This window comes from Lycorma delicatula, chromosome 1 (genome assembly GCF_047948215.1).
Source record: "Lycorma delicatula isolate Av1 chromosome 1, ASM4794821v1, whole genome shotgun sequence".
Taxonomy (NCBI): Eukaryota; Metazoa; Arthropoda; class Insecta; order Hemiptera; family Fulgoridae; genus Lycorma; species Lycorma delicatula.
The window spans coordinates 67700935-67989292 of NC_134455.1; the positions used below are offsets into that span (position 1 = coordinate 67700935).

Sequence of the window (288358 nt, forward strand, 5' to 3'; positions counted from 1 at the left end):
TCCATGTTCGCCTGATATTTTCTCGACTTCATCTCAGACTCTTGTTTCAACACCTTCAAATGCACTGTCAGGTAAACTTCCAGTTGATTCAATCATTGTTTGTAAACCTAGTAAAAGTATGCAAAACAACGATTCTAATTATTCATCAGTCATGTCTTCTGATCAAGATACAATCAATGATGACCCCAATTATCAAGAAGAATATGAACAGAAAATGATTCTGTTTTGATAGTTCTGAACTGTCAGTTTAGTAATTTTTGTAGTGCTTGAACCTGGATTGTTATAAATAAAAAGTTATTTTTTCAATTGGTGCTAATTTCATTTTCTTTTCTTTTTTTTAAATTTACATTTACTTTTTTTGATATATTAGCGTTTTCATTATGTCCTCAACTGCATAAATCACTCGACAAGTTATGAATATATGGATATATAATGATGTAGCTTGGATATTTATACTATATAATATGCTGAATATTATGAAATATCCTTTAGTGCTAAACTATGCTGTAAGTTTTCTGCACTATGCTATATTTTTAATCAATATAAGCAAGAAAATATTGTATGTACTAAAAAAATTGAATAACATATGAACTTGCCATTTTAAACCTTATTCAAAAGTCTTATGATAAATGTTTAACCTATTACCATTATTCAAAATTGTTTAATGAGTAGCCTGATTATATGTTGAATAAGTTTTTAATCTTTAAACAGTTAAAATTCTTTATTGTATTGAAGATTATTTTTCTGAGTTGAAACTTCAAAATTTTGTCAATTTAAATACTTTCTAACATCTAAACTCGAGAATATATACATGAAAAAATTATATTTAACATGTTTTATTAATTCTTATTACAAAATCAGTTATTTATTTATAAAAAGTAAATTTCAAAAAAATTTTTTTGAAATTCTATGAATTAATTTTGATGTACAAGGGAGTTATTTCATGGATAATGGTATAATTTACCAAACTTTGTAAAAATCAATAGATGGAAGGTTTGTGTTAACTATACAATTTAATAAAAAAATTTGTATTCTATAATAAAAGTTTCATAAAATTTAAAGTTTCAGGTAATAAAAATTATTTATTATCATGTATAAAAATCAAAATTTCATAAGTAAATAGAAATATGGTGGGATACATTTGAAAAATATCAATAAAAAAATTAATTATTAAAATTTAGTTTTAAATACATTACATTAAAAACGTATTTTTTATATCTATAAAAATCTAATTTTTATTAAATCATTAATTGCAAACATTAAAAAAAAAAAAATTACTCCAAAAAAACACAGCATAAAGTTAAATACAAATACAGACATTAAACAAAAGGAAAAAAAGATAAGAGTTGATTTATGACTTTCAGGCTAATTTTTATGGTCAGTAAAATAGTTCATTTTTATTTTAGTCATAAGTATACTTCTTGTTACATAAAAAAGGTAATAAAAACAATCTGTCACATGTTTAAATCAGTATTCAATAAAATAGTTACATAATTTAAAATTCAACACAACACAAAATCCATATAACTTCAACTATAATTTTTTTTACCAAAATATTAAAATACAGTACACTTTAGTGTAAGATCACTTAATCAATATTAAAGTAATGATTTACATTAGGAAGTACCACACAAACATTTGGTTCTGTTACCTAACTGCACAACCTCATGCTAAAAAAAAAATGAATTAACAATATTTACAAATTATAGAACATAATACTATACATATTAAAAAAGGAGATAAAATATTAAACAAAATTTTTTCAGCTGTATTAAAAATACTTAAAATTCATTAATAACATACTAATGTGTTGCAGGACAACAATAATTTAATATTACAATACATTCACCTTATATGCTATAATAAAATTATATTACAGTTAAGATATCTTATATTAATGCTCTCATATTCCAAATAGAATTATATTATGATTTGATATTGAATAAACTTAAATAATACAGACCCTTTTAATAAAATTACTTATGAAATATGGAATTAATAACAATAGTAAAGAAAATAATGATTATTTTCTAATGTATGTATAAACATTTAAATTTAATAACACCAATATCCTACTTGCAGCATCTTAGGAACTATTAATATATGACTAAAAACTAATGAAAAGGTGAAATATCAATTCATTTACATTTTCTTGGTAATTAATCAGATAACAAAACTTGTTAACATAAGTAAAATATATGTGTGTATGTATGTATATATATATATATATGCATGCAAGCATGCATGTACATCTTCTAGACCAGCTATATTGCGAATTACAACTAAACTGAAATACGTATGTTAAAATCCATTGATAATATGGAAGAATACTTAAATGCAACTTACAAATAAAATAATATGATCGTGAAAAATCTTTTATTTATCAGAAAGTGTTCTTTGGCTTCACCTTTCATGTTTAAATTAAAATTACCGTACACAATTAATAACCATTACTAATAACCGGATATATATTTTGGAAGAATAAAAATGGATTTTATTATAACATCAAGATGGCTGGCTATCTATTTTAACCTCTTGTTCTGATGAGTGTAGGCTTTCTGGTGGAGTCAAATAAGTTGCTAGACTATCTTCAGATTGATCGACAGACACTTGAGACGGATGACATTTTCTATTCATAGAATAATTGTGAAAATTTTTCTTTTCAGCAAGCGGTACTCTTCGTGGAAGAGTTGATACTTCATTTTTACCATCAATAACATCTGTTGTACTATGAGTAGTTTCAAGGCGTGGATCTGAGGCACTTATAAGGGCTAAAACATTTTAAACAAATATTATTATTATTGACCAATAAACATGATCGTGTTATATAAATATTTTTTATCAATATTAATGAATGAAACACCAAATACTATAACAATGTCTTAGTGATTTCAGCTATAACATTATATTTTCTCATTTTCTGATTTTAAATCTATTCCTCTTTTAGTGTTTGTAAAATACCAAACATTTTGAATGTAAACTTACCAAGCAAGCACTTCAATCTCAAAGTATTTATTATGTAAGATGGATGAAAAAACAGGAATTAAGATTGGACTCATGTCAATAACATGACTACGATTTTAAATGTAACTAAAAAACATCAGAAGGTAGAAATTCGACTTCATTATGAAAAAAGAGTCAAAGAGTATGCCATTGAGTTTAAAACTATCTGTAATCAATTTTAGTATAAGAACTGTAAATAAGAAGAATAAAAAGTATTACAATTAATAAATATGTGTCAAAATCCATTCCAAAATATTCAAGGTTAGGATCAGTTCAATGTCAATGTATGTATATAAAAGTACTCCTACTCTATATCCCTCCTTTTTTTGTAGTCACACAGTTTTGACCCAAACCTCTTCAATAAATTTCATTAAAACTAAACCAAAGTAAGAGACATAAGAAATAAAATGTTTTACAGTATGAACTACAATGGGCATGCTTATCTAAAAACACTGACTTGGAAAAAAATTTACAGTTGTAAACAAAAATCTTCTCTTTAAAATAATATTTACTTTTTTATGTTCACATAAAAAGGCAAATATTATACAAAAAATTTACAATGAAATTGTAAACCGTATGGTAAGAGTCTTACAGATATTTTTTCTTTCGCTCAAAAAAAAAATTTTGTAATATAAATAAAACGGTTTTTAACAAAATTATACTGATATCAAAAAAAAAAGGTAAAACACCTTCTATTATCAAAATGTTATTTAATTCAGAATTTTCTTTAAAAAAAAATACATGTTAAATATATATAACAGACAACAAATATACAATAATAAATATTAAACAATGTTTAATGTTCCATACAATAAGCAAAAAATAGAAAAATTTGTTATAAAACTCTTACTGGCCCAATTTAATTTATGTGTAATACATATCACATTTACAGAAATAATACAATTCTTCCGATTATTCATTGTTTAATAAATTAAACAACGAATAATCATAACAGATTTAAACATTAATAATGCATCTTGAAATAATTTTGTAAATTACAAAACTATACATCACTTTCTTTGTTATGATAAAATTAGTATAATTACTATTTAGTATATACTAATTAGTATAAACTAGTTTAATTTAATAATAATATTAAATCTAAATAGTCTATTTATCTACTAGCTGTAAACTGTATCATCAATACATGAACACATAAATATGGGTATTTTCACAATTCATTTAAATACATACAATAACAACAAAGTTTTATTCTGAAAATAAAGAAAACCAAAATTACGAAATAAAACCAAAATAAATCTTGTCTCTTTAAATATATGTTTTCAGCCCCACAATGTTAGAAACTGGGAATCTATGTAAACATATTCTTGTAGACAAATTAGTGAATAAGGAGTTAAAAATCAACTTGCATAACATTTTCTACCCCTTCAACAATATCTCAGGAAACAATTATGAGACTTTTTAAAAAGGACGCACATTAAAATAGTCTCTCAGTAAGATATCATCTAGAGACTGAAATAACAGCTATTGCTTTCAGTATGACCAAAGAATTATAACTGTGTATACTTATCACATTCATGCTCATGAATTTGTAAGAACCAGACCATGAAAACAATACTGTCAGTTACTGCTATCTTTTATTGAAAATAGAACTGTGTTTATTTTAATGACAAGGCTGTTTTACCTGAATAGCTACATATAAACTCAATATTGTCATAAAGTGAACATTTTTATAAAAAAATTATCATGCATACATAAAATTGGTATTTGGTATGCATGCAATGCTCCTTCCACCATGTTATTTATCCTTTATTTTTTTTATAAAACTGCAGATGTTGAAGTTCATTGTAAGTTAATCAGTTAATATATTGGTAAAATAAATAGAGTGCTGGTTTTCCACAAGATGCCGATCGTACTACTAATGAAATAATCACGTTGAAAGAACGTTTTTTGCTGTTGCTTCATCTTAAAACTCTTGTGGTCAGCAAGCTCTCTTAATCTTGCATCAACTCTTTTTCTTTTTATGGATATTAAAAAAGTATAATTTTACAAAATAATCCCTGAAAACTTAAAAAATTTATGTGAGATTTTAAATATTAGTGAACAAATATTATGAAAAAAGGGCTGTAAATGCTGTCAGTTGAGAATCTACATGCATGCAGTTTGAGGAAATCACTTTCTGTATCTATTGTAGAATTAAGGATAGGTGAGATCTGAAATTTTCATAATTTGAGTCTTTCATTATGATATAATATTTTAAATATGCATTATAAAAATTTGGGTGGTGTCCTTTTTTCAAATTTCTGTGTATTACTATGCCAATACGTAGTACACTCAAATCAAGGAGTAACTAGAAAAAGAACAATAACAAAATAAGCAAAAAGAAATTAAGTAGCTGTATTTATTTTGAAATTAATTTCTAATATTTTATTATATAAGGAGATAACCTAGCTTGTATTTTCAATTTAAGTTTTAACACTTAAACTAAATGGTACAACACGTGTGTATCGTTAAACTTCACACATGTAAAAAAAGTGTATTTATATATATTTTAATAAAAAAATATGTATATGATACTATAAAAAACTATACTATTATTTAATAAAATGATTAACAGAACATTTTTCAATTAATTTTGGAAGACAATTATTTATATACCGCCATACATTAATGAAGTTTTGCAAAGTCATCGAATAAAAATTTTTAATAACAGTAACTTAATTACCAAAGAAATAAAATTTCAAATTACAAATATGATATTAAGGGCATAATTTTTTCTGCTACAAGGTCATTTCAATACTGATATACAAGATGCTACCCAAATGTTCCTGAGATTTAACACTAAATATAATCATATTAAACCTGGTCTTATTTTCCATCATCAACTTCAAAGTAATCCCTTTGGTAGTTTAGACACCAATTGCAGCACTTCTGCCAAGAATGGAATGCCTCAAGCTGAGATTCTGCTCGAATTTACAATATCATATCAAATTTTTATTCCTTCAACTTTATTTTAAATTTGGGAAAGAGAAATATGTTGCACAGAGTAAAGCTAGGTGAATACAATGGATGAGGAATAACTACTGTAGAGGCTATTTGGAAAGTAACTTCTGATTAGTTATTAAAAAAAAACACAGTGATAAAAAAAGATTTATTATATACATCGTACACCTATTTTTCTGCATAACTGTCGTCCAAATTAAGACACTTGTCATACCTGCAAACAAGTTTCTGAATACCCTTGTCATAAAATTCTGTCATCTGTGAATTAAGCCAGGTAGTAAGTAATACAGTTTTTCAACTCCTCATCATTTTCAAAATGCTGCATCGCTAACCATTTCTTCATTTAGCTCCATCTTCTTAATTTTTTATCAGGAACATCTGATAATCACCGGGAGCCAAATGAGGGCTGTATGGAGGATGGTTAAACAACTCCCATTTGAAACTCTCAATTTAGTGTTGAGTGCATACTGTAGTATGCAGACAAGCATTGTCATGAAGAAAAATGATGCCTGAAGTCAGCATGCAGTGTCGTTTTATTTTGTACGGCCCTTCTCAATTTTTTCAATATAAGTTTCAGAGTTAATTGTCGCTCCTCTTTCCATAAAATCAACCAAGATCAAACCTTTACAGTCCCAAAAAATTGATGCCATCAGCTTTTTTGAAAAGTAATTGATGGGTATGTCCTCATTGCATGGATTTAGCTTTCCATGTTAACAAATTTAAACCAAGCCTCATCACCTGTTACAATGTGGTCAAGGAATTCTCATCCTTCTTGTTATGGTAATGGTGAAGGAAGGTTAGTGCTGACCCCATCCTTTTTTTTTGAGTGTTCATCAGAAAGAAACTTAGGCACCCAGTGAGCACAAAATTTGTGGAAGCCTAACATATCAATTACAATTTTATCCAGCACTGTTTATGATATGTGAGAAAAAAGTTTGAATAATTCTGTTATTGTAAATCAATGAGTTTCTCAAATTTTCACACAAATACTTGCCAACTTCATCTGTGACAATTAAGGACAGTCTACTTCTTTTACCAATATGAATGTTTGTTCAACCTTCCCAAAACAAATGGCACTATCTTATTGCACTATCACTCACTCAAGATAGCTGCACCAAACACTGCACTAAGATCAGGATGAATTACAGCATCACATTTTTTATGTGAAAGAAACAGATGATGGCATGGACTTTACAGTCGGCAGGATTTTCTGTGACAGCAGCTATTTCAAATGACAGTTTTACAGGAACAAACAAGTGAGTGATATTTCCAACAACACTACTAGAACCACACTGAACTAGATTATTCAACTGTGCAGAGATAGAATTGCTTCTCCACTCCTTCACACAATACCACGGACTGGAAGTTAATTTCTGAGTAGCCCTTGTATATTGTTTTTGTTAAAAACTATTCCACTGTGAAAGTGATATGTAGCTTCATACTGTTGTGATGAAGGTCCAGGTTATGTGGCTGTGCCACTTCTCTAAATGTTACCTCCACATATCTTACCTTAGCTGTCTAAGGACAGCATGATAGAATTCTCCATTAATTGTCTGACCAGAAGATATGAACTCCTTCTGGATATTCCAGAGAAACAAATGAAGACTTTTTTGTTACTCTTTACTTTATTGACTTTCTTTGGCTGAGAAGAAAATGGTCATTCTATTGGGATCATTGCTGCTCAGTTTTAGGGTCATATCCAAAAATCAACTTTTATCAACTATCATAAGTTTAGAAAGCAAACCTAGATCACTTTGAAGTGGTTCTTTCAGTTCACTGATGACATTTATGTTGTTTCTGTTTATCATTCAGCAGTTGTGGCAAGAGCTTTGCAGCAATCCTTCTAATACTAGATTCTTGAGACAAAATCTGCTGACATATATCATACAATAATCCCATGATTTTGCAGATGTCATTGATGATCTCCCTATGATCTTCCACAATTAGATTCAGAACAGCAATGACTAATGATCATCTCAAATGTTCATCATCATCATAAACAGATGTTTTGTCATTTCTAAAACATCTAAGCCAGTCATATGTTTCTGTCTGACCTAAAGCTTGTAGTACTTTTCTGTGGCTGTTTTAGCAATTCAACATTACTGTTCTCTCAGATCGGTCACTTTAAAGTTGTAATCACAAACAAATATGACAGTGGAAAACTGTCTGCCAACTACAAATATGGTTGCTTAGATTCAAGCCGTTACATGTACTAAGTCAAGAAGGATTTATTACGCTGCTACTATGACATTTCATTGCATGAGTGCTCCTTCATGCATAAAATAAAAATTTTGGGAACTTTTCAGTAGAAACTTATAACAATAAACAAAACAAAAACAGAGAAAAAAAAATAAAAGTATGGATAAATATATAAGTTAATTATAAATACTAGGATAAATAATTAAATAGCATAATAATTTACACAAAACAAAAATGTCGAAGATGGCTAAAATAGAGAATATATAAATGTATTCACTCTTTCGTAAAGATTACTAATTCTGTAGACGAAGTTCACTGCCAAAAAATCAATATATCACTTCAGTACAAAGTCTAACCATTAAAAAACAGCTTTCTACATTCTAGGAAAGAAACAAATCGTAATTTTTCACTGAAAAAATTTAATATAAAAAAACTAATACCTTTAGTAGGAAAACTGAATGCAGATCCATTTTGTTGGGAAGAAACCAATGTTATTGTTAAAGGAGAACGTGGTGGATGTAATCTAGTAGGCAATTCAGGCAATGGTGCAGTTGGAGGCATTAGACTTAGTGGTGGCCAATTATATGAATCATTCAGTTCTTTTTCAACCTGTAAGTATTTCTTTGTTCCCACAATTCCAAGTTTTCTTCTCCTGGAATTTAAAAATAAATACAAGTAATAGTATATTCAATAATAATAATAATTTTGAAACTCTTAAACCACTTAAAATACCAATAAAAAATGTTTTATCAAAGTACTGTAATTCCATTAATATGATGGTATAAAAAAGAAAGTTTTTCTTGAATATTGCCTTATTTTAATACACTCAGGTTTAGATTTTATAACTGAAAATTTTACTTTTAAGAAAGTAATCACAATGTCAAAGCATTTTCTTTACAAAGGCTACTGAATTCTAGCAGTATGTGCATTCACACTGTCTTGTTTCATTCACATCACACCCGCACCAATACTGTGTTTGTGAGGTCTGGAGCAGGAAACCATGCAGCAGTTGGATGAATGCACTGAATCATCACTGTGGACAATGACCATTCATCCTGCTCAAGAAATAAGGGCTTCAGTACTGAAGTTTTCCCCACACAAAACCAGATAGTCATGTTCACAATGAAGATGAATGAACATCTTTTGTATAAGTGAAATGTAAATTTAAATGTAAAATTAACTGAAACCTGCACTTTGAAATGCCTAATGGATACAGAATTTTTATGAAAGCTTGTCAGACAATCTCAACATTCTGTATTTACCTTGCGAGGCAGTTTTATTTTTATTATTATATGAATTGTCCTAAAGCTCTCAATAACAGCAAGATTGCTTTCCAATCAAATTTTACCATGATTACAGCTGTTGAAGTTAGGATGAAATAGATGCTTGTGTCATAAAAAACAATTGAAAAAAAATACCTTGACAAGAATTTTGTTTTCCTGTCATTCCTGTATAAACATATTGCAGTAAGTGGTTAACTAAAAACCAAACTCAAAACTTATAACATTTTTTATGGCAATAAGAGGAATATGTTATACTTGTCAGTGTAAAACAAATTATCTGGTTTGAATTATTTTCTGTTAGATGCCATCATAACCTAACGGTTATATGTGACATGAAAATGCTATATGCTATTCCTGAAAGTGAGAAGTAAAGTGATCTCTCATTGCTTTTTTTCACTGAATTGAATAAGCTATCACATCAGTACACAAACCATTCAAAATGGAGATATTCTACTGTAAAAAATGATTTCATTATTTATGTGTAATATATTCACCATAGGAGCTGGCTGTATGATGAACACCATTACTCTCAGGGAAAACTACTCTGACTTATGTTGCTTGCAACTCAGATCCGTTAGATATGTTATAGTTGTAAGAAAGTTTGGGACAAATAGGAAAAAGCAACAATATTTATCTTTCAATAACTTTTGTTGCTTTTGAGGTTTACATCATTTTTAAATTCTTTAATAATGAATGCACTTCCAATTATTTGATCATTTATTTTTAAAAAGATTAGGAACAAAATACAACAGTTATGTCATTGTAGTTTCTTTGCTTCCATTTTTCATATTTCTTACTCTTGAATACTTTAATGACCTTCACAGTTTTCCAGGGCCAAGACTGGTCTCATGATACTTTTTTAATTCCGGGACATAATGTATTTTTATATTAGGTCATAAAATGAAAACTATTTACATTCTGAACTTATTTAAACCACTTTTCTGTTCTGTTACTTCTGTTACTTTTCTGTATTTTTAAATACAGTATTAATATTTGATTTTTAATGTTTTCATAGGTTGGTATTAAGTTTTCTATGTTACAAAATGTTCATAGTGGGACATGTATCTTGTTAAGAAATGTAAGAGATAAAACTATTAGCATATACTAACAAAAGTTAAATGGTTCAGAATTAATTTCTTGTCTAACTTAAATGTAAAATATTATAAATGAAGTTTAATTAAATAAAACAGTTTTTGAAATAAATTATATAAATGAACAAATATAAAAAACTAAGGAAAAGTAAAAAAAGGGCCATTCCATAAAAAAAAAGCAGACACCACTTAACAATTAAATTGGTTGCTGATATAGTTCAATAATATACCAAATGGTTGCGGATAATTAAAAAAGAACTTTTTTTTTAATACTTTTATTATAATAACTTTAAATAAATTTCAGAAATTTGAATACACAGTACAATGTTAACAAACCACCATATTCAAGGAAAAATCAAATGGTTGGGGTGGCTGCTGCCACCAACATGCAAAATTGAATTTTAGTCATCCTTCAAAGTTGGCTACATTTTCCAAACATTATAGATGTAAGTTTCAGATAAAATCCACTAATTTAAGCATATTTATGGTATAAAATTAAACATTAACTTTTTATTTATTATTCTTTAACAATAAAACTTGACTTTCACATTTAACCCGATTAAAATTTTTTATAACAACTTAGTTGAATATGTTTATAACTTATAAAGGTATTGTATATATAATACGTAACTATAATTGAGTAAATATTGTACAGTCAGCATATAAACAATATTAAACAGCATTTAAAAACTTTTTAATATTGAAAAAAAGTTTAAAACTCAGTTTTGGATATTTCAGTTGGTCATATCTAAACAGTTGTAAAGACAGAAATTTGAAAACATCTCAGAATATAATCCAGATAGAATAGATTGTAATCCTTTTTAATTTTGTATATATAATTTCTTCATTATAATTCTTAAAATTGGTAAAAAATTTGATTTGGCGATAAAACTTTTCTTATTTTGGATAAAAGTGAAATGTTAATATTTTCTTTTGTACATCAAACTATGTTTAAGTTCGACATTTGCTTAAAAATAACAGTAAATTATGGTTAAAATACCATATAAGTATGGGTTTTATCTGCAAGATACCAAATTGGTTTGAAAAATATAGCTAAGTGAACATGACAGCAGAAATTAATTTTTTTTATAAGAGAAGACCTTTTTGATTTGTTTATTTAATGGAAAAAATAGTGGTACAAAATTCATAATGTGATAACTACAACAGTAAAAACATGAATTTTTTGAAACTGTATCTTGTAATCAATATCACTGTACATCTCTTTTATCATCTTTTAATCATCTCTTTTATTTTTTATTTCTATTGTATTTACCGTGTTTAATTTTAATTATAAACATTTGTTTTTCTTTTCATGAAATGTTTTGTTTTTATCCTTATTTTTGTAATTCTTGATGTATGGATTACAAAAATCCTCAACAAATACTACAAATTTATGTGTTCCCACTTATGCCCAAAACATATATGTTTCTTCAATCATGAATAAATTTTTATTATTTTTTTATAGTACGCTTAAGACACTATTTTATATATGATACTTTTTGATGTACAAATGTTTAAACAATTTATTGCAATGTAAATTTATAAATATATTATTTACCTAATTTTATTTTATTTTATTAAAATTTTATTAACAATTTCAACTCCTAAGTGCAATATCATTCTAAAATTTTTAGAGGTCATAAAGATATTTTTTTGGTACTTCTGTAAGCTAAAAGCAGATAGACAATATTGACAATCTTGAAAGTTATGATTATATAATTTAATATATTTTTTACATAATTATTAATATTAAATAAATAGTGATTTTTTTAATAAAAATAAAAAGAAAAAAAAGAGTTATTGACTACTATAGTTATTAGCTATAATTAAAAAAATTGATGTGGACACCACATGACTTCCTTGTGTGCCTATTAAATTACATATGCACATTTTTTAAAATGAAAAGTATGTAAAATTTTATTTCATTAATAACTTCTAATGTTTTTCATAATTTTTTCATAATCAGAGGTTAATAATTATTAATAAATCAATATATTTAAATTAAAAAAAAAAAATAGAAAGGAGATGAAGTCTCCGATGTACCTTCCCATAATAAGATCCAAATATTTCATTTAGCTATAACTCTGGAACCAATGAAAATAAGTACCACCACCTATGATATATCGTTGAGCTCTCAATTAGCCTAGAGCAAATTGTTTTTGAGTTATGCGAGATACATATGTTCAAGTGTCATGCCGAAACTATTCAAAATGGATTCAGGGATGGTCAAAATTGATTGAAAACCAACATTTTTAACCATCACAATATTTCTTTTACTTTGTACAAGGAAGTAAAATGTCAACAACTTACAGTGAAACTGCAACAAACATTTAATTTTGATGATCTATGGGAACCAATTTATTAAACACAGTTTTGGCTATTGGCATTTACACTTTACTTCACATTTTTCAATCTCCACGATGCTATTCTCCTAGATATTCCAAATGTTATGAAAACATCAGGTTATAAGGTCTAAGGTTTACAACATTATCCATCCTAAACTAACCAAAGAATCACCCTAGTTGATGAAATTATTTGTACTTATGAAGTCTGTTCAGAAAATAACAACATTTTTAATTATGCACCAACAGAAATATTTAGTGACATGAGGTTGGCAGCATTGTGTTCTGCATAACCATATGTTCTTGGATAGTTGATAACTTAATTAGTTTTCGTGTTATTGTTATCTGAGTACAATGTGTTTAAGTGTAAGTAGCGATTTTTGTAATGTGTGAATTTTGGGAGCAACAATACGTGAAATTTTGCTTGAAACTAGGGTAAACTTTCACAAAAATGTTTCAACTTTTGAAACAAGCTTATGGAGATGATGCTCTGAGTTGTATGCAATGTTACAAATGGTTTTCACGATTTAAAAGTGGTTGCCAGTCTATTAAGGTATATAAGGCCTTTGATTTCAACTGAATACAACGCCGATTGACTGTCAGAGAACTTGCAGAAGAGGTTAGCATCTCAACTTTTTCAGGCCCTGACATTTTGACTGAAAACTGGACATGTATCAAGTTGATGCAAAGTTTGTTCCTCGTTTGATGACCAAACAGCAGAAAGAACATTGAGTGGATGTTTGTCTGCAAATTCTTAAATAAGCTATTGACGATGAAACATTCATGCAAAGGATCATAATGGGAGATAAAAGCCTGGTTTATGGCTAATACTGAGACAAAAGTTCAATCATCACAATGGATTGGCAAAGGATTGTGGATTTCCACATCCCAAGAAAGGACATCAGTCTCAATCCAATCTCAAAGTGATGCTCTCTGTTTTTTTTTATTTTAATGGAAATGTACATTTTGAATTCTTGCCTCAAGGTGAACCAGTGAACCGTGCATACTATAAAGGCGTTTTACAATGGTTACATGAAAAAATCCGCAAAAAGAGATCAGATTTGTGGCGAGACAACTCATGGTTCCTTCACTCCAAAAATGCACCGGCACTTAGCTTTGTGCCAAAAATCAGATGACTGTCCTTCCTCAGCCTCGCTACTTGCCAGACCTGGCTCCTTGAGATTATTTCTACTGAAATTAAATCAGTGTTGAAATGATGGCATTTTGAGAATATTTATGGCATTAAAGGAAATTCATCATAGACCTTAAAGTCCATTTTAAATGAATCTATCAGACTGCTTTGTGAAGTAGAAACACCACTACGAAAAGTGTGAATAGGGGATGGGAGTACTTTGAAGAGGTCAAGGATCAATAATCTGTAAAATTAATAATAAAAATTAAAAAAATAAAGTTTGGTTATTTTCTGAACATACCTTGTATATACTTTTTTAACTTCACTAAAGCTATTAATTTTATACATGATTAAAGTGTGTTCATTTTAACAAGTCCTTTTATAATCGAATTATTTTCTTTTTATGTAGTTAAATAATTTTTTTGTATTATCAAAATTTATAATTTCATTATTGTCATATATATATATATATATATATATATATATATACACGCTTTTAATAGTTTATCTTGCACAATACAAGGCATGTAATAAATTTAATACTATATAACTCAACACAACATTTTACCATTCAGTATAATAAATCTACATACCTTTCCCTCAATTTCTGGAACAAAAGATAATCACAGATGAAAAATTCTAGTAAAGTTGCGAGAACAAAATTACCAAATCCAAGAGCAAATACAACAATTTTAAAGTCATAAGCTTTTGGTATAGTAAGTTCAAATTTTTCTGCTAACCAAACAAATGGTCCAATTATCAGATAAGAAGTGAATGCGCAGCTGACAAAAACAGATATCAAAAGACTCCAATTTGATATAAGTCTCTTTCGGTAAGGTGGTCCTTTTGAAAAAACAACGGCGAGAATAATATATTGCAAACTTGACACAGTAAACACAGCATAGTTTTCATAACAACCAGGAGATTCTGTTGATGAAGAATTGTATGGAACAAACCTAAAAATGAAAGAAATTAACTTATGAAAATAAATATTTTTAACATTAAAAAATGTATTAACATTAATTAATGGACCTGTGGATGTATATTAAAATATTATTAAAGAAGAAATTAAACAAATGGTGTATTGAAAATAATTTGAGCAACAAATTGCACCTAAATTAAATTTTTTTTAAGGCTGGGCGAAATAAATTTACTATGACTTTTATTAATGGTAGAAGTGCGCGATTCTAACTGACGTAAAAATTGTTGATTTCCTTTCACGTTCTGCTCTGTTTTTTTTTTATAGTTAATAAAGAAGTTATTGCATTTAATGACAATAAATATAATCAATTACAGCAAGCTTTTTTACAAGCTCAAAAGAGCTTTTATAAGCAGTTTGTACGCCTTTGGCCTGTGAATTAAATGTACATATACTCTGCTGCATATGTATAAATAAATCTTATTAATGTGTTCAGAATAAACACTGTCTACTTAGAATAACAACTGCTAAAACATAGCAATATTAATAGTTTATAGAACATAATTCAGGAAGAACACAATAGTTGTTTATTCCCATAACTCATTATGTTTCATTATCCAGCTACTTTTTATAATTTCAAATTATTAAAAACTTCTTACATATAGCAGGATACATTTTGTATGACACTTATTGTATATATAAAATGGTTATTTCTCTATGCTTTAAATAATAGTAAAAATTTTATACTACTAAATAAATATTAAGCTTTTTAATGATTAGACCATATAAAAGAATGTTATCATTTTAGTTAGAGAAAAGGAAGATGGGATTAACTAAAATGAATTAAATGAATGAATGAATGGATTTAATGGATTAAATGAACTCTTTAGATAAAAGGGAAACTGAAAAGAATACTATGACAGAATTCATTGATCACATTCATTTAAAAAATCTGATTAAAACATATAAAAATTAAGAATTACATATTTTAAAGTTCAGCAAACAAGGAAATTGAAAAATTTACTTCTACTTTGCAATAAACTGCTTAACCAATTATGTTACTCTTAACCAAGCTCTGTACAAAAAGTAACAATAACATGACATCAGAAGTATGCTTATTACTTGCGATACCAATAATAATCTTGTCTTTTTCAAAATAACTTTTGCAAAGTAATACATTGCCTGGATGCTTTGTAAAAATGATCAAAGAAAAAGTGGTACTACCATTCTCATTCAACAACTAACAAATTTAGCAGGTAGCATTGAGAAATAAGTGCTTTCTGTCAATGCATCATCACATGTGTACTATTACCAAACAAGACAAACGTTCCCTGGCCACCTCAATGTGGGATCTCCCGGCAGGTGCCAACATCCCTGTTGAAGCAGCTGGCCTGGCCGGCCCGCTGAGGGAGCCGCTGGATGCAGACACTACCTTCCTGCTCTAGCTCGCTGGGCTTCAACCGCCCTGGATGACGGACTCAGCAGCAGGAGCCGCCCAGCATGGGGTTGCTCAGGGAGAACCACCTCAGCCACACTGGCAAAAGACAATCGACGCAGATCCAACACTCTGGGGCTCTGGAGGCCACCACTGCCACGCTGTAGTGGAGACTCAACTGCCGCTGAGGGGACGCCCGGTCTGATTTCAATGGACAAGCCGCAACTCCCTGACTACAGCCAAGTCGACTTCTCTGGAGACCAGCTTCCAGACCCTACAGCTCTTCTCAGAGCCAATGCAAAAACGGCCCTTTTCAGGCCTACCATAAGGTTACAAATTACAACGAGCTGTCAAAGCCAATTGTCATTCTCAGGGCTACTACAAGGTTATATGAAGTGCCATGTGCCGTCAAAGCATTTGGCGACAAAATATATATACATACACACACTACACTATTTTTTCACTATATACATAGAAATATACTTATTGAGAAAAAAAATACAATCGCTGATGACAATCATTAATTTTTTTAATCAGTTTATATTGAGATGAATTTGGTCTTGTTTTCAGATTGTTTTGTGATATTCAATGCTAAATTTTTTCATTTGATTGGAATGATGATTCTGATGGATTTGATTTGGATAAAAGAATAATTAGAATAAATCAAGACATAGATGCAATTGTAACCTCACAGAACATGAAGGGGGCCAGTGAGGATTTGGATGACCAGTTTACGGTACATTCCTTTCTCACTAAAAACTCTTTTTTCTTATTCTTGGTCCCTTCTTATCCACGGTTTTTAGGGAAATTCTACTTAGGCTTTCTACTATTATTAGGTTAGTTTTACACTACTAATAACACGTTGCTGTAATAATAGTAGTGCTCCCAAAAAGACGATCCACTCTGAATATTTGGTTTAGCGACTCTATCAAGTGGTAGATGGTGAGAAGTTACCATCTGTAGGATTATGCCTGAATGTCTCAAAAGACGATCCCTTCTAGGCAAGGTTAAGAAGACATCATCAGGTGTTCTTAGTATCAATAGGCTTGACTCTCATTGGAGTTACGCCTCACAAGATGCAGTCGCAAGTTCACTGGCTATGGCACTGGACAGGGTGGCTAGATCATGCTCCTTTCAGTCTCTGTGCAGTTGAACAGTGTAACATTGGTAACCCTACCTGGCTATTTTATTACATTAAGTGGGGAGTTAGATTTGGGACTCAGAATCATCTGCAGATGACTTGAGTACTTATTCTGCAGCTTCCATGCTGAGGGATCTGGGAATCACTAAAACTACACCATTCTTTGTATTAATATGGTCTGCTAGGGACATATCTTACTATGGACTGGTCAAAGGACATTCTTATCATGTGACTAAAAATCCTAAATTGGGGCTGGGGTGCTTCTTGAGTTTAGGCAGGTCTCTTAATTTCTCCATTATACACATATTACCAACCACTAAATTGTCATTTGTGCTAGATTTATCTTTTTCCTACAATAGTGTATAAAACTAAAAAATACAATTAAAATATAATTTTTTACAAGCTCTTGAAAAATCAACACACAGTAATAATAATAATATTCTATTTTAAAAACAAAAGGCACTTAACCTTTACTAATGCTATATCTTATATTAAAATAATATTCAAACAATAGTAACAGTTACATTGTTAGCATGGGGAAATTGTAATAATGTAACAAAAATTAAATATGACAAGAAACAACTATGTATATCATCTTTATATCATGATGATATTGTTACTAATAAATACAAAAATTTGTTTAATAAACAGGAAAATAAAATTTTGGAAAACATAAAACAAATCATCTTACCAATCATAATGTTGAACAGAATAGAAGCTGATAAGCTGAAAAATTACTGCAATAGCCATCTGTCCAACAAGTGATACAACAGGTGCCAACGACATGAGTGATGTCTGAGGAGGCTGGGATACAAGTGGGCCATCGTAAGCTTCAGTTCTTCCCAATACAAATGCAAATGTTGTAATAAGAAATAAATCGATAAATAGATACTGAATATCGGAAAGATTACTATCAATAGAATAAAGTATCATTACAGAGATAAACTGTGTAAGGCTGTAAGCAGCCATATATTTAAAGATTCCAAATGATGTAACAAGAGCAGCACGTCCCTCTCGTACAACTTGAACAAGACATTCTATGTTAGGATCTCGAGAAGTGAATGGTGATGCTACAGATGATTCTGCATCTGATAATGATATACCGGTATGAGCTGCCTTTAAAGCACCACAGTCATTTGCTCCATCACCACACATTGCTGAAAATTATAAAGAAAAACTAGTTACTATTACTATTAATGCTAAACACAGAAATAACAGCACTATGTTAGTGCTGTTGGGATACGTTATCCCAAACAATATTAAAAAAAAACATTTTTTTTTAGTTAAAATTACTCATTTCAGGAAAAAAATTCTTTGCTTCTTTAACAATTTTACAAAATATTACCGGGTTTAAAAAAAGTAAAAAAGAGACCTATAAATAAATTTCTGATTTTAATTCACCTTTTTGAAATGTGTGGCCAATTTCTATAAGCAATTGTGCTGTTTGAAACAAATTTGAATTGATGTTTTAGGGATAATATTACCCTTTTTTTTATTTTAAGTATTCACATATGTATTAAGACTATTTTTAAAAGATGTAGCTAACTCTTAGCTAACCAGAACAGTGGTTAACCAAAGAATCATGGATATGTTATAATTCACTAAAAGCTTATATTTAATTTTTTTTAAGATCTCAAAAGAAAGGTGAATACCAAAGGTTAATGTAAAATACCAAAGGACTAATACATACATAATCCAAAATAAGCCCAATAAAAAGAAAAAGTTAATTTAAAAAAATATAGTTAAGTTACACTACCTAAACATTTTTCATAAATTTATGCTCTACATACAATACAATTCTACATTTCTATAACTAACGCAGATTTATAGTTTAAAATAAATTTTTTTCAAACAAAAAAAAGAGTGCTCCTAAATAACTATCTCAATTACTATTTGGACACATCTTTCTTAAATTACTTTAGCTAAAAAACATTTTTCTTAAGAATTCCTATCATGTTTACCCTTAACAACATTTATTTCATTATTATGCACATATAACCTTTGATTTCTTTGAAATAACCTTCAGTTATTTTTGTTATAAATTATTATTTTATATATATATATATATATATATATATATATATTAATTAATTAATTTAGCTAAATCAGTTCAGAATTTAGTAATATTTTTTACCTTATTATTACTTCTTCATTTGTACATCAAAAGTGCTTTCAAGGATTTTCTTTCATCAATTGATCAAAAGATTAAAACTTTAAAATTACACATTAAGAAATTAAAATTATCGCATATATAGTGTGAGATTTAAATATTAGAAATTCTTAATAACATCAATTTTTTTAATTTTAAAATTTGTTCTTTATTTCCTATACATGCCTGTGACTGCTAGCCACTGTACAGATTGTATGCAGTCTGTAAGTAATGGCTGGCCACAAGCATGTAGAATTAAGAAATATAGTTAAAAATTTCCATAACTAATCTTGTTGGTAAAAGAATTCTTATTGGGGTAAGATATTTTGAGGAAATATATAGATGATGACTTAAAATAACTTAACTGTACTTAAGGTCAGAAAAATCTGAAATGTGTTGGAATGCATTTAATAATAATATTCAAGACGAAAAAGAGAGGTGTCATCTCTAAAAAGAACGTCATTCTTTTTAAAAATGCTTGTTTAAATATTATATCTTTTAATATAATTTAAATCAAACATCTCAAAATTTATCAAGTAATTACTCAACAGAGAAATTTTTAAACTTTATTTATGTACTTTCTTTTGGGGGTGAAAAACATACTTACCTGTTATCATCACTTGGAACAAAAATATCATAAATTAAATTAAAAACAAAAATTTTACAACTAGTATCACAGCTAACACACCGAAAACCTACATAAAACTAATATCACAGTAAGAATCTTAAAAAAATATGATATTCTCTGTTTTAAAAATAACAGCAAAAACATAAATAAACAATTTAACAAAGTCTGAGGAGAATTAAAGGGCCCCTTCTAGAATAATTAAATTAAAAAACTAACTACGAAAAAATGGGGACATAGATTACATAAAACAGAGACAAAACAGCATTAAACAAAACAATATTACCCTTTACTGAGGAAACAAACAAAAGAAAACATTATGTAGAAAGAATAAAAATATAAATAACAAAAAAAAAAATAAAAGATTCACAACTGACGATATATTCTTATGTAACAAACAAAATTAAACACTTTATCAATCATATTAGCATCACCTAGAATATGTTATATTGTGGTAGGTAATTTAAACCAGCAAAGAAAAACTGCTTCATGTATACAATCCAAAAGAATATGGTGAACAGTTAAGTTGAAGACGTATAGGAATATCACCAGAATAAAATATTCCTGTCAGTCTGGTGTGACCTATCTGCACTCAATAAAGAACAACCTCATTTCTCCTCTTTACTCTACTGGTCAAAAACAAAGAATGCACTGTGTTATTTACAAGTTGAAGATTGTTATCTACCATCGCATTCCACTCATTCTGTCAATCCATTCACAGTCATTGTTTTATAAAATTAGAAAAATGGAAACAAGAAAATGAGTAGTGAATTTGGCTAAATACGTTTCCTTAGCAGCAACATTAGCACAATTGTTCCCTGGGATCCTAACATGGCTTGGAATTCAGCAGAAGCTGACACGTTTATTATAATGGATTAGGAGAGAGTGCTTTGTGTATTTCTAAAACAAGAGGATGTTTTGAATACATGTCACCTATTGCTTGCAATGCACATGCACTCAACAAATGATGTACAATTGATGTACAAATGATGATTTGTAGTATTACTACAGATAATAACATGAAGGCATCTAGGATCATGATATTCATGCTGATCTTTATGTTAATAATATAAAGATCAGCAGCAAAGACACTTGTAATAGTTGGGAGTCCAAGAGATACATTTGTTCATCCATTACGTAAGTCTAGCAGACTAATTATTATATTTGGAGCCATCTGTACAGACAGTGTCATATGACTTTAAATCAGTAAGGATTTGAAGCAATTCTTGTAAAAGAATAACAGGGTTTGTTTCTAATTTATTATATAGACTCAAAGTCAAGTCAATATTTATAGGATTTAGTTTCCAAGGCAGATAAGGGCATATGTTAAGTGAACTCAATATTCAATAAAAAAAAATAAGCAGACAGCTCTAATACCAAGTATAGCAGATAACCAAGGAGAGTGTTAGCTTACAAACATGGTGATTAAAAAACAGAAGCTCAAAGTTTGGATGGTCTGGCAGGACTTCGATGTAGGCTACATAAGACAACATCAACTATTCTCATATCTGTTACAAAGGTATAAGAACAGATTCACCAGAGACAACAAAAAGGCTGACAAATGGACTTGAATGGAAGGTGCCTGTAGTGAGAAAAAGAGATGAGTTATGCACAGTATCCAGCATGTTTAATGTCATAAATTTTACACTACCACAGTCTAATCACGATCAAATCACAGTGCAGTAGAAACTAAGCATACAAATCCTGTCTGCACCCCATTGTGTTAGTTAGCACATGTAGTATATTTAATGCTTTCAACAACTCAAACATAGTTCCTTAAGTTGTTAATCCAGATCAGCTGCTAGTGAAATACATCCCTAAAAATTTAACTTCACTGGTAATTTTAATTTGTTTGTCTTTCAACAAAATAGAGGGATTGTAAAACTCTCTTAGGCATGAGAAGGATACACATTCGGTCTTCTTCAGGGATAATAAGAAGACCACACTTCTAACCGGGATAGTGTTCTGTAGAAGCCATTCTGCAGCCGGAGAAGATACACACGAAACTGTCAACATAGAGTGAACATCTATCTGGCTTGTGTACACATTCACTTATGCTAGTTATATCCACAGGGAACACAAAGTAATACTCAAGACTTTCCCCTGTGAACTCCATTTTCCAACAAATTATCAGATACGTATTTCCTACATGAACACAGAAGGACCATATGCAAAGGAAATTACTAATGAAGGCCAACAACATGTGACCTCCTAGATCCTACTTCAGTGTATTCAGAATACCCCTAGACAGTATCATATGCCTTCTTGATGATGTAAGATGACAATCCTCAATATAGCCACAAGGCAACAGATGATATAAATACTTCTTAAGTTTCCCTGGATTTGAGACTCCTTGCAAGTTTTGTGGAGAAACTTGAGTGTGGGTAAAAGGAACAGAGATATACATGGTCCAAAGTTCAACCCTAAGAGAAGTGATTTTTTTAATGTTTTCCAAATTTTACTAAAAATTTGTTTAATAATAATAAAGATGCAGTTATAAGAACCTTTCTTACTTTAAATATCACAGCAAAAGTCTAGGGAAAATCTTTTCTTAACACACTCAGAGAACAAGTGTCTGGTTCCATGTTTATGTGGTCATAACACCATCTTTAGCTAGCAGTACTGTACTGATTACAGTATAATCTTAAAATACTGAATTTCTATTATTACATTATTTGATTTTTTTTGATTGTATTAATATTTAGTCTAACAGTTTTCATATGTTTTAGTTTAAATTTTGCTGAATTACAAAAAAAGGACATGTCTCATTTTAATATTTGATATGAACTGATTTTTGGATCTTCTAAGGACTTTTCTATGTTTAGAAGAGAAATGAATCAGATTTTGTATAATCTGTTTATTTAGTGTATTACATTCTACTTCTAAAATAGTACTTTGTTATTTTTTGACTTTAGCTAGTCCTGTTATGTTGAAATCTGTTGAAATAATGGTAAATACATGCCAAAGGATTAGATTGTGAAATTTAAATGCACAACATTACAATAGTGACAAAGATCAACAAGAGTAATATATACAAGCGTTTTGTGTTAGGATATGAGATATTATAAAAGCTAATATAAAATTTCATTGTATCCAAACAATAATTTAAAATTAGAAGTTTAAAAATTGCATAACAATACATTTCATTGTGCAGATCATTGATTCCCGAAGTGGTCCAGGTGGACCCCCAGGGGTCCACAGGAGACTCGACGGGGGTCTATATTGACATGACAAAAAAATGGGGGTTCACAATTCGTAAGCGGGGGTCCACGAAAATTCATCTGGTTTCGATAGTGAAGAACTAAAATGTTGGCTTGAATTTGCGTATCAATGTAGGCAGATAATGTTTTGAGAAGCTCAGCGACTGTTACTTGTAAAAACTTGCATATTCCATATTCAGTTCAACAAACGTGTCGAGACTTGCAAAGCACAGCCGCCGCCGCAACGCTTGTTCAGACTTGTGGTGTGTGTGCTAGCAATCTTGCATGAACTTGTTTGATTCTTCATTAATATAAATATGACTGCCGAGGATAAACGTTACTCATTTGTTTCCGGAATTTCAAAAAGAAAAGTAAAGTGAATAGATGTTAGCGTTTGCCAGTGTCGGAAAAAGTAGTAAGTATTACCTGCTTTTTTGTTATACTTACTTTTATTTTATTTATTGTTTATTTATTTATTTGACAATTTATTGTACACGTCAGTAAACAAAAAATACGTAAGTACAAAAGGCAAGGCTTATTCCTAAAAGAAATCTCTTTCGTTTAAGGATTTATTAATGTTTGGTCAAAATTTTTTTTCAGATATATAAAAAAACTATTGGAATCGGCTTAAAAACTGATCCTGAACATACCATTTCCCGATTGTAATCCTTATTCTGTAACACGCTGTATATTTTCATAAATTGTACCTGTCTTTACATACTCGTAACGTGCATCAAAGTAATAAATAAATGATTAAAATCCCAAAGTTGTGATATCAAAATATTGGTTATTTAAAAGAATTTTATATAGAATTTACAGAAATACATCAAAATATAATTAATGAAAAAATGTTTTACATCACATTAAAATCGGTTCAGCCATTTTCATAAAACTTTATTATGGATCTTACAGATTTATTGCTTTTAATAATTAGAATCAGTTTGCCGCTGGTACTTTATTTCATTCCAATAATTAATTAATCCTATTCTGTTAAAATAGTCATATCCTGTTAAGTAAGACCGCCTTGAGATTACTAAAACAAATTTTTTTTTATTTACCAGTAGGTAACTGATACAAAACATGGCTGAATCTAAGAAGAAATGTCGACTGTACAGTGTTGATTATTTAAAATTTGGATTTCTTCCATCAAAGGCAGGCAAGAGATTGCCTATATGCCTTTTGTGCAGCAAAATTTTGAGCAATGACTCTATGAAACCATCGAAGCTCGAAGATCATCTAAGAAGGTGTCATCCTGATAAAATAGGTAAAGATTTGAAATATTTTCAAACATTGAAGGAAAAATATGAAAAGAGACCTACTGTGCACAGTATGTTCGCTTTCGACGTTACATCTGAAAGTAACGATGATGGCTTGTGGGCATCGTACAATATTTCATTACTTATAGCGAAATCAGGAAAACCGCATACCATTGGAGAACAGTTAATTTTACCCGCTGTTGAAGAGGTTTTAAAAACTGTTCTGTACAAATCTCCATTTGACATACTCAAAAGAATTCCTTTGAGTAACAACACTGTACAAAGACGTATTGATGAAATGAGCTCTGATATTGAAAGTTTCTTGTGTAATTATCTGCAAACAACTCATTTTTCTATTCAACTGGACGAGTCAACTTTACCTGGTAATAAAGCATTATTATTGGCATATGTTCGATTTGTTATGGATGAAGAAATTCATGAAGAGCTACTATTCGCAAAAACTTTGGAGATGGACACCAAAAGTGAATCAATCTTTAATGTCCTGAGTGATTTTTTTTAACGAAAAATCAATTCCATTCACAAACGTCATTTCGGTGGCAACAGATGGAGCTCCTGCCATGGTCGGGCGATATCGTGGGTTTATAAGACATCTTAAAAGAATTATACCAGAGGTAACTGCAATTCACTGTGTCATCCACCGACAACACCTAGTAGCGAAAAATCTGAGTGATAGATTGCACCAATCGCTTCAACTTGTAATTAATGCTGTTAACAAGATAAGAAGCAATGCATTGGACACGCGTTTATTTGCCCAATTGTGCGATGAAAATGATGAAGACTTCCAACGGTTGCTCTTACATACTGAAGTACGCATTGTCGAAAGGTGCATGTTTAACAAGATTTTACTCACTTTTTGAATCAGTTTTAGAGTTTCTGGAAGGTAAAGATTCAGATTTAAAAGAAAATTTGATCACTTTGAAAGCTGACATCGAGTATTTGACAGATTTGTTCAAAAAATTTAATGACATTAACTTACAATTACAAGGGGACAGTCTCAATTTAATAAAAACAAAGGGTGTAATTTCAGCTTTTCTTGGAAAATTGAAATTTATGAAGCAAAATATTAGTCGGCGCGTATTTTCCCAGTTTTCAAACTTGTCACAGGTAGAATGCCTTGATGAGGATATTCAGACATACGTTCAACATTTAATTGCCCTGCATGATGACCTCAAAATCAGATTTGAAGATATTCTGACGTTGGAAATACCACCATGGATCATAAATCCATATGATGAAACGGAAGTGGAGAATGTGATATTACAAGAGGAGCTACTCGAGCTTAGCACTAATGAGGAGCTGAAGGTGAAATTTAAAAGAGGGTATCAAACATTTTGGCTGCAGGCAGAAATACCAGAAAAATATCCTGGACTGTGGGGAATTGCGAGAAAGCTTTTGATAGCGTTTCCCTCGTAATATCTTGTCGAAAAAAGTTTTAGTGTCGTTACAAACCTTTTATCAAAAAAAAAGGAGCAGATTCAATATCACAGAATTGTGTGATTCAATATCACACAATATTTGCACTTATTCCTAACAAAACTGAAGCCAAATATTGATAATTTGCTGTCAATCCATCAAGTACATCCCTCCCATTAAAATTGTAACTATTTTGTGATTGTCATTGTAGAAGTTACATTACGTTATTAATGTTTAATTTTAATTATATTACGACAATTTTATTATATTACATTGCAATATGATAACAATAATAATTCATAGTGTAATGATTACATATCTGAATAAATGCAACACAAAAAAATATACTGTTTTTCTTTTGCTTTTTACCACTCTGAATGGGAAGTTTTCTAAATAAAATAAGTGAGAATTGATTGCTTTCTTGTGCTGTGAGTAGATGTCAAAAATGTAAAGCTGGATGGAAGCATTTTTTTTTATTGACCAACTTTACTTTTTTGACATCCACTCACAGCACAGTCAATAAAAAAAAACCAATCAATTCTCACTTTTTTTTCGGAAGCTGTTAGTTCGTGGAACTCAGCCGTAACGCAAATTTTCATAGTTAGATCTAATCTTCACATTTTCCGTTGACTGGAAATATGGTAGAAATGTAGCTGCAGGGGGTCCACCGGAACCAGCAAAATTTTGAAAGTGATCTATGAGAAAAATAAGTTTGGGAACCTCTGGTGTAGATTGTAGCCAAATGCCTTCGATAGCACGTGGCATCTTAAAACCTTGTGGTAGCTCTGAGAAGAGCTGTTGGATCCAGAAGGTTTCTTCTTCTTTTTCTTCTCTAGTCAGTAGTTGGCAATGAATTGAAGTTTGTTCAGCTGTTCACTCTTTTATAGAAGCCTGGTAATGGTGGGGCCACAGTGCTGCTGTAGTGGGAGAGTTGTGTGGTCAGCTACCTTTGTGCGAGTGGCACTTGTGCAGGCTCATACATATACTGTATGACGTCTAAGCGGCTAGTGTTGCACTCGCCGATATGAAGTTTGGCATATATGTAGCAACAAGATATATTGAAAATTACATTTCAATTAAAACGCTTTGTAATACTGTAAAAATACAATATTGCATTACAGTCAGTTCATTATTTTTATAAAATAGAAAAAACCCCTACTTTATAAAAAATATTTTTAATAGATCTAAAAATACTTATTAAATATGTTTAACATCTTTTAAGAATATAAAAATAAAAATGAAATTTTTTTATGAAGCTGAAATAGTTGGTTCTTATTTTCCTTTTACTTTAATTCAAACATGCCATAAACAAAATAAAATATCTCTTACCAACATAATATCCTAAAGCCTGTAATTCAAGAACAAGCTGTTGTTTTTGATCAGGCGACATGCGAGAGAACACTGTACCACGAGTAGCAATTTTAGGAACAAGATCTGGATAATGGTTTCTTATTAAACTCCAAGTAGGTCCAGTTAAGGCAAAAGTATAATTTGTTGCAGATCCAAAATCATTTGGTGAACTGAAATTACACAAATTATCTTGTTAAAAAGATTATAAAAGCAACTGTGTAAAGAAAAAAATAATTATAAGAAAGAAGTATTGTGAAACCTGTATATCTGTATATACCTGTATATATCTCCCAAATATGGGTAGTGTTACAATTTTCAATACCTTGAAATTTGGTAACTTAATGAAATGTAACAAATAGTACATGTTCTGAACAATAGAAAAAAAAAAAAAAGTAAAAATAATTTGTGTGTTTTATTACAACCTACTATAAAACAAGAAATAGTAGAGTACAAGAAGTACTTATTTAAAATTGAAATGTTCTCATAAAGGAGGATTTTTTAAACGAAACATGATTCGTGGTGCACAATCTAGAGGCTAGAGGGTAGAGCAGAAAAACCTCTCACTCTCATTCTGTTTAGCCTCTGGAACCACCATAAAGCAGAAAAACCTGACTATTGTTGATGACTGGAAATGAGAGATGGTGGGGTAATAGAGAACTCCACTCCTACCAAGTTGCCATTTCAATCACCATGGATGGGGCCATGAAATACTATGCACTGTGCTTTTACTGTGAAAATGTTTTCCAAAAACAATGGTTCTTTATACTCGTGCAAAGAAATGTCAGTGAAGAATTTTAAGATGACATCAATAAGAAAACATTCGGGAAGGTACTATGATATGATATGATCATCAGTACTAACGCTGGAGAACCTTGAACAGGTAAGACAAGCAACTGAAGATAGCCCTCAGCATTTGGTATGCCATTATTTCTCTGCTCTGAATATTCGCAATCAAACTGTCAAAAGAATACTCCATTTTGACTTGAACCCACCCCTATAAACTCTTGATCTCTTGTGATTGGGAACAACCCACTGACAATTTTACAAAGACAATGTTGGAAATGATGACAGAAAAGTAGATTTATTACCGTTTGTAATCCTGAGTGACAAAGTCCGTTTCCACCTGTCAGGTTGTGTTAATAATCATAACTTCTGATATTGGTCTGATACAAATAAGATGACTTCATGACCATCCACTTCATACAAAACAGGTCATTGTGTGGTGTGGGATGATGAAGTTTACAAAACAGATCATTGTGTGGTGTGGGATGATGAAATTTGAAGTGATCGGCCTCTGGACTTCTCTGAAGGCAGTGAGATAGTCATAGTGAATGCAGAATGGTGTACTATGTTGCAGAACTTCATAGGTCTTAAAGTGAGCCAAACAGTGGTTTCAACAGAATGGGGTAACTGTGCACATGGCTACGGTTTTGATGGAAATTAACAACAAAAACAAATTACTTACAAGATTTCTTAATAATTTTCAACATTAACATATTTTATTCTTTCTAATACTACTTTTAGAGCTTCTTAAGTAATACTACTTTTCAATCCATTTATTGCCACTATTTGTCTGGAAGTACATTAAAGGAGTTTCTCCTTTAATGATAAAGACATCAAAAAAATTAAATTTTCATCTGCAATGAAAAACATTAAAGTTTCATCTACCGTGTAAAAAGGTAATTCTAGGCAGAGGGCATAAACTGGGGTTTTGAGAACTTTTATAGGAATTGTAGGTATATTTGAACATGTGCTGAATCAATGAGGTAAATAAAATTGACATGAGCACTAAATGCTGAAAAATAAATTTTCTTTGATTTCATAACTTCCTTTTAGAAATTATTTTTCACTATAAGACATTTAACAATAATTTAAATGCTCTATAGTACTTTTAAAATCAACTGGAAGTTGCAAATCATCCTCACCAATCCTAAATGATCTGGGTTATTCCTCTAACAAGCTGCTTACTGTTTACTACAACAATCAGCTCCATATTACAAAGGACACAACAAAAATTAAGCTTTTGGTCATTGATGAAAATAAATAATCTTTAATTCTGACTACTAATTTTATATTAGAATGGTTTAAAATTACATATTTTTAAATCCTGAATTTCAAGATAGAATTTTTAAAATAGGAAATTTATTTTTTACTTACAAACACTCCATCATTTAACTTTATAAATGTTATTATCAGTAGATTTAAATAATGCCATTGTTTTTATTCTCAGTATTCTGTTTGAAGTGTGAGCATCATATTTACTGAGCAGTTATATCACACTAGATAATTTAAAGTGGTTTGCAATGTTATTTTAAATATCTTGTTTATTATGTAGACAGATATATTCACAGTTTGATAAAAATATCAATGACCTATTATTATAAAACAGTATTATTGCATCACAGTGTATGTAAATATCCACATTTTTAAAATGTACACTCAGTTGTGATTTGAGTTTTATTTATTGGCTTGTGTTGTGTTTTTTTACACTACAAGCTTAAAAAAAATTGTTTATTATTTGTATAAACTTGTTTTAAAGAAGTTGTAACCAGATACTATTCTTAAAAAATGTCTCTTGCAAGACAAGAAGTAACATTAAATATTCATTATCAGTTCAAAATGGTAAAGAGTATTTGGTCTAAATCTGATCTAATTCTATATAACAGTAAAGCGGCATAGTTGAATGTCTGAAAAAGAAAATATTCTAAAAGAATAACTGCTGATTATTTAAAAGGATTATGGGGCACCAAGATTTGCTGCATGCTGTGATAAATATATGTGAGAATGATAGTGATAAATGTATCAAGCAAGAAGCTATGATTTATTGCATATTATTAATGTACATTTTAATAACTATTTTCTTATTATCTTTATTAACAACTAAAATTAATCTACATCACAGATTACAAGTTTGAGATCACCTAAATGAAGGTTATCCAAACAGATGGTTTGGTTGAGGAGAGTCAGTAGCATGGCCTGCAAGGTCTTCCAATCTCAACCCTCTTTCTCTTATGGGACCACTAATTTCACTATATATGACATCCTCATGGATACCAGAGAAGAACTGCACACAAGAATCCTAAATGGAATAGAGAGGATTTGTCAGACACCTAGCGTCTTTGAAAAAGTATGGCAGTTAATGAAAAAAAAAAAAAAACTCCTGGATGTATGTATTTTGAATGAGGGCCAGCATTTTGAACAGCTACTGTACTTTCTTTTATTAATGTTTTATTATCTGATATAATAATTTATTATAGTTCACGTAAATTTATTTATTATATTAATTTATTATAGTTAATCACGTAATGTAATTTTACTAGAGAGGAAATGAAAACTTATTATTTATCAACGGATTTGAATAAATAAGATGTTATTTTCTGTGTCACACTTAATATATATATATATATATATATTTTTTTTTTGTAATAATATAACATTTAAATAAACTAGCAGTTACAAAGATATTCTTTTTTTTTATAGAAAGATTTTTTTTCATACAACAATATTAACAATTAGAAAGTTTACATGGCTGCTATTTTGAAATGTTTTTGTGGGTGAAAAATATTTTCATGTATTCATTGCCCTAAAAACAAAATGTGAAATATAAAATCTAATAAGACAACCACAAAATTAAAACTCAAACTAAAACACTAAAAACAAAGACAAAATAAAATCTTAAACTAAAAAGTTAAAAACAAAAATATACAACTACCTTACAAAAAAGAAAATGTCAAGAACACTATTAAAAAGCATATAAAACATTAATAAATAAGAAAAATAAAAATAACCGGTCTAAAATGTCTTTATTATTGACCAGGATGTGACGAAAACTCCTGGGCAATTTAAATTTACGACATAAGGTCACATAACATATGCAATCCACAAGGATGTGGCACATAGTCAAGCAGCACTTACATTGTATGCATACTGGTGCATTTTCTACTGACATCAGGTACCCGTGTGTAGCTCTCGTATGTCCTATCTGCAATCGGCAGAGGACCACTTCCTCTCAGCAAATTTTCCTGTGGGAGGAATCCCATGGCAACATTTTATCTTTGATATAGTGAAGTTTGTTGTCAACTGTGGCAATCCAGTCGTCTTGCCACTTTGCACGAAGTGCGTATTTGACATTGTATTTTGAAATGGATCGAAATCAGGTTCATTATTTTTGTATAAGTAAACCCCTAGGTAACCTAGCAATGTAAAAAATTTCATTTTGATAGGATTAACCATTCCTAAGAAATAAATTTTTATGTTACAAATACAAAACGTCAGAGAGCCGGTAAACTAAGAAATATGTTGATATAAAGTTTTTCTTTCTTTCAATGTGGGGAACCACCCTCTGAAATGTATGTACACCCACGTGTATGTATGTACACACACACACACACAAAGTGTTATGTATATTGTTTATATATATATATATATATTAGAATAAATTTATCTGTGTTTTTTAACATACATGTAAAATTCTTTCAGAGATCACTTTGCATATTCTCAAACTGATTATCTGTAAGGTTTAAAGTTTAATAGTAAAACTGGCCCCTTCATAAATGCAATTCATAAGAATGAATTTCAAGGATTTATCCAAGTGATTAAAAAGTTATTAAGCCTTAAAATCTATATAATACTTATACTCATTTACACAAATAGGAATTTATAAATGGCTGAATAAAACTGATCTAATTCATGAAATATTAAAAAATAAATTAGCAACTGAATATTTAGCTCCTGTTGCATTGCCCAGAAAATTAATATTTAAAATTTACTTTTGAAATAAATCAGGAATTTTATAAAAATTAAACTTATTTTTCTTTGTTAAAATTCTTGTTAATTTGAAAAAAAAAAATATTACTTTGAAACAAAAAATCTGCTTTTAACCTTCCCAAAAATCTAAAAATTAACTTTCCATGGAAGGTTTTGTATTATTGCAAACTTAAGTACAACTTATGTTACATGTTACCTTTTCTTTGTTATAAAACCAATGTATTTATTACATTCAAATTTTTGTCCAATCCTGTGAACATTTTGTATCAATATATACAAATTCCTTTTTACTTCCGTTTTTTATTGTTAGAGATTATACCATTACTAATTTCTTTTTATCAATCACAGCTATTCATTGTTGGTGAACATTCTTTATGCATTAAAAACAGCATTTTTTTTTTTAGTTAGTAGAGGTAATTTATCATCATAGATTTACCTTCCAGTTTATGACTGTAATGAATTATTCAGTTTTTTCAGTTGTAATGTTTGAGTTTGGATAATAAAGTAATAAGACTGACTGTTTTTCATCATGATGGGACAACTGTGCTGCATGCATAGAACACACCATCTTTGACTTTGACTTTCCTAATCCTTGGACTAGGAATTAATTTTATAGTTTTTGAACTGAGTCCAAGCAGCTCATTACTGTGAATTCTCAGTCAAGAAATAATGTAATAAATGAATGAAATGGAAACAAGAAATATATTACGCACATCTTACAGTAAGCTTCAGATCTTTGGAAATAATGTTCTTTCAAGAATAGAAATATTTTAATGGCACATATTTGTTCTGAAGGGAGAATGAATAATGAAGATGAAGACTGCAAAGTACAACCATCAACCTCATGGACAGAGGTCAACAACCAGGGAACGTGGAATTGTACAATCTAACAGAATTGATAGTAAAAATGATTGCAGAAAAAGAGAACATCAATTGGAAAATTATTTGTCTAATAATTACTGAAGATCTGGAATGAGAAAAATTTGTCAAAAAGTTATTAAATTGTATTATCATTGGTAGTGATGACTGGTTCTTCCAGTAGACAAATTCTTCCATAGGCAAAATATCAAAGTTTGCAATGATGTTCAAAGGAATTGCCAAAATTAAAATAAAGCTTGTTGCCAAGCCAGAAGTAGAAGCTTCTCAAATAAAGCTTCTCAAGTCAAAAGTGGAATGAAAGCTTGCGTGCTTGATTCATTGATTTGATGGGCATTATTCATAGAGTGGGTGCCTCCAGCAGAAACAATGAATTAATATTTTTAAAAAGCAATTCTAGAAAGACTTTGAAAACGAGTTCTCCATTCTGTTCATGGAGGATAATTCAAGGAACATTGCAGATAACTGAATTTTTCATCATTATAATGTGCCATCCCATGCTGCACAGCAGTTTTTGAAATCAGAAAACATTTCTGTACGACCACACCACCTTATTCCTTGGATCTTGACCCCACGCAATTTTTTCTATTTTCAAGAATCAAATTAGTGATTAAGGTACACCATTTTCAAACAAAAGATGTTCAAAAGGCTGTAACAAGAATAGTAAATGAAATTCCAAACAAGAAGAGTTTCTAATGTGCTACCAGCAACAGCATTCTCTGAGGCATTACTTAACTGTGGCTCTGGAGGCTAAAAAAAGTATAAGACAGAAGGAAACTAATTTGAAGGAGATTAAATTGTAGTATTAAACATAAGTAAATTTTTTTCAGATCAGTCCCATTACTTTATTGCCCAACCTCAATATTGTGCAAATTTTCATTTATTTAATTTATACATTATACATTTTATTCACAGATTGATTGTTTGTTTGATCCATTATTTACTGTCCAGATGAGATTTATCTATATATGACCAGTCCATTGTAATAATAAACAAGATGATAATTTTAGTGATGATGACAAAGATATAGAAATAATGGATCCTGTTTTCATAGAAAGGCAAAATTCTGAAAATATCATGCAATATCAATACAAACAGATATACCCAAAACTGCACCAATGCAATACCCACACTTTAATTCTTTCACTAATTATTTATGAAGCAATAATAACAATAAGCAGCCATATTTTAAATTAAATATAACATAAGAAGTGGACCAAGAAGTCCACAGAACAACATTATTTGAATGTAAGCCATCTTACATGGGGCCAGGTAATGGAGAAATTGCTACATGACATTGGCTGTCCACATATATGAAGGTATAGCCACAACAAATATGCTAATTTATAGCAGTCAAAATTACAACAAAAAAAATCAAGAATGGTATTTAAAATATGAACATATAAAAAAATATATATTTTATTGCAACCATTATCTAAAAATCATTACTACACCATCATTATTATATTAATGAATCTATGAATCATTAATTACATTTCTGTCAATAAAATTGCTTGGATTGATTTATTCTGAGATAATAAAATAAAAAAAAATACATAATTAAACAGCAAAGTCTGCATCTCTTCTGCTGCTTTAGATCAATTTATAAAACTGTTCAGGACATTATATTTATACATGAGTTAAATACAAGAAAACACAAACTTACCAAACATTATTATCAACTGGAGTTTCAATATCTGTAATAATACTGTTACGTGTTGTGCCGTTAGCAGTTACAACAGTAGTAGCTGTAGTTGAATCTACGGTACCAAAACTCAGCATGCTGTTAGAATCTCTAGACAACCGATATTTATCTTCAGTTATCTATAAACAAGTAAAATTTTATTCAGAAATTAAAAAAAGTAAAGTTAAGAATCATAATTCAATAACATTGCTATTTTGGTTACCAGCATAAAAACTGGTAAGTGTTAAAAAATACAACAAAAAAAATCTCGAAACCCAAGGTAAAAACTTTTTTTACTGACAGATAATTCATAAAAAGAAAAATAACAAAATAACATCAATGGTTATAATTACTAAAGTATAACGTAATTGGCACGTATGTGCCATTGTACAATGGTGCAATGGGAGATAAGGGTTTTTACTTGTGTTTATGTAATTTTATCATTTTCGGCGGTTTAGAGTTGTTAAACTGACTTCAAATGCATATTAACTAGAACAGGAAGATAATACCTACAAACATCTTATCTGGTGATGTATTCAGATTATATTATTTTATTTGAAAGATTTGTAATTTATTTTTATTTTTTTCTGTTGAAATAGTCATAAGTATTGGTCTCAGTCCTGATTATTATTTATTATTATCTAATAAGAAAAATGAATATTTCTTATCTGTCTTATCTTGTCTGTTTATAATACAATATTCTAGTTTATACCAAATGAAATTTTCAATTTAGCAATTTATTTTAAATTTTGTTTAAACATTTTATTAATTTAATATTGCTAAAAGACAGTAAAAATTTAATTTTATAGACTTATGCCTTGACTTCAACACAAATTACAACACATTTCAACAGTGAACCAAGTAATTTAATGCATTTTTTCTTCTCCCATTGTCCCTCTCCTGCTTAGTTTTTTCATAGGCTTCCACTTTGCCCATACCATGATAGCCCTCTTGACATTATTGTTAATTCCTGCATAACTTCCTGTTTCCTGTATATCATAGTAATTATGATGATTAATAACTTTCTGCAAAATTATAATAATAACTAGAATAACTGTATAGAAGAATAATACTTTTTATGGAAATTGTTAAAACTGGGAGTCAAAATAGTGAGATTTTTTTGTAGCTTTAATGATGAATCTATTCTTGGGAAGATCACAGAACATTCTTGGACATTTAGTGTATTTAAGCTGAACTTTCCCAGAATAAAATTCAGGATTCATAAGAGCCTGTTTATGGTAGTTTTTTTATGTAATAAAAACTCTGTTTGGAAGGTGTTTCAAGTAAAAAGTATAAGAAAGCTATTTAAAAGTGTTTGTAGTGTCTGAAAGTCAGGGCTGTAATTTAATTAGAATTTTGGATGAATATATTACCTCTGAATATAAAGTACTGGGATTTGTGATCCCAGGGACACGGACAATATTTATGATTCTATCAGGAGTCATTGATAATGTTTTTTGTGGCAGTAATGATTTTACACACTTTCACTTTTACATTGAATATGAAAAATATGTGAGATATGATCTAGGAACCTGTTTTAATCAATTTGTCACATCAAAAGCCATAAAAAACCATCAAGTTTATCCCTTAATTTTGGTTCCTAGAATTTCAGTATGGTTTTATTTTACACTTTACCCAGGAATCAGGACAAAATCTTTTGCTAGCTGTAACTCAATAATGGAGGCGTTTCCAGATCCATGTTTATTTGAACTTTTTTCATTGTTTTCACTAGTAGAATAAGCTCAAAAAGCCCCAGTAACACTATGTGAATCACCCTGCATTAAAGAATTCCCTGTAACAGTAATACATACTTTCGATTCTTTATAGCTTAGAAAAATATGTCCATAACTTAATTTTCACATAAACTGGTTATTTTATAAAATAATAAGACCAGAAGATGAAGGGAATATCAAGGTTGATTTATTAATATTTATCATATTGATAATTTCATACAGTAATACTGTAGCACTTAAAACTACCTACTAATCCTAAATACAGCAATCATAATCATCTGGTGGCCAATCACCACTCATTAATTACAGCCAACTAATCAACAACGTTTGGTGAGTTTTTGTAACATTAACATGCATATAAAGCTCTACCACTTCATTCTGGTCATGTTCTAGTTTGGACTTAAAACAATACTGTAATTTGCTCAATGACCCGTTTCTCAGAATCCAATATATCTTCCCCAGCAAGTTCTATTAGCTTCAATATTTTATTTTATAGTCTAAGTTGGGTTTATTCATAATTTGTTCTTGTTAGAGAATTGGTGTACTACATTACAACTGTATTTTAGTGGTGAACAGTTATGAATTTTAGTTGCCCTATTCAGTTTGTTATCTATTACACCTCTATTCTTGTGTTGCTTCAATATATACATACACCTTGATGTGAAAAAATTGTACTAAAAGAAAAATTTATTATCACTCGGCAGATTAAAAAGGCATGAAGCACACAGAAGGTGCTAAAAATTACAGACTGTCTAGATCCACCATCACTACATTTTTGAAGAAAAGGAAATAGAAAACTGAAGTATATATTACCTCAAACAATACAGATCCCCCACAAAAAATATTTTGGACTACCTCTAAAAAAAAAAAAAAATCCATGTAACTGAGTTTTATAAAAAGTGTGCAATAGTATCCTTATAAATGATTGTATTTTGCTTGGCAGTAAGCAAGAAATTTTGAGTATACTAAACAATAACTATTTTAAGCTATCAAAGTGGGATTAATTTTGTGATTACTTTTCAAAGATTCAAGGAGGAAAGTAATTCTGTTATAGTATACAAAAACCATTTCATTACGAAAGTAAAATGTAAAAAAAAAAAAAAAACAGTAATTTTTAAGTAATAAACAAAATAATTAATTACTCAAAGAGAATAAACCAAAAGTGATAGTATTTTTTTATTAATGTGTTTTCAAAATGAATACTACTTTCAAAATAACGATATTGAAGTCAATTCTATTTCGTGCTTGAAATAGAAGAAATAAGTAAGATATCCTCCACATCTGATATAACTAAACAACGAATATGTGAAGTCCTTATTCAGGTGGATATCTACATAATTTTGTAATTTTTAGTCTGATGATCTTGTTAATTAATATCTTGTATATCATTTATAATAAGTCATAATTATTTTAAATGTTTAAATTCATCAGATTACTTTCATTTCATACATGATATGAAAAAAAAAACTTTTTTTCTTTTAAGCAAAGGTTTTTGCTTTATTTATGTCCAAATAATACATAAAAATAAAATCTGCTTACAGGTGTTGTTGGTGTGCTATCAGGTATGGTTGGTTGAACAGGATTTGTCTGAGTGTAATATATTGATGGGAATAAACCATTCTGATTTTCTTTCGCATGAACTGTAATGACACGCTGACCAAGGGAAACAATACCACAATCTCGTGCCACACTAAGAGCTGTTAACATGTTATCACCTGTAAACAAAAAAATATGAGATTAAAATTATTTCTAAAAACTTTACGTTGGATAAAACCTAAATCAAACATATAAAACACATTTATCATCTGCCACTAAACCATGTTCATGAAAAATTACTAGTAGGCACACAATCTCTGATCATTGGCATCAACTGGATCTTCGTTATGTCAATTTACTCAAGAGTTAACTCCGCAATAATCGATAAGAAGCGTAATTAAAACTGCCAAGAAATGGAATTACTATCTTATTTACATGAAAGTCTACAAAACTGCACCTATTTTCTTTGCTCTGGTTATTTGCTAGCAGCTGGAAGCTGCATATGCCCTACTACATTTACAATATGTAGTTGGATTATAGCAGCCAAAGACGTAGTATCTTTATCTTCTATATTGTTTTATTTCAATCAACACAAAACTTTTCAATAATGATTCGAACATTATTTCTAAATGTGTACCAAAATGAAACAAAGAATAATATTATTATTAACAACTTTGCTTGTAAATAAATGCCTGTTGAAAATAAAAATATCTTAAAAACTAAACATTTATGATATTACGAAAAATAATTTTAACTTGCTGTTTTCTAAACATTTCCAGATTTCAGTCTACTTACTGTTCTTACTAGGCATTATAGGATATTCAGTTAAAGCTATACAGTTCACAATAAAGTTAAATGTATGTTAGGTAGGCTGCAAAATTTTATTGACTATAAAGCATAAAACATACCCCAGTAAATTTATCAGGTTTTATCTAGACTCTTGCCAAACTACAATAAGATAAACCAACAATTAAATGAAACCTAAAACAATAATTCAACCATAATTCACAAATGGTCATCTAAATCTCATCTAAACATGTAAAACTATAAAAAATTAACTTCTCAAATATATAATTTTTTATTTCAATTATTTGTTAAATGTGATTAAAAGTCATATAAAATAATTTATCACAAAAAATAAGATACTTTATTATTAAATAGGATTATTTAACATACAGAGAAATCCAAAAGTTGTACACATCAAAATTAAAGTGTCTATAAATAGTAGTGTAGTTGAAAAAGTTCTAACGGGTTCTGCAAGATAGCACCATGGGTATTAACAACAACAAACCTACATGACATTGTGAAATATATTGATCACATGATGCTTGCAGTAGTGCTTTGTTTATTGCTTGGTATACAAGTCATTTTCCCAACAGCAACAAGTTTTCATTGTTGAAAATTATTTTTCTAGTCGTTCTTATTCTCAACACTTATGCATCTACAACACTTATGCAAGTGTTGTAGATGAATTTCGTGGGAAATATCTGGATGTGGCAGTGCCTAAGAATTTGAACGAGAATAATCGCCTGTTTTAAAGAATGTAGATCTCAGTTGCAGACAAGAAGAGAACTGGGAGACTGGCCATTTTGACTGATACTAAACAGGCTGAGGTTGAGAATGTGATGCAGTGCTCGCCTTCAAAGAACTTGAGGAGATTATCAGTGCACTCTCAGATTTCATACGAAAGAGGGCTCAGAGAGTAATGAAGCAGTTACACTTTCATGCATATCAAGTTTACAGAGTTTAGTAATTAAAGGAGCCAGCTAAAGAAAAGCGCACAGTGTACTACACATAGTTTTGGTAATTTTTCTTCATTGATGAGGCATGGTTTCACCTTAAGAGGCTATGTGAACAGTCAAAACACTAGAATTTGGTCAAATGAAAATCAACATATGTTAGATGAAAACCCCTTACACTCTTAGAAAATGGAAGTGCGGTGTGTCATACCATGTCTTCAAATAGTGGGCCCAATTTTCTTTGAAACTACTAATACAGTGAACAGTGTTGTGTACCAAGATATCATTACACAGTTTATTGTGCTTCTTGAAGATGATAAATGTAATTGTTGGTTCCAGCAGGACTCTTCCTGTGGAGTTATCTTAAAGGAAAGGTCTATAAAAACAGGCCACAAACACTGAAAGAACTAAAGATGAACATAACAATAGAGATTTACAACATCAGTATACACATGCTTCACAAAATGGTCTCAAACATGGTAAAAAGAACTTGTACTTGCATTACTGAATGGGGTAGCCATTTTGAGCATATGTTATGAAAATAAACAAATCTTTAAATATTATTACTTAATGTCTTATTTTTTTATTACTTTGACTAGCTTTTACCCATGGCTTTGCTCGCGGTGAATCTTTAAACGAAATATGCGAACAACTATGTCATGTCGATCAGTGGCTTTTTGCCCGGGCATTAGCTCTTTAGTTACATCCTGCCACGAAGGATTACAGGTAAAAGTTACAAAGAAGTCAGGCCTGCCGTAAGTTCGTACATAAGCGAAAGCGTCTTGAGTGTATTCATGCAGATAACAGGGACTGTTCACAAAAGTAGAAGGCAGAATAACCATCTTGCCTATGTCGTTAGGTCTAATATTACCATCTGTGCTAATCACATCTTGTAGATGAATGTAATTTTCAGCTCGTAATTTTGTCTGGTTTATAGAAATGTAACGAAGGCGTTCGGTCTCTACTTTAATATACATATCTACCAAGAATTGATGAAAGAGTTGCCTTGACCACGAAAGGAGATTGAAGTCATGCTCTTGAAGCATCATTTGATACGCATAAAAATCCATGCAGGAAACTTTTTTATTGGGAACTGGCTTTATTGTTGTTGGATTAATGACTGGAATATTGAAATGATATCCTGGCTCACCTTTGCTGAAAATTAACGGGTACTGCAAAGCATCATAAAATTTATATCGGCTACGCCTTTCAGCGTATTATCATGTGCCCGTAACACTATGTCTCGTGGAGAGCATGGGTCACCAGTAACCAAAACAACAACTTCATTGATCATCGGCGCATTATAATGCCTCTCATGTTCACCACGTGGAGTCCGATCAGTATGAATGACCCCTGTAATTATCTGGAGGCCAGTTTTCTATTGCAATTTTAAAGAGGTATTTACCAACAAATTGTGGCTATGTAACATTCGTTGAATTTTCAATAGTGTATCTCTTTCAACTCCTTCAATATACTGACGACAGTTTACATCATTTTCTTCATCACCCATAAAATACACCTGCAAAAATTTATGCTGTTCATTATTTGCTGGAAAAAGTGATCCAATTTGATGATATATCTGTCCTTGAACAGTAAAAGTTGGTGAAAATCCAGGCATTCTTATCACTTTATCTACTCTTAAGGAACTCATTTGGAAGCAAGAGTTATACTTTCTGATTTTACTTAAAAATTACTTCGACTCATCTGTAACACTTAAATATAGAGTTTTCAAAGGCTCCTCTGGTTCACCAAGAAACAAAAACTTTACCACTGGAACAACACATTCCAGCAGTTTCATCTTTCCATTTCAAAGTATCGCAATGCTGAAATTTTCTATTCATTGAGCCAATACCAATTAAAGAATGCTTATGGTATTTAAGTGAAGGATCATATTGAAATCCAGAATTATTAAATACAGACCATTTGTTATGCATGAAATCTCAACGGCACGTGATTTGCATTTCTGCATGAACCATTCTTCTCGCCTACGATTGTTCTGCAGTTTATCTCGCTCTTATAGCTGCCTGCTGTTCAGCTTGTCTTTCTAAACAAATTAGTGTTTGAATTGGTGTTTCAGCTGCTCTTAAGGTAGCTCGGTGTTCAGCTTGCTCATCTAATCTTTCTTGTCTCTGAGAAGTTGTTTCACCAGCCCTCAAAGCACATTGTCGTCTCGCTTGTTGTTGTCGTCTTAGTTCTGCGTGAGCGGAAGATTCTTGAGTTCAAGCAACTTTTGCCGCCTAGGCCTGTGATGAATCCCTGGACAGGCTAGATTTGCGCTTCCAAGGCATTTTAGAAAAAAAACAGAGTAAAAACTGAAAATAGCGTTAGAAGTAAAACAAAAAACAGGCACCTAACCTCAAAAACTGGAAAAGTTTTAGTATTGCTTAGAAGTGACAGAAGAATAACAACAATAAATATAGAAGGATTTGAAACAGCAGAAGCACTATACTCAATTGAATAGTGACTTGACCGTCGGTATTAGTGTTGGATTGGCACTTTATTTCATTTACTTACTGGAATGCCAGATGGCGTTGAATTTGGTCAAATTTTTTGTCAGACGATCATACCTACTAATATAAATTTTTTTACCCTCCTGAAAAAATATTGTGTTTTTTTTACTAAAAAGTGTCCTATGTCCTTCGCAATACCTTTGAGAATATATGTACGAAGTTTCATGATGATCGGTTGAGTAGTTTCTGAGTGAAAGCGTAACAAACAAACTCACATTCACAATATTAGTAACGATGTGCGCGACTTTTGTATATCTCTGTACTAAATCATTACATATATATATATATATATATATAAAGTATATAAAATTAATATTAAAAAGATTAATTTCAGTCAAGTTATACAGATATATATTACACACCTGTTACCATCACAGTTCGAATATTAGCACCTTTCAGTACACTAATAACACCTGTCGTCTGCGGTTTAAGACGATTCTCCAACACCACTAATCCAAGAAAACATAAATCAACTTCAACTTCTTCTCTCGATAAGCGCTGAATTTTAGGATAAGTTAAACGTGATGGTAGATTACGGTAAGCAATTCCAAGAACTCTGTAACCTTCCTGTGTATATCCTTCTAATCGTTTACAAAAGTCATGTGGAACTGTGGATAAAATAAAAAAAAGTGAATGAAAATCAAAAACATATCTAATGAAATAATGGAAATATTAATTCAAATAAAGCCAATTTCAAATATTATTATTGTCCTTGTAACAGTCTTAAAACTACTTCAAAGAACTACTTATAGGAAATCATTGTAGATCATTGAAGCCAAGAATCACATATTTAAAATAATATTAAAAAAAAGTTTACAATTTCATAAATTATGAGTAGATAAACAAATAAGAAATAAAAAATATGTTGAATACGGGGGCTGATCCAAAACTGACTTCAGATTGGCTGTTGAGAATGGTCAACATTTTGTTATTATGATATGGTATAAGTGTAGTACCTAGCAGCAATCTTTAATTTTATTATATGCCCAAATGCCTCCTTTTCCAATTTTCTAATACTTGGCTGATAAAACTTACCACACTATCAGCTGTGTAAAATTTGTTTTTTAACATAAAAATGTTTAACATTGAAATAATATTTTTACAAAATTCATCAACAAGTATACAACACTAATATGTTCATGGTAATACTGTAAAGTAATAGTCTGTTCCAGGAACCAGAAACGTGCTTAATTCACGAACAAGCCACAAAAATTCATCAGGTACTACCAACTCACTACCAAACTGAAAAATTATGGCTACTGTGTTTTGGAGCCGCAAGGGACATTTTGTTGACAGAATTTATCAAACTAGGATGAACAATATCACAAGTCTATTGCAAAAATCTAACTAAAACAAACAGCATAAGGGGAAATGAACATGAATGATGCAATTCTTCTGAATGACAATGAGGTGCCTCACTCTGAGGAAAGTAACAGAAAGTGTTTATTGAATAGAAAATTTCTTTTACCATTCCCCATGTAAATAGTTAGACTTGGTAATAAGATGAATACCACCTCTTCCCTAAGATGAAGATCTAGCTGGCTAAGCAGTAGTTTAAGGCCAATAAAGGAATCATGGGTAGAGCTACCTCAGCAGCAAGGGTGCCCAACTGACTGCCTGAGCACTATATTGCGAGTTAGTATAGTGACAAGAAGATATGAAATACAGTTATGCGGATACTGTATTAAAAGTACAATAAGATCATTTCCTATATATGAATATACGTCTGTTGTTTTACTAGCAATGTGGAAATAAAGTTTTGAATAACTGTAATAGATAATACCCTATTTCAAAGTTGGGTATTTGACAAAAACAAAATTGCATTTGTAACTTTAATTTTTTCACACATTTTTTTTATAAGTTAAGGTGTCATAAACTTACTATATAATAAAAACAAAGTAAATTCCATTTCTAAAATTACATACTAAGTAAAGAGAATACAAACTTGTTTCAGGTTGGCAAAGTGTCTGTATCATTTCAGGAGATCCTTTGCAATAAACTGTGAACTCTGAAGCACCTAGAGTTCTACTGATTACACTCATCCTTTGTAAACTTGAAGAGAATGGAAACTGCCTTACAATACCCACTTCCAAATCCAGCTGTATTAAAAACAAAAATTTTAAAAATGAGATTAACAGATTTTTAATAACAAACAGATAATAAAAAACTAAATTTGAAACATAAATTGATTTAACACAGTAATTTAAGAGCTAAGTTTTCAGAATATTTACAATAATGTTCCTTTTAATTATTCATGCATTACTAACAAAATTATAATTATTTTAAATATATAAGAGAGGTTGAAATACAAACAGGGATTTTCATACTGTTTTAATAAATAACTAGCTGACCTGGCAATGCTTCACCATTGCTAGATTTGAGTGTATATATAGATTAAATGAACACAATTGAAAGTTTGATAAAACATTAAAAAACTGAACATTAGGGAATTCAAAAAATGTTACCTTTCACTTTATCCCTTTTCACCCTTTCCTCCTTTTTCCAATTCCCTTATTTCCTTTCTCCCTTTTCCAATTTTCATTTTATCCTTTTTCCCTATTTCCCTTTCTCCCTTTTTCCCCACGTGTAAATCGGTCCAGTAGTTCTTCAGTCTATAGCGGACACACATATGAACATTACCTTTTATATATAATAGAAGAAAGTCTGTTTGTACATTTATTTGTTTGTTTGTTTAGTAAATATCTCAACACCGACACCACCTGGTGGGTATAGTTTTTCCAAATATTTTTCTTTTCATGTAACTAATATATTCTGAATAAGAGCCAAATCGGTCCATAAAAAGTATTTTTAAATATCTCAACCCCAGCGCCATCTAGTGGGTCCAAATTAATTCAAAAACCTTCGCGGGTGTCCGCACAACAACTCACCAAAGTTTTATCGCAATCGGATGAATGGTATAGGAATGCATATGGGACAAACAAACATTCATTTTTATATGTACGAGAACTATAAATAAAGTAATGAGAATAGTTAAGAAAAACTTTTTATATACAATTCAATTATACATGGACTATATCATCTTTGAAATAGTTCCTTTCGAAAGCCACGCAACGTTTCAAACAGTTTTCCACTTGTCATAGCAGTGTTGGAACTCAGAAACCGGAATGCCCTTCAGATGGTAGATTATGCTTTTTTTTATATTTTCTACTGTTTCAAAATGGTGTCCATTGAGGTGTTTTTTTAAGCCAGAAACAGGAAAAAGTTGCAGGAACTCAAGGTGGGTGAATAAGGTGGTTAAGGAACTCATTAATTGAGAGTGCAGTGTGATATGGTGCATTGTCATGATGCGCAACCAATTATCTTTGATGGATGGTCTCATGCGGGCAACTCTTTTTCGCAGTCTTTCTAGAATTTGTCATGAACATATTGATTTATAGTCTGTCCTGTAGGCAAAAACTCCTTATTGAGCGAATCAGAGATTCGCTCAACATTGTCATCAATTTTTTACATTAACGGTCTTCCAGAGCGTGGATCGTCCGCAACTGATTTCTGGCCATCTAAAAATGCTTTAAACCATCTAAAAACTTGGGCTTGCTACAGAGCATCATATCGATACACCCTTTTCAATTTTGAAAAAGTTTCAATAGCAATCTCACAAAGTTTAACACAAAACTTGATTGCACAACGTTGCTCATAATTAGTATCACTCATTTTTGTAACGCACAACAAAAACTCGTTTCACAATAAGTTTTTTTGTCTCACATGGCAACAATAGACTAAAAATATTAATACCTAATAAAAATCAGTTGTTCATATAACATATGTTTACTAGTAACTTTACAGTGTTGCCAGTTTGGCTGCCAAAAAAAATTAGTCTCATTATTTTTACTTACAGACCTCGTATATAAGATTACATGACTGACATGATTCATTGGAAAAACATTTGCATGTTTGTAATTGTTACCAGTAATACTGCTTTTTCTTTCCTCCTGGTATGATGCACTCATTACGTCTCATCAGGAGATATAGTAATGTTGGAGATAAAATTATTACAAATTTTGAAAAATGAAGTGGTCATTCTATTTCAAATTTAAATTAAACATGAAATTAAAATTAATTTTGGTGATTAGAGTCCCTCGGTCCAGAACATAGAACTGGTTTAGTCAGTGTATTATGCTCATCAGCCAAGAACCTCAATGAACACAATTGAAATAACAGTTGCTCAAGAAAATCAATGTATAATTACTACTAAAATCATTGAAAAACTTGAAATAAATGTTAGGAACATAGAAACAATAAATGAGATCAACTTAAATTTAGCAAAATGAGTGTATATTAATTTAGCTACATGATTCCATACATTCTATAGTTTGGACAAAAAGGAAAACTAATTGCTGTCATGCAACTTCTACAGCAATATAAAAAGAATAGTAAAAATGTTATCTATAATCACAGGGAATATTCTATGTTGGCTTTCTTTCATACAACTATTTTGCAGTTCAGTATTATAAAAAGATTTTTTAAGATAAAGTGAAAAATTATGACAGAAGTGGCAAATACTGCCTCACCATCCACATAGCGAAGATTTCATGCCATGATTGGACTATTGTCTATTTGACCTATTTAAAATATACTTAGCATTGAAGAAATTCCAATGGAAATGAGAACGTCATTAATACTACGCAAGGATGAGCCAACATGACACCAAAAGATTTTGAAATTAAAAAGTTTCCTGTGTGCTGGAATGAAGTGCATTAAATGTGGCAGAAGACTACATTTGGAAATAGTGTCTTAAGTTACCTCATTGTTCTTATTAAATAAATAAATAATCTTAATAAATTGCTTTTTATACTCTGTTGTGAATTACTCTGGGTAGCTGAAATATACTGCAAACTGGAACAACAAAATCTTCCAAAGCAACACAAGTGCTTTCACCTAGTTTCATTCCCTATTACTAACATTATAAAACCCATTGACCTATGCCCACTCATTTTCTGTCAGTCGCCATTTTTATGGAGTCAAATACACCAGCTATGTCAACATATCTAAAACTTCATGCAATGATTGACACTTTTAACAGCGAAAATAATGGAATCTAATGACATTCATCATGTAAGAAGGGATTAGGTGGAAAATAAAATTTCATGTATCAAAAGCTGGTAAAGTGAATATTGAGAATGAACCTTGCAGTGATCAGCAGTTTCTGTGATGATGAAAAGCACGAAAAATGGATAAAATAATTCAAGTTGGGTTGACTGTAAATTTTTATGTTATGTATACAGAGTGGCAGAATGATCTGATGATTTTGTAGTCATCATTATGTTGGCATAACTGCCAGTGAGAAGGTGGGACACTATTGTCCCGCCTAGCACCAGTCATACCATTTTAGTTACCATCATAAGTTGGTCAGGTGAACATTGTACATTTATGACTGAAGCTTATTTTAAAAATAACAATCTCCTAACAGTACTGTGTTTATTTTGCAGACATTTTGATTTAAACTGGAAAGTGTCTATTCCCAGTACGAATACAATATTATTGTGGGTAAAAAACTTTTGAAACACATTGTCTGCTTTAAAAATGTAATCAATTGGATGAAAACGCATTGTGAGAACATCTGAAAACATTGATTCTGTAAGATTAGCTGTAACACAGCCTCCACAATGTTCAGCAGTGTGACGTGCTGCTGCACTAGCCATTTCTGATTAAAGTATAAGAAGGTTTCCATCTCTTCAAGATGATGTTAGTACAGGAACTCAGTGTAAATGATCAGGTGTCTCAACACTGTTATTCTTTTAAGTGACAAGCACATTTTCACCTCTTTGGATATGTCAATAAACAGAATTCTATGATGGGGCTGCCAATAAACCATGAGAACTTCACCAGTGTCCACTTCACAGTTAATAAGTTACAGTTTGGTGGGCAGTTTCAATATTTAGCATAATAGGCCTATATTTTTTTGAGGAGCCAAATCACAGGGTAACAATAACGGCTGATCTGTATATAACAATGTTGAGAGACTTTTTGCTACCAAAACTGAAATAGCTTGGTGATGGAATTTGATTCTAATAAGATGGTGCCACTGCCCATATTGCAAATTTCCACATATATATATATATTTCAAGAAACCATTCCTGGATGTTTGATTTCAAAACATGGCAAGATTCCTAGGCCAGTAGATTGTGACTTGACCTAGCCAATTGACTTTTTCTTTTGGAGCATTCTTAAAGCTAAAGCCTTCCTCCAACCACTTTTAATTGCAGAACTCAAGGAAGCCATTCAACGTGAAATTGCAGCAGTTTCACGAGCACAACATAATTTTCAAGTAAAATATGGAATATTGTAAGTAAAACTGTATAAACTGCTTTTTAAGTTCGTACATTAAACTCTGTAATACTATAAAGCACATTTTTTTTATTGTCCCTCCAGTATTGTCAGATCATTCTGCAGAACCCTGTATATACAGAGACGTTAAAACATTTTATGAGATGTGTGTGTAATATTCAATAATCCAGAGGCAATAATTCAACAACATGGTAATGTTTGGCTGCACACATTATGTGCAACACAAGGCTCTTATAAAGTTGAAATTTGAACCTATTCCATACCCTCCACACTCATCAGATTTGGTGTTCTGCAATTTTCATTTCTTTCACAATTAAACACTCATATTAAATATATTCATTTCACCAAATTTGATGAACTGAAGGACGCAATGAGGTCGTAGACCAAGGAAAGACCACCAACATTCTTCATTCATGAAATGAAGAAGCTGGTTCACCATTTGGAGAAGTATGTAGCTATAAATGGTATATGAGGAAAAACTGTAATTTTATAGTAAATGAAATGTATAAACGTACTTTTATGCCATATTTGTTTTAATTGTGAGTTATGAGCAACTGTGCATTACTTTCAGTCACTCCTCACACAATAGCTACATTTAATTATAATATACAAAATTCTAAAACATGAAGAAACATCTTACAATTACACCATGTAATCTATCATAAATGATTACATCAAACAGTCTTTCTTTCATAAAAAGATTACTAGTTCATTCATTATAGTGAAAAAACCCTTTAATAACAAGTATCACTTCTTTAATGGCATAAGCTTTTCTTTACAATTGTATTTTATATACAAACCACCAAAACACAGTAATTTTATTTTATTTTACTGTTTTGGTGGTTTTGTATTAAATATATACATATTTATTATATAAACTGTAAGCAAAAATAGAATAACAATATTTACCTCACTACAGCTGTGCTTTAAAGAATGTTTTGCAGGTTTTACTACTGTAGGTGATATCAGATCAAATTTATTATTTTCACTTATATTTGGTTCTTCTAATAACCAACCAGTGCACTCAAACATCTAGAAAAAGAATTATTTTATTAAATATAAAAGAAGTTAGCTGTGCTTAAATATTAATGAATTTATAAACGCTGCCTAAATTAAAAAACTCATAAGTAGAGAAAATTCCAACAATTAAATTATTGCACTGAGCCAATCCTTCAACATCAACACCTATTATATCCTACATCTCTCAATTATTCATTCTATACATGCTAATGTATGTCTTCCTAAAGGTTTTACCCTCTATTCATCATGCACACATAAATTTAGTTAAACCAAGATATCTTAATGCATAGACAACCAACCAAACTTTATATTTTTTGAGAATTATAAAAAATTTCTCTTCTTTTCTATAAATCTTAATTTTGATTCATCAATCCACCTAATTTCACTGTCATCCTGTAATACCTCATACAAAAAAACTTTCATTCTTTTCAATTTTCTATTTTTACTACTATCCAAATTTCTCAACGATAAATCCCTAGACTCTACAAAAATTACAACCTCTCGATTTGGCAAAGTTTTGCCCTTTCAAGTCCTTCTTCACCTCTAGGAATGGCCAGAAGTTGCAAAGAGCTAGATCTGGGCTGCATGCAGATGAGGAACAATTTAAATTTTTTTTCATTCAAAAATTTGCAGGTTATCTGAGCAAAAGGGGGTGCACAATATCACAATGCAATAGAAGTTCTTCAATTTTTCTCCACGGGATTTTTTTCTGAACTGTTAGCATAATTTTCAGTACATTGATGTATCAGAGAGCACTTATAACCATCCTTGTAGGTATCTGAAGTTGGTAAATGAATCTCATGATAGAAAGATGATCGTGATGACTACCCCTGCTACTTGCAGCTCGGTTTTTTCATATGTTGTGAAGATGTTGATTTCCATTGGGAGTTTTGTTGTTTCATCTCAGGGTCATAATTAAACATTCAAGACTATCAACAGTTATCACATTATGCACAGAGTATGTTCCTTCCTTCTGGTAGGAAACCAACAATTTTTTGCAGACGAATACGCACTACTTCATCTAGTCAAGAGTTAGGAACCGCAGAACCCAACAAATGCAACATCTTTCATATATATCCACTTGCTCAGAAAATTGTGTGCAGTGCTTTCTGGGGTGTGTAGCAGTTCTCCCAAACTGTTGCACACCAAAATGACAATCTTCTCGAATGATGATGCTTGCTAGGTTCACTCTAACGTTGTTAATCTATATGCTTGGTCATTGACTTGCTTTTGCCATAACTTCCCACTCTTTTGTCTGACCAATAATGCAGCATGCCAACAAAAAAATAATGTTGCACATGACACACAACCTTCATTAAATGCTTTTTTCAATATTTTGTAAAGTCAGAAGCTAAATGTTTTTAAACGGACGCAAAATTGAATCGTGTAATGTCGATTAGATATTTTTTCTCATGACAGGCAATTATCCAACACAGTTTACATAAATGATCACTGACACTCAATGATTATAACAATCAACTTGAAATTGACATAGAATGACATATATACTTGTATATATGCAGGATTGCAAGCACTTAAATTTCCACTTTGAGTGCTTCCAATCCTGCACTTTGCACACTTCAAAAATCTCATTACTTTTTAGACCACATTTGTAAATATAGAGGTAATTCAGAAGGAAAGGGAAAAAAACTTGGGAACTGATTCTAGAGCTTGAAATAAGGAAAAAGGTTCATACAAATTTACATTTAAAAATCTTTTGTTGTGGAGTTATTGCTATCGAGAAATTTTGCCTAGATTTCAGTTCACCTGGTGAAATGAGGTCATACTGAAATTTTTAAGGCATCATATAAGGGGTAAACTTGATGGTGATCAGAAAAATATCAAATAAAACAGGTCCCAGAACTGTTTCTACTGCAGTTTTCATGATATCCAAAGTAAAACAGAAACATTCTGTGACAAGAAATACGTTTTTTTTTTCAGGTTTGCAGTACAATAACTTTATTTAATGACTTATGTATAAATTTTATTATCAAGAATTGAAAGAATTTAAATTTGTGAAAATGACATAATAAAGTTTATGAAAAACAAAAAAAAAACTTTTACTATTAAGAACAAAACTTTGCAGAAAAATATTACGAATTTGCAAAAATTAAAGGCATCTGTTTTTAGTACAATAAATTTAGACCTTTGAAAATATAGGTTGGTAACACTTAACGTATGCTTTGAAATTAATTTAAATACTCTTCATTCCTCCTCTATGAATCATGAGACCTTGCTGTTGGTGAGGAGGCTTGAGTGATCAGGGATACAGAGTAGCTGGACCGAAGGTGCAACCATATCGGAGAGGTATCTGTTGAGAGCCAGACTAAGGAATGATTCCTGAAAGAGGGCAGCAGCTCTTTCAGTAGTTGTTAGGGGCGTGAGTAAGAATGACTTAAACGGCAATATCAACATCACTCAGTCCTCTGAGTACTGCGCAGCTGAAAGCAATGGAAAACTACAGCAGCTTTTTTTCCAAGAAAATGTGGCTCTCTGCATTTTCATATAGCAATGATGGAGGCGCCTTCCTTGGTAAAATATTCCGGAGGTAAACTAGTCTCCCATTTGGAACTCCGGGTGGGGACTACTAAGGAAGGGGTCACCAGAAAATTAAAAAATAACATTCTACGAGTCGGAGCGTGGAATGTTAGAAGTTTAAAAAAGGTTGGTAGGCTAGAAAATTTAAAAAGGGAAATGGATAGGATACATGTGGATGTAGTAGGAATTAGTGAGGTTCAGTGGGAAGAGGAAGGCGACTTTTGGTCAGGTGATTTTAGAATAATTAACTCAGCTTCAAACAATGGGCAGGCAGGAGTAGGTTTCATAATGAACAAGAAGATAGGGAAGAGAGTAGAGTATTTCAAAATGCATAGCGATAGAATCATTGTAATAAGGATAAAATCAAAACCTAAACCGACAACGATTCTTAACGTCTATATGCCTACAAGCGCCCATAATGATGATGAGGTAGAGTGTGTAAACAAAGAGATTGGAATGCAAGCACTGGAAAAGGCAAGGAAGGAAATATAGTGGGTGAATACGGGCTGGGCAAAAGGAATGAAAACGGAGACCGACTTATAGAGTTTTGCACAAAGTATAATTTAGTAATTGCCAATTTAAAAATCATAATAGAAGAATATACACTTGGAAACAGCCAGGCGATACTGCAAGGTATCAGATAGATTATATCATGGTTAAGCAAAGATTTATAAATCAACTTGTTGACTGCAAAACTTACCCTGGAGCAGACATTGATAGCGACCATAATTTGGTGATAATGAAATGTAGATTGGGGTTTAAAAACCTGAAGAAAAGGTGTCAGATGAATCGGTGGAATTTAGAGAAGTTTGAGGAAGAGGAGGTAAAGAAGATTTTTGAGGAGGACATCGCAAGAGGTCTGAGTAAAAAAGATAAGGTAGAAAATGTAGACGAAGAATGGGAGAATGTTAAAAAGGAAATTTTTAAATCAGCAGAAGCAAACTTAGGCGGAATAAAGAGAACTGGTAGAAAACCTTGGGTTTCAGATGATATATTGCAGCTGATGGATGAACGTAGAAAATATAAGAATGCTAGTGATGAAGAAAATAAAAGGAACTATCGGCAATTAAGAAATGCTATAAACAGGAAGTGCAAACTGGCGAAAGAAGAGTGGATTAAAGAAAAATGTTCAGAAGTGGAAAGAGAAATGAACATTGGTAAAATAGACGGAGCATATAGGAAAGTTAAGGAAAATTTTGGGGTACATAAATTAAAACCTAATAATGTGTAAAACAAAGATGGTACACCAATATATAATACGAAAGGTAAAGTCGATAGATGGGTGGAATATATTGAAGAGTTATACGGAGGAAATGAATTAGAAAATGCTGTTATAGAGGAAGAAGAGGAAGTTGAGGAGGATGAAATGGGAGAAACAATACTGAGATCTGAATTTAAGAGAGCATTAAAAGATTTAAATGGCAGAAAGGCTCCTGGAATAGACAGAATACCTGTAGAATTACTGCGCAGTGCAGGTGAGGAAGCGATTGAGAGACTATACAAACTGGTGTGTAATATTTATGAAAAAGGGGAATTTCCGTCAGACTTGAAAAAAAGTGTTATAAATGTGAAGAATACAGAACAATTAGTTTAACTAGTCATGCATCATAAATCTTAACTAGAATTCTATACAGAAGAATTGAGAGGAGAGTGGAGGAAGTGTTAGGAGAAGACCAATTTGGTTTCAGGAAAAGTATAGGGACAAGGGAAGCAATTTTAGGCCTCACATTAATAGTAGAAGGAAGATTAAAGAAAAACAAACCAACATACTTGGCGTTTATAGACCTCTTTTTTCCTGTTTAGCCTCCGGTAACTACCGTTCAGATAATGAATCCCGTTCAGAGGATGAATGAGGATGATATGTATGAGTGTAAATGAAGTGTATAGTCTTGTACATTCTCAGTTCGACCATTTCTGAGATGTGTGGCTAATTGAAACCCAACCACCAAAGAACACCGATATCCACGATCTAGTATTAAAGTCCGTGTAAAAATAACTGAGTTTACTAGGACTTGAACGCTGGAACTCTCGACTTTTAATTAATTTAAATGTCAGGTAAAGATTTTTGAATATATGTATATGTTTGGAGTGTCGCTTTATATGGAAGTGAAACTTGGACAATCAGAGTATCTGAGAAGAAAAGATTAGAAGCTTTTGAAATGTGGTGCTATAGGAGAATGTTAAAAATCAGACGGGTGGATAAAGTGACAAATGAAGAGGTATTGCGGCAAATAGATGAAGAAAGAAGCATTTGGAAAAATATAGTTAAAAGAAGAGACAGACTTATAGGCCACATACTAAGGCATCCTGGAATAGTCGCTTTAATATTGGAAGGACAGGTAGAAGGGAAAAATTGTGTAGGCAGGCCACGTTTGGAATATGTAAAACAAATTGTTGGGGATGTAGGATGTAGAGGGTATACTGAAATGAAACGACTAGCACTAGATAGGGAATCTTGGAGAGCTGCATCAAACCAGTCATCAAATGACTGAGGACAAAAAAAAAACTCTTCATTACTATCATAAAATGGTGGTTACGTGTTAATAATAAATGTTAGGCAGTATAGTTGTTTTTTGACATAATTTTGATTCTATTTAATTATTGTTGAAAATGATAAGTAATTTTTTTATGTGCTTGTTGAACTCTAAATTGTATCTACACTTTTTCAATTAAATCTGAATTAAAATAGTGAAATTTTGTTTTAAAAAGAGATACATCTCTTCTTCACTCATGCAGAATATGCTGATATGATTTTTTTTACAGCTTTTGTGATGAAATAATGCCAATGTAGATATCCTAGATAAGTATTCTGTAGAGTTTTTAATAATCTTCATGAGAACGGTACACTTCCCAATGCTCATGTTTAATCTGAATGTCAACTGGTACTGAATGTCATCAGGTGGTACAGCTAAGTCCTACAATCAGTATGTGAAGAATTTCTACATGACTCAACATTCCAAAAAGTATAATATGGAAGACGTTACATGTTCGTGGACTGGGTCCTTACCATGTGCAGAAAATTCAACACCTCCAGCTTAACGACCACAATTGCAAGTTTGCCCATGGGTTAACAATAATTACCACTTAATTCCATTCATACTATTTTTAGATAAAGCTACTTTTTATTGTAATGGCATAAACAACACATAGAATTCACATCAGCAGTCTGAAGAAAGCTCACATGCTGTAGTTGAATCAAATTTCCAGGAAAGGTCTTTCGTGAACATTTAGTATGGCATGATCAACAAAAAAAATAAATAGGCCCTTTTGTACTGTAGTAATATGTCATGGGGAGATATATTTTGAATTTAAAAAAAATGAATTTCTTGATGAAGCACAAACACATTTCACAAATGAAACAAGACAGTTAGCTCCTAGATGAAAAATTTACCAGCAAAGGGACTGAACGTAGAGGGCTGGTAAATTGGCCGCATAGATCATCAGACCTTACTTCCTTAGATTACTGTTTGTGGGAATGGATGAAATGCAAGGTGTACAGGCAAAATATAGATGTGATGAACTGATCGTTCGCATTCTCAATGCTGCTGACCTCATCAAGGAACATGAAGATATAAGGTTGACAACAGAAAATGAACCTAAACCTTTTTCAAATGTTTAAATTTATTGTATTAAAAATAGCAGTTTTTAATTTTTATGAATTTGTAACATTTTTCTGTTGTTTTGTTTTTAATAATAAAACTTGTATTTTTTTTTTGTTTTTCAGACATTTTATAACATCAATTTTCTCAGAATTAAATTCTCTACAAGTTTTGATAATAAAGATTATGCATTTATTAATCATTTAACAAAATTATTAAAAAAACAGGTTTTTTCTCACTCAATTTTTCTGTTTTACATTGGATAATATGAAAACTACGGGAGATACACAGTTCTGGGACCTGTTTGATTTTTTCAGTTCAAAAAATATAAAAAAATACTAAAAATATATTTTCAGTTCATAATATATATATTATATATAAAATATAATAATATATATTATATTATCCCTTATATAATGCATTAAAAATTTCAGTATGGCCTCATTTCACGAGGGTAATTGAGACAAGGCAAAAGATTTTACTAGCCATAACTTGATAACAGAGAATTTTTGGATGTACGTTTGTTTGAACTTTCTTATTTCAAGCTCTAGAATCAGTTCCTAAATTATTTCTCTTTCCTCCAGTTAATCATCCGGTATATTTAAATATTTTTAATATTACACAAGTATTTAAAAAGCCTCATCAACAAATGAATATTTTCCATTAACTATTATTTCAATACATAAACTAGAAGTGTGTAAAAAAAAGAGAATTTTAATTTTCTTACAAAAGGATTTATTTATTCTTTAAACTGATACTGTCCCCCCTCAAAGTAGCATCTATCAATATACTTTGAAAAATCCCCCTCAACTAGAGACGCAACACACTTCTTCCAGATATCAAAACATTACTGAAAAACGTTTTATTAAATAGCCTTAAGTTCAATTAGCAATTTTTTATTTATTTCATCTATCATTGTTGTACTTTTAATGTTCTCTTAACCAGTGAGAACAAGAAAAAGTTACAGGGTGATGTATCTGGAGAATACAGAGGCTGCAGAATCACTATGGTGTTATTTTTAGCTAAATAACCACGAGTTAATAGCAAAGTATGGGCTGGAGATTAATGAGGTGTAAAATCCAAGAATTGTTTGCCCGCATTTGTGGATATTTCCTTCAGATTGCCTCATGTAAATGGTATAAAACTTCTAATTAATACTGTTTGTTCACCAAATTCATAATGGGTACCACTTTAATCTGCAGAGGGGGGGGGAAGGAGAATAATATTTGATTAAATCTAGTATGCCTTTTTTTTATCTTGATTCTTCAGAAAAATTTTCAATAGGATCAATGGACCTGAATTTCAATATCTACTACATCCACTTTACCTATTATGATCAATTTAAATAATTCTTAATTATCAGCAATGTCAGCTAACAATTACTCTGTAATTTGCTTTTGTTGAAAATTCAACAGTTTTGGAACAGATTTTGATATTACTCATTTCATATCAAAATTGTTTCATACAGATTTCCATCTCTTCAGCAACTCTCTAATAATGATTCAATGACTTGATCGCAATGTCGATAATATTATGTTGAGATTTTCATCGGTTGTTGATGTGTAGGATGTCCAACCTTTCTGTTGTCTTCAGCATTTTCACAGCCTTCTTGAAACTATTTGTATCACTTATTATATTGGTGTCAACATAACAACCTTGCCAAAAGCATTCTCTAATATTTTCACCACTTTACTGCAGTTTACTCAATTTTTAGTAATAATTTAGTAATTAATTTAATTTATTTTTATTTTTAGTAATTAATTTAACATAAATCTTTTTCAATTAATTGTTTAATCATCTACATAATACAAAGAATTAATAATACATTCAAAAATCTAAATTATGTATAAAATAAGAACTCTTAGAATCTATTTTTAATCATTTACACAAAAATACATTATATAGAAAGAAATCAATTACTACTGTTTACTTCAAAATAAAAATGGAAATCTACAAATAAAAAAAAAAAGGTAAAAATTGCTTTAAAAATATAGAACTACACCTTCAAATAAGAAACTGTATCATAAACAAACATAAAAAAAAACTACAAGAATCGTGATCTTGATCTAGATTCCAACAATTACAATGCATCTTTTTTCACAAAGGATGTAGAGAAGAAGAAATAAGTAACATCTATTGTATAGAAATTGTATTTCACACTATATAAACTTATCATATGAACAAGAAAGATATAAATTAGACTACAATGCTGTCAGTTGAACAAGAAGTATCATTGTTAGAAAATTAATAATTACCACCAGTTCCAGGTTTAAATAAATGATTACATAATATTTATAAATAAGTAAATTATGCTTCAAGTCCAATAATAAAATATAAGAAAAATCACAGTGTAACTAATTTTTAATTTCAGTTAAAGTAAATATCAGAATAAAAATAATACTAACTTTCAGATCTAAAGGATCACCATTTAGTTTCCCATCAATAAGTGTTAATGAATGGCATGTAACCATTGCTGTAAGAAGATGAGAAAATGGCAATTTATCCAACTGTTTAACAGGTATTTGGAACTTTGTATCTTCAACTGGTACAACACCCCACATATCAAGACCATCTTCTGTCAATGTTCCAGTCTGAAAAAGAAAATAATTAATAACAGTAGGAAAAAGTATACAGGTTAATTCTAAACTGCACAGTGATCTCTAAGGAGATGATTCTATAGCCAAAAATAAGAAAAATGTTTACATAAACATAGGTCAGAAAACAGTTCATCGATGAGTTTCAGCTCACAAAACATTTAGCCCTGCTTTCTGCTCCCTCTGTGAAAATAAACCATACAAAACTTTTTGGGATACAAATCAAGGGATAAATTTGGTGCTCCCTTATGGTTTTTGATCTAAGAAATTGAATAATTGTGGTCTCAGGCCTTTATCTCAATTAGGTTTTAAGAAAAACAGGGTAAAACGTGAAAACGATTTGTTGTAAAATACACTTCTTAGGTTTGTAATAAAATGACTTTGATGTACAAGTAAACAAAAATTTTTAGTTAAATTAGGGAATTTAATTTTGAGAAAATTGATGTATATTATATCTATTAAAATAAATTAAACACAAATTTGAGAAATTCAACTTTAATTAGAAACACAACACACAAACTGGATCGGAAAAGGGACAAGATTTTTAATCACAGCAATTTACATAAAAATGATAAAAATAAATTTAAAAACATCCTTCTAAAACATTAAAATTATTTAATTTTTCATAGATTGGTAACAACAGCTGATCAACAATTAAGTCTAATGTCTAGCATTTGAATATTCATTTGAGGGGTATTTGTGGTGTTATTGTTTGGTGAGTCATTCACAATGGATGATACCAAAAATTTGTTTTCATTTGGAGAGTTGATGGATATGTTACTTTATGGTAAAGTATATAAAAATGGATTGGCTGCTGTGCGTGAATACTGGGAAAACTATCCAGATCGAAAATCACCAGACAATAAAGCATTTGAGGCTTTGGAGAGGCGAGCTCGAGAAATATGTATACTTGAACCATACTGATTCGATGCTGGTCATTAACGTTTTGTGAGAAATACCAATGTTGAAGTAGCAATGTTGAATGAAGTACAATTACCTCCTATTTCAAATACCTGAAGGTTGTCACATTGTTTTCATGTTTTGCAATCATGTGTGTGGCATACATTATAGAAGCAACAATTATACTCATTCCATACAACATTTGAAGAAGAGTTTATTACCATCTGATTTTGATAAACCAATGAAATTCTGTTGATGGTTATTTAGAAAATATGAACATCATTCTGATTTCCTAAGTAATATTCTAATTACTGATGAATCCTGTTTTACAAGAAATGGCACAGTAAATTATCAAAACACTCACACTTGTACAACAGAAAGTCCCCATGAGACTGCTAAAAGTCATTTCCAATGCAATTTTTTGTTTAATGTGTGGTGTGTTCTTGGTAATAATCTCATTTGTTGCAAAAATCTGTCTGAACTCTTGGAAGATACTCTGTAGATAGTGCAGATGTGGTTTTTCAATGATGGTGCACCTGTTCACTACTGTTGTGATGTGATGAATCATTTAAATTGCACATTTAATAAGGTATGGATTGGTCAAAACAGACCAGAAAAATGCCCACCTTGATCTCATGTCAGTGAATGTTTTCCTTTCAGGTTGGACGAAGTCATTAGTCAATTTCAGTCGTACTGGCACACCAGAACTCAGGCATCATATAATAGAAGCTGTAGCTACTATTAGGAATAACAATACTATTATATGTGCCTGGCTAGCATGGATTCACTGAAATAATCTATTCGTTGAACAGAATGGTTGCCACATTGAGCAACTGCTTTGAAGAAATGTTTGCAGCTTTATCAAGTAGCCATTTTGATATTTAATAATTTTTAGAAAAAAACGAAAAAGTATGTGATCTTCATTATTTTAAATCTACTTTATTCATTCTTTTCTGTTACTGATAAGTTTTCTATTTGTTTACATTTACATTTTGTTGTTCAAACACTGATGAAAAGTTTTCTGTTTAAAATCATATCAATTTTCCGATCCAGTTTGTATGTTTGTTTATAATTAAAGTTGAACTTTTCAGATTTATGTTTTATTTTTTAGTAGATGTTATTTACATCAATTTTCTCAGAATTAAATTCTCTATAAGGTAACTAGAAATTATTATTAGTTTATTGCTAAATTAACATTATTTTATTCCAAACCTAAAAAAAGTATATTTTCCAACAGAACCTTTTCATGTTTTACCCCATTTTTCTTAAAACCTAAGTGAGATACAGGTTTGGGACTACCTTTATTCAGTTTCTTAAGTCAAAAACTATAACAAAGCACCAAACCTTAATTTCACAGACAGCAGAAAACAGGGCTAAATTTTTTGTGAGCTGAAACTTACTAACAAACCATTTTCTGACCTATGTTTATACAAAATTATACAAAAAATTTTTCTTATTTTTGGCTATAGAATCATCTCCTGAGAAATTGCCAAGAAATTTGTAATCATCCTATATATTCATGCATAACTTCACATTTCATGGTTTACCATTTTTACCCAGATATGTCAGGGGGTGATGATACCGCAATGTCTGAAGGTGAAGCATCTTAAAATATGATGGATGTAAAATAAAAATTATTGGCAATGAACAAATCCATGCTTAGCCAACTGATTCCCATTGATGATTAAAAGGTGTAATGAAAGGGCTAGTTTATATTGCAAATAATATTAATTTTTCAGGAAGAATATTATATTTCCAAAATATTGCTAAGAAATTAATTAATTTTTACTTTTATAAATATTTGGATTATTATTTAAGATTAGAAAAAAATTATGACTGCAAGTTAGAGATCATAAAGTGTAGTGATGGGAAAAAACCGAATAAGTTTTACAATCTTCATTAATGAATTTCTTTAGCATTTTATTCTTAAGAAGTTGTATTAATGACAAAATATAACCTCAAGTACAATATGCAACATAATGATTAAAACTTATGTTTCCAGTACCCTTTTTTTCATTTCTACTCTCATCTGACTCTTTCAACTACAACTAAATTTTATTTTTCTGAAACTATCCCAGATAATTAACTAAAGAAATAAATGAACTTTTATGTTTTCCACAATACTGACTAAATATGCTCACAATAAAAAGAGACTTCTATCTTCCATAGAAGAATGTGCATTCCCCATTACACTTTAATCATAGTTGTTTCTACAATTATAACTCAAATTTAATCATTCAATTGCATAATCATAAATACATTTTTTTTTATTTATTGGTTTCAGAGTTGCTGAGAACAGATCAGTGATATCTAAACTTTTTCCTACTGATGCCCCCTTAATATGTTATTTTATGCAAATATTTTATAATGTAAATATTTTTTTTACAACTAGTCCAGAAAGGTGCTTAATTAAATGAAAAATTATTAATTAATTATCTATTTTTCTTTTTAAAAGGATACAATTACACTGTAACATCAAATACTTTGCAATTAGGTATTAAGTCACAAACATTTGGTATACAAGTAATGTATTGAAGATAAGCAATTAATATTTTTTTAAATTTCATTTTTTATACGTAAAAAAAAAAAACAAAAGAGTTTACTGAAACTAGAACAAAATGGAGTAAACTGCAAGTAGTTTATTTGTTGGATGATGAATTAATAATAAGAATATCGGCATAATTAATAAAATCATTTGAAAATGGGTCTGATGTCATTACTCTCTTACAAATCTCTATCAATCAGTACTTTCCTTGAGTATTTTCGTGCTAGTTTAGAATCTTTATGGTGCTCTCCAAACACTGCCTTCTAAAGGCTTCTTTAGTGAAAAGCATTAATGACCACTTTGAAAGTTATTGTTACAGATTGTTCAAGGTTAAAATACAGTGTTTATGATTACAATACTTTTCTTGCCTGTAGGAAATGTTTATTCACAGTAATGAACAATTGTATCCAAAAAATCAATAATTTCCATACAGTATAAGTGATAAATATTATCTGGGTGATGGTCATATGCTAAACTTGAAAAAACTAATATTATTTCCAGTTAATAAATTCATAAAACCAAATAGATACTTTAATTTTGCCAAAATTAACAAAAAAATCTTACACAGATTTTTTTCAAATTTGTATTTTTTTCCACTTTAACTTTTTGTAAAAATGAAATCTGAGCAACTAAATTATGACAAATTTCACTAAACAGAGAAATAGCTTGCTTGAAATAAAACATTCAATGAAGAAATATAGAACATGTATGGACATTACTTTTAGTTTTCATTGTTTTCTTTAAATTGTAATAAATTTTTTTTTTCATTTAATTGAGGAATGACCAATTCAACACCTCTTAGCTTTTTCCTCCAAAAATAGAAATTTTAATAAAGAATAAAATATTTTTCAATTTTCAATCATGACGGTAGTAAGGAGTTTTGAACATCTTTGATTTCACCACTGAGTTTTTCACACACTATGTCGTAAAAGCTGTAAAGTGCATAAAAAAAGAATGTGTGGATCAAAAAATTTCACATTTCTATAGTGATGGGAGTTAGAGACATATATGAGCAAGAGATCAAACTTTTGATAACATAAAGCTTCTTAACTGAATACTAGGAGCTGAACACTTCAGGAAAACAATGGTTAAAATTTCCAAATGGCAAGGAGTTCCTAACAATGAGTTTAAGTTTTTGTTCTTCCAGATTGAATAATTTTAAAAATAATGTTTTAAATACTGTAACAGCTGAATCTTTTATTGAACGGGATAAACAATTTCTACCTGCAGAAGGTTTGAGGAAAAATCCTGAAACTCTTTACGAAAATACTTTTTTACTTCTGATTGGTAAATTTCAACAAAGTTGAAAAAACATCATTATTAATTAAGAATCCATATGAATAATTGTGAAAGATCGGGTAAGAAAGTTTTTCATGTATAATAAATTTAATTTACCCAAAATGAAGGTGAAAAACTTTCTTGATTTTGAGCAATGAGAAAAGAGGGTTGGTTGATGCATCAGTTTGATGGCAAGTGTTAACAATTATTAATTTTTTTAAATAAAACTCTTATTGGTACAAATTAGGCATTTCAGTACAACCCCCAAGAAGCGTTCAGAATGAAACTTTCTCTTCTTATAAATTGCAAATGAAAACTGTCTTAATTTTTAAGTATTACAGGATGTATTCATCAAGAGTTTGTACCTCAAGGAACTAGTCACAAAAGAATTCTATGAGAAAATGTTGTGGAATTTGTACAATCAAATCTGTCAGGTAGAATGTGGAGAGGTCAAGGTTACTAACAAGGTGAAAGCCTCCAAACTAGCCACCATCAGGATTAGGGATATCTGTGCCGACACAGACCACAAGGAGATCATTGAGGGAATAATAGCGGCCAATAAAGTCAAGTGTTCGCCAGTTATTATAGCGAGGAGATCGGCATACGGGGATACCTGGAATGTCGTAGTAAAACTGGAGGAGGCAGCGGCAGGGAACCTCTGTAGACAGAAGAGAATCAAGATCGGCTGGATCCACTGCAGAGTACAAGAATGGAAAGAAGAGTTCAAATGCTTCAAATGTTGGGGAAGTGGGCATGTGGCCGCCAAGTGCAAAGGCCCAAACCGCAAGAGCTTATGTTTCAACTGCGGGATGAATGGGCACCTGGCCAAGAATTGCAGTGAACCTAGTAAGTGTCTGGCCTGCGGAGGAGAAGGGCACAGGAACGGCAGGAAGTTGTGTCCATTTGCTATTGGGAAGGATGCGGAAGGAAGGAAGGAATTAAATATGAAATTCCTCCAAATTAATGTCGGTGGCCGACATTAACTTGGAGGAATTTGTTCTATTGGTGCCGCTCATTGAGCGGCACCCATAGAACTAGGAAAATTGCGGGTCTCATATTATTCGATATCAGAAACGCGTTCAACATGTTGCCGTAGGGCCTTATAACAGAAGCCTTGAAGAGGAGGAGAGTCAGTGACTATTTGAGGAGAATTCTTCAAGACTATCTCAGTGAGAGGGAGATAGTCTATGATTCGAACGGTAACGTGGTAACAAGAGTGATGACCGCGGGCGTGCCGCAAGGTTCTGTTCTTGGGCCTTCTTTATGGAACTTGGCCTACGACCCGGTTCTCAGGCTGGAGCTGCCTCAGGGGTCACAAACCATAGCGTACGCCGATGACCTAGGCCTACTGGTGGTTGCTCATACGGAGGCGAAACTGATGGCCAAAGCCGCCGACGCAATCGACATAATCATGGACTGGTTCGACGCCAGCAGATTGCAAGTGGCTATCAATAAGATGCAAGCCATTGTCTTTGCCGGGAGGAGGAGACTTGGTGATGTGACATTCTCGGTTAGGGGCACTGTCGTGGTGCCGGCTCCGGCGGTAAAGTATCTGGGCGTCTGGCTAGACAAGAGACTGACGTACCAGGTACACATCAGGGAAATCGCCAGCAAGGCTGAAAGAACAGCTTCGGCATTGTGCCGCATTATGGCAAACATCGGAGGGCCACGTAAGTCGAAGAGACATCTGCTGGCATCGGTGGTAGATTCTATAATGCTGTATGGCGTTGCGGTGTGGGAGGCGGGGCTGTGCATTACCAGAGGCTGGGATATCCTAGAGCGGATACGCAGAAAAATGGCGATACGTGTGGTCTCAGCCTACCGTTTCGTTTGAGGCAGCTATGGTCCTTGCCGGGCTTCCTCCTCTCGACCTGCTAGCCAAGGAGAGAAAGGAGAGGAAGGGGGGCAAGAACAGTAACGAGACTCGGCGAGATCTGTTGGTTTGCTGGCAGAGTAGATGGGAGGATTCCCAAAAAGGGCGATGGACAAGAAGACTGCTGCCTAGCGTCCAAAACTGGGTGGATAGAGGGTTGGGGGAGTTGGACTTCTATCTCACCCAGGTCTTTAGTGGACACGGGTGTTTTAACTCCTATCTGTTTAAGAGGGGGAGGAGAGACACCCGTGAGTGCGTGTATTGCAAGGCAGCAGTCGATTCTGCCGAGCACACATTTTTTGTGTGCCCTAGATGGGAGCTCCTGAGAATGCAGGTAGTCCAAGATGTGGGTCCCATCTTCCCAGACAGTATTGGAGAGATAATGTTAAGAAGTGAGACGTCCTGGGCTGTCGCAGCCACGTTTATCAGGGCAGTAGTGAAAAAGAAAACCGAGGAAGAGGCAAGGTTTTATTCATAATTAATGGTAATAGAAATATGTTGGGTCGCAGATTGCTATTGAAGTCGCGATATATCTACCTATCTATGTGTTTGTAAGTCGTAGTTCGTAAGGAGACCTACACATCTCGAAGTAATGTCTGAGCGTGATTCCGGGGTGCGTAGGGTTACTCCAAAGGGGGTGGTTTTAGTCGGTATTCTGTTGATGATGGTTGGATTAGACCACCAGCAGGAGTCCATTTCCACCTCCGTCCCCAAAAAAAAAAGGAAAAAAGGTAGTAGAATGTTGAATTTTTGGATTGACCATAATTCACTCATTCTTCACAAACATTGGAAGTTTTTTCATAAAAGATTAAAATCATTGAATAATCCCCTATTCTCCAGATCTGGCTCCTGTAAAGATTACTTTTTGTTTCCTAAAATCAAAAGAGTCATAAAAAGAAATGATATGGGACAATAGAGGATATTTAGGCTTCAGTGATTGACCAATTAAAAGCAGTAAAAAGTAACATGAACAGTAATAACAATTACAAACATAAAACAAAAAACTTTACTCTCAAAAAATTAACAATGGACCCAGTTAGATAAGTTGAGATTCTAATGACAAAAATTTTATTAAATATGCACCTGAAGAAAATATATCACAGATTTGCTGATGTGTACATAATAAAGATTTATTAAAAGGCATAACCTGAACATATTTTGTTTAAAATTAAGTTTTAGTGCCAAAAATTAATAAACTTTAAAATTAAATTTAGGAATTCAGATAAATTGAACTGATTTTTTCCTAACAATTAACATACCTTATCAAAACAAACACAGTTGATAGATCCAGACACATTGATTGTACGAGGACTTATGCAATATATATCTTTCTTTTCCAATCTCATCTGTGCATACATTCGACCAACTGTCATAGCTGCCGGCAATGCGGGAGGTACAACTATTGTTATAAGATCCAAGGCTTCTAGTGCTATTTCAGATTTATTTACTCCACGCAATGTCTGAAATTAAAGCATAGAATTAAATAAACAGAATTTTCTTTTGAATAAGCTGAAATAACCCTTTTAATTTCCCACTATGCAATATTCTATTTAAGGAAAAATATGCTGATTGGGTCAAATTTTGCTTATCAGGAATTTGCAGATCAACATTTAATGATCCTAATCTAACAAAAAAATACAATCTTAGCACTGAAAAATTTCAGGATATATGTACGTATGTCTGCTGCTCTGTTTTTCCTTGTTATCTCTAGCCTGAATGGACCAATTTGGATGAAATTTAGTAAGATGTTTTCTGTATATAGGGCATTGATGCCATTTAATTTTGACTACAACTGCTCAAGGAAGCAGGGAGATGCAGACCTTATGGGTCCTGTATTTCAAAATTTTACTCAAAGGTTTAGGTAAAGTTTTCTACATAATTTAATATCTCCTAGGACATTAACTTAAAAATAATTAAATTAATTAAGTAAAAAATAACACTCTTTCTGATGTTTGGTTTTATTCAAACCTCTATACAGGGGGGGGGGGGGTGGATGCCAGCAATAAACACTTTTTATATTTTTTGTTGTTTCTGGATTCAGTCACATTCCTCAATTCCATTAGACTGCAATCACTTTGATTTTGCATTTGCGCAATATCATTCAGAGGAGAGGGGTAAGCCTGATATTTTGTCAGTTACTGTTTTGGTTAATGTCTTCAGACTGGACTAACCAATTTTATAAAATTGTGTATGATGACTACAAAGTATGGATCACTGATGCTATTTAATTTTGGGTGCAATTGGTCAAGGAGTTTGAAAAATACAATCACAAAGCATTCTGCATCTCAAAATTTTACTCAAAGAACAGAATATCTGTTTTTAAATAATTCTTTACTTGCATACTTACATACTTTAATGTTCCATTTCATTTTTCCACTAAGTAGTAGTCTGTAAAGGGCAAACCCCTCAACAGCCAGAGATTGGTAACTTTGTAGACTTTTTATTTTTAAAAGTTATGCATCTTGAAAAAAGATTAATTAGCCAATCTCTATAGTACAGTGGTAGCAGCTGTTTTGTTCATTTGGAAGGTTCTGGATTTGAATCCCAGCCAAACATGGCATTTTTCATAATAAAATTTCATCCATCATTAAATAACTGTAACTGAATGTCAACCTGTTGTTCTGGAGAAAATAAAATTTCTAAATTACTGATATTCTGATAGAGTATTATATACTTTTGTTACAATATCAAAATATTATGCCACAATTTTTTTTTTTAGGTAAAAATTAACTTAGTAATTTTAACTAAAGTATTCCCATGAACTTAAATACTGCATCATAAATATTGTCATCATTAATGATCATGAGATCCACATCATAATAACTTAACTGCTAGTTGTTTCTATATGTCTACTGAGTTTAAAAATTTATAAATTATTATTAATGCTTGTAATAAGATCTCAAAGAGTAAAATATTGTAAAAGCTTTAAAAACATCATCAAATCTTTACCTAGCAGTGTGGAGAAATAAACAAAGGGGTACTGTTAATTTAGGAATTAGTGGCTGATAAAAGTCAAGGATCTAAAATGAAAATTAATTACCAGATAACAGGAAATTAGCAGCTCATTTAACAGTTATTTTCAAACAGCAGAAATTAAAGTTATTCAAGATGAGGGAAAAGTTTACAACAAAGATTCAAATTCTTTAAAATACAGTTTCCAAAATTATTCTAAATTGGTCTTAGAACCTCACAAAGGAAGACATGATAAATTCAATTACGTCTAAAAAAAATAATAAATCTTCCAGTACAGATGAAATATTATGTACAGTCCTAAATTACTACAGAAAACAAATAGTACGACCATCAGTAGGTTATAATTAATACCTTGCTTAAATCCAGAGTAGACAAAAAATAGAAGTAAATTAAAACAAGCAAAATTATTTAAAATTTATATAAAAATAAAAAATAAAATAATATTTAAGTTTGCTTCCAACTTTTTTAAAAGATATCTGAAAGAGTAAAGGCATTAGAAAAATCCAATTTTTTTCATACTTTCCCACTATCATGTTTTCAACATTTCATGTTGGCTATAAGATTAGATAACAATTTACAGCCAAAACTATTTATTTAAAAGAACTTTATATCAGCCAAAAAAAAAAAAAATATGTGATTTTAACTTATAGTTAAGATCAACATAAATGAAGTTCTAGAAAAACTACAACTCTTGGAGTTCTGAACTTTTTTTGCACTGAATTAATTTTATATATATCTTTTAACAACACTTATAGTTTAAACAGTTTCACAATTTCAATCAACAATGGAAAAATGGTTATGAAGAAAAGAAAAATAATTAATAAAATTGATGTGAACTCAACCAGGCGTTAGAAAAGAGTGCAGCTGCTTCACAAAACAAATCACTGAAATAATTCTACAGACTATAGATGAGTATGAGGTCTTTACGTTATTCTACAATGATGTGAAATAACTGATCTCTTTCCTAACAGACAGCTATAATTCACAGATTTTAACAGTACTTCTTTCATTCATAATCCATTTTACATCCTATTGTTAACTAAAGTTATGTAACTATTTAGGAACTAAACTTCTGTAGGTAGGAATAAAAAATACTTGTTCTTAAAAATACTTAGCTACTGTTTAGCCACCACAAGAATAGAGTTGCAATATGAGGCATGCAGAGGGAAGGAGCAGTCCCCTTCATCAATCTGTCTCTTGCATACACATGTATGTAACGTCTGTCTCTTTCAGACACATGATAATAGCTCGCCACTACTGCATTCTTTAAAGCTCTATTCTTGTTGTGGGTGAACAGTAACACTACTTTTTTAAAAACATAATTTCTTAATTAAGCTGTGGAATGTGAAATCACAGTAAGGAAAAAGGAAGGATAAAATTGGTTCTTTAAATACTTAAGGATTACTTAAAATAAATTGTAATTTACAATAATACAAAAAAAAAAGTTTTATAAGGTATAAAAATTAATTTTTTCCATTCACTAGTTTGCAAAATATAAGCCTTTAAAGATAATCTTTTTCTTTAATGATGAATAACATATTATTTACAATTTCTGCTCATTACAAAATTCACAGATTTCACTCCTTCTCACCACAAAAACTGACTATTTAGAGAACACTGTTAATTTTTCAAAAACAACTCTTGATTAATGCTTCTTGAACATTAGGCGCTTTAAATGTATTACTGAAACAGATAGGAAGAAAGACTAAAACAAGTACTATAAAGCCATAAATTAATGAAAAACTTTTCTACTTTGAAACATTTTGCACTAACTCAGCGGAAACAGAGAGAAAATAAATAAATATCTTTTACCACACCAATAAAATTTATTTTAATATCTCCTCTAAATATAACTTGTCTAAAAAAAAGTAAGTAAATAACAATCTAGCTTACCTTTGTTATGACAGTGTAAACAAATCCAATACTAGCAATAGCAGCTAATAACTGGACAAACTTATAAGAGTCTTGTTCAAATTTAAAGTCAACCGGTGGAGGATAAAGAATAGAACGTACAAGACTACCTTTAGTAGTGTAGAAACCAGTTCTAACAACAACAGCATACACATTTTCATTGCCGTAATAACGTGTCTGAATTACTTGTGTCCCACAGAATAAGGTATGCCTTGCGTGTTCTTTTTCATTATATAATAACGAATCTGAATTTGGCAATGGTGTTTTAGTTACTGGCACACTCTCTCCTACACATAAAAAATAAAAATTACAAAAAACAGAATGAACAACACTGCCAAATAATTTTATGATAAGTGATATATTTTATTACTATTTTTATTTCCTGTCAATCGAAGAACTTCAAAAAATCATGGTTAAATAAGATCTTAATTTTTATTTTCATACTTGATATTTCTGGTAATGTTTGTATGTAACTTAAACTGGAGGGAAAATGCTGTAATTTTTAACAATACGTATCAAACATTATAATTTTTTTTTTTTTTTAATTTCAGGATAAAATACATACAAAAAGTATAAAAAACAAGAGGCACATCTGTGAAGAAGCACAGTTTATTTATTTATTAGTTTATAAGAGTTTATTAATCTATATTTCATTAAGAACCAATATTGTGATGTCCAATTGGTTAATTTTCTTATTATGACGGATAAGAAATTAATTTTGCAACATGTGAAATTTACCAAGTTGACTTGAATCTAAATCCAGAACCATGTGAATGAAAGCCAGAGGTGATACTATAGAGTTGGTAGAATATACCTATCACAGAAGTCAGTTCTTGCATATATGGCAATAGATTTTCTTTTATTAAGATTATAATGCCTCATAATAGGCATAAAGTGTTGACAAAAGTAAACATTCAGGAATATTTATAAAGTATTAAGTAAATATTCCTGAAATACTATTATTAACTGAACCCTTATTATCAAATTTCAACAATAACATTAACAATTAAATTTAAATGAAAGTAAAATGTACTTTCAAATGAATTTCAATTAAGATTCCACTGCAATAATAAAAAGTTGTCACAATTGGTGAAAACACTAATCATTTTACTCAACAAATGGTTAGTTTGATTGTGACACCAATCATTCATATAAATAAATTAAAATTATGCTAACCAATGATCATCAACTAAAAAGTCAAAATTTTACTATAGTGGTAGGAGCTCTGTATGTTATCGGTGCACTTTCTGAGCTCATTCTACTAGCAAAAATAATGAAAAAAAGTCATATAAACTTGGACCAAAAATACTCCGTTTTGAAGTTATGGTTAGCAAAAGTCCCTGATTTCTGGGCAAAGAGTGAAATAAAACCATACTGAAATTCAAGGAACTCAAATTAACGGTAAATTTTGTGGTTTCTTATGGTTTTTGAGCTAACAAATGAAATAAAACAGGTTCCAGAATCATAACTCCAGTAGTTTTCACAATATCTAATGTAAAATAGAAAAATTTGTTGTCTAAAAACATGCTCTTTTATGTTTGTAATAGAAAAACTTTGTTAAATGACTAATAGATGCATAAAATTTATTATCAAAACTTGTAGAGAATTAATTCTGAGAAAACTGATGTAAAATAGGCCAATAAAAAACAAACATAAGTTCAAGAAATCCAATTATATTACGAACACTTTTTTTTTATTACTAATACTTACTGTACGAAAACTTTTAAATATTATCAACTACAGAAGATGACGTTAATATACAAATGATGCAATATTAAAAAAATAAAAACGCAATTGATACATTTAATAAAGTTTACAGTATATTTTCATAATTCATCCTACTTCAATAGATTTGGCTACATACTTTTAAACTGCTAACATTGCTTTCCACAATTCTGTATGACTTTCCTTATTTTCAAAATCCATCCTACTTCAATAGATTTGGCTGCATACTTCTGAACTGCTAGCATTGCTTTGTGCAATTCTGTACAACTTTCCTTAATTTGTGCAGTGGCATCTGTTATACAAGCAATTAACTTTTCATGTGATTGAACTTTTCTCTTGTATACAATAATTTTCATCCAACTCCACACGCAAGAATCTAACTGTGTTAGATCAGGTGATCTTTGTGGCCAGGAGTGTGGCCACTTCGGCCAATCCACCACTCTGGAAACTGCTCACTTAAGTATGCTGATACAGCACGTGGAAAAAGGGAAGGTGCACCACCATGCTGAAAGTACATGCAGTATTTTGATGCTAGTGGAACATTTTCTAATAGCAACAGCAATTGTTCCATAAGGAATTCCAAGTAAATGTCAGAGTTTAGACCACCCTGGGAGAATGAATTGTCTAATTAGCTGATTGTAAAATAGACCACACCATTCATTGACGCTAAATTGGTGTTAGAAATTATGTTTTACTGTTGTAGATTTTCTCAGAATTAAATTCTCTATAGTTTTAATAATAGATTTTACACATTTATTAATCATTTAACAAAGTTTTTGTATTACTAACGAAAAAAATTGTTTTTAGACAACAAATTTTTCTGTTTTACATGGGATATTATGAAAAATACTGAAGAAATGGTTCTGGACCCTGTTTTATTCAATTTGTCAGCTTAAATACCATAAGAAACTAACATGTTCATCCCTTAATTTAGATTCCTAGAATTTAAGTATGGTTTTATTTCACTCTTTGCTCAAGAATCATAGTAAAATCTTTTGCTAGCCATAACTCACTAGTGGAGGGTTTCTGGACCCATATATATATGAACTTTTTTCATTATTTTCGCTAGCAGAATGAGCTCAGAAAGTGCCTGTAATACTACATAAATCACCCTGTATGATGAAGTAATGCTCCTACACAGGGCGTTACATTAATTTAAAAAGTAATGAACTGGTTGAAGTAATTGATTTATAATAAAAAGGTATTATACTCAGCCCCTGAAATCTATTTATTCAGCAACGAAAAATTATTATTGGCTTTTATAGGTCCTATCATGCCATTATGACTAAGTAGATGACATATTCCATTAGCTTCTTCAGCACATCCTGCAATACGTCTCAATCAAGATGCTATTTTTTTGTTTTGAGCTTAATTTTCATTTAGGCAAATAAAAATAGAATTGTATTGGGTTAAGTTCAGGTAACAAGGCAGGGAACTTGAACTTGTTTCTTACCAAGGCAAAGTACAAATTTTTCTGCAATGCAGTGTATTCCAGTTTTTTTCTGACAAACCCTTTTTGTGAGCTCAATACTAAAGCATCAAATTGTTTAACGATAAACTTTATTTATTTTTTCCCTAATTTCAGCAACAACTGTGCCACTGAAAACTATTTAAGGGTATTAATTTAATGTTCATTAGCATCAGTGAATGATCTGGCATTTATGAAATGCTTTAAACATCTATTGGTTGGGTCTGACTCATAGCTAAGTCACAGAAAGCCTGCATCAATATTTGTTATGTCTCCATTGTTGTCTTCCTGAGCTTAAAATAAATTTAACAAATATTCTTTGTCTCTTCAAATCAATCCCACTGGCAATCATGAAACTTTAAGGAAACCTTAAATTTCTTAATAACAGCAAGTGCTACATCTTTTTCTTTGCGATTATAGAAGAAACCTAGCAACACAGCCTTGTAGAACACTTCTTAATTGGACATTTCAATTCTAAAAATTAATGGGTAGCAACTTGTACCGCCGACTCATATACATTAGACCCTATTGTGTACTGCAGCGATTCCCAAACTGTGCGCTGCAGTTTCTTCACAGGAGCACCACAAAATATTGTAAAAGTTTCATAATTAATTGAACCAAGACATTTATAATTATTAATTTAATGTTAATAAAATTAAAAAATAATGAAGATACACGAGTTTTAATTATTTTTATCACTTACTTACAAGTAGTCATACTTTTACTTAGTTAGGGTAAGGCGCCATGGAAAAATTTTAATTGAAAAAGGGCACCGCGACTCAGAAAAGTTTGGGAACCACTGATCTACTGTATATGAGACGGTAAACTTTTATTTAAGCTGGTATACATCTGGTTTAAAATTGCAATACGTTTCACTTCTCATTAAGTAAGCAAAAGTGTTTGCTTAATTCATTGAAAATGTTGAGATTGCTACGGCCCTAAATAAATATACAATATGTAATTTCCTTTTATCAATATTCCATTAACATACTTTTTTTTTTTTAAAGAAAGAGTAATCTAATTTTAAAGAAAGACTAGTTCCAGATCTAAAATGAGCTGCAAATATTTTTATGATATCAAGAAACAAGTTTATAATAAAATCAGATTTGATATGGTTGTTAACAGCTTTTAATTTTAAACAACAATAATTAAAGAATACAAAATTGAAAAAAGGTAGAAAAACATGAAAATTATCTTTTTCTTGGAATTACCTGTAAGCATGCTTTCATTAACAATGCAATTTCCAGTAAGAAGAACAGCATCACAATGCATAATACACCCATGAGCAGGGAGTATAAGTAAGTCACCAGGAACCAAAAGTTCTGTAGGTATCACATCAATTTTCTTATCACCATCTCTTACTACACTTACAACATCTGTAGAATGAACAGTGCTGTGTAATTTATGTTGGTTCTAAAACAATACAATAAAAATGTGATTTTTAATATTCTATTTTTAAAACATCTGATTAGGTGTTTATGTAGAAGTACATATGAATACATATGAGTTAGTTCATTATTCTTTAGACCCAAATTAATTGCTGCACAGATTATTTATAAATTGCTATCAGAATTATTAAAAACAGAAGGCGTACTACTGCAACTCAAATCTTATCTAGTGTTATAATGTTAATTTGTGTAATTTAATGAGCACATATTTAATTAAATCTAAGTTTAGAAAGAAAAGGGAATTTTCCTCCTACTAATAAAACCATGCAATCAATATCTCTTCTAACCCTTTTTTTGGTTTATGTAAAACAAATGTCATCACTGAACCTGAACATCTTTATTTTTTCTCCTTTAGTTACTCTGCTTTAGAACTTATTTTTCAATTCCTGTATCTTCAATTCACCACAAATACCAATTTTGTCATATATTTCAAATAAATAAATCATTATTTTCCTTAATTTATCAGTCATCTGAATGTGAATGTGTTTTAACAATACTCATTCTTAGTAAAAAAGGAATGAGAATATTCTGTAATCAATTTCATTTATCCATAATTTTTTTAAATAATTTCTTAAGGTATATTTCTTTCATTCTTTCACTGATAATGAATATTGTGCAGCATAGTAATGCTGCTAACATCATTTACATAATACAATGTTATATGTACTAAACTATTTATAAAATTATATAATTAAAGTCGATTTAAAAAACATTTAATAATATAATCTGTTTTGAAAAACATGCATATGTACAGAATTTTTATAAAAACTATTTCAAAGATTCAGGGGATGGTCCTAGGCATTGAAATAAAGAAAAAACTTTTTATAAAGATATGTCCTGAAACACTTAGTTTACAGGCTATCCACAATAATTTTGTATTTTTAACATAGAAATTTATTTTTCAGGAATGGTTAATTTATTGAGCTGAAATTTTATATACTGCTGGGGTATCTAGGTACCTAGAGGTTTATATATATAAAAATAATGAACCTGATTTCTCAATCCATTTCAAAATGGCAGCCACGTAAACTATTTATTTTTTAATACCTTTGCAACCACTGGTTTATTTAAATGTTATGTTCACAAAAATTTTAAGAGTTTTATGACAAAGAAAATGACCTCATTTATTCAAATCCATTCATAAATAGCAAAGTTATGGCAAAACTTCTTGAAGTAAGTCATACTAGATTAAAAACTTTTCTTTTCCTCCTAAATATAATTAAATAACTCTACATGATCTCAAATGGAATAATTTTATTATGTAAAAAATTATAATAATTTATTATTAATATTCAGCATGAACCAGTGTCGTTCATTGCTGGAGAGGACTGGTTCTTTACAGATTACAAGTTTAAGATCACCTAAATGAAGCAAAACCAGATGGATTGGTCAAGGATGCCCAGCAGCATGACCTGCAAGGTCTCCTGATCTCAATCCTCTTGACTTTTTCTATCGAGGCCATTTGTATAAGTAAAACACTCCCATGGACACCATATAAGAAATTAATAATTAAGAAACTTAACACATTTTTTTGTAATAAAATAACATTTAAATAAACCAGAGGTTGCAATATTAACAATTAAAAAGTTTATATGGCTGCCATTTTAAAATGGACTGAGAAATCAGGTTCATTATTTTTATACAGGTAAACCTCTAGGTATCCTAGCAGTATACGAAATTTCAGCTCAATACGATTAACCATTCCTGAGAAATAGTTTTATGTTAAAAATACAAAATGACAGACAGCTAGTAAACTACGAGTTTCCAGATATATTCTTATATAAAGTTTTTTTCTTTATTTGGAAGTGTGAGATCACCATCTCCTGAAGTTTTAAAACAATTTTTATAATACCTGTACATATATCTTAATTAAATAGTTGTAAGAATACACTATTGATGCTAGATTCAAAATTTTAAGAAATAAGAAATCATTTTTTTTCAAAATAAAAAGATATTTACTGAATGCCATAATGCCAGAAAACTATATAATGAACAGGTTAGTAGTTGTAATGTTAACAAAATGCAGTAAATGGTAAGAGATAAAAATATTAATAGAATTTTAAAACAAAATGAAAAAATTGATTTCATAAAAAAACAAAATTATAAACAAGTGTACTCTCTTTTTTTTATTTAAGTTTTATAAATATATATATATATATATATATATACAACATATTGTAAAATGTTTATTACAACATGTTGTAACATATTTATCACAGTTTTAATTTATATGTTTGTGATATATTAAAACAAAAATTGAAATAGCAACTGACTTCCTTCTAAGTTAGTATAAAAACAATTAAAACACTAATTTTATGTTTACTGCAAGATTACAATTAGACTTAATTCATTTATGAATGATGTAATTGCTTTCTAACATTTTATGATGTAATTGTTTACAGTTGAATGCATCAAAAACATAAATGTTTAATCATATGAATTCCATAACTTGTAATGTTCCTCCTGTGTGTGTTTCGTGGTGTATTTTACTGCAATCCAATTGAAACAATTTTATAAAGTATCATAAGTAATTAAGTATTTATATATTAAAATTTAATTATTTTTATAAATTTAATTATTTATTAAAATATTTTGAATTTTTCAATGAATAAAAATAGGGCTTGTAAAAATTCTTAAAATATTTTATGTTATATTTGGAAAGAATTCACCACGAAAAGTCAACAAAAACCATTATCAAATCTGCTGAAAACTGTTTATAAACATTATTTTGACTGTCCCTTAGGAGACCAAGACAAATCCTGGGCTCCACATGTAGCATGTATCAAGTGCTACATTTAACTAACCCAGTGGTTAAAAAGAAAAACATTTGCCTTTCGACATACCTATGATTTGGCGAGAGTCTACTAATTATGATGACTGCTGCTATTTTTGCTTAACAAAAGTTACTGGTTTCAATTCAAACAAGAATAAGCAGTATTGCTTATCTAATTGTTTGTTCAGCTATGAAACCACGATTTCATGGTGTTGATTTACTGATTCCAATCGCTCCAACTTCTTTGAAAGAAATTCCCAGAAGGCTCAATGATGAACCCTCAACTTCAATAGATATTAATCATATTACAGAAGAATCAAATAATGAACCTCACCTCATCACACAAGCAGAACTGATCGACCTAATTCGTGACTTGTACTTGTCGAAATAACATGCAGAACTCCTAGGTTCACATCTTAAAGAATGGAATTTATTAAACAAGGTTACTAATATTTCAGTATATAGAAATAAAAACAAAAATTTACTGAAATACTTTAGAAGAGATGGTTTAATTTGTTCCTGCCATGATGTTAGGTGGGGCTAATGTCTGAACTGGACAATGAATATGTTATTCATGATCGGTGTTTATTTATACTCATCAAAAGGAAGCTTAAAGGCAGTGTTGTTGCATTACCCGAATAAGTTTTCTTCTATACCAGTAGCACATACTGAAGGAATGAAAGAAACATATGAAAGTATGTCAAAAATTTTAAAGGCTATTAAGTATGATGAACACTCATGACAAATCATTGCTGACCTGAAAGTGATAGGGCTTCTTCTCAGTCTCCAGAGAGGCTTAATAAAATATATGAGTTTTTTGTGTTTATGGGATAGTTTGGCTACAGATAAACACTACGCAGTTAACGACTGGCCAAAAGAAATCAATTTATCCCAGTTAAGGAAAATGTTGTCAATATTCCCCTTGTTGAGGCAGATCGTATTATTTTACTACCTCTACACATAAAACTAGCCTGATGAAGAAGAATTTGTAAAAGCATTAGACGGCTTTAAATGTTTAGCTGAGGTTTTTTCACAAATAAGCGAAACCAAATTAAAAGAGGGAATATGTTCATCATGCCACACGTAAGAAAATTAATTGATGAAAATATACCTGACAGCAAACTGAATCCTAAAGAACTAGCAGCATGGAAGTCATTCAAAGATGTCATTACTGGTTTTCTTGGGAATAAAAAAACTGAAAACCATGAACAGCTTATAAATGAACTCTTGGTGAACTAAAAAAATTAGGCTGTAGAATTTCATTGAAAATTCACTTTTTACATTCTCATTTGGAATTTTTCCCTTTAAACTTGGGTGACATCAGTGACAAACAAGGAGAAAAGTTTCCACCAAGATATATCGCAAATGGAACAACATTATCAAGGCAGATGGGATGGACTATGATGAGTGACTACTGCTGGATGTTAAAAAGAGAAGACGTCACTGAACACAAAAGGAAAACAAGAAAAAAGAAATTAAGTTAAAAATAAATATCTGCAAAATAAAGGTAAGAATTTTAACTGTAATTATTATTATTATCATTTTGTATTCTATTATTTAAGAAGTTTCTCAATATTTTAAACGGTCATAAATAAAATTCTGATGGAGATGAAGAAAAACTGATTTCATTTTAAGAATCAGCATAAAAATAATACATTCTACTCTAATTCACATATACTTATCTTAGTTCCAAATTATTTTCTTTAGCTGACCTGTGTAATTTAAAGTACGTCGTGACTCGGTGTATCCAGCAGCAGTAAAGAGAATAACTTATTCAATATCAAATATTTAAAATGTGTGATGCGGTTGAAATTTATTTTTTTTAATTTTTGAAAAATTGTAACAGTATAGATAAGAAGGTAGTATGAGAAACTGTTATCATAAGTTTAAAAATAGATGGACAGATGTCTAAAATGAAGAGTGAAGTAGTAGGCCAAATGTATATGATAAATGAAACAAATTCTGAATGAAAAACTGGTTCAAATGATTAATGATACAAGTTGAAGAAACCACCAATTCATTATTTCAGAACTTTTACATTCATTTCCTCACAATACTCAAGACAGTTTTTCATAAAAGTGAAAATAGAAAAGATGTGGCATGTCACATGAAGTACTTTCACAGTAATAATTTAATATAGTACAACGAGAAACTTAAAGAAAATAGAATCTCATATCAGAATCAAGGCTTTTCAACTCCACTAACATGAAGTTCAGCCACTTTGAAATTGAGGGCTAATTGTCTCGGTTTGACTGAAAAATATCTTATAAAATAAAAAAATGTTAAAGTTTTCAAATCGAGTATAATATAAATTTAATTGTGAAGAAAATAAATAAAGAGAAGTTACTTTCCTGGAAACCCTTACACCTGCTAATTCATCTATTTATCTGAAATATGTAAATAGCACCAAAAAATAAAATGAAACACTAGTAACGGCTCATTAAATGATAAGAAAATAAAAGTAATGAATTTAGTAATTTTACCTTTCGTGTTTGTACAATAGCCATAACAATACTGAATGTTGTCATAGCCAGAATGGCCATTGCATACTGAACATAGTCATCAATAAACCATAATATAAATGAAAAGATCTGGAAGACATAGAATGGGTTTAAAACCTCTAAGAAAAGAAGTGTTATTACTCCTCGCATTGGTACTTCTATTTCATTTTTACCATAGACAGCTCGCCTGGAAAAAACCCATCAAACACTGTTAAAAAGAGAAATTATTTTCTACAAATGTATACTTACCATTTAATTGTAGAAATTGCACACAACAAACTAATTTATCATGATTTTGGAGATAATATTTTTATACAATAATTACTTTCCAACCACTGCATACATATTATAGCATGTAAATAATATTTCTTTTGATGCATTCATGGTTAATCTAATTGTATTTGGTGATTAAAATGTTTTATAGATAAAACAAAAAAAAACATTTTATTAATGGTATTTGTCAAAAACAGCATAATTTAGTAAGAAACTTTTAGTAAGAAATTCATGTACAGCCTGACAATTTCTTTATGCTTCATAACTAAACTTTTAAAAATAATATCTTAAAAAATAAAATGAAATAATAATGTAAGAATAAAATGCTTTCACTGTGACCAGTTTTATTTTAATGAAATTGGCCCACACAGCAAGCAAATTAACAACATTAATACTAGTTTCTCATTAGATGAGTGAATGCGGTATGGCTGAAGTGCTAAAGTCCAACGACATTATCAGTTAATAAGAAAGAAAAAAAATATTAGAATAGTGAGTTGAAGAACTTTTATTTTTTTAAGATTTATGTATTTTATGGATATGTTTAACTAATATAAATATATGTCAAATGCCATAACCTAAAACTTGTAAGCAAACCAGCATAAGACACAATTCAACAAAAATGGTACATCGTTAGGAAACATAACAATCATCGGGCGTTATTAAGGAATATGAGGTGTTAGCATATTCAGCATGATAAATTCTCAAACTTGTAGGTTTTGTACAATCTATGTTTTTTAAGTATCATTTTGATATGTCTCCTCTGCAGCATGGTTGTTGCCATTTTGCACATGTCCACTAAGTAACTACATCTACTGCTTTCACTATAGACACCAGTACATGATTGTTTTTGTTTTCAGTTTCTTATGTGTGTTTAAAATGCTTATGACTGTAAACCTTGTCACCAATTGTGAAATACATATTGTAATTGGTTTCTTAAATGCAAGAAGTACAAAAATGGCTGAAATTCGACATATTAATGAAATGAACAGGGACTACACTATGTCTGATGGCAAGGTAAAAAAAGAGTAAGGACATTTAAAGAAGGCTGTAGAAACATACTCAATGTGTCACAGAGTGGGTGACCTTCATTCATTACTGATGACCTGGAGCAGAGAGAGTTAATGGAAAAGTCAATGAGAATACAATTTTATCACTATGTGAATTTTCTTTAATTTCATAAAAAGTTCTCCATGAAATTGTGTCGACATGCTTAAATTATTGAAAGTTGTGCTAACGCTGGGTACTAAACATGCTGAGTGAGTTGTACAGATACAAACATGTAGCCAGTGCTTTGAACTTTCTCTCAAAATATAACAGTGAAGCCGATCTGTTTTTAAGCCAAACTGTTACTGGTAATGAGAAGTGGGTACACTGTAATAAAAACAACAGTCCATGGAATGGAACACTCAACAACTCCCAAGAAAGTGAAGGTCAAGTAAATAATGTCAGCCCAGAAAATCAATTATGTGCGCTGTGTTTTCAGATAAACAGGAGCCGTTGTTTGTTAATTTTTTGCTTGGGATGAAATAATAAATGCCGATACATATTGAGAGACAATCCAAAACAGAAGCTATGTCATGCTCAGTTGGGAATTGTGGTGCTTCATAACAATGCTTGACCACAAGTGGTTCATCGAATCCAAGATCTCATCCATCACTTGGCTGGGAACAAACAATTAATCACCCACCTTATAGTCCTGCCCTGCCACACAGTGACTACCACTTGTTCCTGAATTAAAAGCAGTGCCACAATAACAATTACGACATCAAAACAGCCATTCAGCAATGGTTATCTTCTCAGGTGGCAAATTTCTATGAAGCTGGAATGCAGAAGCTGATCGATCACATGTTATGACAAGTGCCTTAATGTAAGCAGAAATTATGTAGAATTGTAGATTACATTCAGATCCAGGCTCTCAGTTGAATATTTATTTATTTGAAGAATATATGAGTGAATACTCTTTTTACATATAATTTTAATTGCATATCAGCGTAGTATAGTTAAACATATGAATAGTTACTTAAATATATACAGTTATAATTAATACATTGCACAGTTGAAGTATCAGTTATTCAAATGAAAATCTTTCTTTATTGCATTTTTGGTAGATTGTAAGGATAGTGTATTAAAGTCAATATTACTGCACATAGAATTTACTAACTTACATGATCGTAATAAACAAATAGATTGGATAATTCAGTGCTTCTAACATCAAATGAAAAATAACATTACTGAATCTTAACAATCTAGCTAGAACATACAAATTAACAAAATCTCACAGTTTTGACGAGTCAAAGTGTGATTTTACAATTTTGAATGAAAATAGTAGACCTTGATAGCTTTGATATGATTCAATAGTACAAAATTAAAAATTTTTAAAACCTCAGTTAAAGTTATGTTTGAAGTAAATAATAGGTCTCTCAATGCGATAGGAGTATAAATTAAACAAAAGTATTATTTTATATATCAAAATGGTACTTAATTAAAAAAACATGCCTTGTACAATGTAACAAGTAATGTCACACTTAGTTTACCACATAGAGTAGCTGAATAATTTACATCATTAATATCAGAAAAGCAACCAATGTACCACCTGTACTTCAAATAAGTTATGGTAGTTATAAGAAAAGCTTGAGACATGTAGTGTACACCAATAAATTAATAAATCCCATGAAACGAGTAACAGTATATTTACACTACCTCCACTCAGTAGGGAATACGCATCTGGAAAGAGAATTACCTAGATAACTAAAACTGGATAAGTAGACGAGTAAGGTAAAGTACATGAATGACAGTATAAACAAGTTATCAAGAATATACTAATTTGAAAATTAGAGCCACAATTTAAACCACAAATAAATTTTAGTTTTTTACTATTCAATTTTTTTTGACAAAAGGTATAAGAATTATTTCTTAAGGAATATCAAACTGTGTGGAAAAATATACAGGTTTTTTTATTATTCCAAAGAAAAGAAAATCAAACATGACCATTTACATTTTTATGTACATAATCATTAACTACAGTAAAACAGATAACTGCATACAATCATTTTTAAACATTTATTGAATACTAAAAAATAAATATTTATATAAGAACCAACAGTTACATTAATAAAAGATTTATTTTTCTAAATAAAATTCTATTTAACCCCAATATGATTACAGTATTTACCTTAAAAACTGTTCCGCAATTGTAAGACCTTTTTGTCGATGCAATATATCAGTGGTAACATTGAAATCTAAACCAGGAAGCTGACAAAACTCACCACGATCTGGATCCCATACGTAGCACATCTTTTTGCACCAAAACATGCGAACATCCTCCATTTCTATAACAAAAATGAACAATGAGAGAAAATAAAGTAAAGTTACAGTAACAACCTTTTAAATGAATCTTGATAGACTGTTCTTGTCCTACCAACATTTTTTATCAGTTTTTTGTTTACAAGAATAAACAAAAATTCAGACAATCAAAATTTCCTGCTCAATTGCTAGCTCTAATCAATTACAGAATTTAGCAAATCATTTATTAATAATTATGAATACAAGAGATAGCATAAGAAATTCTCTGGACTCGGACGAGAAGGAGTTGTTTTGTAAACTGACATTTTTCAAGTGTTCATGATGTGATTATAAATAATATCTTTTTCTTGTTTTCTCTTCAATAATTGGTCCAGCTGTATAAACACACACGTGCGTGCATGTGTGTTTATAACAGAAATGAAAAAGTTTATGATTACCGTTAAGTGTTGCCATGAGTATTAGTTGTTGGAATTGATGGGGACTTATTCTTGCCAAAAAATGAAAAAATTGAACATTGAGCATTGAAAATAACAGAAGGAAGTTTATTATAGAAATAATGCCAGAAGTTGACACTGCATTTGTTAAAAAATTGTTTCACAAATGACTGAGATTAGAAATAAACATAAATGACATTGATTGGGACCAATGTCATCAGATTATGTACATCAGATTAATGTTCAGATTTTCTTAATATAATAACAGAAGATGAGACATGACGGTTTTTTTTGGATGACCTGCAGACAAATATCATTCTTAAAGTGGTAATCAATATTATCTCTTTGGTTAACAGATATTTTATTTGCATGAAACTAAGGGAAAAGTTATATTGGAAAATTTTGACCTACAGAGTAGCATACAGCATGGATTTATTCCTGACATCAGACAGTTTTATTACTTCAACATCCTGACCCCGATAGAGGAAGACATCTGCCTTGTGACGATCCCAGTTGCCACATCACCCCCTCTGTTCCTAGCCCTGATGGGCTTTAATGGAGGTTGTATTTTAGACGCTCTATACCAAATATCACAACATAGTCATCAATCTGGCCTTTGTCACTGACGCAAATGTCTCAGCAGACATTTCCATCAGTGTATTTACACAACCTACTATCACCTTCATATGGCCTCTTCCAACCACGACCACCTACTATAACTTACAACCCTCAATTATCAAATTAACTAATTCATGGAAGTGCAATTCTGATTTACCATCAGATTATTTCATTAGTTTCCTTGATTAAAATCAACTTTGAATAGAATGCATTACAAGGAAATCAACAATGTTATTACCAACATAATGAAACAATCAAAGGCGGTTTATAAGAAAATATTCTAAAACTTCATGAAGGTTATTTATTTTTCCCACATTTCCACAATATAGATTTCCAGTTTACCTACTGACATTGAAAATTTTTGGTTGGTGTACAAAAAGAAAAATCACTGCTCACCCTGTGACTACAACATTCAGAGTTTTTATATTAATCAGTCATAGTGATAAACTTATTCATCAGTGTTATTCTGTAATGGTCAATATATTATTTTTAATTTAAATGCATGAATTTTGATAAGTAAAAATACTCAAATTAAAAAATTACATTTATCACAATACAGTATAGGTAGATAAATAGTAAAAATAGTTGTATCTGTAAGTGTATATAATAAACTGTTTGTAGAAGAGAATGTTTCAATTTAGATAAAATAATAAACAAATTATAATTAAGAAGAAGAAAACGAAGAATGAATTAAGATAATGGTGTGCAAATACATTAATTTACAATTACAGAGAAAGTATATTATAGAGAAAATTTCCAATAGCAATAATAACACTGATAAACATAATTTTTGTTTTCTACCATGCAATACACGATTTTAATCTGTTTTTTGATGCTGAAAACGAATATGAACTCAGAATCTTTCTATCGCCCACCATTTATAAAAAATTTTTTAATTTTAATTAAGGACTTTTTCATTTTTCACTGTATAGTTAGCATTTTAAGCTGCTACATTGTATTTTGTTAGCTCATTTTTTATTGTTTAACTTTAACATAATTTTAAGCTATAAAAAATAAACAATACTAGACAAAGAATTAAATCATATAACAGTCACATATTATGACATCATATCTCATACTGAAGAGTGAGCCTTCATAGACAAGATTACTCATGTCTGTGCAGGTCAAAACATGTAGCTAAAAACACAGCTGTGTTTGTATTAAGCACTGGATTTAGGAATTAATTTTGTTCAGTCTTATTGCTGTCTTAAGTTTGTTAACAGTGCAGTGTCATAATGCCTTGAAATTTTGTAAATGATGTGGATGCTTTTTGTTATGTAAAATCAAATAGAAAAAACATTACATCTTTAATTAAAAAAATATATCATTTGTACTTTCAGTGTAAAATTAGTGATCATGATAAGACATGGGTTCATACAGTATGCACTAATTGTTCTGTATATTTAAGAGGATGGCTGAAAGGTACACACGGAAGGCTTTGCCATTTGGTGTACCTATGATTTGGTGTGAACCAAAGGATCATGTAACCAATTGTAACTTTTGTAACAATTGTAAGGATCATGTTACCAATTGTAACAAGTGTGTCTCGAATTTCCAAAAAACCTAAACATACTGTAAAATATCCTTCATTACAATCCGCAATCAGGCCTGTACCTCACAGTAAAAGTATCCCAATTCCTGAGCCACCTGTAGATGTATGTTTTGAAAGCAGCAATGAAGAATGAGGCAGTACTGAAAAAGACAACAATGATTTTGATTTTGAATTATCTTCCAATAAGCCACATCTTATATCACAAGATGAATTAAATTACTTGGTTAGGGATTTAAATTTATCAAAAATCAAACTTAACTCTTAGGATCAAGACTGCAAGATTGGAATTTACTTTTAAAAAAAAAATTCAAAAATTTCGGGCTTTAGAAGAAACAAAAAGAACTTTTTCAGTACTTTATTGATGAAAATAATTTGGTTTATTGCACAAATATTGATGAAATTATGATGTTGCACTTAGGAGAAGTTCATAAACCTGAGGACTGGTGCCTTTTTATAAATTCGTCCAAGGGTAGTTTAAAAATGGTTCTTCTACACAACGGTAATAAGTATCCTTCGATACCAATCGCTTATGGTATTAATTTGAAAGAGACATACGATGTGATGAAAGACATTCTTGAAAAAATAAATTATAAAAAACATAGCTGGAACATATGTGGTGATCTGAAAGTTATAACTATTTTGTTAGGCATACAGTTAGGCTATACTAAGTACATGTGTTTTTTTTTGCGAATGGGACAGCTGAGGTAGGAATAAACCAAAGAGTGGAAGAAACGAGACAACTTAACTCCAAGTGGGAAAAATATTATTCATGAGTCCTTAGTTGAACCCAAAAAAGTATTTTTATCCCCTCTCCATATGAAGTTTTGTAAAATTTTTGTAAAAATAATGAAGGATATTTTTTCCCGGACAACCTCAGAGACGTAAGTAACAAACATGGTGAATGTTTCCACCAAGACATTTCAGTGAAGGAAAGCTGCTACAAAGGGAAATGGAATACTAACATGCTAGCCGATTACTGTTATACATTAATTCGGGATGTGCCTGAGGCTATTTATAAAAGAAAAGAGTAGGTGAAATCATTCTAACACAGGTATGGCTATGCAAAATTATAAATTTTACAGATTTTAACTATATTTTCCCTTAATTTTTTTTGAAGCGTAATTTGTTTAAAACTAAGGGCGATAGAAAAATTGTATTTACAGATCTGTAATATATGCAAAAGAGCAATTCAAGAAATGGTATCACAGTTAGAGAAACATTAAACAAATTTTTTGTCTATCAGTGTAATTATTCATTCTTCTCTAGCAACAACAGGCTTACACCTAATTATAGCAACCTTTTTTAGGTAGATTTCATAAGAAGACTACCAACTGTAATGGGTACCATGATTCGACTTCTGTAAAATTTTGACATATCTTCGTGTTTCACATCCCCCAGACCCCAAAACCATCATCAGTTCAAAAGTTTATATATATACCATTTAAAGTTAAAGGGCATATTATACCGTATAATCAGATAACCAAATTACATATTATATTTTATGTCAATTTATAAGAAACTTTTAACTTACCTTTAAAGAAGCCTCCACTCACATGAACTGAGAGCCGAGGAGCAGCCATTCTCCTCAGTTCAGAGATAGCCTGCTGGTCCCAGCAGCCATCCACCCCCACCACCTCCTCGCTTTTACCTTCATTTCTTAAAAAAAAATTATTGTTATTAATTAATAATAAAAACAATACATGTAAGAAAACATTTTAAAATAAAGACCACAGTTAGCAGAGTATTGCAATACAGCTATTCAGTAGGTCATGAACTGAATTTAATATACATGATATTAACACTGGGTCTTAAGTTTACACTTAGACCCACTGAATATTAAATATTTATTATTTAATTTACATATATTTATATTTAATATTAAACCATTTAATAACCCTCTGTACTTGTAACCTGTATGTGTACCTAAATTTACATTCAGATAAACATGAAGATGAAATGACCATTTAGGGTCTGGCTCGTGTATTTAAAAAATTATAACATAAAAGCAGAGTCCATCTTGTCTTAAATAAATGACTTATAATAAATTTTGATTAAAAATAAATATCTCAAAAAAATAAATGTTTTCCAAGAAAGCACATAATACCATACGGCAAAAGTGAACATTCAAAGTGATCCATCTGTTAAAGAATTACAAGGAAGTAGATAGACAAACACAGTGAAATGCATACATACATAACTCTGGTAAGCTACCGAAGGGAGAAAAAATGTTTTTCAAATTGCTTCAATTTTTACAAGAAAATAATTTTGGGTAGTATTCCAAAAAGTATCCTTGACCTGTGCATGCATTATAATTGGAGGATATGTGATTCATTGTTTTAGTTTAATACCACACACAAATTATGTTATCTACAGGAAGGATGATGGATGATTATATATTTAATATTTCATTGCAAAAATGTTAAATGAACAATATTAACAAATAAATGAGCTGACTTAAAAAAAGTTTTTATACTAAATACAAAAGAACTCGTACTCTCTAATTTTTTATGAAGTTATGCATTATGGTACACATGTAAATGATAAAATAGTTTCCAAATGCCATAAGAGAAATGTAACAGCAGATGGAAGAAGCGCAAGTACATCTTATAACCAGCATTAGCACGCTCAAGGATTTTACAAAATTGTGAATATATTACAACAAACTTCATTATTATTAACATTACAAAAAAAAAAAAAAAAACAGAATGAATAAGTTTGCATATTTACCTCATTAAATATAGAATGTTGTAATGTTAAAAAAATAGTTTTAGCAAATTTTACCAAGAATATAAAGTGAAACACTTGATTTTTTTTACAGATTACACATATTCAACCATATAAATTTAGAAAGATTTTTCAAATATTAAAAAATGTACAATTAAGACCAACCTCAGTGACTCAGCAGTGACTGTTCGTACATCCTTCACATAATAGCATTTATGCTTCTTCTGATACCGTTCCTTGGGGAAAAAAAAAAATATTAATAAATTACTTGAACCATCATAAATTATATAATATTTTTAAAGAAAAAAAGATAAAATTTCAAAAAATCATAAGATTTATAATATAGCCAATAATTTCTGTTCAATCACTTAAACATTTTTTACCAGTAACAATTTTTGGTGTCAATGAAAAATTCTAGGAAATAGCAACAAAGCAGCTGCATTTTCTACACTGGTAAATTTTGACTGTTGAATTCAAATACCAGCAAAATACTAAGTCAATAATTAAAATTACATCAGCATGGCTTTCAATCCAGAGAGAGCATAATTACTGTTAAGAAAGTTTTCTCAAATGCTGAAGACATGTGTAATCTTCAGCCATACAATATAGGTCTAGAAATGCTTTATTTATTCGTGCTATAAATTTTGTACAATAAATTTCGCTCTATTTTTTCTAAAGGTCAAACAATGTGCTATACTAAGACTCTATGGACACAAAATATTAAACAAAATTGGTGATTTTATATACCGGGTGATTCAAAAAGGATTTCAAAACTTTAGAAGCATCTTAGCACCAAAACTTCATTGAGACAGGTTGTTCTGTTAAAAATTCAAAATCACCAGGAAAGTGGAAGAAAATTGCAGCAATTCATGATAGATCTAAGGTCAATGTTTTTTGTGCCCTAAGTAAAGGCTGTACAGTCCATTCTTCCTTCAGGAGGCAACCGTAAATGGTATAGTTTATCTGGACATGCTTCAAAATTCTCCAATTCCTCAGTTAGATAATGATGACCAAGATGGACACTATTACTATCAGTAAGACGGGGGATCACTACTGCCTAGTAGTCTGAAAATTTTTAATTGTTTGATTCCGACGTTTGTGGATTGGTCATGAAGATCCAGTTGCATCGCCACCTCGCTCTCCAGATTTGACCCCACTAGAGTTTTAGAGGTTTGATTAAAGATAGAGTTTACCTTTGCCTGACCTTGTTGAGTTAAGACTTCAAATTAACGCTGGAGCTGCAAAGGTAACATCTGCCTTGCTGGCTATAGACTGGAATAAAATCAACTTCAGGTGCGGTGTATGTCGCATTACAAATACAATATTGAACCAAAGTAAATGTTGGGTGATAAACTTGATGTGTTTTTCTATGAAATGAGACCTCAACAAAATATGTAAGTTATCTCAATAAATTTTTATATGCTTTTAAAGTTTTGAAGACCTTTTTGAATCACCCAGTACAATTTAACATTAAAAAAAAAGAAAGGAAAACACTGGCTCCAAAAGTATATCTCTAGTAGTTCACAAACCAATTGTTGTAATTAATACCCCAAAAAATTGAAATTTTGAAGTAAATCTACAGGAAAAAATTTATAGCTGCTTTAATTCTAAGAAAATCGATGTAATTTAAGTTGTTAAAAGTGAATAAATTTTTTTTTAAATCCATTTTTATTGAAAACCCAACAACAAAAGATTTTTCTGCTTAATTATTTTTTATTTGTCTTGTAGTACATTACAGCCACTACCTATATAACGTTAGTGATCTATGCTTCAGTTCAAAACATGCCATAAGTTAACTTTGTAAATCTTCTTATAATAATGCTGAACTAAACTCATTTCAATTAGTTTAAATTCAGTATAAAATAAAAGTGAGAAGAATACAGACTTATTTACGATTCTTATATAAAAGTTATTGTTCATGTACAGTACCATTTTTTGTATTCTTAAAATTACTGTTAAGGATTTGGAACAAGTGTGTAAATTATAAGAATGTTGCACACGTGTATGCACACAAGTATACATCATATATAGGTGCTTAACAGAGAATGTAACACTTACAATGAAGGTGTATACAATCAGAAAAAGGTTAAATTATTGTAGTCTGACATAAGGCAGTACTGTATCAGAGGTTGACTGCATTTAACAGTTGAAATGACCTGTCATTTCAACTGTTAAATGCTCAACTATAAAATTATATAGACATAAACGTCCTTTCAATTTGGTGGTACTCCACAAAGTGGAGTAGAAAACTCAACTGTTGAGTAGAACAGTTGAGACCACCAAATTGACAGGACGTTTACGTCGACATAATTTTATAACATATGACAACCAGCTGTTATGTTTTAAGTAAATATCACGATTTTTATAATTTACATGTGAATTTTTAATTACTATTACAAATAGGATGAATATGGGAGTTCCTGAGGATGAAATTTATTTCCGAAAGTGTCTGAATGCTTTGAATTCAATGTTGGTGTGGTTTTTTGTACATTAATTTTAATTATATACTTATACCAACAGGCCATGCTTACAAAATTATTATAAATTCTAATACACTTTAAAAAATAAACATTTACATTAAAAGTAGATTTCAACAAAAGTAAAATTCGTCTACAGTGAAATTAAGGGTATGTGATCTAAATATTTCTACGATTTGATTATTTTGTGGTGAAAGAAAACAAATACACATTAAAATTTGGTTTGGATTGATTAAGAAACAACATAAAACACAAAATGATCCAGTATTGCAATCATAATATACAAAAGTATAAAATGATAGCCTACTATTCAGTGAAATATGTGTTCAATATGACATTATCATATCTGGCAACTACTTCTACATGAAGTGTATACGCCAACGCGTAAAGTTGTTTTATTCCAATAAATTCAAGGTTATAATCGAGTCTTATAGTTTACAGGCTTGGTAAATTTATTTTGCATTTTTGTAAGGCTTATCATACGTATATTTTTAAAATAGGTTGTTTGGGTTTGCTTTCGATATTATTTCTCTCAGGCTCCAGCTTGACTGACTGTTGCATCATCATATTGGTGTCAGCTTATTTCTATCTCGCATTATTTATTGCTGTTTAGTCTTAATATATATATTAGTCTTAAGTGTTTTTTATTCTCACCAATTTCAATATTGTCATAGTTCCTAGAAGTCTATTTCTCTTTGTCTGCCCTGATGTCATTTCTTCAACTTGTGCGTATTCAGACATTTATTTTATCAGCCTTACGTAATTCTTTAATGGTCTGCTTGCTTGTAAATTATTTTTGTTATATCTTCGTTCCCGAATTCCACACGTTCTATCTAATCGTTCTCATACTAACACTTAGACACTACTCTTGTTGTCAACACACACACACTCTTCTGTCCACTGCTTTGTTCGCCTCCCCTACTTCTCACCACGCCAGCTTTGTTCATTCCAGTTCAGTTTTTTTCATGTTGTTTGGATGTACAGGCGGGGACCAGCTTGCGGTTCTCTCTCGTATAATGTTTAAGTATTTTCATCGCATTCATACTCTCATAAACGATGTGGTATATCTCTGTCTAAATATTCTCTTGATCTACTCGTCAGTGTTTTCGTGATTTCACTGTTTTCTATGTTCGTCCAGCCTCGTTTCTTTGTTAAGTTAATCTTCAAATTCTGTAAATTACGTCTCTCCTAAAAGTGTTTCAATCGCTACAAACTGCCAACTCTATTGACGCCGAATCTTCTCCAGCTGCTGATTACATTTTCATCGATGCAAAATCTCTTCAAACTCATTACTACAAATCTGAGACGCCACGTCTTGTTTCAACTTCTAATCACAAATTGTTACCTCTGTTACAGACTACACCAAGGATAAACTGTATGTATATGTGCACTTTAATTTCACGAGTTCATTTTTTACCAATATTCGTGTGTTATTAAGGGATGTTCAAATCCTTCATTATTATTTATAGTAAACCGTTACGCTATTACAAAAATTTGTGAAACATTCAGTTAATCGTACATTACGCATTTCAATTTCAAGTTTGGTTTAAAAAATCATTTATTCATTTAAGTGCAGTCACGACAGGTGGCTTAGATAAAGTTATTTTATTGTGTCATGTGTAACATACGGTGCTTACTTATTACAATTTGTTTCTATTGTAATTAACTCTCATTTAATCTTGTAACTTGTTAATCGCAGAGATTAATTCTTATTTATTCATGCACTGAATTCATATTACTTCTCTTAAATTAATCTGAAGAAAATAATTCCTGATGTGGAGTTACGTTTTTGGACTTTGTAATTTTATATTTTCAAGAAAGCTTATTTACCAAAATGAACTCTATTTATATATTTACTTATTTCAATTTGATTATTGTAATTAACTCTTTTTGTACTAGAATATTATTGTGGCCTTTTTTTCTATACTAAACTAGAATTACATGTTTTAATTATTTAATGTTAAGTTTGATGATGTTCATAATTCAGAAAAGGCCAGTGCCAATAATAAGATTTACTGCAATTTATTTTTCTAAGTTAATGACATCTGTTCATTGCTAATTTTCATTATTACAGAATATGTCAGTAATGCAACAGTTTTCCAGTTATACTTTTTTATTGATGATATGTTTTATCTAATTGAAAATAAGGTGTTTTATGTTCTCTTGTTTTCAGGTTTTGTTAAATTGTATATTTTCAAAATGTGTATTTTAAAACTGTATATTCATGCATTTTCTCATTTCATATCATTATTCATATGTTGATTCAGCTGATATTTCTTATATAGAATTAAATTATGTTTATTTCATAATTTCTTTTAATTTTTTAAGGTTATGATTTATCATAAGTTCATTTGTTTTCTTTCTAATTAAAGTCCAATTTCTTTTGGCAAATACGAGCTGTGTGTTCTTTTATTTTTGTTAACTTTACCCAACATGAAGTGTGAAGTTGCTGATCATTTGATGGCACATATCCTGTTATCTTAACAGCCTTACTGATAATTACTTTCTGTTCCATTACTGTTGTTGGCTTTTTTGGAAAAACTTTTCTTTAAATAATCAACAAAGAAAATCACTATAGTTTAAATCTGGACAATTTGGGGGCCAGTTAGGTCATATGCAAAATGATCAAGACATTGGAGAGATGACTTCTTCATTAAAGATTTCATGCATAAAGTTCAAAACACTTTGCCATGTACTGTCTGGCTCAATCCTGCATAAACCATGTTTGGTAATAGCAAAGTTTGCAATGGCAAACATATGTCAGGAAGTTGAGGCTTTCAAAAATTGTGCAATATGCTTAAATAACATTCATCACTATCAACAGTCTGTTCATATAACATGACCACAATCCGTCCATGATTTCAGATACCACCAACCCATATTTTGGTACATGATGCACCTTATGAAGCACATGTGGATTCTGTAACAACCAGAAACAAATATTTCATTTATTAACCGTACTGTCCATGGGAAAAGAAAATGTTCATCTTCAAAAAAAATAACACCGTTCAACATAAATTCCTAATTCAGCAAATGCAATTCTTTGATATTTGTTTTAAACTGTAAGTTTAGGCAACATTGTTATTTTGAATGGAAACAAATTCAAATAACTTTTAAAAATTTGTTACATATGTTCTGCTGCACTATTACTAGTTCTGCTGCACCTTTTCTGGTTGATTTACCAGGGCTCCTTTGCAATGTTGCTCTGGCAGTGCCTATATTCTCTAGAGGATGCATCGATTTAAGCTGGATACATTTCCTGTCCAACAATGAGTCATTTCTGTTAGATGATGTTTTGTGAAGTTTATGTATTATTTTAAATGATCTTGAATTGTCACATTTGAAAATGCACAGGAAGCTGCCTTTGTATGACAACACATCTTGCTTCAAAAAGGCAAAAATGTTGCTTTTATGTTATGTTTCATTGTCAGTCTTCTTGTTTAACCTGGGAACTATGCAAAAACAGCACTATACTACCATGCTCAGGTAGAGTAAAAACTAATTTCCAAGACCTGTTACAACTGATACTAAAACAAATATTGGATCATATCCATGCACTGTTCTGTATATAAACATGAATTATAAACTTATGAATGTATACTCCAAGCATATATATAAATATACTTACAACAACCAATACTTTCTGTGCGATATCCAAAGGACAACTACGGTGTGTAGCATATAGCATCCACTGCGGCCACCAATGGAAAACCAGGCGGAGAGCACCAAGAGTGAATATAATGAAAAACCATGTGATAAACGTGCGAATCTTGTGTTTGCAATATCCAAACACTTCCTAGAAAATAAAAAAGATGTTTACAGTAGTAAACATAATATATTGAGTATAGTTTACTTTACATGTTAAAACCATATTTGAACTGAATTCTAATTCAATATGAATACATAAATCTATAATAATTATTACAGATCAACAGTATAAATAATCAAAAACACAGTAATATTAACAAATAAATTTCTTGATATTGTATACACAACTAAGAGCTCTGTGATGACATATCCTACACTTACTTTTTCATAATAGCACAATCATCTTGGCAAAAGCAAGCATTACTAAGGGCATAGTAGTTTACAGTGATTTTGAAAAAAATTATTATTATCTACATAAACAATAGAAATGATAAATGAAACATTGATGGAGATATGTATGTGGATGTGCCACAAAATTAAAAAAAATAAGAAATGTAAAATATTTATGGTAGTGATAAGTGAACAGTAGTTTTCCTGTTCATACTTGTGTATTAAAATGAAAAGTAAATAAAAATAAATAAGAAAGTAAAATGTTCCTTACACCAATTTAAACATATTGTTAGTTATTCCAATTATGTGAGCAAATAATAGTAGTTAACAGTTGACATTGGTTTTCAAAAACATTATTCATTATCTACATAAAAAATAGAAATGATAAATGAAACATCCTGTGCATATGTCTGTCCATTCCTTGATGGAGATACGTATGTGGATATACCAAGCAGTAAAAAAAATAAGATAAATGTAAAATATTTACGGTAGTGATAAGTGAATAGTAATTTTCCTGTTCATATAATAAAATGAAAAGTAAATAAAAATAAATAAGAAAGTAAAACCTTATATCAATTTAAACACACTGTAAGTTAATATTCCAATTATGTGAGCAAATAATTAGCTGTTAATTATTCTTTTCTGTATGCCTCCAGATAAAACAAACTGGATACCTACTTTTTTATAATATTCTAATAGTCTATCCTTTCCAATACAATAGGAATTTGTGCAATTACAAAGTCTCATCACAGATGAACTGCTAATGCAATGTTTTCAGAAAATCTTGTTAGAAGGATTTTAATAAGAATTTCTAGTGTAATATAGAAAAGATATCAAAAATATCCTTTATTTTGCATTTACTGCTACTAATAATTACTTTTGGAGTAACATTACATGATGATGTTTTAATGAACAATCATCAACTAAATCATGTATAGAATCTGACTAATTCATATTTACCAAATAACTATTTGATTTTTATTACATTACCATATAATTCCATATGAGGGAAAATAATTCTCCATGGTATGAAAAATATCAATACAATTATGAACCGTTTCTATTACAACAAAAAAATTCAATAAAAATAACAGTCATTGACAGCATTTTAAATATAAAACATTTCTCAGATATGATAAAATTACAAAGTTATTTTTACAATCAATCGATTCAAACAAGCCAATCAATAAAATCTAATTCTATAAGAAACTCAATCTGATTTTAGAAGAAATCAATCTCAGATTAAAAACAACTTTTATAAAAAAATCTTGAAAAACTCTGAGAAATTTTTAGGCGAATATTTATATATAACTCTAAATTTATCTGGAAGCCTACTATAAAAACTTATATAAAAAAACTTATGTTTTCATGAGCTGATTAGAAAAATAAAACAACCAATGTTTGTATAGCGTTCCATAATCATATCTTAGCAAAATCATAGTTTCCACATAATTATGCAATTTTTTACATAATATTTCAGCTATAGTTTACATAGCTACTACATTACAACTATAGTTTTTTTCATAAATTTATCAATATAAACTAACAGAACAAGGATGTAAAGAAGTGAGAAGCTATTTTACATTTCTGACTGAGGAAAAGACTGAAGACACAGTAATTCTATTTCATCTTAGAAATCATTAAACTTCAATGTAAAATCCCAATAATGATAATTTAAACATGAATTCTTATAAGTACTGGGTTTACAAAAAAAGTTTGTAGATATAATATGGATGAGATATACAGTGTTGATTTACAGTCAGACTCAAGAGAAAAAAGGGAAATTTTAGTTGCATGCTCAGCCATAGACTGATTCTCTATCTTTCCATTTGACAGTGCTATTAGCAAAGATGGTGAGGCCTGAACAAAAAGCACTCATGTTTTTAATTTACGTAGATTACTGGAATGGTTGGCATGGACTCAATGAGAAGAGCTTGCTTGCAATGGCCTCCAAAGGTCACCCAATCTGATCCCATTGATTTTTTCTTTTGGGTTTAATAAAGGATCTTGTCTATATGCCTCTAGTACCAACTGATCTACAAAATTTGAGACACAGGATTCAAGCAGCTGTTGCTTCCATTACTCCAAACATACTGGTTAAAGTATGGGATGAACTCTCCTACTGGATGGATATGTGAAATGTGATGAAAGATGGTCATATTGAAGACTTGTAGGGAAAACAGTAAGAGTTACTTTTTCATTGTATTTATGATTCATTACTTAAGTCAAAGAAAAGAGATACTAAATGGCTTTAAAAGCCTGATATTCTTTTTTTGTACATTCTGTAATTTGTCATATTTTCAACTCCACTTTTAAAAATAAGAATTATCGCACAATATATAAGATAGGTTCTCACTGCACCAAATATATTAATTGCATTTTAATTTTGGTTCTTTTCTGGAATCCAACAGCTACTTTTTTCAGTTTTTTTAAAGTACACTTATGTAACAATTTTCATATTTTAAGACTTTTAAAAATTTTACCATTTGCGAAGAAGTTATAAATATAATCTAACCAAACTTAACCTACACTTGCTAGTCAAGGTTAGAGAGCAAACAAGGGTAGGTTAAATTTGGTTATATTATATTTATAATTATAAATAACAATGCTTATATTGGACCTCTGTGAGGTACATTTGGAAGACCCATCATTGTGTTCATATTTATTTCTTCTGAATACTTGTGATTTGTATGTTATTATATCGGTGAATAGAATGGCCCTGTGCACTTTTGCTTCAATTGTTAAAGATGTTAATAATCCTAAAAAGCAGTGAAATTTTTGCAAGAAAGAAAAATATTGTGCACTGTAAGATGTAAAAAGAAGCATGAAATGAAATTAAATTATGGCGCTAACAGTATTTGTTGGTTGTGTAATACACGATCATGTAGGCCACCATATACATATAAGAAAAGTTTGTATTTAAGTTTTAAGTAGTACTTTGTATTGTCTAAATATAATTTTTCTAAATATAAGTTTTATAATATATTTTTAATTAAACATTCAAAAACAAGTTATTTTACAAGTATGAAGTTAAAAAAAATTTTTAACGATTGGCTGTCAGATTCCAAAAAAAGTACTTTAATTTTTAGCAGAATTTAAAAAAAGTTGGAGGTTCTCAATTCAATCCATTAAATGCAAGCATCTTCAAATCTTTCTCCTCAATTAATAGACACGATTTCAATTTTTTTTGTACAGGAAACAAAAAAAGTGAGGTTCCATAGTAAGTTTTTCAGCCGACTTAGGTGTAAAAAGTTTTTAAACAAAGAATTATACTTCCTATAAAAATGATCTGAAGTTTTTTTTGTTATCGTCACTGCTTAATTTTGGACAGTTATATTGCAGATTGTTGTAATGATAACACAGTCTGATATCTTTCTTATATTTGAAGTATTGTAGTACAAAATTCAGGAAAATTTGTTGTAAAACTAAACATATTATAGTTATCTATTTTTCTGTATTCCACACAGTCTTAGCTCACATTTATTAGCAGTATCTATCTATACCTTGCTTCTCTACATTTATTTTATCTTTCTAGATTCAGGTTTCTAATTACTATACTTCTTCCAAACTAATTTTTTTCTTACACAATTTTTTATTTATAAACAAACCTATCATTTATTCAAATAAAAATAAAATTTTAAAAGTAAAACTGACTTAAAAAACATGCTAAAAATACTTTTCCATTTATTAAAAATACCAAGTAATGATTTGAACACAAAGTAATAATTTAAAATTTTAATTTCAAAAAAAAAAGATAACGTAAATTTTTTTTAATTTAATAAATAAATTAATATTACACGAGTTGAACTTTTTTTTAAAAAAAATAATGATAATTTTGTTTTATAAGCATACACATACTTTAATAGCTTCCTTTATCCAAACTCAACCAATTGCTTTAACAACAGCAGCAAGCAGAACCATTAATTAAACCCCATTTACCATAATTGCACTGCTAGTATAGATATTTAAATCCGGTTTTAAAATTATATTGTGTGTGTATGTATATGTATATATATATATATATATATATATATATATATGTCTCAATAAAAACAGATTTAAGTATACCCCCTAATGTACTACCAACAAATGTTTACTTACAATGTGTAAATGTGAGAAATCTGGATCAGTAATAACACAATGGCGTACCATATCTAATATGAAAATTTAATCAGTACAGTAATCAAAATAATATAGCAAATTAATTCACTGATAAATAACACAATAAAAATAAACTATACACCACAATAAAATCAGATAACTATGTAAATGACAAACACACAGATTTAAATGACATCATAATCTAAAGTCAACTTACTTCACAGATACCAACAACAGCACTGCAAAGCTAGAGATCATAACATTCATACTAGTTATAAAAATGACTCATATTTCCCCTTCTACATAAAGGAAAATGCTGATAACACATTACAGTAAAATCTTGAATGAACAATTATTTATTAATAATAAAAGTTTTAAACATAAGTTATTTATTGAACATTTAAAAGCAAACAGTATATTTTATTCATTCAACAACCATCATTCAGTTACATGGTATTAAAATATATGCTACAAATAACAAATTAATCACACACAAACATATAGGCCTATTCTTCACCAATATTAATAAATCACTGAACAATAATACAAATACAACATTCAAGAATTATCAGGAAATAAATAAAATCTGATGTAGACAACACATGACTTCCTTGTGCGTCCATTAAATTACATTTACACATTTTTTTAAATGAAAAGCACATAACATTTTATTTCATTAAAAACTTCTGAAATTTTTTTTATTATTCACCATAAAAATATTTTTACACTAAGGGGTTAATAATTATTAATAAATCAATACATTTAAATTTTTAAAAAAGTTAAAAAAAGGAGATGAAGTTTGATTTGAACCGATGTGCCTTCGCCTAAGATCCAAATATTTCATTAATTAAAACTTTATTTGGCTATAACTCTGGAACCAATGAAAATAAGTACCACTTATATATATATGATATAATGTTGAAAAGCTCTCAATACGGGCTTATTACTGCAGTAAAGAAAAAGTCTTGGGCTTTTTTGGACACTTTTGGTTCAATCAATTGCAATCAAAAAAGGGAGGTAAACACTAGCTGTTACAACAGTCCTAAAACCAAAATTTCAACATCCTACGGCTAATTGTGTTTTAATTATGCAAGATGCATACAGACGTCACGATGAAACTAGTCAAAATGGATATTTCCATTGAAATCTGGAAACCGAAATCTTTCGCCATCACAATACTTCCTTTACTTCGTACAAGTAAGTAAAAATGTTTAAGCATTCCACATAATAAGCAAAAAATAGAAAAATTTATTACAAAACTATTACCTGCCCGATTTCATTTATTAAACAAATTCATATAATTAGCAGGGGGTAGTATAAAGTCATTACCACAATTTTGGTTAAATTTGACAATTATAAATTTGTTGTAACAAATTCCATTAGAGTTTATATTACATATTGACTTATTAGCGATTCAACATCTTTTCTTCAATTACATATTTGTTTTGAAAGTTATTTTCATCTTATATTTCACTACCACTCGTTTTGTCTTTATTCTAAGTATTCAACATTTTTTCAAGTTTTTAACTTTTCAATGTAATGAAAATTCGGTTTCTTTATTGAATGCATGTTTTAACGGAATATTTTTCGTTAAAGGATACAAATTGAAAAAATCAAATAAATGCATTTTGCATTACTTTTATCTCATATTCTGATCTTTTTTTTGGAATAGATGTATTGATTATTTATTTACCTAGTCTTCCTTTGTTAATTACCATATTTTTTATATATAAAAATATTAAAAATACAATTTAGCCTAGTTTCTTTGACGTTCTGAATGTGTTATGATAAAAAAAATGTGATCTCTAATACATATCACATTTACAGAAATAATACAATTCATATGATTATTCGTTGTTTAATAATGAAATTAGGCCAGTAAGTTTTGTAAAAAGATTTTTATTTGTTTTGCTATTGTATGGAACGCTTAAACATTTTTACATATATATCTTTTATATTTTATATATATATTTTTATATATTATCTATTGTCTAAATATTTAACACATATTTTTTTTAAATTCTAAATTAATAATAGACGTGTAGTCTCTCACTTTTTTATAACCTGCGGGACCATCGTTCGGTATTGCTTCAGAAGGTGAGATGAATGACAAGTAGCGTGTGAAAATGTCATGTCTAACCTGGACTGGAACCCGGAACCTCCGAATGGAAGGCCGTGACGCTACCACGGCCGGTGTTTTTTTTTCTGTTTAGCAAACCGGAATTACCGTTCTTGCATTATTTCAGAGAATGATATATGTGCGATTTTAAATGAAGTGTAGTCTTGTACAGGTTCAGTTCGACCATTCCTGAGATGTGCGGTTAATTGAAACCCAAACACCAAAGAACACCAGAATCCACGATCTACTAAGTATTAAAATAAAAGTAACTGCCTTTACTAGGAATTGAACGCTGCAACTCTCGACTTCCAAATCAGCTAATTTGGGAAGACGCGTTCAGCACTAGACCAACCCGATGGGTAGGCCGGTGTTATCTGCGAGACTCTTCTTACCACCGTACGGTTTACAATTTCATTGTAATTTTTTTTGGATATCATTTGGTTTTTTGTTAGATTATGCTTTTATTATTTTTTTATGAATTACTGATTATCTTACGGATTTATTATTAAAATTTATTGCCTTTCTTGAACAAATACACATTTTTTTAATTTCTCGGCCAATTTTGTTTTTTGATAGTCATATCATTCACTTCATACAATATTTTTTTTTTTTAATAAAACTAGTATAATGACCTTCACGAATCGAAGATCCGTGTTGTAATATTGCTCTTATTACTTTGTAGGGGGTAAACCTAGATTTTTATCGAATCCGTGGATACACTTTTTATATTATTTATTCAATTAATTTTTTTTATTTCTCCATCAATTAGTTCAAAAAGTTCTAATTGTAGAATAATTTTTTTTGTACGCTACCCAGTACAATTAAGTATTGCTACCTTTTTTCCTGTTTAGCCTCCGGAAATCACAGACAGGTATTACTTCATAGTATGAATGAGGATGGATACGTATGAGGAAAAGTTCACCGATATCCACGATGTAATATTCACATCCGTAAAAAAGTAACTGCCTTTACTAGGATCTGAACGTTGGAACTCTCGACTTCAAAATCAGCTGATTTGCGAAGACGCGTTCACCACTAGACCAACCCGGTAAGTACTGCTACCTGGCGGCGCGATTCGTACCACAACTTTGCAACTTTCATACTGTTCGTGTTTCTTGTTTATTAGCAATTAGCAGCTATACTCCCTTGAAAACTAATACTTTTATTTTTTTTTTTGAAGTGATGGGAATTAAAAAAAATTGCTTCACCTTCAGTACTTTCATTCACATAAGAGCATTTACTATTAAAACAAGCTGTAGTATATTTTATTTTATATTTTATTATTTCAAGTACATTATCATTCAAGTTTTTGTACGCTACCTAATTACTACCAGTACTGCTACCAAGCGGCGCGATTAGTAAAGCCACCTCTTTGAGAAAAAGTGACATATTCGAGTCCCGAAGTTAATCAAATTGAAGAAAAAAAAATTGTCTAACAAAATTCGAGGTATTTTTTAAAAGTATTCTTTATTACATATCTAACTGAACTGAAATATAATGTTTTCATTCTTATTTTTTAATTTTGTTTTTCAATTTCCATTTCACTTTTAGGTTAGGTCATGTTTAGAACTGTAAACATAGTTCGTTGACTTTGCCGTGCCGTCCAGTTTTTCTGCGGACTCTTACCGGCGAAGTTCGAACGAACTAAAATGTGTATATATATATATATATATCTGTGCCAACCACCAATGCCACTTTTTTCAGAAATGGGTTAATATATATCAACAGACCACCAGAAATGTATATTTTCATAATGTAAAAACAACCAATGTCTTATTTCTAACCATTATGGAGGTACAGCAAATAAAACTACCAACGTCATCAGCTTTTCCTTCTTTGTTTCTGTGCAGAAATACCAATGTTGACTTCAGTTGATAACTTTAATTTATATTTTTTATAAGAACAACCAATGATGTTGTTTTAGCAAACAACATATGTTGTTTTAGCACTCAATTTTTAAGTGGTTTTTTGCTGAAATTGACATCAGTTATTTTTACACTGTAGTAGACACATTTTTATTTAAAGAAAGATTAACAATTATTAATTGTTTAATAATAAAACACTACATTAATTTTGTAATAATATCTTTTTTCAACCTTTATTATATTTCCAACTGTACAAAATTAGAACAATGAGAAAATGTAATGAATTTTTTAATAATAAAATAAAAATTAGTTATTGTTTTAGAGATTTAAAAAAAGGTGGGAAACACCAGAATATTAACAGCTGTTAACTTTTGGAGGGAAACAAGAGTTGATTATTTTCTTGTTGATTTATTGTGGAGTGTGCTATTAAAGTTGTGATTAAAATTGCTTAGTAAGAAGTTTAAGATAATTTCATCAATATCTGAGTTAATTAAAAAATGCCTCGACAATAGAGAAGCAGAAGAAAAGCAAAAACAAGATATGTAACAAAAATAAAGAATTTTATTTTCAAAATCAGGATCTGGAATAATTACTTGCTGAATAATTTTGCATTCTTATTAAAAAAGCATAACATAATTTTATTATAATTTTTCATGCTGTTAGGAAATTTATCAAAATTACTACTTGAGTAGGCTGTAAAATAGAAAAAAAACAGTAATATGATAATATTTTTTTAACACCTACATGTGATAATAGAGTAAAATATTCTGGTTTTTCTATTTTATGAAATACTATCAGCTACAAACTGAACATTAGTGTCAACTCAAAAAACTAGAATATTTTAATGGAAACAAAGATGAAGTAGGCCTACATTTTTCAGTTCATATGTGGCTATTTTTTTAATTAATGTGAATATTTATTTTCAAAAAATATTTTATACATATCAAATAGACTAAAACTTGAGCTGTGATTGCTTAATTCTACTACTATTTCTTTATTTTCAGATTTAGATGCTGTAAGTAAAAAAAATCAATCATGTTGGAGAGAACCAGATCACTGAAATTGGTCAGTGTATCATGAATTCAGAAAACTTACTACAAGTAGGTATGGAGGTGTCATCATTAGATACCTTGTAATGGAATTCAGAATGCATCTTCTCAGAAGTTTGCAGAAACATAGCTAGCATTAGGTAAGCCATCTACTGAAATTCTAAATGAAATTATCTATTTCCAGAATGATCAAGTAGAAATGCAAAACTCAACATTAAGCAAATTTTTAAATGAAATTTGAAACTTCTTATGTCTTCCTAGAATAAACAGAAATTCCAAATGAGATTTCAGTTAATGATCATTCTTGCACGATGATCTTTTTTATCAGATTTTAGTTCTGATTATGTTCCATTTGAAATCAGTAGTAGTAGCAAGTGAGAAACTATATGCAAGAAAGAGTCTTTGAAAAAGAAAAAATGCAGTAATATTAAAAAAATTATTTCATCTCAAGAAAACACAAGCATAATAAATTTAACCACTACATCAGAAAATAGAATGCATTTGTATAACGGAAAAACTAGAAAAAAGAAAAGAAATCTGTCCCTTGGGCTATAAGTATTCGTAAATCTGCCATAGAACAAGGGAAGAAATCCTCATCAACATCTGGCTACAAAGTCCCCAACAAAGGATTAAAACCAAGTTGAAGCTGTCAAATGAAATGTTCATTAAAAATTGATGAAATCTACTGTAAAATTCATTTTGTTCATAGTAGTCTTTCTAGGGAAGGTTAAAACCAGTTTTTAGCTTCCATGAAAGAAGAATATGGAAAGCAGGTCCAGATAATTAGAGATAAAGTGAAAAATACAGAAAGCAGAAGACAGTTCATTTGTAAACACATTTTACAACAATCAGAAGGCACAATAATATAAGTATGCCAGTTTCCATGGTGCGAGTGGTAGCGTCTTGGCCTTTCATCCAGAGGTCCTGGGTTCAAATCCAGGTCAGGCATGGCATTTCACACATGCTACAAATCATTTGTCTCATACTCTTAAACAATAACTAATAGTGGTCCTGGAGATTAAACACACAAATAATACAAGTGTGTCAAACTATTTATTTAAATACATTTGATTTGATTACAGAAGTATGTTCACTGATAGAAAAGAACAACCAATTCAGTTTTTCCACCTTTCATTATTCAATCCAAAATTTAAAAAAATGACTACTTCTATATTTGTTAAAATAATATTTTCGTACACTACAAACTTTCCATTTCATATTCTTAAGCATAACATTGTGGTGAATTAATCGCACAATAACTGGCTAAGAGTTACATAACTTTCTCCTTTTTGCCGAAAAATGCTCTGACTACCAAGGGTTCACCCTCAATATACTATTACTAAGTAAAAAAATAAATAATAAAATGCCTAGTTAAAGAAGCTAAGTATGCAAGTAAAGAACTGTGCAAAAAACATTGTTCTACTGAGTAAAAATTTGAGATAAGGGGCCCACGGTGACAGAATCTCCTCATCCCCTTGATCGATTGTAACCAAAATTAAATGCCATAAATAAACATATTCAGATGGCACTATACAAAATTTCATAAAAATCAGTTCATCCAATCTGATATCAAGCAAAACAATAACTTACAAAAATGAACAAAAGTCAGGCTTGCTAGCCCCCATCCCTGAATGAAACTGCCCGAACATGAAACCACAGTAATATAAGTAATCTAATGGAATCCTCTAATAAGTAAAAGAATGTGACTGAGTCCAGAAACAACAATAAAAGAAAAATACTTTTTTGCCTTATCAGGTTTGAAAAAGACCAAATATTATCAGAAAGTCTCTACTACATAAAAAAATATTAATTATGTGAAAAATTAATGTACCCCTGGGTAGAATTTTGGGAACGGAACCCAAAAGTCCATATTTCCTTGCCCTTGTGATCAATTGCGACCAAACTTACTTAAATGGCATAATGGCCCATGTACAGAAAGAGATCATCATGCCAAACTTCATTCAAATCGGCCCACCCAGTCTGTTGAATCAAACAAAAAAAAAAACGCCAATATATATACATAAATCCCTTCAGAACTTTTAGATGATAATTTTTTTGTTTGAGAGGGATTATTAAATGGTGAAGATTTCAAAAACACCAGCATGCAAAATTTGATGATTAGTACAGTTTCCTTTACATAATATCTTATATAGCTATAAAGTTCAACCACATCGCCAGAAAAGTAATAAAAAAATAAGCATTAAGAAATGAAGTTGAAACAAATGATACTCGTATAAGCAGGATTAGAAAATAATTTATTATTAATTATTTAACGTTAGATTCAAAAGACTTACTATTTCTTTATTTCACCAAATTACAATGATTGATAAAATGCAACATTTAATATGCGAAAAATATTTAAACTAATAAAGTGCAGTAAACCAATAAAATTTTATCTATATATTTACAATGATATAATAGATTCCAATCAACCATCAGCCGAAGGCATGTCGACTATTGATCAAATTATTGGTTCTGTAATTGCATTTATTCATTCAGTAAATAAAATGAACAATAGAACGCCACAAAAAAAGCTGACAAGACAGTTGTATTGACTGTACAACTGTGGGTTGTTTCTGATGCATGGCTTATACATACAACTTAATTAAAAATATTTGCCATATCATTTAAATATAATATTTTTTTGTTTATTTAATTCAATGAATATAAGTACGATCGGCAGGCTGGTGTAGCCGCGAGGCTTAACGCACCAGGTACCGAGTCAACCGGGCGATCGATTTCGAGACCTAGCTAGACCGAGTTACTCTTTTGCACTTTAAATATTATTCATTTATTTAATTCTACCATTCACCATTGACGTCACAACACAGCAGTAGTTTAGTGCCATCAATCGGGTTGGTCTAGTGGTAATCTTCCCAAATCAGCTGATTTTGGAAGTCGAGAGTTCCAGCGTTCAAGTCCTAGTAAAGGCAATTACTTTTATACGGATTTGAATACTAGATCGTGGATACAGGTGTTCTTTGGTGGTTGGGTTTCAATTAACCACACATCTCAGGAATGGTCGAACAGAAACTGTACAAGACTACACTTCATTTACACACATACATATCATCCTCTGACGTAATACCTGAACGGTAATTCCCGGAGGCTAAACAGGAAAAGGAAAGTAGTTTAGTGCATTTTTTGGGGTGGGGATGCGATTTTGCAAAAAAAATGCAAGTATTGTTATATTTTAATTATTAACAATTGTGCCTAAGAAAAATATGATCTTAATTAGCCGAAATCTCGAGATACTGAGGATGAACTTGCTCTACATCACTCCCATATCCCATTTTACAATAATATACCATTTTTGAAGTAGGCAGAAAAGATTTCTTGATGAAAACTTCGAAAAAAAGTGTTATTCCTCAAATTTATTTTTTTGTGTGTGAAATATACAAATAGTATATTAATCTATTTACAGATGGATATTTACTATTATATTAAATAATATAAAAATCTATATAACTAATTTAACACAAAAAAATTATAACCCATTCAACTAACCAAATACTAAAGAATATATTTTTGTCCGATCCACCAGTACGTGACCTTTTAAGTTGAATATTTAATGACATATCAATGCCCCCTATATAAAAGTAATCTGACAAAATCTGATCAAGATTGGTTCACTAGTTCTGGAGATATAAGGTGATTTACAGCCCAACACCGAACACGCACGCGCAATATACATTAATAAACATTCGGAAAATTACAATCAGATTTTTTTTGGGTTCCTTAGGTGCCAAAACATCAATATCCAGTAAAAAAAGAATATGTCCAAATTGGAACGAATTCAATACTTTCTCTTCCATAGTTATAACGCTTAACTCTGAAATATTACCTCCGTCTAGAACTGTAGACGGGAAAATAAAAAGAAATTACAAAGTTCTATACCAGGCAAACAGGATGCAGAACTTTAAAAACGTAAAAGGTTAACACAAAATATTAAGGCAATCGTTAATAGCAAATGAAGAAGAAGAAAAATAACATCAATGAAAAAACCAATCTGAAAACAAAAAGAAAAAAATCTTATAAAAATGCATGCGTCGACCACCTCATAGAAATACATAAAAAACAGGAAAATTAACAAGTGACATACGTTTGTATTAAGGTAATTATGTTTGTAGAGATTATGTACAATTAAAATTCCTTATACAATAGTCACTTAAGTACCTCTAAAATACGGAAAAACAATAACCTATGAAAACCTTACAAGGGCAAATTAACGCAATAAATAAACTGGCACGTAAAATCTGACGAAAAAATTAGATAAAAAATAGGCTTAATTATTTAATAATAAATTACCTTAGAATACCCCGTAATATATGGTTCATATCCCATTTTTGATGCTGACAGAAAAAATTTCTTGATGTAAACTATGAAAAAAAGGGTTATTCCTCAAATTTATTTTTTTGTATGTGAAATATACAAATAATTGGAAAATCTATATAACTGATTTAACACAAAAAAATTATAACCCATTCAACTAACCAAACACTAAAGAATATATTTTTCCCGATCCACGAGTACGTACTTTTAAAAATTTATGACGAAATTTCTCACGTAGTAAAATATCAGAAACGAGTTTGGTTCCTGTGCATATTTTTAGAAATAAAACATCAAACTTATATTACGGCCGAGCAAATCATCACCGCATAACAACATTATAACTGACCGATTCACACTACCTACCACTATTCCCTATGATTTCATTAATGGAGACCCCCACCATTACAGCTTCAACGACGTTATTCGAATAAGACTCTCAAATTTTTTGTGGATAAAATATTACGAAAACGTTTAAAAAATCCACTATTAATTACTTTCCCGGCTATATATTTATTTCATATTACGAAAGCAAGAATGCAGTTTAAAAAAATCCACTATTAATTACTTTCCGGCTATATATTAATTTAAAAGGAAAAGCATGCATCTCGGGATTTTTTGCAAACCTTGACGTTTCATGAGCATAACCTTAGCATTGAAAAATTCTGGAAAGATGCATGCATGTGTTTGGTCGTTTTTTTACTCATATCTCCAGATCATGAACAGGATGAAATTTAACATTATAATTTCTGAATATGGAGCACTGACACCAATTAACCGGTCAATTGAAAGGAAGATACGGGACCTTATGGGTGCCGTATTTTTTAAATTTTACTCAAAGGTAGGTAAATTTATTCGCATATTTTAATATCCTTTATGTAGCTAGCCAGGATACTTTCTAATGGTATTTGGTCACACTCAATCAAACCTCTATAAAGGAGTGAACAAAAACCTTTTTTTTCTTTTTTGTCGTTTCTGGGCTCCAAAATTCTTTTACCGATTAGATGATTGCATTACGTTACTATGTCACTTTGGTTATGTATTCGAGCGATTTCATTCCGGAATGGTGGATGACAGATAAATTATTTATTGGCTTTTCATCAGATGTCGTTTTTGGCCTGACATCTTCATATGGAATTTACCGATATTTAGGAAATTGTATAATTCTGAATACGGATCATTGATGGCATTTAATTTTAGTCACAGTTGGTCGAGGGAATCGGGAAATACGTTCACCATCGGTTACCAGCCAGGAAAGATAATGCATAACTTATAAACTTTAAATTTAGCATTGAATTCAAAATGTCGATGTAAATGAAAAGGTTCAATTTCCTTTCTTTCTTTTTACTTCTTAAGATGTTTTTTTTAATTCTCGGTTTATTTTACAGAAATTTAGTAAACAGTTCGTTATTTTTATTTAAAATATGGATGTTAATATTAAAAAAAAACAAAAAAAAAACGGTGATTAAGAACAAGCAGTTCATAAGACAAGCTTATTCTTATAATACAAACAAACGACGTAAAGAGCTACAAAAGAGCATGAGATGAGAATGCGAGAATAATCATTACTTTTTACGTTTTCTAACTTTTCTTTAATTCCAGCGACAATACTTTTAATCTAATAAAGACATTGAGCTGTCAATATTTATGTCCACCACTAAACAATAACGACGGCTTAAAAAAAGTTAGACAAATTTTCCCAGCCTTTATATATAATCTAAAATTCCCTTGCTTAAGTGACAAAGATGGAAATCAATATTAATCTTATTACTTTATTAACTTAACATATTTTTTAAATTATTTATTAAATTATAAAACGAAAAATCGTAATAAAAAGCACGGTTTTTTATCACTGCAGCAAAGTTTTGCAGCGATTTGAATGATCACCTGAAAATTAACACTTCTGAGCTTAAGGTATATTTTTGCTTTATATATTGTAAAACTTGATTAAAAACAGAAATATTCTGGAACACTTACATAATAAAATTAATTAAAACATTTTAAATTATCATTCTATTTCTCTAATGGCAAACGTTGAAAAATAATCTCAACCTGGGAGAGAAAAAAATATATATACAGAGTCATTCACGGGAACCGGATGTTTTTGAAGTGGGTTGTACTCGGGCGCTCGTGGTGGGAGGGGCACGTGGCTGGTGTCTGGGGTCTGACGTTTTCTTTGTTCATAGCATTTACATTTTAGTCGTTGAGATGGAGCCGTGGACGCTAGACCAACGCCTGTACGCGTATGACAGTTATGTGCGAAATGACGAATCCGTAACTGCTGTTCAGCGAGATTTCCGCCGTCAGTTTAATATCCATCGTAATGCAAGTGTCCCTTCTCGTAACACAATATTGCGATGGGTAAACAACCTTCGAACAAGCGGTTCAATATTGAAGAAAAAACCACCGGGTCCCCGACGAACTGCTAGCACTCCGGAAAACATCGAACGAGTAAGGGAAGCCATTGTCAGAAGCCCACGCCGCTCTATTCAGAGGCATTCAGCAGCGCTTCAAATGAGCACAAGTACGGTAAGACGAATTCTGCATACAGACCTGTATTTCCATCCTTACAAGATAGCAGTCGTGCAGCAGTTAAACGAGCAAGATTCCACGCAGCGATTACCATTTTGTCGACAAATGCTTACCGTTTTTGAAGAAAATGAAAATTTGTTATTGTTAATGAGTGACGAAGCCCATTTTCATCTGAATGGCTTCGTCAACAAACAGAATTGCCGGTATTGGGCAGAAAGAAACCCACATCAGCTTCACGAGAGACCACTTCATAGCCCAAAGGTCTGTCTGGTGTGCAATAGGAAAGGTTGGTGTTATTGGACCATATTTTTTTGAAGAAAATGACGCTGCCATAACTGTAACAGCTGATCGTTACATTGCGATGTTGAATACGTTTTTCATCCCTGAGTTACGAAACCGGGGAATCGATTTTCAAAATGTGTTATTCCAGCAGGATGGAGCTACAGCGCACACAGCGAGGGCAACGATGGCTGTTCTCCAACTTGTTTCCGGGACGGATCGTTTCCAGATTCGGCGACATTCCTTGGCCCCCTCGGTCCCCCAGCTTGAGTAGTTGTGATTTTTTTCTGTGGGGGTTTCTGAAATCGCGTGTGTACGGCAATAAACCGCGTACATTGGAGGACCTAAAGATCGCAATTCGTCATCACGTCACCCAGATTGATGTAGACATGCTGCAAAGAATTGAGGCCAGTTACCGTGAAAGGCTACAACAATGTATTGCCCAAAATGTCACTTGCCGGACATAATTTTTCGTTCATGAGTAAGTAACAAATGCTTTGATTTAACAAGTGTTTCATTACCAATAAAACTTTTTTAAAATAAATATTCAATTTTTTATGATTATTTTAAAAACATCCGGTTCCCGTGAATGACTCTGTATATATAAACGTTTCCCCAAAGGATATGCTGAAATGGTAAAAGATTTAAAAAATATATTCATGTAAATCATAATTTTAGGAGTCTTTCTTACTCTAGAACGTATGATTGTATATTAAAACTGTTCCATTCTGATATCGTCTCGTTTAGAAAAAAATAGTTTTAAAATACTTCAGTTTTATATGTTAGAACAAAAGAAAAAAAAAATCACTCTGTGGAATAAGGTGTACAACCTCCTAACTCTCCAATATTTGTAGAATATTTTTCCCATTTTAACAATCCCTCATATAAAGTAATTTTTTTTAAATATCACCCAAAGAAGTTGACGCGATTCAAAATTATTTAAAATTACAGGAACGGTTTTATGACATATTTTCCAGGAATATTTCAATTTTATTATTTCTAATAATGCGTCCGATAGCATTATTATTATTACTTTTTTCATAGGTAATAAAACTAATTCACGAAAGTCTGAAACTACTTCAAAATATACCTACCAATTATTACCCACCTCTTCACTTGCTTTTGATAAAGCCTTAACGGAATCAATCCAATAAACTTTATTGGAATTCTATATATTTAAATCGTTCCTGAAATAGAAAGCCAACAACAAAACCGGCAATCAAACTGTGTAACTCGAACGGCGAACTGTTATACAACTCATTTTTTCAATTCAATAATTTTAAGCTCTATTTGATGATCTGAAATCTGAAATTTCGAAACAATTTTTTTTTTTTCATTTTGGAGGCTCCCATACTAAAAGGAAAGCATTGGGGTAAAATTAATTTTTAAGAATATAATCCCTAACGGGGATAAAGTTAAAAAGAACTTTTTTTAACATTAACAAATATAAAGATACAGCAGCAATTCTAAATAAGCAAAGTTGTAATTTTCTAGAAAGGGCTGAAAATTGTTGACTATTTTTTTTCTTCAAAAATCGTTAAAAAATAAGAGCTATCAAAGAATTATTACTTTTATATTTTAAATGCAACGGGTAACTTTCTAAATCGATTTAAATTACTTTTAAAAAAATATTTTTTGTTACCACAGACCATTGCAGTGGGATGGGCAAACAATTTTTACAGTGGTTTGAAGGCCTACATGTGTAGAAGACATACGACGCAAAAACTCACATTACTTCCCCTTTTCTGAATCAAGATATAGGTAAAAAAAAGAAAAATATATAGTCTACTGTTTAGGGAAGGGATGAATATTAAATTAAAACATTTGGTAATTCACGATTTCGATAAAAAAGATTCAGCTTTTCTAAGAAACATGCGTTCAGTAAAGATTTGAAATTCTATTTCTATCTTAACATCTCCACCCCTTTTTCAAATCTTTTCTAAAATTTAATACTCTTTCCCCCCGAAGATAGTATCTGTCTACAAAGACTGATGACAACCGATCAACGGGGTCCAGTGTTATAACACCAAATTCAGGCGCCAACATACGAGTACACACTCGGTACATATAATCTAGCTTTTTTATTTTAAAAAAAATTAATGTCTCCTTAAGACACAAAACTTAAAAAAAGACCAATTTTTTTTACCGTTCTACATACTTTTCCGTTATAACTATAGCATCACATACGCTACAGCAGGGAAAGTAATACAGACCGTAGTTAAAGAATTCTGTAATTTAAATCTTAAGATTTTCAAATTCAGAAAATCTTAAAACGTTCCAAAATCCAAAACTTTTGGGAACCGTTTTTTAATCGATAAGAATACCACTGTACTTATTTATTACTTGTAATCTTTAATTACTACTAGCATTACTGTAAACTTCGACATCATAACAACCGGTATAGAAAAAAAGTTTAAGCGCTGCATCTGTTCAATTAATTTGTACACGCTTTTACGAGATTGAATATTAAAAGGAAATTTAATTAATTCAGTTTTTTAGCTAAATCTTGATTCAGAAAAGGGGAAGTAATGATAGTTTTTGCGTCGTATGTAACAAACTCTAAATAAAAAATAATAACCATAATCTATTAAAAAATAATAAATACAACCTAAACATCGAATAAAACCATGACCACCCAACTTGATTTTGCGTCGTATGTTTTCTACATCTACAGGCCTTTAAAACGCTGTAAAAATTGTTTGCCCATTATTTTTATAATAAGGTAAGCGATGGGACGGGGAGCCAGTTACAGAGATTTACGAACTTCCGGCATTGGCACAAGGCCGAACGGATTGAGCTAGGATCTCACCCTTATAATAACCATCAACACAAGCCGAGCTCACTTCCGCTTCTATTGGACGATAAATATCGGACCCTCCTTGCAATAATATTGATTGTCAAGGTTCAAAATACGTACAACATTATTAGCATGACACGCCACATAGAATAAAGAAATAAAACCCAGGAAAAAGTTATTAATATTCTACTCAATGTTACGTGGGGTCGAATTTGAAGATAAGTATCTCGGAAACGATACGTCATACGTATAAAGTAAAGTATAAACAAAAAAGTAAAGTATAAACGTCATACGTAAAGTATAAACAAAACATATTATATTAGAGACAAAAAATCTACTTTTAAAGCTCGAATTACGAAAGCTTTATATTTAAAGCATTTTTTGGGGTGGAGGTGCGATTTACAAAAAAAGTATTTTTGCAAATTTTTCTTTTAATTGTTAACAAATGCGCCTAAGAAAAATAAGACCTTAATTAGGCCAAATCTCGAGGATACTGAGGGTAACCTTGCTCTATAGCCGCACCCCCTCGACCGCAAAGTCGACTTACCACTTCAAAGATTAAGACATTTTATTATATAAATTAAGACGCGCTGGATTCTTAAATACGCAACAAAGTAAAATTATCATCTGAATCGCGGTAGGAGATTGAATTCGCCGTAGAATTGTACAGTTTTTTGGCAAAACGTTTTTCCTTCTCCGTTAATTATTTAAATCATAAATTTCCGGATGTTGCCGCACTAGTTAGCCCAAGCTTTCATTATTCCCATTTTACCTATTATACCTATTTTCTAATACTATTTTAAATTTAGTAAATAAGTAAAATAAATAAATCGTAGATAATAACAATAAAGTGCTTAAAAAATACACACTTATTTACTAAAATGTACACAACTTAAACAAATAATAATAATAATAGCGCTAACAAACAGTATTACGGCAATGAAAACCGAGAAATATTGTCGGTAGCCTATTTTATTTTCACTGCTTGCACGCATTCTGCGAACCAGCAGCATTGTACAGAACTGACACACCGTTTTGAAAATATCAATTATAAAACAAGATATGGATATTTTTTATTACTGACACTGATAGAATATCATTGTACTGTTATCATTCATCGCTGTGACCGAATAGACTATAAGCCGACAAATAATGAAGAAAAGTAATTTTGATCGATTTGATGATATTAATTGTCACCAGCCTTGTTTTTTCAGTCATTAAAATTTTTTTAAATATAAAAATAAATGTATAACATGAAGTGTTGTGAGTCAGAGTCCGGGGAACAGTATATGCGATCATGATATCATAGCATTGCGGGATTGAATTTTTGTGAACTGGATAATAATGTTGGAATTTAAAAGGAACGGAGGAAATTACAAAGATGTTTTTATTATTAAAACTATTTATCTCATCACTAAAAGAAAAAAGTAAGAGTCGTCTTTTATACTGAGAATTTTCCTTTAATCAACGCAACACGATAAAATAGATTTTACATATGCAACGTAACAGATAAAACACTGTAATTTCTTGGTTCGATATCTACAAACTCGATAACAACCAGTATCTACTAAAATTATACCAGTAAATCAAGGTCACAAACTAATCATACGATTCAACACCTCGACGGTTACAACGAACAAACTAAATATCAATGCCATATCTATTTACGGATGTCCTTCATAGAGAACATTGGCAGAATTAAAAAAAAAGTACGAAAAATATTATGCATAACAAATTTATTCTTACAATTTTACTGCAAAGAAAATGATCATTGAAAAAGTAAATGTAACATTTTCAGATATGTTTTATATATAAACTTCAGCATACAAATTAATGAAAGAAGAAAAAATCACATCCATTATGCGAGTATATTATATATATTTAGTTTACAATCTATAACGAAACTGAAATTAAAGGACGCAGTCTAGAGCTTAGAGAAAGTAAAACTTTAACCGGCTTCGCCCGAACGTTGTTTGTAATGTAGCCCACCGCTCAATCATATGTTACCTTTAAATGGATAAATATTTGTCAACAGAAAAAACTGAGCAAACTGGACAAAAAATCACTTTCATTGAAGTTTCTATATATATATATATATATATATTTATTTATTTAAGAAAGATAAGAACAACGAAACCCAGCTTTTTAAGTAAAAAAATCTCCACGAACCGCACGCGCGCACACCGCAATATGTATTACATATAATTTTAAAAACAGCTTACCAAATTCCAATTTGATTTCCTCGACCGCTTTCGGCTGTGCTGCCATATTTAAGAGAAGTATAATTATGATTACCATATATAAGTATTATAATCTTACTTATTTAAATTATATATATAATAAATAACTTATAATAGATAACTTATTTATTTATATATATATATATATATATATATATATATATATATATATATATATATATATATATATATATATAATCGTCATTTTGTTAAAATTCATCAAAAGTAAAAGTTTTAAGTGTAAGTGACTACGTCCGTATTGTAATAATTTCTCAATTGTTATCTATATACATACATACACACGTACTTTTCCTTCTCGAAAAATAATGAATTAAAATTTAAGGTAAACAGTTTCTTGCATTTTTCAATGTAACAGTTTTAAAAGAGAACGACCAAAAACTAAAAATACCTTTTCAAATATTTTTTTTTAATTTGACTTCTGAAGTTAACGACAGATTAAAAACAACTAACAATATTCATGAACTAATTAATTAAGTGTAGAGACTTCAAAAGGCTAAAATTTAAAAGAGTATTTTTGGGGGTATATTTTAAGTCGGTTAATTATTTTTTTAAGTTTATTTTATTTTACATTTTTTATATATATATTTATATCTAACATATGAATAGCCATTGAAAAAATCTCGCCGCCTTTATAAAAATTACGTTCGTAAAAATTACAAAGACGAGAAGAGAAGAAAAAAGGTATGGAGAAACAACTTGACTACCACGAAGCACGAGTTAAGGATCGTCTCTAAAATGGGGGATATGTATTATATTTTGCTGTCTCTTAATAAAAGAAGGAAAAAATGCTGAAAGACGACTTACAGAAAATAGTACAGAACACGAGCTAGGGCGAAAAGCGAGAATATTTATTATTCTTTCCATCCAAAGTTTTTATCGTAATATCCACCGTTAGCTGTGTGTAGTTTAATAGTTATAATGTAACGAGTGACGGTTCTGTAAGAGAATGGTGGAGAAATTCAGGGAAGGAAGAGGGCGATATTCCATTGTGAGTGATGAACTTGTTGAAAAAATTGAATATTCGTTCGTGATAAATGCAGTTTCATAATTACTGAAATTAATGAAAACTTCCCTAAAATCTCAAGGTTCACTCTTTACGGAATCGTTTCAGATAGACTGGATTTTCGTCAGTACTGTACACGATGGTTACCGAAAACGACTTACAGATGCCCACAATATGAAAAGAATGGGAGGGGAATTGATTTTTTCCTCAGGAATAGTAGAATAAAGGTTTGACAATATGATTACTGGGAATGATACATGGATTCAGTTCAATAATATAACAAAAGAACAGTCCAAACAGTGGACACACACACACTCTATCACTCTCTCTCTCTCATCGAAGCCCAAAAAAAAATCAGACAAATCAACAAAAAAAAGAAATAATGGCTACCGTGTTTTGGAATCGTAAAGGAATTTTGTTGACAGAATTTATGTCGTCCGGGTACGACAATAACTGCAAACGTTTATTGTGAAACATTGACAAAGCAGGAGGGCGATTCAGAATAAACAGCTATGGATAATAATGAAGGGGCACGGCCTCACATCGCCATTAGCATTGAGGTATACTAAAAAAGTGGCAGAAATTTTACCATTTCCCTTTCTGTCACCGTCTGATTTTAATCTGTTCCCACTACTCAACACTTCAAAAGCAATGCTGGATGGAATCAACGAATGGATGGGGACTTTGGCGCGGCTGTTGAAGAGAAAATAGACTAGCTGGCTGGTGTCATGTTACGACAAGCGCTTGTATCAATAAATTTTTTAATTTATTTTATTTTTATTACTCGACCAAAGGTTAATAAATAGCCCTCGTATACGGAAACATACTTCTTCTTTAAAGTTAACAAAAAATTAGAGCCCAATTCTGTGTGAATTCAAGCGAGCGCTCACACCCACACACGGTTATATGTCGTCTATTTTGTCTAATATATACGGAATGGATGAATGTTAAATGCACGTCGAGTCACATATATAACTATTTACTAAATGACTGATTTTAGAATGTTCTTTTAATTTTTTTTAGTTAAATAAGAATCAAAGTTTTACAATTTTCAAGCTTACTGAAGAGAAGATACAATTACAACTTATATACAAATAACCGGAAATTTCAGCAATGTTTTTGAAGTTTGTTTTGGGAAATCGCGCGCGCGCACACACACACACATATATATATACGCGCGCACACACACACACACCTGATAAAAAGATTTTATATTTTATTATGAAATTTCGTATAAAAAAATCCATACTTAAACCGTATTTATTAATTTCACGCATGATATTGGTACGAATTTCAACTACTTCCTTAAAGTGAATCCAGTGACTAAATTTTAATCAATTAATAAATGAATTACCCTTAAATAAATTTCATCTTCGCTTTATTAAACCATGTTAAAATATATTTTTAATATTTTCAAAAAAAAATTTTCACGATTATTTCTACTAACTGATATGTTTATTTAAATCTATAACTAATTATTTTTGTGTATAATAATCCAGTGAAATTAAAACTGTTGGAACTATAATGCGATGAAGAGTACAAATCAAGATTTAAATGTATACTAAAAATTCGGAACATCGCGCCATTGTAGTGTAAGCTGATAATACTGTACACATAGTTTGAAGAATAGTCGAGAGGTAGCAGCATGATCCCACAACACAACACGACGACGCAACAACACAGTTTAATATATAGATATATACTCATATCGCAATGTTTGGCATTAATATGAAGGCGGCAGTTCTCATAAACTAAAGAAGAGCAGCGTTCTGTCATGTTTTTTTGTATAGTTTGGATTTAATTCATCGATGTATGAAAGTTAGAAAAGCTGACCAAGTAAGTACACAGGAATGGATCAGCAAGTTCCTGGACGGCAGTCGTTCGGTAACAGATTCCTCTCTGAGCGGATCAGGCACACTGGTACGACGCCAAACGTTACTGCAACAATCGAAGTCATGATGAAAGAAAATCGACGCATATTAGGCGTAGCATTCTTTCATACGCTACAAAAATGTCAATTCCATAATCTTTCGCACAAGCTTCAAGCCTATTCGAAGAATAATTCATAAAAACGTTTTAAAAATAACCGCTTGTCTGGATGTAAGTAATGAATGAACACACCATAAATGTTCGTAAAACATCATTCTGCTGTCGTTCTGAGAATCAGAGACAAACGAACATACCACCAACTAAATACATTACTCTTCTCTTAGGAAATAAAAAGGAACAAAAATCGACTGAAAAGGACTGGACCTTATCTAGGATTGAAACCGTTCTCTTTGGTAGATATCCGTTAACAAGTCTTAAAAATATTTCATTTTTATGAAATTGTTGTAATCGATTCGAAAATATTATCACACAATGAACTAGACTATTTAATAACATAAATAATTCCTAAGATGTCAGTGGAACTATACGGGTAAAACAGATATAAAGTTAAGCAGTAGAAAATGAAGAATAAATTCTTTAGGTTGTAAACATGAGCCCACCCGGTTGGTCTAGTGGTTGACTCGTCATCGAAAATCAGCTGATTTTGAAGTCGATAGTTCTAAGGTTCAAATCCTAATAAAGGCAGTTACTTTTATACAGATTTTAATACTATATCGTGGATAACGCTGTTCTTTGGCGGTTGGGTTTCAATTAATCACACATTTCAGAAATGGTCGGCCTGAGACTGTACAAGACTACACTTCACCCATATTAATACATATCATCCTCTGAAGTTAATACCTTACGGTGATTCCGGAGGCTAAACAGAAAAAAAGAAAGGTTGTCAACATAGTTTAAAACTAATACGTTCATGGTTGTTTTGTACAGCCATCGTAACTGGTTCTACATCTACCAAAAAAAGAAGAAAAAAAACGTAAATTTTCCATTTGCAACAATCAAGCTGGAAGACCGAAATGTACGTAAAAATAAAATCACACACATTAAAATCGTACCTACGTGCGGATGTCTTAGAATATAATCACTGATCGAAATGAGAATTCGCATCAAGAAAACAATGCGATTAGAATGAATTTGCCAGATCAGGAAATATACTTATTGTGCAACCAATGGATAAGAAACAAAGAGACCCTGAACCGGCTTACAGTAAACCTACCGCATTACCCGAGCAGTAGTTCTTACAAAGTTCATGCGACATCCACACATGAGAACCTGCCAGATCTAACTACAAGAGAATCCAAAATGTTGAACAGAGGATGAAGGAAAGGAAAAATAGTAGATGATGAGAAAGGATCATTACCCACGAAGGAACCGAAGTACAAGATCCCTAGGAAATAACTTTTAGGTATTTTCAAGACAGCAAGCACCCGTTATAACCTAACCCGTAGGGAAATCAGGGTATCTTTATCTAGTCCAAAAGTACCTATAACTGATACACCATTTCGAATTGACCAGTTTATTAAATATACGTTGAAAAAAAAATTATTTACGAAAATTAAATATCCACACGAGAAAAAGGTAAATATTTTTAAAAGAATACCCTCCCCGCTTACCCTCGTGGAAATTTTCATCGCAGATGCTAATCATTTTCAATCAACATCTTTTTAAAGATGTCCACACGGTAGAATAATTTACAGTACAATACTTAAAACAACGAGGATCGTAAAATATGTGGAGAATTATTTGAGCGAGAGGAGAAATTATCACCAACAATGTCGAGAACGTATCGGTCGAGTAGCGCAATCCAGGAATCGTACATTACTGAAGTAGAAGGTATGCTTACACGATATCTAAACAGCTATAATGACTGTTTGTCATGATAGCCTACATTTTTTTCTAGCTACTCACTTTTCATCGACTGAAGGTCAAATGAAATGGACGAAATTATCCTGTTTACAGTAGTTCAACTGCACAATTTTTAAATTTAATAGACTATATTGAACAGACTCAAACGAATACAGTTCTCGTGATCGACGTGAGCAAACAAAATTTTATCAACAGCCCAGAATAATAAAATTAAGCCAATATAAATAGTTCAGAAATAAATTTCGTTATAAATTAGATGTGGTTATCTGGAAAATAGAAATATGAATTGAGAATGGGATGTTTTCTTAGATTTAGTGCCCGCTGAAAAAATTTAACGAAAAGGTTTGCATGTAAATCCAGGTCCTAGGCAAATTAAACAAATTTTACTAAGACCTTACACTCATAGAGCGTACCCATCCCCATTATGTAGAGTAGCTTCAGTCGATTCAAAATTATAATTAAGAATCCTGTGATATCAGGAGACGCAGTGGAGAAAACAACGGGAAACCACTTCACGCATCAAATTCCCTAATAAGCCTGGTTTGATATTTTCTTATCCTTAAAATGGCTATGAAATTTTTGTAGAAATTTTGTATCAGGCCGCTTACAACTGTTACCGGTTATGACACCCGATAGATACAAAAAGAAATTAATATTCAAATCATATTTTTACACGACTGCCCAAAAAGGAGTTTATGTATTTAAAGTGTAAATATGTATGTTTGTTCCATCGTAGCAGCTCAACGGCTGAACCGATTTAGATGTATGACCCCGCGTTAAAATCCTTACGTTACCGAAAGTGTCGCAGACTACAAAAAAAAAGTCAAATCTGTAACTGATAAACTGGTTGGTACTATTTATCTTTAAATGTTTTATTACCATATATCTCAATTTCTGTTTAACTTCTACGTTTTTTTTTTCTGAAATGAAGGTGACTTTATACAAAAATTTCTCTGGTTCCATTTTGGAAGTCGTTAAAATTAAAATTTATTTCGTCTAGACAGCAATTCGCTGCCACGCCTAGGTCGCTGAATGCCAGCAAGAACCTGTCTACCATTTTACAGCGCTTGGAGCCATAATTGGCTGGTGGCCAGACACACTCAGGATTAGCTTCCCTCAGCAATGCGGTAAGACTTTCCCTTAAGTAAACTACCGATGCCGGTTGAACAAAGCAACCGCATAAAGGAACTTCCATACGGTCTGACAATGCGGCTCCCGCCACATTGACTCGCCGCTTGTGAGTAGCCAATTTTCCCCTTGACCTCTAAGTTCCAGGGTGACCCGGTCTCTGGACCCCCAAGAGCAGGGCAGTCAAACATCAGGTGTTCGTTCGACTGGACTTCCGCGCAGACGCACAGCTCATCAGCTGCCATGCGGAAGCGAAACATATATTGGTTCAAATTGACGTGGTCGGTGAGCACGTGGGCACTCGTTGCCCATGAAGACGAGTCGAGGCATACCATCCCTCTGGATCCTGTATAAATTTAAACAAAGATCTTCCCTTATTTGTGGTGTGCCATTCCACCTGCCATGCTTCCATGGTGAGGCTCTGAAGCCTCCTCCGCAGGCGGGAGATGGGCGACTGTTCGAAATTTAGATCCGGTGCATTGTAATCACCGTTCCGCTCCAGTACTGGCCCGGCTCGAAACCGCATCCCAAATACCTCCTTCTCCCTAGCTCTTCGCATTCTCCACATGGCTGCCTGAACTTTCACCACTAAATCGATTGGGAGAGTCTTTCCCAATACGGTGGTAGCCTCGTAGGAGGTTGTTTAAAAACACCAGTCCATACAATTAAGGCTCTGCGCTGGGCACTCCTTAAATTTTGAACAAGTGCTCTATTCATATCCAACCTATGTACCCAGACGGGCGCCGCGTAAGAGGTCATGCTTTCCAAGACACCTCGGTACACCATGTACATTTGACAGCCCAAGAACCCATAGTCTTTCCGAACAATCCTTCTAAGTTTGTGCATCACAGAGACGGCATCCGCCGCTACTTGTCTGTGGTTAGTAGCAGCAAACAGTCAAAAGAAGAGTATGTATTTAGGGTGCATGTATGTATGGTGTTTGTTACACTGTAGCAATTCAACGGCTGAACCGATTTAGTGACTCCACATTGGAATCCTTACGTTACAGCGGAAGTGTCATAGGATATATATATATATATATATATGCTTAAATAAATTTTAAACCTTTGAAAAAAAATTACACTACATACAAATACATCAAAATTGTCACCCACACGCTCTTTGATTATCCTATATTAAAGACCAATGTTTGTCAACCATGTTTTTTTTGCAAACGTGTTTGTTTTTTTTAATTGTTAATATTTTACAATTTTGCACGGACCGAAGCAGCTATATAATTTAGTTTAAAGCTTATTTAACATAAAAAATAAATTGTAATTTAAAAGCAAGCTTTAATGTATATTTTAATTTCAAATTTCTTCATATTTACAAGATACTAATATTTGAATTTAAAACACGGTATTATTTCTTTAGTAATGTAATAAATGATTTTAATTAATTATAACAATTATTTTTACAAGTCATGCAATTCACATTGTACATCTGAGAAAAAACATTTCAGGAGTTATGAGGGATCTGATGAAAAGTACCTATCAAAAGTTTTTATACATTATAGACTCGATTCATAAGTCCATGAAAGTAAACAAGTAAAATTTTACATTATATATATATATATATATAATAAAATAACTAGAATAATTTATTAATTAATTTTCCAATTGCTATAATTTATAAAAAAAATACAACTTTTTTTATATATTCCACGTCAATATATATACAAGCTTTAGTCTAAATATACGTAAATTTTCAAAAAAGACCATTTTTAACATGTTTTTGTTAATAATGCATTTTTATTTTACTAATTTAGATAAATTATGATCATTATGAACATTTTATTCTTAATATTATCTCAACATCACGATATAATTTGAGGACAAGCCGAATTTGCCCACTACTTGCTGTTTAAATATAAAATATAAACGTACAGATAAAATGTTCATCTTTCTGCGGTAGAACATTTTTAATCTACGGTAAAAATACCAGGAATTTCTCGAATGCTAAAATTTGAGAAACCTTTCTGGCAGTTTTCTCCCACTAAATATTTCCATTTTTTAAACATTGTAATTAATACGAGGGTCGGCTGATAAATTCTGCACACTACCGTGCTACACGGAGACAAAAGGTACTATATGAGCTGGGCGTGGCAGCACATGATAGCTAAGACCGGCAGCATGCTACAAACGCAGTTCTACAAACCTGCGATAATGCGTTGAAATCTTTTTACCGGTTTGTTTTCAGAAGCAGTTAAAAAGGAGTCGAGTTATGGTCAATATGTCAACACAGTTAAAACAGTGCGCAGTGATCGAATTTTTAACAGCAGAAAATGTGAATCCTACAAATATTTTTCATCGTTTAAAAGCGGTTTACCGTAGTGAAACTGTTGACAGGAGTACAGTGAATAGGTGAGCACTGAAATTTCGTGAGTGTGAAGCTGGTAAAGCGACAGTTGAGGATGCACCTCGCAGCGGACGACCAGTTTCTGTGACTGACAAGAAATATCGAAAGGATATTTCGATATTTCTTCCTTAAACAACTTTGAAGTTGACGACTTGCTTCAAAATGACCGGCGAATCCTCCAGCAACACACAGCTATTCTGTTAGGCATATCTAAAGAACGAGTAGGCCATATTATCGAGCAACTGGGTTACCGTAAAATCTGTGGACGATGGGTACGGCGCAAACTGACGGACAAACACAAGCAGCGTCGTGTCAAATGTTGCGAAGAACTTTTACAGCGTTATCGTGCCGAAGGAAACGATTTCCTTTTCAATATTGTGATCGGGAATGGTCTGGGTACATCATTACGACCCAAAAGAAAAAAGGCAAAGTATGAAATACAGAAATTACACATCGCCAAAACTTAAAAAATTCAAAACTCAAGCCTCGGCGAAGAAACTCCTTTTGACGGTGTTTTGGGATGCCAAACACGTTTATGTAACTGAGTATCTGGAACGTGGGACGACTGAGAACTACGAACGATACATTAGACATTAAGACACCTTAGACGAGTACGTCGCGTTCGAAAGACCACCATGCCCATAATCTTGCAACAGGACAATGCGCGGCCTCACACATCGCTCGCCACTACAGAGTCTCTCCGTAAACTTAAGTTTGATCCTATTCCGCCTACTCGCCGGATTTGGCTCCGTGCGACCTCCCCTTCTTCCCTCATCTCATAGGTAATCATTACACCACCGGCGATGAGGTGAAGAAAGCTGTGGTCACTTGGATCCGAGAGACAGCCAGAATGTTTCCGCGACGGAATGCAAAAACATGTCACACGTTGGGAAAAGTATATCAGTGTAAACGGGGATTATATTGCAAAAATAAATACTCCATTTTGTAGCTAAGGTATTGTTACTTTTATTCCTTTTTTATTTCATTCCAATATCTCTTTTCATTCCCATGTTACGCATTATGTGCAAAATTTATCAGTCGAGTCTCGTAAATAGTACTTTACAATTTTAAATGTTATATTTAATTAATAATCTGATGTAAGACAAAACATGACTTCTTTGTACGCCTATTAAATTACATATACATATTTTTTTTAATGAAAAGTACATAGCATTTTATTTATTTAATAACTTCTGATTTTTTTTTTTTTTGTTATTGAATTATCATTTATCGTAAATTTTTTTTACAATCAGAGATTAATAGATATTAATAAATTAATGTACTTAAACTAAAAAAAAATCTAAAAAAAGGAGATTAAGTCTGATTCCAAACTATGTGCCTTCTCTTGTAAGATCCAAATATTTCATTAATTAAAATTTTATTTGGCTATAACTCTGGAACCAATGAAAATAAGTATCACTTATGATATATCGTTGAAAAGCTCTCGATGAGGGTTTATTACTGCAGTTAAGAAAAAGTCCAAAATTCAGATGTTTTTTGGATTTTTAACACTTTTGGTCCAGTCGATTACAATCGAAAAGGGAGGTGCACAACTAGATGTTACAACAGTCCTAAAGCCAACATTTCAACATCCTACGGCTAATCGCTTTTGAGTTATGGAGGATACATATGTACGTACAAACAACACGCTCCATCTTGAACCGAGCATGACAAAACTGAAGCTAGTCAAAATGGATTCAGGGATGGTCGAAATGTATATTTCCGTTGAAATCTGAAAACCGAAATTTTTCGCCATCACAATACTTCCTTTACCTTGTACAAAAGTAAAAATGTTATTTTAATGTTTATTATTTCGTTGAAATCAACGTTCATTATCTTTTCTTGAAAAAATTAACGTATTTTTTATCATTAAGGGAAACGTAACAAGATAACAGGTATGCATGGATCCGATTAGTTTCTAAGCAGTACTACATTTTCGGATCTGGTGTTTGTTTCCAAGGGACTATGTAACAGTAATTACAAAACTGAGTGAAAACGGGGTCTCGTAAGAAATTAGGTTCTTTAAAAATGTCGTTGACAGACACAAATACATTTGATATTTGAACGAAGGCTCGTTCAACTCAACTACAGAATTTACCAATTTAAAAGGGTATGTCGGAATGTTGTAGATGGTGGTTTTTTCCGCAAGAAAGTTTTGAACTCGATCGAATCAGTTATATATTTAATAACACTTACCCCAGACTGTTCCCGAACAACAATCATGTTTGCGGGTTCTCATCAACACATCCTAATCTGGCGATCCATAGATAGAACAAGTTTCAAGTATGTCTGCACGAATAAGAACGCTTATATATATGTTTGTATATACACACACACACATAAATATTCATTATATACAATTTTTCGAAATGTCACGACCCCCAGCGCCAGCTAGCGGGTTCCTATTTTGCAAAAATATTTCATTTCGCGTAACTAATATATATTCTGAATATGAGCTAAATCCGACCGTAAATACAATTTTTTCGAAATATCACGCCCCCAGTGCCACCAAATAGTTCTAACTGTAGAATAAAAATTTTACCAATTTATTTAATCCTTTTTTAATAAAACTAGGATAATATCTTGTAAAACAATACTTTTATTTTTTTCACTCGTCATCTTTCACGAACTAGAAATAAATTATTGCTTCATTTAATTATATTTAAACATAAAAATTTAACATGTCGTGGAAAAGAGCCAAATAAAATATAACCAATAAAGGTTTATTATCAGAACAAATCCATTTTATTTGCAAATAAAACGATTTATTCCATAATTCAACACTTACAATAATTTACATTCACCGCACTGTTTTCTTCCCTTATTTTTAGTAAGATTTCTGGTCTTTTGCGTTAAATCACAGGCTAATGTATCGATATAAATTTGCTAAAGTAATAAAAATTATTTAAAAAATCTATCTTACTTATTTAATAATTTATTTTACTTGGTTCATACTGAAAGAATGACGCAAGTCTTCACAGTATTTTAAAAATTGTATTCCTAATATTAAATTTTCCATTCTTCACACGCAACAAACAATAAATTATACTTGTTTATTTACGCATACACAAATCGTTTGTTTTTACTTTATTTAAATCAAAAATAATTTCAACTAATAAATTAGAGTCGGTTTGTTTTTTCCGCCGTGTGAATTCACACAAATAGAAGTCCAGTCCAGAAGTAAGTCCTCGTACGGTACACAGCCGTGTGGTACACACGGTTTTATATTTTATTGATTGCCGCCTACGTAGATTCAATCTTCTACGATATGTGAGCCGGCGTACGGAATGAACAATTTTCCGATCGGTTCATAATTAAGTGCTTGAACTTCATAAAGAATGTTTTCAATTATTTGGACGCCCACAAATCCAAATTAATGCTCGTATCCGAATAAATACATTTTCTTACTGCACTAATAAGGTCGGTTATTCACACAATATATACTTCCAGATACCCATTTCTGTGGGACGTTATATTTACATCGTATAAAAAGCACGACTCGTCAATCTCGACAGTCATGCTAAGTTTTATGGAATTTTTCCAGGAAAAAATCCACACAAACTTTCTTCGACAATTACCCAACCGGTTACCGTGTGCTTATTAATAGACATGGCTGCCGCTCGCTGTATCGTTAGTCCACGAGTAAATAAATAAAACTAATGTTACAGATAAATAAAACTAAATGCAGCTTAGTGTGCTTTCCAGCCTACTACCGTAACCGTAAGAACATCCCGAGTCTGTAGGGAAAGACACCCGTCTGTGACGATCTCGGTCGCCACACCACCCCCTCCATTCCTAGCCCTGATGGGCTTTACCGCAGATCGTCTTTAGACGCTCAAAACCTGAAAACAAATCATAGTCATCAGTTTGGCCCCTGTAAGGCCACCGATGCAAATACCTCGGCAGACATTTCCATCAGTGTATTTAAACAACTTACTACACCTTCGTACAGCTTCCTCTAATCACGACCACCTACCGTAACTTATAACAATAGGTTCTACTCGGCGTTTTATCATATCTTTAACAGGTTGACGACCTAGGTAGAGAACTGCATGCGGTACCAAAATTTCTGCAGCAGGTTGTGAGTACTACTTACTGTACCATAATTTAAAAAAAAAAACCGACGTTCTAAATTTTTTTATTTTATACCACAAAGTTTACGCAATTTTAACAGATTAATTATTGATATTTATTGAAAGTACATCATTATACTATTCCAGCGATTAGCGCGTAAGGAACTCCCAGGATGTGACTCTCTCGAAAAACATATTCCATGTTATTTATGACCGGTATAGTCTTAATTAACATATTTTTACTAATTAAGACACTCTTCTACAAACTCCAGAAAATGACGGACAACAGAAAGAGGGATAAGTAAAAAATAAGTTTTCACAAAAACTGAAATGGTAACCTCCAATCTATAGTAAGGCGATTATTAATTTCATGGCTAATTAAATAATATTTCTATAATTTTTAAAGAATATTAAATAATTTTCCATTACTAATAATAATATAATAATAAGCAGTAACAGATAAAAAAATTGTAAAAAGCAAAAATAAATTAAATAGAAATGAATGAAAATGGTAAATGTTGTGTATATTTCTTTGTAATTTTCAAAATGTAAAGATTGTGATGCATTCTAAAAAATGTAGCGCAGCCGATGAAAGTAAAAAAAACGTGTAAAATAATAAAATTAAAATAAATAATATAATTGCTAACAAAATAAAACTGAAAAGCGCTTTTTATAAATTGCAGAAAAAAATTTAAGAACACTCACTATTAACGGATATCTGAAAAATAAAGCTCCAAACCCATGAGTACGATATACGGTACTCACATTTTTCTTTTACACGTCTTTATAAAAAATATTCCTAATGTTTCCGAATGTCTTATAGAAGATAAATAACGCATAACTATCTGTTTTCTGCGCAAAACGTTGGTAATTAATCAAAATTAATGTAGAAAGAAGATATGAGATAAAATCTTGCAGCAGGACCTATTTTAGTCGTAGATAATGTGCACTGTAACAAGTGCTAAAAACGCCTTCGTTTTATAGTCACAAAAATGTTTTACAATACCGACTGAAGAAAAATAAATTTAACTTCTTCTTCTAGATGATATTAAAGATTGAAGGCCAAAGAAAAAATTACTTTCTGCTCAAAATGCAACGTTTACGACAGAAGACATAAAGGGTTCTGTCCAGAAAAGTTTTCTTCGAGTATACGTTAAAAAATGGTCAATGACCAACACAGAGAAGTAATTCATCTGCGATTGATAACGAAACACGTAATGAAAATGAAAGCCCATCAAAGGATTCATCACCGTTCCACACATAAGAGTTTCCATTATTGCACTTTTAAAAATCCAACATTTGAATATTGCAATACCTTCTACACTATTGTCGCGGTTCAATAAAAAATTTATTATATAATAATTTTACCTGCTTAACAGTTTTAATTACTTTCAGTATTTTTCTTTGGGTAAGGGTACAATTACATACAGGTTATCACTGCATTGTTAGAACTTCATTATTTATGACTATTATTTATTTGTTTTCAACAGCTGATTATGCATTATTGAATACGCTTTTTACAATAATGTAGATAGTACTTTTTTTACACAAAGTATATAAAACAGTAACAATGAAATACATTTTATATTTAAAGTAGTTCCAAACATTCAGAGAATTCACACTGGCGTATGTAATAATATTCTTTATTATTGTTCCATGTATATTTGCTGAGCAAACTATACATATCAAAAGAAACATTTCATCACAATAAACCAAATGAAAAACTCTACCAGTGCGTACGTATAAATATTGACGCCAGCACTAGCACACTCTAAATGTCATTTATATGCTGTATAACGAATTTTCTCCCACCAACTTCCCAAGCTGCTTAAGTATATACGATTCGTAAGTGCGTTGTTAAGAAGGTCTATCACGAGTTTAACTGATGTATGTCTGCTAAAAATGTTAAGTCGAGCGTGACCTTAAAAAAAAAATGCATACTCGAAGCACAACTTAAAAATCAAGAAACTATTGGAATTACAACAAAAATGCAATCAAATAGGCCACCAAATTGAACATTTCTCGGACCTCTTTTTATCGAAAAAGACAGCCCACTCAAAAAACAAAGAAAAACATATCATACCATACATGACAAATTTTACAAGTGAAAAGTCTTCGGACATTCATTACAATTTGATATGAATCGGGCGAATAGTTTACGCTGTATGACGTTATAAGTTAAATATCAATTTTTAGGAAATGTAAAAAAATATCCCTTTTTGGATCTTTCCGTTTCCCCTCCAATGGGGTTTTCTTTTTTTTCATTACTTATTAGTAATTGCTCGTGTTATAATTATAATTACATGATATTTGGAGGTTTTGCAGATAAATTACAATCTAACCAAACTTAACCTATGCTCGCTAAAACCTTAAGTAGCGAGCGAAGCGACCGTAGGTTAAGTTTGATTAGACTGAATTTATAATTTAGATTTATAATTATAAATACATATGAGCAATTACTAATAAGTAACGCAAAAAACACCAGTTTGGGAGAAAAACAGAAAAGACCCTTCTTCTCTTGATCTAATCCCCATAAACAGACATTTATAAACTTCACGGAAAATCTTATTTCGTCATCTATCTATCGATTTTGAAAACATTAGCAAATGTTTGATAAAATATTTGTTAATATCACGACAGTTTCTCAGGGATTTATTTATCTTGTAGTGTCCGCACATAAAGTACTTTTTAAAAACCGACAGATTAGTTTTCATTTGTATGCAACTATTTTTGAACTTGCCTGTACAAATTTGCAGATACCATGCCCCACATCGAGGTATGCGATTACTACCGGTATAGTTTATTCAGTACATCGTAATTTAGTATTTTGATAGATAATTTTCTAAAATTTGAAATACTAGAACGCGCCTGACCGACCCTAAAAATGTTTTGACCCCAAAAATAAAAAATCTTATCATTGACCCATAATAAATTATAGCACAATTATATAAAGGTACCAACCAATAGTTATGAAACATAAGTAATTTATTAACGGCAAGAAGATAAGGAACTTACTTACGACAGAATAATTTAAGACTGAGTTATGCTGACTTATAACAGAGAAGAATAAGATCAACGTGCTTGTTTGAAACAGTCGTGTTTTGTGTAAGGAAACAACGTTGTAGTCGATAAGGTTGAATTCGAACATTAACAGTAAAGCATAATCCATAATTCTGAACACTATGACGGTTCATGTGAAATTTTTTTTTCGACAGAAGACAAATTCTTTTTTACTACTACAATTATTGAGATTTACTAACAGTTAAATTTTTCATTTTTAGATTGGTACATATATATATATATATATATATATATATATATATATACTATGATAAGTTAAAATTTCATAACCGGTCATTTTAAGTCTATCTGAAGTTTTTCAATTCACAACCACCAAAAAAACAATTTCATTGTAAAAGTGTTAGTGAATCTCTTTAGACAATATCATTATGAAATCAAAAAAAGGTTAAATACAAAACAATAAAAACCGCAAAATAATGTTACTCTAAATAGACGCTCTTAACGATTGAGTAGCTTGCTTGCTTGTTTTTTTTTCATGTTTTTTCTAAACCAGAATCTGTTCTATTTTGAAACGGCCATGTGACGAGTGAACCTTTGTAATTTTAAAAATATAAATTTTTTTCGGATTCAGGATAAATTATTGTTTTTGGGAGGATACCTCCAAACTGTAAGTGTTTTTCGGGGGTTTGTATTATTCGCCATTTTTTTTTTTTTTTTATTTCATAATGTTTTTGTCATAAGGAGATTCACTAATACTTTTACAATGAAATTGTTTTTTTTTTTTTTTGACGGTAGTGATATTAGTTATTTTGGTTATAATATCTTTCATTAGGATGTATATGATAATAATAAAACAATAAAATAAGATAACGATAACAATAAACAATAAATATTTGTTTTAAAAAAACAAATGGATCTTTAGATTCTAGTTGTCAATTTTCCCGGCAAAATCACTTTATATTTAAAAGATATAAATTATTTATTAATTTTTATTATTTATTTTTTAATAATAATAAATATCATATGTACATTACTTCCACTTAATTACCTAATAATGTAACGTAATTTACCTTATCATAGACCAGCTGATCATAATTCAGCTGTAATTCTAGTGTTTACCCTTTCATTACAATATAAAAAAATATATATATTGTAATAAGGATAAAATCAAAACCTAAACCGACAACGATTGTTAACGTCTATATGCCTACAAGCGCCCATGATGATGATGAGGTAGAGTGTGTATACGAAGAGACTGATGAAGCAATTAAACACGTACAAGGAGATGAAAATTTAATAATAGTTGGAGATTGGAATGCAAGCATTGGAAAAGGCAAGGAAGGAAATATAGTGGGTGAATACGGACTGGGCAAAAGGAATGAAAGAGGGGACCGACTTATAGAGTTTTGCACGAAGTATAATTTAGTAATTGCCAACACCCAATTTAAAAATCATAATAGAAGAATATACACTTGGAAAAAGCCAGGCGATACTTCAAGGTATCAGATAGATTATATCATGGTTAAGCAAAGATTTAAAAATCAATTCGTTGACTGCAAAACTTACTCTGGAGCAGACATTGATAGCGACCATAATTTGGTGATAATGAAATGTAGATTGGGGTTTAAAAACCTGAAGAAAAGGTGTCAGATGAATCGGTGGAATTTAGAGAAGCTTGAGGAAGAGGAGGTAAAGAAGATTTTTGAGGAGGACATCGCAAGAGGTCTGAGTAAAAAAGATAAGGTAGAAAATGTAGAAGAAGAATGGGAGAATGTTAAAAAGGAAATTCTTAAATCAGCAGAAGCAAACTTAGGCGGAATAAAGAGAACTGGTAGAAAACCTTGGGTTTCAGACGATATATTGCAGCTGATGGATGAACGTAGAAAATATAAGAATGCTAGTGATGAAGAAAGTAAAAGGAACTATCGGCAATTAAGAAATGCTATAAACAGGAAGTGCAAACTGGCGAAAGAAGAGTGGATTAAAGAAAAGTGCTTAGAAGTGGAAAGAGAAATGAACATTGGTAAAATAGACGGAGCATACAGGAAAGTTAAGGAAAATGTTGGGGTACATAAATCAAAATCTAATAATGTGTTAAACAAAGATGGTACACCAATATATAATACGAAAGGTAAAGTCGATAGATGGGTGGAATATATTGAAGAGTTATACGGAGGAAATGAATAAGAAAATGGTGTTATTTAAAGGAAGAAGAGGAAGTTGAGGAGGATGAAATGGGAGAAACAATACTGAGATCTGAATTTAAGAGAGCATTAAAAGATTTAAATGGCAGAAAGGCTCCTGGAATAGACGGAATACCTGTAGAATTACTGCGCAGTGCAGGTGAGGAAACGATTGAGAGACTATACAAACTGGTGTGTAATATTTATGAAAAAGGGGAATTTCCGTCAGACTTGAAAAAAAGTGTTATAGTCATGATACCAAACAAAGCAGGGGCAGATAAACGTGAAGAATACAGAACAATTAGTTTAACTAGTCATGCATCAAAAACCTTAACTAGAATTATATACAGAAGAATTGAGAGGAGAGTGGAGGAAGAGTTAGGAGAAGACCAATTTGGTTTCAGGAAAAGTATAGGGACAAGGGAAGCAATTTTAGGCCTCAGATTAATAGTAGAAGGAAGATTAAAGAAAAACAAACCAACATACTTGGCGTTTATAGACCTAGATAAGGCATTCGATAACGTAGACTGGAATAAAATGTTCAGCATTTTAAAAAAATTAGGGTTCAAATACAGAGATAGAAGAACAATTGCTAACATGTACAGGAACCAAACAGCAACAGTAACAATTGAAGAACATAAGAAAGAAGCCGTAATAAGAAAGGGAGTCCGACAAGGATGGTCCCTCTCTCCGTTACTTTTTAATCTTTACATGGAACTAGCAGTTAATGATGTTAAAGAACAATTTAGATTCGGAGTAATAGTACAAGGTGAAAAGATAAAGATGCTGATGATATAGTAATTCTAGCCGAGAGTAAAACGGATTTAGAAGAAACAATGAACGGCATAGATGAAGTCCTACGCAAGAACTATCGCGTGAAAATAAACAAGAACAAAACAAAAGTAATGAAATGTAGTAGAAATAACAAAGATGGACCACTGAATGTGAAAATAGGAGGAGAAAAGATTATGGAGGTAGAAGAATTTTGTTATTTGCGAAGTAGAATTACTAAAGATGGACGAAGCAGAAGCGATATAAAATGCCGAATAGCACAAGCTAAACGAGCCTTCAGTAAGAAATATAATTTGTTTACATCAAAAATTAATTTAAATGTCAGGAAAAGATTTTTGAAAGTGTATGTTTGGAGTGTCGCTTTATATGGAAGTGAAACTTGGACAATCGGAGTATCTGAGAAGAAAAGATTAGAAGCTTTTGAAATGTGGTGCTATAGGAGAATGTTAAAAATCAGATGGGTGGATAAAGTGACAAATGAAGAGGAATTGCGGCAAATAGATGAAGAAAGAAGCATTTGGAAAAATATAGTTAAAAGAAGAGACAGACTTATAGGTCACATACTAAGGCATCCTGGAATAGTCGCTTTAATATTGGAAGAACAGGTAGAAGGGAAAAATTGTGTAGGCAGGCCACGTTTGGAATATGTAAAACAAATTGTTAGGGATGTAGGATGTAGAGGGTATACTGAAATGAAACGACTAGCACTAGATAGGGGATCTTTGAGAGCTGCATCAAACCAGTCAAATGACTGAAGACAAAAAATAAATAAATAAATAAATAAATAAATAAATATATATATATATATATATATATATATATATATATATGACGTGTATCCCGAAGTTCAACCGGGACTTTCATAACCTATTCCACTCGTGAAAATTAAGGAATAAATTCATATAAACATATGTCCTAAAATAAATTCGTTCGCGAGTTACGTCTAGTGAAAGATTTCACTCGGATTTCAGCTAGCCCGGTGAAATGAAGTCGTACTGAAATTTTTTGGACGTTAATTAAGGGGCAGAATTACTGATTTCTTCGTTTTTGGCCTGGAAAATCGAATAAAACAGGTTCCAGAAGCGTATCTACAGTAGTGAAAAATCTGGGGTGAAAACCAATAAATTGGGGTAAAATATGTTTACCTAAAATAACTTTGTTAAATAGGTAATAAACACATAGAAAGATTGTTTAACTAAAAGTTGTAGAGAATTTAATTCTGAACAAAATGATAACATAAGTTGAATAAAAGAAAGAAAACTTAGAAAAATTCAAATTTCATTTAGAAAAGGTACACTAGACAATAGTGCATTATACATAATTTATAATACATCTTCTTCAAAACTGAGCTCGCCATTTTCAACACATCTCTTGACAAGTTTCTGTACTGATTTTGTTGCTCTTTTTAGTTCTTCAGGGCTGTCCTTAAGTTGTTCAGCATCCATAATACGGACAATTAATTCCTCACGAGACTGTATTTTTTTTTTAATATATAAATATATATATAGACTATTGTCAATAGTCTATATATATAAAATTTATAAATATTCTCGACAGGATTTTGTATGTGCAATCCAGGAGAAATATGCCTCTGTAGTTTTCCGGATTAGTTTTATCCCCTTTTTTATGTAATGGATGAGTGAGGGCTGTGGTCCAGTGTTCTGGAAGTTTTTCTTCGTTCCATATTTTCACAAGGCATAGATGTAGGGAAGTTTTGACTGAATAAACTGATGAGTGTTTCCAGAGTTCTGCGAAAAGCCGGTCTTCTCCGCTTGCTTTGTAGTTTTTTATTTCATTTAAGGCTGCGAGAACTTCTAAGACTGTCAAGTAATATCATTGAAAAGCTCTGGTTCAAAAAGCTAGGATGGATCAAAGAAATTAGAGAAGATATGAAAGAATTGGGAATTTCCCTGACTGACCTACAGAATAAAACTGGAAAAATTACAAAGCTAAAAGACAAAAGCATTAGATTTAAACAAAAGACAGACAAACGACAAAATACAACGAAGAGGGTGTTTACGGATGAAGAAAAGAAAGCAAGATCTGAACGGATGAAGAAATACTGGGCAGCTCGGAAGAGTAAAATAACACGCTTTTCTCAAAAAAAAATCCAACTAAAATTGACTTAAGTGGTCCCATGTTGGCCGTAAAAGCATAATAATAATAATAGTAGACTATTGTTTCTAGGTGAACGAAGCAGATAAACAAACGAAATCAGTGTAGTAGAAAAGCCAAGAGATCATGAAAAATCCTAAGATTTTTGAAAAAAGATTTTTAATTTCATGCACAGAATGAAGATTGTAAATTAAAACAAAAGAAAAAAATCACGCTTGCGATATGTTTATAAATAAATTAAATCGTATCTAAAAATAACACTCAACACAAACGTTATAAAATTACTCGTCCGATTTAATTTGCTTTCCTTTTATATATAAATACATATTCTGACGGGAATGAGAATAATTAATTATCTTAGAAATGATTTTCATTTAAGGAGAGAAATTACAATAAAAAAAGGGGGAAAAATACCGATAACTAGTATTTGTCATAAACGGGTTTCCGCTTAATTAGATTAGACGACTTGTTCGCAGAAATGGAATAGAGCCAAGTGTGTTACAAGTACCGTACTATTTTCTGGCACCACACCGAGAAATAATGAATGAATTCCTTAACAAATTAATATACGAAGCTAACAACCTTAAGAAATAAAAAGACATAACCTACTGTCACGAATAAAACGAGAAGTCGGTTAAGATATTATGGGCTAGAATCTTAAACGAACGAATCGATTAGTCACCTATCTTTATTTCCATCGTTTAATCATTGTCTTTCCATTTTTGTTGAGGAAAGTCCAACAATCAGCCGGTCCTATAATGCCAAATGTCCAGTTTTCTGTAAATCGTTTACAGGACGTTGTACTATCAGTAGCTAATATTACAGAGATATGCTAAGATCTTAAAATATTGTTTTCACCAACATGTCGCTGAAAAGAAAAATTCTACCACTTACCAATTCCATATTCTACACGTTTTGATTCTAAAACTTTTGGTATATATGATTCCCTATCCTAATTTAATTATCCGTGTAAAATTATGCCACTATTCTAATCAGATGTGATTTTTTTACAACAAAATCTCACTTCAAACCCGGTATTCCATAGATTTGCTCCTTGAACGGTAATTTTTGCTCCTTGAATGGATTTTAGTCCAACAAGCCAATAATCGAGAGCATTTTTGTTCTTTAAATACCAAAGTCTTTTACAAAATCCAGTATTCCTTAGATCGCTTTAACTCTTCGCTTGGTTTGCTCCATTTTTTCTTATGTATAGTATTGTCATTTGAATTATCTTGAACAATCTTGACTGTAGGGGTCCTACTGTATCTAACTGTATTAATTCAATAAAACAATTTAAATTAATTTAGTTCTACTACTTTTTGATCGTACCCTGTAATCTGGCCAAGTTTGGTCAAAATCGGTCCAGCAGTTCTGGAGATATAAGGTGATTTGGAGGCCAACAACGAACACACGTACAGCCGAACATTAACATCCGGAAAATTTCTATCCGGTTTTTGGGTCTCTTAGGTGTCAAAACGTCAAGATCCGGTAAAAACCGTATATGCCCAAATTGGACCGATTACAATAATTTCCCTTCTAGAGCTATAGGGCTATCTAGACAGGAACGTAAAATAAAATAAATGGTTTCCAAGGACTTACGTGGATGTACGAGGAAACTTCCTGTAAGATCAATCTTAAGAAATTGTTTACTTCTAAAAATCGATTTTGAAATCATGTACCTAACGCTAAATGTTAGAATAATCGCAAAATTTTAGCATGCAAGGAGTAGGAAAATGTAAGAAGTTTTAAAAATATATATTATTTTCTTTTCGACGAAATATAACAAGTGATTTAAACTTCGTTACCCTCGTATAACAAAAAAAGTAAAAGATGGACGAAGTTTTAGTGCAATTGTTCTTTTACATAAATGAGTAAAAAAGAATATAACATCCTTTTTAAATTTCTAGAATAGATAGAAAGTAACAGCACAGACTTACAAAGACCGACTGAATTACGATTACTAATAATACACAAAAAAATCGATCTCCACAACTCTGTGATACAGAGCAAATTGAAATTTCAGTATTATTAATAATACATCTGATTAACGAATAATTAACGAATTGCGGGAAAACATATGATAAAATTGAAGAAGTTTCATGAAAGTAACCTGTTAATGGAATCTCAAAAGATACGTTATCGTTATATTACCATCCGATTAAGTAATTTACGCAGTTTATTTTAAAACATTTTATTTCTATTTACGGCATTTTGAACGTTTATATTTTAATGTATGCCAAACTATTACCACTGTATTACGATGAAAAATAAAACAAACTGCAGATCTGTAAGTCTTTGAGAATATAATACAGTATTATATCACTTAAAATTATACAGTAAAATTATCGCACGTAAAATAAATAAGTATATTATTCATAAGCAGAGATTTATTTTAAATTTTAAAGTTCATGGTTATCATTATTATAATATTTTTAATGTTAATTTCATTTTTAATACTCGTTATCATACTTAAGTGATTTTGAGAATATCACATATTTAATGGTAGGTATGTTTAAATTACGCGTACTTTATATATATTCTGATATATTCCGATACATTCGGAAGAATGTAAAAAACGTAAATATTATTTAGATTTTATAAAAATAGAAAACAAATCTGTAAAACAAACTTCAGAATTTAATAACGTGTTGCACATCATATCATCACTGTGTATGAATCCTTCCAATGTGAATTTATCAACGGCTACTATGTCATTCCAGGTCATGTAAACCACCGTTTCGGATTTCGATAAAATCTCTGTTATAATTGCTATTATTAATATCCTAAGAATCTATGAATATCTCTAAAACGTTTTTGTCCTGTGACATATTTCATTCTCTATTATTACTTTCCCGTGTAGCGCTATAGCTTTAGAAGGGAAGTATTGTAATCGGTCCACTTTGGGCATATGCGGTTTTCACTAGATCTTGACGTTTTGACACCTAAGGAAAACAAAAAACCGAATGGAGATTTTCCGGGTGTCAATCTTCGTATGTAGATGTGTGTGTTCGGTCTTGGCCCCTAAATTACCTTATATTTCCAGAACTACTTCACCGATTTTGACCAAACTTGGTTTCTATATACGGGGCATTGATGCCATTAAGTTTTTAACTTAAAAGGTCAAGGGGGAGAGGTTGTAGAGCAAGGTCACCACCCTCAGTATCTCGAGGTTTCGTCTAATTAAGGTCAAAAATACATAATTAAAAAATAAGTATATTTGCAAAAAAAGATTTTGATAAAGCATACCGCCACCCCAAAAAATACTCTAAACCTTGAAGTTTTGTTGTGATCGCTATGACGGGTTGTTTTTCATTGTAGTTTCTAGCTCTGTCCTCTAATTAAGCATATAAATTAATATTTACTAAATTGGCCGCCCCAAACCCCACCAAGCGGCCGGACCGGACCAAAAGTCATGCTTTTTTAACATTTTTTTCCTTCCCCCCTTTTTATTTTAATCAGACTGATTTAAAAAAATGATTTTTTTATAAAATTGAACTTTTACTCCCGCTTTGGGGTTCGCGTAAAAAGTAACAAACATGGTCGTGTGATGTATCAATTTATACATTTTCAAAAGCTGTAAAAACGATTTTAAAATTTAAAGTTGTTGAAATAAAAGCTTTTTTTTAGTAATACAAGATTTGAAATTTGCGGTTTTAACCTCAAGCCAATATAAACAGCCCCGTGGCAACTATGTTGTCAACTTCTTTTCGATTTTCAGACTTTTAAAGTACTACTGCACAATTTTTTGAAAATATATTTATATTCCGTAATATATGCCATGCCCGTAAAAATGTAACAAGGATCTAATACTCGATTTTTGCTTAGTTCAAAATTGAAATTTTTGTGAAAAATACGTGGTTAAAGAGGTTTAATAATAGTTCAAGTATCCAACAAGCGGGGATGATTTTTCATTTCAAATTGTTCGTAAAACTACTTTTTATTGAAATAAACAGAACACTACTTTCCAAGGTAAAAGCTACGTGAAAAATAATGATTGTTTTTAGTCGTCATGTCTTGTGTCCTTTCTTTACAGCATACTGTCTCGTGAATTATCAAAGGTGAAAACGTAAAATCTCAAGAAAACAAGTTAAATTAGAAGCTCTCTAAAAAATCTTGAAGAAATGAAGAAAGGGGAAAATCTTTTCAATATTTCGTAAATCGTACAAGCTGAAAACCGTGGTCGTTTAACTCATCTTAAATACGATAAAACTTTGCATAAATAATTAATCCTAAGACTGAAAGCCACCTGTAAAATATTTTTTTCTGTACGACCTTTAGCTTTTTGATCAAATTTTTCATTTTATGAGACTCGCGTTATTTAACAGCTCAGATATGACAGTGTCGAATAGATTTTTCTAATAAAAAAATTTATTTTTCAATAACTACTTAAGATTTTAATGGGTAATTGTACGCATCTATTAAGCAAAACCCCCAGAAACTACGAAATCCATAGAATTAAGTCCGTGATAATTTTTAAAAAAGTTTGAAAAGATAATTTCATTACAAATAATTTTTTCCTAAAACACTGAAGGCATTTAGTGAGAGTAAGCGATCTTTTCGTTTATCTGCCCCATAAATTGAAGTGATTTAATCAAATGAAAAACGATCAAATACTCATAAAAATAAAAAAACAAACTTAAAATAAAAATAAAATAAAACATAAAAATAAAAATAAAACTTGAGTAACAATAGATAAGAAAAAATAATAATAAAGATTAAAAATGGAAAGGAATAATAATTGTAATCAACCTGCTTTAATAACTTGGAACAAACAGAATAGATAAGTTTATCGCAACTTGTTTATGCGTTGTAGACAGTTGCATTGTGTTAACTGTGGTCGAGTTGATGACATCAACTTCATTCGTTCGACTGAAAGTATTAAAACTCAAGAAGACGCAATCAATTTTTTTAAAGAGCATGTTACTTTGCAAAACTGTAAAAATGTTGTATTGGTCATGAAATGGTATTGCAGTTGCAAAATCGTCAGCGATGCAGCTTTGCGAAAAGTGCCGTGAATACAATTACGACAGAACACTTTATCTATCGCATTCAAAACTGCCGTTTCGTAAACAACTGTTTTTTACGTATTCCTGGTTGCAAAAATTGACTACCGTAAAATTTTGTGGCTTATTTTCCCGCAGAAAAAATCATACTGGCTATCAAATTCTGAACAATTGGATTTTGTCGGCTTTTGTTGGAGAAGTAGAAATAGTGTTTGGCGGCAGTTGTTAACAGTCTGCTGAACAACTGCTGGAAATGTACCGCATCTGCATCGGTAGCATCCTGACAGAGGCCAAACTTATGACTGTGTTATCAAATTTAGTGGATTTAAAAGACGACCTCCGATAAAGCCCAGGGCTAGGAACGGAGGGGGTGGTATAGCGACCGTGATTGTCACAAGGTGGAATATGTTTTCCCCTACGGGGGTTAGGATGAACTGTTACCTATTGTTTAGTAGTTTATTCTACCTAACTCAAAGATAATAACGGACGAGTAAAAAGCCTACAATCGATTGCAAAACAGAAGTTACGAACGTAAAATAGTTACACATAAGTACAATTCTGTTGACAATAGTTGGGATCCTTCGCTCTATCAATGGAGAGTTTTGAGGTCATAAACTGGTAGTGATCACTTTGCCACGTTATTTTCTTTTGACGGTATACGACCGGTGATCGGGAGAACATCAAAGCCGCTGAGATTGTCTAAAAGACAGGTAGAAGTAGTGGTTGACAAAGTTGCTAGCAAGCTCATGGATGGCAGAGAGGTTACACCTTTTGTTCTGCAGGAATTAATAGTCACGGAGATGGCGAGGATTCCCCAAAATATCAGGGGGTATCAACCCGCTTACTGGTGGACTGCGGAGATTGCGGACCAAAGACGGATTCTGCAGTACTGGCGAAGGAGAAAATTTAGACTCCGTAGAAGAGGCGGTGCTGTGTATGAGCATGCTGTAAATATGTTTGCTGATGCCAGGCGGTTACTAAATTACCTAATAAAATCTAGCAAGAGAGCACGTTGGAAGGAGTTATGCTTGGAGCTGGACTCGGACCCGTGGGACGTCCTTTTCAGAACGTCATGGGAAGACTGGGTAGACGTTTGCCTGTCCTTACAGCTGAGTCTGCTGGTATACAATTGAGAACACTTTTTCCGGTGGCTGAATCGGGTCTATCGGAACTGGTTGAATGCGATGCAGGTCGATTCACACAACATGAAGTCACCTTGGCGGTATCTAGACTCAGGAACAAAAAGAGTCCGGGTCCAGACTGTATTCCTCCTGCGATCCTCAAGGGACTTATGATGAAAGCCCCTTGGGAAATGACAGATGTGGCAAGTTATTGCTTGCAGAACAGGACCTTCCCTAATTGTTGGAGGGAGTCGCGCACTGTGTTCTTGCCCAAGAAGACTGCTAATGCAGAAGTGGTTGGTTACCGCCCGTTGAGCCTCATAAACAATATGGGGAAAGTGGCTGAGAGATTGATCGCAGAAAGGTTACTGTTTGAGTTAGAGACAGGCGGGGGTATTCATAACAACCAGTATGGGTTCAGGCGTGGCAAATCGACGCTTCAGGCGATTGAAAAGATGGGCTATAACAGTCAAGGCTGGAACATGGCGCACCAGGAAGATTCCTTTACTGGTTATGCTCGACATTAGAAATGCTTTTGGGACCGTCCAATGGGATTCCATCATGGCGGCTTTAGTCAGAAGGCGAATAAGCCCTTACATTAGGAGATTCCGAATACCTGTCTGAAAAATGGACTACGGTTAGCACGCTTGATGGTGACATACGATACCAAGTTCATGGTGGTGTCCCCCAGAGGTCAGTACTGGGACCATTACTTTGGCCACTGGTCATTGATGATGTATTACGACTACAGCTACCTGAAGAGACGGAAATAGTGGCCTATGCTGATGATTTAGCGATACTCACCTCTGCGAGATCAGAAGATGTCCTCGAACAAAGGAGCAATGATACTCTAGAGATCGTAAATAACTGACTAACCGACAAAGGATTAACACTTTCAGTAGATAGTCAATATATTATGTTGGCGGGAAGGAGACGGCTGCGAGATCTTGAACTTTAGATAGGGGAACATAGGGGATCTTGAACGTGTCAATCAGGCTAAATATCTGGGAGTGATAATTGATAAAACCTTGAGCTTTAGTGCTCATATAGTATATATATGCGAGAGAGTCGAAGGATTATTAAAAGCCCTCATAAGGCTATTAGCTGGCCGAGATGCCCCAAGATCATCTAAACGTAGGGTTTTAGTCTCCGCATGCACCTCGGCTTTATTGTATGCTACACCTGTTTGGTATAGAGCCATATTCACGCAAAGGAATGCTAAACGATTGAGGAGTCTACATAGACAGGCTCTAGTTGGGGTGATGTTCGGATACCGCACAATATCTTATGAGACGGCGTGCGTTCTGGCGTCCACAAAACCCATAGAACTCCAGGTCTTGGAACGCTGGCTTCGCTTTCAGGGCATGGAACGGGGTGATGCTTCTGAAGTGGTTATACAGGCATGGCAGCGTAAATTGAGTCAACATGAGGGGGCTATGTGGACAAAAAGGTTGATTTCAGACATTAGCCAATGGGTCAAACGAAAGCATGGCGAGGTCAGCTACTACGTCTCTCAGATGTTCTCTGGACATGGTAATTTCGAGCAATATTTATTCCGCTTTGGCAAAAGAAGCTCTCCACGTTGTCGGTACTGTGAACGCGATGACACAGCTGAGCATACAATATTTGAATGCGATAAATGAACAACACTTAGGTTTCGCACGGGAATACAGAATCTCACACCCGAGGAACTAATCGGCTTCATATTGAGTTCTAAAATTGGAATAATTTTGAAAAATTCTCCTTTTTAGTTTTAAAAGAGAAAAATGATACTGAAAGACGTATGGGGTACTAATAAAGACTGAAGTAATTGTAGAACATTCGATAAAGAAAGACAACCGAAAACATCTAAACTATGATAACTGGAGTATCCAATTTATTGGAAACGTAATATTTTAAACTATTATCCATATATAAACTAACGAAATAAACAATAATAAGGCTTTTCTACAAATGTGTATATATACCTCGTTAACTTTTTTTTTAAATGTATGGAAAAATAAGTATTTGTACTGAAAAAAGCTGACGACACAATTATCTCTGATGCAAGGCTTACACGCACAACTTAATTTATCATTTTATTTAAATATAATATTTTTTTCATTTAATTCAATGAATGTAACTAAAGCGCGCGCGCATACCGTATTTAATATGCACGGGTGTGGTAGTACTAGCGGTAAAGGTCGGCGCTAACTAATGTAATTTTACAATTTACATAGAACAAATTTCGCTTGTACGGTCGGCAGACTGGTTTAGCTACCAGGTACCGAACAACCGGGCGATCGAATTCGAGACCCAGCCACCAGACCGAGTTACTTTTTGACACTTTAAATATTACTCATTTCTTTAATTCTACCGCTCACCTGTGACGTCACAACATAGCAGCAGTTTGGACAATTTTTTTGAGATAAGGGTTTGATTTTACAAATTTATTTTTTTTCAAATATCCTTATTTTTTAATTATTAACAAATGTGTCTAAGAAAAATATGAACTTAATTACGCGAAATCTCGAGATATTGAGGGTGACCTTGATCTACAGCCTCGCCCCCTCGACCTTTTAAGTTGAAAATTTAATGGCGTCAATGCCTTAGACATAGAAGAAATTCTGACCAAATTTGGTCAAAATTGGCCCAGTAGCTCTGGAGATATAAGTTGATTTAGAGGCCAACACCGAACACACTTGCATACCAACATTAACATCCGGAAAATATCCATCCGGTTTTTTAGATGTCAAAATGTCAAGATCCGGTGAAAATCGCATTATGTCCAAATTGGATCGATTAAAATAATTTCCCTTCTAGAGCTAGCTCTGCTATAGCGCTATCTAGATGGTAAAATAAAAATAAAAAAATAGAATATTTATTAGCATTTAAAATATGCATACTCTGTTGACAAATTTATTTTTTGAACACACCTTCTGTATAGTGCAATCATTCCAAACAAGCAGTACAGGAAGCACATACTATTTTGAACCTTTTGATATTAAAATTGCATGGTTTAAGTGAAATAATACAGATTTTAATTCTTATTCAAATAAAAATTGTGAAAACGATCAAGAACTGTTAAATAAATCTATTTTTACAAAATTCAATCCATGCAATCGAAATACTATTATTTCAAATATATTTTTTATTTTACTTTAACCAGATGCTGTAATTAAATCTGATATTTCAAAAGTTTTTATTTCTCTGTTAAAATGGAGTATGATCATAATAAAAGGCTTATAATTTTTAAAATGTAAGATGTATAATAATTAGAAATAGAAATATTACAATATTCATTGTGTAATTTACGGATGAGAATTGGCTATTCATATTTTCATTAAAGAACAACACTTTTTAGTCATTAAAAACCCTATAAAAAAATTATCTGTTTTTTATTTCATTGGAAAACCTGTACTAACTCGATTTATTTACAACAAAAATTGACTTCCTAGCTGGACAACTTCTTTAGTATAACAATATTTCTAATAACTTGTGTTTTTCTAATAATTTTTTTTACAACAAAAGTTTTTTCTAGGCTTTAATAAGTATATTTTTTCTTCCTTGTAGGAAGTAAGGAAGTATTGTGATCGCTAAAAATTTCGGTTTCCAGATTTCAACGAAAATATCCATTTTGACCATCCCTGAATCCACTTTGATTAGTTTCAGCGTGACGTATGTACGTACATATGTATGTATCTCGCATAACTCAAAAACGATTAGCCATAGGATGTTGAAATTTTGGATTTAGAACTGTTGTATCATCTAATTGTGCACCTCTCCCTTTTGACTGCAATCGACTGAACCAAAAGTGTCCAAAAAAGCTCAAAATCGAAACAAATCTCGATTTTGGACTTTTTCGTAATTGCAATAATAAGCCCTCATGAGAGCTTTTCAATGATATAGGTGGTTATTATTTTCATTGGTTTCAGAGTTATAGCCAAATAAAGTTTTAATTAATGAAATATTTGAAAGTATTAATGAAATATTCATAAGGGAATGCACATCGGTTCGAATCAGATTTCATCTACTTTTTTTAATTTTTTTGTTTTTTTTTAATCTAAATAAATTGATATAACATTTATTAACCCGCGATTGTAAAAAAACCTTTTACAATAAATAATTCAATAATAATAAAATCAGAAGTTATTGGTGAAATAAAATTTTATGTACTTTTAAAAATGCGTATATGTAATTTAATAGACATTATTACATGTGTGTATGTAATAGATTTGGTAAGAACCCACCGGGTTGGTCTATTAGTGAACATGAACGCTCTTCGCAAATCAGCTGATTTGGAACTCGAGAGTTCCGGTGTTCAAGTCCTAGTAAAGTCAGTTATTTTTACACGGATTTAAATACTAGATCGTGGATACCGGTGTTCTTTGGTGGTTGGGTTTTATTTAACCACACATCCTAGGAACAGTCAAACTGAGACTGTACAAGACTACACACCTCATTTACACTCATACATATTATTCTCATCCACCCTCTGAAGTATTATCAGAACTGTAATTTCCGGAGGCTAAACAGGAAAAAAATGTCAAAGATATGTTTATAAAGTATAATATTTTTAACAAAATAAATCCTTAGCAAAAAATTTCTTTTGGCGAATAAAACTTGAAAAAAATAAATAAATATTTACATCATACTTATTCAACACTGTGAACAAGTAAACAACCAAACTTAGGACACATTTATTTGCAAAAACCATAGTCTGTGATTATTATACCAAAATACTAATACCGCCTGTATGATACAGCAGAACACCACAGCCTTTAAACCAGAAAACGCTACATTCAAATTGTGATCAGGCTTGGCATATTACAAACACTACAATATTTCCTCACCGCATTCTTATACACAAGTTTTGGCTTTAAGTAGTAAATTTTACAACAAAAAAATTCTTTTAGCTGAAAAAAAATGTTTAACTTAAATGAGTGTTAAGATTATCAAATTTAATTTTAATTAATTAAAAATATTAAAAAAAAAAAAAAAATAGAAAAGTAACTAAAAGTAAAAACTATCGATAAAAATATTTCTGTTTTACATATTTACCATCTGCTCATCAGTTCCATGATTGATATAGTCAACACCAGGTTCAATGCCGAACTGTTCAACATGATTATTTCCTGTAACAAAATAATTATGCATTTGTTGTGGCATTACACTGAATAAACACTAAAAGAAATCATACAATTTCACAATATAAATAAAAAATGAAGGCCAACATGTACTTTTCTTATAACAGTCAAAATTTGACATGAAAACCAACAAATAATGAATTAATAGTCTATAAAAATGTTTAACTCGACAACAACCTTCACTCAACATAAGTAAAAGAAGGAAATTTATAACAGCTTTAAATTTACTTCAAGTAGAACACTACTTGAAATTACTTGAAAAAACTATTGAATGATATGGTGGAGGTGGTGGGAAGGCAATATTTTTATGAATATTACTGTCACTAGTACTTAAAAACCAAGATTACAATTTATTTACATTAACAACTAAATACATTAATAATAATATCTTATAATATATTATAATATAATATCTTATAATATCATTATTAATATATTATATATTAATAATAATATTCATAACAATATCTTATTATCATTACCTAAATTTTAATACAAATTGTTAGGAGTTAATTACTAAAAATAACTTACATCCTTTGCGTCAAACTCATAAAACTATCCCATCAAACTGTATACCGATTCTTTTCAAATGCTATAACCTACTCTTCTGAAGTAATCAATGATAATAACTCACCAGCTTTTCCTGATTATTTGAATAGCGATAAACATCTTGAAACATTTAATGCCCCGTATGTTTTTGTTGCAGATTATCATCCTCCAATATATATCCTCTATATGTATTCATATCAATTTTTCCATGTCTTATCTTTCCTAATTATTTCTGTCTTTACCATCCTAAACATTTTTCTTTTCTCTTAACATCTCTCTTTCTCAAATATTTAATGCAAGCTTATTTCTTTCATTTTTTCTTGAATTTCTTTTTATCATCATTTTTATTTGATAATTAACATATAAGATCCAAGGACTTCCTCAGTGGCTTCAGCACAACAGCTTTCTATGCATTCATACTCTTAAATAGTAAATCTGTTATAACTGGTTTGTCATACAACCTACTTGAATATAAAGCCCTAGTATTTTCTTCCCTTAAGCTGTTTAAATCACATTTTACCACAACCAACTGTCACATAACAACAGTTTTCCTATTGTCTTTGCACCTCACGCACATAAATAGGATATTAAAATCTTCCTGAACAAAAAATATCACTTTCGATCGCATCTGTAATTTTTATATCTCTTAATCCAACATATAGTTAACCTTAAGTTTAGTTTAACAATCGAATAATCTAACATTGACTCTAAAACCTCAGTAACTTGATGCCACATAATCTAGCTAATATTCATACAGGTAAAAAAAAAGGTTTGTTACCTTCTGCTTATATTCTTCTAGAGATTTTAACACTCTTAGAAGGGTGTTCTAAAATATCCCCTAACCTTTTTTTAACCTTTATCATTTATTCAATACTATAATAAAAATTAACTTTCTTGTAATCCTATTAAATCCAAGTGGTGATAGTCATATCGGTACAAATTATAGTAACAAGTTTACTTCAAATATAAATGGTTTAAAATTGGTTGTTTTTTGTTACATTGATGGTTTCCTAAACCTATTTTAGCCTTTTAATATGTGAATAATTTCATAAATATTTAATGGATAAAGTTAAAACATTAAATATTTCATTTTTAAAAAACAATCAAAATTAAGCATCTAAATATACAATAAGATCATCACTCATTACCAAAAGCGGCAGAAAAAACTTCCACTTTAATATAATTAATATGGAGAGAAGCATAAAAATTGATTATATACGATGTAATTAGGAAAACGTTAATTATTTCTTTACACAAGAATTCAATAAATTTAAACTAATCAAATAACATCATTCCTTATGAATTAAACTAAATTAAATCAGAAAACCTAGTAATTTTCATAATTTAATAAACAATAAATAAAATTTTTTAAAACTGTACACCCAGCTAAACCCGTTTACATCAATATTATACTCAACAACTAACCTTTCATAGCAATATAAACATGCTCTGCTCTGACGCACATATTCTGAATCTTGCCAACATTGGCTAGAACTTAATTTTTTTTAGTTTAATCTAATCATAGATGGAATGTGAACATTACTTATGCGAAATTTCCTAGTTCCAAACTTCTGCGAAGCGAAAAAATAAAAAATTTACAGTTTTGTAGCGAAACATCAACTGAATAACCTTCAGATTGTGTTAAACATTGTTATTAAATGAAAGCTAAATTTATATATATATATATATATTGATAATTTTATTTTATTACTTTTTTAACATAATTTTTCTACTGAAATTTAAAAACAGATTTAAAAGTAAATGTACCCCAATCAAAAAAAAGTTAATTTCTTAATTTTATTTTTTATTGTTTTTCTATTCTTTCTCGGTTTTATTTATTTTAACAATATTTTTTTTTATACACATTCCAAACATAAGTTTTTTTCATAACTAATATTATATCTTCTTTTGTTTTCAGTCATTTGACTGGTTTGATGCAGCTCTCCCAGATTCCCTATCTAATGCCAGTCATTTCATTTCAGTATATCCCCTACATCCTACATCCCTAACAATTTGTTTAACATATTCGAAACATTGCCTGCCTACAAAAGTTTTCCCATCTACCTGCCCTCCAATATCAAAGCGATCCAAGATGCCTTAAGATGTTGCTTGTAAGTCTGTCTCTTCCTTTAGCTATATTTTTCCAAATGCTTATTTTTGCCATAACACAAATATGAAATATTGAGAATTTTTTTCTGTCTTTCTTCATCATTTTGCTTTCAGTTTTCATTAAAAGAATTATTGTTACTCTACTCTAATGTGTTATATATAATTATTTTATTTTTTAAGGGTTAAATAACAAGTTTTATTTCTATTGTAACCTGGTAGTACAATAAATTGAATCCTTTAAAAGTAGTCATAAACAACAGTATGTAATAAACAATTCTTACGATTGAAAATTATTTTGTAGTTAATTTTTGTGGTAATTTATTTTTACGGATGATGTACAACCACAAATTACCGCAATCGTTCTAACTTAAACCTTTTCAAAAATGTTTGAACATTTTCTAAAAAACAAAGTTAATAACCTTTTTGGACCTACATAAAATAATCGTAGTAAAAAAATCAAATCTCTTTTCAAAAAGATGAAAGTATTTATATTTATGTAAGTATAAATAGCTGTTTATTTGAGGTAGTAAAGACTACTTTGCAGAATTTATACTAAAGATATGTACCAGTTGGAATGTATCTTGACATCCATAAAGCATTCAGATTTCTAGCACATCTGCATTTAATGAATAATCTTGAAGTGTATGGTATATCAGAGCTGTCTCTTTGAATCTGTTATCGTCTTAATTGTCAAACGGGACTCAGGCAGTTTGAGAAAAAGGTGTTATAAGCACTTAATTAGTCGTTCAATGTGATAATCCTCAAACAACAGTGTTAGAACTGACATTTTTCATAATTTATATAAATGGCTTGTGTAAACTCAATGGAAAAATTTATTGGATTCAAAGAAAAAATTTACTGTTTCACAAATTAATATTTGTTATTTTTGAGGATGATTCAGTTAATGAGTCATTACTTAAGGCAAATGAGAATGTCACTGTGATAAAAGACTGGACAACAATTGTCTACCAATTAATTTTGATAAAACTAATAATCAAAAATATGAATTTTAAAATAAATTTAAAATTCATAATTGTTAATATGATTGGGTTGCGTCATGACCTGATAAATACATCAATTTTGATTTTTCTTATCATTATTATTATTATTTATTTTTAGATTGACATTTAAAATATGGTCTACACATTAACCAAGAATGTTGGTTAATATTGGTAAAATCTTTTTATAAATAAAATATATTAATTAACAGGTTTTTTAAGTACATGTTCATTACGTTTTGTCTGTTGTTCGTTGCAGCAATATGTGATTTGTTTTGGATGTATAATACAAAATAATACTTAATACTCTTAATACTATCATTTAAAAATGATACAGACCTCATTACACATGCTAATTAAAATCTTATGTATTATACCAGAGATTATTCAATGAACATTTTGTACAGGGAGTTCAAGAATTCAATGTTCCTTACATGAAAATTCCCTTTTATGATGTTTAGCTATTTTTGTTATGTCTTCAATCATTTGACTGGTTTGATGCAGCTCTCCAAGAGTCCCTATCTAGTGCTAGTCTTTTCATTTCGGCATACCCCCTACATCCTATGTGTTTATTATCTATTTAACAAAGTTATTGTAGGTAAACATATTTTACCCCAATCTATTGGTTTTCACCCCAGATTTTTCACTACTGTAGATACGCTTCTGGAATCTGTTTTATTCGATTTTCCAGGCCAAAAACGAAGAAATCAGTAATTCTGCCCCTTAATTAACGTCCTAAAAATTTCAGTACGACTTCATTTCACCGGGCTAGCTAAAATCCGAGTGAAATCTTTCACTAGACGTAACTCGCGAACGAATTTATTTTAGGACATATGTTTATATGAATTTTTTCCTTAATTTTCACGAGTGGAATAGGTTATGAAAGTCCCGGTTGAACTTCAGGATACACGTCATATATATATATATATATTTTTTTTTTTTTCTTCAGTCATTTGACTGGTTTGATGCAGCTCTCCAAGATTCCCTATCTAGTGCTAGTCGTTTCATTTCAGTATACCCTCTACATCCTACATCCCTAACAATTTGTTTTACATATTCCAAACGTGGCCTGCCTACACAATTTTTCCCTTCTACCTGTCCTTCCAATATTAAAGCGACTATTTCAGGATGCCTTAGTATGTGGCCTATAAGTCTGTCTCTTCTTTTAACTATATTTTTTCAAATGCTTCTTTCTTCATCTATTTGCCGCAATACTTCTTCATTTGTCACTTTATCCACCCATCTGATTTTTAACATTCTCCTATAGCACCACATTTCAAAAGCGTCTAATCTTTTCTTCTCAGATACTCCGATCGTCCAAGTTTCACTTTCATATAAAGCGACACTTCAAACATATACTTTCAAAAATCTTTTCCTGACCTTTAAATTAATTTTTTATGTAAACAAATTATATTTCTGACTGAAGGCTCGTTTCGCTTGTGCTATTCAGCATTTTATATCGCTATAAAAATAGCAATGGTTTAGCTATAAAAATATCAATTTTTTTTTTAATTTTTTGCTTCATATAAGTTTGGACCAGGAAATCTAGAAAAGGTAATGTTCACATTCCACCTATGATTAGATTAAATGAAAAAAAAAATTATGTAGCCAATGATGACAAGTCTCAATTGTTTCTTACTTTATAGTAACAGTGTTCATACTACAGTATGTATTAAAACTGAATACTGAATAATAATACAATGGTCTAGAATCATACGATATTACTAGCATCCAATGATCATAATCAGTGACTGCTTTCAAATACATTTGTAATTCCTTCATACTAAAAAAAAAAAAAAAAAAAAAAAACAATATTAATTAAGTTTAAACCCAACTTTAAATTTAAGTTGAAAACAGTGAGGTTAGAATATTTAGAAAATTAACAAAAAGCTTTTACATTCTTTTAAACATAACTGCATAAATTAGACTATATCTTTTATTATTTTATAGTACTAAAATTAAATTACTTCAACCTTCCGTCATTATCACGTATAATGACAGAGGCTTCCCCATCTTACTAATTCCTTACGTACAGTTAATTTTATGATATTTCAAACAGCAAATAGTAAAGAACATAAAATAATTCCTAACAATGAATATGGGATAATAAAAAACAAGTAATGAATAAATAAAAAAATAATTCTTTATTATACATTTTAAAAATCTAATAAATTTTAAAAATTGGGTTACAGAAACTGAGAGATATGAAAGAACCAAAAATAGCACAAGACACAAAAAAGTAGCACAATACACAAAAAAAAAGAACATTCACCACTTCAAAAGAAATTGAATAACACCACAGATTCACAGGAAAAACAAAAACAATGTAACAAGTATACCTGGACAGAAAAACGTGGGAAATGATAAAGGTAATGTAGAAAAAAAGAATCTGAAAAAGGGAATTAGTTGAAATAATGCAATCTGTAGTAGCTAAAACAAAAAAAATAAATAGTACTAGTAAGAAATCAAGTTTCTACATTTTCACACTGACTGACCATCAAGCCCTGGAAATATTTACCAAAAATTGTTGACTGCCTTTTTAACATCCAGACTGAATTAACTGTAACTCAGTAAGATTACACTGGTCAGCACAATTTTTGTCATACAAGTACCAATAGGTGTACTTATGCAGTTTTTTATCCTGTTTTCAAATATGTATTCGGAATTTCTTCATCACCCACAGTTTTTTTGTTATTTTAACTATTTTAAAACATTTTTTTGTCCATTGTCAAGTAAAAGCTCCTCGAGTACTGTAAACATGATTGAACCAAATGAGCTAACTCAAAGAGTAGCATTGCTACTCTTATGCAGATTCAAACGTGTACAGACATGTATAACTGTGATCTAATATACCAAACATTCATCAGAACGATGCCAGTTGTGAGTTAGTAGTGAACCAGTAAACATGTCATTGTGAGTGCTTTGTGTGTCTGAATTATTGTGTATTACATATTTACAACTTTTTTTCTTTTAATTAGTTGTTAGTTACAAAATGCCTACAGTTTGTTTAAATCATCCTAACAATTTTTGATATCTATGTGGTGAAGTCCCAAAGATGAAGAAGACTTACTCCATTAGTAAAAAAGTTTTATGAACTTTATTTTGGGTGTAAAGTCGGGGACTAAACAAGGGCCTGGGCCCCACATACCTGTTGTTTATTGTGTTCTAGACTTCCACTGCATGGAAAAACGGCACATGGCACACACTATTTGCTATCTCTATGATTTGGAGGGAACCCAAAGATCACTGTTCTGACAGTTATTTCTGCTTAACTAACTAAAGGGATTTTGTCAAAATCAAAACATACAGTGGTATACTCTAACTTGCAATCTGCGATGAGACCAGTTCCACACTGCGAAAAATTGTCCATACCAAAGTCCCCAGAACATGTGACATTAGATGAAGAGAGCTCAGAGTTTCGTGGAAGTAAGAAAGAAAAAGAAACAGATTCTGGTGATACAATTTTTTGACAAAGCAGTTCTTCTGAGCCTCATTTACTGACTCAACAAAATCTTAACGATCTCATACGAGATTTAAAGTTATCCAAAAATCGGTCTGAAAAGCTTGCTTCCTGGCTAAAAGGATGGCATCTTCTACAAAAAAATAAAAACATATGTACTTATTGTAATCGTCATTCTGAATTTAAAGATTATTTTTCTGAAGAAAATGGTTTGGTATTTTGTAATGACATTTCTTCTCTTATGGAGACACTTTGTAATGAACATAACCCAACAGAATGGCGCTTGCTCACTGATTCCTCTACAGTTAGTTTAAAAGCTGTGTTTCTGCATAATGGCAATAAATTCCCATCAGTACCTGTGGCTCACTCTGTTAATATGAAAAAACATATGAAAACTTTAAATTTATATTGGAAAGACTTCAATATGAAATGTATGAATGGAATATTTGTGGCAATTTGAAGGTAAATGCCTTATTCTTGGTCTGCAGTTTCTTTTTTTTTGTGAGAATGGGATAGTAGCAATAGAAAATACCATTTCATTAGAAAAGAATGGCCTAAACGTGAATCATTCATTCCTGAACAGAAAAATGTGAAACATGACCCATTGTGTAATCCTAAAAATGTGTACCTACCTCAGTTACATATCAAACTAGGATTACTGAAGAATTTTGTCAAGGCCATGGACAATACCCCTGGCTTCATGTACTTAAAACAGAAGTTTCCCAACATTAGTGATGCAAAAATTAAAGAAGAAAGTTTGAGGAACTACTAAATCTACTGAAGAAGGCAGCTTGATAAGCATTCAAAAATGTTACTCAGAGTTTTTTGGGAAATTGAAAGGTGGAAAATTATTGTGATACTGTTAATGATCTTATAAAAATTTGGGTTGTAATAGGTCCTTAAAAGTAGACTTCCAACACTCACACCTAGATTTCTTCCCGGAAAATCTTGGCGCAGTGAGCGATGAGCACGGGAAACACTTTCATAAGGAGATTTCAGCTATGGAAAAGAAATATCAAGGCAAATGGAATCCTAATATGCTGGCCAATTATTGTTGGACCATCAAGAGGGATACTCCACAGGCGAAATATAGCAGAAAATCGGCATTTCTTACTTTCTAGGTAAGTCAAATGTTTGAATATTATGTAGTTAATGCAGAAAGTATTCAAGTTTTTGAAATTATAAATACCTGTTTCTCAGAAACCTTGTGTGATGTGGAAAAACCAATATTATGTTTGAATTCAGGAGAATTATACTATCAAATTAACATATTTTTCTTCCTGAGACAAAAAAAAATTCTTTTTTGTTCCTCAGTGTTATCTACCAAAATACCTTATAAACAGAAACTTTTTTCCCATAAAATTCCAAACAAAGGATTACTATACAAATTCACATCACATAATTTTTATTATAAGGTTAAGATATTGTTACTTACTACTTTGTGTTAACATTTTTCCTCAACTGAAACACTTAAGAAAAATACTTAAAATAATGAAGACTTAAGATAAATACTAAAGAATAATGAACCACCAAAGTAAAACATACACACTTTACTTACTAAACATTTATCTAATTTTTTTTTTTTTTTTTGACATATTACTCATTATCAGAGAACTAACGAAAACTAACCTATCAACATTCTTTTTAAATCTCCTTATATAATGATCGTCATTAATAGAAATAATAAATAATTTTAAGAAATATTTCTCTGACAATGATATACTGAAAAAAATTTTAGATATATATTCGATATATAAATATCTTTTACTAAATGTTTTAATCTTTACTTGTGGTTCAATTAAAATTCTCTAACCCTATTCCCTTTTCAATAAAATTCACTAACACTACAATATATAAAGTTTACCACATCAGACACTTCTTATTTACACTGCGTTTCTGGAAGTTTCATACATTATATGATTTACTACAATAATTGATTTACAGATAAATAAATATTTATAATAACTTGAAAGTCTTCTAATATTTTTATAAGTTTTTCTTTCTTATCTTTCTTTCTTGGCAAAAAAAAAGGTGTAGATAAAGAAATTACAAAAGCTGAAAAAATGTTACACCAATGTAAAATAATACAATTATATATTACTTGAAACACCACATTAATTTAAAACGGAATTCAAAACACTGTTACTAATACAATACAACAAACAATAAAAGAATTTTTTATTATTTCAAACAGCATCTGTTTCATAATAACTACAAATTACTATAATTTATGCACATAAATTTCAAGTAGACAGTAAAGATAATCAAATCGCATATCTTGAGAGGCAACAGAAAGGTTGCATTAAAATATACCTAGTCACACTGCTCCCACCCTATGCTAGTAATGCTAAAAAAAAAAAAATAGGAATAAATTGATAACATGCCATCTAAACAAGAAATATTTTATTGGGTGCAAGCTAAATAACATACTTAAAAAAAAAACTAAAATAAGTTGATAAAAATTACTAATTTTGTATTAAATTACCGTGATATATTTTCTTCATTTTTCAGTACATAATCATTAATAATCACTTGCATAATTTTCTTTTCATCTCTACTTACTTAAAAAGGCCTATCATTTTTATTTGTTTTAATTCAAATATTCCGCTGAAAGGGATTGGTTCATTTAATAGTTAAAAACAATTTCTTTTTTTTGGTAGTCACAGGATAATAAAAAATTATACATACAGTTAAGTCAGGAACAAAACATGTAGATGAACAGAAAACAAAATGAAGAAAGTTTTTGATTTTAAAATGTCAAAATATGTGAACACTTGATTCCTAAATGAACACTAAAAATATATGGCATGCATTTTAGTACTATTTCAATAATTAACAGAAATAAAATTATAACTAAGAGGAATTTACATAAATCTCACGCCCAATAGGACAGCATATAAGTTAGAATATTTTTGTCACTTACAAGTATACAATTATCTCTATCAGGTGTTAAATCACACAAAAGTTTAAAAAACATGCATATATGCCACACTATTGTGAATTTATTAACACAGAAAATAAAACAAAATATATAATTAATTTACTCATATTTGAAATGAAAATAATAAATAATGGAATACTAAGCATTTTATAAAACAACTTTTATTAGTTACGAGTGACTACATTCTTACCTACTAAGTAGAACAAGGTCATGAAGATGTATGTCAAGTTAGTAACTTATCATAGATAGTTTCACGTATAAACAAAAGAGTGTGTCTGTGATATGTAACTTAAATAATTTTTTTAAATTAATAATTTAATGTTACAAACATAAAAAAATTAACATTTTCAAATACATAAAAATACAAACACTTTTTGTCTGGCATTCCCTACTAAAGAAAGCTCTATACACTAAATAAAAAATTTAAGATCTGGTCTTCAGATATATACAAGAAACAATAGTAGTAATAACTCAACAGAAAGAGTACAAATACCAATTTGTAATTAAAGAGTGTGAGTTCAAATCCACTTCAAACTGGTTTAAAATCAATAAATAACAATACAACCACTACAATACCTTTCTAGTAATCTATGATCTTAACTTATCAGAAACTTTAAAGGTGAAAGCAGGATGGATTGGGACTAACTATATGATTATGAAAGATGATAATCAGTATTATATTCTATAACGTAAAAAATAAACAAACTCTAATTACAACTGCAAGGCAAACATTACTAATTGAAAGAGGTTATAGTTATTAGCCATAAACAAATGCAAAAAGTGTGCACAAAAACTGTACTCAACATCACTCAACTTCAATGTTACTGGGAAACTATTAATAGTGGCTTGGGTATTTTTAATAGCGACTTCAGGGGTTGGCGTAACCCTTCATTACCCTTAAGTAGGGTTACTTCATCCCTTTAATTCACAGAATGCTAATCCCTGAGATGTTCCAAGTGTTGTTGAACATTAGTTTGTATTGATGAAAATAACTGTCTTATGATGGACATGAAGCCGCTAGTGGAGGTGGGTCAGGCTGAAGCTTTAGAGTTCAGTTATCCAAACACCACACAATTCTGAGAATGGGCAAGATTGTTCCTTTAGGAACCTTTATATCTCCTCTCAAGCGCCTGTTTGATTTCTAAAGGAAAAGCAACTTTTATTGCAGAATATATTTAAGCTGGTCGCAAATTCATTGATTAGTAAGCAATGTGTTTCCCACACTTAGCTAAATACCTCTATCTCCTGAGCAACTGTGAACAGGATAATCATCTACTACACGGTGTTGCCAGTTTTCATTTAAATGGGGTTGTCTCAAACTTCAACTCCTCTGAAGTTACACTGTCTCACAATTTTTTCCTTATCCTTGATCCCTCACTCCTAATTTTAGAGTCAACAGTATATGTTGAATACTGCAAGGGTCATTGCAAGAAAGCTGGATCATAAAGTAAGTGCACCCTTAGGGTGATTATGAAGGGAGGCTGCCTATGGACTGACACAGGAACTCTGTTCCTGCCTGGTAGCTGGATAATAATGATAGCTTAGGTTTTATCACTAAGTTATGTAAGTTAAGTTTGTTATCAAAAAGTGCAAGATTTATTCACAACTTTCATTAGCAAGGGTAAAAGTGAATTGAATAACTTGTTAATGTATTTTAATTGTTTGTTTATCATTCTGTAATTGACTATTTATTATTTTGTAATTGACTATTTATTAATTATCAATTTATTCATTCTAATGAGTTTACTTGCAATTCTTATAATCTGAAAAAATACATAACTTCAGTATTTTTGGATAAGTTTATGGTTAGAAGGAACAGTGTTTTTAGCAGTTTTTTTGACTTCATTACTCAACCCCTTTGAGTAACAAAATAAATTTTATATGGTTTTAAAAGTACATAAAAAGTATTACTGCTGTAAACAGTTCAGAGTTCTGCCACCTGTCCCACATGTGGTTTTTTGGCCCCAAAAATGAGACATTTTCAAAATCTTACAATTTAGCAGCCATTTTTTTAATGAAGGATGCTCAGTAACAGTCCATTTTTTTTATAAGTACTACAAGTACCTGTGAGTTACAAGGTAAAAAACAGACCTGTTCCCTAAGTCCTTCATTATTTACTTTGGGCCTATAATTTTAAAAAAATAACAATTTGTAAACATAACTTCAGTAAGCATTACAAGATTTGGTTATGTAACAAAATGAATTTTGATTACACTAAGATGAAGTTCCATCTTTACTCTTTCCAAAAAGCTCTTTTTGACACACTATATGATGTAAAATAAGAATGCTACAGCTCATTGAAAAATTGATGAAAATGGCTGTTTTTACCTGTTGGCAAGTTAGAAAATAATCTATACTCAAGAAAAAATTTTTTTTAAATATAAAAAATATATTTTGGCCACTACAAGGTGGGTAGTTATCTAATACCAAATATCATCAAAATCAAAAATAGTGATTCAATAAATTTTATGAAAATTAGTTGAATTAAAATGGAATACCCCCAATAAAGTAAAAATTGTTTTACCCCTCTCCTAACAGATTACAGAGATTCTGTAATCTCCACATCTATACATCAAATTTTATAATAAAATTTTGATAGAATTAATTTTTCTAATACGAGCTACCACACAAAATTTCATAATTGTAAACTGAACTCTCCTAAAAATGTAAAGCTAAACATAATTGGACCAAAATCAAAAAAAAAAACTAACCAAACTATAAATATTTTTGGACTCAGGGAACATTGACATTGAGGAATACAAAAATCCTAAGACAGAAAACATACATTTATAGAGCAATAGTATAATTTTCCTCGGTTATATAACAGTATAAAGTATAAAAAAAAATAACTATAATTAAAAACTAACTACTTGTAATAAAGACAATTATCTAAAAGGAAATAATAATTTATTATGAAAATATGACATTAATTACATCAGTTAACAAAATTACCAAGATAGAAAGAAAGATAAACATAGAACATAAAATATTTTTATGACCAATATGTTTAACCTGATTGATAATCAATTTAAAATTAATGATTTTAAAATAAAATTATACTCCTTACATTTACATAAAACAGATTTTATGCTTTTGTGATACCACGTTATTGATAATTCAACAATTACTATAATTTTGTCACAACTGTCTCCTTCAAATAATGTAATAAAAAAAAATAAATTATATAAATTTTACCAATAAGTACTGAATTTTAAAATAAAAATTTAATACCATAATTAATTTATGGAAATGCCTACAAATAAAACAGCTGATGAAATAAATTTTGTGGGTATGGTTATGGCTCAGCCACACGAGATTAAAATGAATGTTACCATTAAAAGACTGTAAAAAGATTGTAAAACCTTTTACAAACAAGGAATATTCAAACTTCCAAATCGTTGGCAAAAGTGTGTAGATCATGCAGGAGATTACGTAGAGAATTTATGAAGGTATGAATTGTGTATGTTATTAATCAATAAATTTATTTTTAAAAATTAGTTTATATTTGATTTACCCTCACAGTTTAAATAAAAGACCTTTGCCCAAATGATTCTGGGTCGTGTTGTAAATACAATGCCTATTTTATATATACTTACATAGATTACATATATATATATATATATATATACATATTATTAAATGACTAGACTGACAAAACAAATATTTAATTTATACATAAACAAAACCACAAAGATTAACTGGTTTAAAGAAATAGAAAAGATCCAAAAACATTAAACATTTCTAAGGATCTGCATAAAGGCAGAGATAAATTCAGAAAAGTAACTAGAGAATCTAACTTTCCAGAGAGAAAGAGAAAGAAGGGTATAAGTCAAAAGTGTGCAAACGTGATGTGTAGTGATCGAAATGAAACGAAAAAAAGATGGAATACTGCTAAAAACTATATTCTAAATTAACACAAAATAATCATAAATTCAAAATAATGAAATGCTAATACTGTATCAATGAGTTAGTTTATATCATGAAGCAAGTTTGTAAACACTTGAATACAAAGAAAAAGGAGGCTTACTCTTAACCAAATAGGTCGATTTCAATGATTGTTTTTAATATTGTGGAAGATAATAATAATCTCAAGATTTCATTTTTTCTGCATAACTTTGGTGAAAAACTTTCTGAAATGAAAAGTTACATTTGAATTTGAATTGAAAGTAAAAACAAAAATTTTATTTTGATTAGAAGTCTTATATGATAATGAAATCTATCCTGATATCTTTCTGGTATTCAAAATATCTTTATGTAAAAACTCAAGAAAATTTCAAGAAAAAATCTCTAGTTAGTGTAACATGTGGTTTTGGGTCCAGAAATTACAAAAAATAAAAACATTTTTGCTTGAATTAAAGAGAGGGTTTGAGTAAGATGAAATATCATCAGAAAGTATGTTGCACCATAGTGGCATTAAATTATGTGAAAAAATTTAGAGAATACCCTTCCAGTAAAATCTTGAGTTATGAGACCCGTAAGGTCTTTCCTTGAGAAAGGATCTGCAGTCTGATTCCCTGCCGTAGACCAATTTTGACCAAAATTAAATGTTACCAATTTACTATTTAATTTTGTACATGCCAAACTTCATCTAAATTGGTCCATCGAGCCTAGAGATATCAACTAAGAAACAGGCCAACACACATATAACCTTCTAAAATTTTTCAATGCTTTTCACAAATTTTTGGAATTTTTTTACAATTTCTTTTTGGGAGACTCACGTTCTTATCAGTTCTATTCAGGGTCTGTCAGACCAGGTTCTATTCCAATCACTAAGATCTGGGAAGATCCTGGCAGGCAAAACATTGACCTTACTACCATGCTTTCCTTTATATAGTATACTTCATAACTACTCAATACAACTTAAAGCTAGGAAAATAGAAAATAAAAATAAAATCCCCCACAAAATCTGAGAAATAATACTTTTACAACTTTTCTTTAGATTTCACTTTTGAAGTTAACAACAAATTAAGGGTTAAAAAAGGGTAGGAGCTATTTTTAATTCAGCAACAACTTCTAAAAGTTGAAATTTAAAGATTTTAAACAGTGTTTCTTTTCCAATTTTTAGTTTTATTCAGTTTCGTTTTTTAAGGATCTACACATCTGACAACCTTGCATAATAAACTCAGAGTAAAAATTCAAAGGACTACAAAGGTGATGTGGCTCTTCAAAAAATGTTATTAAATTTATATCATTTTTTTAAATAAACGCTACTAACAGATTTTTTTTTCTTAAATTAAATTAATACGATACTAAAAAATTACCAACAAACTATGACTAAAATAATAAGATTAATAGAAAACATTGGTACAAAATCTTTTGTATGATTTTTTCATTGTATGTTGAATGATTTTTTTTTTTAATATATTGCAAAGCAAGAAAAATACTTTTATAAAAACAGTGACCTCACAAAAAGGAAAAATTTTATCATACATACCTTTAAATCCACTAACCGATAAAAAGTGATAAAGTCTTACAATAATTTTCCCTCCACCAACAAAAATGTTAAATGCATTACTTAATATTCTACGTAACAAAAACTTTGCAGTTCCGAACAAATTTATATATATCATTTTTTTTCACATTTTTAAATTAACACATCAACAACAAAAATTAAAAAAAAATATATCACCAAAATAATTGTAAATATAAATTTAAATGAATTATAAAACATCAATAATAAAATAATTCAACTAGCAGAACAATGTAACTCTTCATGTTCTAGTTATTCACACATTACAAGTGAACACCACAGAATAAATGCTTATAACAAACACAAACTGAGCTAACATACACAATCTGTGAAGGTAGAACTTTATCACAATCTATAACTAATACAGGCAAAAACACACCTTCATAAAGAATAGAAGTCTAATAACATTATCTGAGGTTGTTTTTTTTTTTTTTTTTTTTTTTTTTTTATAAACAATTGTTATTATTAAATATTCATTACTGCAATGAACTTTATTACAATAATGAGATCACCAAGTTCACTGCAGTCATACAAAAAATAAAATTCATAAGATTTTCAAAATCTTATGAAAAATCTTATAAAAAAACATTTTTTTTATATTAATTGATAGAAGTTGTATTGCTGAACAGATATAGGTCTTTCCTGGGTGTGACATAATAAAAAAAAAATATATATATATATATATATGTATATATAAAACAGAAATGTACAACACTGGTAACACATTTTTTTCTTTCTTTTTATGAGGACTAGACAGGATTTTGTTACAGTCTGTGAATGAATATTTAACAAAAATTTGTTACATAGTATACTTCATACTATTCAATACAACTTAAAGTTAGGAAAATAGAAATTTTATTCTTTCATTCTTTATAAATAAATCTACATTCATCTATTCTAAAGGAGTATAAAATATGTTAAATATAAATTAAAATTCTTCTCCTTTCTGCCCTTTGTATCAAAAACCCACATGCTTTGTAAATTTGGAATCATTTTATCCCTCAACCAAAATGAATGCCAGAATGAAAAATAACATAAAAATTTTACAAAAATTCTAAATTTATTAAATAAAGCCAATTTTATGTCACAGAGCAATAAAAAATATGCCAATAAATGTACAGTACACATAGCAAAATAGTTTATAGCCCACACCACTAAAATACTCTTAAGGGTCTGAAACCAGAGGTCAGTAAGAATAATGGAAGAGTACGCAGGAGAGGAACAGTTTGGTTTCAGGAAAGGGAAAGGAACCACAGATGCCAAGGGGCTACTAAGAATAGTTGGGAAAGAAGAGAAATGAATTTGTTTTTTATAGACTTAGAGAAGGCATTTGATAAGAGTCAAATGGAAATCTAATGATGATAAGTTCTTAAAGTGAAAAAAGGAGAATGCAAAGACAGACAATTAATTAAAGAATTATATATGAGACAAACAACAGCAATGAACAATCTAGCAATGAAATTGAGGTTGAGATTTTAAACAAGGATGCTGCCTCTCACCAACATTGTTCAACATTTACATTAAAAATATAATGAGGAATATACCAGAAGAAAGAGAAGTAGGAATAACTTCGGCAATACAAAAGGTAAGATGCATAAAATCAGCTTTTTTAAAGTTTTTCTTAATCTTGCAAAATGAAATATGTTTTATGCTTCACTTCAATTATTTTACATATTTATCTTATTCTGATTACAATATAAAAAATAATTTGCTTAGGAACTATATATAACATATCTAACTGAATAACTTGAAATCTATTTGAATCTATTTATAATAACAACAAGAACGGTGGTAATAATAATAACTACAATTAACATCTAGCAAATAATTGGTATCTTTACCAATTGGAGTTTTATTACACATATAATTTTGTTTTTTTCTAATGTATTTTTTGACGGTGAATCCAAATATGACCTCAAAATTTGTCCTATGAGCTTCAATTTCTTTATGAACTGCATTTTGTGTATAAAATAGGCGTTCAGAACAAGCCTTGGACACATCATATCTCATGTAAAACTTGTGTAACTTTACTAAGCAGCTAGCTACGCAAGAAGCTGACATATGTCTTTTGGCTGTTCCTATAATATGGAAAGAGCCTAAGGACCATTTGACAGATTCTTATTTTTCTGTTACAAAAACCAATGCAATCACAACTAAATTCAAGAAACCTATTGCACATTCTAGTCATAAAACTAGGACATGACCAAAGACCTATTCCACACAGTTAACAGTTAGTTACCTGTTCCAGTTCAGTCAGAAATGTATTATTCAGAAGAGAATGTTATCAATGAATATGGTTATGGTGATTAATGAAGTAATGAAGAACAAAATCGATTTCCAAAGTGAGAGCAATGAACCTCAAAAATTACCCAAGCAGAACATAATGATCTGGTTCGTGATCTTAATATATCGAAAATGAAGTTAGTGACTTCAAGGTTATAAAGCTGGAACCTCCTCAAAAGTGGCACTAAAGTATTTTTCCATGTTAGACAACAACTACGTCAGCACCAATTCTCTTGACAATATAATACTGCAATGATGTAAATAAATCCTTTATTCCTTTTATTAGGACAGCATTATAATCCTATGGAAAGATTTTTTTATAGATTCCTCCAAAATGAGTTTTAAAGCAGTCGTCCTTCACAATGACTGAGAAACCATCAATTCCTCTTGCTTATGCAGCACAAATGAAGGAAATCTATAACAATAGATTTCTTGATGATAATACAGTATGAAAAGTACTCCTAACACATTTGTGGATATCTGAAATATGGTTAAATTCCATTTTATTAGTACTGCAGCTAAGGTTTGCTAAGTATTGTTGTTTCTTATATAAACGAAACAGTAGAGACAGTAAAAACCACTGCATTAAAAAAGACTGGATGAATAGTGAAGCACTCAAAGGTGGCAAAAAAATGTTATTTTTCAAGCTCTTGTGAATCCAAAGAATATGTATCTTCCATCATTACACATAAAATTTGATTTGTTGAAAAATTTTGTCGAAACAATGGATTGTAATGGCCAAGGTTTCTTATACGTAACAGCAAGTTTTCCAAGATCAGTGAAACAAAAATCAAAAAAGGAATATTTGTTGGACCACAGATCAGTAAACTAATGAAAAGGGTTCATACTTTGAAAGGAGTTATAATGAATCTAAAAAACCAGCTTGCGTTTATTTCAAAATATTGTTAAATCATTCTTGAGTAAAAACAAGGCTACGAATTATGTAAAATTGTTGAGTGAACTAAAAAACTGTAAAAAACAGGGATGTAATATGTCTCTAAAAATGCACATGTTCCATTCACATTTGGACTTTTTTCCAACTGATTTGGGACTGTAAAAAAGAGCAGAATATGAATTCTCTCATCAGGATATATCAATAATGGAAACACGCTACCAAGGGAAATAGCACCTGAATATGGTTACAGAATAGTATTGAAAAATGGAAAGGGATATTCCAGAGGATCAATATAGTAGAAAAAGCTAAATTAAAGCAGATATTGCAAAAGATAACATCATACTACAAGCTATATATTCTTAGAAAAAAAAAGTTTTCTCAAAATCCATGCTACTAGAAAACCTTGCTCTCCAATCAATTTTGGTTCACAATTTGAAATGATCATAAAAAAATACCTTAATAAATGTCTTGAATGCTAGTAACAGAAAATACTTTTTTGTTGACCAGTGTAATAAATCTTGTGAATTGCTAACTTTTTTTAATATAAGAAAATTTGTTTAATTTATTTATTCCGAAAAACAATCTCTGAAGAAGTTTACCAATCCTGTGGTAAATTTGTCCTTGGACAAAAAGGTAGACTTAAACCACCTAATTACATACAGATGCTCTGAATGATGTCATTTGGAAACATGAATTGTAATGACAGATGTTATTCAAAAACTGTTTCGATTGGGGACTGTCAGAATATAAAAAGATGCTAGCTCCAGAGCTAATTCTGATAACTCTGGCAGTAAAACTTTGCCAACCCCGCAACACATGCCTTTGTTTTTGAATAAGACTTATGAACACGCAAAATGAACAAATAAAATTCTTCATTTCACCTACTGAAAATTCTAATAGATTTGAATAAACTGTAGTTGGATCAAATTGTAACCCTCCACTGCTTATCAAGTGATGCTCTTTCACACTATAATACAGACCTGGATCTCAATGTTTTATTCAATCAAGTAAGGTGTCTTACAATTCTTTGCTGTTTATGACTTCCAATACTACTCCTACCAATACTAATTTTTCGCATATCAATTTAATTTTATAAAAAGAAAGTGGCAGAAATATGTTAAATTTTAAAGAAAAAAAAAATCAAGAAAAATTGATTACAAAAAAGTCAAGTGAAAATTAAAATTAAAATAATGAGACTCTCTATTCAATGTGAACAATAAATTAAAAAATTCAACTTGTAAAATACCATCAAATTTTTCAATTCTGTGATTATTTGATTTTGAATGTTGATGAAATTCAAACAACTATCACAATCATAGTAAAATTACCAAACGTAATTAAAGTTTAGCAGCTTGAAAAAGCACTAAGCAAAACTAACTTTAGCACCTTAAAGAAGTACTAAACATACATTTTCACGATATATAATGTGGTTTTGATTGTTTTTAGAATATGTATTTAGTTATTTTCAATTAACTAAATACAAATATTTCAAAAAAATATATTATTTAATAGATTTTACTGATATAGTTATCTGATATTACTTTTTTGATTATAAATGATCACAAAATATTCTTTCATAAAATTTTTTTTATTAGCATTTAGCAGCGATAAATTTATTGTAGTGATCTTTTAACTACAGTTCCATTTATCGATCTGAAACTTGTGGAACCAAAAGTGCATCTCAATAGACATTCTCAAAGAGAACATTCTTCAATTTTTACAAAATCTGTACTTGTGCAGCAAATTTTCACGGTTTACGGCCTTAATATTAGGTGTAGAAAGGTTGTAAAGACTTCAGAAGTTCCTAAAAATTGAAATTTATCACTGTCCTGAATTTCATTTTTATATGATGTTCCATTTAAGTTATTTAAAAAAAAAAAAATAGTAATTTAAAAATCTCTGATAACCAATAATTTAAAATAACGATCAACAACATGTTTTTTAATTGGCATACTGATAAATAATTAAAAAATGAACCTTTTGGCTATTTCAGAAAAAAAAGTTGTGTAACAGGATTTGTGCAATAGAAATGTGAGGTTTACTGCCCCATGAGCGCTCGCATCAAAAAAAGAAAAACATAAAAACCACCCTTGCAATAAATAGAAACTTTTTACCGAATTAGATTTTTTGTACACCTATGTAGACTTAACCTTGTATTTTAAAGAAATCAACTCCTTTTTACTTCCTTGTACAAAGTAAAGGAAGTATTATGATCATGAAAAATTTTGGTTTTCAGATTTCAATGGAAATATCCATGTTGACCATCACTGAATCTATTTTAACTAGTCTTGGCATAATGTCTGTACATATGTACGTATGTATGCATGTATGCATGTATGCATGTATGCATATATATATATATATATATATATATATATATATATATATAAGTACATATGTATCTCACGTAACCTAAAAACAATTAGCTGTAGGATGTTGAAATTTTGGATTTAGGACTTTTGTAATATCTAGTTGTACACCTCCCCTTTGATTAAAATCAACTGCACCAAAAGTGTCCAAAAAAGCACAAAATAAAAAACAAATTTGGATTTTGGACTTTTTCTTAACTGCAGTAATAAGCCCTCACTGACAGCTTTTCAACAATATATCATAAGTAGAATTTATTTTCATTGGTTCCAGAGTTATAAACCAATGAAATTTTAATTAATGAAATATTTGGATCTTAAAAGGTCAAGGCACACCAGTTCGAATCAGATTTCATCTCTTTTTTTTTAACTTTTTTCTTTCTTGAGATAATTTAATTTAAGAATTAATTTAACATCTTAATTCAATTTAAGATAATTTTAACCTTTCTTGAGATAATTTTCACCTTCTCTAACTGTATAAGCAGTTGCATTTAGCCATGATATATAATTTGAATTGGAGGTTCAAAAAAATGATAGTTTGGAAACAATATAGCCACAGGGTTTAGAATCTTATCTTTGTACATGACTTTTGAGTATAATTTTTTTTTCAATTTAATATAAGTATGAATATTTAATTTAAAAAAATCTAAATAGATAAACCATTACATCTTTTAGTACCCACTAAGAATCAGCACACTATCATAAATGGTTTCAACATGAAGAAACAAAATAATTAAGAATGAAAATACTAAGAATCATATTTAAGGTTCACATTAAAATAACACAAAAATAATTATTTATCACTTTCATCTACGAAAATAAAGTAATATACAATATAGTAAACATTATTTAAAATTTGTTTTCTATAAATAAGAAATGTGAGTAAAAATGAAAAGCACAAATTTTTCAGCTGACAATAAAAAATTAGTACAGGTTACAATCTGAACAATTTTATATTTCTATTACTACTTTCTTAAGATTGGAGCTTTTAATTACAACAGGATAGTTCTGTACACTGCAATAATAAGTGAATATTTATCTTATTTTATGTTTCAGTAATTAGAATACTACACTAAGTTGACAAATATGTTACTTAATTTCAAACTGACTAATAAAGCAGAATCAAATTTTATGATAAGTTATTATCAAATATGTTTTCTTTTCTTTATGAAAACAAAACGGCAAGGTTTCTTCCTATTAGATGGAACAATAATATATGTTAATAATTCTCAATAACTTTTTTTTTTATAAATGGCAGCTGCTATCTTTCTTAAATAGAAAATACAGAGATATGCAGTAAAGAAAGAGATTCTTTTGCAAGATACCAACATGTGATCTCCCCTCCACTCCTGATATCATCCAATATTTCTTCTAGCCTGACTCCTAGCAGCTATACATAAGATACTTCACCCTCACATGTTACATGATTTTAAAGCCACATTTGTCTCAGAGACCATGTTCTTTTATTACTGTACAGTATCATATTTTTCACAGCACTTAGGTTCATTTTCAATAAATTTATTTACACTTTTTCATTTAAGATACTTCTAAAACAGTAAAGTTATTTTGACAAGAATGTATTTTCATGGAAGTAAATATTGAAGTATTACAATTGAAATATTGTTTTTTCTTTATTTTAATTTTATTGATTCCAATCTGTTTTGGAGTTCAAAACTAAACTAAATTCACTACACAAAGAGTAACATCTGCTCATCTCAGAACTGAGTGCATCAAATTAGCTGGTTATTTAAAAAATAAACTAAAAAAAATGTTTAAAAATTCAAAAAAAATCACTATTTATAACTTTGATCACCTCCCCCACCACAAATACTGGACCTAATTATTTTTTTTTTTTTGGCCACTTGCACCACTATTATAATTATAGACGTAAAAAAATTTGTTAGAAAATAAGTGGTAAATAAAAAATAAATTTTTTCGATTTTTGGGGAAGTAGAAGTATTTTGGGGCAAATCTTTTTTTTAAATGGTAAGAAGCATGTACGCATTTACTGAACTTAATATAGAGTGGGGTGGTTATTTTTGCAAAATTTTTAGAAAGCTGACTTCAAAGAATTATGTATTCCACTCCCAGGAGATACTGATCCCAAAATTTAAACAACAAATTGCTCGATTTACACAAGTCTCTGTACAGAATTCCATCAAAATCATTTAAGCAGGTTATTACAGAGTATGGATGAACCATAACAGACATAAAAAGCACACTTAAAACAAGAACAAGAACAGCTTTCATACATAAAGTCTCTGCTCTAATGTTAAATATAGATCCTAAAATTAGTAAGAAATGCTCAAAGATATATTAGTAGATAATGACCAAACACATTTTCTTCACTATGGTTGGGGGGTTAAAAATTCATCACCCTTGCTTCTGTGCTAACAATGAGCAAGCCACTTTTCAGGGTTGTTTCTGTGTTCGGCCATTGGCATTCACAGAATCCAACAAGCTTATACTTTCCGGTAATTACACTAATTTCTGAAACAACTATACACACTGCCTAGGCTGATATTGAGTGTAGAGGCAATATTCCACACTGCAATTCGACAATCATTTTGAATAAGTGTGTTATTCCTGTCAGCTGGTTTTCTGTTATCAACTTTTTGGATAGCAAGAACATGGTTCATTTGCCACACATTCACAACCATCTTTAAAAGATTTTCTCCACCTGTAGATGCTTACAAGTGGAAAAAATTTCACAAATTTCTGACGGTTTCATTTTTTTTTTTGTAAAAAATGTTATAATAATATGCTATTCTAGCTTGGCTGCACTTCTTTTTCACTTATACTTACTTGTAACAAGATGTGTGCTGAATGAGTGGAATACATTAGTGCTTGTTTCCACCCATCAGACAGTGCTACCAACATCAGCTTTTTTTTTTTCTTTTATTTGAAAACAGATTCAAAATGTAATTTAAACTCAAACATTTGAACACTCCTGTAACTTTTTAAAAAATAAACTGTCAACAGTAATTTCAACTGGAACCATAATGCAAAAAGCAACATCAGCATCATTGAGAATGAACAAAAATGTGATTTTGATGTTAAGTTATAAAGTCCATAAGTTATAAAGTCCATAAGTTTAAATTTTGTCAAAATAAAAATAATCCATAATTTCTTAAATAATAATTAAAGATACACAAGGTTATTTTCAATTAATATCCCTTAAAAAAAAATTAAAAACCAAAACTGGAAATGAATTACTAACTGGTGCAAACTGAAATACACTCAACTAACAACTAAATTTACCAACATTTATATAAGCTCAGTATACAAAAATACAAATATAAATATCAAATCATTAAAACAAGTTGAATTTACAAAAATTGAAAATTAATTTAAACTTATCATACTTTTCAACAACATTATACCATATTTTAAAACATAAGTGTAACAAATAAGCACATCAAACACATAATATAATAGACTCTAAATCAATAAAACGCAGAAATAAAAATAGAAAGAATTATTATTTAAATGCAAAGAAAACTCTATTATAAAAATAGTACCTTTCACAAGTCATCTTACATATTCCATCTGTTATCTTATTTTAAAAGCAATAAATCATAGTTCAAACTGCCAACAATATAAATATAAACTTAGGTATTTTAAAATAAAGTACTTAAATAAAGCACTCACTGCTACCTATTTAAGTGTGTTTGTGTGTGTGTGTGTGTGTGTGTGTGTGTGTGTGTGTTAGGGTGTGTGTGTGTGTGTGTGTGTGTGTGTGTGTGTGTGTGTGTGTGTGTGTGTGCATATCCTCCCTAAATAAAATGACAACATAAACGTTTTGTAATTTTAATGAACATCAAAAATCATTTCCAACAAACTAGCCTTTCAATGAATAAAATAAAACAGTCCAGAACATGCAATAATTACACCAAATTTTGAAAATGTAAATAATATTTTCAAATAACTTATATAATAAAACCTCCTCTATGAATCATGAGACCTTGCCGTTGGTGAGGGGGCTTGAGTGCTCAGGGATACAGAGTAGCTGGACCGAAGGTGCAACCATATTGGAGAGGTATCTGTTGAGAGCCAGACTAAGGAATGATTCATGAAAGAGGGCAGCAGCTCTTTCAGTAGTTGTTAGGGGCGTGAATCACAATGACTTAAACGGCCATATCAACATCACTCAGTCCTCTGAGTATTGCGCAGCTGAAAGCAATGGAAAACTACAGCTGTTTTTTTTTTCCAAGAAAATGTGGCTCTCTGCATTTTCACATCACAATAATGGAGGCGCCTTCCTTGGTAAAATAGTCCCCTGTTCGGATCTCCGGGTGGGGACTACTAAGGAAGGGGTCACCAGAAAAGTAAAAAATAACATTCTACGAGTCGGAGCGTGGAATGTTAGAAGCTTAAAAAAGGTTGGCACGGTAGAAAATTTAAAAAGGGAAATGGATAGGGTAAAGGTGGATATAGTAGGAATTAGTGAGGTTCGGTGGGAAGAGGAAGGGAACTTTTGGTCAGGTGACTTTAGAGTAATTAACTCAGCGTCAAATAATGGGCAGGTAGGAGTAGGTTTCGTGATGAACAAGAAGATAGGGAGGAGAGTGGAGTATTTCAAGACGCATAGCGATAGAATCATTGTAATAAGGATAAAATCAAAACCTAAACCGACAACGATTGTCAACGTCTATATGCCTACAAGCGCCCATGATGATGATGAGGTAGAGTGTGTATACGAAGAGATTGATGAAGCAATTAAACACGTAAAAGGAGATGAAAATTTAATAATAGTTGGAGATTGGAATGCAAGCATTGAAAAAGGCAAGGAAGGAAATATAGTGGGTGAACACGGGCTGGGCAAAAGGAATGAAAGAGGGAACCGACTTATAGAGTTTTGCACGAAGTATAATTTAGTAACTGCCAACACCCAATTTAAAAATCATAATAGAAGAATATACACTTTGAAAAAGCCAGGCGATACTGCAAGGTATCAGATAGATTATATCATGGTTAAGCAAAGATTTAGAAATCAACTCGTTGACTGCAAAACTTACCCTGGAGCAGACATTGATAGCGACCATAATTTGGTAATAATAAAATGTAAATTGGGGTTTAAAAACCTGAAGAAAAGGTGTCAGATGAGTCGGTGGAATTTAGAGAAGCTTGAGGAAGAGGAGGTAAAGAAGATTTTTGAGGAGGACATCGCAAGAGGTCTGAGTAAAAAAGATAAGGTAGAAAATGTAGAAGAAGAATGGGAGAATGTTAAAAAGGAAATTCTTAAATCAGCAGAAGCAACCTTAGGCGAAATAAAGAGAACTGGTAGAAAACCTTGAGTTTCAGACGATATATTGCAGCTAATGGATGAATGTAGAAAATATAAGAATGCTAGTGAAGAAGAAAGTAAAAGGAACTAACGGCAATTAAAAAATGCTATAAACAAGAAGTGCAAACTGGCGAAAGAAGAGTGGATTAAAGAAAAGTGCTCAGAAGTGGAAAGAGAAATGAACATTGGTAAAATAAACGGAGCATACAGGAAAGTTAACGAAAATTTTGGGGTACATAAATTAAAATCTAATAATGTGTTAAACAAAGATGGTACACCAATATATAATACGAAAGGTAAAGTCGATAGATGGGTGGAATATATTGAAGAGTTATACGGAGGAAATGAATTAGAAAATGGTGTTATAGATGAAGAAGAGGAAGTTGAGGAGGATGAAATGGGAGAAACAATACTGAGATCTGAATTTAAGAGAGCATTAAAAGATTTAAATGGCAGAAAGGCTCCTAGAATAGACCTGTAGAATTACTGCGCAGTGCAGGTGAGGAAGTGATTGATAGATTATACAAACTGGTGTATAATATTTATGAAAAAGGGGAATTTCCGTCAGACTTGAAAAAAAGTGTTATAGTAATGATACCAAAGAAAGCAGGGGCAGATAAACGTGAAGAATACAGAACAATTAGTTTAACTAGTCATGCATCAAAAACCTTAACTAGAATTATATACAGAAGAATTGAGAGGAGAGTGGAGGAAGAGTTAGGAGAAGACCAATTTGGTTTCAGGAAAAGTATAGGGACAAGGGAAGCAATTTTAGGCCTCAGATTAATAGTAGAAGGAAGATTAAAGAAAAACAAACCAACATACTTGGCGTTTATAGACTTAGAAAAGGCATTCGATAATGTAGACTGGAATAAAATGTTCAGCATTATAAAAAAATTAGGATTCAAATACAGAGATAGAAGAACAATTGCTAACATGTACAGGAACCAAACAGCAACAGTAACAATTGAAGAACATAAGAAAGAAGCCGTAATAAGAAAGGGAGTCTGACAAGGATGTTCCCTGTCTCCGTTACTTTTTAATCTTTACATGGAACTAGCAGTTAATGATGTTAAAGAACAATTTAGATTCGGAGTAACAGTACAATGTGAAAAGATAAAGATGCTACGATTTGCTGATGATATAGTAATTCTAGCCGAGAGTAAAAAGGATTTAGAAGAAACAATGAACGGCATAGATGAAGTCCTACGCAAGAACTATCGCATGAAAATAAACAAGAACAAAACAAAAGTAATGAAATGTAGTAGAAATAACAAAGATGGACCACTGAATGTGAAAATAGGAGAAAAGATTATGGAGATAGAAGAATTTTGTTATTTGGGAAGTAGAATAACTAAAGATGGACGGAGCAGGAGCGATATAAAATGCCGAATAGCACAAGCTAAACGAGCCCTCAGTCAGAAATATAATTTGTTTACATGAAAAATTAATTTAAAGGTCAGGAAAAGATTTTTGAAAGTATATGTTTGAAGTGTCGCTTTATATGAAAGTGAAACTTGGACAATCGGAGTATCTGAGAAGAAAAGATTAGACGCTTTTGAAATGTGGTGCTATAGGAGAATGTTAAAAATCAGATGGGTGGATAAAGTGACAAATTATTGCGGCAATAATCATCTATTGCGGCAAATAGATGAAGAAAGAAGCATTTGGAAAAATATAGTTAAAAGAAGAGACAGACTTATAGGCCACATACTAAGGCATCCTGGAATAGTCGCTTTAATATTGGAAGGACAGGTAGAAGGAAAAAATTGTGTAGGCAGGCCACGTTTGGAATATGTAAAACAAATTGTTAGGGATGTAGGATGTAGAGGGTATACTGAAATGAAACGACTAGCACTAGATAGGGAATCTTGGAGAGCTGCATCAAACCAGTCAAATGACTGAAGAAAAAAAAAATATAATAAAAATAAATAATTTATTATTAAAAAACTCAAATTAAAAAGTTTACCTGGAAGTAAAATTACTAGCAGAAGGAAAACCAGAAATAGAGCTCGGTTCAGAAATATATATTTGCCTTAACCTTATTTATGGTAGGAGAAAAGGCTTTTTTCTTCTTGTTTTCAGTATGAACTACAGATAATTGCTCTAACAACAATAACCCTCCACAATTGATGAACATCAAAAAAACTTTATTATAAATTATTTTATTAATTAATAAATAATATTTAGTAAACTATTATTCCACCAACCCACTTTTTAAGATTTTCATTGACCCACCAAGAATTCGTTCATCTTCCTGCCAGCCAGTTTAGTTATAAGTTCATAAAAGATAACAATGAAAAGTTAGAATAAAATTTTTCTGAATAATAATAATAATAAATCATTAGAATATCTATCTATGAAAAGAAATATAAAATTACAAGTCTAAACCTACAAATAGAAGATCATTCTGAATATCTATCTATGAAAACAGATATAAAACTACAGGTCTAAACTTACAAATATAAGACCAATGAGATTAACAAAAAACTTGTTTATCATAAATAAAATAAACAGTAATTATTTACATGAAATAAATAGCAGTAAAACTCAGATGTTAACAGGGAAGATTTATCTATTTTAAATCAGGTAGTAGTTTGGTATAATCTGTGGGTACTGATTACCATACTCCACAGTCGTAGAATATACCAAACAATACAACAGCACACAAACAATATTGCAGTTAACTAAACTGAATGAACAGCATAATACCGGTTAACACTAAACTGAAACCTGAAAACCAGTTTATTATAGTCTCACTGTGTATATTTCGTAATGTTGCAACCAAAATTTATAACATACACAGCTGATGGTATGTTAGTAATGATGTGGCAATAGAGTTACTTATGAGATTTCTGAAATCCATTAGATTTTGTTTTATTCTAATTTTATTACATTTTTCAAGTTTTTTTGGCAGGAAGAACCCTTTAAGTCTGTATTTCAATAATTTTCATTTTACATATATATTTGCTAATTGGTTTAAAATAGTTTCATCTTTTTATTTTTAAATGCTTTTTTTAACAACATTTTTCACACCCCATAAATTTGACATTTTATACAATCTCTACAAACCATGTATATGGGGTTAAAGGCAATTATACCAAATGACATTTTCCTTACCTTTTTGTAGTTTTCTTTAACTGCTACTTAAAAGATTTCATTTGTAAACATTTATATCTAATTTTTATTTGGATTTCCAAAAAAAAACTTATACAATAATTTTTTTTTATGAATCTAGTACCAGTTTTGGTTTAGACACTGTGATTTTCCCAATTTTCCTCATTGTATAACTATAAAAAATCATACTAGTTCCTACCTTGCAGATACAGGAAAAAGTTTTTACATTAATCTCAGGCATGAAAAAAAAAATATATAAAACATAAAATAAAGCATAATAATGTTAATACAATAATATCAAATAAAATGGGAAAAGGCATTACAGACACCAACCAAATATGGATGAAATTGGATACCAAAAAGCCTGTTAAAGAAAACCCAAGATTAAAAAAGAAATCAGATTTATTTAGGTTTTCAGATAATAATGGGTAATTTAACTGTCTGAACAGACAACTAAATGATGAAACATCAAAATTATACGCATTTGTTAATGTGCATTTCAGAAAACAATATCCAACATCTATTTTTCAACCAAAAGCTAACTCAAATAAAACAAAATAACTGATTATTGATAAAAATAATAAGTCTCAATAGAAGCTGATAGAGAAAAATCCACGTCTCGCCGCCCGTAACAATGTGGGAAAACAAATCATCTCAATCTTATCGATAGCAGTCCACTGCATATTCTTTGCTCTTTGTGTTAGTCTGTGAGCATTACAATTTGTGTTGTCCTATGAGCTTTTCTATGACAATCGTGTAGACAGAAGAGCGTCCAACATGCGGAAATGAATCAGCCAGAGCACTGAATCGTCGATTACATCGCAGTTTTCGGTTCACTTGTTCAACGATTTCGTCGGTCTGGTAAACTGGGCCTGCCATTCTGCTCTTCGTCTTGCACATTTGTGCGGCAATTTTTAAAGTCTCCACACTATTGTCTAACCTTTCCTTCACTCATTACTATAAATCCATACATTAGACACAACTCCCGATAAATTTCAGCGGCTGAAGATCCTTTTGCACACAAAAATCGAATCAGCGCGCACTTCACAACTGGCGGGAGAAAATTGTCGCGGATATTGCGATTTGCATTCACCGGCAGGCAAACGACTACAGTGGCTTCGTAAATAGCCGATGATGGCCCTGCATACGTCAAACTGTGTTCAGATTCGCTAATATTGAAATATAAGCCGACGGCCCTTACTTTATGAACATGCCTCGTATATTCATTTTAAGAATTCACAAAAGGAAAATATTCTTTTCACGTTTTTAAATTAATATAAATCACAACAATATATAACAAGAACGGTTTAAAAACCATTCAATCGCAAAAATGTCACTTCAAAAGAGGAGCATTTTGTAATCCATATTCTCAAGGGTAATTAGATGATTTTAAAGCACTCCTGATTGATCCCCATACCCATCCCTTTGTTAAAATAGATTATAATATAAATAAAAGCTAAGAACACGTTTACAAAAAATCACACACTCGCCAGCAAATCTTCAGGATCTGATTCTTTGGGACAAGGATGGGGATGAAATACGAGGGAAATCTTTTTAAGTGTTCATTCTTAAAAGACGTTCTAATTTTATGAACACATAAAATACTATTGTTGAAAATGTTCAGACCTCTCCACAACTTCAAGTTCTTTAAATTAAATACTGTGATATTTAAACTAAATTTAAAAAAAAGTAACTGGTTTTGGTACCAGTAAAAAACAGTGGTGTTATTAGAATACAGCCAGCTTTCATTTAGGCATTGCAGGACTTCTAACTATCCTTCAAAACAAAACAAAAATTGAAATATTGCAGTATTTAAAGTGTTCTTTATCAAAACACGTTCTAATTTTTAAAGATAAATAAAAACTCACAAGCGTTAAAGAAGTGGTCCCTTGCTACCCTTTAGTACCCTCATTAAAAAAAATATTTAATTATATTTTAACTCCTCTTTCTAAAAATGTATTCTGCTTCTCCAGGAGCAGCAAAAAGGTTATGGTGAAAGAGATTCGAGTTTCGTAGTCGCTCACACATTTAGTCCTCTTTAATTAATTGAAATTGAAATTCTGCAACAATCAAACTGTAGTTTTTCGGTCAGATTTTTTTGAGTTTTATTAAAATCTCAGTGATATCAAAGCAACTCAGGCTCTTATTTAATTAGATCTACTCAATTAATGAAAATGTAAAGAGTCTTGCAATCTCATAAAAATTAAATATGGCAAAAATCAATAAAAGACAAATATTTTATTTAGTGAAATGGATTAATACAAAATTGAAATTTTGTTAATATATTATTCACAATACAATCTTTTCATATCTACAATTTCAACAAAACTGATTAAAATTACCTCATTATTTCCACCTGTTCCAGGACATGAAAATCTGACTGTCTGTTGTTACATAATATAAGAACCAACCAACCGATTGTTTTAAATTTACAGGATTCGTTCGTGTTATCTCAGGGATGGTTTTAAGCAAAGGACCAAGGCCCTAGCTTCTTTGGGCATGAAACTGTCAATTAAAGATACTCATATTTAAAAAAAACAGTTAAAAAGTAAATTAATTTCTCTGTTATGAAGTTTTCTTCATCATAGGTCTGTGTATTTTAGTTACTACTATTCTGTCTTTTGTAAATTAGTTTATTTTTCAGGTTTCTATAAATCCTGAATACTTTAATTGTATTTATCAGCATTATTCTCACAACCATGAGGGTAACAAACACTGCGGAGTCCTGGCTAAATGGGGAATTATGCATTGACAATCAACATTCTTACACTATGGGCTGTAGTTCTGGCCCTGCTAAAGCCATGTATTGTTATTAACTACATGCATTCAGTTCACAGCTGAGATATTTGAATCATGCAGCTGCATTATTCTCAAGTCATAGTGTCCACGGGGCCACCACCATCATTTTCAGAAAAAAAAGAACTTTCTGACTGCTTCATATACTTTTGGGATTTGGATACATTTTATTGGGCTTAAATGCTTCTTATTCAAACTGAGCCTGTAGCATCAAAATGTTCAATCTGTACCTTTACAGTGCAACCAAAGTTGAAAGCAATGACTAAATTCTTTATACAGCTTCATTTTATAAAAACTTTTATTGCAAATACACAATACACTTCTGAGCAACACTCCATAGATGCTCAACAGAAATGGTTAATAAAAAAAAAGTTACAACAGTCCTGCTAACTAAAACTATGATTTTGCAATGAATAATTCAAAATCACTCATTCTGGCACATCACTCTGCATAAAAGCATATAAAATTTATTGTGGCGCTGGTAGAAACATTTTTTCCAAATTCAGAAGCGGGAAGACCAATATTATTATTGGCCTTTTTGCCCAGAAAAGTTATTAAAAATTAATGATATTTATGATACATCTGGGCTTATACTTTTTTCAAAATAATACTTATTACTTCTACATGTATGTTGTGTGTGTAGGAAAGCAACCACCACACACAGCTATTGCACACATCAATAAAAATCTTAACAAAGCCTTCTAAAAAAAAAAATTACAATAACATGTTTTGAGGGCCAAAAAAAAAGAGTCAAGAGAAATTATGAAACTTTCACTTCTTTATCTGTGCATTTATGGTTTTTCCACGGTAATAATGAATTTACTATAATCACAAATATTTTCCCTTTTCACTGTAAACATTAAGATATTTACAGGGACAATGAGATGGTTTTTGTACTTAGTGTGCAAGTGTGTAGTGACTGTATATGTATGTATTTACTACACACTAAAATCTCAGGTGATCCACATAAATTAATTTTATGAATGAACATGCCTTCAAACGTTTGTGGTATTTAATTGTTAATTTACATATTTTAATTTCAGGTGATCCAACTCCTAAAGGACTCAAAGTGTTGTGTACTATGCCTGTTAGTACAATAATGCAGTTTATTATTATGCAGAATCCTTAATTAACACCAAAATAAAGCTATTTTTATCAAAAATATAGATCTTTACAAGACTCGTGAAAAAAATATTAAAAATTTATATACATTAAAATAAAGATACCATTCTACAAGTTTTTAAAATATCATATTATTAACACAGACGTATAAAATGTGTATTGCAAGTAAAAAAATATAATATTTATTTTTATTAAAAATTAAATAACTATTAAAATAAAAAGTTATTGTGTTATTCTTAACACATTGAAAAAAACTTGATTTCAAGGCTTTAAAAAGTTTCATTATGAGTTTGTCGATAAATATAAAATAGAAGGCTGCTCCATTAATAAACAATAAAAATACAACCTAGTAGATAACGACTTTTCATAAACTGATAAACTGTAACTAATGTGTATAGAGTACAGTGACATGACATGTCACGTCGATTTCTTATTTAAAGTCGAGTATTATTAACTCGATAAACAAACCCAAAAAACAAATACTTCATATTTATTAAAAAAATTGTAAAATAATAATGTGCAAAAATTGAAACGTTATTGTGAAAAATAAACCCAAATTATTCTTTAAAAAAAACTAATAATTTTTATAATCATTACTTTTTTTTTTAATTGTTGAAAATGCCAAAGAGCTATCTAACAGCACGGTTACACTCTTTTTTAATCGTATTTAAGTTAATTTTTCATTATACATTGGCTGTATTTAATTTCATTTTTTATGTTGATCTTCATCAATAATATCAGGACACTAACATGAGAATAATTGTTGTTCAAGTAACTTCTAAAACCTCGCACAGAAAAAATCTATGTATACCAAATCAAGAGGCATAAGATCCCAAAATCCTTTTTAAATTAGATAAATCATAATTTGTTTTTGATTTTTCCTATAGTATGTGCTGTACCTTCGAACTCTAAAAAGAGCAATAAATATAGTTACAACATTTTGGTAAATATTTTAAACTGCTATTAAAAAATTGGTCTAATAATATAATCCACAAAGTGACACACTGATCATTTAAAAGTGTAAAAGTAATTCTTGAAATGTTTATGTGCATTTACACTGCACCAAATTCAATTATTGTGAGCAATAATGAAGATAGTCATCAGATTACATCACAGAAATAAAACTTATTTAATTCCATATAAGTAGTTTTAATACAGTATTGAAACCATTTGTAGTAAACAATATATTTACCTTTATCTAGTTCTTTAAATTCCTGAACAATACCGATTTGAAAGAACAAAATTTTACGAATTCTAACTTGAGAAGATAGTTTTTATACAACAAATTTTCAGAAATCGGCAGTGGTCAGTTTGTAATATCATTAACAACACTTTGACACTGATAGCACTGAAGGACTGTCACTGCTTCTTTTTCTTGTGTTTTTGAAAAACGAAAAAAATTTCACGTTTAATTTAATCAATCAGTATATAATGAGTGCAAGGTAATATATTCCAAAGTAATTGTTATCTTTGCACATAAGAACCTGTTTGCAGAAATATTCCAAAATAAAAATTTATTGCTCTAATGAAAAATTCATTTCATAACTATAGGACAAACACATATAAAAAAATATAGCCGATTGTAAACGCAATCCTTAAAACGTATGCACATTTAGTACAATTACGCTGCTCCAAATTCAATTATTCTGTATAATAATGAAGATTTTTAGATGAAATTGCACTTCATCACAGAAATAAAATAATGTTTATTTAATATCACATATGATATTAATATATTATTAATATTTAATAATTATTTAATATTATGTACTTTTAATACAATATTGAAACCATTTGTAGTAAATAATTTGTTTACTTTTACCTAGTTCTTTAAATTCTTGAACGATACTGATTTGAAGCATTAAAGGGCATAATTTTATGAATTCTAAAAAACTTAAGTAAAGAAACAAATTCAACATTACAAAAGCTGATAATGAATTGTGTAACTTCCCGCTTAAGCCGGTCAAGTAGGAAGGGGGATGAACATTTCTGGCTAATCTTTTTCCAAGAAATACTAAAGAGTAAAGTTTCGGTCAAAAATACAATTTGCTTATATCAAAATGTAATTTAAATGTCAGGAAAACATTTTTGAAAGTATATGTTTGCAGCTTTATATGGAAGTGAAACTTGGATGATCGGAGTACCTGAGAAGAAAAGGTTAGCTTTTGAAATGCGGTGCTTATAGGTGAATGTTAAAAATCAGACGGGTATATAAGTCACAAATGAAGAAGTGTTATGGCAAATTAATGAAGAAAGAAGCATTTGAGAAAAATAAGACAAACTTATAGGCCACATCTTAAGGCATCCTGGAATAGTCTCTTTGATATTGGAGGGATAGGTAGAAGGGAAAAAGGCAACGTTTGAAATATGTAAAACAAATTGTTAAGGATGTAGGAGGTATACCGATGTAAAATGACTGGCACTAGGTAAGGAATCTTGGAGAGCTGCATCAAACCAGTCAAATGACTGATAATAAAAAAGAGTAAGGGCTACCAAAAAAAAAGAATTTTAAATTATATGGGTAAATTGCATGACAGATTTAAATTTTAAAATTAATTTTAAAAAATTGTTAAATTAAAAAAAATACTTTTTGTTGCCGTAGACTATTGGAATGGGATGGGTAAAAAAAAATTTATAGCAGTTTGAAGGCCTATAGTGATGTTGAAAATATAGATGCAAAAAACTCCCATTACTCCTCTTCTGAAGCAAGATAAAGTTAAAAAAAAGAAAAATATATTAATTCATTTTTGGGAGGCGGGTGAGTATTAAATAAAGGTTTTTGGTAATTCATGATCTTGATAAAAAAAACTTCAACTCTTTGTAAGACAAATTTTTTCCTAAAATGCCCCTATAAAAATTTGAAATTTTATTTCGGCTAGAAATCCCCAATCCTTTTTCCAATTATGGAAATATTTAATACATTGCTTCCCTCTGAGGGCAGTATCTGACTACAAAGTTTGAAGAAAACTCAGTCGAAGGGGTACAGAATATAAGACCAAATACAGGCCAACATAGATACATACACACAAACATCTATCACACAAAGATACATTTTTTGGACTTGGGAACATTGAAATAAAATTGTTTTTCAGATTATTTACAATTATTCAAATCTATTTTTTTTAAATGCCTTCTTAAAAAACGAGCAATTTTTTTTAAATTTATTTTTACCGATTTACGGAGTATGAATTCCCGTTGTAGCTACAGCTGTTGTAGCAACATATATCACTAAGTCTGGGAAATGAAAAAAATTGAATGTCAATAACACAGAATAATTTCCCAACGCAACCCTGACTGCTTGTAGGGTAAATTTTCATAATCTGGGTTGAATGGCTTTTGGATCACATCTTGTAATATAATGTTTTAAGAGATCAAAATTATTAAATTAAAAAATAAATGAAAAGAAAAATTTGTATTATTTATTAAAAAAAAATAAGATTGGTGGTGTATGAAACAAATACACAGGTATCCCAAGAGATCTTGGCCAAACTTAAGGGATGATTCGTCATATTAATATAAAGAAAAAAGTTCATATGGACAAACATCCTATCTTGCTTCATTTTCCTATGTTCCCATTTTGTTTTTTAAATAAAATTTGAATCTTCAAAGTCAGATTGAGATATTTTAATGAAATTTGGTATATCCAACATTTACAAAATAAATAAGTTTGAAAATTCCAAAATGGCAGTCACTTTTTTAACGATTAATAGATCCATAAAGATTAGTTTCATCAATTAATGTTTTATTAAATACCATGTTAAGCCTTTTATAATGAACAAAATGGCACATCCTTTGTTCAAATCTGTTAATAAACTGAGATATGGCTGAAATTATTACAAGTGGATTGAAAAAATGATGTATACTAACAATTTTGTGTTTGTTCTATTATTACTAATAATTAAATTATTATTAATTCAATTAAGAAAGAAATGAAATCAGTAACACAAAATTGTCAGACTGCATAATTTTTGTAATCCACTTTAACAATTTCAACCATTTACTAGCCAATTTGAACAAATGAAGGGTCCTTTTGTTCACAATAAAGGATTAAGATTTTATCTAATAAAACATAATTTTATAAAATTAATATTTACAGAGAAATTCATTTTGAAATTGATCAAGGGTAACATTTATTTTGTAAAGGTTGTTGGGTACATGAACACCAAATTTCATTAAAATATCTCAATCCATACTAAAGTTATAAAATTTTTACTGAAAAAACGCAAATGGCTGACATGAGAAAAATGAAGAGCTGACAAGAAAGGGCATTTACCCTAATGAACTTTTTGTTTATTTTGATGTCCTGAATCAGTCCCTTAAGTTTCCCCGACTCCCTGTATAAACAAAATAAAATAAATAAATATATATATATAGATAGATAGATAGAAAAACATCTGGAAAATTTCCATTCAGTTTTTGGATTACTTGGGTATCAAAACACCAAGATCCAATGAAAACCTCAAAATGCCCAAAATGGACTTACAATACTTTCCCTTCTAGAGGTAGAACTCTGCTATAGCACTATCTAGATGGGAAAGTAAAAAGAATTTATTCACTCAACATTTAGTTTCTGCTTAACAGTTAACTATTTTATAAAAAAAATTTTCCAACTTCAAAAAAGACTACTTAAGAAGTGTGAATCGTGCAAAAACTCAGTAATAAAATTTTTAAACACCAAGGATCTACTGGTGTATGCGTTTTCCACTCTTAATATTGTTTTTAATTAGTAACACTGTTTTTTATTGCACCCCTCAATTGTATTATTATAAATTATTATCAATATCAAATAAAATTTAATAACATTAAAAAAAAATTTATATTAAAAATTGCACACATTCTAACCACTTTTAGAAGATTTTTATGTAACCACCACCAACACAATCATTATTATGACATTTTTCAACAACACCACACCAAAACATATCTTATTATCTAAAATAATATTGAAGAAAATACTTAATTTTGAAAACATCTGGAAATAATTTCCCAAATTTAGTAAATGCTTCACTTCAAATATTTTTTCCTTAACTTTAATTGCATATCGTCATGCTTTCCAATATACATTCGTATAAAGATAACAGTCATGGCAACAATAAATATATAAAAAATAAGGAAGCAAAAAAAAGAACAAATGGAGACTATCGAGATGTAGCGTTAGAGAAAATTAAAAAATTAACTGATGAAGTGTACAAAATGAACTATTTTACAAGATAAATTTGAAAAAAAAAGATTTGTAGATAATTTAATAAAAAGGGCAAGGAGGGAAAATCATAAATTAAGAAAATCATCCTTAAGGAATTTGTTTCTAGAAGAAATGTAAAGGATAAGAATAGTTAAGAAAGTCAAAGATTAGAATATATAAAACAGAAAATTGATGATAACTATATATAGACATAGTATGAAAGAGAAGATGACTGAGGTGCTAAATAAGAAATTGGCATACAACAAAAAAGGGATGGAGAAGTGCATCAAATCAATCAAACAGCTAACTCCATACAAGTTATACAAAATTTTCCATAGCCATTTGTTACATTGGTTAACACACTTTTTTCATATTTTAATTAACATACTTGCAGTGGTTGTTACGAACCACATCAGTAATTGACAATAAAACTATGCCCAAGATTGTTTTAGCTTCAGTGATCTGCTGAAACTAGTTTCTTAAATATGGCTTCACATGTTGAAATTTAATCCTTACTTAATAACCTTTAATTCACAAGATGCTTTGAGGAATTCCAGACATTGTAAAACCATACGGTTGAAAGTCATACAATTTTAACATTTACCTACAACTCTTTATCAGATAAATAGCAATATCTTTAATAAACAAAATTTGTTTATTGAAGTACAAGCAGCTAATACGTTATTAGTATTATTCCATAGTATGAAACAAACAAACGACTCGACAAATAAAAATGTTTAATCAGAACCACATGTTTATTTTAATCACTTTCTTATCAAGATATTAAACTTCAAGTCATCTTAATTATAAAAAGAAAAATTTTCTCTTGGAAAAGAAAAATGAGTAAATTGTAGCTACATATAAATTTTACATTAAATTTTAACAATACTTATGCTGCACAGCTAAATCTTAAAAACATTAATGGACACATCCAAGAAATGCTACGCTTCAAATAGATGAAAAATATATTGAATGGACTTTACACTAGCTAAATTGTATTGAAGAATGACAATACTTTCTCATTCAAGAGACAGAAGTTTTGACTATACTTTTATTTGCCTTCATGACCATCTGATATAGCAATAAATAAGGCTAAATTTCAGAATAAAAGTACAAAATAATCCTAAAATTTAGACAGCATATAAATCTATTCCTGTTAGTTACATGAAGAAAACAAACCCATAAAAAATTTATCAATAAATGTATGAACTTCAAATTTAGTTTTCCAGATACAATGCATTATTTCATGAGAAGGTAAAAAATTCATTTAAAAAAATGCTCTGTGCTTTTTTTTTCAAGACTGTGGTTAAAAATGTTACGTATATGTTTTGGTATCACATTATTTAATCTAAAATTCTTTATGCCGGTTTCAAAATAAAAATTCATATGAGAAAATCTTGTATACAAAATACAACCAATTTCAGAATTAATTAATCACAGCTTTCAGTCTCTACCCTCAAACTGAACCTTCTTCAGACAAGACATGAACTTTTCCACAATAGTATTCATTAAAAGAATTGAACGTCAAAATTTCTCTTCAACAGTACATATTTAATCTTAAGATAGTGCTTCAGTTAGTACAATGTTCACTAATGCTTACCAATCATAAAAATATAAGGAAGAAACAACAAGATAAAGAAACAAACAACCGCAGTTGTTACCATGAAGACCTGCTGAAGACTAACATAAAATACAATATTTACAAATGCCAACACAATACACAATTAAAACACTATGTTACAATAAATATCATAAATGGGCAACCTTTTTGAATTATTTTTTAACAAAATACAAATCACACAGCTCTGATAACAAGGAATTTTACTAACCTGAATTAGCTACATTATGTTACATGAATAATTAAAGAGAAAAAAATTAATGATTATTTCACATATTATCTTTATGTTCATGCATCAGAATATATTTTTTCCCCTAATGTGTGTTGCAATCTGTTCAAACAGTGAACAATAAGCAATCCCCCAACGGCCCAATTAGATTAGGATAGTTATGTCATGTAAATGAGGTGTAATCTTGTACAGACTCAGTCCAATCACTCCTGAGACAAGTGGTTAATTTAACCCCAACCATCATCTATTATTAAAAACTGAATAAACTAATTTTTACTAGAATTTGATCTCAGAACCTTCAACATCAAAAATCAACTGTTAATTAAATGAGAATATGTTGTGAACATTTTATACATATTCAAAAATATGCATATGAAAAATATAGTAAACCTGGCTGGCGTTAGAACATTTGGATGAAGTTTGAAATGCTACTCCTCTGTCATGGTGGTCAGCAACTCTGAAGGTTACCTTAATATTATTATTTATTTATTCATTCATTATTTCTCTCTCTTTTACATAATTTCACTGCTACATTATATTTTCATACAACAACAAATTCTTATATCAACTTAATCGTTAATTGTACTTAAAAACTAATAACATTATTACAGTTTCTAATATATCTAGTTCTGACACAATTTGTTGTTACAGTTTCTTTTAAAAGAGATTAGTTACTCCTGAGAAAAAACCTGTATGAGAGTTACCATCACATTATTTTAATTGTATTAAATGAATAAAAACATTTAAAAACAATATATTTTCAACATAAAGGCACTGTGCTGCCTATGATAAAAGTAAGTGAAATAATGCTCACAATTATTACTTACAATAAGAATTAACCTTGATTTAACCTATGCCAATAAACCTTGATACCATCAGAATTGCATAATAGAAGAATGGGTACACCTGTATCTGCAATCATATCCTAAATTCTCTTACAATATTTTGAAAACATTGTAGTTAGATATTATGAACAAGCACCAAATATTGTTGTGGATTAAACATGTGGACAATATATTGGTCATATACAATCCAACTACAGTTGATGAACATATGACTATTTTAAATATACTTAACTAAGATAATGACTTAAAATTCATGTTTGAAATGGAGATTAACAGGAAAATACACTTTTTGGGCACTGAAATTGAAATAAACAGAAACAACATTATAGAAACAGCTGTTTATAGGAAACCAACCTTAAATCACACCACTATACACAAAGAATCGACTCATCCATCAAAATATCCATTCAAAATTGACGTATAAAGATTTAATTTTTAGAACACTGCAATACACAAAAAATAACCCGATAAACTCAAAAACGAAATAAATACAATAAAACAAATAGCAGTTTCCAATAGCTTTGATAATCGAATTCTCAAAAGAATTTATAAAAACAACCAAACATCAAAAGAGTTTTACAACTTCAGCCATTTGACTGGTTTGTTGCAGCTCTCCAAGATTCCCCATCTAGTGGTAGTCGTTTCATTTCGTTATACTCCCTACATCCTAGATCCCTAACAACTTGTTTTACATATTCCAAACAACGTTACAGCAGAATAATAATAAAGATCCACCGGGTTGGTCTAGTGGTGAACACATCTTTGCAAATCAGTTGATTTCAAAGTTGAGAGTTTCAGCGTTGAAATCCTAGTAAAGGCATGTAAATGAAGTGTAGTTTTGTACAGTCACAGGTCGACTATTCCTGAGATGTGTGGTTAAGTGAAACCCAACCATCAAAGAACACCAGTATCCACGACCTAGTATTCAAACCTATACAAAAGTAATTGCCTTTACTAGGATTTGAACCTTAAAACTCTCAACTTCAAAATCAGCTGATATGCGATGACAAGTTCACCACTAGACCAACCTGATGGGTACAGCTGAGCATCTGCTAAAATATAAACATACTATTACTGATTACGAACACAACTTAGAAATTTTATAAACAGACAAAAACAATAAAAAAATAAACATCTTAGAAAAATACTACATTTATAAATTCAAACAAACACAAAATGATCAACCAACAAGTAACTTCTGAAGACAATATTTTGATTAAAGACACAATAAATTATAATTATTCACATAACAACAACATAATTATATCCAGCTGATTTTTATGCTTATTACTAAAAAAATTATTTATATTTTCATTTGTTCATTTAATCATAACATCACCATCTGATGATGCGAGTGGTTCGCAAAAGTACTTTTGGAAGTTTAATAAATCAATATTTTAACTGTGTTTTGGAGTTAATTTAATTTATTCAATTTATAATATTACATCAATTAACACAGCGGTTAATATGTTCATAAAGTATTTGAATTTTCAAAAGAAAAAAAAGAAAATTTTATATATAAAGAGAGAGAGAGAGAGAGAGAGAGAAGACACATGTCAGCTTACAGAAATAAACATTAGCATTATCTTTTTGTAAAAAGATAAAGATGCCAACGTTTAATATTAGATTTAAATTTTGTGTAAGTAAAGTTCTTTACTTCATTCGGTAGTGTTGTAAAATACAGGAACTACAGTATGTAAAGGTAAAAGCTACAAAATATCTCTTTATTTGGTCTTGATGGTATGAAGTTCATGAATGATCATAGGTTGTGTACACACCAACAGTATTTTTGTTCACTTTTGATACCCACTGTCAATAAATCAGTAGCAAATACACATCACACGGTTTCTTAGAGATTGTCCTGATTATATATTTTTTTTTTTCTTTGTTCAGGGCAACTACTGCAAAGGAAAGTTCAATATGCATATACAAGTTCTTTCTTTAATTTTTGTATGTAAATGCCCATGTAAATCCAGGATCTACGATTCCCAAATATTTAACGCAGTCACTTTCATTGATCAAATTACAATTGCAATCACAAGCTTTAAAACTATTTGTATGCAGTTGTGGTCCTCAAAATTTGACCTCAATTTAAAAGCGATTAATCAGGTCTTTTCTGTATTCAGCTGTAAGGAGTAGCACTCAAACCAAACGCTAAGCCTCTGGAGCTCTGGAGATTATCACAAATCATCTTACAAAGCTCACTTCTATCATTTGCCCTGTAACTTAAAGCTGTGTCATCTGCAAATGCTGTGTAAGCACCATTAAGAACAACTCCACACAGATCATTAATGTATACTAAAAAGAGCTCTGCTGAAAGCGCAGAGTCCTGAGGGATACCACAGATAATGTGGGATTTGTTACTCAAGGAATTTCCAACTCTAATTTGCTGGGTCCTACCCGACAGAAAGCAAACCAGTATCCACAGATTCCTCTGCACCAGCATTTTTTAGATTTTTTTTTAAAGGAGTATGTGATTGACAGAATCAAAAGCCTTTATATCTACAAATAATGCAGCAACCTTGCAGTCGCTCTTTATGCTGTTATAGATACCAGGGAAGAGATTTAGCATTGCATCTTCAGTATCATGGTCTTTCCTAAAACCAAATTGATTATTACTATAGAAATTTATCTCACTTAAAAAACTATTTACATGGATCTGCATGAACTTTTCAAGTATTTTGGAAAAAACTGATAATAAAACAATAGATCTGTAATTATTAGGATCATTTTTATTCCTGCCCTTATGAATTGGAATAATGACAAACTTTTTTAATTGTTTTGAATACACTCCTGTATTCAAAATTATTAAAAATAAAGACAAATATATCAGATATTTTATCTATTACAACCTTTATTATATCTACTGTAATTTGATCAAGCCAAGGAGCTTTCTTAAATTAAGGAATTTTACTAGCTTTTGTTTGTAGGCATAAAAAACATTGAAGAAGAAGTTGCACTTTCAGAATGGAATAATGTTTTAAAGCGGTTTTGGAGGGTTTCACATAATTAATTCACAGAATAAACTAAAAACAGATTTTTTTCAATTAACAGGTAATAAAAAAAAATAAATTTTATAGGAAGCATAATGAAAATACATTCTCAACCCAAAATATAACGATCTATTTTACAATATAAAATACAACTAAGAAAAAAAAATAAAGGTACAAACATAATTTCAATAAATAATATATTTATTTCTATACATTATCCTTGACTTATTTTTTTTTTACAACACCCAGAACTGAATAACACATAATATTCTTGTAGCGTATTAAATATTGTATACAATTATACATAATAATACAAATAGAGTATAAATTGTTAACTAATGAATGACCTCATTCCAATCTATATTAAGTGATTACAACAAATATATGAATCAAAAGCAAATTAACATTTCATTCTTCAAATTGTTCTTATGTTTGGTTGATGTTTGTACATAAAAGCTTAATAGGAAATTTAAAACAGAAGAGCTCAATGTAAAACACTAAAGAGTAAAATGTAAGAATGCTATTAAAAAAAACCCTGAATGGATAAAAGAAACCCATTTTACAAAATAAAAAAAATATTGGGTCTAAAGCAAGATAAGACACTGTTGATAGTTTTGTCATTCTTACTAATGAAAAAACTCATTGAAGAAGCTGCTTACAGCCGATGAGTCATACCTGCTTGACCAATTAACTATAAAACCGATGATTGAAATTTCATCTTTTGATAAGAACATCACTACAAAATGTAGAAACTCTTGTACATATAGAATGAAGAACGCTTTAGAGAAGTGCTATCAGTTCCTAGCTTTTATTAAAATAAATGATTTTATTTCCCCCACCTAACATTGATTACACAATTACATTTCATAACGTAAAAAAAAACATGAAAATATTTTAACTCTTTTTTGTTATACGCAAAAGGAAGTCATAAAAACTCAAAAAGGTTCCAAACTTCTATGTGACATGTGGCATAAAATTATGACAAATAATAATATACATGTGGCATAGATTGTTCAAAAGTAACTACTGAAAATTTAAAGGATTTAGCAAAAACTTGAACTTTGAAATGGTTTTGTAATGAATGTAATTAAATATTATATGAAGGTAAAACAGAAATGATTTACAATTGATTGTACTATTCAACAAAGTTTAATCATTTAATTATTCATGGATACTACAAATGAGCTTATTTCAACATACTAACAAAATAGTTTCATATAAACTTGCTATTATGGTACAAACAGATTTCTTATACGCTGAACGCAAATTAAAAGCATACCACTTGGTCAATAATTAACTAGCTAAATTTCAAACTTAAAAGTACAAAGCAAAGATTAAACCTACTTCTTACTTTTTGTATAATTTAGCCTCAATTTCTCTTAAGAATAATTTAAAATTCCTTGATGAGTTTGTTTTTGATACACTGACTAACAATATAGGCTGAATAAGTCACAAATACATGAGGGATATCTCTAAAGTAAAGACCGCTGGGAAATTTCTCTCCTTAAGATTGGCGAACCTTGTCGTTCATCTCCACGCTAGTAATGTACACACCGCATTGTTGTCTCTAAGTTATCGCGTTGTGGTATCTTTGATGACGTGTGGGTTATTAAGTTATAAATAGATAGGAAAATCGATATTGCTGCCGACTGTGAAATAATACGTGGAGTCATACATTTTTTAAACCATCAAAAGGTTAAGCCGGCTGAAATGCATAAGCAGTTGGTTGCTGTGTACGGTGATAATGTAATGAATGAAAGAAATGTCTGAAAATGGTATGAAAGGTTTAGTAATAACAGAATTAATGTGCATGATGAAGAACGTTCGGGGAGGCTCTCGATAATCGCCGAGGACTTGTTGAAACGCGACGATGATGAAATCAGAAAAGATCGTCGCTCAACGATTTCCGACCTGACACTTCTTTTTCCTTATATTTCAAGAGCTGTTATTGGTCGCACTGTCCATGACCATTTAGGCTTCAGAAAGGTGTGAGCACGTTGGGTGCCGCACGTCTTAACGGAACGTCACAAAAAATCCGAATGTGATCTGTTTTAGAATTTTTGATGCGCTACACAGGAAAAGGTGATGAGTTCCTTATTCAACTGTTACCACCGATGAAACGTGGATTTCCTATTACTCGCCAGAAAGAAAACGGCAGTCTAGTGAATGGCGTCATCCTCAATCACCAACCAGACCAACAAAAGTTAAGTCACAGCAATTTGGACGCAAACTGATGACCACAGTCTTTTGGGATCGGTTTGGCACACTGCTGAGTGATTTCAATCCACGCCACGTGGAAGCCTACTGCAAAACTCTACGTAAGTTACGGTGCGCCAATCAAAATCGGCAACGTGGGCGGCTGACAGACAGCGTCGTCCTGCTGCACGATATTGCACGTCCACATGTAGCGGGTCCGACACGTGATTTTCTGAGAACATTTGGATGGGAGATTTACGATCACCCACCATGTAGTCCGGACTTAGCTCCTTCTGATTACAATTTGTTTGGGAAATTGAGAATAATTTTTGAGTGGTAGCAATTCGCGGGTGACGATGAACTTAAAAATGTTGTTAATTAGTGGCTACACGGACTGGCGGCAGAGGAATACGACGAGGGTATATTGAAGCTGGTGTATCGCTTCGATAAATGTCTTAATTCATGTGGCGATTATATAGAAAAGTAGTAAAAGGTATGTAATTTAAGAGAAATAAAAAATATTTACAAGGTTTTCAGAATAGATTTTTTTACAATGAAACTGTCTTTACTTTAGAGATATCCTCTCGTAAATCTCAAGTGAAATCGATAATAACAAGATTAAATCATTGAAAAAATGCTGAATGATCCACAAATGACAAAATAAAAAGCAATTGGGTGAGATAATTTAACATCTAATAATGTCTAATTATGTTGCCAACAATTTACTAATTATAATAAAAGATTTTATTAAATCTTATACCGTAATTTTACCTAATCATCCACAAATAAATCTTAAATCGGTTCAAATGATATCAGTAACACGAATAACAATAGTAACGTTTGTTAATTGAAAAAAAGAGAAAAATGTATTTTTAAGAACTTCTTTATGTATTACAAATAATCATTTTCAGAACTCCTTAACAAATTATAAAATAAATTTTGTGAATTATATTATTATTATTGGAAGAATTTGGGACGGATAAGAGAACTACAGAACTAATTAAACAAATTTTGACTAATTCAAAATCAAAAATTAAATTTCTAGGAGATATCCTTTTAACATCAAGGCAGGTGTGGAACAAGGATATAGCTTATCTGTAGTCCTATTCAACATTGTTTTAGAAAAGGTAATCCGAGAACAGGAAAAACAAATAAAAATGTTTGAAAAAAATAAGAATTTGATATAAAAAAGAAAATTTAGAAATTAACTGCTTAGCTTTTGAAGATGATTTGGCTTTATTTTCAGAAAACACGTATGATAACAAAACAAATCAATCTACTAAAGGAAATTTCGGAAAAAATTGGTTTACAGATGTCGTTTGAGAAGACTTATTAACAATCGAAAAGGCACGAAGAAGAATGAATACAAAATTTGGTAGAATAAATAAGGTTGAGATATCTAAATATTTAGGGGGAATTATACAGCCCAATGGTTTAGACAAAGAAGCAAACAGAATAAGAGTGAATAAAATGAAGAGCCAAAAGATGTATAAAACAAAAGATCAATCAATATCAATCACTCCTAAAATCAGACATTAAAATACTGTAATAAAGCCAAAAGATCTGTAAGCATCTGAATGTTTAACATTGAACAAGAAAGGGGAATTAGAAGAAATGAAAATTTTAGGGAAAATATTGGGTCTACGAAGAAAGAAAATGAATATAGAAAAGACAACAAAAAATTACATCTACACGTGGAAAACTTACAGATACCATTCAAACGAGATGAATGATTATAAAATATTGTAAAAGACCACTATAACGGACTTGAGTAACGGATTCCTGTCAATTAAGAAGAAAGTAGTAGAAAATATAATAATGGGAGGAATCCAGAAAGGAACTGAAAGAAACTCTTTTGTAAAGCTAACACGCCTGTTTAACAATCATCCTTTGTAATATTACCCGCTGGAACACCTAAACAGATGTTCAATGAAAACGGCTTACCGGACCAGAGTGGGATTTTTCAATGATTTTCTCATTGGAAAATCTGAGGGCGGACGATCATTCTCACGCTTCGTGTTGGGTCCGGTCCTGCAAGTAAAGTGAATAGGAGTATAAATACTCCAGAGAAGACGAGTTGAAATCAGTCTGCAAGAAGGTTCTAAGCAAGGAGCGACTGTAAGACATTGAGGCGAGAGTATCCTGCGAACTGTTATTATGGGAGTCGGTGACGGAGCGAATTTCTTAGTGCGTACACATTCGACCCAATTAAGGTGCCGTCACAAGTAATTCCGGTGTGGACAGTACATGAGAGCAAGAAATGATTCGGTGAGTTACCGTTAGACTACAGGTGAAAGAGATAATGTACAAAATTTCATTTATAAATTGTTAGAGTAGTTTATTTGTGAACAGCAAAGGTATTTCCAGTAGGAACCTTATACTTGCCTTATCTATTGTACTACTGTTGTTAATACAAGACTAGTGGTTAAAAGTGTTAAGATTAATAATTCTGATTTTCAGTATTTAACTACCTGTAAATAAATCCTTACGATTACTTTAAATCCTGTTTCGTATGTAATCACTGTTATTATTGTGGTTGTGATTACTATTATTATTTGTTTATTATTGTCATTGTTATTACCGATTTGTCTTATCTTATTTATGTTCTTAAACTAATAAATTGTAATTAATTATATAAACATTCTGAATAGTCAATCTCTCAATATCCTGATCGAGCCGTGAACACGCGACAATATATTAATTTTACACTGCTCCAGTACGAACAATTTATAGTAAATTACTCTAGTAAAATTTATTTTTCTTAAATGTATTATCCAAAAGAAACTAACTACAATGATGTATTTTTTGCATATAAATATTAAATTCACTAATAACTTTCACAACACAACTGGCTACTGCAATTTAACAACTAATTGAATTAATTATTAAACCTAAATTGAGCTAACTGAACTGAGAAATGTTTACAAAATTATAAGTATACGACACACTTTGGCATACAGCTTAAACATTTTTTAAAAATGTGTGTGTGTGTATGCTCTTATATACACCCTTTTACACATTTTACTACCTATTCTCTTATGACTACCCTTTTATACAGTTTACGACCTGTTCTCTGATACCCTTTTACACGTTTTTAAATTGTAAAAATGTAAATAAAATTCAAACTGTTGTGAAGTTGTGTTTAGTAAATGCACTAGTATATGTAACAAAAAACCATTCATGTGCAGTAATTTTTTTTATACGCTATAAAAGGTGAAAGTAATTTTTTTAAATAACCACTGGATTACCAGATTTAAGCAAACTATGCAACAAATCCCATTTAACTTTTATTTTAAACCTCTTATTTCTTGTGTATTTTGAAATATGTTTTTTTTTAAATTATCGATTTAAGATTTTTTTAATTAGGAGTACGTACCTAGTTTTTAAGAACAAGAAATTTCTTAAGTTGTAGTTCAGTATTTAGAAAGTCATTACGTGGTTCTTGAATTCATAGACTGATATGATACTTACAGATTAAATTTATTATGGATTTGAAATTAACAAAAGAAAACTTATATGCCAGTGGAAAGAACTGCTTTATATTGATGTGCTGCAGTTCTGAACACTACTCTTATTTACTTTCTCCCATTTTTGCAACGCTTCGTTTCTGAGGATTAATTTATTCTAACCAGCTCAATAAGCTGCAGTACCAAAAATGATGAGATAAGCTCAAATCTGGCAATCAAAGATAATTTGATCTTAAAGACTACACAAGAATGTCTCTATTCAATTAGTTGCAGTCGTATGGTAGCATTTTATTGGAATCCAATTCTGTGAGTTGGTCAAAGAAATTTATTAAACTGCAGAAAGATGAATACTATTAGTAATTTTTTCACAGAAGTAGGCTGCATAATGCAATTTCTGTAAAGTCTAGCTTATAATGTTACTCATGACAGAAGTCTTAAATGCAAACCATAAAACATCTCAGAAAACACATTCTGTGAAAATTAATAGATCCATCAAATGGTTAAAACAACACTGTAAATAATGTCGTATAAAGATATCTGTTCAGTCAAAAAAAAAGAAAAGAAAACAGTATTGTATTAACATATAGATAGCATGTTAAAGTAAATTTTAATATAAAATGTTATAAAATTAAAAAAAAAAAATTTATTGACTGAACAAGTTTGTTCTATAAATTAACGTATCATGTTATCTAATGTGTAAATGTAAAAAAGTAAAATTTTAATAATAAAAAAAATAAAACTACTGAAGATGGGCTTATGCTCGAAAGTGCTTTAATGTGAAAAAAGTAATTTAAGGATGTTCTTTACTTCTGTACTCAGTGGAGTGGCTGAATAAGTTTTATATTATATTAGCTAGATTTTACGAACAGAGGAGATATGGACTATAAAAAAATTTAATTTAAATAAATTAATAAAATAAATATATTAGTAAAAATGTTTTTAAATATACAATCATGGAAATAAAAATAAAAAGTATGTAAAATTACAAGACCTGTATGGAGCAAAAACACAGTATCTAACAAAAGAAGACAAGGATAAGACTTACGCCGAGTCATCAGAGAGCCAGAGGGTATGCTAGGAAGTGTTCATAGTCCTGGACCATTTTGCAGCAACATCAAGTCTCCTTCAATGCACCCCTACTTATGAAGACTTGTTTAGCATCTTGTTACGCCTGTTCATAGGCAACTTAGAGTTCATGAGGTTGTGTACATTAGTTGTAAGACCAGGCTGAGATTTTCTTGTGATATGACAACCAGTTGTAGAACTTGATTTTGTCACATCTATAGTCTTTTGTACCTCGGGAGAAGCAGAAGTCAAAAAAGGATGTCTTTACTGAATGAAGCCAACGTTTCTTCTTACAAGTAATGTTGCCAATATAGAAACCATTAAATAGTAATTAAGGAAATTAGTTTTTTTTTAAATTAATTTCAGTATGATAAGAGAATAATAAAATTTTGCTAAATGCAGTTTTTTACTTTTTTAAATTCTTTTAAGTAATTACCAAACCTATTATTTTTTTTAGTAGATTACAGTAATTATTTAGTTAAATTCCTTGCCGTTTATGAAGAAAAAACAGCTGCTTTCCAACTGAAAAAATAGTTGCTTGAAAATAAAAAAATTATCTCATTTCAAATTCAATTACAGTAATATATTTCTTATATTATGTTTTCTGTAATATAAATAATAATGATATTTTGCTGACAAATTAGTTTCATATCAATATTTACTATCACGTAGTAGTAAATATTTACTACTATTTGGGGTTTAAAAACCTGAAGAAACGGTATCAGATGAATCGGTGGAATTTAGAGAAGCTTGAGGAAGAGGAGGTAAAGAAGATTTTTGAGGAGGACATCGCAAGAGGTCTGAGTAAAAAAGATAAGGTAGAAAATGTAGAAGAAGAATGGGAGAATGTAAAAAGGAAATTCTTAAATCAGCAGAAGCAAACTTAGGCGGAATAAAGAGAACTAGTAGAAAACCTTGAGTTTCAGACGATATATTGCAGCTAATGGATGAACGTAGAAAATATAAGAATGCTAGTGATGAAGAAAGTAAAAGGAACTATCGGCAATTAAGAAATGCTATAAACAGGAAGTGCAAACTGGCGAAAGAAGAGTGGATTAAAGAAAAGTGTTCAGAAGTGGAAAGAGAAATGAACATTGGTAAAATAGATGGAGCATACAGGAAAGTTAAGGAAAGTTTTGGAGTACATAAATTAAAATCTAATAATGTGTTAAACAAAGATGGTACACCAATATATAATACGAAAGGTAAAGTCGATAGATGGGTGGAATATATTGAAGAGTTATACGGAGGAAATGAATTAGAAAATGGTGTTATAGAGGAAGAAGAGGAAGTTGAGGAGGATGAAATGGGAGAAACAATACTGAGATCTGAATTTAAGCGAGCATTAAAAGATTTAAATGGCAGAAAGGCTGCTGGAATAAACAGAATACCTGTAGAATTACTGCGCAGTGCAGGTGAGGAAGCGATTTTAGGCCTCAGATTAATAGTAGAAGGAAGATTAAAGAAAAACAAACCAACATACTTGGCGTTTATAGACTTAGAAAAGGCATTCGATAATGTAGACTGGAATAAAATGTTCAGCATTTTAAAAAAATTAGGGTTCAAATATAGAGATAGAAGAACAATTGCTAACATGTACAGGAACCAAACAGCAACAGTAACAATTGAAGAACATAAGAAAGAAGCCGTAATAAGAAAGGGAGTCCGACAAGGATGTTCCCTGTCTCCGTTACTTTTTAATCTTTACATGGAACTAGCAGTTAATGATGTTAAAGAACAATTTAGATTCGGAGTAACAGTACAAGGTGAAAAGATAAAGATGCTATGATTTGCTGATGATATAGTAATTCTAGCCGAGAGTAAAAAGGATTTAGAAGAAACAATGAATGGTATAGATGAAGTCCTACACAAGAACTATCGCATGAAAATAAACAAGAACAAAACAAAAGTAATGATATGTATTAGAAATAACAAAGATGGACCACTGAATGTGAAAATAGGAGGAGAAAAGATTATGGAGGTAGAAGAATTTTGTTATTTGGGAAGTAGAATTACTAAAGATGGACGAAGCAGGAGCAATATAAAATGCCGAATAGCACAAGCCTTCAGTAAGAAATATAATTTGTTTACATCAAAAATTAATTTAAATGTCAGGAAAAGATTTTTGAAAGTGTATGTCTGGAGTGTCGCTTTATGTAAGTGAAACTTGGACAATCGGAGTATCTGAGAAGAAAAGTTTAGAAGCTTTTGAAATGTGGTGCTATTTGAGAATGTTAAAAATCAGATGGGTGGATAAAGTGACAAATGAAGAGGTATTGCGGCAAATAGATGAAGAAAGAAGCATTTGGAAAAATATAGTTAAAAGAAGAGACAGACTTATAGGCCACATACTAAGGCATCCTGGAATAGTCGCTTTAATATTGGAAGGACAGGTAGAAGGAAAAAATTGTGTAGGCAGGCCACGTTTGGAATATGTAAAACAAATTGTTAGGGATGTAGGATGTAGAGGGTATACTGAAATGAAACGACTAGCACTAGATAGGGAATCTTGGAGAGCTGCATCAAACCAGTCAAATGACTGAAGACAAAAAAAAATAAATAAATATTTAGTGCAAAAAAATAAAATAACATAAGTTAATGAATCAGACTAAAAAATAAATTTAAATTTCTTTAGGTAAATTTTGACCTGATCACAACCTAGAATAAAAATCATACTATTAAAATGATTCAGCACTGTGAAATTGACATAGAAAAGCACTACACATTAACATTTTACTTTATTACACTTTTTAAACATTTCAATAGTTGCAAACAGTTATGAAATGGTACAACTTTTTCTTTTTTTAATGTGAATCAATAGATTAAAGAAATAATACATTTATACAATATTTATATAAAAACAAAAATTGTAATTCTTTAACTTCTTCTTGTTGTAATAATCAATCCTAGGATTGGTTTGCAGTAGTCTTCTTCCTCCAGGCAGTTCTATCATGTGGTAATCTCTTTGTTTCCATGTACATTTTACATCCAACATCCTGTATGGTTTATTCAATATACCCTACTCTTGATTTTTCTCTTGGATCACTGTTGGTCTTTATCTTCATCTCAAGAGAAAATTTTATTAATCACAACCTAAAATTAATAATTTCAAATAAAACTGCAGTTAGAGTTACAGGATACACATTGCTCTACTGAATTGAGTGAAGGTATCGTTTGTAGGACTTGCATTTTGTATAGTAACATGCAACACAGTTTGTTAGACACAATGTATAAGTTTTACTCAACTTCCTTAATAATAATCCTTCATGGGATTTTGTTATTCTTGGGAATAGCTACACCATTTTCATAACAATATTGAGTATTACGCTAAGTCATTTACAAACACAACATTACAGGCTCCAACAAATACATAATAAAGAAAAAACAATCTTTAGCAAACTACCATTATATTTCTGGTTCTTTTCCTCTACAGTTAAAGGATACAAATTGATCCTATATGATTCAAGATGATCCAAACTTACACAATCCATCTTACACTACATAATATAGTAATGAATAACTTCTGAATTTCATATTCTTCAATAATTTTTATGTTAATACGTTATTTACAGAAAACAAACAACATATTTGGTCACAATAATGTGTAATAAGTATACACACAATGTTTATATCACATCTTATATGTGTTTTCATATTCAATTAGGAGCAACTGTCAATTTAATATAACTCATACTCATTAAGAAATATTATGATCTACATTGAGAAATATTAATACAGTTTTTATTCTACACTTGAGTTCTCTTGAGGAACACCTAATACATCAAGGCTATTTAAAATGAATATCTTTCTCTCTATGCATGCATGTTGTGATTAATTAAACAAAATAAATAAAATGCAACTTTATTTTTAATTTACATGAAAAAAATAGAAATTTCTATTTTAGTATAGCATAAAACAGCTGCTAAAAGATAATTAAACAATAGAATTATTAAGTTGGCACAAAACTGTTTTCTTTTATTCATAATGTTTTGAGGGTACCATAAAATGTTGTAAACATCCTATGAATGAACAGAATCATATAAACAATGGTACCAGTAAGTTATGGCAATATCTGCTGGGTCTAGACAAAATACCAACCATTCATAACATAAAAAACTCAAACTATGTGTGTGCTTTTTTGACATTTTATTTATTATTTAGGTCCACAACCAATGCACTAAGTAATAAATAAATAATGAATTTAACTGTACAGAAATAAAACTTTTTTATAACTGATTTCTATATCTATCACACCACTTTTAATTAATATAGCCCAATCTTCAATAAATTTATTTTGTTTCTGATTTACTGCGTTACAATCCTGATACATTAGAAAACAATTTTTTTAAATATTAAGAATTATACTTTAGATGTATACTAAATTCCCAATGTTTTGGGAATTTCATCCCACTGTTTAATCTAAATTCTGCAACAATTTTTGAAAACCGTAAACAAAAATTAATGAGCTAGTCACCTGATACCACTCTACAACCATTACAAGCCAGTAAGAATGTAACTACCCATTAGATACATAGAATAATTGAAAAAAAATCAACACACAGATGTATCTTTGGTCTGCTTATTAACATAATCTCAGTGGTCTCTTTTCTGTAGAGTATTGACAATACAAGTAAAATGTCATTTTTGACAAACTAGACAAAATATAAAATGGCAAGAGTATAGACTCTGATCATGTTCAAATGAACTATCACTCAACCCTGTTCATCTAAATTGTTTTTTCAGACTTTCTGACAAAAAGACAAATGAATATTCCACAGTTACAAGTTTCATAAACTTTAAATCACATTACATATAACAACTATTATCTTAAAAGTACTTTTATTTGCTAATAATTAAGCACCTAAAAACTTTTGAGTTTCACGATGCAATTTTGAAACAATTAAAATTAATCGTATATGGAAACTGTTCTTCTAGAAAGCTGTTTATATAATGTTATATTACTTAATTCCTGTTCTCATTTGAAAATTTAGAAGCAACAATGTCTTCCCCATTAAAAGCAAACAAATATACACTTTAAAAGAATGTAAATAACCTTAATATACTTTACAGATATTACATATAAAAACTAATTTAAAAAAAAACCACAACACTTTTTTTATATACATATTAAATGGGTGGTATGAATCGCTATAAAAAAACATCACTTGCACAGGCACAAATAAAATTATTTTAATAGGGGATTCAGTCTCAAAAGATATAAATTATTTTAATTTGTATGCAAACTTCCAAATTTTTTTATACTAATCTAAAAGCTTTCCAGTACTCTTCAGGGTTGTTTCTTATGGAATCCTTAAGAGCTACACGTTCAATCATTTTTTTAAAGTAACTCTTGATTGTTTTTATCAAACACATAGATAAAATTAACAATTTAAAAAAATCCACGATGAAATAAAATTTAAGTAAAAAAATAATTAGGAAGACTTAGAAATATTCAAAAGCCATTTTGAATAAACATATCTATTGCAGCAACCCCTGGCAGTATGCAAATTAGTACAAACATTAATTCTTTCCAAATTAGAACACTTTTACACTGTTATTAGAAATTAATCATGTGAACATCCAACAAAAATCCAGAAAATTGTGAAATGTAGGATTTGTTTTATTTTTAATGGTCATAAAGACAAACTCTTTATTTAAGTAAGGAATGTATTTAAATTAGATCATCTTATTTAAATAAGGTTGAACTGGTTTGAAAAGACTGATATAAATATTTTGATTTATTTTTAATACGCTCTTTACAAATAAGTTTACAACACTATTGTATAATAAGTGAAAATACCTACTCAGCAACTTTTCATTTGATTACACAATGAGTGTTTAATATCTCATCTACCAATACATAGAACAGTCACAATTGTTATGTCACTTGGTGTATGATGAAATTTTAAACAAAAACCTTTTAACTACATAACATATAAAAATGTATTTTCATAAGCATACCTTTATACAAAATAAGAACAGTACTAGAATGGCATAGAGCTTGTAAAGATTTATTAATTCATTACGCAAATGATTTATTACAAATTATTATACTACTATTTGATAACTATTTTATACATATTTAAATAAAAGCATATCTATTTTTCTTTTTTTATAATAAATAAAATCCTCTTTTGTTAATATCATTCTATTATATATCACTAAGATTTTTTTAAACTTTTACAATATTTTCTTTTGTTTTATTGATCTTCTTTGTGGGTTACAAATAGTTATTAGATATGTTAAGATTATTAGAGAAACAGAAATTCCTTTTTATTGGTAATTTTCAATTAATAATTTTTTAGTTTTTAACAAGTAACGAATAAATGAAATTAACACAAATTGTTATTAAAATATTAGAATTAGCATTATATTTTAATTTTTTAACATATTTTTTTATTTTGTTGATCAATATATTATTTACTTTTTTCACATAATTTATAAAGCATTTTTTCCCCTTTTATTTGTCTTGGTTAGATCTTAAAGGTTTAAGAACTTAAATGGTTTTTTAAGATTTACATTTTTTGAAACCTTAACTCTTTAAGATTTGATGATACTTGGAGATAATTTTTATTTATTTTTTTTAATATATAATTATAAATAGTATTCTTATTTTTGTAATATTAGTTTTACCGACTTTTAGACAGAATTAACCGCAGGTCTTAAACAGATGGACTGAAAATATAAATTCTCACATACATGAGAATATAACTTAACTTTGTAGTATTTAAAAAAAATCATTAATTAACTAAAATAAAATGAACATTCATCATTTATTTTATATTTAGGCAATTTCACCCATTTATATTTATGAATGTGCTACCTTGGAAAACAAGGTGTGCGTGCGTGCGTGCGTGTGTGTGAGAGAAAGAGAGTCTGTACTAAGAAATTCAATAACAAAATTAATTTCAAGAAACAGAAAATACTACTGCAGTCTACAAGAAAGTAATTCTGGTGCCACTTTTAATAATTTACCAATACATTATTAAAAAAACTAAACCATTTATTCAAAATTTAAATTTTTTCTCCAATAACATACTCTTTTTTGATAGCTATAACTAATATGATCTAGACCAAAGTAAATTTTATAAATTGTTTTTAATAAATATATGTTGAACTCTATCGATTAATACATTTGAAATTGATATTTTATTTCACACAGATTATTTTTTTCATTATCTGCAAATGTTTGCACCACAATTATTTCATATAATTATTACACATGGATACAAACACTTCACTTTCTTATTTATTACTTTGTTTTTTGTGATTCTGATTTGATCATGATTTTCTAATGCATTTCTTAATCTTTTCAGACAACTACTGAGAATGTTTCTTTAGTCATCTATACAGTGGCACACCTACACCCACTCTTGATATGTTCTACAATGCATAATTTATACTGATGTGAATAACAAATTAATTTATTTTAGTTGCATTATCGGTCTCATTCATTTAACATTTGGCGTGACATGTTACAAGCTTTATCTCCATTGAATTTATGCCTTGTAAGTTAAATTAAATTATTTTCATTATTATTTTGCTAAATTGCTAATTGTTTTTTTTTTTTTTAATGCATTTAACTGCTAAATACTTTTTTTAATGTAGTTTATAATTCCTTTAATAAGTTACAAAAAAATTATCATTTTTCAAAATTGGATTATTTTCAGTTACTTTTACATTCCATCCTTGTTAGAACTTTTAATTTACAGTTTACTAATTCACATTTACCTTAAAAAATACAACTTTTTATAAAAACTCATTTCTAGCATTCATAACTGCCAACTTTTCTAATACCATTTGTAAAGAAAAGAATTTGATCATGTCTTAATTTGCAAAACAAGAGTACCAATATAACTTTTCCTTGGGGTTTTATTTTATTTTTAAAACAAAATTAGATTAGTTTCATTATTTCTACAGAACTGGTGATATTCTGGTGGAAAACAAAACTTTCTTCAAATTGTTTTTCTCTTAAGTGCAATTTTTTCAGCATTGCGTCAATAGAATATTTTTATTTTAAAGCTTCTTTATATATAATTACAATAGATTTTTAAAGAACTGTTTTATTTTTGCAGTTTCTCTTACAAACTCATAAAATGCAATTTTTTGATCAACTTCAGTCATATACAAATTGTATAAACAAACCTCCAACCTCTCACTACAACCAATTATTCCTCTTCTACAACGCAATAAATTCATTCTGGTAGCCATAACTATAGAGTTTAGTATTTATTCTCTGTTTATAGCAGAGATGAAAATGTTTTATTCACAAGAGGAATATGTTTTTATCTTTAAGGTACATTTCACTAAACAATTAATAACACTAGTCAACACAAAATTTGTATCTAACATGTTACACAACTTTTCTCACTAATTTGAGCACGATTTCAAAACATGATACTGAAAATGTGTTACCACTTGAAGGTTTTATGTAAATAATAAATTTGTACAAAACTGTTATATAATAAACTCATTTTGATCAACTATTGGTTACAATTGAGAGTAGTTTCTGTATTTTTAAACAATATGCATACATACTTAATAAAGAAAAAATAAATAAACATATATACTGTATCATGAGAAGTAGACACGTACAAACATGTCTGTATGATGATATCATACAGGCATCTGTTGTTGTCTCCTACAGAGTTTAAAATGTTATTTAGTCTAGCTTCCACTTCTCTGTACTGTGTGTTGTGTTTCAAAGAGTTATTAGTGTTTTGTTACATTTTCATCAATTCTTAATAATACAAAAGTAATTTAAGTATTTTTTTTATACAAAAGTAATTTTTCTTGTTTTTATTCGCTACAACATGAATTCTGCAAAATTTTGTGGAAATCCTAATCACCCAGACAATTTTTGTTATGTCTGTGGTAAAGTTATGCCTAAATCTCAAACAAAGACTATTTCTGAATTGATAAAAATAGCATATAAATTTTATTTCGATTGTGCACTCAGAGACTGAGTTAAAATCTGGGAACCTCATGTTATTTTCATATTGTGTTCAGTAATTCTAACTGAATGGTTGAAGAGGAAACAATGAGTCGTATCATTTGTGTTTGCTGTACAGATGATTTGGCATGATCCTAAGGATTACTTCACAGACTGCTACTTTTGTATGACAAATATTCTCATTCAGAAATAGAAAGTTCATAAAATATGCAAATGTATCCTCAACTCTAAAGCTGGTACCACACGGAGAGAAGTACAGCATTCCCCCACCCCTGTTATCTGTCCCCCATTTAACAGACTCTCCGGGTTAACCACCAAACCCCCGTAAAATTACTGTTTAGCCGACTCTACGGGTTAAACCACCCTTTAATTTTTTATAAAATAGTTAATTTTTCAACTATTTTTTATAATTTAGTTTATATGATTTAATGTAATTGGGCCCTGTATTTAACTAACACTGCTGTATTAGTTGTGGGTAATAATAATTTGGCCCACATGCAAACGAAAGATTTTTATGTAATGTAAAATACGGTACATATAGACTTTAAACACTACTGTATGATACAATGTCTGACTTGTATATTTCCTCCACTAGCCTAAACTTAAACAAACAAATTACATTGTTATCTCTTGCATTAATTTCTCAACATCAATACATTAAGTGGTTTTATTTGAAAACTTTTCAATATGATGTCATAACTGCATTATAATCTTGAAGTGAAAACTCATAAAATCATCATATCAGTTGCGTTTTGAATGGTGTGATAAAGTGGCGTCTACAGAGAGAAAAATTATTTTATACAATTCATGTAGCAGAATTGTTCTAGCAATGTGCTTTTTCTCTACTTAGAACAGTATATCTAATCCCCTCCACAACTGCCTTACTATTAACTGCTCGGGTAGACGTACATGTTGTAGCATTATGAAAAATAATGGCTTAAGTAACGGACATACAGTGCATAGAGTATTTTATTCGTGTACATTAAATTCTAGTTTAAATTCAGTACAGTACAGTATTTTGTAAGATTCCTTTTTTCATCTGTTCAGTGTAGTGTAATGAGTTTCTTACATACTGATAGCTGCAAATCTTTTAGTTTTAGGGAACCTTTAAAATTTCATACAGTTTATTTTTTACCCATAATTACAGTAATGAGCTGCAAAAAAAGGTGTGGTAGTTTCGATTGAAACTACACTGAAAGAGTAGAATAATTAGATGAGGGTCAATCAGTAAAATCAGCGGCATTAGATTAAGTGTTGGTGAAACAACAGTTAAAGGTTGAAATAAAAAAACTGTTCACAGATTGAAGCATACTGTACACAGCAAGGCAGCCAAGTGGCTCTTCAGTCAAGGTATACCTTAAAAAACCTGTATTTACTAGATTAGGTGCTACAGGTGCAGTTCTTTCAAGAAAGAGAAGGAACACCTATCAGCAAACCTCTGTTAAAGAAAAACCCATAATTCTAAATGTATAATATAATATAGATGAGACTGGGCTTGCATATAAGTCACTGCCAAATAAAACGATGGCCGTTTGGGATGAACACGCTGCTCCAGGATATGAAACATCAAGAGCAGATAATTATAGCTGTCTGCTGTAATGCAAGTGGAACTTGTAAACTTTCACTTTTTCTAGTAGGAAAGTCTGAAAATCCAAAAGTACTAAAAAACATTAATAAAAAGACGTTACTGGTGTATTATGGAGTACAAAAAATGCACAGATGAGTGCTTAGTTATTTAAGAAATGGTTTCATCATGAATTTGTTCCTAAAGTAAAACGACAACTAAGAAAATGAAATTTACCTGAACAAAATGTGCTATTCCTAGACAATGCTTCATGTCATCCTTCTTCCAACGATTTAGAAAACATTATGGCGCAGTTTTTATCACCTAATGTAACACCCATGATCCATGAATCAAGGAGTAGTATCGATCATACTTTACCTTTTAATTTTAATAGGGTTACTATATACAAAAGTATAACTATTACGGGGCCTTCATTTTTTTTTTTTTTTTGCTTGTTCTCGCCACATAAGTTTGAACTTGTGAGACATGGAAATGAAAAATGCCACGCTATTATTACAATATTAGTACAAAATCTTAAATGTTGGTTAGTACTGTACTGTATAAAAGATACCACCTACAGTCTCTTATTCATTAAAAAAATTCTACGATTTAACTTTTAACAGACTACCCGTTGGTCCTGACTAAGTCAATTAACATGGGGTCTACTGCACCTGTACCACCATCTAACCCGACGTTACTAGAAGAACAATCTGTAAATGAAGCAGATGATGCTGAAGAATTTCTTCTGTATCATCAGATACAGGAAGAAATTTACTTCTCAATTAATTCAACAAGAACTTAATTATTTAGTTTGCAATTTAAAATTATCAAAGCAGCAAGCTGAACTTTTGGGATCTAGATTGCAACAGTGGAATCTTTTAGTAGAAAAAATCAAAAGTTACTATGTTTACAACAAGAAATAAATAAAACTGTTTCAACTTATTTTACTATGAAAAATTCATTGTGCAATTGTACTGATGTCGATGGCCTGATGAAATAGCTTGGAATTCAGCATATTCCTGAAGAATGGTGTCTTTTTATTGACTCTCCTAAAGTTAGCATGAAATCAGTTTTATTGCATATTGGTAACACAAACAGCCATCCATTCCATTAGCTCAAGCAGTCAACATGAAAGAAACGTATGAAATCATGCCATCAATATTAGAAGCAATAAAATACAAAGAGCATATGTGACAAGCATCTTGGTTTACAAGGTGGATTTACAAAATATTGTTGTTTTCTTTGTCTCTGGGATAGTTGTGATACAAAGAGTCAAGGCCAAGTTTTTTGGCCAAAAAAACTGGCCATTGCGACACAACTTTGTGGCTAGTGAAAAAAATGTTAAGCATTTATCAAGAGAGTGGAAAATCGTACTGCCACCACTCACATAAAACTCGAACTCATGAAAAATTTTGTAAAGACACACTAAACAAAGTTGGGCCAGGATTTAACCAATTAAAAATAAATTTTCCTAAACTGAGTGATGGTAAGCTCAAGATGGTTACATTTATCTGTTCACAAATCATGAAACTGCTTAAGGACTCAATTTTTGACAATAAACTTAGCGAATGTGAACTAGCTGCGTGCAAGTCCTTCAAAGACGTTGTTGGTGGTTTTTTTAGGCAACAGAAAAGATGAAAATTATGTTTTTTTGGTTAATAAGCTGAAAGAAAACTATAAACTTTTAAGATGTAGGATGTCATTAAAAACTTCTCCTACACTCCCACTTAAGACATTTTTCCTGAAAATTTGGGCTCCATCAGCAATAATAATAAGTAGAGCATTTCCATCAGGATATTCTGACCATAGATGGGATCCTGGAATGATGGGTGACTATTGTTGGTGTTTGGTTAGAGAAACTGATCAAACATCATACAAGCAAAAATGTTTGTCAACATATTCTAAAAATTAAAGGTAAGCCAATTCCAATGATTTAAACTTTTAAAAACTGTTATCTTAGTAATTTCCAATGATTCAGACTTTTATAAACTGTTATTTTAAAGTTGTATTAATTTATTTCAATCTATCTGTTTGAATAAATAAAAATTTAGTTGATTTAAACAAATTTTAAATGAATATTCATAAATATTTTTTTTTAAATATTGATTTTACAGTGAATTTATTTACTGTAAATAAAATATAAATTTATTATAAATAAATATTATTTATTGATAAATAAATAAATTATAATCTATTGGTAAATAAATCATATGTCGTGACTTATTACTCAAATTCCGATAACAGTTTTGAATTTAGCATCCCAAAATTAATCACCATGTACAATTCCAAACAGACAAAATTTTTTTTTTTTTTTTTTTTTTTTTTTTTTTTGATAAGTGTAATTACATTCCTGCAACCTTTATTCTGTGCAGTGCCCAAACATTCTTATAAGACAACAACAAAGAAATTGATTGGTGATTAAATTCAGGTTCAGTTAACACAAAAGGCTAAAGATCCTAGATGTGATGAACATAGAAGCAAAAATTATATTAAAAATTAAATAATTAATTAGTCAGAACTGTCAATAAAATTAATAAGTCAATAAAAACCTTCATCATTTGAAGTTTGTATCCTAAAAGTCTAACAGTAATCACACCACAAAATTTTAAAAATTTGACTATATCAAATTCTCATTATCGATTTCTCTTCTTTTTTTCTTGAATAAGGATTACATTTTATATGGGACAACTTGCATAATTTTTCTAAAACTTTAATTTAAACAAAATAATTTTTTCCTGCACAATCAATGATTTTATCACATTCTATAAGAGAAAGCTAATGGATTAGTAAATGACACTTAAATAACATTCCCATTTTAACTCTCTTTTTTTAAAATATGAAAACTGGTAAAGTATTTTCCAGGTACTAGAATCTTTCAAAAAATTCTACAATGGTGAAAGCAACCATAGACAAACACAGCAGAATGATGCTAAAATATCAAAATTTATAATTGGAAAAATTTAATTTAAATCTTGCTTTGAAAAAGATTTAAAAAATATTAGATTTTTTACTAAAACTTTTTATTACTACAATTTCTATTACTATGTGGGAGGAGAGCTGTATGGGCCATCAATAGCAAGCAAGGGACTGAGGCCAAATCTAATATAAAAGAATATTCATATCTTATTAAGTTTCCGATGGTTAAAACAAAATAAAACAAATAATACCTGCCTCTTTTATGTGCCAAAGAGAACAAGGTGAGAGAATTTTTTTTTTTAAAGTAGTTTTAACTTACACTAACAATAAAAAAATCTAATTAATCTTTTATTACTTCAAAATCTTCTGAAGAATCACAATGCATAGAAAAAAATAGTTTGGCCTGGCTTGCTTTACACTAAAAACAGTAAACAAACTAAAAAAAAAAAGTAAAATTTTATAGCTACAGCAATAGAAAACTAGACCAGTGGAGAAAATGTAAGCTAATATTTCTTTACAAGAATAACACCAGAAGACTGCAAAAGATAGTAAGTAAATACAGGTTGGCTGCCAGCCAGAAACTTATCTCTCAACAGTAAAATCAGGCACAAAAAAAAGTTTAAAAGTACATATACGAGGGTTATTTTTTTTTCAAGGTCTGACCAGTCACGAAATTAAAACCACAGTGAAAATAAAAAATTTTTTATTTGTAAAGTACTTACATAGTTACGCTATTTCTCTACATAGTCACCACTCCGATCTAGACATTTGTCGTAGCGTGGTACCAACTTTCCAATACCCTCTCATAGAACGGAGCCGCCTGTGTTTTCAGCCATATTTCTACGCTGGTCTGCAGCTCGATGTCTGTGCCAAAATGTTGTCCTTCTAGCCAGCATTTCATGTGAGCAAAGAGGTGAAAATCAGATGGAGCCAAGTCCGGACTGTATGGTGGGTGATCAAACACTTCCCAACGAAAACACTGCAGAAGCTTCTTTGTTACAGCTGCAGTGTGCGGCCGAGCATTGTCATGGAGAAAGACAATGCCTGATGACAACATTTCTCTCCGCTTATTCTGAATTGCCCTTCGTAGGTGTTGAAGAGTCACGCAGTATGATGAGGCTGCAGTGATGGTCGTGCCACGTTCCATGAATTCCACCAAGAAAACTCCACTCCGGTCCCAGAACACAGCAGCCATACACTTTCTGTTGGAGAAGATTCGCTTGAACTTCTTTGGTTTACTGGGATAATGAGAACGCATCCACTATTTGGATTGTTCTTTTGTTTCTTCAGTTTCGAAATGGACCCATGTCTCATCCCCTGTGAGAATTTTGTTCAAAAAATCTTCTCCTTCATTGTGGTAGCGCTGGAGGAACGTTAGGGAGGCGTCCATTCTCATTGTTTTGTGATGGTCGGACAGCATCTTGGGAACCCATCTCGCACACAGTTAACGGTACTGAAGTCTCTCACTCAAAATGGTGTAGAGAGCTGACCTTGAAATTTCAGGAAAAGAATCACTCAATACAGAAATTGTGAACCGACGATTTTCTCGAATTGCCTCATCCAATCGCTCAACGAGATCATCGGTTGACATTCGCTTCCTTCCCTGACCGCCTGCATCATGAACATCTGCACATCCTGCTTTAAAGTTCCTGCACCATTGTCGCACATTGCTGTCACTCATTGAAGTTTCACCGTACACATTACTTATTCGTCGATGAATTTCAGCTGCATTCCTCAGCCTGAAGAAATCGAATTACCGCACGCACTTCACACTTGGCGGGAGATGCTATTGTTGTAGACATGTTTACGTGCTAGCTGCGTGTTCAGAACTAAACAAAGTGACACGGCGTGATTGAAGGCCATACTAGAGATGCTGAGCAACACAAATGGGCAAAGGTTCATCCGATTTTTGCGTGGGTTTTTATTTCGCGACAGATCGGACCTTGAAAAAAATAACCCTCGTAATTAACAATTCCATGAAAGATTCTAGTAAAATAAGATACTAATCAGGTTCAAAACTACAAGTAGATTAATGTTTATTTGTTCCCTGCAGTATACTGCTAATAACACTTAAACTCTTATTTCATATAAAATATGAAAGCAATGATTAAAATCTACAAAAACCATGCATCATTAAAATTAGAAACATAGAATATGACATACTACCTTCTATAAATACACAAAGTAAAAAAAAAAAAAAACTGATCACAGGAACAAGAAGTCCAGGTAATGAATGAATTTACTTTTAGATACATCACGACAGCAAGTATCTTATCACATGATACAAAATAAACATGCCAGTTAGTAAGTACTAAGGAATACACATAATCTGTTAAAGAATAAATTATAATACTGAACCTAAAGTAGAACCAACTCATTCTTTGCGTTTTAAAAATTGATCAATCTAATCCAAAAACTGTGATGCTCAGGGTGGATGTTATAATCAGTTTGGAGACAATAGAAGAATCAAGGGGGTGGTATTTGAATCTTAGAAAGGATGAAGAGACCCAGATTTACCTAATAAGACACTATATGTTTATTATGCATTCACCAATCAGGAAACAAATTTCACAAGCAGCCCCTCTGTCAGATCACACAAGAACGAACTGGATTAATAATTATTAACCTCCGATTGTAAAAAAGTTACAATAAATAATAGTTAAATAATAAAGATAAAAAAATATTTAAAAAATCGGTAGTTATTAGTGAAATAAAATTTATGAACTTTTCATTTAAATTTTTACAGAGGTTAATAACTACAAATAAATCAACATACTTAAATAAATAAAAAAGTTTAAAAAAATATATACGTATATGAAGTCAGATTCGAACAGATGTGTGAATGGATACGGATCCGACACTTCTCATATCACATAACTACTTCAACTACGTGAAACAAATTATATAAACCGGTGATTCGCAAACTGTGCGCCTCGGGGAGCTGCGGCCTCTTCACCGGGGCGCCGCGAAATATTGTAAAAGCTTCATAATTAATTGAACCAATACATTTATAATTATTAATTTAATGTTAATAGAATAAAAATTGATGAAGATACACGATTTTATCCCTTATTTACGAGTAGTCATACTTTTACTTAGGGTAAGGCGTCATGGAAAATTTTTTATTGAAAATGAGCGCCGCGACTCGTAAAAGTTTGGAAACCACTGATATAAACTAATATAAAATGCTGATACGGACACCAAAAAAAGTGATGCAATGTGGTGTCCACCACAATACAACTGTGTAACTGACCACTTATTAAAGAATTGGAGGATCGTATCTCACTTTCAAATGAAATAAGTTTAAATGAAGTGCAGCAAAAAATGTGTATATGTAATTTAATAGGCGTACAAGCAAGTCATGTAGTGTCCACATCAGATTTTTTATGTTTGTAATACGAAAATAAATACATTTACCGTATCAAAACTATATCCCTACACATTTTTTGTTTCTTAATTATTTTTTTCCTTTTTCAATTTCGTTTAAATACAATTAGGCCAGATTTATGGTTCTGTATTATGCGAGCAAAATTAGAAGTAAATATTTTGTTATATTTTTGTATGCTTTCCTAAAGAATTCTGTTTAAAGAAGCCGTTTATGCATTTTTAAATCATTACAATCTATTTTATAAATTTTACTAACAGTAATTTATCCTAGGATATAATTTTAGTATGATTTAAATATTTTACTTAATTATTTATTAAATTTAAAACCAATACTAAAATTTTCAATATTGTAAAGACTAACAACTTTATTTGCATTTTTATTAACATAATTATATATTTTACAGGAACATATATATATATATATATATATATATATATATATATATATATATATAAATATTTAATTAATTTTTTCTGTTTGTTATTCTTTTTAATGTAATTTTTACTAATATTCTGTAAAAAAAAACCTTATATCCATTTCAGTTTGTTACAAATCTGATTTGATTTATTTCTTTGTCTAAAACTGTTTTGTTACTGTGAGTAAAATTGTATACTTAGTGTCTCAAACCATAATATGCATTTATTTTGTGCTACATGATGGTAATTTAGTTTTCTATAGAGAGTAGTATTACGATGTGTTTGTTTTCTAAAAACTCAATAGTTATTAGTGAACAGATAAATTTGAAAACCAAATTGTTCAAATTGGTACAATTGTCATGGCAGCTGCTGACTTAATTGTAAACAAATTTAATTCAGTTGATATCAGTTTTAACAAATGATGAAGATAATCCATCTTACCCTAGATCTAATAACCAAAAACCACTTTAATCTGAAAAGCACTTAATGTAAAATGGAAGTTTTCAGGGTGAACTAACTGTTAATTTGGTTTGATTATGGGTGATTTTTATCGATAGCTAATTAAATAATGAAGTATTTAATGCTTAGTTGCTGAGATGTAGATTAGAAATTGTGATTACGTTTAAAGTAGGTTTTCTCATGAGTGGAGACAAAATATTTCAGTTGGCAACAACAGCAAAGGACTGGTGACAGAAACTTTCCCTCCATCTATATCTACCCGTCATTTCCTTTTAATGAAGATATGCCATAATTTTGAAACAGAGAATTTTTAAATCATTACACGTACAATGGCCAACCTAATATCACCACAATTAACTCAAAATTTCATAAAAATCAAAAAGCACATTTAGTTACAATTGTATTATGAACACATACACAAAACAAATGAAGTGCTGTTAAAGCTCATTAATATAAGATCGTTTTGTGCAATTAAATAATCCAACAAGTCATATAGATATCTATTAGCATTATAGAATGATACAATAACAAGTAAGAATATTGGCTTAATTTCCTAATTAAAGCCAAAAATAAAATTCAAAAAGTATTTTTTATAAATACATGGACAATTCCAAAGGCTGAATTAATGACTTGTTCTTCAAAAGATTTTTAAGAGCTATTTATCAGCATCTTCTCTACAGTTTCCAATAAAATCACTTATAATGGCAACAAATACAAAACGGTTAAAAAAAACCAAAGTATACAATTAAATAATACATTAGATCTATATATTGTTTGTTTATCAAATTAAACATTTATAAATTTCAAATTGTTCAATTATGTTACAGATATTTGTTTTTTATGCGCTATAAGTAAAATTTTGTTATATGGTAAATAACCTGTTTTCTTTTCTATATCATGTTATAATATTAACTTTCCTGTTGTTAATTATTGGGTATTCGTGTTCATAGTATATGTGCGTAAACATGCAATGCATTTGTTAATGTCATATTTAATACAATGAACTCCAGTTTAATTTGCATACTGGGATGCTGAGTTTATCAATTAGATTTATTAGTTTGCATGATCTTATCCGGTTAATTATTTTGAAAACAACACAATAAGCTTCCTTGTTAAAAATGTGTCGATTCCAGAACTCATCTTCAATTTTAAATGTTACAGATAAGCATAAATGCGTTTTAAAAGTATTTGGAAAGTAACAATAATAGATGCAATAATAAATGGTACTACTATTACTAAAAAATAATTAAAATTAAAGTAATAATTAAAGTAAAAAATAACCTATTGTTTAATCATAGAACTGTTATCATAAAACAAACTTTTTTTAAATAGTTGGGAAAGAAGTACGTTAACTATACGTAAATGATCATTTTATTTTTTGTAAATAGTTATCAATTATCAACACAAATGACATGAATAATTAACATGAAAATTATTTTAACAAACCAAATATGACATATTCATTAGGTAATAAATTTCTTTATAATATTTAACTAGTTAGTCAGTTTATTGTTCTTTTATTATTTTTCCACTCAAATGTTTTCAGAATGTAATTTCCGTTTACAAAGTATAATAATTTTTTTTATTTCATTTATTTACCTGTTATAATTAGCTGCTATAATTATTATAGCGATGTAGGTGTCTCAATCACTTCCAAACTTTGTATAGGCTTTCTCAAGTTTAACAAACATCTCTTACTAGAGAAAGCAAGGTATAAAGTGGTTTCCCCGTGACTTCTTCACTCAAATAATTATATCATTGCACACCAGCATGACAAGCCTACTAAATTACAGTCAATATTCAGCTCTACAAATAAACCTACAATTCTCTATTCATTATAGCAACTGACAGTATGATAAAAATTATAAGTATTATTCTCTAAGAAAATATCCTGATGCTTGTACCTCAGGTGCTTCAGAGCATGAGAACCACAAAAAAAAAAAATGGAACAGGTACTGTAAAGTGAAAAATTAATAAACTGATTTCTATAAGGAATAATGTATATAACTTACTCTCTCTCTGTACTCGGTATGCTAAATTAATTTATTAATCAATACATAATTTTCATTATCATAAAACTTAACGTAAATTTCTTTTTTAAATTATTATACCACCAATGAAAATTGTACAGCAACAATAAAATTGTTTACATGTACTGTTTAATGTATAAGATAAGATTAAGATTCACAATCTATGAAACGTACAAAATACTACTATTAAACAAATGAACTCTATTCATTAATTTTTTTAAATATATGTATGAAATGGAGCAGAATCTTTTCCATTCTATTTTATTAACACAATGAGAAGTTACAATCACTTCAGTTAATAAATCAATTTTATAGTTATTGGTGTAATATAATTGTATATCAATAAAAAATCTTGCAATAAAACAATACAACTGTAAATTTAAGTACACCAGTAATTTTTATTTGAAAAATATTTTTAGTTACAATAGTAAACTACAATAAAACACAAGTTAATGAACACCAAACAGAGTTTGTTTAAAAGTCTATAAAATAATAGCAAATTGCATGACTTCAAGACAAATTTTATTTATTTATTTACAATTAAGTTTTATTACATTAAATGTTACGCTAGATGAAGAGCAGTTCAGTTTCAGGAAAAATGAAAGTTTAAAGGAGGCCAAAGATCATTAATAAAAGCTGGTTTAAATAGAATACACTGACCAATCAGTCCTCTGTAGATCTTAAAAAGATATTTGATAATATAGACTGATAAAAAATGATAAAATTTTAATATTAATTTGGAAATATATGGAAAGAAGAACGTACAGTTTATACAAGAATTAGACAGACGATGACTATGATATAAGATGATGCTCTGATTCAGAAATAAGAGAAAAATTATATTTAACTCCATTGTTTCTTTTTTTTATACATAGAAAAAGAAACACCACTGTATTTTTTCACATCCCTAGACAAATTTGAAATTGGTGTGTGTATACAAGACGGTAGGATAAAAATGTTAAGATTTGTTGAAAAAATTGTTCTTTTGGTAGAAACCAAAAATGACATTCAAGAAATTCTGAAAGGTATCGATTTATTGATACAGGAAATCCAGTTCAAAAATAAATAATGCTTGAACAAAGATAATGAAACAACAGAAATAAGGACAATGAAGGATTAAATATTACAGAAGAATAATATAATAAAAATTACAGAATTCTAATGAGTAAAATAACAAACAATGAAAGAAGTAAGATAAAAACTACAAGCAGATTGGTGTAAACAAGGCGTTTTCATATATAAAATAAATTTTCTCTTTTCAATTAGATTTAACAATTAGAGATATCTTGTAAAAGGAAGATGTTGAAAATAAGATAAGACATCTGAGATTTCTAATCTCAAGACAAGGAGATTTCTAAGAGAACCTTGTAAAGAAATGAACTAATTTGGTGGGACATATGTTATGGAATTCATGTTCAGTTAATTTGAAAATACAGGCATGTGAAAAGAATAAAAACCGTAGGGAAAGACAAGGATTGGAGTTTATAAAATGGATACATGAGAACAGTAATAATTATGTTGTGGTTAATGGATTAGTACAGAACAGTAAATAATGAATAATATAAACAAACCGGTCTAGGAATGTGGCTGTACACTTATCTAATCATGACACAGACTTAACAAAACCTAAAATTATATTGACTATGAATCTCCCTTTCTAGAAATCAAACTGCTAACTCAAAAAAATATAAGTGTACATAATTTTTAAATGATACTTCAAAATCTAACATAAATAATCTTTAAAATGTTTTAAATAGTTCTCAATGAGATGAGAACATAATTTACTAATGTGATGATTTAATGAAATTTAAATTGATTTCAGAATATTCTGTATAAAAATATGAATTGGTACTGAAAAAAAAATGAACTCTACAGGTATAAATGGAAAAAACAAGCACAGTTGATTTGATCAACTGTGTTTGATCAAATAAACCAACACAATTTGAAAAAACATTGATTTTTAAATATTTATTCTGAATTTTCATAAACAAAATAGTATTGTATAATTTCCTCTGAATGTCAATGGTAAATACCAATTAAAAATCAATAAAACAGAATAAGATGTTAAGCTCTAGTTATTAAAATACTTAACATATTTAAAGCTCTTCCAAACATTGTACTAAAAAATAGAAATCATTGGGATTTATCTCTTTTTTAATAATTTAAACATGCTTTAATAAAACATAAAATAAATAAATAAATGTTATAATAATAAAATTTTATTTACTCTTACGGATGACAAATTTACTAAAGGTCTGTAGGAATCTGAGATTTTTCAAAGTATGATGGTTCATTAAATTTAAACATAAAATTTTTTATAGCAATCAATTTTACGCGTTTGTTCTCCACAAATTTAGCATTTTGTTAAAAACATTAAAAAATTAGCATATTTAATAACATATGCATTCAGTTTATTTGAAAATCAAGAGATGAGGATCATAATGCAGAAAGCTTAATAAAAGGCACAAATAAAAGATGAACACAGAAAAATATATTTTATTAACATATTATTAACGCAGTAATTTTTCTAGATGAAAACACAGCAAAAAATAAAAAACCTGAAAAAAATGCTGTCAACTATATTTTAATAAAGAATAATGAAGATGATAATTCATTATTCTAAAAAAAAATCAAACTACAACTAACATATTTCATAAGTATTCTAGTGAAGTTACTAGAATAACTTCACTAGAAGTTAGATAGATTGCTATCTCTAGATAGCAATCAAGAGTTAAACAAAACTAACTCACCCCACAAAAATTTTAAATCATTCAATACCTACAATACGAGAAACTACAGAAAATTTCATGATTACACATCCCTTACCTGCTCCAGGGTATATTAGGCAAAATAAGCATGTATAAGGGACGTGCACGTGTGCACATCCACATAAAAACACAGGCAGTGAGATTTTTTTTCACAGTAACAGGCTTTACAAATGTTTAAACGCTTTGTTGTTTATCGATTGCTTGTTTAAAAGAAAAACCACTTTTGAAATAAGTTTTAAATATTGAGCTCTGAAACACTGAATTGAATATATTTTTGTTTCCGTAGGCCAAATAGATACAGATACAACAGACCAACCCACCCCACCAAAAAAAGTGATTCATAAAATAGTATAAACTAAAAGACAAAACCAAACAAACAAATTACAGAAAAATTATAATATTTTATCTAATAAATATACTCTAGTTAATCTATCCTCCAAATAAATAACTGAAGATCTTTATTTTTGTAGTAAATACTTCTACTGCATAAATAATTTTTAACTTTTGTCAGTTATTAGTAAACAAAATTTTAATTATTACATGGTAATACAAGTATATGTAGAATAACAAATTAGGTGAACATATAACAGAATATACAACTGCCAAATCAGTCAGTCAGAGTGCAAAAATGGTCAAAACAACACTGCAAATCATCAGAAACATTGCTTTATAAGCCAGGCATGTTTGGTACACTGATCTATAAGTTAAATATTAAGACTTTTTTTAAGCCTTTACAAAATTATATGCAAATTTTAAAAACAGCCAAATTATTAAATCCCAAATAGTACTAACTTTCTATTACACCAATTTTAATAGAAGGTACCTTTTCTTTTAACTAAAGAATACTTTAAAAATATTTTTAAAATCTGAACACTTGTAATCATGTTTTATATTAAAAAAAAAAAAAATATTCTTGACTACTTTCATTTATCACTAATTATATTTGTATCAAATCAAACTAATACATAAACATAAATAAAAAGCTAATTTTAATAAAGCAACCATTGTAAATTCCTTGAAGGAAAAACCAAGCTAATTTAGAATCATTAATTTAAATTTCCGAGAACCTTTCAAGGCTTTTACACCCACAGGCAAAGAAGAAAATAAATGATAATTATGTTAAGTTGTAATAACTATTTCAAATTGTAAAATAAATAATTATTTAAAACTGTGTAATAATATAAACTCATAGCAGAATAAATTTAAATGTAGCTATACTTCTCTACATTTAAGAAGTTTAGTTAGTAACCAAAATTAAGCTTGGACTTAACGGGAGGTTAATATGACATGTATAATAAAAAAATAGTGTGATAATGACAATATTCCAAGTTTTACAGATTTTAAAAAATTTATTGATCTAAATTCAAAAAATAATTTTTACAAAATGTCAATCTATGTATTGTCAGGCTTTTAAGCTACCAATGAAAACTAGATTTACTCTTTAAATAAAATTTTTTCACTACTAAATGTGCTCAAGCAAAAACATTCATAGACCTAATGTAGGATGATATCACAACTATTGTGCATGGCTTTTTAAGTGCTTAGTCATTAGTATTTAATCCACTTTTTAGGACATAGATTTCATAAAACAATTTTGTTTTTTAACAACTTTTCCATTCATGGATAGTTCCTAATTTCATATTTCTAGAAAGTTAATCCAAATACTTCTAGACATTAACAAATACAATCTTATTAAAATTCAAGTCCCTTTGTAATCTCTGATTGTAGACAAAATTTACTCTTCTCTTTTTAAGACAAACAATCAAATTTGTTATTATCAACTAATAAATATAAGCACAGTTTACCAAACCATCATGGACTATGAGAACATTTTGCAAATTGTTATAAAAAGTTATAGAGATTAAAAAACAAAGAGAGCATTTTAAGCTGAATTATTAATAAAGATCATTCTAACAAAACAGAAGTGGCGCATCTGTTAAATTAATAAGTAACCATTTTGAAAATGTAATACAAAAAATTAGAAGAAATTAAATTAAAGCAAATAGAATCAAGTATTTTTTTTGCTTGGTAATGAAGTACCTTGTAAATACATTATTTTTACTACAAAAAATAATGCTTTTATAAGGAGCTCTTAATCACTGGTTTCAGTCATAAATATATTTTATAACCAATTCTTAGTTTTGTTAAAGGCTAGATAAGAAATTGCCTGTGGTATTCTTATAAAAAATTACCAAAAACGGGCTGTAGCATGTCCATTGCATTTTAACTGTAATACCTGGAACCTGAGAGAATTGAAAGAAAAAATCCTTATTAAATTCAAATGAAGAAGTGATAATAATTAAACTTGTCATATCCGTAACAATTATAAGAATGAGATAAGTCTGCTGAAAATGGCAGTCATTCTCAAGAATAACAAGATCCCACCCCAAACTTACACAGCATATGTTAAGTGATTTCCAGTTGTCTTCTTTTAATATTTCTTTCAATGTGGTTGCACATCAACATGCCACCAAAATGTAGCCAATATTTATAAATTATTACAGAAACAGCCACACAAACGACAATCTACAATGGGGATTGGCTAGTGTACATAGACTTTCACATCCTTTAAATTGCCGCAGCCATAGAAGTGACTACAACAGACAGTCGAACGCAAAAACTTAATAATACTCTTTATAGAATATCTCAATTCAGTATGGGAATAAAATATAATAGAATATGTAATTTCAGAATTACATATTTCATCAAAATTTTAAAAAGTAGAATAAGATTATAAATGAGGAGTTGCCTTAAATTCAGATTTCAGCCACAATTGTGACATTAACAAGTGAAATTTGACAACAATAATGAAATTTCTGTAACTAATCTTCTGTAAATAATCTGAACCAATGTACAACATTAAGTATCACGTTCAGAAGAAACCAACCTTAAAGTTCAGTTTAGTATTTTATCCAGTGAAATTGAAGAAGGAATAAATGCTGAATGTAAAACAGTTGGTATGGGAAAACTAAGTAAATAAGAGTATCTGTAAGTGAAAGTAGCATTCAGTGAACCACATACATAAACAATAAAAAAAAAAAAGACATCACAATCTGTAATGGCTGAGAATGTAAAGTTGACCTAATAATTCACAATCAAACAGCACTTCTTGAATATGATTAAATAAACTAAATAAGTTAGAGATGCAGGAATATAAATGGTTGACTTGCTGGACTAAGTAATTAAAACAAGTTATTGTAAAAAAATATACAATTAGATAGCTAATAAAAAAATGTATACAAAGAAAACATGGAGAACATAATCACTAATTATCAAAAACTTGGTTCTTCTGAATGTAAGAATAAATACAATAGTTGTCAAAAGACTTGCATTAACAAAACAGCAATACGATGCAAGATTAAAAAGTCATACATTTTCGAACCAAGTATAACATAACTTATATTAAAAGGCCCATTATTACACTGCAAGTGTGTATCAGAGTAGCACAGATGGTTGGCCTTCTTTTGTGGAAGGTTCACAGTTCTAAAGCTTGATCAAAACAGTTATATTTTAACATCGATTTTCCTTGATGGTGTGGCACAAAGACTTAACCCCTTATAGCTGCAACATCCTGGTCTCTTTACCATGTAATATGATGGCAAAGTAAAGATAAAGCAGATTATGTGGGAAAAGAGATCATATTAAAAAATGATATTGAAATGAATGAATTCACTGTGTAAGCAGGAAATGTGAAATCATAAATGGTAATTATACAATGAAAATTTAAAAAAACATACATATATATTATTTTCACAACAAATAGAAAAATATTTTTACTATAATTTTCCTACTTGCCTAAAAAATAATGTTGTAATACACATGGTATATTTCATGGTGACTAATGCAGCTGCTATTTATGATACAATATGATTCTAGCAACAATTATAAATTAAATTCCCAGAAGCATAGAACTAAACTGTTTATCACAAAATTTTACACTGAACGTACAGGCAAAATTTTAAGACACAAATGATACACAAATTAAACACACACGTAGTAAGATGGAGTTATTCTCAAACTAAACCATACAAAAAACTGTACGCTTCATATATACAAAAAAAAGCCACATCTTACAAACTGATGTAAGATTTAATACAAAAATATATAATTCTAATATACTAAATGTTTACAAACAATAAATAATCTTTCTAAATTTCCGTAATACATGCCTTTTACGAAACATAAAAAAGTAATAACTTCTGTTAGATCACACACTCACTAACAATAAAGTAAACCACAACTGAAAAAAATTTACTGAAGTCAAAACCTCCATTCCATTTTACCACTAGCAATAAAAATAATATTTTTTGTGAAATTAGTGATATCTGAAAACATGTGGTATATGAAATTTATATTAAAACTGTCTAATTTCTTAAATTTTTCTTTGTGTAAAGAAAATATAAAATATATCTTAACATTTCTGTACAAACAACTATACATTTTTTAAACAAAAATTTTCTACAACAAACTCAGCCTATTTTAAATGGTGTCACAAAGTAACCAGATACTTTTACAGTAACATCATTAGATAATCAGTTATAACTTATCTGTAAAAGTTATCTAGAAATTTACATAAATCTCAGAAAACAAATAAATAAAAAATTAAACCCTGCTAATTTCTACTGACCTTGGTTGAAATTAAGTAAGTTGAATAATTTTTACTTTTCAATGAAATTTAATTGAATCAATTAATTTTGAGAAATAGGTGCAAATACTTTTAGTATAGACACATGAATATAATATATATATATATGAATATTAATATATAGTTCTGCAGATATTTTGGCATGGTTTTTACATTGTCTGGATTTTACATACAAAAAAGGACCCACACACATTTTAATTTAACAATTACTAAAAATGTTACACTTTTTCTCATGCACTTGCAATCAGAGATTAAAAAAAGGCTTAATTATCCTTAAGTACACCAAATAATATTAACACTTAACATAAAACACTAAATGATTACTTTTCTACTCATGACTTATTTCAAATAAAAGTGCAAAATAACTAAACAATTAAATTATGAAATAGCATCTCTATATTTCTGATTTAACTTTAACTGAAATACCACTGAAATGTAAGTACATAACGTATGTTAAATAATAATAATAACTAATATTATTTAATTTTATATATTATAAATTCATTAAAAGCTAAAGAAAAAAATCCCTTTTGGCACGCCAGAAGGTGGAGGTAAATTTCACTAGTGCTAGGTAGGAAATAAAAAAATGTCCACCTTTAAGTTAAGAAAAACTTCAAATTTACTCAATACAAGAATCGTTGCACGTGAAAAAAGTTTCACATGTAACATGAAGATATGTCAAAATTTTCTGGTAGTCAAATCATGGTACCCATTACAATAGGTAACTTTCTTATGAAATCTACCTGAAATCCACCAGTAATAACATATTATTTTATTACAGAGAGCAATGATTTTCTATTAATTACACACTTCATGAAGACACTACTAGAAAATAAGTAATGCCAAATCAATAACCTCCAAAACCCGGATATTTTAATAATTTTATACCTTAAATAACAAAAACATAACATATAACAGATTTGAGTCATTAGTTAGCCGCTGCTGAAAATGAGATAATCATTCTGAATTAATAGTATATCATGTCAGCCTTTCCAGGAAGTGTTAAGTGGAACCCTGTTGTTTTCTTCAACAAACAATACTGCTGATATGTAACAGAATATTATATATCACTTCAAATGCACTAAAATTCAAGCGTTATATTCAACCTCATAAACAACTTCCCAATTCAGGGAAACTTAAAAAGAGTTCATGGAAACTTGGCAATATATGAAATTCTACTTTTTTTAAAATTTAATTACAAACAAAATCTTATACTTTTTTAGATTTCTTCTATACAGAAGTCAAAAACACGTGCTCTTTTATATATCAACTTGCTAAATGCACCAAACTGCAGGTGGCATCTGCCCTTACAAGTAACTTTCCATCCTGTTCACCACATGGACAAATTACAATAAGAAAACAACAATGATTATTGCCACCTGCACTTTAAATGCTTTATATAGGTCCCAGCCGTAACAAAGTGGTAGGTAGATAAAAAAAATAAACCCCAACAAATTAATACCCCTTTCTGTGGAAAACAATGTTTTAGATACACTATTCCATTCAGTAACCTAGCAAAGTTTATTGGTAATTTAAAAAATAAAATTTCAACATATTGCATACGCATTCTTTTCTAATTATGATCTTGAATACACTTTTACAAATATATGTAATTTAAAAACGAAGATATGATGAATAAGATGATATATGGCCAAACTGATCCACAATTAGCTAATCTAAAAACTAACTGCTAATCATTACATTAACTGAAGAGCTACTTTTATAACAAGTCAAAATGCACAAAAAATAATATTCAATTTCTAAATCCAATTATGTTTTTTAACAATTTTTTATACACAATGGCTGATATTATTATACTTTTATATTAAATATCAAAATACTGTTAAATATTAAAATTTTTGCAAGTTAAAACCTCACAGAACTGAGAATAAACAGGATTGGCAATTGTTTTTTTCTCTATTATAATATTTTATAGTAGATAATTTTATTGGCTCTGAAAAATAAAAATGTTTTTAGACAATACTGTACAAAAGAGATCCTTAAATCTAATATCTAAGGATTGAAAAGAGTAAGTTCTCAACAATTAATTCATCCATAATTCTCAAAAGACAAAACAATCTCAATAATTCATCTTTTAAAAAAAGCTAAGAAGACAAAAAAAGCAGTAAAGGTCTTAACTATTAAATTCAAATGATATCAACCAAAAAAAAACTAAAACAAGAGACATACAGGGCTAAATTAGACTTAAATAGAATGATGCACAGCAGAACACATACCTTGAAGAGGCTCAACATCAGGTCCACTATTAGGTCTCCCCCCATCATTCTGAAGGTTTCTTCCGAACGAAACACGGCTGTATGAGTTCCGCTGGAAGCTAAGTTTCAAGTTGGTGGGTGTAGATGGCATGATGAACAATTAAAACTGTCCAAAATCACTAATAAACTATATATAAAGAAACAGTATAAATGTTACCATACAAACTCACTCGAGTACATGACTAGATATGTTTCCATTAAAAGAAAAATACACGGAAACTACTGAAAAAAGTGTGCAAATGACTTTCACGTAGAATAATAGTCACATTATAACACTAATAATCGACTAGCACAATATTAGTTCAAGAAGCAACAGAACGAAGCATCTCAATGGCTGTATCAATATCTTCTAATTTCATCTGTTCGGTCTGTTGAAGAAAAGCCAACGTCAGTCCCCTGGATCAGGTTTCCTCCATCCTACCCTTGGCCTCTTCAAATCATCTTCACTTCTTGACTCAATATGTGGATTACAAAACGGTTTATTTGAAATCATAATGTAAACCATTGATATAAAAAACACCCAGCACTTATAATTAATCTAAGTTCTTAATAAAATATTTTCGCAGAAAAACTGTATAAAGGATAGCCACAAAAATTAAAACACTATTATATAATTCAGTTACAATTCAATTTATTACAAACTAAAATAAAAATTAAACGCACCAACAGAACTGAAAATGATTCAGTATTTAAATTTATCAGTCTTGAGACAATTAATAATAAACGGCTTCTTTTCTAAAATAATACTTGGGGAATTAAATATTACAGTCATCATCATTGCATCTAATTATATAATACTTAAGTAAAATACCTCAGACAATTTTCGAAAACCTTACTTCTTGGTTGTTTCATTCAGATTTTACCAATTAACAACTTACAATATGGTAAATGAAGTTAATTACAAAAAATAATTTATACCGGTCTATCAGTAGATGGTCTTTCACGTTACTCAGGGAAAATTGACTCATTCGTTTACTTGCTCTTCGTTCATTTTCGCTGCATATTTTCATGCGCACTCCAATTAAAAATAAATAAATTTATTAATAAACACAAGCTCTGTACTTAAAATAACGATTTCCTTTCAAAGGTCGATTAACACAATGATGCTAACGTATCAGTTCGTCACAGGTGATTTATGGTCAAATTACAAATAAACGAATAGTCTTCAAATTTGGACGACATAAACTTTCCCAACTTATTCTCTGATTCAGAAAATACTCTAATGCACAAAATTATACAGAGATGGAATACTCATGTAACTAATTCACTAAACAACACACGTGAATTTACAACAAATTACGAAACAACGATAATAATTCACACTGAACGCACAGAACTGTACCCGGACTAAATGACTATTGATCAGTTTAGCCAACATTACCAGGCTGTCATCGTAATCCTTAAAATCTCCCTCCACATACTAACCGGAAGGTAATAAATAACCTACGAGCCATGTCTTACCAGTTTAAACCGGCTATTACTTGCTATTTGAACTTTCCAGGAAAAATAATTAAATTCCTAAAAGAACAGGAATAGATTTTTTTTAAATCGGTTACAGAATAAGAAGAAGGCAGAAATTAGAAAAGTGAATGAATGAACTATAGGAGGTACAAAATAAAATCATTATTCTTTTTTAAATGGTTTTTACACAAAAATCATTAATTTTAGGAGTGCTGTAATATCTAATCTCATCATAAACTTACTTTATAGAGATCCGGTTTGGAAATGTGCGCCTACATGCAGTCGTGAATAAACGTACCGAAGTACACATACACATACACACACACAAAGTTCTGAGAAAATGAATTCTGACTGTGAAGAATGATTTTAATTCTATTGATGATAATTATTGCCCATGGTGAATAATAAAGAAATAAAATTTGTATTTCCTTTTTAATTACTGTAAATTGCAACTGAAGCAGAACTGATTTCAGAAAAATCACTAAGTGTTCACTTTGTGATTTTTCTGAAATTTAATAGCTGTATTTTTTTCTATCTATCAAACTATTAACCACAAGAAATTTTTGTCTGATGAGTGTTAGTATCAATACATACATTGTGTAATAATAATTTGGATTACATTAAGTATCAAAATTAACGGCCAGGAAATATTATCCACAGGCAATGTATGGATTTAATGATATTGCAACAATAATCATGATACATAATTGGTACAGTAGCCAACTTAAGAACATTTGTAGATCAACTGACTATTACAAATTATCCAGCACAAAAATCACCACTATGACATAGGGAAAGAACACTTACCACTGCTAAGAAGATAATTCTTGATAAAAATTAAAAACCTATGGTAAATAAAATGCAGATATTTTGCAGACAGAATAAAACTAGAAAAACAAGTACTACTATTTAATAGGCAGACATATAGATTTTTTTTTAAATAGTTTTTACTGAAACAGGCATATTATGCACAGTACATAGATAAACAAGTAGGAATTGAATTATTAAAAAATGTCAGGTTAAATCCATTATGAAAAAGTAGCTCCAGAGTTAAGAATTAATTCTGAAATTAGCTTACTTGGCAAACTAAGCTACCAAGGAAACTTTACTTTCAAGGTGTTTACTTCTTGATATGTTTTAATGATTTAACTTTAGTTCTAAATGCAATGGTAAATATGACGAATCTGGTAATATGACCATGTTACAAAAAAAAGTAAAATACCTGTAACCAATTTCAAAACTATTGTATTTGTTATCTTCAGTTTGTTAGAAAAAATGTCATAAATAGAAATATTTTTTTATTAAAAAACCAATGTATTTTAACTATTTTTACTGTTTATTTAAGCAACAGTAAAAATTGCAACCGATATCTTCAGTAGTGGCAGCTCATAGCTAAAATTAGTGGGGGGTTCTGTAGAAAAATTTAACCTTTGTTTTAAAATTGTGTAAAAGCCATGGCTAAAGTTTTCTGTAAAATAAAAGAACCGAAAAAAAAAATGAATCAAATAGAATAGCTAGAAGCAGGATAGTAATCTAATTCTATATCACATTCAAGAATATGGTACAAGGTTTTTAAGCACAACACATGCAGAGTAAAAAATAAACTACCTTCGACCAGCACACCAGGGTCGGCACTGCAGGAGTGACAGTGCTCTCTCTCCCTTGCAGCTTCCTATGTACACGTGCATACAACAGCCAAACATTATGTAATTGAAACTGTAAAGCGCACAGTTCCATACAAAGATTTTTGTACCTTTTTCATAAACTGGGGGATGGCTACTGACACCAAGCTTAAGGATTATATATTGTACAATATAAAGAAAAAAGGACCCATTATATTATTATCAATAATATCAAGTGGAAATAGGGAGTGCTGCAGTTCCACAGTGCCTATACGCGAGCCCCCACTGATCTTCAGTCTTCTCACTAGATGATTTAAAATTAAAATAAAAGATCTGCCTTCTTCAGTCTTCTCACTAGCTGATTTAAAATTAAAATAAAAGATCTGCCTACCAAAATAATATTACTCTGTTGATTCATTTTTTCATAATTCTAATTAAATAAATTTGAATTTTTTTCACGTCTTCATGTACAAATAACTTGTGCTGAAATATCTTTCAATCTACACCTTCAAAGTTGTAATTTCATTTATTTATTTCCACGTATTTACATTACTGTTATTCTACTATTATTATTTTTGTGTATTAATATGGACTAGTACCACCAAATTTTATTTATTAATTTTATATTTTGTGATTCTGTTCTAATCAGGATTTACCTTGATACTTCCAGCCATTGGCATGACAGTTCCTTTTGACATTTACAGATTAGTGCATCTACTCACCATGACATGTTCAATATAATGTGCATTTATATACTAATATGAATAAAGTATTTATTTATTTAATCTGTTTGCCATAATGCCATAGGTACTGGCTTAACAGTGAGCTATGACCGAGTAATCAACTTTTGACAGATATCTTCTATATCTCCAATTCCTTTATATTTATTACATTTACAGTTTACTCATTTTGAAATCATTTTACATCTTACATCTATTTTTTTTTCACCTTCTGGGATTAGGCAGGAAGTATTTTCTGTTGTTTTGTTGAAACATGGCTCATGATATCTTGTAGACTCTTAATACTAGTATTAAGAGTTTATCTTGTAAACTCTTAATACAAACAAATTGAAAGAAATTACAACACAGTACAGATCTGATAACACTAACCCTCACATGTTTGGAATTAAGTACATTTAATTATGTACAATATTTAATTACATATTAATTATTAGTTTGAGATTAATTATTTGTTATACTCATTTAATTTTTCACTACAGCCTATGGTTTGTTTATTTACAACCTTAAACATGTGCTATAGAACACGCATGGAAAAAAATCATTAATTTTTAATTACCAGCTATATGAAATTTTAACTTTTTCTGCAAATTTTGCTTCAAAACGTCAATTTTTTTCTTTACATTTCTGCCTCTATCGTGGTTACATTTTACTGCTCTTTCTCTGTAGCTCCACCTGGAGTAATTACTTGGGCATTTTTTTAAATTGTAGAGAAACATATTATTTAGGATTTGAGCAAAAAGTGCAAAAGGCTTTTGAAATATAGCATTTCAACTGATTAGAAAGAATTACATTTCAAGCTGGAATAAAGAAGGCAATAAGTTGTAAGAAAATACAAAGTTAAATCAAATAGAAATCAAGCATTCCAGTTATTGTATGCCTCCTCAGAAAAAAATTCAGAAATGATGATTGGAAAATCTTGGCTTCACAAACAGTCAGAATACTTTTCATTACAAAAACTTATCTGGTATATTCACAATTTTAGCTGTTTCAAATATCAGTTATGATAAGATAATTAACATCAACATAGTAACACTGGACAAACCTGAAATAAATATAGTTATAAAAAGATAGATTATGAACTTAAAAATATATTATCTGAATTAAAAAAATTCAGACACCTCTTCCTATGTTTGCTTGTATTTAGAACCCAGTATTACAAATATAATCACTATTACAGGCATGAGCAATCTCTCTTTTGTAAACCTAGAAAAGATCCATTGTTTACTAGCAGCTATTTTCTCATATCTTGCCTTATATTAGTGTATTATATTAGATGTTCAATAAAATAGTGCTAAACAGAATTGGACCAGTGATCCAGTTGACCATACCAGTGATTCAGGCAGGGTTCATAAAACGATGTAGTTATAAAGAATAAGCCTCAACATTAGAGAATTGAAAAATTTAAAGGAAATCTAGTGGCTTTGAGAAGTTTAATAGAGACCAAAAAAATTTAGAGATGACTTCACAATACCTTATTTATTCTTAGTTCTATTCTGACGCAAGTAGAATAAGCATTTTCTAAATGGGATATCATACACTAGTGAATAACTAACTAACATGTGCAATGCTTGTAGTTCATTCATGTTCCAGGAGTAGTGCTATAGCATTTTAGCAAGTCATCATCAATTTCTAAAAAGTAAAACTTTAACTTTGTCAAAGTAGCCATCTCTCTCTCTCTCTCTCTCTCTCTCTCTCTCTCTATCTATCTATCTATCTATCTATCTATCTATCTATCTATCTATCTCTCTCTCTCTCTCTCTCTCTCTTTCTCTCTCTCTCCACTACTTCCATCTTCAATCCAGTATGATGTGATCTTTAGCTATTGAATATTCCCTTGATTTCTCCTCTATTACTTTTTCTGCCATCAAGGCAGGTCCTATCATGGCTGCTGCTCACCACCTTGTTCTACCCTTTGCAAACCTCTATGTTTCAGCATATCATCCTTTGTTTCAGCATATCTTTGTTCTATCGCATCCACTAATAAACATGTTCTCATACAATGTTCTAGCCAGTTTATTTTCCTACATTCAATCACATTTAGCATTCTCCTGTTCTCTCTTATTCTCCTTAATCTTCATTTGTTACATGTGCATGCCATCTGACATTTATCATTCTGTATCACACTGACATCTCAAAAGTCTCAATTCGTTTTCTGTCTGCCTTTCTCATCATCTACTTTTCAGCTCCATAGATCATCACACTCCAAATAAAACATTTTACTAATCTCTTCCTTAATGCTAAGTTTAATTTTCCACACAGCAGTCTTCCATTCTTATTAAACGCCTGCTTTCTTCTTGATATTCTAGTTTTAATTTCACTGTGCAAGTGAGGTCATCAGTTATAAAATTCCCTGAGTACTGACATTTTTTCACCTCCTCTAAAACTTCATTTCCTATCTTAATCTCAATTATTTCCTCTTTTTCAACTAATACCATACATTTTACCTTCTTTTTGTTGTCCACATATCCTGGCTTTCTCAAACTTCATTTAAGTCATCAAGTATTTCATATAGTTTACTTGGGATCTCCACCAGTACCGACATGTCATCAGCAAAATGTATACATTCTATTCTTCTTTTCTTGATCTTTGTTACTCTTTTCCTATTCAGGCAGCATTTAATTATTTCTTCAGATATATACTAAACACTGTTGGTGACATGCACCATGCAGCATCCCTGCCTCACTCCCCTTCCAATCCCTAATCTTCCTGTCATTTCGTCTCTTACCCTCACTTTTATTTCTGATTGAAGTACAGCCCTTTTATTAGATGCCTCTCTTGCTAGTCAACTCCCTTCTTTTTTAAAATTAGCAGTAATTTATCCCATCTAACTTTGTCAAACGCCTTTTCTAGGTCAACAAATGCAAGTACACTCTCTTCCTCCTTTCCATGTATCTCTCACCTATTACTCTTAGCAGCCCTGTAGCATCCCTTGTTCCAACACCTCTTTTAAACCCATATTGTTTTTCTCAATACTTTCATCCAATTTATTGTACATCATCTTATTTAGAACCCTTAATAGTACCTTAGCTGCATATGATAGTGCAGCTAATAGTTCTATATTCATCAGACTTCTTTGTAATTCTTTTCTTTTCTATTAGTACCATTACTGTATCCTGTAAGTCTTCTGGCCACTTTCCTTCTTCAAGTATTCTATTGCATAGATCTAGTAATAACAATTCTCCTGTCTCTCCTAGTGCTTTTAACACTTTAATTGGTATTTCATCTCATCCCTCAGCTTTCCCTTTTCTCATCATTTTAATTGCCTCATTTATTTCAGTTTTTAATATACTTTACTCTTTCAGATCTTCATGAACTTTGTACTCTTCTTTCACTCCCACATCTATTTCTTATGGCTTTTCTCCTAACCCATATAAACCCACAGTGAATTCATCCAATCTCCTTTTTATTTCCTCCTTTTCATTAAATGTTTCACAATCCTTTCCCTTTACTGACATATTTTCTTCCCCCCGCTTTTCTTTAAAAATTATTCCTGATGCTTCTTTATACACTCATATCTCCCTTCTTTTTCCAAATTTTCCTCGAGTCACTTTTCCTTAGCTTTCTCAGAATATTTATTAAGAATTGATTTTGCTATAACACATGCCCAATCAAATTTGCCTTTCTTTGTTCAATCAAGTTTAAAAAGTGATCTGTCTGTTTTCATTTATTTTTTTAAATTTGTTCGTTACTTTTTCTATTCACCCAGCGAGTCCAGGTTAGTTTCTTCTGAATCCACATTTCCATTGCCTTAAGAATCTTCTTTTCCATTTTCTTGAGGGTCCATGTCTCACATCCATACATGCTTCACATAAATATTTTAGAAAACTTTTTCATAGCTTATGTGAATTTTTTAGCTTTTTCCAAGCTTATACGAATACTTATTAGTCAGTTATTTTTATTTTGAAACAATTTTGTATCTATTCTTCTATTAATCTCTGTTCTACATTTATTTTCATTGTTGATGGTGATCTCTAGGCAGCAAAAATCTTCAACTGATACAACCCTATTCTCAGTTTACATTAGTTTTTAATTCTCTTACTTCTTTCCTACCTAAAACAATTGTATTGTTTTTGTTTTCTTCTTTTCTTTAAATCTTCAATTTAGATTCTTTTAAGCTTTTAGACAATGTTTTTTAGCACTTTGTTCATTTTTTTATATAGTCTGCAATTATTACTGTTTTACCAATTTTACCAAGTAAGCAAAATAAATAAGTTAAAATAAATAGCAATAAGTAACATAAAAATATTTTTAAATTATAATAAAACTATAAAACAAATATCACTATCAAGTTTTGACTGATATGTATTACAAGTTGATATATATTATCCTGATACCTATTACAAGTAACATAGTAAATTTAAAAAAGTAATTAAATAAATGTGATAAATAAATATGTAAATTTATAATTAAAAATAATAATAATACAAACTTGTTTATTTCTTAATAACAAACAATTACAGTGTATGGAATATATAGTTATAGCATGAATGTGTGTATTACTTATGATGTGTTAGTGTGATCAGGCATTTTTTATGTAACTAGGCTGTACCTCTATGAGTTTGGTTTATGTGAGAATAAAACTAGGAACAAATAAAGTATAGATCACAATGTTAGCAGCATCTGAGGAACACTTCATCTAGATACACTACTGCAATCTAGCAAAGTGACTGTGTAAAATTAAATTATTTTATATCAGCACTTTTAGAAAAAATCAGTCATATACTCAGCATGATAATTCATAAAAAAGGAGTTATTCAGAGTTACTTGTCAGTTTTATTCCTTTAACAATTATCAAACTTCAACATATGACATTAGAAATATACTTGATAAAAGGCAGGATATTTTTGCATTTTTAGATATCTACTAAACTTAGGGTTCTGTTTGCAGAAAAAAGGTTTTATTAAAATTAACACAGGTAGATCAGCTACGTCCTAAAATTAAAAAAATATTCAATTACTTATAATTAAATTTTATGTTAACCACAAAGAATGGAGTTAGAGAATTGTTAGAAGGTTTTCTGAAATGTCTGTGGATGCTTTTCTTTTCAACATAAAAGCAACAGATAAATTAACAAAATCTCTAATTCTTATCTATGCAAATATGATTTCCAACAATTAAACTGAGTTACGTAACAATAAACTTAAATAATATATTTAAAAGTAAATTTATCAGTTTTAAATGTAAATATTTAATGTGGATGTAAATTTATAGCGTACAAGTAGTTATTGAAGAGGCTATTTTAATTATTTTAGGAATCTCTTTAAAGTAAGTATGAGATGGAATCTGAGTAATATGATGGTTTTGTGGTAATATTCTGTTTTACGTATTGTAATTACTCATATAAATGATACAATATTATTATGTATCCTGCTTTTGTGGACAATTATTACCTTATATCTATTCTGTAAATATTTTATATTGATAAACAATTCAGCATTTAGCAGTTCTCACAAAATCTGAAGAAGAAGTAATCAGTAAAGATAGAATTAACAAAGCAGCTTTGTAAATACGGGAATCTAAATTAGAAAAATTCAATTTTCTAACCAAAGAAATTTACAGCAAAAATAACTTTTTTATAAATGCAAAATTGAGGTACTACAATAATGTGGTCAGATTAAAAATCTTATATGAAATTGAAATAGTAAATTGAACTGGCCTAAAAAATCTTCTCAAAATCCTAAGAAGAATTTATGAACTTCAAAAACAGTGAGAAGGGTACAGACTAAAATTAAAAAAAGAAATTTATAGAATCCAATATTTTGATAGTGCAATTAGAAAAAGAAAATTAAGATTCCTTGGACACATGATCTGAATGGATCCAAAAAGACTATATAAACAATTTTAAAAACATTGGAAATTAAAAAGACAAACAGAATTCATACAGCAAATGAAAGAGGTACTTCAAAATCTAAGGATTAATCAGTTGAACTGTTTGAACAGAATGAAGTTTAGAGAAATAGAGTATAAAATAAAGAGTCTTGTGGAAAAAGAAAGAAGGGAACACCAGAAGAAAATGGACAGATAAAGAAAAATTGGTGCACTTTGACAAAATGAAAGAAATATGGAAAAGAAACAAAAAAATAAATGATATTGGTGCAGACCCTAGTAGGCCAATTCAAAATAAAATTAAAAAAAAAATTGTTTATTAAAATACTTCATAACAACAGAATATAAAAAAAAAACATTATTAATAAAAGATTTAACTTATTGCTTTTTATTTGTGGATTTTTCTTTTCGTTTGCTAACACATTTTTCATTATAAACTGATTCGTAAGATGAGGCAAATGTCATTTGATTAAAAATTTATTTTAAAATTAAAAAAAATTAAATTAAAACTTTTTTAATTTATGATTGAATAAATGTCAATCTTCTGCATTTTAAAACAATTTTTTTTGTTAATTTTGGATTTGTTCAACTGATAAATCCTTAAATAAAAATCTGATAAGGACACCACATGATGTCCATGTACACCGATTAAATTTCACATTTAATTACATTAAATTACCGATTTTGCACATTTTTGAAAGTACAAAAAATTTTATTTCATTAATAACTTCTGATATTTTTTAATATTTTTTTTATTGTTATTACTGAATTATTATTTATTGTTAAAAACGTTTTAAATTAATTAATAAATTAATTTATTTAAATAAAAAAAAAGTTAAAAAAACGGAGTTGAAGTCGGATTTGAACTGATGTTCCTTCCCCTTGTAAGATCCAACCATTTCATTAATTAAAATTTTATTTGTCTATAACTTTGGAACCAATGAAAATAAGTCCACTTATGATAAATCGTTGAAAAACTCTTAATGAGGGCTTATTACTGCAGTTAAGAAAAATTCCAAAATCCAATTGTTTTGGATTTGGAATTTGTTTTTCTTTTGGATGTACAGACCAAGCCAAAATTAGTCAAAATGGCTTCAGGGATGGTAAAAATGAATATTTCCGTTGAAATCTTAAAACTGAAATTTTTCATGATCACAATACTAAAATTGAATATTTAATTAAAAATTTCTTTATAAGTATTATAATGAATAGTTTTTATACACTTTTCTGATTATATTGTTGATTTGTTTATATAATATAGTTATTATTTGTTAAATACTAATATACTTATTAGTTCTTCAAGTAACCTTTTCTACTCATTTTTTATTTCTTAATGTCAGACACTCGTAATGTCATCAATGAAATTTAACATATTTCTTCTAGAATAATTAAACTGTTCTCAAATTTGTCCTCAATAAAATTCTTGTAAAATCCATTTATAAAAAAAAAAGTAAAAATGTTTCTTTAAACAAATATCTGGTATTTTTCCCCATTTGCCTGTCTATGATTTTTTAATATGAAATTATACAGAGAACAGACTGAGGTATTCTAATAAAATGTAAATCCATGTTTAAAATGATTTTTTCTATGAAAAAAATGTAAATTTTTCATTTTTAAATTACAAATTCCATTCATATTAATTTTTAAAGCATTAGTAATTCAGTGCTAGTCATTTGATTATTATTTTTTTTTACTGACTCAAATCTTAAGCATTGTGCTTTAATGCTATTGTAGTGAACAGAACATTATCTCATTTATTATAACAAAGTTAAATCATAAATTATTAATACCACAAACATTAATATTCCAAACTGGAAAAATACTAGATTGATGACTATTAGATAAACAAAAATCAGATTAGTTAAGGATAAAAGCAAACACAATATCTGGTGTAATACTAGAAATTATCATACTTCCAACCACCCAAATTCCAAACATATCCAAGTTACATTACACAACTTCTTTCTTGGCAAACATAAAACATGACTTTACATTTACATGAAATCTGTCATGTAAATGACATACCCAATATTCTGTAAATAGTGGTAAATTGCAATTTCTTACAACCTTATGGTCTACAATACCTGCAACATCTCGGGTGTAATACTCTGGAAACTGATGTATATTACCCCTCTTATCTATGAAAATCTCTAAAAGCTGGAAGACAAACCAGATATGATGGTACCAGAGAAAAAAGTTATTGGAGTTAATCAAAACTGTAGCTGCTATCATGCAGTCAGAAGTTGGATCATCAAACACTAAGGAAAATACAGCCTGACAATAGATCATCTGATATTTAAGATTGGAGACAACATGTTGTTTTAATGTCCATGCATTAAAAAATAAACTTATTACAATAATAGACAACATTTTGAAACTGGAATAGACTTAAATGCATATCAAAACTAGCATGAAAATAGACTAAGAAAAAAATTGATGAATGATATTAAAGAAAATCTTAGAAGAATAAAAGTTAGAATCATGTAGTTAAAAAGCAGAAAATAAGACTGTGGAAAATTATAGGTCATAATCCTAATATGATTTAGAATTGAGACATATGTATTTACTTACTAAATATATATTAAACTAAATAAAACAACTTTGATTCAGATAAATTTGTGTAAGCCATGTTATAAAATGGACCTTTTCCAATATCTGCTGAACAAGTTTTCATATAGTTTAAATAATGAAAAATCTTGACTTTTTTACATCTGTTTTACTGCTACTTTTTAACAAATTTTAAATCTTATATGTATTTTACATACCTAAGTTTTTCTTAGCTGCTCAGTTCACTCATTCCTGTACAAACAGCTAATGAGTCTCTTCTCTCATGTGCTGTATAGTTCAAAAGTGTAGTTCCTCTTGACTCAGTACTCAGAGCTATAGGTAACTTAGATTTATTATTTTTCCAAACTGGGTGTTATGTAAGATGTATGATTTGCTAGAGAGAAAGAAATAGTACACTACACAACACAATAGTAGAATATATAAAATTGCAAAAAAAAGTAATACTCTAAATTATTATAGTTAATCATAATTTAGCATTTATAGAAATAAAAGCTGATTTATCTAACCAATATAAATAGTATCATCCATAGTAATAGATAATGGAAAAATTCCAAAAAAAATATTCACATTTCATTAATCTATAATTTTTATATAACAATTTCTTCTAATATTATAAGGGAAACATTTAGTAAACTGCATCTTTACAACCTGTCACAAACCTTTAAAACAAAATTAGCCCACCAAACAGTTTTCCTCTAAACAGATTTAAATTTTCTAACATGAGAAATTTTAGTTTTTGCAGCTGATTATTATTATTATTATTCAACTGTTTCTCTAGCTCAGCAGTTTGATCTGATGAATCTGAGTTTTTGGGCTATCAAAGAAAGCTGTTATATATATGGTAGAAGGGAATATGAAAACCTGTAGGCAATCTTTTAAAGATCAACAATTAATATTTTTTCCTTCTTTATTACAATAATTAACAAAACAATAATTAATCATAGTCAGACAGATTTTAAAAACTTTTATAACAAGTAGTAGGTTGTGGAATTTCATAGAATAACATTATTTGAATGTAAATCATTTCACCTAGCTCCTGGAGAAAATACTAGATATATTTGTGCCTGTTATTAATAGAACATTTTTTTTTATAAAAAGACTAAAGAAATTTTTAGATTAAAAAATATTTTTATTCCATTGAAGAATTAATTTCTTTCCCTTGCAAATAAGTAAGTTAGGTTTTTTTTATATAGAATTACATTTAAGTAAACCTTCGATACCCCTTAAATTTAGTTACAGTAAGTGTTATAATTTATGGTTGTATCACTATGATTATTATATAACTTGATGCAAGTCACAAGTCATTTTTGAAAACAACATATTTCTTTTTGAAGAACATGTAAAAATGCCAGAGGAAAATGAGATGTAGTGGTTTCCTGTTGTCTTTATTCATTGAAAAAACATAGTATTGCAGATCAACATACCAAGTCCATCAATTCCACATAATATTCAACTCTAAATCTGTCATCTTCAATCTGTTCACCAAAGGAACTAGATGTGCAGTAAACATAATTACGCTTGGAGAAAGCAACTCTGATTGGTGCCTGTTAAGCCTCAGATCCTTTACTTGCATCCAGAGGCGGCTCGCATGTAGATACTGTGGAACTGCAGCACCCCCTATTTCCACTTTATATTATCAATAACATTTAATATGAGTCCTTTTTTCTTTAATTCTTTCTTTATACTTGTACAATATATAATCCTTAAGCTTAATGTCAGTAGCCAACCCACACTTTATGAAGATACAAAAATCGTTGTATGGAACTGTGTGCTTCACAGTTCCAGCAGTGTGGTGTTTGGCTGTTGTGCACATTTGCATAGAAAGCTGCATGCGAGGCTGCAATGGAGAGAGAGCTCTGTTGCTCCTGCGGTGCCTACCCTGGCATGCTGGTGGAATGTAGTTTTTTTTTTACTTTGCATGTATATGGAACGTTCCTTGTTCATTTTCCTATCTAGTTTAGCTGGTTAAAGGAATATGAAAGTGGTTTACTTGGTTTTTCAGAAGTGATCAGAAGATGGCAGAAAGCAAGGGGTTTTAGATTGCCAAATCTGTCCAAAAACACGCTGAAAGGGTGAAAGAGAAGGTAATTAGTAAAAACTAACTTTGTATTTATTTCTGTGTACATAGAAATTTAAGTTAAGCACCATTAGACTATAATGTTTTTAAGCGGCATTTTATTAAGTTATTATCTAATAATACTAAAAAAATATTATCTGCATTGACATTTTATTATTTATTCGGTTAAACTGAATACGGTTTTTAAGCACAATGTGCTTAAAAACTGTGTACCATATTCTTGAATGTAATAAAGTGTAGAATTAGCTATTCTATTTGATTCATTTTTTTTGGTTCTTTTATTTTACAGAAAACTTTAACCGTGGCCTTGAAAAGGTCCAGAAAATAATTTCCTGGTACAGTACCCCCCCTCCACTAAATTTAGCTACGAGCTGCCACTGCTTGTATCACACTTACTGCTTATCATATTTTATCATTGTTTTATATTAGTGAATTTTACCCTACTTTCTATGTTGTTTTAATAAAATTTAACTTTAACTCTTTAAAACAATAAACAGCAAGATTCTGATAGTAGATTTCATAATGAATGACATTATACTGATAAGTTGTAGTGGCATGTTTAGATGATATAAAATTTTATGTACACCTCATCAACTGGTTGCATGCCCTTGATACTACATTCAGTCTCAAGTTCCTTGATATTTTATGACTAAGACATGTTGACTGTTTGGTAAGCGTTTGAACTTGCCATGTAAGTTTTTGATCAATTGAAGTGTTTTTCAAAATTTTAGCATTTTAATCATGGATATTGGGGGATATTTAGTGAACAGGACAGAAACAACTGTTTGAGTTAGATAATGGATTTAAAAGTGGAAAATGTTTGGAGATAGCAGAAGAATATCCTATGGCAAACATACTATATCTAAGAATCTCTGTGAGTTGTTTTAACAAGTTTGATATATATATTATATATATATATATAATATTAAACATACAACATTAAATACACACACAACATTAAACATATATAAAACTCAAAACAGCTTTAAGATTCATGGCTGCTAGCAAAAATTACAGATCTTAAAAAGGATTGTATGAAAACTTTACAATTCTTCTTAAAGAATTTAATAAATGCAATCTTTGAAGCTTTCAATGAATATATACAACTAATAATGTAAAATTATATTATTAATAAAGATTATTAAAACTAATAAGTGCCACATTTGCAAATTGGAATACAACCACAAAGTTCTAAAATATAATTTACATTAGAGAACATAGAAATCAACTCGAAAGAATTACTCTTAATTCAGGAACAGTAGTTAATAAAAGCAAATCCTGAATACTGAAACAACTTTCAACAAGATAAAAATCTAATCTAATCATATAACTATAAATAAGTTAACACCTAGATATTGAAATACTTAGATATAAATAATTGAGATGAAAAACACAAATAATCAGTTGCTTTGCAAATAATTCAATAAAAAAATAACCAAACCACAGTTAAAGAAATGTATTACAATCTCAGATACATTATATTTAAATATAAAAAAAAATCCTTGAATAAATCCATCCTGAAGTCCCAATTCCACAATACAAGAAAAAACCCACTAATTTGTTGTTGCAATCAACACTTGTTTTGTTGATATGAGTTTATATTTTTGGTGTTTAAAGACTTATAGAAGTAATGATCTGAGTGCGTAGTCTCATTGAAATTAGATGTAGGAAGAGTTTTTATGTCAAATCTTCACTGGTAGAGTAAGGCACAGGGATTGCTTTTCTGTGAATTGATTAATTTGATAGTTGAGGGTTGTAAGTTACAGTAGGTGGTCATGGTTGGAAGAGGCCATACAAAGGCGAGATAGTAAGTTGTATAAATACACTGATGGAATTGTCTACCAAGGCATTTGCATGGGTGGCATCCTGACAGAGGTCAAACTGATTACTATGTTTTGTTATCAAGTTTAGGTCATCTAAAAGATGACCTCCGACAAAGCCCATTAGGGCTATGAACAGGGGGGGGGGGTGGTGTGGTGACTAGGATCATCACAAGGCAGGTGTCTTCCCCTGAGGGGGTCAGGATGTGATATACCACTAAACTTCCAACAGACATCAGAATAATAAAATCACTTAGCCTGATGCCTTACAGAATGTAACTATTATACTCATTTTTAACTTAAATTTATATGCAAATTATTAATTGTTTGTTAATTCATCAAGAAACAATTTTCCAGAGTGAATAAATTAAATTCCAGTGTTTATATCTTAGTTCTTTCTTAAGTTACAATATGCTTTATAAAGTGATGTTCACGTTTCACAAGATTACTTACTTAAAACCAGTTTTCCTCTTCAGTACCATACTTAGCTTGATATTAGGTGATCAGGAATAATAATATATTGTACTACATATGATAATTATGTGAAAATTATGGGTGTAATATTTTCTTTTCTATAAAAGTTATTAAACCTTCTGTATATTAAAACCTTTTACACAATAAATTTCTATGAAAAAAGGATGTTGTAGAAAGGATATTTATGCTAGGCTGATAATTAAAACCAAACCACCACAATAACAATATATACAAGATTACACTAAAGTTGTATTTTATTACAAGTTATATTAAACTTTTTATTTGTAAAAGTGTACAAGTATATACTTATCAATTTTTTATTGTGATATAGATATTATCACATATAATAATAGAAAGGTTAATAACTATGAGCTGAATTTATTAAAAATATTACTACTTATAATAAAATAATTTTTATTTGATCAATAAAAGTTTAACAATTTTAAAATACAAATTACATAAAACGCCTAGTAAAATATTCATTGAAATCTTCACACAAAAGCCACTATAATGGAGATAAATCTGAATCTTTGTTTAAATGACATTGTGTTTAGTTTGTCATGAAGTATTACTACAGTCATCAAGGGATAAATGTAAGTAGTACGCCACTTGTTTCTAAATTTTTGTTTTCAAAACTTAACTGTAATAAAACCATGTAGCAAAAGTAACTGCAATAAAAACATTAAATAATTGATCAGGAACAAACATTGAGTAAACAATCCTAGTCTGTATTAATCTTTTAAAAATATTATCATATTTTTTTCTATGATTTATTTGAATGTGAATTAAAAGAATTTATTACATTCAAGTAAAATAAATCAATAAATTAATTATTAAAATAATAATTAATTATTTAAAAAAATAAAGAATATATAAAATTAATAAAGACTTGATCAAAATAAATAATACATTTTTACTTTCCCAGCTATATAGCTGTAAACCACTGGGTTGGTCTAGTAGTAAACTTGTCATCGCAAATCAGCTGATATCAAAGTTGAGTGTTCTAAGGTTCAAATCATAGTAAAGGCAGTTACTTTTATACGGATTTGAATACTAGATCGTTGATACCAGTGTTCTTTGGTGGTTGGGTTTCAATTAACTACACAACTCAGGAATGATTGACCTGAGACTGTACAAGACTACACTTCATTTACATTCATATATATCATCCTCATTCATCCTCTGAAGTAATACCTTACGTTAGTTCCAGAGGCTAAACAGAAAAAAGAGAGAGCTACAGAGGTGAACATTGCACTATATAAGAGAAAGTTTGCATGTCGTTTTTGCAGATCTTGATGTTTCATGACACCTCCACTAACCAAAACACTCAATTTTAGCATTGAAAAATTCAATGTGTATATATTATTTATTTGTACAATAATAATGATAAATAAAATAAATAAAGAAATATAACACATAAAGTATATTGGTAAATATAAATGGTTATAACAATAGTTTCATTGAAAGATTACATAAAAAATATTTAAATAATAGAAACATGTCAGAGACAAAAGCATACTTGTAATCACTAACAATAATAGTAATAAATATAAATGTATTTTACATAAAATTTACTACTTTTAAATATCAAAATAAAAGCTCATACTATAAAAATCACTAGTATCTGTCATAAAAATGGATTGTTTCTTATATACTGAGTAAACCAATAAAATATGTTTTACAAAGCAACAAAATATTAACAAATTTGAATTTTGTGCTATTTATAAAATCAAATGTAACAATTGTGAACCAGCAGATCCTTCATAAAAAGGTTTTCAGAGCAATTTAACAATTATAGAAAGGAAATATTAAATTTTCAAATGTTACTGATCATCTTTTAAAGAATAAACATAATATTACTGATATTTATAATAATGTAGAAATATTACAATTAATAATAGTAATAAAGAAACTGATGTGCAGGAAAAATATTATATTAAAAAACATAAAAATAAATATAGACTTATAAATAAGGAAATTTAATATAATAGTACAATACGTTTAAATTGGTAGAGTTGATATAATAACTAAATGATTTAATGTAAAGTACCACTCATTATATTACCATGGTAAGTTGATAGAGGTTTTAATTTATTGACATAGTACGGGTATATACATACTGATGAAATTTATTTTAATTTAATTTTATTTTTATTGATGCGTAATTTATATTTTTGACTACTGAAGATGGAACAACACTCCAAAAGTGTTACAGTCAGGAAAGTTTTGTTCTTACAGTTTAATTCTGACTGTATCTGGTTGTTATAATATTATAATTATTTTTATTTGATAGTGTTGAAAATATAATGTTTGAAAAAATATTATATGTACACTTGTGTATGTATATATATACATATAAGTACGGTTGAGTTATTTTTTCCTTGATATCTCCATGTTGGATGGACCAGTACAAACAAAATTTGCCTCTGTAATTTTTTAATATTGGGGAATGATGCCATTTAATTTTGGTTACAATTGATCAAAGAAGCAGGATCAATATGAAGGACATACCTTGTATGTCCCTTACCTCAAGATATCAATTGGGATTGTAGGTAAATTTTTCGTACTATTTAATGCCCCTTAGGTAGCTAAGATACTTTCTGATGGTCTTTGGTTTTTCAAATCTCCATAAAGGATTAGAAGAGAAATTTTTTTTTTGTAGTTTTTGGACTCAAAATCACATTCTTTTACAGATTATTATTACATAGTATGTTATTTTGATTATGCATTTGGGTAATTTCATTCAGAGGTAGGGGAATAATAAGCCTTTCTAGGGTTTTTGTTTCATCAGCTGTTTACTATTTAGTATTGATGTATCCCAACTGATTGGGATACAACAAAATGATGATTTTGAGAAAATTAATTTTAAGTAGAATAGATTTAGGGTAAAACTACTTAGGAAAAAATAATTCAATAGCTGGATTAAAGAAACTGAAAGAATCTGGCTAAGTAATTCATATTTTTTTTCAACACAAAAAAATAACAGCACTATACTTTACTAATTTCATATGACTATTAAACAATGTGAGATCTGAAATATAAATTAAGAAACTTCTAAATGGACCCAATAACACTAAGGAAAACCTCTTGAACTAATCTTAAGCAGATTTGAATTTACTGGAAATTCAATTAAAAAGGTACTTAATTTCCATTCTCTGAGGGTTAGTAGAAGAAATAATTAGATAATATTCTTTTCAAATTTTCTGACCTGAATTAAAAATACATTAAGTTTTGTGATCAAAGTTTTTGTGTAATTGGAAGGGATACTTTAGATTCAGGTAAACTAAAGGTAAGGACGCTATACTGTTTCAGTGCCAGATTGAGGCAAAACACAAATGGCAAACCGATTAAAGATTTAACATACACTGTACCACATGATGATTCATTCCTTTCCCCCATCCTACATAGTCCCAAAACAAACATGCTCATGAAAATAAACACATACCCAGAGGGAAGGAAAGTGAACTACTATGCATCAACCAACTATATTTAAAAAAACTTAAGACTTATTATCTATATTTTAAAATGTTATGAAAACCCACTTTTAAATTAGATGGAGAAAATTTTTTTTCCAGAGGATCTCTTTCAATGCTAATTGTGTGGGTTCTTCTTCAGTACAAAATTGGTGGCACTGTTTTTAATGGTGTCTATATTAAAATGGTTAGGAAATCCCTCTGGGATGTAGTAAAATAATATTTTAACTTATGTTATGTAAATTTATTTAATATGATGTTTTTACAAAATTTATTGCATTTGTAAATTTCAAGTGGATGTTTAAATGGAATTTATGTGGTATTTGTAAATTTAATTTACTATTTCTTTGATTTTATTTTCTTTGTGTATCCTGTTTCTACAAAATAATTCTGATTTTGTATGGCAGTCTTTGTAGTGGTGAGTTCTGTACAAGTGGATGAATATACATCCAGTCTGTCTGATTTAGTATTTACTGGGACTATTACAGTTTAATTTGTATATCCCTCAGCTGTTGAGTAACCAGAGGATGTTTTGCTAGTTTGCTGTACAGTTGTTTGTTGTTTTGAAAGAGTATTTTAAGATTAAAACAAAGCTACAATTACAAATAATACATGCTCTAAGTTTGATGTGTAAGAAATTCAGAACTAAATGTTTCAGGATTACTAAATTACCTACGTGGTGAAAAAGTTCAAACAATTTTTTTAAGGAAAAACATGTTTTTTGTTTTGTAAGATTTTTAAATTGAAATTCACCTGTTTTTAATCCATATTAGGAAACAATGAATAAGTGAATCTCTAGAAGGATCTTTATAGTTTCAAAAAAAAATTAATAACTATTGTGATTTATTTAATCACTAATTGTTAAAATTACTGTAATTATAATAATAGAAAAACTAATAGAAAAGAATTATTACACATTATTCGGGGTTAGTTCATGGATGTACGTAAAATAAAAAATTAATTAACGAAAGTAACTAAATGAGTAAATGCACATTGACATTTTCAACGAAGTACAATAGAATTTTTCTGTTCAGTGCTGCTATCTATGATACTAGATTAACTGTTAACATATTAGCTACGTGTAATTGCTCTACACAGTACATTTATTATTTTTCGTTAAATACCTTTGGATTGAAATTAAAAACAAATACGTCAACCAGTATTTGTGTATAAAGTAGTCATCAGTCAGAAGAATTAAAAAATGTTAATAAATATCATAAAAAACCTATATAATAAAATAATGCGTAACATAATTTAAAGTTACTGAAATCTTTTTACTTCCTTGTACGAGTACAAGAAAGTATCGTGAAAAATTTCGGTTTTCATATTTCATCGGAAATATCCATTTTGATTAGTTCGACGTGACGTCTGTCACGCCATTTTGAGTTCAGCATAACTCAAAAACGATTAGCCGTAGGATGTAGAAATTTTGGATTTAGGACTGTTGTATCATCTAGTTGTGCACCTCCCTGTTAGATTGCAATCGACTGAACCAAAGTGTTCAAAAAAGCCCAAATCCAAAAAAAATTTGATTATGAAATTTTTCTTAACTGCAGTAATAAGCCCTCATTGAGAGCTTTTCAACTATATATCATAAGTGGACTTATTTTAATTGGTTCGAGAGTTATAGCCAAAAAAACTTTAATTAATGAAATATTTGGATCTTATTATTTCGATGTGAAGGCACATCGGTTCAAATCAGTTTTCATCTCCTTTTTTTTAGGTTATTTTTTAAAAAAATATATTGATTTATTAATAATTGTTAACCTCTGATTGTAAAAAAAAAATATTACTATGAATAATAGTTCAATAAAAAAAATCAAAAAATCAGAAGTTATTAATGAAATAAGATTTTATGTACTTTTCATTAAAAAAAAAATGTGTATATGAATTTAATAGGTGTACAAGTAAATCATGTGGTGTCCACATCAGATTTTTTAATACTATTTTGCATTTCCTAAAAGGGAAGCAGTAGAGAAAAAATTATTTTGAGCTCCAGACAAATAAAATCAGGAATAGGTCAGTTTTAAAGGATATTTATTTTTACAAAAGATAAATATTACGTTTTCCTAATAACCCAGTTACGTATCATTTATGTTGTATAAAAAATCTAACAAAATTTTAAATCTTTACTGTTTGTAATAAAAGATGCGGTATTATTATAATTTTGTAAGGGAAAATCGGGAAAAATAATGAAAAATTATTTCATTAATATTTATTATGTTAAGGATAAGAGTTTAACATGAAAAAGGAAATATGTCAACCAGCCCGTCAAAAATTCCTTTTAATTACAAACACTGTTTCGTTTTTCTACTAAAAATAAATAAAAAAATGTTCCTTAATCCTTTCCTTAACACGTTACTGTAATATACAAATAAAAATAATAATTAGTAATAAGATAATGAAATTTAACTAACCTTTAAATTAAATTGCTGAACAAATACGGAAAACACACACAAATATACATATATTAATATACAGTTACAACAATTAATTTATTTGAATGAATTTACTTTAAATTTTTTTAAAGAATATATTAACAAAATAATAAAAACAATAAAATTAAAAATAAATTTCAGACCTCAGGAGACCAGAAAGCTATAAATTATTTATAGAAAGAAAGCTATAAAGCTATTTATTTGTTTAAATAAATTTCGTTCACGGTGATGATTCCTTCACATAAACTCGCAGAGGTGTGAATCTAAATCAGTACTGCATTCCTTATTTCTTCTTTCATGGCGGCCCAAACTGTTTTAACTAACTAGGAGCGGGACCCCGTCCGCGGATCAACAAAATGTCCATATTGATTCACTGCTATACTGCGTTAATTCATGTTAGAAATGTTCGGTATGCCGTGATAAGAACGCCACAAATCCGATATGATAGTTGCGGCCGGCCTAACTGATTCACGAATTACATTCTACAATACCGCTGCTATAAGATCGAGACCGCATAAAAAAGCTATTCTTTGTCTTGCGGTAAACCCCGCCGAACACCCGTTGCTACGGGAAAATGTGACCTGTGAATATCGTTCATAAAACTTTATTTATATTGCAGCGTATATTTATTTATTTATTTTTTTTTTGTGAAAATTGTGTATTAAGATTTGAGGTTATATTAATGTAAGTATTATTTTTTACGAGTAAAATTATATTTTTTAATGACAAAAAATAGCACACATCAGATAAATTCTTGATTTTACATAAAGAATTTTAAATTTACCAAAAACAACATTTTTGATAAAATACACTATTATAAAGTAAAACTATTTGTATAATATTTTTCATATCATAAGCCGCTGATATGCGGCTTATGATATGAGCCGAATTTCATAAGCTTTGAATGCTTAAAAAAGATCTTTTTTTATTCACGCCAAAGAAGTTTCTTACGTGCGTACTACATAAGTGCACACGATTTTTTTTTATTGTTATTATTGAATAATTATTTATTGTAATTTTGTTTACAATCAAGGGTTCATTTTATTAATAAATCAATATATTTAATTTTTTTAAAAAATTAAAAAATTAATTAAAATAAAAGATAAAAAAGTAAAAAAGGAGATGAAGTCTGATTCGAACCGATGTGCCTTCCCGTTACGTTTTAAAATATTTCATTAATTAAAATTTCATTTCGCTATAACTCTGGAACCAATGAAAATAAGTACCACTTATGTTATATCGTTGAAAATCTCTCAATAAGGGCTTATCACTGAAGTTAAGATAAATTTGGGTTTTGGAGTTTTTGGAGACTTTTGGTTGTCGATTGCAATCAAAAGGGGAGGTGCACAACTAGATGTTACAACAGTCCTAAATCCAAAATTTCAACATCCTATGAATAATCGTTTTTGTGTTATGCGAGATACATACATACATATGTACGTATAGACGTCACACCGAAACTAGTCAAAATCGATTCAGGGATGGTCAAAATGGATATTTCCGTTGAAATCTGGAAACTTCCTTTACTTCGTACAAGGAAGTAAAATGACAAGATTGCAAGAAAATGGCAAGAAAAACAGGAATAAAAAAACAACGAAGATCGGCTGCTATAACCGTGTACTAAGAGCGTTAATATGGTTTGTTTTTATTTTTTATTGAGTTTTTCAAATAATTTTCTTGAAACTTCTTTGAATATCCAAATTATATCAGATAATATAAAATTGTACTATAATAATCTAGTATTAAGCAATGGTGAAGGAAAAAAATAAAATAGAATAAACATTTAGTTAAATCATTAATAAAATGTAATTGTTCGTTATAAAATTTTCTAATTGCCTTATATTTGGACAAAATTTACAACGGGCCATAGAGGAATAGAGGAATTTTTACGATACATATAAAATTATTACATGTCTCAGGAATGGTCGGCCTGGGTCGGTACAAGAGACGACTCCTCATTTACATATCATTCTCATCTCATTGGGCCGTGGGGAGGTTGCTTATTGTTCGCTAGTTGAATAGATTGCTCCTTCTAAAGATACTAGTTACTTTTATTAGGATTTGAATACTAGATCGTGGATACCGGTGTTCTTTGGTGGTTGGGTTTCAATTAACCACACATCTCAGAAATAGTCGACCTGAGACTGTAAAAGACTACACTTCGCTTATTCGTACACTCATATATGTCTTCATTCATCCTCGGAAGTAGTACCTGACGGTGAATCCCGGAGGCTAAACAGGAAAAAAGGTTGAATGATTGCAACCTACACGTTAGTGGAAAAAAAATAAAAATTGGACATTTGGTGAATTAGGCTAAAAAAACTCAAAATTAAAAACACCGAACAACATATGATCATTAAAATTGTAATGTAGTAATTAAAATAAGACAGTTATAATTTTTTTTTGTCTGGATTAAAACGAAATTAACTGTTTATTTATTGTAAAATTTTTATTTTCACATTAATCAAGAAGAATCTGGACATTTTAATTTAAGCTCTCGCGTATAAATTATTACTTTCTCGGAATCTGCGTTAAAAAATTTTCTACTTATTTTGTGTATTTATAAACTGAATCAAAATTTAAACATATCCCCGTTAAATATTTTCTTTCAACGGAGAGAAGATAAGTCGACGTACACACACCCCATTATTCGTGGTCACTAGTGCGCAAACACTTGGGGAAGATGAAGCCTAGCTAGCATCACGCCTAACCGCCTTTTCAAATCCTACACAAGTGAGGGTATAAAACGAATGATAAAGCTGTCATCATTTATTACTTTTCAAATTTTTCATGAATCAAACAAATTTTTAAAGAATTCTCTTTAGAAAATACTAAATTACCAAGCAGAGTTGTCAAGAATCTAATGAACGTTTAGGTAACAAAAGCAGATAAAGTAAATAACCAGACTGTTTGTCGTTTATTGTTTCCCAGGTCATTTCCCAGCAAACTGTTGTTTTATCAATATTAGTTACGATGAAAGCTAACTGCTTAGATCGAACAGTTTCAAAAACCAGATGAATCTTATTTATGAAAATACTGAAATATTAAAATGCAGAATAAAAGAGGCATTAAAGTATCAAATCTTGTGATAAAATGTTGTAGGGTATTCGCTGAACCTAACATCCTGCACCCAATGTGTTGAGAAAAATATTAAAATTAAACTGTTGTTTATAAACGCAAAAAACAAGCAGTTTTTAATGTAATTTCAAGAAGTCATGAAATTTATCATATTAATAATTTAACTTATTCTTTACCAACAGTTTGTACCAAACAAACAGTTGTTTTGTTTTAACAAATATCCCAACCCCGTACGGGAAGACACCCGCCTTGTGACGCTTCCGGTCGTCACACCATCCCCCCCCCTCCTTTACTAGACCTAATGGGCTTCAACGGGAGTCGTCTTTTGTCCTCTGACTTTTAGTCAGAGGTAGACTTTTAGTCAACGATAGTAATAAGCCTGGCCTCGTTGGGATGTCACCGATGTAATTGCCTCGGTAGACATTTACATCAGTGAGCTTTTGCCTTCGCTGTAGGCCTCGTCCGGACATCTTGAATAATCTACATCGTTTCCCTCTGAACTAACAAACCGAGTTCGCGGAAGCACAAACCGCGCGCCTAGTTATACTTTTTTTGAGCCAATTTCTAGTAAATTTCTTGAGATTCGAGGCAAATTTAACAACATACCACCAAAAAATGTTGTTCACAACAACGAAATTTAGTCCTAATTTCCTTAATGAACTCAACTTAGTTCATACCCCAGACTTTGTTTCAACGAACAGTTCGTTTTCGTTTGGCAGAAAAACAGAAATGCGCACTTCTACAAAGAAGTTTATACGTGGGAATATAAGGTTGGAAATTTTGAGCGTATGAAAAATGTTATTCCTAACCGAGATTCAAACCGGTACCTTCAGATGAAGGACAAAGACGCTACCATTCCACCACGGAGATCAGCATTTAAACATTTTTCATTGGTTGACTGAGGTTATTATTATTATTATTGACAATATTTTTTTATTCTTATTAACTTAAAATAATAAAAAATAAAAATATTCATAATTAGTTTTTAATGACAACTTTAATTTAAATTATATTAAGTTTGAACAAATATAAAACAATACAGCATAGGTCACTAAATAAAGTCTTACATATAAGAAAAAAAATTCTTATTAGTAAGACTATGTATATTATTTAAGATGTATTAATAAATTTTCCGTACTTATAACTTTAAAGATTGCGTTCTAAATGACCTCGCTCATCAGCGATACATATTTATATACGCCGTGTCACGTTAACAAATTAACTTTCTGGCTTTTATATTTTTTGAGATGCTATCAATCTTAAAATAGCAACCCTCGAATAACATAGGTTGTTTTTATACACCTTTTTTTCAGAGTCCAAAAAAAATATCACAAGCTGTGATAAATCTGGGGAACGGCAAGGTCTTAAATGCTTCCTAACGGTTCTTTCTTTTGTAAAAACATAATGTACGCGGGCTAGAATTTACCTTGAAGTATGATAAGTGACCCAATATTGTTGAAAATAACTGTATTTGAATTTATCCTAGGTCAGTTGGAGTATAAATTCATTGAAAATACTTAAATTCAATACATATTTGTCGGCTACAATAGTTCACTATTCATAACTGTAAAACATCAACATAGTGAAGCATACTTCACTAAAGCAGTAGCAATAAAATTTTAAGCGTACTGATTTAGCCTATGATAAAATCTATTTTAATCAATTGCAATACGCTAAATTAAACTGCCACCAAACCGAGTCCTTTCTAAGGTCGGGTTTTAAATACATCACATGTAGTTTTAATAGTAGGGAGCGCGACTGGGTCCGCTGATCGATTGCCGGGGACTGTCACAATGTGCATCGTATTTCTAAGTCTTGTCCTTCGGAAGATATTTATTTAATGTTAGTTTTTCGAGAAATTATATTGCATTTTAACTTAATCATGATAATAGGTCGTAATAAATGATGTTTTATTATTATTTTTTTTACATTCTTATAATTTAAAGAAGCTTATACTTAGAATTAAAAAAAAAAATGGTTTTATCATACTCTAACCCCAATTTACGACTAACCGCCATAATTTGAGAAGTCGCATCTATTTTGAACTGTAACCTATTAATTATTGTCAATCTCATTTTCTTTTTATTAAGTTATACCGTACGTAAAAACATAGACTACAGAACAAAAATTGAACCGATTAACATTTCATTTAAAATTGTTCTTAAAGGGATTTATAAAGCCCAGGAAAAAGTTTACTGTAATCTACACTTTTTATATTATTATTTTTAAATTGTATTCCAATAAAAAAATTATTTAAGCCTATTATTATCACTGGCTTAGAAATAATTTAAATTCAAGCCTAATAATTTTATAATTTTTTTCGTTTACTTCATTTTTGTATCATACGTAGTAACTGTTAGTAGATTAATATCAAGAAAACTGTTTGTCCCAAAAATAAATTAAAAAAATAAATAATAGGTTATGCTACAACAATCTATTCTTCGATTAGAATAGCAGAAAATATCTTTAAATTTATTTGACAAAGCGATCGAAGACCCACACAAAATAACGTAATTCAATAATCGCCAAATACCACAGATAAATTACTTAGGTTAAACGTAATTTTTTATATTCGTTATAAATTGTGAACAATTTTTCACTCGTGAATTAGCGTCGTAAAACGACATTACTGTCGTTCTACGGCTTCTGCGTCTTTTAAACATTAAAAGTTAAATCTAAACATTATTTTAATAATAATGTTGTCACTTAAAGAATATTAAAGATTAATGAGCACACAAATTAATAAAAATATAAATTGTATAAGGCCAGTATAAAAATATTTGTTTTGTTGTCTAATGGTTTAAAGTTGCATATTATTTTTTTTCTGTTTAGGCTCCGGGAGTCACCGTCAAGTATTACTTCAGAGGATGAATGGGGATTATATGTATGCGTGTAAGTGAAGTGTAGTCTTGTGCAGTCTCAGGTCAAGCATTTCTAAGATGTGTGGTTAATTGAAACCCAACCACCAAAGAACACCGGTATCCACGTTCAAATATTCAAATCCGTATAAAAGTAACTTCCTTTACTAGGATTTGAACGTTGGAACTCTCAACTTCGAAATCAGCTGATTTGCGAAGGCGCGTTCACCACTAGATGAACCCGGTGGGTTTAAAGTTGCATATTAGCCAAAGTATTTCATGTTTGAAACTAATGTTTCACTATTTCATGTTTGTTTAACTAATTCAGATAGGCGCTCTCCATCAAATAATTTCTAGAAGTTTAATTTTTCGTTTTAATTAAATTTCTATATATTAAAATGCCAAAAAATAGCTTTCTTGTGATTTAATGATTTTAAATACATTTTTAATGTATTTTAATGCGAAATAAGTAATACAATATGAATACTGAAATATTTTACTGCATAATTAAATGAAATTTTATACGCATTGCATAATACTGATCTGTCCTCAGGATTAATAAATCGAATTAATATAATTATACAAACGAAACATTGAGAAATAATTTATGTATGCTATTCAGAAGTAATTCATGAAAATTTACCGCCAAGTAGTGCGTATTTTAAAAGAAATTGCAGGGAAACAATTTATAAATAATTTTCTAAAAAGGTCATTTTATAATGCAGGCTATACAAAAAATATAATGGGTTGTCTAAGCGTAATAACCCACACAGCTGTTTCTACTAACCGTTTATTGACACATTTAACCGTTTATTGTTTCTTTAAAAACAGTGAAAGAATTAGTAATTGTATAGTATATAATTACGTAACGCGTCAGGTTACCATGCCAGTCTGATCGTAGAGGAAAGGTGATTTGTTTGCAGTTAAAGAAAAAACATAAAGTTATGCGTTTATACAGAAAGGAAAATACTTCTGTTATATTTATTTCATTATCTTTGGAAAGTTGATGAAAGGAATGACGATGGGTACGTTTGAATATGGAAGTAAACGAGAAAAAGGTAATTTTTACAATTTTTTTCTTCAATATATTCAGGAAAAACGAGGAAGAATGTCATACATTTATTTGCATGTCAAAAGGTATTTTTCTAGAATTAATCATGTTCATAAAAGCAAGATGCTTACGTGTTCCAATTTAACTTTTTCTTTCCATTCTTCAATGATTTTTAATTACTGTAATTTAATTAAATTAATAAAAAAATATTCTCAAATGTACTTAAAATCTATAACCAAAAGAAGTAACAAAAAAATAATAAAAGATGGTAATAATGTAAAGAAATAAACGGAAATAATAAAAACAGCTTAAAACTCACTCGGGTGAATTTATACCTACACATATTATTTTGTATCTTTACCCACCGTGCTCACGGTAAAATGGGTCATATCAAAGTCGTTCGTTGCATTGAACAATTAATTAAATGATAGATATATCGAATCGTTAATCGCTTCGGTCAAAATAGCTGTGCGAGTAATTACGCTAAATATAACTGTATGAAATTAATCCTCTTCAAAAATAACAAATATCGAATTGTAAAAACAACACTTTAAATGTAATATTGTTGTTATTATTATTAAACACTAATCTTTCGTTATACGCTTGTTTCATTTCTCTTTATAGCAGTAAATATCTTTCGTTTATAACACATTGTTTTAATAAAATGGGTGAAATTTATAGTAAAAATTCACAATCATTGAGCAATCAGCAATATTTACAAATTTATGAAGCAAAAAGCCGATCAATTTCGAAGACTGGAACAAAAAAACCGGTATATAATATGATAAAAAATGTATAGAAAGAACAGCAGCTATGTCTGAAGTATCCCGATAGTAAGTTTAGAATGTAATTGACTTTCATAAAAAAGTAATGAAATTAAAAAAAAACAAGTTATACGTAGTCTTGCCAACCAACGTAACGTTACGTTAAAAGTGTATTAGAATGAGCGCTTTCACTGGTTTCGGCTCTGCAGCAACCTGAATTGTTGGCGCCGCCTATAAATAAGTCAGTAACAATCAAAATTGGAAAACAACTCAAATACTAAAAAAAATTGATTTTATTTTACATGATTTTGTTACAATTGCAGCCTTAAAACGTTTAAATTAAAAACATTAATGATGGCATAAATCCGTAAATGATATATAAATTTTACGTAAAATTTATACGGAAAACTTTTCAACCAGAAAATAATTGGATCGGGAATGGCAATTATGATTTACCTAAACTTATAATGAATTACATTCTACCATACATACATAACATTTTTTTTTTTTAGAAATAGCGTCATAAATAAATGGACCTTTTGATATAATAGTAATTTAGCTTATTTGATTTATTATCCAAAAATCTTTAAAAATAATATTATAGTTATTTTTTAATTGAATTAGAATATTATATTGCATAGGCTATACATTGTAAATTTTTAAGCCTACGCTTCTTTTATTATTTTTAATATCTGTACTGTACAACTAAGTAATAAAAATTATCTGTAGGTAGGTATAGGCCTAAAAGTATGTTAAGCGAAAATACGCACGATGTATTAATTAATAATATAAGTTATATAAATTAAAAAAAAAGGAATGGTACAAAACAAGGATTATTTTTAACAATGATTTATAGACGGGATGTGGTGGGCTGAACCTCTCAACCAATAATCTTTGAGAAGGTGGAGCAAGAGGCGTAACTTGCAGCAATACTGCTCCAGTACAAACAAACTACTTCACGCATGCGCGGTAGCGCTTGACAACCAATTTGTTCAGTTTCTACAACTCTATAAAGAACAAGGCGGATTTTTATATAAACTAATATTACAAATTTATTTTATAAAATATAACTCGACAAATATATCTGATGTGTTTCGGTTACACTTTCACATATATCTATTTTTAAAATGTATTTATTACGAATATCTAAAATATTACCTAGAATAGATAGTCTACAAAAATTCAGTTACGTTTATTCAATTTCAAAAACAAATTACGCTAAAATAATTTTTACCGAATTAAAAATATTTTTTTTTATTATATTATGCTTAACTACAAAAACACATTCATTTAGACTATTTACATTACTTATTTTTATATTTTATAAACGCTAAAACTTTGACAGAAAAATCTAAGCTAGGCCTATTCTAATTTTGTATATTAACGTATTTAATTACTTTTTTAAAAACTTCATTAGCTGTAGAAACTTAATATTTAAAAAAAAAATTCCTTAATACTCGAATAAATCCAGTTGTACTGCAGAATGCACATATCAGTGCCACGCGTAACTGGTTTCGTTAAGTATCTGAAATATATATATATATATATATATATATATATATATATATATATATATATATGCAAATTTTAATTTTAAATTATCTAGGAAATCTAAAAATTACGAATTATCCCTCATTTAACCAATAGATTAGCAGAATATATTTACCCTATTATTTAGAGGATAAGGTTAACAGATTCAAGGTTAACCTTATCCATGGAGTATTTGTGATCACAAATACTCCATTATTTTAGTGAAAGAGCCTACCATAAAGAGCTTCCAGGCAATATGATTTAGGTTACTGATGTTAGGAAATGATAAGCCAATGCTCTATCTTAAACAAAAGTAGGCTAAGATTTTTTTTTAATCTTTAATGCTTGTTTCGGCGAAATCTTATATTTATTTAATTAATTTTACAAATATTACTTTTTTAATCTTTAGCTTTGAAAAACTGTGCAAAATTTCCTATTTTTAGATGAAATCTTTAATATTATTCACAATTAATTTTTATTTAATTTTCAATAGAATATTAACTACGTGAAGAAAGTTTTATGGAAAATTTAGTAAATAAAATTTTATCGCTTGACGCTCATCATCAGAGTCTGAATTAGCCTACTATTAATTAGGTAGTTTGTCCTTTCAATAGGCTATTATTTATTAAATTCCATACCTATAAACACTGTTATGTACGCCTCTCTTTAATATACCCTATCATTTACGTTAAGGTTATCAATTAAATAGTTAAGCCTATTGATAAATAACAGGCTTATTTGATAAATTCACATTTAAAAAAAAATTTTATCTCAATGTGTTACAAAATTTAACTCGAAAGATTGAAAATTATGTAATTAGTCATTTTTAACTCGTATGTTATTTGCCGACTGCTGCCTAAGATTATTAATGTAGACGAAAATGTGACAAATGAAATTAAATTGGAGAAAAACTGTACATATAATTTCTTTTAAAAAGTCTGTTTTCAAGGTAGTCACATCTTTTGTAACCGAACGATCCTGAGATGGGTTTAGTTTATATTACCGTTATATCGGTAATTTCTGAAGTACAACAGGCTAGGTAATTAAGTAGTCGCTTAACGATTTACTGGTATTCCAGAATTTAAACTAATGAATCCATAAAGAATATATCGGTGTAGAAATTGTACTACTATGATTTATAACTTGCATTTGGATACAAAATTACAAATTAAAAAATTACAGAAAAACATAAATATAAATTAACAACATTATTTAATAATAACGACTTTTTACAAGGCGCACTAATTTTCGAATTAATAAGCATAACATTTGGTTAATCGAACTCATATTTAAATCCATAATTCGGAATAGTGATAATGGGGTTTTTACTGTAGGGACACTACTCTATTATAATCAATATTTGTTCATTGAGGGTAATGGATATTTGATTTGTAGTACTAAAAGTGCTACCCCTGAATATGTAAGAATTTTACAAAATAGAAAAAAGAATTACATTTTTTCATAAATTATAATTTACTCCAAAAATTATATCAATTATTGGAAGTCGCCGGAAAATACATTTCATCATGCTAATTAACGAATTTGTAGTCAAAATATTAAGCCTAATCTTAAAATGCTGTGAAGTATATTTTATTTTACGTTCAAGTTATATAGGAAAAATTTCATTCAATAGATAAAAAAAAAAGTTATATTCTAGTTAAAAAAATGATTAATTTTTATGCGATTATTCTATATATCTAGACTTCTAAATTATTAATAACTAAAAAAAAAAAAATATATAGCCTATGTTTATGCTATAATAAGTGATTTTGTTATTAATTTACATTAGGCCTACACTAGATAAATTATCTATAAATATTTCTTATAGTAATTTATTAAGACAAAATGTATTCCTCAGAAAAAATGGAAAAATCGGCTGTTACATCGATTATTCTGTAAGTTGTTAAAAAAATTATCTATATAATAAAATATCAAAAATAAGTTTTTTTTTTTTAAGAAAATAATTAAAATATTAAAAATTTGCCAGTCCATCTAGGCTAACGGAATTTAAATTACTAAAAAAATTTGTATAAAGAGAATATTTATTAAAAAAAAATAAACTTTATTTAAAAGATGGATGAAAAGTAATAGATTCTGGCTTTACGGAATAACAACGAATAAAATTTCGCAATTAATTGTCTATTGTATTCGACTGCTTGTTTGTAAGTAATCATCTTATTAAAAATTAAATACAACGTAATATTTCTTAATCGAAATATTAGTATAAAAGAAAGATTATATTTTTGTTTTTTCCTTATTCAGTGGTTAAAAACTAATTTTAGAAAAATCAATAAAATTAAAAGTTTAAACTAAATAAATTATATGCCATAAAAATACAACTCTTTAATTAAATAGAAAACTTAAATAATTTTATTATAATTTTAATTACTGCTTAAAATTTCGTTAAACTATATATTTTAACATAGAGGTAACAGCAACACAGCCAGTGGCGCTACCATCGCCATTGAGTGATAGAAAAAGAAACTACATTCAATCGTTCTCGTAAAGGCTGCTTTAGCAGGCGCACTACGTCTATCCCTTCCAACTGCTTTTATCTGATGAAATCAACTTTATTAAATAATGTCTCTTCAAGAACAACGGACCTAAAAAAAATTCCAATTTAATAATCATTTAGAAATTTTATTTAATTTACTTACTAACATTAGATTAAACTGTATGCTTTGTGACTTAAATATTTTACAATTGAAGCAGAAACGTATCTGTTCTAGTAATTTCTGTAGATTGAAAAGGTTCTTGTATCCTGTTACGTAATGAACACCATATTATTTTCTATGTTCTTTTAATTGAATCTTCTACATGCTAAGTAAATTATTCTATACAAGTTATTTAAATAACTTTGATCAAGTATGGTTTTCCTGTAATAACTGAAATATTATTTTCTAATTAAACTTGGTCAAAGTTGTTACTCAAAATAAACTAACCAGCCTCTTTTTATATTAATCTAATTATTTTTCTGTTATATGTTCATCATCCTTATTATTCTTACCCAATCAAAACTCTATTTTCTATTTGACTTAAAAAAGAAAAGGGCAGAATATTTTTAAAAATATATTTTTAACCCTTACTTTTTGCCAAAGTAATCGTTCATATAATTATTTTTTATTCTATATATGAAGCTATTTTCCTGGACCATTTGCAACTTCTTTTTTCAAAATATCTTAAGTGGACGATTTTTTTATAAGAAAATTACGTTCTCTATAGAAATAAAGTAATTCCTTTTTATTTTTATGAAACGCAAATTTCCTTCTTTTTGCGTTTTTTATGTGAGCGGTTTCAATTTGGACACTGTTTTTGTATATTTATTCATATTTAAAGTAAAACTTAACTATATAATTTTATTATGTTTATGTTAATAAATAAAATTAGCTTCAAAAAGCGGTACTGATAGGTAAAAAAAAATACTTTTTCAGTTTTTTTTTTAAATTTTGACAGCAGTAATTCGGCATCAAATTAATATTTCAGTATGTTACTTTGTCTTTTTTTTGGTTTGGTTACCTCCATTTTCTTTTGTTACCTCCGGGTCGGCAGTCAAGCAATTCATTCCGCAGAGGATGAAATGAATGTTTTGTAGCGTGTGTGAAAAATGCCATGCCTGACCGGGATTCGAACCCACGACCTCCGGGTGAAAGGCCCAGACGCTACCACTCGGCATGTTAATAGTCTGCTATTAACTTACCGTTAACTTCAAGAAGTATTTTGGTTTTAATTATTTTTTCCAACGTATTTTTTTAATTCTTAACGTATTTTCTAAATACGATTTTTTTCATTTGTTTTCTTTTTTAATTTTACGGTAACAATATGTGGTCATTTTGATAGTAATGTATTTAAAATATATTTATTGCATTATTTAACGTGGATCAAAATTTTGCGAAGGCCGTTTTCACTTCTCACAATTCGGAGGTTATTTTCCCGTTGGTTTTATAGCTGCCGGTGTCTAATCTGAAAATATAATTATTCAGGTTTATCTATATTACTACGTTAATAACCAGATAAATTTTACTTTTTAAAGTGAAACAAAGCGAGAGATTCATAAATTTATTCAATAAAAAAATAAAAATTAATAAATAGCTTAAAACTAAAAATTTATGTAAAAACTAAAGTAGAAAACAAAAGTAATAATAATCTTCAAATAGTCTTGCTAATTAGAATGAGATAACTGTATAACTTAAAATTGGTGCAGTGGAAACCTTATAATAAATAATTTTTATAAATACCAAGAATTAAGCTCTTATCTATTCTGAGTTCATAAACAAAAGTTACAAGTAAATTAACTATTATAAAATATTAAAAATTAAAATATTCCCTCGAGGAAACTTTTAATTATAAAAATCTATCGTAGCTTTTATTAAATGATTAGGATTTAACGCTCCTCTTCTCCTGTCACGGATTATTAACCTTCAAAGATATCAATCTTTCCAAAATCTTTTCTAAATTAATCAACTATTAGTCATAGTATACATAAATATTAAATAATTATCATCATTTCTTATTTGAACCGATCATGAAACGCCGTTTGCCCTTCGAAAACAAATATTATATCCGATGTTAGAATCGAATATTTTCGTGTCGTTTATTGATAACCTATGTTCCCGTCCTTCTAGGTTCATTTTTCAAACGGAAAGAGTAGAGCAGTTATCCATCACGGCCGTCTGCCAATAAATGAAACTGACAGCCAGTTGAACACTATAAAGATAATTTAATATATTCCAAAGAATATTTAATTTATAATATTTTCCTTATATATTCGTATTTAATTCCGCATCGTATTTTAATTCTAAAATAAATTAAATTTGATTCTTTTTATAGTTAGAAATAAAATTAAAAAGTAAATCATATAGATTGGTTAATGTAAGGAAATCAATGATACCAACTTATTTTTTCCCTTAGTAATTTTTTTTAAATTACCCATTATAATTATAATTTTATTTCATTATAATTTTAAATTAACAAATTTTGTACATTAACAGTTAATTATCATAATTAATAAAGAAATTATTTTATTTAATACTAATAAAATTTAATGAATTATTTAAAAAATAAAATATTTTTGTTACTTTTTTATAGACTTTTCGAAGAAAAATACGGTATTATTTTCGGGCGCATGGTTCGGTTGAGAGGCTGAAAATGAATTTTCTTTATGTTTTGAGGTATGAGGAGTACGAAAATACCATTCACTTAAAATGTGTATATATATATATATATATATAGAGCGCCTATTTTTTTAAATTTTGTGGCTCGAAAATCTTTAAAACAGCTAATTCAATTGAAATTTAGATATGCTGTATTAGTGTATCTGAAGTTGTGCATGTGAGAATTTGATGAAGATTGGTTGAGCCGTTCTTGAGTCACGCTCAATTGTTCTAAATATTTGATAATTTTGTGGCTCGAAATTCTCCATAAGTACTAGATTAATTTCATTGAAATTTAGATATGCTGCAGAAATGTATCTAAGATTATGCAAAAATTTGATGAAGAGTGGTTGAGCGTTCTTCAGTTACGCTCAATTTAAGTTTAACAACAAACAACATAACCATAATTTGAAGTTGACTTTGAATCGGGACTATTTTTAAAACACGCTTATGCGATGAGACAGTTATGCACTTATGCGAGTGAGTTTATAGATGCTTAACTCATTATGCGAGTGAGTTTATGGATGATAACTTATGCTTATGGAACAAGTTAACTTGATGCTTCAAGGGTGTACTCTTTTTTTAAAATTATTTCATCAAATTACAGTTATAGTAATTTAATTTTCTTATAAGGAGAAAATATATTTTAATATTAAACTTAAAAAAAATTATACCTCTTTTAGTTTTCTCATTTAATTTATGTTTTGTTTTTTCTTAAGCTAAAAATTACACAAAATAAAACAGCGAAAAGCCAGTCTACCGATAAAACGTTTTTTATCGGTAAAAATTAATTAACTAGCTATTTGAGAGACGTGAGCCGTAATATAAATAAAATAACAGGTGTTGAAGTATTCCAGCTAACAAATTGTTTTTTTAAGATTATTCAATGAATTTAAGTTTAAAAAATGTTATTAATTTTCTTAAAAAGTTAATGTTATTTTAACAATGTATTATTTATTTAATCAGGTTTATAATCCCCCGAAATACTTTCATATAAATCTTTGTCTTTCCATCTCTATTAGTACCATACAATCCCTTTTTTCATCAAAATAAAAAATGGATCTATATATCCTACAACCTATATTTAGAATATTATCCATCAAGATTAGACGATATCAGTTGCATGTAATAATCATCCAGATATATTATGAGCAGTCAGAGATATAAACATCTATTTTATGCTTTTAATTCTATACGTCCAGTAGGGCCGCCGCTGTTTCTGGTTCTCTATAGGTTGAAACCGGTTCCCATTATTTCTCCTTCTGTATTCTTCTATAGTAGACAGGAGAATTTCTCTTAGCGGACCAAGAATTCTATTTAATATTCTTCTCAGAAACGAACTATATATATATATATATATAAATATATTGTCCAATTTAATAAGCGTAACGATATTTCTTGCAAAAAAGTCTTCGGTGATATTTCTTTACATTTTAAACGAACAAACGTTTAAAAAGTATATACCGATCTAGTTGAGATTTTTTTAATGAATTCACCAAAAATCTATAAAATAATTATTATTTATTTATTTCCACTTTTAACTAATAACAGCACAATTTCAACCGCTATGTGGATGAATCTTTGTAGCATGCTGATAATTCCAAGTCTAACTAAGATTCGAACCCAGGACCTACCGTATGAAAGGCAGATGGAAATATACCGTCACAGAAGTCAATAATAATAATATAATAATGAAAATATATGCAAAATATTGGATAATATAATATAACTTTGTTACTTCTAAAAATGTTATCTTCCTTCATCATCATTTAGTTTACAACTTCTCCTTTTCTATTCCTTCTCTTCTGTTCCTTTTTAATCTCCCCCTCATTTACTCCTCTTTTTTCTTTTCCCTCAGAACTAATAGTATTTTTTTATCCTTCTTCAACTTCTTTTTACTCTCCTTTTCTTCTCTTCACATTTTTATCCTTTTTCCCCCTCCATTTTAAACTTCCTTTTTTCTAGTTTACTAAAGCTACAGATTTGATTTTGTTTTCCCTCCTGCACTGTTTACGTTAAGGTTAGGTTAACATATCCCTTTCTCCCCTCATCTATTCAGCTCTGTCTCTATCTGCTTTTTGATAATCTCTCTTTCGTCATATATGGTTTGCATTCCAACAGATCATTTGGGCTTTCGTATATTTTTGCATATTTCCACCGTATAATCTAAAGATCTTCGAATCTGTTAACCTCCATTCATCAATCTCTTGAAATATTATAAATATCATTCGTAAAAATCTTTAACAGAAAATACTGATTTTGTGTTTTACCAAGTCAACCAATTATAAATCGGACTATGTTCTTTACGACTCGTGTACGAATATGAGTGAACTAGCGTGGAAGGATATTGATGGTGGATATGTGGGAACTGTATGGACGCCCAGCCGTCTCCGCATTCGCGTCTCTCTGGTCAGTAGCGTCATGTGAAAGCAAGATTTTCCATCATCAGTTTGCATTACTTATCATCGTGAAGTTTTCCACGAGTGAGGATGTCAAATCCCCCGAAATTTTTATCGGATTGTGTGAGCAGTTTGCGGATATGAAGTCACTTACCAAATTACGACTCAACTAGTTAAAGGACGTGAAATTGTATAAAACGAAAGTTATAATAGACGTAGAAATCTGACGGGTGACAACATTCGATCAATCCATGACTTCATTGAAGATGATCAGCACTTTAGGATTGATGAAATCGCTTCGGAAGTGGGTATAAGTCGTGTAAGTACCCTATTCTATTATCAATAATATCTCGGGTTTCGCAAAATCTACGTGAAAAAATGGTTACATGACTTTTGACCCAAAATTAGAAATAAATCATCGCATCGGTTTGTCATTACACTCTCGATTTGAAATCAACGCGTATGGAATGGTGAAAGAGTGGAGATCCATTGTAAAGGTGTACGGACCCGCAACGTCCATTATCTAGAAAAGTCCTCTTAAGCAACTTTTGGGAACAGTATTGTTGTCGACTTTCTCCACGAACGACGCGCTATGAATGCTACTTACTGAAAGCTCTTCGACAAAGTGAAAGCCGCCTACAGGAACAAAAAAGCACCGTCAGTCGATCAGAGATGTGATTCTCTTTTACGATAAAGCCAGGCATCACCCAGTCGTTAGCTTAGGGCTAAATTGGACGAAATTTACTGGGAAACCTTAAAACACCCGTACAATCCAGATTTATCCCACAGCGATTTTTTGTTTTGTTTGACACATTGGAGGTCATCGATTCCAGAGCAACAATGAAGTCGAGAAATTCATACGCAATTGGCTCGTAACATATTCTAATTATTTTTTAAAAAGAAGCGATCCACAAACTTCCCACACGTTCGGAAAAACGTGTGGAAGTTCACTTATCGATTACGTAGACAATCAAATAAATATGTTTTGAATCATCCGTGGTGTTTGACATGTTGATAGGCTTTTTAATTTTTGTATAATTTCCAGGACCGGTAAAGTTTATTTTTTAACAACTTTAGAACTTCTTTAATACTTCTAATTTAAAGTAGCCTTGTTGCTACATCTTTAAGATTAAAATGTTACATACAAGGTATTAACTACAATAAAATAAATTGTACTACGCTTATTTTTTTTTCAGACATTAGACTTAGTTTTTTATGTAAGATTTTGAAGTTCCTATTTGAAAGAAAGGTTTTTTGGGTATTATAGCACAGAAAGGATAATTTAGTCGATAAAATTATTAAAATATAGTAGAGCCGTGTTATTAATATTAATATTGCGGTTTATCTCTTCACACTTTTGTCCCTTTATTTCATTATTTCCCCAGAACGGGAAAAGAATTGCTTTTACTATCCAGTATATTGCTAATAATACGACACTTATTGCTAGAATAGGTTAAGTTTTGTGTAACATTTGTTAAGAACATTGATGAGGGTCAAATTAGCCTTAGGAAGGACGCTCATAAAATATTATACAGCGCGTTCGGAAAGTTGCTGTGCACTGGAATTATGGAATTGTAATGGCAAAACTTTCTTAATTATTACTTTGTATTTTTATTTCATTATTTTACAATAATAATGAATATTACAATAACTGGAACAGTTTATGGAAGGTGTTGAAAATGACCTCCTCCAACATCAATACAACACTGCACACGTTTCAAATTGTTTTCAAATACTTTAATCGGCTGATGTACTGAAATGTCTCATACATATGCCGTTATTACGGTTTTTAGTTCGTCAATCGTGCGTGGTTTGTCTGCCCCCCATAGAAAGACCATAAACCGCTCGAAATGATCCGTTCCCCAGAAACATTTATTTCAAATACAATCCAAAAAAAATTTGTAAAAACGTCATTGACCTGTTAGCTGTGTGCGCTGGGGCGCCATCTTGTTGCAACCGCGATTGATTTCCATTTCTGTTAACTGACTAATGAAGTTTGTTAAATCGGCACAATCATTATTCATTGTATTTTCAAAAAAAAAAGATTAGACCAACATTGCACCTTCTCCTTACACCGACCCAGACTCCAATTTTTGCTTCGTGTAAAGATTGTTCGTGTAATCTGTGGGTGTTAGTTGTCGATCACAGTCGTATATTTTTTGAATTAATACACCCTTACAGTTGAAATCACGCTTCGTTTGTAAAAAACGTAATGTCAAGGATACTATGGAATTTTGGTCAATAAAACGTTTAAACCATCGACAATACTTTTGTCTTTTGGCATGATACGTATGTTTAAATTCTTCAATACGCATTATTTTGTAGAAGAAAAGTTTCAGTACATTTCTTGCAGCTTTATGTGCGGCAGCAAGTCCGATATCTTTCTGCTGTGCTACCTTACGCATCGACTTCGATTGATTTTCGACCGTAGCATACGAAATATCTAGTAGCTTCTGTTCGTTTAGTATAGGTGGTCTTCCTTGTCGACCAGCGTCTTCAACAGAGCCTGTTGCCCGAAACTTTTCTGTAAGAGTTCGAACTGCATTACGGTGATGAAGAGGAGTATTTGGAAACTTTTCAGAAAACTTATGCTTCTCTAAATCGGCATGTACTTGTCACCTTCAACGAGAAAAATGCGTTCCTCTATCGAAAAAACCACTTCGTTTCTCGTAAGTATTGATTCCGATAAACGAAACAACAGGAAACGAAACGAAGCACGTTCAATCGCAACTAAACAACTAACGAACCCGCAGGGCCAACCAACCTAATGTTGAAAGAACAGAATGCACTACGTAAGTCTAAAGCATACTAGATAGCAACTTTCGGTACTTTGTTTTAATGTTATCTATTGATGACAAGTAATGAGAATAAATCCGATAATCGAGATTTAAAATAAAATCATTATGTCGACGTAATTGATGTAACAGAATATTGATTTCCAACATGTTTCGATATACTTTTCCAGCTCGTCATGAACCTTTCTTAGAAACTTCTTTATTTTAGACTTGCAGACCCGACAATGCTTCGCTATTGCTAGATTTCAGTATATATATATATATATATATATATATATATAGATTAAATGAACACAATTGAAAGTTTGATAAAACATTAACAAAATGAACATTACGGAACTTCACAAAATTTAACCTTTCCTTTTCCCCCTTTTCCTTTTCCCATTTTCAGTTTTACCATCTTATCTTTCACTTTATCCCATTTCCCTATATATATTTCAGTATAAATCTATTGCTTATCTGTATAACTTTGTTATTCGTTACTTGAAGCGATTGTAATCTTTTATGATTACCATACTTAATCTTTTAAAGAAATTTCTTTCTTCCACAAACGTTTCTCCAATCCTTCTTTAATTAAAATTACATTCATCTATAAGTAATAGCGCTAAAACACATGGTTCAGTGTAAAAAAAAACCCCTTATTTACTAAAAAATTTAAAAAAAAATTATTAAAAAATGGTCGCTTTAGGAAAACAGAGGTCGTTATGGGTGGGAGTATAGTGGTCATCATAGGAGTACTTTACCAGCTTCCTTGTCCCTAAACATTAATTTTTTGTGTAACTCTAAACGAAATTATGAACATCGGGAAAACTGATGGAAACGGACTATTTTTATCGGTAATTTTTGGTAATTCTTCAATTTTTATTAAAATAAATAGCAGTTCATTATAACAACGCAGAAAGAACAAAATTAATGAGACGTTTTCACAACTTTTTTTTTGATAAATGGTTCAAAGAATATAACTCTTTAAATATGTATTTTTTTCTTGATTCATAATATAGTTTCAACCAAATTAACAGCAATAACAATAAATTATAAGATTTTAATTTTCCTTTAGTTTAAAATTTTATTGCTTCTTCCATTCTTATCGAATAAGAATAGTGGAATAACGGAATAAAACTAAGGATAATGGAATATCCTTAATGGAAAGAATAAATTCTTATCTAATTCTTTTCTGAACCGGTGTTTACCTTTCTACTATTATAAAATTTAAAGTACCAGATCCTTACCTGGAATCAAATCCAGAACAGCTTTAATACACACCTTTTTACACAACTGCCCAAAAAGGAGTGTAATGTATTTAGGATGTGTGTTTGTTCCACCGCAGCTCAACGGCTGAACCGATTTAGATGTATGACCCCGCGTTGGGATCCTTACGTTACCGGAGTAACATAGGCTATATTTATATAGCCTATGACATAAATATATATATATATATAGTAGTGGAGATTTGCCAGTTAAAACACAAACTTTAATGAACTGTGCACTGTGAGCCTCATTCACTGTGCGAGTTGGGTTTGAACTGAATGATTCGAATCAATCGGATGAATAATATCACAAAAATAGTAGAGTTAAATTAACGTTAACTAAACTAAATAATATTAAATAAATTTAAAAAAGTCTGTTTCATATAGTTTTCTGTTTAATAATAATCAGCTTCTCGTACGGGACTGCGTGTGAGGCTAGAGTGATGTGGTGATGCGAATACTTCGTGCGAGGCTAGACCAATCATCACCATCAACTGGTAACAAAAGAGGTGTCCCTGGGGCGCTGTTTTTGAGAGATCCAATGGGATGCTCTTATAATAACTCTGCAAACAAACGTCGTTTTAAAAATTCAAACGAGATATTTGTTAGTAGGTTAAACAACAGGCTAACTTTTGCCTGCGTCAGAAACACTCTCGATCTAACAAATCCTCGGTTATTTGGAAACGTTATATCTTCGCAATCAATCTTCCGATTTTCAAAATTCAAACGGAATATTTGCTAGTGCAATGCAAAATCACAATAGAAGCAAACCAGAACAAAACGAGCAATGTTTGTCAGCAATGTTTTTTTTTCGGCAATCGTGTTATTTAATTTTTATCTCTCTTTTAAATATTCCAAAATTAATCTGAAGGCTAAAATACCTCACGTGTTCCTAAATTTGAAACCGAATTGGTCTTAATTTAACTAGAAAATAATTTAATTAATCTTGTCATTGTTGTCTGACCTGAACAACAAGAGTATTAAGAAGACAGAAGACTTCCTCGGTAGTTAAATGGTGTTTGGCGAGGGGGTTCCAGCTTCCGCGAAACGATTAATGGTTGTAAGAGCAACAAAATAAGAAAAATAACGAAGATGTCCGAAGAAGCTTAAGCAAAGGCAAAAGCTGAAATAAAACACCGATGAAAATGTTTATCGAGGCATATTATTAGTGGCATCCTGTTATTGGCCTAGCTATCAGCTAGGCCAATAATAGCTATAACTGTACTACTAACTGTAACTGTTATATATAATCAGTAACTGAGGGTCAATAAGACCACTTCCGGTAAAGCACTTAAGGGTTAGGAAACAGAAGGGCTGGTGTGGCGAACGGAATCGTCATAAGATGGGGTGTCTTTTCCCTAGGGGTCAGAATATCTTCACTTATTACACTTCTACCTCTTGTTCTATTTTTTAAAATATTTTATTAATTATTCTAATTTAATTTTTTTTTTTATGAAATCTGCTCAAATTTAATAGAGCTTGCTAATATTACCTCTTTGAATCAGTAAAAATTGAAGGATTACAGTGGGAGAATTAGATTTCTGTAGGCACATAAGTCAGGTATTTATACTTCCGACAAAATTAGGGATTTTTAAAAGTAGATTTTAATTAAAATTTATTGTAGAGAAAAATAAAAAATTTAATTTGTTAAAATAATAAATTTTTTTCTGTAAAACATATTTTCTTTTGTTGCATGGAACTAGATCAGATCACTATATAGACTAGGTCATTGTTTAATCGATTACAATTTATAAATTTTATTTAAAAACTGTAACAGACACGCCATATCTAATCGAATGTAGTCTGACTATTATACAGTGGTAAAAAAGGTAATTATCTGATAAGGCATAAGGTAAATGACAGCCTTACGTCACTTAAAAAAATCGGATACATTATACAAGGCAACTTACATGTTTCATTGTCAGTGGATCATAATCTGATAATATTTTTTACTTATTATTAGATTAAACTACGATTATAATTTCTATCGATTACTTTCTAAATATAACTATAGTTATTTTATTATAGGGCGTATTGTAATCATAAAAAAATTCTACTTCAATATTTTGAAAGATTTATGTGCAGTTATGAAATTATTTTAACTAATTATATAAATCACCTTCAAGCTAAATATAACGCACGCACATACAAGTACAAGAGAGAGAGAGAATAATGGAGAACCTGTGTGTGATCGCGCGTGCGTGTGTGTAAGGGCAATATGCAACTTTATTTTTGTGCACGATGGTTCAATAATTAAAAACTTTGACAAAGTAATGCATGGCTTTCCTGGTTACACCGGTCAAGTCAAGACGTACAATACCTTGGACAGCTTTTCATTGCAAAACATTTCCGGTTTCACCAGAAAGTCTTTGGAATTCAATCATTAAAAGTTATTTTTTTATTTTCATAATAATCATTTAAATAAATATAAGTAACAAAAATAAATTCCTATTTTTTTTAAATTTTGGACGCCCCTTATCAATTAGCTAAATGAATATTTAAGCATCAAAATGTTTAAATTTCAAACAAAAAGAGTTTTGATTTTGGGGGTTTCCTTACTCTGTGGAGACAGTCTAGTTAAAATTTTTTATCAACTGATCCTTAACAAAAAAAAGGAATTTTTAAAAATAGTTTAAAAATATTGAAAAAAGTATAACTTTTATGATAGTAATGGAAAAAATTGCTTCTTATTTTGGGTATGTTGTAGAGGCCAAAATTACTTAAATTTTAATTGGCCTTAAAGGGACAAAAACGAAATATAAAAAATTATAAGATGAAGCCAAAAAAATAAAAAATGGGATATAATATTTTTTGAGGCAGGAAATAAATAAAAAAAATTATTTAAATTCATATATAGGTTAAGCTTAACAAATTTTCTTAATTATAGTTTTCTATAAATTTAATACTCCTCCAATAAAGGCTAAAAAAAGAACGTAAAAATTTCAAAAACGTTTTCTGTGTTTATGGTCCGGAGTTTATAATTTTTGAAAATTGTAGAAATTTTCTGATATCCTTATATATGATATGTAAAATACCAAAAACATTAAAAAAAATATAAAAATCGAAGGTAGACAGAGCAAAAAACAAAAAAAAACCATATATTTCAATTTTAAGAGGTGGAGGTTGATATTTTGAAAAAAAGTTATTTTTTTATTATTTATATATGCAGTGTAGCTAACAAATTTGCGAAATTAAATCTTTCTCTAAAGTGCCTCTGAAGAAAATCGAAATTAAAGTAAATTTAACAAAAAAACTGTAATATATATATATATATGCGGTTGACTCTCGGATCGTAATCATGAATTGGACCCGGACCCTTGATGTAGTAGATAAGCACGCAAGTGATTATGTAAGTCCAATAAGAAATTTATTTAAAATAAATTTAAATAATGAGCTACATATGTAATTTACTTACTGAAAAATTTTACATCAGGTTTCCCGCAATTTTTTTTCCTAACATGATTGTCTGCGGGCTGTCTGCGGCTGTAAAGGTTACCTTATTTCTTGTATTATGCGGGTTATTTCATAAATGAATAATAAAATGCAACTGCATCAAGTACTATTATTTTACTGCAGGTAAGTATCTAAAATTTATTAGTTATTTTAATAAAATTGTCTCTTTTAGCTTTTAATTATCTTCAACATTCTTAATCTGTTTGAAAATGAATTTTTATTTTATTCATAACATCAAAAATATTATCTTATATAACTTCAGTTAAAATGATATGATTTTTTTACTTCCTTGTATTTCATACAAGGAAGTATAGTAGTCGCGAAAAATTTGAGTTTTCAGATTTCAACGGAAATATCCATTTTGACCATCCCTGAATCCATTTTGACTAGTTTCGGCGTGACGTCTGTACGTACGTAACGAATGAATGTGCGTACACGTATGTACATACGTACGTATGTATCTCGCATAACTCAAAACCAATTAGTCGTATAATGTTGAAATTTTGGATTTAGGTTTTTTGTAACATCTAGTTGTGCACCTCCCCTTTTGATTGTAATCGACTGGACCAGAAATGCCCAAAAAAGCCCAAAATCCAAAAAATGTGGATTTTTTTGGATTTTAGACTTTTACTTAACTACAGTAATAAGCCCTAATTGAGAACTTTTCAACAATATATCATAAGTGATACTTAGTTTCACTGGTTCCAGAGTTAGCCAAATAAAAGTTTAATTAATGTAATATTTGGATTTTACAAGGGAAAGAACATCGGTACGAATCGGACTTCATTTCTTTTTTTTAATTTAAATGTATTGATTTATTAATAATTATTAAGCTCTGATTGTAAAAATTTTTTTACAATATAACAATAAAAAAATCAGAAGTTATTAGTGAAATAAAATTTTGCGTACTTTTAAAAATGTGTATATGTAATTTAATAGGGGTACAAGGAAGTCAGGTGGTGTCCACATCCATTTTTTTAATTAAAACGCAAAATATATATCTGTGATCAAACTCTAAATTCTAAGAAGTAGTTAAAAATTTCGAAATATAAATAAATATTTAACTAACCTATTTAATTTTTTCGGCTTATTGCACGACTGCCCAAAAAGGAGTGTACTGTATGTATGTTTGTTCCACCGTAGCAGCTCAACGTCTGAAGCGATTTAGATGTTTTATCCCCGCATTGGAATTCTTACGTTACCAGGACTATTATAGTTTATAAATATATATATTTAAATAAATTTAAAAACGTTTATTATAATTTTTTTTTCATAGTATTATAGTATTCATAGTACGTTGTATTATAGTATACAAATACTATATACAAAATTGTCACCCGTACTCTTTATTGTCCGATATTAGTAATTATCCTACATTAAAAAGTAATTATTTTTTTTAAATTTTTAATATTTATATCTTGTTTAAATGCAAATTAAAAATATTTTTACTTTTCGAAGGTCTAATTTATTGTACTAAAAACAGTTATTCTTAATTTTTACAGATTCATAAGATTTTTTTTTTAAGTTTATTATTAATAAAAGTTGTATTTTTTTGTTTATCATAGACTTTAATAAATCAATTTTCTCAGAATAAAATATTTTTTACACGTTTTAATAATAAAATTTACGCAATTATTAGTCATTTAACAAAGTTATTGTACTTCAAACCTAAAAAAATATTTTTTGGTCAGCGAATTTTTCTGTTTTACGATGGATATTTTGAAAATTACTGGAAATACAATTCTGGGACCTATTCTATTAGATTTGATTTTGGCGGCTTCCTTACTTTATGGGGACAACCTAGTAAAGTGATCCTTAATAAAAATAATTTTTTTAAAAATTGTTTAAAAATATTGAAAAATGAAGAGTAACTTTTATGATAGTAATGAAAGAAATTGCTTCTTACTTTGGGTGCGGGATATGTCACAGGGGTCAAAACTACTTAAATTTTTATTTCCCTCAAATTGATAAAAGAAAAATAAAAGAAATTCTTTTAGTAATAAATATTAAAAGAATTAGAGCCAAAAAATAAAAATCAGATTATCATATTTTTTGAGGCGGGGAATAAATAAAAAAATTCTAAATTTAATATAGGTTAAGCTCAACAAATTTGCATAACTAATGTTTTCACTAAATCTAACACTCCCTCCAATAAAGGCTAAAACAAGAAAGTAAAAATCTTTAAAATATCTTTTCTGTATTTTTGGTCCGGGGTTTATAATTTTAGAAAATTGAAAAACGGATTCAAGAGAAAAGGTCTTAGACTACTCGGCATTTGCAGACGATCTCGTAATCCTGGAAGAAGATTTAAAAACAGTCAATTAATAAATCAACAAATAGAAGGAAATTACTGAAAAAACGGGCCTACAAATATATTTTTAAAAAACAGAGGTCTTAACAAACACAAAAGTGCACTCAAACATCTTAGTATAAGATATAGTAAAATCATGAAACTGACAGCTTCAAAATCTTGCAGAAGTAATATATCCAAATGGGCTAAACAGAGAAGCCGGTACAAAGCTTAAAAAAGCTTATGGAATATAAGAAACGAATCTTAAGGATGAGGATATTGAGACGCTACACAACAGTTACTACACGCAGCCAAATGCAGATCCTTAATCTAGGGAGAAATATACAAACTTGAAAACATAGAAAGGAATATACTAAGGAAAATATTAGAACTCAGAAAAGCAGAAAATTGTTTAAAACTACGAAAAAAACGATGAATCTTGCTGGAAGACAAAATATCAGACGCGATTAAAAAATACGACTTCATTCTACGGAGATTTGATGTGTACGGACGAAAAAATAAATATTTGACTAAGGAAACAACAGAAAGACAAACTACCCCAAGCGTTTCAAATAGGTCAATAAAGATCTAAAAGAAGCCCATCTCCGCGGTGGAGTGGTAGCGTCTCGGCCTTTTACCAGGTCCCATATTCGAATCCCGGTCAGGCATGTCATTTTTCATATGTTACAGAATTCCTTTTCCATACTCCAACGCACAAGCTTCGTGGCGAAATCAACAAGCAAAAATAACACGAAATCAGAAACAGAGACGCTGCAGACAAAAATTCAAAACATGTGAAGGGTTTTAGAAGAAAAGAACAAGAATACAATGGACCCGGCAAAGACCGAGAATAATGTTCAAGCAAAATGAAAAAGTACTGGGATAAAAGAAAAGAGATGCCAAAAAGTGAATCTACTCGTATTTATCATGGTTTTACAGTGACCTGTGTCAAACAAAAATAAATAAATAACCGCAAGTATCTCGTTAACAGTCACCAGATATTTATGTCCGGTGTTCATGGGAACACTACTTACAATATTGCTAATACAAAAAGGTTACTTTTAGCACAGACTATGTGGTCAATAAGTGATCGATAATTTTGTTTTGAACTTTATTTTAATTTTCAATCTAATAATTAAATTCCATTTAGTAGAGCTCAGTTTGTTAAATTCAGTGCAAAAAACATTTAAAACATGCTTTTCTTCAAAATAAATAAATAAATAAATAACAAAAAACCTATACAAAAAGTAAAAAATAATTATGTTTTAAAAAATTTTATATTTTTGCATGATTAAAAAAAAAGCGTGAGACGCGCTCTCATATACGACTTTATAAGTAGAGCGCGCCTCACGTTTTTATTTTTAGTCATGCATAAATAGAAAATGTTTTTAATAGTAATTTTTAAAAAACGTTTTTTAATACTTTTATTTACAGTCGCATCAACGATTAAAGTCATTAAGGACGTATCGTTGTAATAATGTAACTGTACCGGAAAACATGTGTGTAGTCTTGAACTAACTCAGGACGACCATTCCTGAGAGTGAGCTTAATTGAAACCCATCTATCAAAGAACACCGGTATCCACGATCTAGTATTCAAATCCGAATAAAAGCCTTTATTAGGATTTGAACCTGAGAACTTCGACTTCCGAGTCATCTGATTTATGATGAATTTACCACTAGGCCAACCGGGTGAGTTAATTATTTTAAAAATAATTCTCTTGATAACAAAATTTTTTTACATTTTAGTACCATTGTTTTTTTTTTGTTTTGAAGAAAAGCAAGATTTTAAAAATTAAAAAAAATATTTTTTCTGCTCTTCAGTCACAATTAAATGAAATTGTTATCGAAGTGCCGATCGAATTTCATGCTGTTCTGGTGTTTCGGTAACGGTGTGCTTTGTATTGGTTGTGAATATCAAATCTTGCTCGCTTGGTTTCTTCTATGTTCATTTGCTTTCTTTTCTTTGTATTTTTGACGCGCTTCCTCTAACCGTCTCTTTCTCAGAGTCGCTGTTTTTTCTTCATCGTTGTAGAATCATGTTTGTTACCTTTTCAACTTGCTTGTCGAGATTCGGTGTCTTTCAACACTTCTTTTAAAATAATTTCCGAGGAATTATATTATTCCATTTTTATTTATTTCTACCACAGAACTGAGTTGTTTGAAATCACAATTGAACAAATTAAATTTTCTTAACTTATAAAATCTCTTTGTAAAGTGTTAATTTTATCATTATTTTTTTCTTGTTTTTTTTTTTTTTTTTTTTTTTTATTACACAAGTATGTAAACTGACAAATAAGGTTTTATTTGTAATTGTTTTATTCTTTAGCAAACAGAAATATTTATATGCAGTTTTATTCTAAATTATAAGCTGGAGAATTAGCTTGTATTATTATTATTATATGTATATACTTTCTCATAAAAAATCTGATCTGGACACCACATGATTTTCTTATACGCCTGTTAAATTACATATACACATATTAGTACATAGAATTTTATTTCATTAATAACTTCTGGTATTTTTTGTTTTTATTGGATTATTATTTATTGTAATTCTCTTTTTCAGTCAGAGGTTAATAATTATTAATAAATCAACATATTTAAAAAAAAAAGGAAATGAAGTCTGATTAGTACCCTTCCCCTTGCAAGATCCAAATATTTCATTAATTAAAATTTTATTTGGCTATAACTCTTGAACCAATGAAAATAAGTACCGCTTATGATATCGTTAAAAAGCTCTCAATGAGGGCTTATTACTGCAGTTAAGGAAAAGTTCAAAATCCTACGTTTTTAGATTTTGGGCTTTTTTGGACACTTTTGGTACAGTCGATTACAATCAAAAAGGGAGGTGTACAACTAGATGTTACAAAAGTTCTAAATCTAAAATTTCAACATCCTACGGCTAATCGTTTTCGGGTTATACGTACGTACTGGATATTTCGGTTGAAATCTGAAAAACGAAATTTTTCGCGATTACAATACTTCCTTGTACGAATTTATACTTCTTTATACGAACGATTTACCTAAAATTATATTTGTGTTTTGGAATAAAAAAGGAAAACAGTGTGCTTAGAGCTGTGTTAAAAAATCACTACTCAAGTAACAGCTAAAAATGTTCAGGATTTTGAAGCTTTTCGTTGTACAAATTTTTCTTGTTAGTTCGCTAAGTTTATGAAGGTTATTTAGTTACAACTGGCAAAAACATTTAACAAAATTATGTGCAATGAAATACAAACCATGTAACGGGTTTGCGGCGGACCATAGGCCCGCTTTTTCCTTGTTATTATAAATGATACCAGTTATTTATAACCAAGTCAGATGATTAGCGTTTATAAATTTCACAAGGTAAATTTACACTAGTTAAATTCGCTTCAACAGCCACCTGATCTATTCTACTGATTCGACAGTCAAAATCAATCGGATCGATAGATACATCTTATCGATTCAGTTTCCTTCCTCAAACGTCTCACCTTGTATATATAAATGTTCTATATAATATATGTTCTATAAAATATAGAGATGTATGAAATTAACAATGGAATATTGTACTGTCATCCGACTTTCGTCGCTGTGAAAAGATTCAGCATTTATGACGTCGGGAAATGAGTTTAATTAAGGTTGCAAGATTTGAGGACACGGTTGAATTATTGTAAGTTAAGGAAAAACATGTAAATAAGGGAATTTTACAAAAAGTAAATATTTTATTAATTAATAATTTAAATAATTTTGAATAGCTGTTTCACATATTTTAAAATATTTAAATGCAATAATTATTTAAATAATTGTATAAATTGTATATAAAATGTTCAAACCTTTAAATTTACTGATTAAAATAATTTTGTAATTACTAGCTTGTAAAAAGATTTACTTTTGAGCATCTTATTGCAGAATAAATAAAAATTTAATTTTTTTTTTTTTGAGGGAGAATTCATTATTCTGTTACTGTACTAGTGGACTATAATGTATCTAGATGAACCGATTTAGATGTATGACCCCGCGTTGTAATTCTTACGTTACCGGGAGTGTCATAGGCTATATAAATTTGTCTGTATATATTTCCACTAAAATATGTGTGTAATCTCCACTACCTCATATATATAATATATATATATATATATATATATATATATATATATATGTGTGTGTGTGTGTGTGTGTGTGTGGTAGTGGAGATTTGCCGGTTGAAACACAAACTTTAATAAACTGTGAACTGTGAGCCTCTATCACTGTGTGAGCTGGTCTTAAACTGAATGATTCGAATCAATCGAATGAATGATTTTTTTAAAATAATAAAACTAAATCTACGTTAAATGAAAAAAATAAAAAATAAATTAATTAAAAAAATTTCTGTTTAATAATAATAATAATAATAATAATAATAATAATAATAATAATAATGGGGTTTCAGTGAGGACTGCGTGTGACGCTAGAGTGGTGAGGTGATGCGAGCACCTCGTGCGGGGCTAGACGAATGATCACCATCAACTAGTAACAAACGGGGATTCCTTGAGGCGCTGTTTTGGGAGGTGCAGCGGGGTGCTCTTATAATAAATTTGCAACAATCGTCCGATTTTCAAAATTCAAAAGTATATTTGCTAGTATAATACAAAATCACGATGGAACTAAACCAGAAATGGACCTTATAACGCTGCATAGCATACGAATGTATTGTTTACAAAGCTACATCTGTTACTAGAAATTAATGTGAAAGTAACATTTAATTATATAAAATAATCGATGACCAATCAATTTTCTGGCAGTTTTAATTTGTTGAAATATATTTTCATGTTGTAGAAATAGAAGGCAGTAAAGGTTGTCTAATGATTAAGTTCTCAGCTGGTCGTAAATGGATAAGAAAATCTTGTACTTCAATGCAAGTTTCTAAATGTAGTCGGTGGGGGAGTTCTGAGTAGTAATTATCCTATATTAAAGAGCAGGAGTGTCAAAGGCTATATATATATATATATATATACATGTTTAAATAAATTTAAAACATTAAAAAAAATAATTATACTATATACAAAATAGTCACCCGAACGCTCTTTAATTATTCTGTATTAGTAATTATCCTATATTAAACAGCAATGTTTTTTTTAACTTTTAATATTTATCTCTTGTATATTATTTAGAAAGTTTTAATTATTATTATTTTGTTTTTATTATAAGCTTTTTAATAATATTTTTTTTTACACTAATTTGCACATACCAGATAACAAGTAATATAAAGTAAATTGCTTGGTAAATTTCAAAATGTTTTGCAGTATATAACAAGAATATCTCGCTTAAGTTTGTTTATTTTTATCTAAATATTTATTTTTTATTTTAACATATCCGTCTTATTATCTATATAAACGCGAAAATTATAATAGTTAATTATTTTTTTATAACATAATAAGATATGGTAAGTTATAACTTGGCATTCTTTTACCAGTAGTTATTTTAAATTTTAACAATTTACCTTTGGAGTAGTGAAGAATGAACTTCCTTTGTTTGGCTGATGCGATTCGAATTAATGAACATATTTTAACGTGTTTGTAAAACAAAAGAATTTTAAATAATCTTCGCATCTATAGCGAAGGTCATGAAATGAAACGGCAATGTACGGATGATAGGCATCACTGAACTTTTGACAAAAGAGGATGTTTTCAATACAAACGAGATTAGTTACGACAAACTTTTATCCGATTCAAAGTTGTGTTTCTGAAAAATAGATTTATTTATTTATTATTTTGATAAAAGATCAGGAACCGTAAAATTTTCTGAATGGGAATTAGATATTAACTATTAAATTACTTATATGAAGTACGTAGAATGATTTAAGCCCACAAAAAGAAGTCATTAAAATTTTGACAATCAAAATTTATGAAAGTTTGTTTTCATAAAGGAATTATCACCCCGATCGTACTTTGCCCCAAGCGATAGATATCTGTCGGGTACTTTTGAAAGATAAAACATTATTTCTTTTTATATGCGATAAATAGTAGAAGGATGGATTAGATGTTTCCCGTAATTCAATCAGTGATGAGTGACGGGTATAAATGAAGTTAAAAATGTCCTATAAACTTATAATCAATCGTATTAAAGTAAATTATTCATTTAACTTCGAACCTGGTAATATAAAACAGGTCATTCCTTAGCTTTAAATGAAATATCAGAATAAGAAAAATTCTGGCACGGATGGATCATTTTTTGGATACAAATAGCGTCAGCGATATAAAACCGTAACGTATTTACAAACAAATAATTGCAGCACTATTGGTATTATTATAATAAATTAAAAAAGAACTTTAATATTTATTTATATTAACAAAAATTATATAAAAAACAAAATATTAATAATGAATGAAATTATGGCATTCTTCACTGGTAGAAAGATAAAGGAAAAGATGCAATTTTTCTTAATTGAATTCCATCAATACGATCTTCTCTTACATGTAATAAAATAATTGGAACCGACCAAATCCAAAAAAGGATTATTTGGAGAGTTAGTACATTTTTCCTGGTCTAAAAAAAAATTGCTATTTTTAAATTGCGACGTAACTGGTGGACCGAATAAGGTGAGAATTCTGAAGCTTTAGAAAATACATACCATTTAATTAAAATGTGCAACTTTTACGAGTAAATTAGAAATTAAGATCGTACAGAATTCTCTGTCAATAAGAAATAAATATTCAAAATTAAAAAAACGACTGCCAAAAAAAACATTGCTCTTTCAATATAGGATAATTACTAACATACGATGATCAACTAGCGTGCGGATGACAATTTTGTATATAGTATTTGAGCTGCTACGGTGGAACAAACACACACACACACACACACACACACACACACACACACACACACACACACATATATATATATATATATATATATATATAATATATATATATATATATATCTAATAATAACAATAAAATCACCAAACACAGTAACAGAAAACTTAAAAACTAATACCAAAAGTCGATTTTCGCGGGATTCTGTATTATCAGTCCTTAGAAAATTCTACAATTACATCAAACAAAAACAAAAAATAAATAAATAAATAAAAACTGAAAATGTAGAGATAAACCCTAAATAACCACAAATTGAGCAACACAACGCACCAACTAGCCAAAAGGTTGTTCAAGTTTTGTGGTTGTTAGGGTATATGTCTCTTCTTGAAACTATAGATTTTTGTACCGACTGATGATGCGGAATCCCGCGAAAGTCGACTTTTGTTATTAGTTTTTAAATTTCCTGTTACTGTGTTTGGTGGTTATTTTATTGTTTTTTGAGGTAAATTGGCACAGTTGTCAGTACGTTGAATTTTCGGAAAGTTACTATTTACGAGTATATATATATATATACATTTTTTTTTCTAGCCTATGACACTCCCGGTAACGTAAGGATTCCAACATGAAGGGTCATACATCTAAATCGGTTCAGCCGTTGAGATTCTACGGTGGAACAAACATACATACATACTTTTTTTATTTTCAGTCATTGACTGTTTGATGCAGCTCTCCAAGATCCCCTATCTATTCGTTTCATTTCGGTATACCCCTTACATCCTATATCCCAATACAAATTGTTTTACATATTCCAAACATTAACTGCCTGCGCAATTTTTCCTAACTACTTGTTGCTCCAATAGCTCAAGGCGACTATTCTAGGTTGCCTTAATATGTGGTCTATAAGTCTGTCTCTTCTTTTAACTATATTTTTCCAAATGCTTCTTTCTTCATCGATTTGCCGCAACACCTCTTCATTTGTCACTTTATCCACCCATCTGATTTTTAACATTTTCCTGTAGCACCACATTTTAAAAGCTTTAAATCTTTTCTTCTCAGGTACTCCGATCGTCCAACTTTCACTTCCATATAAAGCCACGCTCTAAACATATACTTTCAAAAATGTTTTCCTGACGTTTAAATTAATTTTTGATGTGAGTAAATTATATTTCTGACTGAAAGCTCGTTTCGCCTGTGCTATTCGGCATTTTATATCTCTCCTGCTTCGTCCATGTTTAGTAATTCTACTTCCTAAATAAGAATTCTTCTACCTCCATAATCTTTTCTCTTCCTATTTTTATATTCAGTGGTCCATCTACACTATTTCTACTACATTTCATTACTTTCGTTTTGTTCTTGTTTATTTTCATGGGTAGTTTCTGAGTAGGACTTCATCCATGCCATTCATTGTTTCTTCTAAGTCTTTTTTACTCTCTGCTAGAATTACTATATCATCAGCAAATCGTAGCATCTTTTTTTTCTACCTTGCACTGATACTTCGGATCTAATTGTTCTTTAACATCATTAACTGTTAGTTCTATGTAAAGATTAAAAAGTAACGGGGATAGGGAACATCCTTGTCGATTCCTTTTTTATTACGACTTCTTTCTTATGTTCTTCGATTATTACTGTTGCAGTTTGGTTCATGTAAATACATACATGCATACCCCCTAAATACATTACACTCCTTTTTGGGCAGTCGTGTAAAAAAACTGACTTCATGATATAAGATAGAAAAAGACAGAACGATATATCGGAAAAACATTTCTGACATGATGTACAAGTTGTTATAATAATCAGAATATTATACACAACATACGTTAATGAGAGACATTAGATGAAATAAAAAATATTTTATGAAAAATATCAGACAAGATATATTAAGTTTATTTTATCAATAAGTACGAAAGAACAAATAAAATGTATATATTTTCTATCTGCTATTGAGTTACTTCGATTGACGTACTACAAATCACAAGACAATCTAAAAAATCTGAATTTTGAGGTTTAATTTTAAGAAAAACTCTATTCTTTATTATAAAATAGATAATTTTAGATACGTTTCTAAGAAAAAAACTTAATATTAATGTCCCGAATCGGATTGACAAAATGTTGTCCTTTGAAAATGAAAAGAAAAGGTTGGATAAAAATTCATTACTGATTACACAGCCTGGCCTGATTATGTACGAGTAACTTTAATTGAAATAATACAATATAAGTAAATAAAGGAAGGTCAGAAAAAATGAACATGATACAGGATCACTATAGGAACTTTATCCATAAAATCAAAAAAGAATTACCAAAATCCGTTTATTTGATGAAGAGTAAGACTTTAATAACATAAAAAGTACGTACAGCTCGAATTCTTTATTCCTCCATTTTGAAGTTGTTATTAAAGAGAATGCGATGATTTCATCAAGGTATGAAATAATAAAAATGAAATGTATCATATATCCGCTGAGGTCACCGAGATTTAAAGAATTTATTTAATAGCTAATATATTTTTGATGTGCCTAACTTGTAAGCTTAACTTATATTTAAACAATTATGATTCATTTTAGATTTAATAATAATTAAAATTATCTTTATTATTAAGATCATTTTACTTATTTAACTAAATTAGAAGCTAAAGCTGCAACTGCGTATGAGAAATTATATTTGTAGCTAATAAAAATCTGAAAATGAATGGGATTCGAACCCAGGACCTACAAAATGAATGGCAGAGACGCTATCGCTTCGCCACAAGTTCGGAATAATTATACCAATTTAATTTAAAGGGTAATACGACGATTTTTTTAAATTAAAGCTGCTTTAAATTAGATAAAAAATGAACAATTTTTATTTTTATTAGTTTTGAAAATAACAAAAAAAATTAATAAAGACCATAGACTCAAAATTCTGCTAACCTGCTAAAACTCTGTTTTAATCTTTATAGACTTAATAAGGCATATGATTGATTAAAAGTAGATAACCCTGTTTAATATTTTGCATTAATTCGGAATTGATCAGGTAATAAGAAACATAATTAACACATTTAGTACAAATTAACATATTGAGCACTTGCAGGCGCGTAGTCTATGTACACATGCGACCTGCTCATCAGCCACATACGCGTGGTAATATAACGGCTTTTCTATTTCTACTGGTGGTGGGCAGCATGTTACTGTTGACACGGTATCGGATATTAGCGTATTAGAAACATTTAAATTTTGTTATTGTGCAGTTCGTTCATAGTTATATTTAATCAGCTTTTTTGGTGGAATTTTAAATTTGCGTGAAGTTTACTCACTTTTGAAAAAGAATATGTTTATAATAAATTAATAGATGTATTTTATAAATTATTTGTATTTCAGTTAGTATTGATTAGACAATTATATTTTACTTTCATTTTATAATTATATATTAATACTATTATTCTCATTTTAAATTAATACTTTTTGGCGATTATCTATGTTCTTTTTTTTAATAAAATGTACATTACATAAATATTTTTAATTTTATTATTATTATTCTTTTAAATAAAAACGTTAAATATGCAATGTATTTCATTATCTGTTTAAAAATAAGGAACTTATTGGTCAGATTACTTACTTTACTTGATTGTCAGGTTTATTCAAAAACGTTAGGAGGAATTTACGTAAAATTTAATTTTCAGGTCGAAAAGAAGTCAGATGAAAGACGAAATCAGTTGCATATAAACTGCAAATTAATCTAAGAAATACTAAAGTAAAAAAAAAATTCTAATTCAGTCACTAATGCACGGAATAAATTGAGAATTTATTGTACGTAAATTTAACACACACTTTTTATTAAGTAAAT

The 288358-nt window shown here is 30.0% G+C and overlaps 1 protein-coding gene across 3 annotated transcripts; it reads right to left on the reverse strand.

The window, feature by feature from the left end:
* Positions 1-964: 964 nt before the first annotated feature.
* Positions 965-230011, reverse strand: anne (polyamine-transporting ATPase anne boleyn). 3 transcript variants are annotated; one of them, XM_075356201.1, is made up of 21 exons: positions 228612-230011; positions 148162-148235; positions 94830-94997; positions 88890-88960; positions 87532-87656; positions 83266-83422; positions 79803-80007; positions 74310-74511; positions 69888-70192; positions 66281-66481; positions 58237-58422; positions 49584-49706; positions 44314-44467; positions 42731-42976; positions 38123-38298; positions 34833-34990; positions 27503-27693; positions 18201-18666; positions 14608-14970; positions 8607-8818; positions 965-2771 (listed from the first exon to the last, which is right to left on the reverse strand). In XM_075356201.1, exons 1-21 carry the CDS (start codon positions 228739-228741, stop codon positions 2506-2508), a joined length of 4179 nt encoding a protein of 1392 aa, XP_075212316.1. In that variant the 5' UTR covers positions 228742-230011; the 3' UTR covers positions 965-2505. The 3 variants fall into 3 exon arrangements, with proteins under 3 accessions (XP_075212316.1, XP_075212307.1, XP_075212326.1); XM_075356192.1 differs by lacking the exon at positions 228612-230011 and adding an exon at positions 163739-164121; XM_075356211.1 differs by lacking the exons at positions 148162-148235; positions 228612-230011 and adding an exon at positions 99341-99547.
* Positions 230012-288358: the final 58347 nt, after the last annotated feature.

Bases quoted from the DNA above. Each gene is read 5' to 3' on its own strand.
- anne (XM_075356192.1), bottom strand. From the start codon at position 163,874: ATGATATATATAAATTTGTTCGGAACTGCAAAGTTTTTGTTACGTAGA. The intron at 70,193-74,309 runs GTAATTCCAAGA...TTTTATGTGTAG, and splicing joins TAATGAAAGCATGCTTACAG to GAGAGAGTGTGCCAGTAACT. The intron at 38,299-42,730 runs GTGTGTAATATA...TTTTGTTTACAG, and splicing joins TCGAACTGTGATGGTAACAG to GTGATAACATGTTAACAGCT.